At 38.7% G+C, this 255,662-nt stretch overlaps 2 protein-coding genes across 10 annotated transcripts; one reads left to right on the forward strand and one right to left on the reverse strand.

Annotated features, from left to right (window-relative positions):
* The first annotated feature begins 3,342 nt into the window (after positions 1-3,342).
* On the forward strand, positions 3,343-115,650 carry LOC126353924 (zinc finger CCCH domain-containing protein 18-like). 8 transcript variants are annotated; one of them, XM_050003168.1, is made up of 14 exons: positions 3,343-4,110; positions 21,462-23,386; positions 39,953-40,079; positions 49,259-49,345; positions 49,447-49,601; positions 52,949-53,317; positions 53,687-53,848; positions 61,298-61,650; positions 66,987-67,161; positions 70,946-71,175; positions 75,841-75,932; positions 95,298-95,421; positions 101,189-101,271; positions 114,910-115,650. In XM_050003168.1, the coding sequence occupies exons 2-14, from the start codon at positions 21,480-21,482 to the stop codon at positions 115,024-115,026; spliced, it is 3,981 nt and encodes a 1,326-aa protein (XP_049859125.1). In that variant the 5' UTR covers positions 3,343-4,110; positions 21,462-21,479; the 3' UTR covers positions 115,027-115,650. The 8 variants fall into 8 exon arrangements, with proteins under 8 accessions (XP_049859125.1, XP_049859129.1, XP_049859127.1 ...); XM_050003172.1 differs by having other exon boundaries at positions 52,967-53,317; XM_050003170.1 differs by having other exon boundaries at positions 49,447-49,595.
* Positions 115,651-179,852: 64,202 nt separating this feature from the next.
* LOC126355218 (RNA-binding region-containing protein 3-like) lies at positions 179,853-230,597 on the reverse strand. Of its 2 annotated transcripts, XM_050005474.1 has the most exons (7): positions 230,279-230,581; positions 214,816-214,961; positions 214,602-214,733; positions 197,342-198,132; positions 183,657-183,810; positions 180,445-180,648; positions 179,853-180,363 (listed from the first exon to the last, which is right to left on the reverse strand). In XM_050005474.1, the coding sequence occupies exons 2-6, from the start codon at positions 214,959-214,961 to the stop codon at positions 180,477-180,479; spliced, it is 1,395 nt and encodes a 464-aa protein (XP_049861431.1). In that variant the 5' UTR covers positions 230,279-230,581; the 3' UTR covers positions 179,853-180,363; positions 180,445-180,476. The 2 variants fall into 2 exon arrangements, with proteins under 2 accessions (XP_049861431.1, XP_049861432.1); XM_050005475.1 differs by lacking the exon at positions 180,445-180,648 and having other exon boundaries at positions 230,279-230,597.
* Between the last annotated feature and the right edge of the window lie 25,065 nt (positions 230,598-255,662).

Below are 255,662 nucleotides of genomic sequence, written 5' to 3' on the forward strand. Positions count from 1 at the left end.
AGTTGGAACGAAAAATATGGGTACAAATAAGGTAAATATGAAGAAACGGTGGATAGCAGAAGAAATACTTCAGTTGGTCGATGAAAGAAGGAAGTACAAAAATATTAATGGAAATTCCGGAATACAGAAATACAAGTAACTGAAAAATGAAATAAATAGGAACTGCAGGGAAGCTAAGAGGAAATGGCTGCAGGAAAAATGTGAAGAAATCGAAAAAGAAATGATTGACAGAAGGACTGATTCAGCATACAGGAAAGTCAAAACAACGTTCGATGACACTAAAAACAATGGTAGTAACTTGAGGAGGGCAACGGGAATTCCACTGTTAAATGCAGAGGAGAGAGCGGATAGGTGGAAATAGTACATTGAAGGCCTCTATGATGCAGAAGATTTGTCTGGTGTGATAGAAGAAGAAACAGGAGTAGATTTAGAAGAGGTAGGTGGTCCAATATTAGAATCAGAATTTAAGAGAACTTTGGAGGGCTTGAGGTAAAATAAAACAGAAGGAATAGATAACATTCCATCAGAATTTTTAAAATTATTGGGAGAAGTGGCAACGAAACGACTATTCACATTGGTGTGTAGAATGTGTGAGTCTCACGACAAACCATCTGACTTTCGGAAAAACATCATCCACAGAATTACAAAGTCTGCAAGAACTGACAAGTGCGAGAATTATCGCACAATCAACTCAACAGCCCATCCATCCAGTTTGCTGACTAGAATAATATACAGAAGAATAGAAGAGAAAATGGATGATGTGCTGGATGACGATCGTTTTGGCTTTAAAAGAGGTAAAGACACCTGAGTGGCAATTATGACCTTGTGGCTGGTAAGGGAAGCAAGACTAAAGTTAAATCAAGACGCATTCATAGGATTTATCAACCCGGAAAAACCATTCGACAATGTAAAATGGTGCAAGATGTTGGGAATTTTTTTGTTTTAGAAAAATAGGGGCAACCTAAAGGGAGAGGCGGATAATATACGATATGTACAAGAGCCAATGGGGAACAATAAGAGTGGACAATCAAGAACGATGCTCTCGGATTAAAAAGAGTGTAAGACAGGGATGTAGTCTTTCCCCCTACTGTTCGATGCATTCATCGAAGAAGCAGTGATGGAAATAAAAGAAAGATTTCAGAGTAAAATTAAAATTCAGTGTGAAAGGATATCAATGATACGATTCAGTGATGACATTGCTATCCTGAGTGAAAGTGAAGATGAATTACATGTTATGCTGAATGGAATGAACAATCTAGTGAGTACATAGTATGGATTGAGAGTAAATCGAAGAAAGACGAAAGTAACAAGAAATAGCAGAAACGAGAATAGCGAGAAACTTAACATCAGGATTAATGGTTACAAAGTAGATGGAGTTAAGGAATTCTGCTACATAGGCAGAATAACCAATAACAGATGGAGCAAGGAGAACTTCCTAAGCGGAGTAGCACTGGCAAGGATGGCATTCCAGGCCAAGAAAAGTCTATTAATATGAAACACAGGTCTTAATTTGAGAAATAAATTTCTGAGAATGTACATCTGGAGCACAACGTTGTATGGTATTGAAATATGGACTGTAGGAAAACTGGAACAGAAGAGAATCGAAGCTTTTGAGATGTCATGCTACACACGAATGTTGAAAATTACATGGACTGATAAGGTAAGGAATAAGGAGGTTCTACACAGAATCGGAGAGGAAAGGGATTTGTGGAAGATACTGACAAGGAGAAGGAACAGGATGATACGACATCTGTTAAGACTCCAGGAAATGACTTTCGTGGTACTAGAGGCAGCTGTAGAGAGCAGAAACTGTGGGAATTGGAATACATCGCAAATAATCGAGGATGTAGGTTGCAAGTGCTACTCTGAAATGAAGAGGTTGCCACATAAGAGGAATTCGTGGCAAGCCTATCAAACCACTCAGAAGATGAAAACAAAAAGTATTAATCTCTCTTCTTTGGGCATAAGGACAGATACATGAACCCCAAATATATTCAAATCTTCTGAAGGCAATTCTCTGCCATGAAAAGCTTGAAAAGGAATTTTACCAGCGTTCGAACCAGTTTGATTTATTACATAAGTAGCTATGTTATACAGTATATTTCAGCAGAGAAATGCCTGGGCAATCCTGAGAGCATTGAACGAGCCGCTTCAACCAACGTACGCATTTCCCTCTCAGCTCTTACATTTTGCTGTGATGTGTACACAGTACTTCTTTGATGAGTTATGTCATTTTCACTCACAAATGTACTTTAGTCAGTATTCATAAACTCCAGTCCGTTATGGCTCCTTAGAAATTTAATTTTTCAAACCAGTTTCTCCCTCGGCTTTTGCAATAAAGTTCCTGATCAAATCTTTAATTCTAAACTTTTTTTCTCATAAAGAATGCTTGTCACTCTTCAAAAGCAAAAAATATCTCCCTCCTCCTAGCGAATGCGACTTAATCGGTCCACAGACTGCGTGAAGCAGTTGAGGTGAGGCATTAGCTCTTTATGAACTCATGGGTGAATGGCGCCAAACACACTTCACAAAGACAACGCCGTCAACAGAGTTCACTCCTTTACATAAAAAGATCTCTCTCACAAATATAATGTTCTGATGGGAGAAGTTTTTATGCAAAGCACTCAACTTTTCAACATGTTGAGACAAATTTACAGGACCACTATGAATGTTGACAAAGGAAATGTAACTATTGTCATTACTGTCAGTCGCAGAGTAAGAGAAATCATTGGCAGTTCTGATTGTGTTCCATTTAGAGAAAACAACATACGATACATTTTATTGACACAAGTGGATAGTGCATGAACTTCACTTTTAAGGGTCAAGAATTCACATACCTTTGTCCAACGCAGTTCCTGACGAAAGCAAACTGAATTTCAGTTCGAGCGTAAAAAGCACCCCACCGTTTTCATAAATTTAACCCTGTTCCACATTACTATGCGCAACCAGATCAGGAAGTTTACTGTCATCCACAGAAACTGTCATTGAGTCTTGCACACTGTTCAGTCTCGTGAATAATTTGCTCTAATTGGACATATGCTCGCTAGCACCTGTATCCCTGAAACGATTATCTTCTAGGTCAACTTCTTGACTCCAACGCGTTAAGTTACTTACATCCGGAGCCTTTTTGCCTTCCTTCAATAGCCTGCATTCTGACTTCAAATGACCTCTTTTCTTACTATAATCGCAGCTTTTCATTTCTATCTTCGCTTTGTTTTTGCAGTCCTTTGCAAAATGGCACTCCTTAACAGAAACATAATCGGGTGCAGTAAATGAAGCTCTATTATAAATTTGGTTGTACAGAGTTTATTATATGTAACAGTTTACACTCAATGGCAGACGACAATAACGCACACGAAGGATAAATAACAAAAAGCAGTAGCTTCTGAAAAACGAAAATTAATTCAAACGGAAAGAACATTGAACCACAAACAGAAAGTTGCATTCTTCTTTTTAGATCTTGCATTTTCAAGCATTATTCTCAGGAATTTGTAAATAGGATTATGTTTTCGACACGAATCCAGATAATTCAAAGATATTGTTTAGGCTTCGCCGGGTTTGAACTGTTGTGAAATCTTTTGTTTATTACACGCTGCGTTGTATTGTGGGTACAAGTGATCGACCAATGGATTAGCTTGTAAGGGAAGCCAATGTCTCATGGTTTTGCTGGACTCTTAAGATGCTAACATAAATTGAGACTGGCTTCTCTTTTCTAATTGTTTTGAAGTTGAGAAAATACACAAGATTATTTTGATTGTGTCTACGTGTTGTAGGACAAGGTAAGGTCAGTTAAAAGTTCACAACTTGAACGTAGAAGGAAAGTGCACTCACGCCGGGGTGTTTTTTTAGACGAGTGAAAAAAAGAGGTCATGTTTTATAATGTAATAGTATTATTTTCAGAAATGTGAAGACTACAGTTTTGTTAATTTTGTGTTGTGTTGAAAGTTTACTCGTAACTTCGACAAGTGTAGTAATCGGTACAACGAAAGTTGCGAAAATGGTAAACTACGAAGACAGTAGGAAACTTTATAGTGTTTCCTCATTTTCATTGTGGAATGCTGGTAATCGCAGTGTACCAGCTCAGTATGGAGCGTTTGCTTCTGTAAAAAGGTAAGAGCGCGTTCAAGTGATAACACCTCAGAAGACGTCATCAGAAATCACCCATTAACCTCAGCCGTGTGTATGGTTTTGCTTATATATGTTAACTGGTTTGGGTTACAGGTTGTGTTATGTACCGTTAATTGGTTCAGTGCAGTTTCCTTGGCCATATAGACCTGTGACTCTGCTATTCTATACACAAGTTTACTTTGTTCAGATATTTACTCAAATATGAGATAGACTTAAGCAGTAATGTACAAAGTTTACAGTTAATCTACTCTTAAAGATATTGCATTTGCTACTTGTTTATTTCCCTACATTACACAGTGTGTCAGAAATCATGTTTTATCATTGAGTAATAATACTAGTTTGTATTTATATTTGGGCTAATACATTGAATTAGTCCAGTATAAAGTGTTTGGGTATGACTGTTTTGAGTCAGATGTAAATAAATTAGCTATTTGCAGCTGAATCTCAAAGTGTCTGAAGAATTAACAACAGATCTATTGCTCAAGCTAGCTGTTTTTGTTCAGCCTGTGTTGTCTAATTTAGAAAATGTAGTTTGTCAGAATTTCTACTTTTATAGGATGGCTATTGAGACTCAAATTTAACAGTTTTTCTGTTTAAATACTGTGCTAAAAGTTTAGAAAAACTGGTGCTTTTGTGTAAAGATGTAATATTACTTTTAAGCCTTTCAAATTTTGTTGTTTGTTGTGCTGTGCTCGTTGTAAAGCTATTGCTAGTTGAATGTGGGTGCCTGTATCTGTTGATACTTTGGTAGAAGGTGTTTGGTACTTGAAAGGAACATATTCAGTGAATGGTCTGTCAAAAGGCAGGTATTACGTAAGTGAAGTGTGTTCAGTTGCTTGTTCTTCGTTCCTGCTTCACATTATTGATTTTGTTCTAAATTTTGATGGATGCATAGTGTGCTTTACTTTCTATTACATCAAGTTTTCTACCATTTTTCTCCCTTCTGTTTCTTGGATGCTGTAAATGAAGAAACATTGTTCCAAGTGAACTGTTGATGGAAAAAAGTAATTGTGCTCCCACTGTTCACTTGAAATGACTAATTGTAGTCTGTATTGCTGCTGATTAAAATACTTTGGTCAACCAAATAGCTGTAGATTTTACTGCATGACAAAAACAGTTACTTCTCTTAAAATGGGATCTGCTTTATCACCAAAGTTCTTTTAATGCACCAAACATTTTGTTTTTAGGGATGGAAGAGTGAAATGAGAAAAGTAAAACAAGTGAAAATAATGCTTCTGGTTAGTTTTAAAGTCATTTCTTATAGAGATTCTTGGCATAAGTGGAATGCCTGTTTAATTAATATCATTATTACTGAAAGGATTTCCAGTTTCTAAGTATTCTGCTTTCTTCAGAATATATTTCAATAATTATTGTCATTTGTACTGTATAATGGTTTACAAGTAGGCTATTTATTTACCAATAAAAATCTAAAGGGACCTGTCTTTCTGAAAATGCACTGAAATTATGCAGACAAGGGTGAAGCTGTATGTGAGTAATTAGAAGTAATTAAGAAAAATCCGCCTCGATTGCACAAACTACCTGTGCAGTTGAGGCTGATTTTCTCATAATTATTTCAATACTTACGATTGCTGACTCACTGCAACGCTGAAAGTTCTTGAGTAATTAGACCTCCATCAACAAGTGAATTCGATGTTGTAAATGTTACCTACTTCACTGAGAGAGAGAGAGAGAGAGAGAGATCTCATTTTTGGTAAACACGCCAAAATTGCAATTACGATTAAATTATATTTGATAACAGTCCAGTTTGAAAATATTGTTATTTCTGCAATTAGTAAACTGTTTGTATCACTAGAGATAATATTAAATTTCTGTGATCTGTGTCTTTAATTTTTGTACATTGATCTAGACATCTTGTTCTGTAGGTCCCATTGTGAAAAAAAATATTTTAAGGACTTGGAAAGCTCGAAGAAATAAATTAACAGCTAGAAGTAGCTAATATAATTACTATTATACTACATTTCAGCTCATGTTTTTATAAATTACTCTCTAGCACTCACCATTCCACTTATGCAACTTACCTCACTCCCAAAGCTCTGCTCATATGTACAAACCAGGCAACAAAGCGAGCTCATGGAGGCCGAGAATATATAACACAGTTCTGTTCATATAATAGGCCTGCAAGCAATGCCACAGATTATGCTGTCACCACAATGTAGATTCTGCCTTTGGGACAAGATCAGTATTATTATTTCAACACAGGTGGAGCGAAAGTACTGTATGCACCAGTAAAAGAAATTCCAGTAAGTAGCAAGACCAGATAATGAAGAAATGGCTCAGTGCAAAACAGAAATGTCACTTGACAGCATAAGTGAATGTAAAGAAAAAGCCATCCACAAAATAAGATTAAGTTGTATGTTAGTGAGATGAAGATATATTTAACTGATTGCTGTGTTCTGGGTAGCACTTAACTGATCTTCCATTGGCTTTTTTCAGCATGACATGGAAATATATTGCCAACATTTGCTCTACATTGCAAACAAGTATGTGGACAGCACCTTCTAAAATTAATATGTGTGAAGGCTGATTTAAACACAGCATTGGTTAATTAATCATGGCTGTATAGGAGTTCGTATGCCTCGTCTTTTTCCAACCTGAGAACTCATTAAGAGATGACTTATTGAAAAGAGCCCAAAACTATCATTACTAATATTAGATTCACTGTATGTGGTTGATCATTAATGATATTTTCATTCACTTAGCAGAGTATTACTCTTTGGACCACTGTCTCATTTCATAGTATCCCACACTCATTTATCTTTGGTTACTGAATTGTTGGTATATGACAGTTTGTGTAATTGATGCTATTTGATTTGATGTTCTGTGTACGCCAGTAATTTGTACACTTCAGATAAACCAGTGTCATTATTTTCACCGTCTATTATGTTGCTATGAAACAAACATTTAATTATCTAGGGTTATAATATCCAGACTATCAACAATAGTTACTTTGAATTCTACATGTCTCAAAACTTACAAATTGTATCACTGTACCCATAATGCTCTATTTGCTTTTGCGCATCATTGGCCTAATCCAACAGTGAAAATACAGATTTGTGCAACATGGGCTGGGAATTAAATATTTTTGTAGAAAATGTTCAGCCTATGTGACAACTTTTTTTTTTCTCCATGAGCCCTTGTATTAGTCCTATAGCAGTAATTTTGCATATGTCCAGTATGGCAGGCAAGCAGTCTACTACTTCCTTTTAAGTTGAGTAAATAATATCTAGAGGTATGCATTAATAATTTCATGTCTTATTCACTTCATCAAAAATTATGTGCATGTACAGAAGATCATTATGTACTTAGATCAATGTGAAGCACAGTATCAAAATATCTACATCTATACTCTGCAAACCACTGTGAGGTGTATGGAAGATTGTACATACCATTGTACCGGTCATTGAGGTTTCTTACTGTCCCATTCATGTATGTAGCACGGAAAAAATGATTGTCACTAAAGGGTAATTCTGTAGTAGCATGGGCCGGCCGAAGTGGCCATGCGGTTCGAGGCACTGCATTCTGGAATAGCAAGACCGCTACTGTTGCAGGTTCGAATCCTGCCTTGAGCATGGATGTGTGTGATGTCCTTAGGTTAGTTAGGTTTAACTAGTTCTAAGTTCTAGGGGACTAATGACCTCAGAAGTTGAGTCCCATAGTGCTCAGAGCCATTTGAACCATTTTTGTAGTAGCATGGTGAATTTTTGAAATAACTGAAATTAAGTGCTGATTCCTTTGTAGTCCCTATGCGTTTCTGTCTAGTGCTTATAACTTTGGTTGGTACAATGGAAAATAGATTTTTTTGTTAATTGTTGAGCTCAGATGGTAAAAATATCCAAGATGGCAATTGGGAGAAGGATGACTTTCCTTTTTACCCAATGTGATTCTAAATTGTGCTGTACCTGCCATCCACAGTATTATTAATTTTCTGTAATAAGATCCAAAGACTGAATAGTCTTACGAATGTTTGGTGTCTGTTCTTTTGGACATGCCCGAAAGAACAGACACCATGCAGTCATACAATTGGTACGCCTAGCTGGGCAATGGGTCCACCTTATTCACTGCAGATGAACAATACATTTGATCTCATGTGGGAATCTCAGAGTAGCGAACAGGAGTAAAATGGACAGTGATTAAGGATAGGTGGCACTCGGTGAGAATGTTGATTGGCCGTGATGCAAGCGGAGATGGTCTGCGCAGTTGCGATAACACTGTGTTCCGGGTGTTGCAGTGGTTAACACACCTGCATACTAAGCAGATCTTCGGTTCAAATCCCACCGCTGCTGATTTCGCATAAAGTGTCACTGCAGCTGATAGCAGTGATCACCTTCAATATACGTAGATGGAATAATCATATGTACATATTGTTCAAAGCTGTTCAAGTAGTTGTGTATTCTGCCTAAGTCTCTTCATATGGTACTCCAGTGTGTTCTGTAATTCAGCACAGTTTGATAAGTTTAGTAACATGGGGAAAAAATGAACATTTGCATAACTAAAGCAATCGGCTCAAGAGAGTGTGCAGTGTGCTGCTAAAATCATCATTTGTCATCTACTCAATAATGTATCTCTTTCAGTGCGGCTAGACATATTTTTAATCTGTGCTGGTCCGTACGGAACAGTTGTTCATTCTGTGAAAATGTCATAATAAGTTTACGGTGTTTCTGAATTTTACACTTGATGCATAGAAATATGGAAACACCACAATCGCAACACATTGTCAGGTCTGATATTATTAGGAAAACTGTTGGTATCCAAAACCGCTGCCAGAGGATAGAGGTTGATACCGATCACGCACCCTTCTCTCTAAAGTAGACCACAAAGGCTCGTTAATATTGAGACCTAGTGACAGTGGCGGCCAGGGGAGAACCAACAGCTTATCCTCGTGATCACAAAATCAGTCCTGGATAGTGTGAACTGGGGCACTACTGTTTAGGAACATAGTGTCACTATTGTCATTGTAGCAGGGGATGAGCCTGATGACAAAATGGTCAAATTATCACAAAACACCCTCCATGTTTCACTCTTGGGGTGTAAACTCAGCCAGAAGTTGGAAACTGTGTGAATCTTAGACTTGTCTGGTTAAATGATTTTCTCCCATCATTCCTAGACCAAGTTTTATGGCTTCGTCATCATGTTTTCCTGTTATGGCTATTTGCAGTACTGATGTTGTTTTAGAGTTCCAGCCCGCCTTGAAATTTCTCTACTTATGGGGTTGCCCCCTCCCCCCCAAGTGACAGTCTATCACTATCACTTGACACACACATTCATCCACGTTGTGACGTAGCAGATGATGTTTCTTGCTGTCCTTCTATGCAATATAAATCTTGGATAAGAGTTCTGTAGAAACACTGTAGATGCTAGGACTGTGAAAGCACCCACATATGAGCACCAACAATATGCCCACATTCAAATTCACTGAGCTCCAATGTATTGTGCTCACCACTGACCATGAGCAACACGTGAGGACAGTACACAGGTGTTATTCGTGATCAAAAACAATAGCATCAGTACAGATTTTGCTAGCATCTGCATTTATATTCAAGCATGCAGTCCCCACTGTTTTTCCACATTTTTGTCCAGCCCTGTCTGTACAAGTAATGTGTGTGGTAGGTTTTTGAATCTGTACTATGACCTTTCTTGGAAACTGGAATGACTGATTTCTTAAATGGGGTGCTTTTCCACTGAAATTATTCCAAGCAGTATCTGTTCTTGACGAACCACTGCTTTGAGTTCGAATTTTGATGCTTAAGGAGCATGGTAACTAGTAAAAATCATATGATTGTTGCATACGGATATTGAAGCTGTAATTGTGAAGATAATTAGTCAATCATTTTCAGACTGTTAGTGACACTTTTCTGTACTAATGCAGGATATGTGCTGATTTAAATGTACTAGCTTTTCTACCAGCACAAGAAATGCAATCTTCAGAAAGTAATAATGTTTTGAACCTGCAAATTTAAACGTGTGAGTAGATGAGTTGGAGAGTAAAGCCAGTCTCAGATAAGGTAATGAATTTTACTCACTCCTGATGAACTTCAACTCAGAAAAAGTCTCAACAGCTAGGCCTTCGTAGCTACCATCTGTGTATTAAAAAAAAAAAAGTATTTCAAACAAGAGAACATGATTGGCATTGTTCATTAGAAGGAAATTATGTTCTGCAAACAAATTTTTAGAACTAAAAGTGCCAACATAGAAAATTTTGATGTTGATAAAATAAGGGGTTGCAAAATGAGAGGCCTATCTATGATAACAGACAGAATTAAAGAACAAATTCATTAGTATGAATGCATTTATCCAGGTGTTAAAAAGGCATGAAGATTTGTAAGTGAAATTTGAACACAGGAGAATATGTAGATTTTTTGTTTACTAAACGAAAGTAATCTGACTTACATTCATTTATTCATCCGTCCAAATTACTTCACAGTTAAGGATCAGATTTCAGTGTCCAACGAGCACAATAACTTATGCAAACAACCGTGTTACCATCGACATGGTTGCTGATAGTTCATAAGCCCACCCGCTAATGGCAGCATGGTGATTTGACAACATATTTTGCTTGTCGATCGTAGAGCTGACGGTTTTCAAGTGAATTAAATTCGCATCATGTTTGTTATGAGCAAGTGAAGAGTTATGTTACATGATCAAGGTTAAAACAAGTCAAGATATTAACAGCTGTTAGAAACTGTATATCTGTTGGCTGTATAAGAAGTTCATTGTTGTTTAACTACTCTGCACTGTTTGTGCTTACACATGCAATGAATGAACGTAGTACACATGCAATGAATGAACGTAGTAAAAGTCACAGGAAATCTACATACTTAAGAAATAAATATATTGCTTCCCCGGAAAATTTAGTTGAGGAAACTGATAAATTATGGACAGAATTGCTGGCCATTACTTAAACTGGAGGAGGTGAAATGTGAAATACTGCTGACAGGTACATTTAAAGGTAAAAGTAACACACTATCCTAGCTTTCAGAACTAACTGTTTCTTCGTGGGGTAGGAGAGAGGGACATACTGGGAAAGGTTAACAAATATGGGTCACTCACACCCCAGCATATGAGAGACACACCTGTAGAGAGAAAAGGGTAATGCCACTTTTACTTGTATATGTGTCTTATCAGTCTGTTCTCAAGTCGGAAACTACTTTTCATTTGGTCAAGGACTGTTAATCTTTTTCAGACACCATTGAATGTTGTTGAATGGTTTGCAGGCATCTGCATTTGCAATGCCAGCTGCTTAAATCACAATATCAAAGGATAGACTGCTACTCACCACATAGAGGAAATGTTGAGTTGCAGACACACACAATGAAAAATACTGTTAAAATATTAAGCCTTCTGATAGTGTCCTTGTTCTGAAATAGAAAACTATCACACACTTTGCACTTGTGCTCCGGCACCCAGGGATAGCCACTTGCACGTGTGTGTGTGTGTGTGTGTGTGTGTGTGTGTGTCTATTTCAGGACTTTGTTCGAAGCTTAATATTTTGGCAGTCTATTTCATTGCGCATGTATTTGACTCGTTGCCTTCTTTGTGTGGTGAGTTAACAGCCTGTCCTTTCCATATTGTTATTCCATCCAGGAATGTTCATTGTTTGATTTTGCCTAATTGCATAAACCAATTAGTGTAAGTGATCCCAGCGATAATAATCCAATGGACTGAGATTAAGAGAACCTGCAGGCCCTGGAATCATTCCTCCATACCCTACACTGAAACATACAGTGAATTTGGAACAATGCAGTTGAAATGTGCTGGAGCCCATAATGCATAAACAGTAAGCTTTTTACTATTTCTCAAGGCATATGTTATAACAAATTTGGGAAAATTTTTAAATTAGATGTGATGTTTTTTCCGTAGTGAAGAGCTTCCCGAGGATATAAGATTCTGAAAAGTGTCCTTATAGATAGCACCTGCAAAATGAATGGACCTACTAGACAATTACTTAAAATTTCAGTCCACACATTAAAGTATTTCTTGATTGCTAGCCTACATTTTACAATAAGGTTTTTCATAATTCCAAAAATTTTGGCTATGGAAATGTTCTATACCATCTTCTCCAAATGCTGCCTCATCTATAAACGAGATATTATCATCTGTATTACTAAGCAGACTATTCTGGAATCTGGTACCAGCTGCAACAGCTTCCAGGGGTATTTATAAGAAATTGAAGGTGCTGTCACAGTCTACTCATTAAGAAGTATAATCATATGTTAAAAGTTTAACACAGTAAGACAGGTGCTATAGTTAGAAACTGTATGTTTGCTTTGAGACAACATAACTGACAATGTGCAAACACCCAGACTTTATTCAATCATTGTTTGAAAATCGGAGCACTTAATGGCTTCCAACAAACTTTACTTCAGTACAGTTTCAGACCTTTTGTAAACTTTTTCTTGCTTACATACTTAATGTCAAATATTAACACATTAACTTATTTGTAAAGTTGGATTTTTTAAGGGATTGATGGTTACTGGTTAATAACTAAAACAACTAAGTATTTAGGACATTAATTTATATTGACTATTTTCCATATTTTGATATGAAAACTCTATCCCCAAAGTCTGTAAAGCTGTTTTAGCTACCCCAGTAGAAATATATTGATAAAGCAGAAATTATTTCAAATGATATAGGTACATCAGTAACACAGAAAATGAGGGGAATTCAATAACTGTAACAATGATAAAAGTTTATTTGAATGTAAGTATTTATAAATAATTGAAGACTTATTACAAACTTTCATAATTTTGAAGTTCAGCAATGTTAGCAATCTGGGACCCCTTATTTTATTGGTGAAGCCATAATCTATACTTCATGTATGCTGCAAAATGTGTGTGCGAATTCAACATCATAATGAGATGTTGGTAACACATTTGGGGCACTTATCCTCCGGAAACCATTGTAAAGTGTGTGGCAAGCAGACGTTCTCATTGTACCACATATTTAAGTTTCTGCTCGTTCCATCCATGTATAGAAGGCAGGAAGGAGGACTGCTTAAATGCCTCTCTGTTCACTGTCATTAGCCTATAGTCCCTTTGTACACCTTGTATGAACAATACTTGGGTTGCAATGTATTCTTACACTCATTACTTCATACCAATTCAAGAAACTTTGTAAGGCTTCTCTGGGGTATGCTTGGCATCTATCTTTAGCTGTTGACAGTTCAGGTTTTTCATTGTCTCCATGTTGCTCTTCTGTGGATCAAGCAAACCTTCTTTGTGGGTGTTTACTATCCCTATTGGTTATCTTTGGTATGGGTCCCACACATTTGAGCACTATTTTATGATGGGTTGCTTGAGTATTTTATGACCAGTCTCCTTTGGGAACTGACTGCATTTCCCCACTATTCTACCAACCAGTCAAACTTTATGATTTGCTGTACTCACAGTGAGCCCATGTTCTCATTTTGTAGTAGTAGTAGTAGTAGTAGTAGTAGTAGAAGATGTTGATGTTGATGGGTGGTGGTGGTGGTGGTGGTGGTGGTGGTGGTGGTGGTGGAGGAGATGATGATCACGATAATGATGTGGTCTTCAGTCCAAAGACTTGTTTGATGTAGCTCTCCGTGCTTTTCTATCCTGTGAGAGCATCTTCATCGTGTTGTAACTATTGCAACCTGCATCTATCTGAACTTACTTGATCTCCCTCTCCAATTTTATGCCTCATCTACACTCCAATACCAAATTCACAGTTCCTTGATGCCTCACACTGTGTTCTGTAAACCATTCCTGTATTGTATTCAAGTTGTGCCATAAATTTCTTCTCTCTTCTGTTCGATTTGGTAAGTCTTCATGAAATTATTTGACCTACTCATCTAATATTCGCCATTCCTCTGGAGCACCACATTTCAGAAGCTTCTATTCTCTTTTTGTCTGAACATTTATCAGGGACATTTCACATCAGTACAAAACTACACTCCAGACAAAAACCTTAAGAAAACACTTCGTAAATCTTAAATTTACATCCACTGTTAACAAATTTCTTTTTTCTGAAATGTTTTTCTTGCTGTTGTGTATCAACAGTTTATATTGTTGTGCGCACAATAGTACATGGTACAAATATGTTCCACTGAACTGTGCGTGGTGGGTTTTTTTTTTTGGGTGGTGGGGGGGGGGGGGGGGAGTCTTTGTTTCTATTGATCACAGATATCAAGGTAGAAGTGTTTTGCGTAGCCCTTGGCCTAGCAACTGTGTACATACCTATTGAAATAATGGGCATACTGTAGCTGTCCTACAACACGGAGCCAAAATTAAAGCGTTACACACTTCCTCCAGTCCTAACAAGTTGAGCATATCCATTGGTTATTTTGCATTAGGTGTGGTCTAGAGTGGCAGCTTGGGCAACTTAGAAAAGCGCCATTTGTTCATGTGCATATGCCAAGAAACCCCAGAAAACCGTGATTTTTGGGTGCTAATTTTACAAATTCCTGGGGATGGCCACTTCCATAATTTCTGTTCATTGCAGATTGTTGAAATTTCTACCACATATTTGTAATATGACACTTTCATGAAAACTTAGAAACTTCTACCGTATGTTCGTAAGATGATTTTCTTGGGGAACCTTGAAACATGGCTCGATGTCATAATACGTTATCGAGATCCAGTCTGAGATGTAAATGTAATTTTAACTGACGTAGCAAACACGTAAAAAGGTTCTGGAGTCATCTCAAGGTTTCTGATGTTGTCAAACTATGTTTCTAGTCAGCATTTTTTCACCAGTAAAACTTAATCATGTTGTCTCTATATAATGGGCACTTCGTGCCGAGACAGATGTGCCCAAAGTGACATGACATTGACAAAAAAAGGCTAAAAAGGGTCTTAAAATGCCTGAAAAGAACTTAAAATGACTGGCAAAAATATGTAAAACTGGAAAGACTAGAAGTTAAGTAAAATACTTCTTACATCAGTTACTGTTTTGAGATACAAAACATAAGTGAGACATTTTCAATGAATTGCAGTTGATCAACAAAATATCCAGAAAAAATGTAAAGCAAACGATTTTGTGTTAACATTGTAGTGTACTTATTTGTTTGTATTTGTCGGAAGTATGTACACTGAATTGACAAGTCATGGGATAGTGATACACAAATATACAGATGGTGGTAGTACCATGTACACAAAGTATAAAAGGTCGCTGCATTGTCAGAGCTTTCATTCATACTCAGGCGATTCATGTGGAAAGGTTTCCTATGTGATTATGGCCACACGATGAAAATTAACAGACTTTGAACTTGGAGTGGTAGTTAGAGCTAGACGCATGGGACATTCCACTTCAGAAATCATCAGGAAATTCAGTGTTCCGAGATTCACAGTGTCAAAGAGTTTGTCAAGAATATCAAATTTCAGGCATTACCTCTCATCACAGAAAACAGTGTCCGACAGCCTTCACTTAACGACCAAGAGCAGTGGCACATTGCATACTGTTGTCAGTGCTAACAGACAAGCTACACTATGTGAAATAACTGCAGAAATCAATTTGGTGCATATGACGAACGTATCCATTAGGACAGTGTGACAAAATTTGGTGTTAATGGACTATGACAGCAGATGACCACCAGCACATCGCCTGCGGTACCTCGTGGGCTTGTGACCATATTGGTAGGACCATAGACAAATGTAAAACTGTGACATGGTCAGATGAGTCCTGATTTCAGTTGGTAAGTGGTGGTGGTAGAGTTAGTGTGTGCTGCAAACCCCACGAACTCGTCAACCAAGTTGTCAAAAAGGGACTGTGCAAGCTGGTCGTGGCTCCATAACAGTGCAAGTTGTGGTTATATGGAATTGAACTGGTCCCTATAGTCCAGTTAAATGGTCATTGACTGGAAATGATTATGTTCCGCTACTTGGAGACCATTTGCAGCAATTCATGGACATCGTGTTCCCAAACAATAATGAAATTGTTATGGGTGGCAATGCGCCACATCACCAGCACACGAAATGTTCTAAATTAATTTGAACATTCTGAACAATTTGAGTGAGTGGTTTGGTCACATGAATTCCACTGAACATTAATAGGACATAATCAAGAGGTCAGTTCGTGCAAAAAATCCTGTAACAGTAACACTTATGCACAGCTACGGAGGCAATATGATTCAGTATTTGTGCAGGGGACTTCCAACGATTTCATGCGATGTCAAGTAGCTGCACTAAACCAGGCCAAAGGTGGTCTGACACAGTAGGAGGTGTCCCCTGACTTTTGTCACCTCAGTGCAATTAGTCAAAACTTCACTGACCTATGGGATATGCTTTAAACAAGCACCAAGCCATGCTACAGCAGGGGAAAGAAAGGAACCAGCAGAAAAATGCTCCAGTGGCGAACCAGCTGCCTCAATCCTTATTCCGCTTTCCTCACCAATAATTTTTGACATGCTGATATGTTCGTGCTCTTTTGTGCTGAGAGAGTAGCAGTGAGACAGTAATGGTGGAAGAGAGAGAGGACAGTGCCAGTGGGAGAGAAAGTGGCAGTGAGAAAGAGAGATATGAAGAAGTAGTTTTGGATGAGTGGAGACCATATGTGGGCTTGGGCAATCTGGACCGTCCCAGGCTGGTGAACTGTTACTTGTGGGTATAAGGGGGGCCGCATTTTGGGTAGAAGTGTCAAACACATGGACAAAGGGGAAAAATTAAATTGAACCTCTCAGAAATTTTCAACTGCTAAGGTATGGTGGCAGTAGGACACAAAGGCAAAAGATTCTTCTTTGTTAAAAGAGCACAAATATGTTTGATAGCCAATATTTTTGAGGAAGTTGTATTCAGGTGAGAGGCAGCTGGTTTCACACTTCCTGTCAGAGTCTTTTAAAGAAGTAATCAGACTCTCTCAGAATCACATGACATAATTTGACTACATTTCTTTATGCTTGTTTTGCTGTTGTTGGTGTAACCTCTTTTCATAAGAAAATCCATTCAGTTCAGCTGTTTGAAATACAGTATTATAAGCAAACCTTGAAGTTTTTTCATTTTTCTGTCTGAATTTTCTTTTCTTTTCCAAGTTTCTCCTTTGTCGTATTTAGTGCTTGCTCAGTGTACAGATTGAACAATAATAGGGGATAGGCCACAACTGTCTCACTCCTTTCTCCATTATTACTTCCCTTTCTGTATTTTCTCTCTGCCACCTTCAGAATTTCAAAGAGTGTAGCCTAGTGAACATTATCAAGCTTTCTTTAAATCTATAATTGCTGTAAACATAGTTTTCTCTCTCCAGTCTACCTTCCAATATAAGTCATAGGTTCAGTATAGCCACCCATGTGCCTACATTTCTCCAGATCACAGACTGACTTTCACAGAGGCTGGCTTCAAGTTTTGCCATTGTTCTGTAAATAATTTATGCCAGTACACCCAGGTTTTAATATGAGTTGACTGACTACTTCTGACTCAATGATATTTTACTTGCAGGATACCGTGTTTTTGTATTTTGTAAAGTGCATAGTTTCCCATTTCAGGACATTTAAAGCAAGTTTCCAAACTTCATTCCACTTTGAAATCTTATTGATATCTGACTGAATATTTATACAGCTTATTTCAGACAGTACTTCATTGTAGATAACTGCATCTTATTTGAAAAGTGTAAGGTATTGTTAATATTACATGCCAGTTTATTGATACACAACATGAACAGTAAGAGCCCTATCAGCCACGCCTGAAGCATGCCTAACGTTATTTCTGTGTATGCTGACTTACCAGATTTGATAAAGTGATGCGTCCTCCCTACCGAGAAAGCTTTGAACTATTCATCAGTTTCATTTTATACCAAATACAATCCCATTTTCATTTATAGGCATTGGTGTCTTACTGAGTCGAAAGCTTATTAGTAGTCAAGAAATACGAGATCCATAATTTTCAGGATATCATGTTAGAACAGTTGGAGTTGGGCATAGTTTTGTGTGTCACTTTTGTTACCCAACTTGAAGGTGTGTCCTTTTCATCAAAAAAGCAGTTTGTTACCACTTTTTTGAATGGGCACATACTTTGTAAAAAAAAAAAAAATTAAGTGCCAACTCTCTTTTGTCTCTGTTGTAATATGTTGTCCTGTACTTTGCTGATACATGAATATATTTTCTTCATCTATGTTACATACTTCAACAGAGCTAGCTAACTCAGCTGTAAGTCCTGCAAAGAATCTGTCAGGGATTCCATCGTGACCTGGCCCTTGTTAAATTCCAGTGCCCCGAGGGGGGGCTCATCACTCTTTGGTGAGTATGTGGTTGGCCACAATGGGACCCCAGTCTTTGCAGCACTACTTCCTCTTTCTGTGCTGCAAACCTTCACTTCAACTATCTCTTAACTCCCCTGACTTTCCCTCGGGTGGTCCTTTTGGTGCAGATCCTGCCTGGACTTGGTTCACAATTTTGGTCTTGATTTTTAGTTTCATTCTCGGCACTATCTTCACCTTCCATTACTGCATTGTGGCCACGACAGGATTTCAATTTCAACTTGCCATCATTCTGGTAGGGATCAATCAAAAATTGTGAAATATCTCGGGGCAGAGGACTGGAGCACCTGCGTGTTCGAAAATGGTGTTATGTAGGTGTTCATTGATTTCAGCAAGAAGCTTGTACTACAACACTGTGAAATACATTTAAAAAAGTCTATAAACCCTTTGTCCGTGATAGGGCATTAAGCAGTCACTTGTGAGGAAAACTGTGAGTGCTTAAGTGTAGTGGATTTTGTCATTTCCAAATGCAGACAGCTAAAAATTACAGGTGGCAGAAATTAAACTTTTTCTAAATTTTGAGGCATGTATTTGGAACATTCTATACATGTAAAATTTTTCCTGTTTTGGATTTCCTGTACCAAATATAGTTGGCACAGCTTGAACTGTACATGTTGCAGCAATGCCAAATAGATGTAAAGTTAGTTGACACTTTAGTGCTATAATAAGATCATTTGGGACACTGCTGGAAAATTTCTCATTGTTCTTCAAATTCAATTTTCCACTATTATGTGTTTATAGTAATTTGGTGTAGAGATTGTCTTTTTTAAGCAGCTGTATTGTAAATCTCTTTAAAACAAATGGATCCTACCTGTAACATAGTTAGCAAAGAGACAATAGTTAGTGACTGTCATTGTGTTAACAGTGGTTAAAATGGGACATTATTTTTTAAATTTGGTAGAGCATATGGGTACTGACTGATATTCTAGTTGCAGAACTAAGTGGGAACACTTATCTCCAACTCATATAGATAAGTAGTGGGTCAATTTAAATATCCTTGTTCACTGCAAACTGGACAGATATGCCCTATAATTAACTGGTGTAATGCTGATATTCATAAAATACTTAGATTGGTGTTCGCTTATTTACGTGTTTCAATAATTATAATTGTGGCCTTCTGTCATGATGAGGATCAAGTCTGTTGAACAGTTATAATACATTTTATCATTGAAAAATGCGGTAACATCCTAGCCATTTACATGAATATTAGTGCAACAGTATGATCACACTAGTGTCTAATTTTTGGAAAACATGTATTGCACATATGTAAGAAATTTTGCGAGAGATTGTATGTAGTCATGGACATACATTGTTATTTTGCCTTTATTAACATCATAAAATATTTCATAGGCCACGGTTTGAAAAAGGATGTGATTGTGTGAACCTAGTCAACTGAAGAAATGATTGTATTTGCAAATGATGTATAGTGAAGGGAAATGTACATCTCTGAGGTTTGTCTTGTACTCCCTCTCCCCCCTCTCACACTCCCTCTCCCCCCTCTCACACTCCCTCTCCCCCCTCTCACACTCCCTCTCCCCCCCTCTCACACTCCCTCTCCCCCCTCTCACACTCCCTCTCCCCCCTCTCACACTCCCTCTCCCCCCCTCTCACACTCCCTCTCCCCCCTCTCACACTCCCTCTCCCCCCCTCTCACACTCCCTCTCCCCCCTCTCACACTCCCTCTCCCCCCCTCTCACACTCCCTCTCCCCCCCTCTCACACTCCCTCTCCCCCCCTCTCACACTCCCTCTCCCCCCCTCTCACACTCCCTCTCCCCCCTCTCACAATCCCTCTCCCCCCTCTCACAATCCCTCTCCCCCCTCTCACACTGTGCCTCTCCCCCCTCTCACACTGTGCCTCTCCCCCCCCTCACACTGTGCCTCTCACCCCCCCCCCCTCACACTGTGCCTCTCACCCCCCCCCCCCTCACACTGTGCCTCTCACCCCCCCCCTCACACTGTGCCTCTCACCCCCCCCCTCACACTGTGCCTCTCCCCCCCTCACACTGTGCCTCTCCCCCCTCACACTGTGCCTCTCCCCCCCTCACACTGTGCCTCTCCCCCCCTCACACTGTGCCTCTCCCCCCTCACACTGTGCCTCTCCCCCCCTCTCATACTCTGCCTCTCTCCCCCTCTCATTCCCCTCCCCCCTCTTCCCCCTCTCCCCCCTCACTCAACTACTCCCCCGTCTCTGTCCCCCCCGTCCCAGTCAAAGGGACTGTGTCTGTGATACAATATCCAGTCGACATCTATTTTCCCGAGTTCTGGGAATCGGGATGATGCAAAACTTTATTTGATGTGTGTATGTTTTTTTTTTTTTTTTTTTTTTTTTTTTGAAAGTTTTTTTTCTGTTTTATGTAGATTCAAGTGAGTTTGTGAATTTTGCAAATGTATCTTATTTACTTGATATGTTTTACACAGAATTGTCTATAATATATTCCCAAATCACTCAGAAATGTCTTACGCAGGTCAGCAAAGAAATGGATGTTCATTTTGTAAGTGTGCCTCCAATGTTTGCTGATAACCTGTTTAAATCATTAACAGTTATGCTGTTGCTTTTTTATTTTGATGTAAGAGTCCTAAAGAGTAATTTTTGAATATAGTGAAGCTACATTTCTTTGTTGTGAGCCTTTGATGTTGTCCTTTCAGTTGTCTGTCTCTTGTATCTATCTGTACATCTGTCTCTCCCTCATCTGAAATTTTTTCAGTAGCAGCTGAGTTTCAAATTTTTAATAACAATAGGAAAATAATTTAATGAAATTGTAATGCCAGTTTAGATAGTTCTGGGTTTTGCTGTTAAGAGAATTGCACACTTTTAATATATATAGGACCTTCTCAATATTAATTGCAATTAATTCTGTACTTGTTGTGTTCTGTATGAACAAGTTGCTATTTTGAAAAGGAAACTATCAGGCAGTCTATGTATATAAATAGTGGTCATAAAAGTTTCAACGTACAGAATTTATATGGTCAAGGAAACTACACATAGCCAACTCCTTCATTGGCCATGTTTATTTAATGTGTGCCTCATTTTAAATGCTGTCTGAAATTATTGTGCAATGAAACTTATGTAACTTCATATCTTTATCCAATGCACTCTTTCTTCTTACAGAATTGGCATTAATCCATCATGGACTCTGATAGTTCATTGGACGGTGAAGTTGAAACTAAAAACGAGGTAGAAAATAAATTCAGGAGGTCTGTAGACAGAGAAGAGAATGATTATACACAGGATGGAAGTGAAGAAGACAGTGATGACAACTCGGAAAGTGAAGATTTAAACAGCAGCAAGTCACCACCAAAGTCACCACAAGAACATTGTGAGATATCTCCAAAATCTCCTGCTTCTTATCATAGTAGGTCACCATCAGGGCTTGACAGGCATGATGTATCTCCAAAATCAATGGAATGCCTTTCTATCAAGTCACCTCCACAAGATGATGTACAGGAGCAGTCGGATAGGTCACCATACTCTACCCCAGTACAGTCTCCACCAGATGCTGATAGAGGTGAAATGTCACCACAGTCTCACAGATCCACCAATTCAGAATCTCTGCCACCAACTGGACAACAATCACCACCTTCTGGGAGGTCTAGCACAGTAGCATCCCCACCTCGTCCCAGTAGACATGGTGACTCTCCCAAATCTGATGACGTACAAAGTGATTCTCCTAAATCTGATGATGTACAAAGTGATTATTCTAAATCTGATGATGTACGTGGTGACTCTCCGAAGTCTGATTATGTATGTGGTGACTCTCCTAAGTCTGATTATGTACATGCTGACTCCCCTAAATCTGAAGATGTGCATGGTGACTCCCCTAAATCTGAAGATGTACATGGTGACTCTCCTAAATCAGAAGATGCAGAAGATGTACGTGGTGACTCCCCTAAATCTGATTATGTACGTGGTGACTCCCCTAAATCTGATTATGTACGTGGTGACTCCCCTAAATCTGATTATGTACGTGGTGACTCCCCTAAATCTGATTATGTACGTGGTGACTCCCCTAAATCTGATTATGTACGTGGTGACTCCCCTAAATCTGATTATGTACGTAGTGATTCCCCTAAATCTGATGATGTACGTGGTGGCTCTCCTAAATCTGATGATGTACGTGGTGGCTCTCCTAAATCTGATTATGTACATGGTGACTCTCCTAAATCTGATGATTTACATGGAGACTCTTCCAAACCCATCAATGTACCTACTGACTCTCCTACCCCCCTCAGCGTACATGATGGCTCTCCTACACCCCTCAGTGTTCATGGTGGCTCTCCTAAATCCCTTGATGTACATGGTGACTTTCCTAAATCTCGCAACGTGCATAATGACTCTCCTAAATCCAGTGACGTACATGGTGACTCTCCTAAATTGGTCAATGTACATGGTGAATTTCGGAAATCTGATGATGAAGATGTTGACGACGATGATGATGGGGAACTTTCGGACTCGAGTCAGAGTGGCAGGTCTAGCAGACAGAGTGATGCATCTTCTGTAAAATCTAAGAGAAGTGAACAAAATGGTATTGTTGTGAATGCTGTTGAAATTGTAAATAAAGAAGAAACTCTGAATGTCAATCAGAAACAGGAGAAAAATGAGATGGAAACTGAAAGTACAGTTAAAAAAGATGGTATTCCTGGTCATGGCGAAGATTTATCTGATGTTTCAGATTTAGACAGTAATGATGGTAATGATAGTTTGGATGCAATATCTGAAGAAGACCACCAGAAAAGAAAGAATGAAGAGAACAAAAAAGTTGAGGATGGAAAAGTAAGGAAAGACTCTTCTGCTGTGGAGGAAATGGAACAGTTAGATTTTGAAGCTGAAGAACAGCAGGAAAAGGAAGACAGAGAAGAAGGTGAATGTGAAGAGAAGAAGGACGAGAAGAGTGATGATGAAGGTGAATTGAAGGGTGATGATTTAGAAGAAGGAGAACTAACTGACGATGATGAAAATCGGCCCGAGGAAACAGAGCCACGGCCAGTTTGTCGATTTTACAACCGTGGACAATGCACTTGGGGCTCTAATTGCAGGTACGTTATTATTTTATCATATTTAAGTCCTAATTTTGTGTTTATGCTGCGTTTTTTTTGTCAGACATGCAAATTTGAGTTAGTCTGCCTTATGCATTAGACTTGCTAATTTCAAAAGAAAGTATATGTTTCCTAATTCAGAAAGTTCCAATTTTCTCTTCCACATAGTTCTGTGGAGTCCAAAATGTCACACAGAAAAATTACACACTATTTTCTCCAGTTTCTAAACAAGTAGTAGTCTTGAGAAGAAGCTTGTGCTTTTTTATTTTAATTGAGTAAAATTTTATGTCATTATGTAAAAACATGAATACTACTAACAGGTTAGGCCTTATGCGTGTTCTGACTGTGGTGCAGGGTTTCCTAAACTGTGTTCAGCAGAATACTAGTGTTGCACGGGTAGCAAATAAGTGCTCCGTAAAAAAACTATCAATACACAGTATCCCCTCTCTCTCTCTCTCTCTCTCTCTCTCTCTCTCTCTCTCTCTCTCTCTCTCTCTCTCTCTTTTTCTATCTTTCTTTGAAGTTATCACTCAATAAAACAAGTGTTTCCTCATTAAAAAAAAAACCTTCAAAATAATCAGTGTGTTCCATCAAAGTAACAGGTCTCGAATATGTTCCACCAGAGAAAAGGCTGGGGAACCTCTACAGTGATGTTCCCCTGCAGTAGTGCAGTGTATCGGTAATGACAAACCTGCAGCTGTGATGTTTCACTGTACGATATTCCAGTGGAATTTTCAAAAATTTGTTAGTATGTCAGTTCAACATAACAAATGTGATTTGACTGTAACATATTTTCAATGGCAACTTCAGAATTTGACAGGAGCCTTCAGTTGTTTATTATTTAGTAGAGAGAAAGATTGCCTTGCCCAGGTGTATATACTGGTGCTCGAGACTTTGCATACATGGAATTTATTTTTTACTTCTTTGTACACAAAGCTTGGGTAGTGTCATTGGAACATGCATGAAGAGGTCGTTTGTTTCACTAAATGGAAGAGAGGCATGTATAACGGGCCATGTGAAAGCAACTAGCACTGAAGGTGCATTTACGTGTGGCTGTAACTTGCCCCCCACACGAGTATAGGTAGACATGGAAATACATGCCTCTTCCTTAGCATGTGTGTGCAAGTGATTCCATTCACACCTGTGTTCACATTGGACACCTCGATTTCCATCTGGGGCACGCTACAGCCGCAAGGCGCCCAAGTGTAAATGCTCCTTAACGTCCACACTCATGATACACTTCATCTGTCTTTGTGCTTTGATTATGGTAATGACTTAACAGAAACTCACCAGGAATTGTACACCTTTAAGGCAAAATGGTAAATTGTGAGGCATACGCAAGATTCTGGGTGTAAAAACTCGCTTGCTTGTGCCACTTCCTGTCAAAACTTTCACTTCTTTGCTATGATGTTACTTTGGAGAGAAGTTTCTTTAAGCCTTCATGAGTGAAGGGTTCTGAGGTGTGAGATAATGCATGATGCTTTCAATCAGAGTGACATTACACCTCTGTTTCGGAAGAAGTTTGCGAAGATTGATTTAAATCCTGATGTTCTCGAGCCACAGTAAGTCTTGCCTCATGATCTTCATTGCGTTGTTGAAACTGCATAGTCCTCAGACTTTTAGCTGTTTTTGTGTATTCAGAAAGACTATAGAATTTTCTAGGCAGTTTTATTCATAGACAAAACTAAATCAAAATGCGATGAGTAGGCACCAAAATAACAAAGAAAACTTAATAAATCCGTCTTTCCTAGCAAAGAATGTAAATGAAACTTATCATAAGAAGCAAAGTTGTTAATACACAATGAAAAATCAGTAAATCTGTATATCCTAGCCAAGTAAATTTGCTGTTTGTTTGTATTTGTAAGGATAAGATTGTGATACTTAATTCTGTCAGTGACATAAACTTCCAAAAATACATCTGTCACAAAAAAACTACCAGCACTACCTACTGGTTCTTTAGTGTACTATGGAGCTAACAGCACCATCCATTGCATGTTGGTGCACTACCTTGTGATGATTAAACATCCAAAGCACTAAGCTGAGCTAAGGATTTTAGATAAAACTAAACTACAGATAATTTTTTCTGTATCCGATGTTGACGAAATACGGCTCAGGTTACTTGTGAAAAAACCATAAAAATTCTTCTGGTCATTTTGGATATTAGTGTTCAAACAGACAAGCACACTGATTTTTCAGTTTTATTATTAATATAGATTCATGTGCGCTGTTTCTCCAGAAATTACGATGTTAAAATGAAATCATTCATATTTTATTGACATTGTAGCACTATTTTACAAAATGCTGACATGCATGGTTTTCAGCTGACTGCTATACTAAATTATATTTCATTTTTGGAAAGAAAAAAAAAATATTGTGTTTAAATCCGTATTGTTCATTCATCCTTTATCTTATATTTATATATTTTCCATTCCTCAGGTATATTCCATTTCATTCCAATAGGTACAGTGTGTAAAATTTTCATAGTATTTTCGATATTACTTGCTACATGTTTTGTGCTTTGCAAATAATATCCAATAGCAGTCTTTGTTGTTCAGGGTGATATGTTCCTTGTACATGTTTGAACTATATAAAAACGGTCACATATTCTGCATTGTGATCTGAAAACACCATTCACACCAGATGCATAACATAATATGTATAATACTGGTACGATACTTCAGTGTAAAAAAAACTTTTTTCATTATGTGGGGTTTTGTCACACCAAACTATGCCTCTGTTGGTACAGTTATGCCATAGCATAGCAAATTAAATTTCGTCTATCGGCACATTGGTGTGTAGGTGTATTATGTCAAATGACCCTTGTAGCATGTTATCAGTGATTGACAGATCCTTAGCTTCATTACTGAAAAATAACTACTGCATAAACACTAGTTCATTGGATATCTTTATGAGCTTTATGAGCTTGCTAGTTTTTTTTATACAGGCAGCTATTTAATTCTGCTATCAGAATCTCTCTCCCTTTAATAATAATATGCGTACTTTTGCACATGGAAAATCTGCCTGCCCTCCCCATGATTTTTGATGAGCAGTACTGCAATATTAAATACACTATAGAAACAGTGCCCAAAAGGAAGAGTAATTTCTTACACTTACTTGACAGTAACAAGGCTAGAAAATAAGTTGAAATTTTCTATTTATTATAAACCCTCACTTTCAGATACAATAATAGGGGATGACACCAACTATCTGCCATGACATATCTCTTTGCTGTGGTGACTTGCCTGTGTGTATAGCGTGTATAGAGTCCAACGTGGAACAAAAGGTTTTTTGTGTAGGTCAAACTGGTCGTAATTTTGTAACTAGGTACAAGGAACATATCAGCCTGAACAACAAGACTGCATTTGGGCATCATTTGTGAAGCACAAAGCATGAAACTTTGGAAAATACTTGAACATTTTGCACATAGCACCCATGGAAATGAAAATTTTATAGCTCAGGAATGGGAATTAGATAAATGGAAGATAAGGAATGGGACAATTTGATGAATGACCTGTCCAAATTTATCTACATTAATTTTTTTGTTTTGTTTTTAAAAATGAAATATGGTTCAATACAGCAGTCAGCAGATGGCCATACATGTCAGTATTTTGTAGAATAGTGCTACAATGTCTGTGGTCTTTATAAATGCAGTATGAATGTATTTCATTTTAACTTCATAATCTCTGAAGTGACATCTCACTTGAATACATAATAAACAGCTGAAGATGCCTGTCAAGTTTTAAAGTTGCCATTGAAATTACATTACAGTCGAATCACATTTGTTATGTTGACCTGATGTACGGACAAATATTTTGAAAATTCCATTGGAATTTTGTGCAATGAAACATTAGGGCTGCTTGTATACCATAAATGATGTATTGCACTACTGTAATCTGTGCCTACAAAATGTTGCAAAACTGTTTATGTATTTTAACATTTTATTTTTTATTAATATTATGCCTTCTGATGTAGGTAATGATTTAAAGATGAATGCAAGCATTTAAAACTAGTCACAATTAAAAAAATTACATGTGACTTTGATGGAAGCCTTGATTGATTGATTTTAACAGGGGAGCTAAAACAGCTTAGGTCTGACACACCACTGCCCGCACCGAAACTAGGTTTATTGTGCAGTATCACTCCATGTGTGCTAGTAAGCAAACCAGTGCCCTTAAATAGTGCAAGGAGTCGCTCTACCAGTTTTTGTTAGACACAATTTCTTCAGGTCTAGTTGTCCCAAAGATTTTGTATCTTTTACTCTCCAATGCCATGCATTCGAAGATTTGGTATGATGCAGTTTCTTCACCCTCATCACAGGTCCTACATTTAGGGTCCTCTTTTGTTGTACGCATTGTGTGTAGGTGTTTTTTGAAATTCCCATGGCCTGTCATCAGTCCAGTCATGAGTTTGATCTCTTTCCTGTTCAAACCCAGGATTACAGCGCTTCTTTTAAAACATGGCTTGGGCATCATTACCTTGGTCCAATATCCTACATGCTTCTTCCTAAGCCAGTTCCGTAGTTCTAATTTGATCATAGCCTTGATGATTGTCAGGACAGGTTCCAGTCCGATAAATGGAGTTGTTGTCCCGACCCTAGCCAGTCTGTCGGCTTGTTCATTGCCACATATCCCTGAGTGGTCAGGGACCCACACTAGGTTTATCCAATTGCTTCCCCTTAGCTGCACGAGAGCCCTGTGGCAATCTACAACAATCTTAACTCTTGTTGCAGGAGCTGCCAATGGTTACAGGGCTGCCTGGCTGCCTGAATAGATGAAGATGCTACAGTCATTGTAGCACCTACACATATTCTCCTCCACACATGTCCTGATTGCAGTTAATTTCAACTTGGAATACAGATGCCAGTTTTCCTAGTGAGATGATGCTCTCCAGTCTTGGCTGAACCCTGTACACCCCTGTCCCAATGCCTTGTTCTGTTTTCGACCCATTGGTTGAACCAAATGGATGTCCCCCATACAGAGTCGGAACAGTTTTCTCCCACTGCTCCCTACTTCCAATTATTATGTTGTAAGGCTTGTCGAAGCAGTTGGGAGTTATTATATAGTCGGCAGGCATTTCCCCAGCCATTCCTATATTTACCTCACTCTCCATGTTAGTGTGTGACTCTGGATATCCAAATTAGACCCAGTTTTAAGTGTGTGTGCCCCAGCTGCTGCCTCCATCTTGACTCAAAGGTGAATTGGAGGCTTCCATTCCAGCAGTTGGTGTGCTGTGAATTCTGTCCGTTATGGCTAAGCAGGCCAATCTCTGCACCTTAGCAAGCTCCTTAGCAGCAACCCGCTGTTCTACCTTCTTACATCACACTACGGCCACCTAGGAAATCCTAGATCTAACCACTGTGGTGTATATCCAGTGCATACCCCTGGGGCTTAGGCCCCAGTTTTTGCCACAAGCCCTTCTAGTACTCACTGCCTTGGAGCAGATGCTCTTAATGTGAGGGGCCAAGTTAGCTTCTCATCCAAGGTTAACCCTAGATATTTCACTAGCCCCTTCACAGGTAGAGTTTCATTGAAGAGCTTTAGATTCCAAGTTGAGTGTTGAAATTTCTCTTCGTAAATGCCACCACAACAGTCTTCTTAGGATTAACTCTCAGGTTCTGTTTAATGCACCATTTTTTGCACAATTGTCTAGAACTTAGTTCCACAATGAGTTCGTTCACCACTAGATTCCACAGTAGAAGAGACAAAACTCCTCCTTGTGGGCAGCCTCTAGTGGTCTTAATTACCATCATTTTGTTCATCAAGGTAGCCTCTACCTTCCTTCTACTAAGCATGGCCCTGGTCCACCTACATATAGTGGTCCCCAGGCCATGCACATCTGCTGCCCTTGTCATGGAATCGAAGGTCATGTTACTAAAGGCTCCCTTGATACCCAGGAAGATGCAGAGGGCTATTTCTTGGAAATGAAGTGCTTTTTCCACCTTCCCAACGAGTTGGTGGAGAGTTCTCACACATGATTTACCTGGTTGGTATGCGTGTTGGTTCGAGTGTAGAGGGAGCCTACTCAGCCTCCTCTTCCCAACATATACATTAACCAGTTTTTCCAATGTTTTGAGAATGAAGGAGGAAAGACAGATTGCTCTCATATCCTTGGCCTTGGTATGATCAATTCTCCCTGGCTTTGGAATGAAGACAACCTTCACTGCCCTCCAAGCATTGGGAATGATTCCTACTGCTAGGCTAACCCTGAATAGCTGGCATAGGACTCTTACAAGCTTTCCTCATGCCTGTTGCAGGAGAGCTGGTGACTTGGATGGTTGGAATGTTCCCACCGCCCACTGGATTTTGTTGAAGTTCACACACTCCTCGGCCGATTCCCAGTCCTATCTTAGAGTGCCTGAGAACCGTTGTCTCTCTGGGGTCACATACTGGTCTGTGTTGCCTGGCAGAGGAAAGTGTGTTTTGAGGAGCAATTCCAGGGTCTCATGTGCTGTCTTTGTATATTCCCCAGCCTCCTTCCTCAGTGTACCTCCTGGATTGGTTGGTACTATAGTGAGAATCTGGTGATGTCTGGCTTGTGCAGCTGTGCCCTCTATTTTCTCACAGAATGCCTTCCAGGATGCCTCCTTTGCTTGTCTGATTGCAAGATCATAATTGACAAGGGTCTCACAATATTTAGCCCATTGTCCTTTATGTCTCACAATATTAAACAGTCTCCGTACCTGTTTTCTTTGCATTTCCAATTTGTTATTCCACCAAGGAACACTTCTATTTGTGTCCTTCCTGGTGATTGTGCAATTGTCCTGATATGAGGTCACTATGGCAGAGGTAAGAGCTTCTGTTACTTCCTCAAATTCTACTGGATTCCTTATTGAGGTTTTAATTTCTGATAAGCCTAAGTCAAGGTCCCTTCTATATGTGTCCCAGTCTGTTTTCCTGGGATTCCTTTAGGTCATGGTCTGTCTGATTCCCATTTCAACCTTGAATTTGATGTACATGTGGTCCGATGAGGATGGCTCCAACACCACATGCCATTGTTTGACATAGCTACCCATCATCATGGAGCCAAAGGTTATGTCAATTACTTCTTCCCTTCTGCTATTTCTAAATGTAGGTTTGTTGGCCCTATTCAGGACCTCTAAGTTGTTAGCTAAAAGAAATTCAAGAAGGTACTCACCTCTACTGTTGATGTCCTTGCTGCCCCACACTAGGTTGTGGGCATTGGCGTCACATCCCACCTGCAGTTGAAACCTTGCCAATGGCAAGTCTCGACCAGTCTCTTCACCTCCAAAGGAGGAGGAGAGCTGTCTTCGTAAGGAAGATATGTTAAGGCCAAAATAATTTCCCTCATGATACCTTCCTCACATTGCTGCATTTTAATGGTCACTAAGTCCCTAGTGCAGAAATCCATCATTGGCATGAAGGTAATGCCATTTCTTACATAGATGAATGTTCTGGAGTTTCTTAGATTCCTAGTATAGATCAGTTTACCTCCAGTGCCACCGAGTCCTGGTACACCCCCTTTGTATAAATAGGGTTCTTGTATCAGGGCCACGTCCACTTCCTGTCTCCCCAGGCAGCGACTCAGGACAGCAGAGGCCCCTTTACTGTGCTGCAGATTAATCTGCAGCACCTCCAGGCTCCGTCTTGCTGCCATCTTTGAGGTCTTTAAGAACCTGACCTGCGAAAACCCTAAAAACAGTTTCAGGTCCTGCTCCCGCATCGCCTACAGGGACTTCTCACCGACCTCCACCACCAGGGTTTGTCCTTCCAGAGCAGCCTTCTGGTAAATCACTCTCCAGTCTTCTGTCGAGACTTTTGGGTTCTGGGCGCCTATTTTCCTGAACAGAGTCTTGGAAGAGACTTCCTTAAGGATCTTAGGTACACATAATGATATCTTAGCGGTCTTAAGAAGCTCCGCTGCCATCTTAATCAGCAGCTTCGCATCTTCCCACGGGGATATCATGAGCACCTTGTCATTGAGCCATTCCACCACGTGCACCCCCTCCCAGACAAAAATGAGTGCACCACGATCTAGATAGACCCTCCTGAAGTTGGGTCCTGAGCCAGTGTCGCCCCCAATCTTTTCATGGAGGGCCATCTGTACTAGTTTCTCCTGTTGTGAGGTGATAGCCACCAGTGGATAACCTTCCTGGATAACTGCCATCCTAAAATCCGAGACTGCAGTACTATAGGTCTGTTTCCCTTTTTCTTGCCTCGGTTTTTTTCTTTACTCGCTTATCCAGGGAGGAGGGGGTCTTTGATTCCTCCCTTATCTGCTTACTATATGTCTTTGATATTGTGGGGGGTCTGCGTATCCTCTTCAACGTGAGACTGTTTTTTTCCTGGGGGGCTTAGGTTCTAGTCCCTTTAATTCCCTCCACTTGTCTTTAGGAAGCCATTCTTTCCCTTCCTTTTTCCTCTGAGCTTCTCAGTTACAGTTCCTACTTCTGGCTCAGGTCTAGACCCTGATTCAGTAGTGGGAATGGCTTCCATTGGTTCTGTCCCTGATGTTTGGGTATCTGAGGTGTCAATTTGACCCTCAGTTTGTTTTTCTTTATTTCCTATAATTGTGTCCATATTGGTCCCACAAGATTTGGGGATCTAAAAGGTCCACAGCACGAATACCCTGCGCTGTGTAAGGTAGTTACTCAGGGAGGTCGCTCGTTATCCCTGAGGCCCTGTTTACACCTTGGGTTGGGTCAGGGAATAGGGTAGGACTAGGAGTGGATAGGGAAGATGGGATGTTGTGGGACACTCTTAGTCTGATCCATCGGCTGAGGCCTTTCCGGCAGTAGGTCCTCTACCTTGGGCATAGCCCTCAGCTTCCCGCGGATACACAAGCCTCTCCACCTGCACAGACAGTGCTTTGTCAAGGTGGTGTCCCCCAGAGAGGGACGGAAGCCTTAATCCCTACACATTATAAAAATGTATGTGTGTGTGTATTTTCCACATCTCCTAAACCACTGCACCGATTTCAACCAAATTTGGTACACACATCCCTGACCATTGTGCAACAATCTCTGTGGTGTAAGAGCCACTACTTGTCATATTTCAGGAGATACGGCATCATACACAGTAAAATTAATGAAAAACTCCCATTCTGTGGATAATGGTTAAATTCATTACTTCTGTGCTAAGAACTCTATTCTCAACATATTTTGAAGACAGTACTTACATATCCCACTGAATGTACATAGAGAAATATATCACTGTACGACACGTAGTTCAAGAAATATGACTTCATAAGCACTATGACATGGGGGGAAAAAATGCTGCATCATGCACGAAGTTTTAATACATTCATTGTTAACTGCTCTGCCAGTCCCACATTCAGGTCAACTTAAGGAAATCCCTGACACCAGTCGGCTTTTTTGACAGCTTTCAACTGCGAAGTGCAAATGGCGGTAGGTGAAAACATTACCCATCTATAGAGCTACAAAGAAGTGGTGTCATAGAGAAAATCACTAAATAGCATTGTAGATAAGTGAAGCAGCTGTACTTAAATTTTTTCGATGTTATGCTACAAACATAATTCACTTTTGTTTTCATTTCTAATAGAATAATGACATAATGGAAACCCTGACAATGCTGGGTTTGTCAGATTTCGAAGTGGTCTTTGTTGACTTGCTTTAGCTTAGTCAGTAACCCCAAGACCATTGCAAGCTCTTTTACCATGTACTGTGGTTAAGTAGAGCTGTTCTGCATCAGAATTGTAACCAGTCTTGTCAAGACATATTTTGTCTCTGTTTTGGTTTTTGTATTGTACAGGAGTGCACTAGTAAAACGCAACATATTTTTTATGTTAGTGTCATACATGGTCAGAACAGTGATCTGATGGGCCCCATAGTTACTCTACAAGGTCAGATTACTGCTAAGGATTATGTAATAACTGTGGCTGACGAGCTTCCTCTCATACTACAGTGTTGTTTCCCCAATGGTAATACCATGTTTCACAACAACAGGGCCACTGTTCACACACTTCACATCATCCAGAACTAATTTTGTGAGCATAAGGATGTACAGTGACATCTCCCCTAGCCATCACAGTTACCAGATATCGGTATTATTGAGCCTTCATGGTCTACTTTGAATAGAAGGCTGCATGATTGCTTTCCGTCTCCATTATTCTTACCAGAATTTTCCACTAGTTTGCAGTAAGAATGGTGTAAGAATCCCTTGAAAACTGTTTAGGGGCTCTGTTTATTTGTTCGGAGATGACGGGAAACTGTTTTGAATTACGACGGGAATTCCTCCACCGCATTAGGCACAGTAATGTATTTTTTCCGTTTTCTTGTCTACCTCCTATACCTATAAATACTTTAATGGAAAAAACTATTGTAACAGTATAAATCAAGCTGAAGCAGAAATTCCATACTTTGTCATTGTTGACCATTCCTTCCAATATTAACTGCAATGAAGTGTAGGTGCAGTGCAACTGTGTGTTACAGTATTTAAGAATTAATTTCCCTGTCAGTCCATTCTTTCTCCATCCTCAGACTTTTATCAGAGGCAACAGAAATGTGAGAAACTTCCTGGCAGACTGAAACTGTGTGCCAGACTGCTGAGACTGTAATTTGGGACTCATGTCTTTCATGGTCGAGTGCCACCAGGAACTTTCATATCAGTGCACACCCCACTGCAGAGTGAAAGTTTCATTCTGAACACACATTTTGTCGAGAAAATATGAAAGGAATGTTTTCAAGATTTTTGAAAAAAAAAGTTTTTTCAATATGAAATTAATATCATAGTAATGTTATTTTGCATATCGTATCAGATCAACTCATAGTTGAAGAGTCTACAGCTCTACTCTGTGGCTTCAGTTGTTTTTTTAATATATTGAAGTTTATTCCCCAAAACCTTTGGGCAACCAGACAAACGTTTTTGAAATTTAAAAACAAGAAACTGAAAATATCAACAACTATTAGAATTTGCTGCATTTGTTAGCTTCATGGGTACTATTAAGTGTTAAAAAATCAGAGTAGTTGGAGAGACCAAGGTCCAAAAATGAAACAAAATTATATTAGTTGATATGGATTGACCATAATGGGAGTGATGTACCACTTTCATCACAGTTCTGTGTAAATGGAAAATGGTTCCCAATTACTACAGTATTTAGCAAAAATACATTCGTATTCAAAATCATAACATAAAAACAAGATTAATGCAAGTATAAAATAATACTCCAGTGTTATGTGAGAGTGAGTGGATCAATATTAATGTCTAGGAAAAGGTGGTATTGAGACTTCTTTTTTATTTGCCACCTTTAAAACAGTGCACTTGGGTGCTTTAAAGGCAATCATAGTTTGTAGCACTCTCTTTTACCCTGATGACTGCCGTGACACATTGTGGCACTGATGTTAGAAAAGCATTGAGAATAGAAGGATCCATGCTGCTGAAATACCTGCCACAAATTGTGAAGATCGTTCAGGGCTGATTCCAAGCTGTGCAAATATCGCTTGATTGCATTCCACATGTGCTCAGTAAGATTGAAATATGATGAGCTAAAGGTCACAAATGCACATAGTCTAGGTAGTGACTCTGAAACTATTCTGATACAATTAGAGTTGATGAGGTGCTTCATTGTTTTGTTCAATGTAAAGATTGCCTGTGGGATGCTGTAGATGCACAAGTGGGCGCAGTAATCGGCAAGAGGTTCATGTTTTGTTTGTCTGTGAAACCATTGGAAGACTTACCAAAAGTCCCATTTCAGCATCCTTTATGTGAGAATATACCTGCCAACTCACTGACTGGTTCCCTGTTGACTAGCTGGATGCATACTCTTGGGTGTGATGTATTCATACCTTGCTATCATTGGTGCTGTAGTCTATCTTTTTACATGCTTCACTTGTCCAATGACAGTTCTCACCTCCATGCTAATCGTTAAGCCCTGTGAACAGAGATACACGAGTGAGATGGTGGTTTCTGTGTCCCATATGGTTGGTATGGCAGCTCACTAATTATTGTGCAGCATTGAAATGGTGAGTGTTTTGTTGCATTGTGCACAATCTGTCAGACGTTATAAATTGTGAAAGTCACTTGTGTCCCCTGTCTTCAGTATGGTACTGCCCACACAAGATGGCTGTGGTAGTATTGCTCTTTCCAGAATCAAGGTACTCATGATACTTCCTTTATGCAGTGTCGTATGAAAAGGCCATTGCTTGCATGATCTCATATGTCAAGTTTGCATCATGTGTAGCATTCATGGTCTGCTTATAGTCAAAAGCATTTCTTGCGCATTTTATCTATACATCACAGTCACCAAAGTATTCTATATGCATAATAAGATCTTAAGCTTTTTACTTGTCTGTGCCATCCAGGATTCCCTGCTCAGACTTAATAATTTACATTTAACATCCTACAGTCACATTGTGATCAATAATTATTTAACTGCATTTACACAATGTTACTGTGGCTATATTCATAATATGGAGTCAATCCATGCAAGAAATTTTTTTACAGAATTTCAGGATTTACAAACGGAAAAGAGAGAAAATCTTGACACATGGGTTACTGATAAAATGGGCACATTAGTGAAATCACTAACAAAAGCATTACTGATATTAGTAGCAAACAACTTACATAAGAAATATTAGTATAGCATTATGCAGATGCGTTGTTAAAAAGAAAATTCAGACAATGTGAGATGGGTTTCATAGATTGTGTGTGATATATGGTAGGAATGATATCAACATTAGCTAGCTTCCACTAGTCCTTTAGTTTCAATGCCAAACTTTGAAATTCTAAATTTTTCCCCTCAGTATGTGCATTTTATGGTTCTTTTAAAATGGATAGTGATGTCAATGTGCAAGGCAATACTCCAACTTTCGCGCACTACATCATTTGATCTAAGTGTTTGACTGACATAGAGTAGAACTGGTAGTGACCATATAGCTGACAATCTAGGTTTTTAAGGCTACTGCATACTTTATGTTAGTATTATGGTGTTTTAATGTTTTTTAGTCGCCACATTATGTTGATGTAATGTATCAGCTAATAAATTGTTATTCATTAATGTCACTACATGTTCTATTATTATAAAAGTGAACTAAGCCATAAAGCAAAGTAATTTTGATGTAAGTATGTATTTCCATTCAAAATTTAAAGAGATGGGTTAAATTCTCAACAGTAAGGACACTTACAACTGATCTTCCTCAATCTGGGTACTGGATTCTGTTATATTTGAGGCTCACAATAATCTCCTTAATGGTGAATGGATACAGTACTAATCACCGTGTCTTAATAGTTTGTAAAAATAAACCCTATATGCACTGCCTAACATAATTGGGCAGATGGTAGAACGTATGGATGTGGGAAGAGAGGTAACCTTGATTTCCCTCTTCAGACTAGAGAAAATCCTCACTTGATCTAATTATTACTGTTGTCTCGTCATTACTAATGAAGCACATAGGGAATTCCTGAGTAACTTTCATTGTGTCTTAAGAAGGTATTGTTCCAGTTTTGATCATTTAAGGCAATTATTTGTTGGATAGTGCATTTTTTATTGTTTTTTCATAGATGGTGGGCAGCTTCAAAAACGAGGTTTCTGATGTTGAATTCCTATATTCATAGACTCGTACTTTCCTAGTAGTACTTAGCTATTGAGCCGGTCATAATCATGCCAACATTTTAAAAACAGATTTCCGTCTCTCTAGAGTCTGTTTTAAGGATATGTTTTAATTGTTGTGATGGTGAGAAGCACTGTTTATTGGCCAGTTGTAACTGATAATGAAGAAATTGTAGGAAAGAGGTAGATTCAGTTGGTCTCAGTTACCCATTGGTAAGACAGCATCAGATTTAACTGCTATATTTGTATTTTGATCTATTCAAACTTCAGTGTGTCTCCTAAATTTTAAGACTTAGATGAGATTTCTGGGCTTGACGTTTGATAGATGGTAAACACACTTCGTTACCGCACGATGTGGTAAGGCCTGAAGATACTTCATTTTACTTTTAAGTCGTGGGAAGCAGACAGCACATTTGCATTCATTCCATAACATTTTTGTGATTCCGACTTGATTGTGTATCCTCTGTGGGTTGCACAGCAAAGGGAAATGCATACTGTAAATTCTAGATACTATTTTACCTGAGAGAATTAGGTTACCAAAAAGTTCATTTTCAGACTCGTGATGAAGTGTGTGTTGCACATAGTGTGTATTTCAGTTTCCTGCATTCCACATTGTTTGATTATTGATCCATTTGGGGAATTGATAGAGACTTTCTATAAACAGTGACATCCTTTGGATTTGTACTAGTTGTACTCATAGCACTTAGTTAAAGTTAGATCACAATCTTTGTGTTATGACAGAGATGTTTGCCACTTGTTTGGATGTAATGAAAAATCAAAGTGACTGTATTTCATAATATAACATTGAATTCATTCTGTTTTATGTTAAATTATGGATTTTTAACACCTACACTGTTGTATTTTTTTAATGTGCCCTTAAAACTTGTTAGTTAAGGGGACATTGTATGTGATATTTTCTGTTTTCCTCTCCATAATGGACTTTCCTGAGATTTTGGTATATAATACATTAAAATTGGACAATTGAGACCGTCAAATAATATTTTGAATGTTGATGTGTGACTGTGTCAAATTTCGCATCTACGCATATACTGACACAGTTGAGCAGCCATATCTGGGGAACTACACTGCCTAGAAGGCTGTGAATTGCTTTATTTTGTGCCTACTGCACATCTCAGAAGTTGGCATTACAAATAAAACAATCAGTCCTTTGTTTCTGATATTAATTTTCGTTGAAAGTAGTGTGATTATCGGCTATTTTTTGTAGTAAGCTAACTTCTGGTGCCTTTTATACACAAATAAAATGACGAAGCATAAAAGTATCTTCAAGAAATGCAGATTTGTGCGTAACAGATATGTGAGACCTGCATTTTCTTCTGAAGTAATTGAAAACACCGACGCCATGTCATGCTTTGTGTGTCCACCTCCACCAGACACTTGGTGTAAATATAGGCAAGCTGAATTTTCTAGCACCCTGCATGAATTTACACACAAACATTCTCTTCCTTTGGCAGTAATGGAGGCAATCAAAACTATTTACAGAGATTTGGCAAATCCTGAATTACTAAAGAAGTGTTTACATGGGAAGACGCAGAATGTGAATGAGTCCTTCAGCAATATTGTGTGGTGCCGTGTGCCTAATAATGTATTTGTTGGCCAATGGTGGGAACTATGAAAGGCTTAAGGTTCTGGAGAAGTTAGGGGTTAGATTTGGACAGAACACAGCTAAAGGACTGCAGGAACTGGATGAGCTGTTCAGCAAATGACAAAAGAAGCAAGAAAGAAAAGGAGGCAGCAAGCACTGGGCTGTTGTGACACTGAAGAAGACACAGGCTATTGGCCAGGGCAATTCTAGTGCATAAAAGATGCAGGGAGAGACATGAAATTTTCGCAGCATGCCAACTGTGAGATTCGACACATATGGAACTAGAATAATTAAAATATCCTGAATTGTTTTATTTTATGTTCATTTATTTTCAAAATTGTAAAAAAAATGAGTGTTTGGGGGTGGGGGGAAAGATAACATGCCCCACAATACAATTTTAGTAACAATTCTAGTTCAGTGTATCTAGAAAGGTGTGTGCGTTCAGTAATTATGGAAAATTGTAAGTTGGTGTCTTAAAACGTTTCCGAGATAATGGGTCAAAAAATTCGATAACTTAACATTGGCGGCATAGGACATACAATGTTCCCCTTAAATGAGTGCCCCAGTTTATTTGTTCAAAATTGATTAAATAGACAAACTGTGATCATTTGGCGGAACTGACTCTCTGAGTACCATTCCAAGAATTTGAAATCTGCACCAAACTGAGAAGTGTTGCAGAACATTAAACATTTCCTTTTACCTACCAAGTGTGTGCCAGGGTTCAGGGGAAATCAGGTTATGAGCTGGCAAAGACTGCTTAGTCCTACTCATAATCGCGTACTATTAAGGCAAGATTGGTTGCAAGGTGATTAGAATCTAATGAGTGTAATGGTCAGTATTCCAACAACACAATATTGTAGCATATGGTCTTCCAGTAACTAGTACAAATTTTAGTGAAGTAAGTAGTAAGTGAATGACTATGCATATACTCATATTAGTACAATGTTTAAGTTATTAGGCTATTTGACTGTTTGCTTTCCATTTCATTTGATGACAGAACAGCACTAAGAGTTTTAAAGTTTAGTTTAATATCTGAGCTTTCTCATAAAGTGGTAGAAGATTTCAGCCTGTTTCCAAGGCAGCCAAAAAGCTATTTATCATTAAGAGAGATGATTAATCAGGTACCTTTCTCAGAATAATTGTGTGCATCTTTGTTGTGTTACTTTAATGGTGTTTTTATGTGATGTCCATATTAAAAATTATGGTGATATGTGCTTGAATGTAAATGTGAAATGCATGAATCGAGAGGATGTGACGGGGAGGGGGATTTTAACAATAACTTTACATTATCAAAGTATCTTTGTTAAATCTTGTAATTAGATTTACCGGAAGTCACACGATATTATCTAGAAGCATCATTGCTAACATCATCAAAGTATTAACCAGTTTTTACAATGTATGTTAATTTACATATATTTTTCTATTATTTCCACTTCAAGATTTCTGCATCCCGGTGTGACTGACAAAGGAAATTACACAATGTTTGATATGGTGAGGCCTCTTGTGCCGATGAATGGTCCACCAGTATACCCAGTGATGGACTACAGGCCATATGAGAGAGTACCTGTAAGTAATATTTTTCTTCCTGAAATTATTGGGATGTCTGCTATTTGTGTACACATTTAACTGTAGAAATATCTCTCTGTACATAAAGAATATGATACATGTGTTTTGTTTTCATCTGGTAGTGGTGCCGTAATCTGTCTTTCATTGTGCAAAATGCCCAGAAAGTTATTTAACTCTTGTAGTACAAGTTACTAGAAAAATATATCTAAAAACAAATATGATGTGACTTACCAAACAAAAGCGCTGGCACGTTGATAGACACACAATCAAACACAAACATACGCACAAAATTCAAGCTTTCGCAACTAACGGTTGCTTCTTCAGGAAAGAGGGAAGGAGAGGGAAAGACGAAAGGATGTGGGTTTTAAGGGAGAGGGTAAGGAGTCATTCCAATCCCGGGAGTGGAAAGACTTACCTCAGGGGGAAAAAAGGACAGGTATACACACTCTCGCGCGCGCGGGCGCGCGCCCACACACACACACACACACACACACACACACACACACACACACACACACACACACCCATCCGCACATACACAGACACAAGCAGACATTTGTAAAGGCAAAGAGTTTGGGCAGAGATGTCAGTTGAGGCGGAAGTACAGAGGCAAATATGTTGTTGAAAGACAGGTGAGGTATGAGCGGCGGCAACTTGAAATTAGCGGAGGTTGAGGCCTGGTGGATAACGAGAAGAGAGGATATACTGAAGGGCAAGTTCCCATCTCGGAGTTCTGACAGGTTGGTGTTAGTGGGAAGTATCCAGGTAACCCGGATGGTGTAACACTGTGCCAAGATGTGCTGGCCGTGCACCAAGGCATGTTTAGCCACAGGGTGATCCTCATTACCAACAAACGCTGACCGCCTGTGTCCATTCATGTCAATGGATGGTTTGTTGCTGGTCATTCCCACATAGAAAGCTTCAGTGTATTCAGGTCAGTTGGTAAATCGCGTGGGTGCTTTCACACGTGGCTATGCCTTTGATCGTGTACTCCTTCTGGGTAGGACTGGAGTAGGTGGTGGTGCATGGGACAGGTTTTACATCGGGGGCGGTTACTAGAAAAAAGTTATAATACACTGAGATAGATGAACATTTGAAAATTAAGTTTTCCAGATGTTGATTCTTTTTCAATATCCAGAAATATTAAGTGACAACAAAGCAAATCAGTTTAAAAAATACTACGTAGAAATCTTTCAAATTTAATATATACAGGGTCGTCAGTAGTTATTGAACAGGCCAAATATCTCACGAAAGAAGCATCAAACGAAAAAACTACAAAGAACAAAACTCGTCTAGCTTGAAGGGGGAAACCAGATAGCGCTATGGTTGGCACACTAGATGGCGCTATGGTTGGCACACTAGATGGCGCTGCCACAGGTCAAAAGTATATCAACTGTGTTTTTCTAAATAGGAACCGCCATTTTTTTATTACATATTCGTGTAGTACGTAAAGAAATATGAATGTTTAGTTGGACCACTTTTTTCGCTTTGTGATAGATGACACTGTAATAGTCACAAATGTGTAAGTACGTGGTATCATGTAACATTCCGCCAGTGCAGACGGTATTTGCTTCGTGATACATTAACCGTGTTAAAATGGACCATTTACCAATTGCGGAAAAGGTCGATATCATGTTGATGTATGGGTATTGTGTGCTATGTATGCTGCTCGGTATCCCAGACGACATCATCCAAGTGTCCAGACCACTTGCTGGATAGTTACATTATTTAAGGAAACAGGAAGTGCTCAGCCTCATGTGAAACGTCAACCATGACCTGCAACAAATGATGATGCCCAAGTAGGTGTCTTAGCTGCTGCCGCGGCTAATCCGCTCATCAGTAGCAGACAAATTGCGTGAGAATCGGGAATCTCAAAAACGTTGGTGTTGAGAATGCTACATCAACATCAGTTGCACCCGCACCATATTTCTATGCAACAGGAATTGCATGGTGACGAATTTGAATGTCGTGTACAGTTCTGCTACTGGGCACAAGAGAAATTATGGGACGATGACAGATTTTTTGCACGTGTTCTATTTAGTGACAAAGTGTCATTCACCAACAGCAGTAACATAAACCGGCATAATATGCACTATTGGGTGACTGAAAGTCCACGGTGACTGCGACAAGTGGAACATCAGCGACCTTGGTGGGTTAATGTATGGTGCGGCATTATGGGAGGAAAGATAATTGGTCCCATTTTATCGATGGCAATGTAAATGGTGCAATGTTTGCTGATTTCCTATGTAATGTTCTACCGATGTTACAAGATGTTTCTCTACATGACAGAATGGCAATGTATTTCCAACATGATGGATGTCGGGCACATAGCTCGCGTGCAGTTGAAGCAGTATTGAATAGCATATTTCATGACAGGTGGATTGGTCATTGAAGCACCATACCATGGCCCTCATGTTCACCAGATCTGACGTCCCCGGATTTCTTTCTGTGGGGAAAGTTTAAGGATATTTGCTATCGTGATCCACCTACAACGCCTGACAACATGCGTCAGCACATTGTCAATGGATGTGCGAACATTACGGAAGGCGAAATACTCGCTGTTGAGAGGAATGTCGTTACACATATTGCCAAATGCATTGAGGTTGACGGACATCATTTTGAACATTTATTGCATTAATGCGGTATTTACAGGTAATCATGCTGTAACAGCATGCTTTCTCTGATATAAGTTCACAAAAGTACGTGTATCACATTGGAACAACTGAAATAAAATGTTGAAACATACCTACATTCTGTATTTTAATTTTAAAAAAACCTACCAGTTACCAACTGTTCGTCTAAAATCGTGAGCCATATGTTTGTGACTATTACAGCGCCATCTATCACAACGTGAAAAAAGTGGTCCAACTAAAACATTCATATTTCTTTACATACTACACGAATAAGTAATAAAAAATGGGGGAGCCTATTTAAGGTTGATATCCGTTTGACCTATTGCAGCACCATCTAGCGGGCCAACCATAGCGTCCTTCAAGCTAGACAAATTTCGTTCTTTGTAGATTTCTCGTTTGACGCTTTTTTCTTGAGATATTTGGCCCGGTCATTATCAGTGGATCACCCTGTATACCAGAATAACCAGTTTCGATTAATTTTCGTACAATGATGTCCTAGATTTCTCTGACTTAATAGTTTACAGTATCCCAGCAGTTGACAAATACTGCATATTTTAACTGCTTTTGACCAAGGCAGGTTTTCTTCCCCAACATTTTGAGGAATAGATTTTAGTAGAAGTCCAAAAGTATTGAAGCTGTAGTGTTGTACCTAGATTATTTGACAATTTTTGAACTGTGCTTTCCTTCGATATGAAACACAACAATATTAAGTAGTTAATTAAAGTTTGCAAAAATAAAAATTCATTTTTCAAAATCTTGAAACATCCAGTCAGAAAAACATACCAATGTTGCATGCATCAAATAATAGAAGGTCTCTTAACCTCTCAAGTGTGAGATAATTTAAGTGCTTTTTGGACAAATTAAGGTAGTCATCACTAAGTAGCTTTTGAAGATAGTTGACACCAATGTCTGCTGTGTATAAAAGGTTCTTTTGATCAATTCGAGTCACTATCAAAAAACTTGCTGCTAGAGCTGGTTTACAAAGGCCATTTGAAAATCAAATAACAACACCCAAGCAGCATACAGTTTTGCACAAGAAACTGTTCCTGGCATCCAATTTGAAATTTGTACTAAAAAAAATACTTAAAAAATCAAATAAATTATTGCTGTGATTCAGTAATTTAAAAGCTTTCCAAGGGAGTCATTCTACGTTCTCCCATTCAAGTGTCTGAAACTCAGTCTGCAATTAAGTCGTAATCTTTGAGTGATAAATCAAGTATGCATACTGTTTCTAAACAACATTCTTGCTCTGAAGTCTTGAGTTTCATTGAACCTGGGATGGTTACAGTGGCCTTAACTAGTTGTGACTATTTTCCACAATTTATGTTTGGTTGGCTTCATTCTTTAAAAGAGATTCCACATGTTCTTTGCCCAAAGTGGCCTGCTGCATCATTTTTTAATCTGGAAATCTTAGGTATGTCAGCTGATTGTATCCTAAGAATGTAGAACTCAGGATGACAACTTGAAGTGTTATACATTAACTTGGATAATACATCACCATTACCATTTGCTTAAAAAGAGATAATGCAACAAAAACCTCCCAAAAGTGGAACTTCAAGTAACATACAGTATAACCGCGCTGTTACGTCACTGTTTTTATCTGTTGTTGTTGTTGCGGTCCTCAGTCCTGAGACTGGTTTGATGCAGCTCTCCATGCTACTCTATCCTATGCAAGCTTCATCATCTCCCGGTACCTACTGCAACGTACATCCTTCTGAATCTACTTAGTGTAGTCATCTCTTGGTCTCCCTCTACGATTTTTACCCTCCACGCTGCCCTCCAGTACTAAATTGGTGATCTCTTGATGCCTCAGAACATGTCCTACCAACCGATCCCTTCTTCTGGTCAAGTTGTGCCACAAACTTCTCCCCAATCCTATTCCATACTTCCTCATTGGTTATGTGATCTACCCATATAATCTTCAGCATTCTTCTGTAGCACCACATTTCGAAAGCTTATATTCTCATCTTGTCCAAACTATTTATCGTCCATGTTTCACTTCCATACATGGCTACACTCCATACGAATACTTTCAGAAACGACTTCCTGACACTTAAATCAATACTCGATGTTAACAAATTTCTCTTCTTCAGAAACGCTTTCCTTTCCATTGCCAGTCTACATTTTATATCCTCTCTACTTCAACCATCATCAGTTATTTTGTTCCCCAAATAGGAAACCTCCTTTACCACTTTAAGTGTCTCATTTCCTAATCTAATTCCCTCAGCATCACCCGACTTAATTCGGCTACATTCCATTATCCTCGTTTTGCTTTTGTTGATGTACATCTTATATCCTCCTTTCCATACACTATCCATTCCGTTCAAGTGCTCTTCCAAGTCCTTTGGTGTCTCTGACAGAATTACAATGCCATCGGCAAACCTCAGAGTTTTTATTTCTTCTCCGTGGATTTTAATACCTACTCCGAATTTTTCTTTTGTTTCCTTTACTGCTTGCTCAAAATACAGATTGAATAACATCGGGGACAGGCTACAACCCTGTCTCACTCCCTTCCCAACCACTGCTTCCCTTTCGTGTCCCTCGACTCGTTTAACTGCCATCTGGTTTCTGTACAAATTGTAAATAGCCTTTCGCTCCCTGTATTTTACCCCTGCAACCTTTAGCATTTGAAAGATAATGTTCCAGTCAACAATGTCCAAAGCTTTATCTAAGTCTACAAAAGCTAGAAACATAGGTTTGCCTTTCTTGATCTATCTTCTAAGATAGTTTGTAGGGTCAGAATTGCCTCACGTGTTCCAACATTTCTGCAGACTCCAAATTTATCTTCCCTGAGGTCAGCTTCTACCAGTTTTTCCATTTGTCTGTAAAGAATTCTTGTTAGTATTTTGCAGCCGTGTCTTATTAAACTGATAGTTCAGTAATTTTCACACCTGTTGAAACCTGGTTTCTTTGGGATTGGAATTAATATATTCTTCTTCAAGTCTGAGGGTATTTCGCCTGTTTCATACATCTTGCTCATCAGATGGTAGAGTTTTATCAGGACTGGCTCTCCCAAGGCCGTCAGTAGTTCCAATGGAATGTTGTCTACTCCCGGGGCCTTGTTTCGACTCAGGTCTTTCAGTGCTCTGTCAAACTCTTCATGCAGTATCATATCTCCCATTTCATCTTCATCTACATCCTCTTCCATTTCCATAATATTGTCCTCAAGTGCATCGCCCTTGTATAGACCCTCTATATACTCCTTCCACCTTTCTGCTTTCCCCTCTTTGCTTAGAACTGGGTTTCCATCTGATCTGTTGATGTTCATACAAGTTGTTCTCTTATCTCCAAAGATCTCCTTAATTTTCCTGTAGGCAGTAGCTATCTTACCCCTAGTGAGATAAGCCTCTACATCCTTACATTTGTCCTCTAGCCATCCCTGCTTAGCCATTTTGCACTTCCTGTCGATTTCATTTTTGAGACGTTTATATTCCTTTTTGTCAGCTTCATTTACTGCATTTTTATATTTTCTCCTTTCATCAATTAAATTCAATATTTCTTCTGTTACCCAAGAATTTCTACTAGCTCTCGTCTTTTTACCTACTTGATCCTCTGCTGCCTTCACTACTTCATCCCTCAAAGCTACCCATTCTTCTTCTACTGTATTTTGTTCCCCCATTCGTGTCAATTGTTCCCTTATGCTCTCCTCTCCGTTTTCATCTGTCCCATCAAATTTCTTATGCCCACAATGTTAATTTGCACCAGATTTTGTGTCAACATATTTTTCATTTTACCACGATTTAAGTATTATGTAAAAATGTTTGTGGAGAAAAAATGACGCTGGCATGATGTTGGCTGTCCAATAGTGTTTACAAATATTACATGGTTAAGTTTCTTGACACCATGGCACTCTCCTCAGCAGATCTGAACAGGTAAACATGTAAAAGTTGGAACTATTCGTGCCATATCTCCCGCCGCTGCCAAGCTCTACTGGCATGGTGGCTGATCGGGAGTAACTAGGTTCATTCGAATGAAGATATCATGACCAATCACAATCATTTCCAGACTGTCTCTTCTGCGCAAATGCAGTTTTGTGGTTGTTGTGATCATGGTGACACCTTTGTCGAACCATATTTAGTGTGTTTCTGTGTGTGGCCACTTGGTGCGCTAGTTGACAGTCATTCACTTTGCGATGCTCAAATGTTTTTAATTTGAACACAATGTGGGTTACGTATGTATTTTTTATGATGTAACACAAACAAACAATGTGAATGATAGTTTGCGTGTGTGTGTGTGTGTGTGGGGGGGGGGGGGGGTCTACATAATTGATGAGGCACAGTACCTGATAACCCCAAAAAGACAACTACAGTGTAAGAGATGCAGAATAACACATTCAAATAACGCGCAAAATACTTATGTACGTATTTGCACTTGACAGTGAGAAAAATTTCTCGAAACACGTCGAACTAAGCATGAAAAATTACGTAACCAGTGCAGTATTTCATTATTTAAATAATGAATGACAGTTGCTGGCTTTCAAAATCATCGATTATAACATGTGAAATTGAGTCAAACATTCCTACTTCCCAGACAGCTATCAGTTCCAATTATATCAGCAATTTTTATTAGATAATAAACCTTCATTAGATAATAAACAAGTCACGGACAAGTATTTTGATGCCTGATATGTACATATATTGTGGGGTTTGTGCAAGGGGTATCCTATACATAACTTTTACAGCATAAAACATTATTTCCCAAATTTTAAATTTTCCTGCGTCTACGCCATGTTTTTGAAGTCCCTTGAAAAGTGTAAAAGTGGGGTTTCTCTGTAGTTAAAGTGTTTGCTCTGTGCATCCTTTTTATTTTATTTATATGTATCCTTTCTCCCAGAAAGAAATTTATTAAAACTCTTCTGGCAGTAATGCAGATTTTCATTAAAATATTTCTAATGTAGTTGTTTTTACTTAAGGTAACTTTTGTTGTTTATATAGTGCAGTATTAATTAATATCTTATTAAATTCGTAGTAAGGCTAATACCTCAACTAGTTTCTGAATTGAAGTACTGATTTCATTGTTTGTTACTAAATTCTAGATATTTTATGTAATTTAACGTTTTACATTGATTTTCAAGAACTCGTTCTTTCTCCATCTTGAAATTAATGAGCATACCTATGAAAGACAGGTTTTTTAAGGAAAAAACTGAAAGTGTTTTGAGATTTTCTGGTGTTTTTTTTTACTGTGTTATTAAGAGATTTTAGTAAAATCTGACAAATGTTACAGCATCATAATGTTCAATAACAAATTAAAGCTTAATCCAAGATCTTTGTAATAAATCAGATTAAATTTTATAGTCTCAATAGTTTTGAAGTTATGGATATTTATGTTTTGTGACATTCTCAGAATAAGCAGCAATTTTCATTCCTTGAAAACTGAAAAGTACAGGATCTGTACTTGAGTGTTTTTTTTTTCCTTCTTCTGTGGGTACGTAAATAAACTAAAAATAATGTATACAACCTTCTGATATTGACACCTATATTTTATTTGATATGGACGGACCTGCCAGTTTATGAAAGTGAGATCTGATTGTCCGTACTGTCACTGAATTAGTTTTTCAGTGAATTAGTTCATCTACTTATGCTTCACCGTTAAGGACTGTCATTTATAAGATACTTTTAAAGGAATGTCATATGGTTTTAGTCACAAAGTCTGTATAAATCAATGACTCACAGTCAGTGAGTCCCAAAATTTTTGATTGTTAACAGAATATTAAAAAGAGTGACAGCCGTCCTTACATATGGCTTTACTGTATGTTACTAACTAAACCAAACATTTGCATTTCTATAGATGGAGAAAATGTTTCTGCAATTGCATACATTGCACTGGCAATTCTTCAGTGCATCTCTGACAATAATAGAAGTTGTTCCAGATTGATGCCAAGTTAGTAACTGTAATATTTAGACAGCTCATGCTTTTGTTTATGAGCAGTAACATTTCCATTTTTTTCTATTAAAACTGGCGGTGAATACAAAACAGTATAGGGGCTTCAGAAAGGTTGCTTTACAGTTAGTGTCTCCTTATTGATACTAATGTGCATTAAGCTCAATACAAATGCCATAATATCCTTTGTAGAAAAGCAGCACAGATGTGGCTGTGCTATTAGTAGTAGTAGTAGTAGTAGTAGTAGTAGTAGTAGTATGATGCAAAAATCTGTTGCAAGTCTTTCAGTGAGATGCCATTTCGGTAGCTTTCGTGTCCTTGTGCCAGTGGCACAGTAAAATAGTCAGGTGCAAGTTTTTCGATTAGATGCCCCTTTGGTAGCTTGTGTGCATGTGTGCCAGCGGCACCTGGTGTTTCCTGGCTGTCATCCATCTGAGTACTAATAGGGACTGATGTTGCTTAACTTCAGCAATTGGGTAAGTAGTAGTTTATCCAGTGTGGCAAGGCCATTGACACAGATATGGTGACAGATAGATAAATGCAGAGCAGGAATAAAATTTAGTGTGTTCAGTGGCAGAGAAAATATGAGAATTATTTATAGTGGATTTAATAGAGGCAAAGATTAACACTAGTTGTAACTGATTTCTTATTTTTTAACTGTTCAAGATGGGTGCTCCTTACGCAGGACCTCGAAAAGATGACCCACCAGTTTTTGAGTCAGCTTGGGAAAGAGGCTTGCGGCAGGCTAAAGAGGTAAGATACTATAAAATAATCTGATATCAATCGTGGGCATCGGTGCTTGAAAATTTCCCTGGTGTAGACTTTTTAAACAGCAGCACATTCTCTCCCAACAGATGATGCGGAAGTCCACGAAGCGCAAGGAAACAGATATGGATTTTGAAGAGAAGAAGATGAATCTTAGTCTCGGCCAAGAAGAATTGGATAAGGAGAATGATTACTACACGCGTCCAGCTAGTCCAATACTGAGGGACGACGCAGATCGGTGGGGGTTTGTTGCTTTATACTTCAATTTTTTCAAATTTAGTTTGCTTGCTTTTTTTTTGTGTGTGTGTGTGTGTGTGTGTGTGTGTGTGTGTGTGTGTGTGTGTGTGTGTGTTTGTTTAAAGGATAGTAGCTTGATGTTAAAACATCTCAATGGAAATGATAGCAAGAATTACAGATTACTGCAGAAACATTTTTTGTGGCTAATAGGCTGGTAGAGAGAGGAAAACAGCACTTTAGAATTAAAGTAATTATTCATTTAAAATTTAGTGAAACTTATGTTTTGACACTTCAGCCTCCTAATTCTTAGTTGGTAAGCTACATGCAAACACCGTAATTAAATCACTTTACGTAAAAACAGTATTTTGGCACACAAGCACCTAGAGTCTGCTTCTAATACTGTACTCATGTGAAAATTAGCATTTAAGGTGTAGCAGCAATATTATGCACATCTATTACTTTGTAATCCAATTTCAACTTTCGCTATAGGAAACTTAAACCATATGTTACCTACATGTAACTTCTCTCATTATCCTTGTCATATTATGTAGACAGTCTACTTCCTCCTAACTGTATCCCTTTCCGTGAACCTCTGTGTCTATAGAGTAGAATGGAGCTCCTTCCTTGTTGGCCATACCATGTTATGGACTTGTCAAAAAAGTTTGAACTGTATGCCTGGGAAAGAAGGAAGTCTCACGTGATATGAGAAGAGAGTAGTTAAAGGACTTCCTGCATAATACAGTACAGAAAATAGCATATGTACCTCCGTGTGATTGCGAAGGGAAAATTTGAGACATGATGCTTCCCACACATGCACACACGTTCCCCTACTGCCCTCTCCCCCATCCCCCTCTACACACAAACAAAAACACCTCCCCCCCCCCCCCCCCCCCCCCCCACACACACACACACACACTTTAAAGTCAAATTTTGTGCAACTAATTGATTGGGTGGCCTTATATTAGTCTAGTGGGGTACCAATTATGTTTATTGACAATGACAGCAGAATATTGGCATAATTTCTATCAGTTATTGCATAAAATCACTTACCACATCGGTCTCACGGTAGCACCCTTATTCAAGCACTACTACAAATATTGACCACCAACAGATATCCATCAATTAAATGTAGTATGAGACTCATTTTGAAGTTGTGCCGCATAAAATACCTCGTGATCAGTCTTTTCTTGGAATGACTGCACATACATATCTCATCAGTGAAACTGAAAATGTTTTCATAAATTCCAAACAAAAGATATCTAATGAATCTTAAGGGAACCTAGTATAAACTAGGGGAAACTATAGGACACAAAAAGGTAGTCATAATTTTAGCACAGCAATGACAGCCAACCATTGTTGTATATATTGACACGTATGTTGATTATTGTGTAAGAAAAATCGCTTCAGACTTCCACATGAAGTTTTTATTCCTTTCACAGTTACAACCTCTAACAAAAACAACAGAGTAACTAGCACCTTCTCCTTGAACGTGTGAAGGACATAGATGTAGGCACAACTAACGTTGAGAAGCAACTGAAAGAGTTGAAAACAAATAAGTTGCCAGTTCCAGATTGAATTCCAGTTCAGTTTTACAAAGAGCACTCTTCATCATTGGCCCCTTACTTAGCTCACATTTACTCCTGCCCTGCAGAAATTACCAAGTGACTGGGCAAAGCACAGGTGATTCCTGTAAAAAAAGATAAAAGAATGGACCCCCAAAATTAAACACCAATATCCTTAACATCAGTTTGCTGAAGAACTCTTGAGCTTGTTGTAAGTTTGAATATAATACATTTCCTTGACAAGGAAAAGCTCCTGTCCAGAAAGTGGCAAGGTCGTAGAAAACATCACTTGTCTGAAACTGGGCATGTACTTTTCTCACACAATATCTATGAACTGTGGACGAAAGGTAACAGGCAGATTGCATATTACTACATTTCCAGAAAGTATTGGTCACAGTGCCTCACTGGACTGTTGACAAAGGTCTGAGCATACGGAATAGGTCCCCAGATATGTAAGTGACTCAAATATTTCATAAGTAATAGAAACCAGAACATTGTTCTTGTTGGCAAGTGTTCATAAGAGAGAAGGGTGTTGTCAGGACTGCCCCAGGGAAGCTTGATAGTGTGATAGGACAACTCCTGTTCTCTGTATACGTAAATGATATGACAAATAGGGAAAGTGGCAATCTGTGACTGTTGCTGATGGTGCTGTAATGTATGGGAAAGTGTCGTTATTGATTCACTCTAGGAGGGTACAGAATGCCTTAGAATTTCTATTTGGTGTGATGAATGTCAGTTTGTTCTTAATGTAGAAAATGTAAGCTAATGTGGCTGAGTTGGAGAAACAATTTTGTAATGTCGAAATACAGTATTGCTAGTAATAATAATAATAATAATAATAATAATAATAATAATAATAATAATGTCGTATGGGGAGGGCCTCCCATCGGGTAGACCGCTCGCCTGGTGCAAGTCTTTTGATTTGACGCAACTTCGGCGACTTGCGCATTGATAGTATTAGTAGTGTGCTGCTTGACACAATCACCTAGATTAAATATCTAGGTGTTAACATTGCAGAGCAGTGTAAAATTAAATGACCCTGTTGGGATTGTGGTAGAGAATGTGAATGGTAGGTTTCAGCATATTGGATGAATTTTAGGAAAGTGTAGTTCATCTATGAAGGAGACCCTTATAGAACATTAGTACGACCCATGAGGTTGCATTGAAGAAAGACATCGATTAAATTCAGAGGTGTGCTGCTGCATTTGTTACTATTAGTATTTATCGGCACACAATTACAGTGGAAATGCTTCATGAACTCGAGGAACCCTGGAGGAAAGATGACAATATTTTTGTGGAACATTGAGAAAATTTGGAGAACCAGCATTTGTGGCTGATTGCCACTAACACACATTTTTCATAAGAACAGTGAGTACAGGTTAAGAGAAATTAGAACTCTTACGGAGGCATGTTGACAGTTGTGTTCCCCCCTCACTTCATTTAAGAGTATAACTGGAAAGGGAATGACTAGTAGTGGTACAGGGTACCCTACACAATTTCTCATGTGTTTGAGTGTTGCCTGTTAGTTTGCTGCCTGTTTTGTAGGTTGCACATGTCTGTAGATTAGCTTCTGTTTCTATGTGCCCTTTTATGCGAATTGCTTTCCTTTAAATGCCCAATGATAATTGATGTTAGAAATGCAATAATTTACAGTTTTCTGTGACACCATCTGATTGTCCAATTTATATAACAACACTCAGACTGTTTGTTAAAGCTTCTTTGTTTTCTCTTTGAAATAATTATGAGGTAAGGACATTCAGTCCTGATTGTACTGCCTCTCTTCTTCTGACAGAGGTTATATGTATGACAGCATGAGACCGGATGCAGAGACAAAGTACCGCCCACACGTCCGAGAGAGCAGCATATTGGCAGACCGATTCGAAGATGTGCCAGAGTCTCCATACTACCACAGCTCCCGAGGAGGCAGCGACTATTGGCGGCGTGTTCACTACGAACCTGGAGAGTCACGTGCTCTTCGTGTGGAAGCTGAGTACAGCAGAAGTGAACGCTCAAGCAAGTACCACCAGCGTTCCAGTGGGCCTTCCTCAGACTACTATGACAAATATGATAAGAAAAGTAGTTCTAGTAGCAGTCGTCAGAAACCACCACCTTCACGAGAAGTCATTGTGGAGCGTGCAGAGAAACCTTGGCGGGATGACAGGTGATCTGTAGTTGCTTTCATAGTTATTTCATTTTATTTTATCTTCATCTTGTGCGTAGATTTGATCAGAAAGAAACATTTAGTGATTTTATTGTCTGTGCTTTTGATTTATTCATTATTTGTAACTTTTTGGTAAACAGGGGTAACACACAATTGAGTAATATTCTACTGTTACTTTATATGTCTCGGAAGATATTTGTATAGTAGTTAAATGTGTGAAAAAAGAAATATTTACATTTTGTCACATAACTCAAGAAACATTCATTTACCTTTTTGACTCTTAATGCATTAAATTGATTGCTTTAAAAGGTTAGTAGAACCATTGATTCTATTCATTACCTGCTAATGAGCAAACCTCTGTGATTCCAGGTATGCAGAAATATCTGTTCCAAGCCACAGAGGCCGGGGAGATGAGTGGGCTGATCCATGGATGCGTTCCAAGTCACCATCCAGTAGAAAAACAGGGTCATCGAACAAATGGCCCACTCGGCGTCCTTCTTATTCATCAGCATCCTCATACTCTTCGTCTAGGTATGTGCCAGTTGTTTTGAAAATGATTCTTAGTGTGCTGTTTTTTACTGCATTAGAGACCATGAAAATAAAATGACTTTATATAATAATATCTCTAAGTTACGGGATATGGTTGTCCGTACAGATGAGGTATCTTTATAAAAGGTACCTGGCAGCATTTTTACATGTTGTACAGTGAAGAGATAAGGGGTATACTGAGAAACTGGTGATTGGTCTTGAGTAGCACTTGCCATGTGGGGTGTTCCTGCATCTGGGGCATGTTGAGTTTCAGTATAAGAGTGTATTGACCTCATATGGTAATAGAGGATGTGCGTTACTCCATCTGCCATTTTGTGGAGTAACACCTTTCATTAGTGGACAAGGACCTTCTGGCACTCAGCCAAGGTTCAAAGTGGCAAAGTTAAGGTTGTGTTCCTTGAGTCTAGAGCAGGCTTATCCAAGAATTGCGCCTGGCAGATACGGTCGGACTCTGTGGGCACAAGTCAGTGTAGTTCAGCATCCTGTAAGTGACTGTGTATTGCTAGTGTCGGAATAGGAGGGAGCTAGCAAGAGAGACTGCACAGCATTCCTCTGCGTTGGATTGTCCCGCAGTCAGATCCATCGTAACCAAAATAACAGACGAAGCGCAGCTCTGTAAAAGTGGTCGATGAGTGGTATAACGAGCAAACTATTTACTTTTTAGGTAACAATTAGTGTTTGTGTGGTAGAATTACTAGCCAGAGCTCTAGAAAACAATATCCAAAACAAGAATCAGAGAACAACTTAGTAGTTTTTTGACCCACAGATTGATTCTACCAGCATTCCCCATGCACACTTGTCGTATGTACTGTAGGCGTCTTGTGAAAGCTATTTCTTAAATGAACTAGTGTCATAAATATTCTATTTTAGAAATAAAACAGAAAGAAACTTCCACATGGGAAAAATATATTAAAAATAAAGATTCCAAGACTTACCAAGCGGGAAAGCGCCGGCAGACAGGCACATGAACAAAACACACAAACACACACACAGAATTACAAGCTTTCGCAACTGGCAGTTGCTTCGTCAGGAAGGAAGGACGAAGCAACTGCCAGTTGCGAAAGCTTGTAATTCTGTGTGTGTGTTTGTGTGTTTTGTTCATGTGCCTGTCTGCCGGCGCTTTCCCGCTTGGTAAGTCTTGGAATCTCTATTTTAGAAATAATTTTACGCAAGGAATATAGAGTCTCATTCTTACCGTTAAGTCATCCATCTTTCTTTTAGTGTACAACTCTGAGGTAGGTTTGCAGCAGAGCACCATTCCTCTCTTCTGTCTGCCTTCCTCTTCATGTCCACATATGTGTTACATCCAACATCATTCATGATCTGTTGCATGTATGATATCCTTGATCTCCCCTGCCGATTCCTTCCCTCAGTAGCTCATTCTGTTATTGTTCCAATGATGTTATTGTGTCGTATGATGTGCCCCACAAGTTTGTCTCTTCTTGTTTGGATGTGCCTCCACAGAGATCTGGTTCCCTGTACTCTTCTAAGCACCTCTTCATTTGTTACTTTGTCTCTCCAGCTGATCTTCATCCTTCTGTAGCACACATCTCCAGAGGCTCTAGCCGTCTTCTCTCTTCTCTTCCTATTGTCCAAGTTTCAAATCCGTATAGGGCCACACTCCAAACAAAACCTTTCATGATACATTTCCTTATTTTCAGACTGATGTTGTTGTTGGTGAGTAAGTTCCTTCTCAGATTAAATTCAATTTTGGCCTTTTGTATTCTGCTCACAATTTCTTTCTGGCTTCTACCATCCCTTGTGATTTTGCTTCCCAGGTAAGTAAATTCCTCTATCACTTCCAGCTTCTTTCTCTCTTCCAATTCTCTTTTTCAGAGGTTCAGATTCTACTCCTGTACTGCATACCACCACTTTAGTCTTTTTCTTGTTTATTCTCATTCCATACTGATTGCATAGAATTTTTTCCATTGTTCTGAGGACTTCCTCTAGATCTTCTTTTGTCTCCGAGACTATAGCAATATCATCTGCATAACGTAGCATGCCTATATTCTGCCCATTAAATTTGATCCCCACCAGTAGTTTCTCAAACTGGGTCTATAGCTTCTTGGATGAAAGAATTGAATATAAGAGGAGAGAGAGCACATCCTTGTCTTACCCTTTTCCCATATTTGCTTCTTATTCCTGCTGACCATTCCTAATCACTGCCACCTCATTCTTATAGAAACTGAGTATCGCACAGATGTCTTTGTACTTTATTCCACTTTTCCACAGCACTCTGAACATCTATTGCCAGATGACATTATCATATACATTTTCCATATCTACAAAGGCAATATAAGTTTGTTTATTTTCTGTAATTGCTTTTCGATAACTAGTCTCAGTGTAAGAATTGCTTCTCTTGTTCCCAATCCCCTTCTGAAACCAAACTGATCTTCACTCAGCATATCCTCCACCTTGTCTTCAATTCTCTTCCGAACTATTTTTATGAGAGTTTTTGATGCATGTGGTATTAGGCTTAGAGTTCGGTACTGTTCACATTTTGTAGCTGCTGCCTTCTTTGGTATAGGAACAATGATACATTTCTGGAAGTTTGTCGGTATCTCTTCTGTGCTATAGATGGACCTAATAAGTTTAAGCAGCATCATTTTCTCGCTGTCATCAGCATTCTTTATTAGTTCTGCAGGGATGTCATCAATGCCCATTGCTTTGTTGTCCCATAGTTCTTTTAGAGCTTACTGTTAATAGTTACAAGTAAATATTTTTTGTTGTACTTCATGTTACAGCTTTTTGTGTCCCTTTTCAGAATTTAGACATCCGATCCTTAGTTTGCTGTTTAGTACAGAATAATTCTAATTGACTAAGTTTGAAAACATATTAAAAATAGAATTAAGATTATAGAAACCTCTAATCCGTACAGTCAACATCGTAAAGGAAGACAATTAACATTTACATGTTTTTCCTTTTCTAATGAATGATTTTGTATAGGTCTGGTACAATATTCCGGGAGGCTGCTAACATCAAAGAATTAATCAAATTTTTATCACTAAGTAGTGAACAGTTCTTAGTTTTAGAAAGTTTTAAAAGGGAGACAAAACATTCACAAATATATGTGGAACCAAACATTGAGAGAACTTTGGGTGCATGCTTGTGCAAACAAGGATACTTCTTTCATGGAAAATGGCTGCAAAAGTCATCCAAATTTTACAAATAAGAAAGCAGTCCTTCAGATGGACATCCCACTGCAGGTCAATCAGCTCTTGTTGAAACACTTGTGAGACGTCCTCTGTGCGAAGGGAAAACAGGCAAACAAATATATCTAAGGGCGGTTGAAGCTCACTTATCTCCAAAAATCTGTTTTCAAACTCTTCTCATAATTTGAAAATGATTCGAACGTTATCTGAAAAATCCACATCTTCTTTAATGCTGTCTAATGCAGGAAAGTGTCCACAGTTCTCCTTGCACAGCTGTTTCTCCCGCAAAATTAAGTTGTTTTTTTTTAAAAAATGCTTGAATTGTCTGCACTACATAAACAACAGTGATTTTCGCCTTTGAGTGAAATGTTCAAAGTATTAGTTGACCAGTTAGGTAACTCAAAAAAGCCAAATTCGCCACCCACTTAGGATCACAAAAAATTCTCTTGGACGTCCTTTCACTTTTAAAATGGTATTGATTTTGTCTCTCAAAGAGAAAAACTGAAGAAGCACCTTCCCTCTGCTCAGCCATTGTACTTCGGTGTGGTAGGGGATGTCCAGGTATTCCACTTTGATATCAGACAGAAATTTTTTAAATTGGCAATGTGCGAGGCCATGCGAGTGAAGATAATTAACCATTCGAACAACTGTGTCCATAACATCTTTTATGTTGACAGTGTTCACACAAAGTACTTCCTGGCGTATCAGACAATGGACTGCAATGAATAAGGAACAGCCGACTTCAGCCATTTTTGACCTCACATAACCAAAGATTCCAGTTTAAATTCCTCTTAGCGCAGGGGCTTCATCTGTTGTTAAGCTGGTTAGGCGTTCCCATTTTAAACCCATTGTCTGGAACTCGTTTTCCGAGGGTAGAAAAGTATCGAACCTGTGGTTGTGTCTTTTAATGGTATAAGGTCAAAAAATTCTTTGGTGACATGCAAATTGCCGTGGACACCCCAAATGAATAAGATGAACTGAGATATCGCAACCATAGATTCATCAAGAGAAATAGAAAATGAAGCGAAGTTTGCTGCTCTTTTCATTAATTGCTGCTCCATATCTGAGACCATATCTTCCCGACTCTGTGAGCAACAGTTTGAGACAATAGAGCTATTTGTATCCAAATTTTCCGTGAGGTGTTCTGGACAAATACAAGCCGCTGCATTGCCCAGACAGTCCTTGATGAGATTCCCAGCTGTAAAGGGTTTTCCTGATTTCGAAATTCTCAGCGAGCATTTGTAACTTGTGCGCAAACTTTACCCACCAGTTTCCTGCTCCTACCATGGTATAAAAAACTAACAAAAAATATTGGTTTTAGTTGCTCTTTTCCCCAGTTTCTCTGAAAAGCAGTCATAGACGCTAGCAAGGACAGCAAAATGTGGTTGCAAAATAAATAATAAATTTTTATCTATTGGAATATTTGTGTTTTAATTAATTGTAAACATAGATCAAACTACATCTATTTTCCCATCCATCAAAACACACAAAAACAAAGAATAACTCTTAATGACACTTTGCTGTCCGGTAGAGAATTTGTGATGGCTTTTCAGAAAGTGGCAAAAAATAATGCACCTGAAACTTTTTCTTATGCCTGTGAAATGCGGTTTAATGCAACCCAAATACAAAAATTAATTGAAAAGAAATGTTCCTTGTTGCTGATAATCTGATATTCAGTAACTGTCATATCAGATTATAAAATTTAGTTTTATTTTTTCATCTTTGTAAGTAATAAAGAGTCATATGATAGGAAACAATCACTTCACTGTAATGCTGCTTGAAATTTTCTTTCAGATCTTCAAGCTTTGGTGTTCCTCTTGCGACAAATTTTCAAACTGTTCTTTGTGACAAGTAATAAAGTGCTGGTCAGTCAATTAATTTTTTAAATCCACGAGGCTCCAATGACATACTAAACTTTTGGCATGATTTTTGATAGCAGTTCAAAAGAAATTAATTTCCCACTCAGGTTTAAATAGCACGGACACACTACATTATATATATATAAAACAGAAAGAAACTTCCACATGGGAAAAATATATTAAAAACAAAGATTCCAAGACTTACCAAGCGGGAAAGCGCCGGCAGACAGGCACATGAACAAAACACACAAACACACACACAGAATTACGAGCTTTCGCAACTGGCAGTTGCTTCGTCAGGAAAGAGGTGCGGATGGATATGTGTGTGTGTGTGTGTGTGTGTGTGTGTGCGCGAGTGTACACCTGTCCTTTTTTTCCCCTAAGGGAAGTCTTTCCGCTCCCGGGATTGGGATGACTCCTTACCCTCTCCCTTAAAACCCACATCCTTTCATTTTTCCCTCTCCCTCCCTCTTTCCTGACGAAGCAACTGCCAGTTGCGAAAGCTCGTAATTCTGTGTGTGTGTTTTGTTCATGTGCCTGTCTGCCGGCGCTTTCCCGCTTGGTAAGTCTTGGAATCTTTGTTTTTAATATATACGGGAAAGCGCCGGCAGACAGGCACATGAACAAAACACACAAACACACACACAGTAATTGTGTGTGTGTGTTTGTGTGTTTTGTTCATGTGCCTGTCTGCCGGCGCTTTCCTGCTTGGTAAGTCTTGGAATCTTTGTTTTTAATATATTTTTCCCATGTGGAAGTTTCTTTCTATTTTTATATATATATAATTTTTTTACACCATCCATCTTGATCCATTGTAGCTTTACGTCTGTTGACTAACAGCTTTGTGTCATATCAATGCTTTTAACTGTTGATGGCACGGCAGTCTGTCTTCCATACGAAGTGCAAGTACAGCGTCATGGCAAGGCATGGCGGGTGGATCATGTGGCGAGGCCACTGCAACAACAAACGAATTCACCCGGGGTGCTGGCCTCAAGCGATCATGGACGCTAGCACCTCTGGGGCACAATTTGAATGAGCCTGGTGTACAGCATCCGCACATACACAGACACAAGCAGACATATCTCTGTCTGCTTGTGTGTGCGTGCGTGCGCGCGCGCGAGTGTACACCTGTCCTTTTTTCCTCCTAAGGTAAGTCTTTCCGCTCCCAGGATTGGAATGAGTCCTTACCCTCTCCCTTAAAACCCACATCCTTTCGTCTTTCCCTCTCCTTCCCTCTTTCCTGAAGAAGCAACCGTTGGTTGCGAAAGCTTGAATTTTGTGTGTATGTTTGTGTTTGTTTGTGTGTCTATCGACCTGCCAGCGCTTTTGTGTGGTGGGTCACATCAACTTTGTTTTTAGGTCGCATGCTTCGGAATTGGTGGCCAGAAGTATCTTCAAGAAGTGAATAATTTCAGTCTGCTGATACATAAAATTTCTCAAAACTTTCCTAGCTTTCTGAACTACCAGTTTTTTTTTTTCCTCGGAGAGGAGAGGGGGGGATATTTAAAAAGGATCTGTTTAGTACAGTCAACAGACGCACATAAAAGTAAAAGTGATGTACAATCTTGCCCTCACAACGGGTGGGTCCATCTCATCCTGGGATCTGAATGAATAACCTGACCATCCTTTTTAACCTTCCCAACCGCTCTCTCTCTCTCTCTCTCTCTCTCTCTCTCTCTCTCTCTCTCTCTCTCTCTCTCTCCCCCTCCTTCCCAAGAAATGATGTATTAGTTCTGAAAGCTAAGATAGTGTCATGTATGTTTAAATGTGTGTATTGATACTGAAATATTTTCCTCCTATAGGTAAGTACTGGCAACCTATTCTCTCTAGTAAATATATCTTTTCTGTCATTCTGTATGAATTACGATTTTTTTAAGGTCTGCTTCTACAGTTAAATATTATTTAGTTGCAGAGATGGACCTGACATGCATTTTTCAAATGTGCGGAAATTCCTTTTCCTTTACTTTTATTTACCAGTTCAGTAACTGATAGAAGAAGACTAAAGCGAGAGTGCGAGTAGAATTAATTGAATGTTAAATGAAGACATAAGCTTTGTATTAAAGGTACCAGCGTAGAAGTGATATTGGGAAGATGGCTTTGCAGTCGTCTGCAGTTGAATGACACTGGCATTTATTTTGTTTTTTAATATTTTTTAACTGAATTTATAAAGCTTGTTTATTAACATTGTTCATGAAAACTTTGGTTAAAGTATGCTTGTCTGTCTGTTCTCATCTGTCTGTTCTCTTTCTAAGTTAAGGCCAAATACCAGTGGTCTCATGGGGTGACTGAGTGTGCAGTTTTCAATTTCCTTTATAGCGTTAAGAAATTCAGAATTTGCTTTGCTAAATGTGTCACTGTAAGTAATTGTACAAAATTTCCATTGTACAGTTCAGTAATGAACTCTGCACTTTGGTTTGCAGTTCGAGTCGAAGTTCCAGTCATTCCAGCTACAGTTCTTACAGTCGCGATTCACGGTCCGGGTCCCGTTCGAAGTCAAAGTCCGTGTCGCGGTCCAGGTCCCGATCCAGATCTCGCACACCTCATTCCCGATCTAGCTCGAGGACACCCCTGTCCCGTGCACGGAGGAAAGCCAATCGACCTCTCGTTCCTACTGCACGCACCACAACTGCGGCCGCTGCAGCTGCAGCCGCTGCTGCTGCTGCTACTGCTGCTGCATCTGCCAACAATGATGCACCTCGTTCACCCCCTACCTCTCCTCGCAAGCCCTCCTCTAAGACATCAGCAGCAGAACCACGATCATTTGTCAAGACTGGTAAGTTTTGGCAGAGTATGATTTGCATTTGTTATGGTGATCCTTTTTTTCAAATTTCTCAATTGTATGTATAGCCCTTTGCGGAGGAAAATGCATGATAACATAACACTGTTAACTTCTTCCAAGTTAATGACTGGTTACTTCTGAAGTAAAATGTTTATTCAGTATGCAAGTTGATGTAGCAGTTGCAGTTTAGAAGTTCCTCAACGAATCTCCCAATACTGTCAATAATAAAAACAAACACATAAGCAGTCACTTTCTCTTTTCCAATATTGTCATTACTTGGGCAAAATGTTAATAAACACACTCAACTAAATAACACTTCTTATGAACTGACAATTTGTAAACATGGAATGGATGAAAACATGACCTGGGTGCAGATGTGTGCTTTGTAAGTCACTTTGATTTTAAACTAGAGGCAAGAATGAGAAATTTGAGTGTGATTTAAAATTTTAATTTAAAATAAAATGTAATGTGGAATTAAGTTGACCTTTTGAACTATTGAGATTGTGCACCCACCTGACTTCAAGAAGATTGGTTATAACTGAAAGATGGCACTAAAGTTAGTGATTTGGTACAGTTATAATAAGTGAAATACCATTATTCGATATGGGCAAGATGGCAATATAGTTCTACGCGCATGCTATAGAAGCCTCTGATCGACTCGTAGCACATTGACTGGTGAGACAAGCCTCACCTCCTTTTCCCAGAGCAGCCAGCTTACAGCTTGTAAAAGGAATGGGCGTGTAATAGGTTAATGTGTCACAGAAGTCACACAAAAAGTTGATGGTGAGTCGCTGCAAGGACCAGGTACAGCATACGACATTGCACACTGATCAACAGTATATTCACAACAGCTGCTTATTGTTAAGGCGCACAATACATTGGCAGCAACTGTAAACATTCCAGAGCGGCAAGATGTCATCCAGCTTCCACCAATCACAGAGAGCCAAGTAAAAATGTGTGATTAGTAAGTGGATTAAAGATGCAATAGACCCACTTGTTGTTTAACAGCAGAATTTGCAAAACACAGAGGAAGCAGAGGCTTTTGATTCAAAAGAACATGCAAATGACAGACTAAAGTTAAAAGAAATTCTAGCATCTGCAAAAAGATTGATGTGTGAAACAGTCAACAATTACCACCGTCGTTCCTAAGCAGATCATCTTCCTGAGTAGGCCCGCCCAAGAAAATTTTGGTCTTCTGTAGTATCGCTAAGTGGGTCGAAGGCGCCTTGCCAGTCACTTGTTGAGGAAAGTTGAGAGTTCTAAATTTCACACTTAAGAAATCGATCACACACGAGAATCATACAAGCTTACCGTTGTTTGACATTGGACTCCAGTATGGACGATATAGTAATAGGCATCCCTAGTCGAGAGAAACAATAGAAATATTTGAAAGCAAATAAATCACCAGGCCCAGATGGAATCCCAGATTGATTTCACAAAGAGTACTTTGCAGCATTGGCCCCATATTTAGCTTGCATTTATTGTGAATCTCTTTCCTAGCACAAAGTCCCAAGTGACTGGAAAAAAGCGCAGGAGGATATAATAACGTACCCACAAAATTGCAAACCAGTATCCATAATGTTGGTTTGCTGCAGAATTCTTGAATGTATTTTCAGTTCAAATATAATAAATTTGCTTGATAGACAAGCTTCTGTTCAAGAGTGAGGTGAGCATAGGTTAGAAAGCATTGTTTGTGAAAACTAAGCTTTTCCTTTTCTCACATGATATCCTGCAAACTATGAGTGAAGAGTAACAGGTAGATTCTGTATTCTTAGAGTCCTGAAAAGCATTGTACACCATGCCCCATTGCTGACAGTTAACCAAGGTACGAGCATATGGAATAGGTTCCAGATATGTGAGTGGCAGGAAGACTCCTTAAATAACAGGACCTAGTACATTGTCATCAACAGTGAGTGTTCATCAGAGATAAGGGTATCATCAAAACAGCCCCAGGGAAGTGTGATAGGACTGCTGTTATTTTTTATATACATAAATGATCTGGAGGACATGGTGAGCAGTAATTGATGGCTGTTTGCTGATGATGCTATGGTGTACAGGAAGTTGTCATCGTTGGAGGATAGAAGATGACTTGGACAAAATTTTTAGTTGGTGTGATGAATGGCAGTTTGCTCTAAATGTAGAAAAATGTAAGAATACAGCATTAGTAGTGTACCGCTTGACAGTCAGATAGATTAAATGTCTGTGTGCAATTTCGCAGAGCATTATGGAGTTGAATGACCATGTAAGAATTGTAGTAGGGAAGGAAAAAGGTTGACTTTGGGGAGAATTTTAAGAAAATGTAGTTCATCTTCAAGGATACTACATATAGCACACTAGTACAACCCATTCTTGAGTATTGCTAATGTGTTTTGGATCCACACCAGATTGGAAGACACCAAAGCAATTCAAGAGGCAGGCTGACAGGTGTGGTAGCAGTAGGTTTGAAAAAATGCAAGTATTACAGGGATTGATATGGGAATCCCTGGAAAGAAAACAACGTTCTTTCCAAGGAACATTGTTAAGAGATTTTAGACAACTGGCATTTGAAGGTGGCCGCAGAACAGTTCTGCTGCTGCCAGTGCACACTTTGTGTTAGGACCATGGAAGCACATGTACAGTTGTTTCTTCCTCACTCTATTTTAGAGTCGAGCAGGAAACGAAACAGTAGTGGTGGTACAGGGTACGCTCCAGCTTGCACTGGGTGGTGGCTTGTGGAGTATGGTTGAAGATGCAGATGTAGACCCTGCATGAAATTCCACTCTGCAACAGAATGTGTGCTGATTGAGAAGATGTAGTGCCTGAAGTAAAGCTGTGAGGACAGTTTGTGATTCATGTGCTTGGGTAGCTCAGCTGATACAGCACTTATCCATGAAAGGAAAATGTCTGAGGATTGAGTCCCAGTCTTACACACAGTTTTGATCTTCGAGAAGTCTTTGAATTATAGACAATGAAGGTGTCTCAGCCAGAAAAATGAAAGTTACCTCAGAATTAAACAAAGCATGGGAATCATTAAAGTCTATGTATCAGTACTGTGTGGTCACATTCTGAGAAGAGGTAGAAGACTGCTACATTGAATGTAGGGAGATTTATATTTGACTGCTACAAGCTGATAATGCAGTGGGATGGGGGATTTTTGTGTGAAAGTAGACATAAAAATAGAGATGCACAAGTGAGAAACTTTCAGTAAGATAGCTGAAATTAAAGGTCATACATTAGATGGATTTGTTGTTAATGTACTTCCTCAGTAGGAAACAGAGTGAAAATGGGCTTGACAATGTACCAAGTGGAACTAAAACTGTAATTGTTGCAGTAACACAGATTCCATACCTGAATTACAGGGGGGCTATGAAAATAGCTGCAGTGTAATATACAGGGTGATTATAATTAAAGTTAAATGTTCAAAATGCTTTAGAAATAACACCATTGTTCAGAATGACATCAAACTGCAATGGAATATTTTTGGAGAAGGGGGAAAAGTATGAAAAAGAAGAAAAAAAATTAATGTGAAAATTGATCAATAGATGGCACTGTATACGTCAGAATACATAAATGAAAACACCCGTCATGCACACAGCCCATTGAAGTTGGTATAAACACGCCGGTACATGGCTTTTCCTCCTTTCGTGTTTGTGATGTTCGCCATGACTGTCTCAATGCAGGATTGCGCTTTACTTGTAAAGCTGTATTACGAGAATGATGACTGTGCACACGTCACTCTGCAGAAGTTCCGGAGACTGAAGGATTTGAAAAAGACGTTGGTTCAATGACTGCGGTGGGTCTGGAGAAAAGATTCGGAAATTCGAAAAAACGGGTTCTTTTGGTGTGCAACCTGGTAGAGGGAGGCAACATACTGATTTGACGTCAGTGGAAGCAGTGGCCACAGCAATGCAGGAGGAGATGAGTGGTGGTGTGCAAACGTGTGGTGCACAAGAATTGCCTGAATATTGGACATACCCATGAGCACAGTGCGTAAAATCCTACAAAACATCCTTCTTTGCTATCCATTCAAAATTACCCATGTGCACGAGTTGTTCCCTGTTGACTTGACAGCAAGAGAGACCTTTTCTTTAGAATTTCTTGCTCGCATGGAAGTGGACAATGATTGGCTGTGGAAGATTTTGTGGACAGACAAAGCCCACTTCCATCTGATAGGATATGTCAATACACAGAATTGTCAAATAAGGGCAACAGAAAATTGGGACGCAAATCAACCAGCACCACTTCATCCTGAAAAGGTCACTTACGGCCTCATTTATCATAGGAGCATATTTTTTCGAAGAGGCTGGTGCTTCCGGTCCTATTACCTGTACTGTCACTGGTAAGCACTATGAGTGTCTTCTGTGCAGCCACGTCATTCCACAGTGTGAATGCGTGGAGGGGATCATTTTTATGCAAGATGGCACACCTCTGCACATTGCAAATCCAGCAGCTGCTGAAGTGCCATTTTGGAAATGGTAGAATTATCAGCCGACATTTCCATACAGCCGTCCTGATCACCTGGTCTTAATCCATGTAACTTCTGGCTGCGGGGCTATCTGAAAGATGTTGTGTTCAGTGTTCCGATTGCAATCTTAGCTGCATTGAAGGCATGCATTGCACAACACATTCTGAATTTGACCCCAGAAACACTTCGATCAGTTGTGGAACATGCTGTTTCTCGATTTCAACTTGTTGCAGAAAACGGCGGGGAGCATATTGAAGATGTTTGCACCAGCCACATGGAAATTAGTAATGCGATTTGATTTTGATCGATGCTTTTTTATGCGGTTTATGGCCTCAGGACAATTAAAAACAGATTTTTCCCATCTGATGTGATATGACTTTTCCGTGGTGGATGGGCTTACATAACTAACAGTATGATTCATTGGTCTTTTGTACTCGACCACTATTAAATTATAATGCTTACAGTGCCAGCTATTGCTTCATTTTGTAACTATTTTTCTTCTGCCATACGTTTTTTGCTTTCTCTTATAATATTCCGTTGCAATTTGATGTCATTCTGGCCAGTGGTGTTATTTCTACACTGGTTTGAAAGTTTAACTTTAATTATAATTATCCTGTTTATAATTTTTCCAACAGAAAATAGATATAATATAATTGGAAATCTACTCACCAAATAGTGGCAGAAGCAAACCTCTACAAAACTTAAGGAAATTTGCAAGCTTTTGCAGCTTCTTATATTCAGATAGAACTTGAATTTGAATTGTATCTATTGTTAAAAGTACACAAATTTTATAACACAGCTTATGTGGTTTACAAAGTTGATTTATCCCATGTCATACAAAACTGTTTTGCGTGATACTAAAATAGTATTACACTTCTATCCCCAGCCAAGCCACTTGCATCAACAGTTACTCAGTCAGAGAAAAAGGCAGCTAATGAAAGGGTACTCCTGATGAATCCGCCAGCTCCCAGTCCTCGCAAGCCGAAGGAAGTAAGACCACCTTCGCCTGGAATGAGGAGTAAATCTGCACAGAATCCTCCAGCACCTGTTCCAAATACAGTGTAAGCTATTTTTTGTTTTAAGCATTATGCTGCACAGTTACCTCAGCATTGATAATCACATTGAAACTAGAATGGTTTTTATGACATAGACTTAGAAAGAAAATTAATATACTTCAGTGAAAATACTGTTTTTTCTGTCTGAGGAAAGAAAACTATCTCTCATATACATCTATATCTATTTTCCTAAAATCAGCATGGCGTTTAGTAAAGGCAAACCAATATCATCCCTACCCTTCCCTTCCCTCTTTTACAGATGGCATATTTGAAGATAGACTATTGGTGCTTCTCTGTACAAACCTGGATTTTTTCTATTTTTACTCTCATTATCACTGTACAAAATGTACGCTAGCTTTGTTTTTGTACCGGACCTCTTGGAGTTCAGAGAGTAAAGCATCTGCAATGTGCAGTGACTTTCTTAAAGAGCCTCCCAATCGATTTCTTTGAGAGTATTTCTGTAGTGACTTATAAGAAAACTTGCCAGTATGGTCAAATTTCATAAGTGGTGTTGTGTGAGAAAAGTACTGTATCGCGATGTTGATGTACAGGTAATGGAATTTATTTAATAATACTATTAATTTTCTTGTCAATAGCTTGACACGTCATTGTAAAGTAAGTCAGACCATGAAACAGTAAGTACTGGTGCTATACTTCATTGTAACTTCGATTTAATTTGCATGTTTTCATGAGATTTTGAAATGATTTTTTGTGTATGATGTTGAAAGAAAAAAATCTTGACAGAATGACTGAGTAATGGAACTTAGTAGACTGTCACGAACTATTGCTGCCTGGTACAGCGCATTTGGTTGCTTTGACCCATTTATAAAGTTACATTTCCAAGCCATATTTACTGTTACCTTTCACATGTTAGTGAAAAGTATGCACTGAATACTGTCTTTTTTAATTAAGGGTTCACTCATCTTTTCCCCCCTTATAACCATTTTAATGGAGGCTGCTGTAGCCTTCTGTAAATAATAGTGGCTGACATGGTTGACACAATCTACTGAATCATGGTGGGTAATTATTAGTTGGCTTTTCTAGAATTTTATGTAGTATGTGGTTGTATTTTAATAAAATACTTGAACCTTTAAGTAGTGGAATATTAGGCTTTTCTCTAGCTTCTAGTCATCATTGTGATCATCTATAGCAGCTGCAATTTGATGTCCACTGTTGTATTAAGACCTCATTCAGACTTTTCTGTTTACTCTGGCTTCAGCTATAAATATTTATGTAGTTTCTGTATATTTTCTAATATCGTCTAACCCCTTTCAACAAAGTCATTTTCCTGGGCTTTTCTTACCTCTTGAATGGTTTTCAGTTTTATTTACAGTTCTGGCCATCCTAGTTTAGACAAACAGAAAAGTCTTTCTTTTGTATTTCTACAGTGACTGCATGGTTTATTTGTAAGCAAGAGGGAATAACAGAGATGCCTAATGTGATAAATTCTGTCTAGGTCACTAGTAATGATTTGACCATATCCAAGCAAATACCATTGTTTCAGAGGAGCAAATCACTATGTGGTGGTTGTTCATAATAAGTTTTAAATGGTGGATGCAGCACTGTAATATTTAGCTCAACACTTCTACCCATTTATTGTCACTCATAATCTTATGATTATCAGCTTGTCTGTAAGAATTCCTGAAGTATATTAATCACAGATCAGTAATTCCACTACACGATGGAGTATTTTGACAATGGCAATAAATTTTTCAGTGAATATCCAGTCTCCAGTTCTTTGAACGACACATAATAAGACATGATGTACTCACAGATGTTTGTTGTAAGTTGGCAGCTAAAACAAGGACAGCCCAATGAATTTTCACAAAGGTATTTATTATGATGGCTGCCATTTAGTTGTGAACACTTTAACTGTTGGGTGCTGACTGTGACACTGAGATGTTATCGCAACAGTTACTGACTGTAGTCTGTGGCATTGCCTGTTGCTCACACTTAGACACGCATAAGAAAAAATTTCAAAATATGGATGTTCACATTGGTTATTGTACAAAAGAGATTAAACTTACAGGATACACAATTAAACGGACAACATAGTGAATCTTTTTAACTAAGGTTAGTATAATTAGGGGAAAAACTATGTTGTGACTACAGCATATACTTCCACAGGTTCTTTGTTTTCCTAATTTGCTAAATATATCAATGAACACATTGTTTTGATAACCAAAGATATTCTCTAGGTTGAAAAAATTAGGGCATTAAAATCAGGACAGTAGTTATTGGAATTAAATGTGCTTAAAGGTCAAAATAACAGAAGTATTTTTTGGTAGGTAGAAACTTCAATTCTGGATAACTTTTCAGGAAAAGCAAAATGTTTACTTGAATAAGGAAAATTAGAGCTTTCAAATGAGCTACGTCGCTTTGGAGATTAATAGTCATTAGCCAATGACATCCTTACAAGCACATGGTTTTTTAATTGTAGTAAATTACAGTTTTCTCTTAAAGTGTTTTTTGGTTAATAAGGTATATCAACACAGCTCAAATAAACTGTTGCATAAAGAATATTAATGAAATATTGGCTACAACTACATCTACATCCTTACTTCACAAGCCACCTGATGGTGTGGCTGAGGGTACCTTGACCACCTCTATTGGTTTTCCCTTCTATTCCAGTCTTGTATTGTTCGTGGAAAGAAAGATTGTCAGTATTCCTGTGTGTGGGCTGTAATATCTCTGATCTTATCCTCATGGTCTCTTCGCAAGATATACGTAGGAGGGAGCAATATACCACTTGACTCGTCAGTGAAGGTATGTCCTCGAAACTTCAACAAAAGTGCATACCGAGCTACTGAGCATCTCTGTTGCAGAGTCTTCCACTGGAGTTTATCTATCATCTCCGTAACACTTTCGCAATTACTAAATGATCCTGTAACGAAGCACGCTGCTCTCTGTTAGATCTTCTCTGTCTCTTCTATCAATTCTATCAACCCTATCTAGTACGGATCCCACACCGGTGAGCAGCATTCAAGCAGTGGGCACACAATTGTACTGTAACCTACTTCCTTTGTTTTCGGACTGCATTTCCTTGGGATTCTTCCAATGTATCTCAGTCTGGCATCTGCTTTACCGACGATTAATTTTATATGGTCATTCCATTTTTAAGATAGAAAAGAATTTGAGTATTTTAAGTAAATTGGTATATAGTTATCGTCAGAATAACAGAGAGAAAGAAAAATGTTATGTAAATAATGAATAGAATTGTAGGAAGTGGAAGCACCACCGCCTAGCTACTTTTGAAGAACAGAACTGTTGTGGCTTAATTGGCTGGTGATGTGATACAATTACAGTAACTGCCAATTTGTTTGAGGACTAAAAATAACCCTAGTGTGATATAATGGATTGGGGAAAAAAGCCAGAAAAATATTTGCAGTTTTAATTAACAATGATCCATCAAAGTGTTGGTATGGGTGAAAGTTATTCTGTTGCTACATTATACTGTGTGCAACACTTTATTTGCTAAAGTAGAATATGATGAAAGAAGAATCACTTGAGAAACGTTGCTGATGATGTTTGATACAGAAGGTTTGTGATTCTGGTGGCATAGAAGAAACAGTGAGGGTGGTCCATGGGTGTCTGTCAGTGAATTTATGCAATGTTTTTCTTTTTTTTATTTTATTTATTTTTTCTTAAAGGAAGGGAATTTATAGATGTTGGTGTTGTCTTTACGGTTCTGAAAATACTGCCATTACTTGGATATTATTGATTTTTGTGTGTTATATCTTGTGCATGTAACACACTGATCCACTTTTGAAATACAAATGTCATGTTTCAGTCCTCCTCGCATTCCTGCTGTCTCCAAATTAGCAATGGATCGCTCCAAAATTGTTTTGGCTGCTGCAATGTCTAATAAAGAAAAGCAACGTTCACGATCTCGATCAAGGTCAAGGTCGAGGTCTCGGTCATCACGATCTTCATCTGGCTCAGATTCAAGTGGTTCCAGCAGTGATTCATCAGGTTCCAGCTATTCTTCATCTTCAAGCAGCAGGGAACCTTCACCAAAAGGTACAGTTTTGTGTTGGTTTAGATTGTGTATGCGGTTGCAATTTCAGTAAAGGGTACTAATTTATCAGATTCAGTATTAGAAAGAGATTTAAATAACTGATGCAAATAAATCTGCAGAAATGAAATGCTCAGTTTTTGTATTATTAATGCAGTGTGAAACATAAATGTCTTCAGCCTGCATTTCTGTAGATATGTATTGTGTGTTGTTAGGTAACAGTCATACTAAGTTTTTGGAATATTTTATTTCACTTACAATCATAATGCAAACAGCAGAATTGGAACAACATTTATGGCTGCTGTATTCAAAGTTTGAGAACAAGTGGAAGGAAGGAAGTTTTTGTAAATTATTAATTCAGTATGAAACATCAGTATCCTACCTGCATCAGTAATTTACAAAAATTTACAAATATCAGTAAGTTATTCTTAAGTGCAAGAATTTAGCATTATGCCTCAGCTACTGGGGCAAATGTGGTTTCTTCTTCTTGTATTCACAACTGTTTAATTCATGGCCCACAACTTGCAGGAATTTTGAAATGTTAATCCTTTCACAGCTACAGATGTAATTGCATAGGCCTTGTAGAGTGCTGTGTTATTGCCAAAGCTGACTGACTGCTCCATAACCCGACCGTAGGAGACCCTTTCCTGCCTGCTAAATTACCTGAGTTGGCGTCCTGGCCCATGCTGAATGTTTCGAATGTATCTTTTGAGCTAAACTTTGTAGTCCTTACGTCCACCCTCTCCAGTTTGTCTCTGCTCGTGGTGCATGCTAGCACAATCGTTCATTCACGAACAGTTTACAAGTGAATTGAGTGCTTGCATGAACACTCTCAGTATCCAGATATTTTTCAAGTATATAAATAGAATTAATTATTCTCAGCAAACTTCAAGAACCAAAAATAATGTTCTTGATTAGAAAACATTTCCTTTATGTTGAAATAATTTGATTGCACCATAAAGAGATGACTGAGCATAATTGTTTACTAACTGAAGTACTTTCCTTTGCCTGCTTCCCTCTGTTGTGTTACAAATTTTTTTACAGCTTCCGTAACGGGAGAGAAGTAAAAATCTGCAAGTGCCATTTTTGACCTTGTTACCGACCTGTGGAGATCGTGAGCATTTAAAAAGCACAAATCACATAGCATGAAGGGGGGGGGGGGGGGAGGGTGCCATTTCTCAGTCTTATGCACTGGTTCTACTGAGCTCAGTAACATGTCACAACACCCAACTGCCACCATACTCGAGTTGTGGTCTATGATCTTTGGATTTTCTTGATATTATTGTTGTTATTATTAGCAAGTCTTCTCTGTTTCAAACATTTGCATTGTGTTATGTGTGGTCAACATTCACCGCTATCTTTGAACATACCACTAAAAAGCAAGCACCTTGTCACTTTATCTAAACTGTTTCTCCTCATTTCGGCATTTGTTTTGCTAATCATAAGCTGTTGAGCTTCTGATCTTACAAGTTTCATGCAATGGATCACCTCCGCAGCAGTGAGTGAGAGTTTACTGCAGAGATGTTTCTGTTCTCTGCCAGGAAATATGTGCGTGGTCTGACACAAAAGAAATTAGATTGCCTCTGAAAATTTGTGTATTTACTGCTTATATCACATTAGTAATTGTTGCCTTCAAAGCTGAACCCATTTAATGATATACACAGAATATATCTGTGTGTATTCCTTCCACTGGTCAAAAAATTTCTGTGTTTGGTTTTGCTAATTAGTTGTGCAAAGTATATGTCTAAAATATCTATGAAAATAATCAATTTTTGGAAATATAATGTAGTTGAATAAATAAAAAATCTACTTACCAAGTGGTGGCAGGAGAACACACATGGAAAGGTATTGAAATCTGTAAGCTTTTGAAGACAGTGACTCCTTATTCTGACAGAAGGCAGAAGGGGTGAAGGAAAAATACTTGTGGGGTTTAGGAAATGGGGATAGTTTGGCTAAGTTACCCAGAACCATCGGTCAGGGAAGACTTACCAAATGGGATGAGAAGAAAGATTGTTTGTTGGGGGACAGTACTAGATAAGATTTGAAAATCTTAGAGCTTAGAGTGTAATAAACAAGAGAGTAATAAACAGGACAGAGATTACTGACAAAACATTGTGGGAGAGTTAAAATGAAACAGGCACCGAGGTTGAGACTGTCATGTAGTGGAGCTTGCTCTGCAACAGGATACTGTATGTTACCATTATACACCCTTTGTCTATGCCCATTCATCCTAACTGATAACTTCATAGTTACAGTGAGTACTGTCACAGGGGTAGGAGCTATATACTACAAAAGGAAGAGCCAACTGTGAAACGATACATTGTGTGCCAACTGTTATTTAAAAAGTGTTCATCCTTTTATATTCACATGACTACCAACAAGTTATCAGGTGGGATAAATGGGCATAGGTAGATGATGCATACTGGCAACACACAATATCCTGTTGCAGAGCATGCTCTGCAACATCTGTCATGACCTCAGTGCCTGTTTCACCAAGTGTCATCTGGACTCTTCCCCCAGACACGAGTTTCTCAGAACTCCACAGGTGTGAACTGGGGCTACAGCAAGTCCTTGTGCTACCCACCTTGCTTTAATTTTAATTAATTTCCTCAGTCTCAACATTTCTTGTCAGCAACTATCCTTTTCCTCACTCTTCTTTTATTTTCCTATATCTTTTATTTTCTGACCTGTGTATATTTCCCCACCCCCATCTCTATGCCATACAGTGCAACTTGGCTTTCTTCTCTTATTAACCTGTGCACAATTTTTTGTCAATAAGTAGATGTCTGAAATAAACTGCTTAGGCATTGCCACTGAATTGATAAATGTTGATGAAATGTGTTGCAGTGTAAGGACATATTTTGGGATAGTGGAACAGTTGTATACTAATACGTCGCAATAAATATGAGGGCAATTCCCTAGAAGTGTAGGCAAATCATGCATGGGTGTCAAAAAGTTTGCAAGTAACAGAGAGAGTTTTCAGCTGGTTGTACTGAAATACTCGACAAAGAAAGCAATAGTGGAGCAAATTCCAACAAGTTGCGAAGATTGAGAAAATCATGCATAATGTTTGTAGGATCACTCTGCACACTCTCTAGATTTTGGTTCCTGAGTTTCCCAAAGCACTATCCACAGTATTTTAAAGGAAAAGTTAGAAATTGGAAAATATATGCAAGATGGGTACTCCATATACTGACAGAATATCATAAACGGCAGTGAGTTGATTGTACCCTCAAATATCTTTGCTGCTTCCCATGCGTAAAGAACAACTTTTGGACTCAGTTGTCGCAGGTGATGAAATCAGCACATCAATTTACACCTGATGCAAAACAACAGTCACATAAGTGGCATCATCCAAAGCCATGAAAATGCGAACAAAAACAGTCTGCTGCTAAAGTCGTGGTGGCAGTGTTTTGAGACCAGAAGGGAGGTACTACTGTTGACTTCCTGCTTGCTTGGACAACAATAAATGCCGACAGGTACTATGAAACACTGAAAAAAAAAATCAAAAGTGCCATTCCGAACTGAAGAAGAAGAACATCGAGCAAGAACATAAGCATTCTCCATGACAGTGTGGACGCACACTTCACCCGTGAAACCATCAATCTGCGAAATCCTTGGCTGGAACATCATCACCCACCCACCATACAGTCTGGACTTGGTACCGAGCAACCGTGTTCCCAAAGTTGAAGGAACATTTTTGTGGAAAGCAGTTCTGCTCCAACTATGAGGCGAAAGATGAGGTTCAGGGCTTCCTGAAAGACATGGTGGCAACATCAACATTTTAAAACTGCCACAGTCTCTGCAAATACATTAACTGAAATGACAATTGAGTAGTTGTATATTTAAAGATATAAGAACCCTTACTTCTGCGATTGCCTTAACAGATAGTAAGTAATGTGAAAAGTCTTCTTTCTTATGTACTGAGCTAGTATTTGTAAGTAACCTTAAGTTGTTCAGCACAAGCAGATTTGTTTTGGCTTTATGGCTTTTTAAGGATGATGATCAGCAAGCCATTTGTGTTTAAAAATTGTTGAGTCACAGACTGCCATTCTGCAGTGATTGCCCATCTTACATTATCAGTGAAAATTGTAAATATCTATCCTTTCACTGCTGACTACACTCTAGCAGTGTGTCTGTATTGGTGTGTATATATTCTAACAGCACTAAGGTATGATATTCTTTCTTCTTGTCATATATTTATAAGCTATGAAGTCACTCTGAATCAACAAATTTGGCCTTGCAGAATTGTGTTCTCACAGTACGGCATTAAACTGCAGAACTATGTTCAGAAAAAAGTCACTGCCTCCTCCTAAGAGCTTAAACTGAGCTATACTGTTCCTTAATTCAGGGAATTTACCACCCCTTAAATTTAAGTGAGCAATTCAACCACGTCAGTCACGTTACAATTCATATTACCTTGTGAGGTGACAGTTGAATAGTGCTCTTGCATTTAGGGTGACAGGAGCTAAATTCTCTGTACCATCATCCACATTTAAGTTCTTGTAGTTTTCTGAAAAGAACACAGCTGATTTCCTTGTTTTCCTTTTGTTACTTTGACCGTAAAATAAGTGTAGGTGTAATAGGTGTATGCATGAATGTATTTTATTCTGTAATGATTTGAATTCTATTGATAATGTTGTATGTTGTTACATTTCATTTCTTTGTAGTCGTGCGGCCTCAGAAGCGTGTGGTAATAGATGAGAGAGAAAGACTTGCCCTTACACAGTCTTTGAAGGTTAAAGCAATGGATGCATTAAAGGTAAGAACTTCACTAGCTTGCCATTATTAAGTCTCTGTATGAGAAATAAAGTGGAATCATTAGATTTAGTTTTCTGAGCACACGTTGTTCATTGCATCTTTTATCTAATGTGTATCTAGTGCAAAATTATACACTGTAATTAATTAAAAAGGGAAATATGCAGATTATCTTTATGCACCTGTAATATTTGCAGTGAGTCATAATGTAACCTCATAGTGAATAACTATGGCATTAGTAATTCAGTAGGTAGTAAGCAAACGAGACAAGGAAAAAAAAAGCAATCATTGTTTGGTAGAGACCAAATTACAGGAGCCACAGCTCTGACACCTCTCTCTCTCTCTCTCTCTCTCTCTCTCTCTCTCTCTCTCTCTCTCTCTCTCTCTCTCTCTCTCTCTCAAAAAAAAAAAAAAAAAAAAGCTATTACTGGGGTCGAGAGAGCTGTTGTATTTACATTGCATTGAAATGAGTATAGACAAGAGGTAATGATGAATAGTTCACACAACTTTGGCAAAAAGTGAAACATTGCTTGATCAAGGCAAGTTTGGCAACCAACAGATGCAATAGAGCGGAATAATTTACAACAGAGGCCAACTAAGTACCAGACGACACCACACCATTCATTTGTGCAATGGGTTTATTCCTACAGATAACCAGTGTTTTGTCTGTTTCTGGTACTAATTTGTCAGCAAAATCACCTTAGTGCTATTTTGCTAAAAACTAGCATATTTACCCATGACTCTGTAGAATACAGGAGACGTATTATTGAAAGAAAAGCATTAACCTGTCACTTCTTTATACTTTTTATTAACACTTACAGTACTGGGCCATAACAAATGAACCTATACCAAAAGGTTTGGGTATTTTTATCATATGTCTGTAACTTTTAGGATCATTCAGATGTAGTATTAACAATAACATTATTGAAAATCTACATTCATTAAACAATATATGATAACCTCATTTTCGAAAAAGGAGAAAATTGTCAGAAGTTAATTTTCCAGAAACCAGCTTGATTCTTTTGCAGGAAATAATTTAATAATGAAGCACACTGACCCACCAGGTTAGCTGAGAGCGCTAATGCACTCTTTCCTGGACTCCGGTAGGTGCGCTGGCCCCAGATCAAATCCGCCCAGCGGATTAATGATGTGTGCCGGTCAGTCTGGGTGGTTTTTAGGTGGTTTTCCACATTCCCCTAGATGAATACTGGTCTGGTCCCTATGTTCTGGTCCCCCCACGACTTGCAGACATTTTAAAAACGTTTGCACTCTCTCATGATTTACACTAGACGCAGAAAGCTGGGGTACACTGATACTGTCCTGGGGGGGGGGGGGGGGGGGGGGTACGGCATGGCAGCAGGAAGGACACCCGGGCCCCCCTTCAAGTTAACTTTGTCAAATCCATTGTAACAACGCTGATCCTGCGAAACCTGTGGGATAAAGGAGTAAGCAAAAGAAGAAGAATTTAGACGAACACTGTGCTTCATTATTAATGTAGTATATAATATCTTTTTGTGATATTTTAGGATATAATTTTCTGTTTGCATCATACATTTTAAAGCACACAAATTTGCAAATTGAAGCAAGCAGGAAAATTTTCAACTGTGATGCTTGTAAGCTCATTTGTCGCAACATGTGGGAAGTCTGTGATATCGTGATGTAGCTTTCCTTTGAGTCGCCTTTTTACTCGTGGACACAAGAAAAAGACGTAAGGCAAGGTGTCAGGCGAATGTGAGGTGGCAATAACACAACGGCTGGGCTGATACGCAGTAACAGATAAAGCAGTATGGGGTCTTGCATTGTTGCATAGTAAGAACCAATCCTGAGAATGCCACAAATCACAGCAGTGATGTCGAATTACTTGTTGCAAACATTTCAAGATTTCGATGTAAAGAGTTTGGTTCATTACTTTACCTGGACGAACATACATATGGTGAACTAATCCTTTCAAAGAAAGTGATCAACATTGTCTTTGTTCGTTAGAATTTTTTGAAGCTGGTGATCTAGGACTCTGCCATTCAGCACTTTGACTCTTAATGTGAGGGTCATACTGGTAGTATCAACTTTCATCCCCAACAATAATCTTTGTACAGAAATATTGGATCAGTAGTTCCGCAGAAATTCTTTGCCTCTTGTCTTTCTGTTAGTGTGTGAGGGGTGAGTTTTGCGTTAAGTTTATGTTTCCCTAAATATTTGCTTAAAATCTTGTGACACATCATATTTCAAATTAAGTTATTCTGGTAATGTACGTACAGATACATGATGGTCTTCTTGCAATAACTGCCTTACGTGCTCCATGTTTGAGCTGGCATATGCTGTAGATGGGCGACCAGCCATGGGATTGTCTTGCACTGTATCTCTGCCTTCACAGAACCTTTTTTGACACTCGAAAACATGACATCTTGAAAGAGCCTTGCCTGAATACGCTTGCTGAATCGCTGTCCACGTTTCTTCACTTGGGATTTTTCCAAGCTTAACACAGAAATTAATGTTCACTCTTTGCTCACAACCAGCATCCCTTGTGTCACCATAACTAATGTGCCAAGAACCCTAACAATGTGTTGATAAGCACTGCCCTGCTACACATTGAGTTTTTGTGGAAACATAGCCAAGGTTGTTTCGAGGACACAACATACCAGGTAACATAAAAACATTTGTTCAATTTAAGTATTGCACACTAGAAATAAAGATGAAAAATAAAAAAACTTTCCTGAACTTTTATGACAAATGGAGTATGTTAATATCAGGTATACAGCCAGTGATTGTTCAACCTTCCTTAGTGTTAATATGGTGCCAAGTTCTCATTATTGCTCTTGGTCTTCCACACTCTTCAGTCACGATATCTGTAGGAATAATGCCACTGGTCACCTCTGAAGTGTTTAGGAAGATGCTTTTCTGCTCTGATTTTATCACAAAAGTTGTATTTGCAAATGTAGTCTCTTCTGAATTACAAACTGAAAATTTATGCAATAAAAATAATGGGTATTAAGTTATCAGCATTCAGTACCTAAACTCTCCAACTTTATTATTATTATTATTATTATTATTATTATTATTATTATTATTATTATTATTTTACATAGTGCATGTGCACATCAGAGTCATCCATGACATCATTTTCTGAGAAATCAACATCAGTTTCTAAAAACCCCAATATTATATTATTATCTATTTCGGCATCGGTCAGACCACACCTCGTCAAATTGAGGCAACTGAATTGGAACAGTGAAAACTTGCTGCTGCAAAGACTAATGAAAAGAAAGAAATATCACACTTTTCCAGGATTGTCAATATGTGCACTACACTTTGTATTGGAAAGCCCAGATGAGTAGGAATGAAAAGAACCCAGAAAAGAATGATTGGAAAAGAGTGCGCTATTCTCTCTCTCTCTCTCTCTCTCTCTCTCTCTCTCTCTCTCTCTCTCTCTCTCTCTCTCATAGAGGGAAACATTCCACGTGGGAAAAAAATATATATAAAAACAAAGATGATGTGACTTACCAAACAAAAGTGCTGGCAGGTCGATAGACACACAAACATACACACAAAATTCTAGCTTTCGCAACCAACGGTTGCTTCTTCAGGAAAGAGGGAAAGATGAAAGGATGTGGGTTTTACGGGAGAGGGTAAGGAGTCGTTCCAGTCCCGGGAGCGGAAAAACTTACTTTAGGGGAAAAAAGGACAGGTGTACATTCGCGCGCGCGCACACATACACATATCCATCCGCACATGCACTGACACAAGCAGACATTTGTAAAGGCAAAGTGTTCGGGCAAAGATGTCAGTAGAGGTGGAAGTACAGAGGCAAAGAAGTTAAAAGACAGGTGAGGTATGAGCGGTGGCAACTTGAAATTAGCAGAGGTTGAGCACTTCCTTTCACGCCGATCACCTGCCACCCTACGTAAAACCTCTTTCCTCATTACTTTAGCCAGCTTCATCCTGACCCACGACTTCTTCACTTTTGAAGGCCAGACATAACCAACAATTAAAGGGAACAGCCATGGATACCAGGATGGCCCCTTCGTACGCCAACCTATTCATGGGTTGCTTAGAGGAAGCTTTCTTGGTTACCCAGACCTGCCAACCCAAAGTTTGGTACAGATTTATTGATGACATCTTCATGATCTGGACTCACAGTGAAGAACAACTCCAGAATTTCCTCTCCAACCTCAACTCCTTTGGTTCCATCAGATTCACCTGGTCCTACTCCAAAACCCATGCCACTTTACTTGACGTTGACCACCATCTGTCTAATGGCCAGCTTCACACATCTGTCTACTTCAAACCCACCAACAAGCAACAGTATCCCCATTATGACAGCTGCCACCCATTCCACATAAAACGGTCCCTTCCCTACAGCCTAGGTCTTTGTGGCAAACGAATCTGCTCCAGTCCGGAATCCTTGAACCATTACACCAACAACCTGAAAACAGCTTTCGCATCCCGCAACTACCCTCCCGACCTGGTACAGAAGCAAATAATCAGAGCCACTTCCTCATCCCCTCAAACCCAGGACATCCCACAGAAGAACCACAAAAGTGCCCCACTTGTGACAGGATACTTTCCGGGACTGGATCAGACTCTGAATGTGGTTCTCAAGCAGGGATACGACTTCCTCAAATCTTGCCCTGAAATTAGATCCATCCTTCATGAAATCCTCCCCACTCCACCAAGAGTGTCTTTCCACCGTCCACCTAACCTTCGTAACCTCTTAGTTCATCCCTATGAAATCCCCAAACCGCCTTCCCTACTCTCTGGCTCCTACCCTTGTAACCAGCCCCGGTGTAAAACCTGTCCCATGCACCCTCCCACCACCACCACCACCCCCACCACCACCACCACCACCACCTACTCCAGTCCTGTAACCCGGAAGGTGTACACGATCAAAGGCAGAGCCACGTGTGAAAGCACCCACATAATTTACCAACTGACCTGCCTACACTGTGAGGCTTTCTATGCGGGAATGACCAGCAACAAACTGTCCATTCGCATGAATGGACACAGGCAGACAGTGTTTGTTGGTAATGAGGATCACCCTGTGGCTAAACATGCCTTGGTGCCCGGCCAGCACATCTTGGCACAGTGTTACACCGTCCGGGGTATCTGGATACTTCCCACTAACACCAACTTGTCAGAACTCCGGAGATGGAAACTCGCCCTTCAGTATATCCTCTCTTCTCGATATCCACCAGGCCTCAACCTCCGCTAATTTCAAGTTGCCGCCGCTCATACCTCATCTGTCTTTCAACAACATCTTTGCCTCTGTGCTTCCGCCTCGACTAACATCTCTGCCCGAACTCTTTGCCTTTACAAATGTCTGCTTGTGTCTGTGTATGTGCGGAAACAATTATGCCTGCACCAGCAGGATGCAATGAGTAGGCGAGAACTTCTTGCCACAGGAGTGGTCTATATGATTAAAAAAATGATTGGAAAAGATAAAGAAAACCAGTAGGGAAAGTCGTGAAAGAAGGCAAAATTTTAAAAAGCTAGCCAGGCAGAAAGAGGAAGTCACAGGAGATAATGTAAGTTACTTTGCTTGACAAATAAAGTAATGCAGGAGACTGCAGTAAAAGTCGATCAGAGTGGTTTGGTGAAAAGTAAACACACAAGAATGTGAAAGAATTGTGTATGAAAAGGGTAAGTGGAGGGTAGGAAAGACAATAGCTGTTAAATTGGAAAATAAATTGGCGAAAGACGGTTGGGAGAAGGCCATGCAGTGTAGTGAACTGTAGGCAAATTCGTAAATAACAGTGGATTTCTTATATGCAAATTGGCAAATAACAATGGCCCCATCTACGTGCACAAAAATCAGCACTAGAAAAGATGTAGGGACAAAGTGTTGATTAATGTGGGTAATACAGATAAATAAATGGTCAGACTACTAACACAAAAGGTAGAAAAAAGACAGTAGTTGAACCAGACAGACAAAGACGAAGACTGACAATCTGGCAGTTTCCGGCGACTGTAGGAAGCCTTGTGGTGCTGGTGTGAAAGACTCACACGTCCACTTCATCATTGGACTTACTTGGAGGAGCTTCTTTTCAGGATAGCCGGCTGCGTTGATCTCCCCAACATCATATCCGAAGATTTGATGCTTTTTGAAGGAGTTTTCTCTACTCTTAAAATAATTTCGTACACTCCAGATACTTTTAAAACACACAAACACACACACAGAATTACGAGCTTTCGCAACTGGCAGTTGCTTCGTCAGGAAAGAGGGAAGGAGAGGGAAAAATGAAAGGATGTGGGTTTTAAGGGAGAGGGTAAGAAGTCATTCCAATCCCAGGAGCGGAAAGACTTCCCTTAGGGGAAAAAAAGGACAGGTGTACACTCGCGCGCGCACACACACACACACACACACACACACACACACATCCATCCGCACATACACAGACACAAGCAGACATATTTAAAGGCATATTTGCCTTTAAAGGCATATTTGCCTTTAAATATGTCTGCTTGTGTCTGTGTATGTGCGGATGGATATGTGTGTGTGTGTGTGCGAGTGTACACCTGTCCTTTTTTTCCCCTAAGGGAAGTCTTTCCGCTCCCGGGATTGGAATGACTCCTTACCCTCTCCCTTAAAACCCACATCCTTTCATTTTTCCCTCTCCTTCCCTCTTTCCTGACGAAGCAACTGCCAGTTGCGAAAGCTCGTAATTCTGTGTGTGTGTTTGTGTGTTTTGTTCATGTGCCTGTCTGCCGGCGCTTTCCCGCTTGGTAAGTCTTGGAATCTTTGTTTTTAATATATTTTTCCCATGTGGAAGTTTCTTTCTGTTTTATCCACTATATTTTCACTTCCACAAACAGAACACCACACAACAGTTTTCACATCAATGAATCATATTTCATAAGCCCAATGACTCATGGTCCGTCAGAAACTATTAAGTACTTTTACACTAAATACAGCCCCATAAATCTCTCAAAGTTCTCACAAGTCCACTATCAGCATCCCTTGAGATTCCGTAAGTAAGTGTCTTTTTCTTTTCTTATAACGTAATTCAGCTGTTCACAATAATGACTGATGTAGCACCGTCACAGAGTAAGGTGCGCTTGCTCCTTGTGCTGGGCATGTAGCTTCTGTGGTAAGTGCGGCAATCCCTTGCCCACATCGATCAACCGTCCACATTGTAACATTCTCTTGATACACGTCCACCCTGCGCACACAGAAAACTGGCGTGAGGTAGACACTCTCCCGTCTCTTCCTCTCGTACATAAAATACTGGGTCTTCGAGACTGTGGAAAGCCGAGTGTTTGTAGAATTTGCGTCGAAATTCTTGAGGCACTACAACAAGAGGGTTACATAAGAAGGAATGGTGGCCACATGGGCTAACATAACGATGGAAATGACCAGTTATTTACAATTTAATATAAATTTCAAAATTTTAAACATGGCTGAAGCAGCAACTGTTGAAAATCTTCACAGTAAATGATAACAGCCAAATAGTTGCAGGATAAAGATTTATTGAAATCCTTGATCACGGTTACGGTATATCTAAATATACCTTCATCAGCATCAAAAAACACTAAAATCACATGCTGCAGTGGAGATACATAACACAATCGTGCCAAAGGCGTCGTCAGTAGTTAAAATTAAAATGTTGTTGTTGTTGTTGTTGTTGTTGTTGTTGTTGTGGTCTTCAGTCCTGAGACTGGTTTGATGTAGCTCTCCATGCTACCCTATCCTGTGCAAGCTTCTTCATCTCCCAGTACCTACTGCAACCTACATCCTTCTGAATCTGCTTAGTGTATTCATCTCTTAGTCTTCCTCTACGATTTTTACCCTCCACACTGCCCTCCAAAACTAAATTGGTGATCCCTTGATGCCTCAGAATGTGTCCTACCAACCGATCCCTTCTTCTAGTCAAGTTGTGCCACAAACTTCTCTTCTCCCCAATTCTATTCAATGCCTCCTCATTAGTTATGTGATCTACAAATCTAGTTTTCAGCATTCTTCTGTAACACCACATTTCAAAAACTTCTATTCTCTTCTTGTCTAAACTATTTATCGACCATGTTTCACTTCCATGCATGGCTACACTCCATACAAATACTTTCAGAAATGACTTCCTGACACTTAAATCTATACTCGATGTTAACAAATTTCTCTTCTTCAGAAACGCTTGCCTTGCCATTGCCAGTCTACATTTTATATCCTCTCTACTTCGACCATCGTCAGTTATGTTGCTCCCCAAATAGCAAACCTCCTTTACTACTTTAAGTGTCTCATTTCCTAATCTAATTCCCTCAGCATCACCCGACTTAATTCGGCTACATTCCATTATCCTCATTTTGCTTTTGTTGATGTTCATCTTATATCCTCCTTTCAAGACACTATCCATTCCGTTCAAGTGCTCTTCCAAGTCCTTTGGTGTCTCTGACAGAATTATAATGTCATCGGCGAACCTCAAAGTTTTTATTTCTTCTCCATGGATTTTAATACCTACTCTGATTTTTTTCTTTTGTTTCCTTGACTGCTTGCTCAATATAGAGATTGAATAACATCGGGGAAAGACTACAACCCTGTCTCACTCCCTTCCCAACCGCTGCTTCCCTTTCATGCCCCTCGAGTCTTAAAACTGCCATCTGGTTTCTGTAAAAAATGTAAATAGCCTTTCGCTCCCTGTATTTTACCCCTGCCACCTTTAGAATTTGAAAGAGAGTATTCCAGTCAACATTGTCCAAAGCTTTCTCTAAGTCTACAAATGCTAGAAATGTAGGTTTGCCTTTCCTTAATCTTTGTTCTAAGATAAGTCGTAAGGTCAGTATTGCCTCACGTGTTCCAATATTTCTGCGGAATCCAAACTGATATTCCCAGAGGTCAGCTTCTATTAGTTTTTCCATTCGTCTGTAAAGAATTCACGTTATTATTTTGCAGCTGTGACTTATTAAACTTATAGTTCGGTAATTTTCACATCGGTCAACACCTGCTTTCTTTGGGATTGAAATTATTATATTCTTCTTGAAATCTGAGGGTATTTCGCCTGTTTCATACATCTTGCTCACCAGATGGTAGAGTTTTGTCAGGACTGGCTCTCTCAAGGCCGTCAGTAGTTCCAATGGAATGTTGTCTACTCCCAGGGCCTTGTTTCGACTCAGGTCTTTCAGTGCTCTGTCAAACGCTTCACGCAGTATCATATCTCCCATTTCATCTTCATCTATATCCTCTTCCATTTCTATATTATTGTCCTCAAGTACATCGCCCTTCTATAGGCCCTCTATAGACTCCTTCCACCTTTCTGCTTTCCCTTCTTTGCTTAGAACTGGGTTTCCATCTGAGCTCTTGATGTTCATACAAGTGGTTCTCTTCTCTCCAAAGGCCTCTTTAATTTTCCTGTAGGCAGTATCTATCTTACCCCTAGTGAGATAAGCCTCTACATCCTTACATTTGTCCTCTAGCCATCCCTGCTTAGCCATTTTGCACTTCCTGTCAATATCATTTTTGAGACGTTTGTATTCCTTTTTGCCTGCTTCATTTACTGCATTTTTATATTTTCTCCTTTCATCAATTAAATTCAATATTTCTTCTGTTACCCAAGGATTTCTACTAGCCCTCGTCTTTTTACTTACTTGATCCTCTGCTGCCTTCACTACTTCATCCCTCAAAGCTACCCATTCTTCTTCTACTGTATTTCTTTCCCCCATTCCTGTCAATTGTTCCCTTATGCTCTCCCTGAAACTCTGTACAACCTCTGGTTTAGTCAGTTTATCCAGGTCCCATCTCCTTAAATTCCCATCTTTTTGCAGTTTCTTCAGTTTTAATCTACAGTTCATAATCAATAGATTGTGGTCAGAGTCCACATCTGCCCCTGGAAATGTGTTACAATTTAAAACCTGGTTCCTAAATCTCTGTCTTACCATTATACAATCTATCTGAAACCTGTCAGTATCTCCAGGCTTCTTCCATGTATACAGCCTTATTTTGTGATTCTTGAACCAAGTGTTAGCTATGATTAAGTTGTGCTCTGTGCAGAATTCTACCAGGCGGCTTCCTCTTTTATTTCTTAGCCCCAATCCATATTCACCTACTACATTTCCTTCTCTCCCTTTTCTTACTACCGAATTCCAGTCACCCATGACTATTAAATTTTCGTCACCTCCATTTGTACAGCAGAATTATGAAGAGACCTTCTCTTTGTAATTTTGCTGTATAAATGGAGGCGATATTTTAATTTTTACTACTGAAGACACCCTTGGCACAATTGTTTTATGTATCTCCACTGCAGGATATGATTTTAGTGTTTTTTGCTTCTGATGAAGGTATATTTAGATATACCAAAACCGTAGTCAAGGATTTCAATAAATCTTTGTCCTGCTACTGTTTGGCTGTTAACACTTACCGTGAATAATGTAAATGAATAGATAAAAAAATCTACTCACCAAGCAGCAGCAGGGGAACACACAAATTCGCTTTTAGGAGTTTTGTGAAGTATCCTCAAATTTTAACAGTTGGGGAGTATCTTTAGTGATTTGCATGGAGTATGCACTGATGAACCAAAACATTGATTGGATTATGCTGGTGGCATTGCAGGCTCGTGACACAATACAGAAAGCATATATGCAGAACATAGTTGAATTGGGAATCATTATAGTGTGACAAGAAGGGCTGCAAATAGAAAAATACTCTGACCTAAGGGCTTTGACAAGGACAAATTTTGATGGCCCAACATCTGGCAACAAGCGTCTCAGGTAAGATGCTTGTCTGCCTTTAGAGCGCTATTCTTTTTAGTCTATCAAAAATTGTTGAAGGATGGTGAAACTGCTAGTAGGCAACACCTCATCACAGAACTTGGCGTGTCCACTGTGAAGCAGAATAGGCATTGATATGACACAGGCATAATTTTTTCTGAGTAGTGAATGTTGTAGAACATAGTGCTATGCAGCAGATAACCCTTACATGTTCCCATGTTAAAACAATGACATCAGCATTTATGATTACAGTGGACACGCAATTATTAAGCTTGGACTGTAGGCAATGGTAATGGGCCATCCGGTCAGATTAATCACATTTCTTGTTATACAAAGCATTTGTACATGACTAAGTACACTGTCCTCAAAGTGAACAGCTAGTCAAAACATGAACTTTGCAGGCGAATTGGAGCAATATAATGCTTATGAGGATGTTTGTGTCATCCCTAATAGTGATGGTATCTTCCATCAGGATAATTGCCCATATCACGAAAGCAAAACTGTACTTCAGTGGTTTAACCTTCCATTAACACACGTCAACTTCCATGACATTACTAGTCACAATGTATCTCCTGGATGCAAGTAACAATTTTTGCGTTTGGGTAAATTTAAACAAAAAGAATACCATTCTCGTTATTGGTGCGTATTTGAGATACGCAGAACTGAACATCAGCCTCATTACATTTTAAAATTAACATCAATATAATAATGTGATGCAGAAATGTAGTAAATAGTTATACCAATAGATTTGAGTTACTTATAAATTTAAGTGAATTGTTGAATTAATCAGTATGAATCTTGGCATCTCGATTGCTCCATAAGATAGACAACTATTTTTGCCTGTTTTTGTAAACAAAGGTGCTTACTGCATTTTTCACATGCATACTTGCTGAGGCAAGGTTTTTTTTTTCTTGACTAGCATCTTTTTCTTTTCCTGTTCCCCGCTTCCAAAGAAAATACAAAGTTTTCTTGCCACAGTATTTTGGGTTTGTATTTTACCAGTATTGACTGTATATCAACTGGTAGTTTTGTAATGAGTGCTCATCTTTTGAACTGATCTTCCAGTAGAGTTGGGGTCAAAGCTTTGAGCTACTCAAGGGTATCTCAATATTTATTCTTGTTTCGTAGGAATATTACTCTGGAGCTTATGCCTACAACATATAGTATTACGGGAAAAAATAACCATAGGCTATCTCCTTGTTGATGTAGCTACATTGTAGGTTGCACAGAGTTTGTCAAATACATCAGCTCGAGATTTGATGTCATGATAGTGAAGTGTAATTTTTGGTTTCTTCTCTAATCTTTCTGATGTCACACTTGATAATACATGCATACCCCAAAGGAGGACCGCAGTTTTCCCTTTTTTCGGGACACGTGAAACATGTTTTTTGGCTTTGGTGTAGCCAAATTCACTGTCATATTGCTGTTTACCATTGAAATGTGAGTGCACTTCCTTCTTGTTTTTTCTAACTGTGCTTGCAAAAGACAAACTTCTTTTCTGCAGTTCCCTCACTGATTCCAAACTAGTGAACCAATTATTCACCGTAATGTTCCTATCAGTCCCATATATTGCCTCCGCAAATCTCAGAACTACTAATTTGACGGGGATAGTTCTGAAACGGACCTTGTGTTGTAGTTCACAATATGTCTCCATGTTGTAAGTATAAAGCAGCTTAGAATCACACAGACAAAAGATATTTATGCCATATTTAGATGGTATGAACTGATGGAGCCCACACCAGCCTCGAAATGCTGTTCATCAATAGTGATGTTGTAACCGAGGGAGTAACGTGTTTTGCAGTTACTCACAAATAAGGTAACCATTTCCGTTATGGTAGCTAGTTTGCCTGTTTTGCACTTGCCTTGAGGTGTCATAGTCTAAACAAATGCATCTCATTAGAAATCGGAAAGGTTTTTCTACTATATCTGTGTGTGTACACAATCAGTCCAACTTTCAAAATTCCCTTTGAAATCAATTATGCTGCAGTTGGTATTTTTCACAATTACATGTAGCACATCATCATTGATGAAAAGGCCCCAGCAGTCAAATCCAGTTACAATAAAAACCCAAATTAAGGAACCCACTTTTAACCCTTAACTGTCCGAATTTTTCAGAATTGGATATTTAAATTTATTTTCAATTTTTTGACTTCTTGTGCATCTAAGTAGTGCATATAAGCTATTATTTGACTCTTCTCGGTCTTAGATTGTCTGTAAAATAACGTGTCCATATGGACACGCTGGGCACTCAGATGCATATTTGAAATATTTTCTGTGATATTGAAATACATTTGAAGATATGTTTTATTAATCAGATTTTTAATACAAGTAAGGCAAAATTTGAACAAAATAATTCTTACAAACCAATTTATAACACCATACACAAAATAATTCACAATCATTGGTTTTACTGTCTTTCATGGTACACTTCAAAGCATTGTAGACACAGTCCTACATCACATTTCCACATTTTGAGTGAATAGCTGATGATTTCTGTTTGCAGTTCAAACCTACACATCTTCTCTTCTTCTGAGTTTTCTATACCATCATATCTGATATCACTTGGAACATGTGATTTGTATCCACACATAGGACTGATAGACGGCCTGCCTGATCCTTTTACGGGATTCATATATCTTTTTAGGTAAACTTGTACAATTTCTCTTCTGAATTCAGGTTGAGTAGTCCTAGCTCCCTCTCCTTTCTTAAGCTGCCACGCATTATGTACAGATATGTCAGTCGGCCAAGAAAGTAAAGCCCTGAGCCACTTGTTTCGAATGTTTATTCTGCACATGGCAATGTTTTCATCCATCCTATCCACTCCTCCCATGTGTTTATCATAGGCTGTGATAATTTGAGGACATTGTACGTGAACTGTCTTCTTCTCCTTTGCGGAATATCTTTTTACAAATGATACACAGGTAGAAGCTACAGTAACCACTGAATTGTCCACTATAACACCATCATCCTTGCAAAGTGAGGATTCAAAATACCCCCTTTCCTTTTTAACTAGCGCTTTCTTTGAGGAAATTGGGCATGATTTGGGAACTCTGTTTTCTCTGATAGTGCATGTTGCTCCATAGCCCTTTTCTCTCACGTATGACAGAACAGAAAAACCTGTAAATAGGTTGTCAAAGAAAAGGGGGAATACCAGTCACTTTACATCCAGTGTCAAATCATCTATCATCTGAACGAGTGGGGCAATAGCCTTACCAAACTGTGCTTCATATACTGTATTTGGATTGGGTGGTTTTCCTTGATAAAAGGAAAAAATTACTAGATATCCAGAAGTAGTGCATAAACACCATGCTTTATATCCAAATCGTATCATTTCGCCCTGATAAATTGCTTGCAAGAGTGTCTCCCAAAATATTTTATCATTGATTCATCGTAAGATAGATGTTGCTGAGGAACAAACTGCTTATTACATTTGTCTCTTAATTTCAATAGAGGGTGTAATTTTCCACATCTTGTCCTTTTCATCAAATTTGTTATTATCGTTACAGTGCAGAATCTAAGAATTTGTTCAAAACGATTTCTCCTCATGGCATTGCATACAAAATTGTTTCGTGTGTCTAAATTGGAATCCCAGTATAACCTCTTATTAGGGAGAGAGTTACAACTACTTAGAATGAGGATCCCCAGAAAACACCTCATTTCTTCACAAGTTATATTAGGATTTGGAAAGTTCTTGAAAAGTGTGTTGTTGTTTGGCTCATCAACTCAGAATTGTATCAGATCGTCATCAAAGAATAATTTGAAAATTTTCTCTGCAGACTTATCAACATATGTGTCAAAGCATGGATCAGGAAAAGACTTCAAATTTGAAATTAGTGCACTGTGAAGCCAGGTTTTTTTTGTTGTTGCATATTTCTGTTCCTGTAATCTATATTTCTGAAATCTGTTTCTGTGTGTGTGTGTGTGTGTGTGTGTGTGTGTGTTTGTTTGTTAATCTTATTTCAGATTCATCCCGGAGTTGTCTAGGATTGAGATTATCTGCTATTCCTCCTTCATCCTCATCTGTGAGGACTGCTGGATCAGGGGTGTGAGCCTGAGGAGCATTTGACTCCTCAAACAGGATGTCTAAAACATCCTGCACAGTCAAACCAGGATCTAAAGATTCTGCCAGACCTCTGTTATGATATGAAAAGAGAAAAAGAAACGAAATCATTTTTGACCCTGCAGCTGCCCAGCGTGTCCATATGGACACGACTGAAATAATCACTTCATAAACAGAAAGTGAATCGACGGATAACAACTTTTCTCAAATGAAAAATCTCTATAAACATATTTAGATATACTGCAAACAGTTTCACATGCCAGAATGAAGAAATTGTTTACGAAACATTGCTTACTTTACATCAACATGCTCCATTGCAGACGTCAAAGCACTCCCTGAAATACAGACTTTCACAATCACAGTGTAAATGGTAACAATGAAGTGTTAACACAATGTACGTAAAATTCAATATGTGACCGCCAATGATAAAAATAATTTTAAGCCAACAATGAAGGAAAAACAAAACTAGTCAACAATTGTGTCCATATGGACACGCTGGGAAGTTAAGGGTTAACAAATATTTCCATCGGTCCCAGTGGAACTCCCATAAGAACAATGTTATTTCTCTTCTCTTTTAATGATACTGACTTTGAGAAAAAGTTGTTTTAAGGAGTAAACATGAAGCATTTTGCAAATTAAAATCCAGTTTTTATGTAATTCCTAATGTTTTCAAATAAGTTTCTAATGTATTTCCATTTCACACAGATCATTTTTTTGTTATGTGATGCAGTAAATAGTAATCGATTCAGGTGGTCTACATGTACCTTGAGTACAATCAAAAACTAGATTTCCCTTGTAGCGATACCGGCAGATGCGTTGAATGAATCAGAAATCGATTTCTGTGAGACTTGGGTCACATTCTCTGATGTCACAGTCACTGAGGCTTCAAACCAGTAAAAGTATAATTGTTTATTTACTGAAATGTCAAAGTTATCAATTTTTCTTTTGTAAAGTTCTGGCCCGCAAATGTAGAAAGCTTATAATTCAGTAATAGCTGACAATCATCCACGATGTTGATTGCGATCTTGACATTAAATTTTTCCAGCATGGTAAAGAAATATGATTTTGTGCCGTCCACATGTGTGGCATATTTAAAATTAAGGAAGCTTTCTTAAATGCCAGAGCTAATGATTCCTGTGGCTCCAAAAAGGAACAACCCCTCTAAAGTGGTTTCAAGGACAGAGAAGTGAAAGCTTTCCCATAAACAAAAAAAAAATACTGCAAGAGAAAGCTCGTGAAATTACTCTGAAGTTTTTTTTTTTTTAAGTGTGTGGAAAGGCTGGTTAAATTGTTTTGAAAAATATCATAATCTGTATTTTCAGTGTACAAGTCGAGAAAGAGAGGATGTGCTCATAGAAAGTCTTAACTATTGGCAAAACATTAGATAACCACAACTGATAATGGTTATCAGCCCAGATAATTCCCAGGTGTTTCCAAAACATAAAAATGCTTTTTTGTACTTCGGAGTACAACAACAGCCCCTGAAGGCACCAGTAATCTTTATGACTTATTCAGGTGTTTAGATGCCAAGAAGTGGCAGCAGGAAATAAGATTGTACGTCGTCTTGACCTGTGCCCTGTGCATCCCAAGAAAACACCATTCCTGAGGAATTTAAAGGTTGTATTCGTTTCCTGAACCGCACAAATCATCTGCAGCCTCTGGACCCGGGAATAAAACACACTGTTGAAGCCAAATACAGAGTATGAGCAGTGTAGAAGTCTTATTTCATTTTTTGAGAGAAAGAAAGGAAGTGATGAGACTCAGTGTTGTACAGGCTATGCATATGTTTTTTGCTGCCTGCATGCAACATTCCAGGACATTGTTTGATGTGATGATGACATCCTGACTTCCATACCAGAGATTGATAGCTATCCAAGGAATTAATAAGAATAGGAATTTCTTTTTCCTCTTTGGAGTTAGATAAATCAGTTTTAACTTAACTTTAATATGCTGGAAGGACAAAAGAAACAAGACTAACTGATAAGAAAAGGATGTTAGTCATTATGTAATTAAATGGCACTTATATCACGTAAACGTGCTTAAACGTGCTTGAATTATGAATATAGATCACTCTTTCCATTATGCTGACAAAACCCCTATTTAATAAAAAAAAACTTAATAAAAAAAAAACACTTGGGTCCACAGAGATTCGTTAAATAGGGGTTTTACTGTATATTCCATGCATTCCCCACACCTTCCATTTCGTCACTTTCCTGCACTTCATTATTTCCTCTCTTCATAAATTTCATGATCCGTATCTGATTCTGAAGATCTTTCTTCAGTCGTGTCTTCAGATTTAATATTATTTTATACAAAGTGATTATGGTTGGGGTACCTCTAAACCTTTACTGATTTTCAAAGCTAGGGTGTCTTGTAACAACGAGATGTATGTTCATTTACCATACGATAATAGGACTTCCAGCTTGAACATGCTGTAAACAGTGCTATTGTTGCATTCGATTGTGGTGAAAAATTTGGTATGATGTATCTGAAGACATAATATGATACACATGCTGATGCCTGTGTCGTTTGTGATCTCAGCATTATCAAGAAAAGGCTGAAACTTCTGTGAAAAATAACAAAGGTACGATGCAAGGTGTCCTGGCGCGGCAAGCACTTACCTCAGTTGATTGCAGTAATGATGAATGGTCCATGAATCCCACAGATATATATGTAACTACAAAAGGGTTGAGGAGCATGATAGTGCACTCACTTTGGTGTCTTTGGCACCAAATTTGCCTGATCTGCCTCCAGTGAACTTACCTGGGACACTATTGGTTGCTCGCTCCACACTCACATAACACCAGATCGTAATTTCCAGCAATTACATGGTCTGTGTATAGACACCTGTTGCCACATACCTCTGGAAATATCCAAAGACTTTTCAAATCTATGCTATCCAGAATTGCTGCTCCGTTGCATTCCAAAGGTGGGCCATTACAGTGTTAAACAGGTTGTTATAATATTTTGACAATGTATGATCATTAGTTACAACTAAAATAAATTTATAACAACAGTTTTTCTTCCGTAAATATAATGGCAGTGGATGCTGTGTTACTTGCTGTGACAGCTTTTTGACATTTTCATACCTTCCAACTCACCCGATTTAGGAGGGAATTTTTTCTGGCCATTAATCAGAAGTCCTTTGCTGATTAGTCATTTTTAATTGATATATGTCTTGAAGTTTACAGAAATTGTGAAGTCGCACATGAGCTGTATATAGATTGTTACTTTTACTCATTCCTCTGCATTTTTGTAGAATGTATACTCGTATTGCTCAGTGTTGTGCTCTGTTCGGAGTTGGACGTGTGTTTTGTCATTGTGCTTAAGTGAAGTCACTTATTATTCAACATTTTTATAATCAGTGTCAGTCATTAAGAGTGAATGATTAAAATCAGAAAACATCCCAAACTAGTAGCAATTACCTGCACTATGTGATAGAAAAGGGTTATGGAATCAAGATTTTGTATAATAATAATAATGAAAATCCGTGTATGGAAAAATATGCAAAATAGTACCAGTAGCAGACTCGTGCATGCCCCACATAAACACACTATAGAAAACAGTTAACACAAGTTAAAGAAGTTGAAAATAAGAAGATTAAAACTTATGGTTGAAGTGTTACAATGGAAATAAATGGTAGGTTAATGGTATTCTATTATGTGTTTCTGTGCACCACGACCATTCTCCTATAGATAAATTGTTGCCTTTCTGTTGTTCTGTGAATCAATATTTTGGTTAGTTCTAGTGTTATCATTTGCATTTTCACAGACTTAATATAGCTTTTCGATGTCATTGGGAACGACATCAATTGTCTTGAGATTATACTGAAAATAGATTTCAGTCATATCCAAGCTGAAAGCTTTCACGTGACACATTCGTTACAAAAGTTATTCTCAGCAGTTTAAAGCATTTTGTTATGTTGTACTGCTTATTTGTATGTACTATTGCAAATCAGTATATCTGTATACACTGTTGCAGATTTCTTTGTATTCACATTTCTATCATTTCTCTCATTTTATGTCTTGTTTTCACATTTAGCTAAACATATATGTAATAAAGTGTTCCATGATAGGGTAGATTTCACACAAACATCATTTCACAACTTTCATTTTAATTCGGGTGATTTGTTGACTCAGAAAAATCTTATCTGACTGAAATGTGTTATCACAAATATGAATGCTAATTATGCAGCCAGTGGATGACTGTTATAGTGACAGGTTAGCTTTTATGTCAACAGCATAATCTTGAGCAATTTTTAGACGTTTTCCATTATTCTATGTTTATATGGTTAAACTATAAAGTTTGTTTTACATATTTCTGTGTTGCAAATGCCATACTTGGTGATAATTTGATGAATTTGCTGCAGCTTGTCACAGTTATAATAATAATATTAATAATAATACTTATTATTATTATTTTAAGAAAAATTGATCTTTTTGAGGATAGAGTCCCGATTGTATATGGGACTCCAAGTCTGGAGATACACAGAAGGGGTTATAGCAGACGATAATACCCCAAATGAAAAGTAGATTGTTTTGCATGAATGTATTTAGAAAATTTTATTATTATCATCATTATTATTATTATTATATAAATACATGATTGTCATGGATGTTTCAGCTCTCTGGTCAAAAGCAGCAGATCAAATTAACCTTGAAAACACCTGGGTCAAACCCTGCAGCACCTGCAAAACGGACTGTTACTGGTCTTCCAGAGCTCCCAGAACTAAACTTGGTTCGAAGAGGTAGGCCAGCATTGTTGTAACAAAAGTATTATTGCTTGATATAAATTTTAATTACCTTTTCATTTTAGTATCTGTTTTTCCTTAACTCCACACTGTTGCAAATTGGAAATAGCCTGAAATGGTGGTTGGTTAGATTACAGTGCAGTCTATAATTTTTCTAAGTTTCTAGTAAATAATTCCACTTTTACATTTCTTTATTCAGTGCAGTGAGTTACATCTTCCTCAAGCAGTATTGATAGGCTCATCACATTTCATTATTTCATGATTTTTTTAAAAAAATTGTTTGTTTGGGCAGGGGATTAGAGAGCTACAATATCATCTTGGCTGTATAGTTTTCTTGTCTACAAACAGTCATATGGTGGTCTTTTTCAGCATATTGCAATATGTGGAGACAGTCTGCATACCTGTTTTGTTATGTGTGCTTCAAATGTGAATCTTGGTTTCTTATTAAGGCATGTGGCATCTATTTGTTCTTTAAATCAGTTCTGAAAATATCTACTTCTTAGGCAAAGTTTGGCCAACATAATGTTATAGTAATACGATAAACGGAAAATAGTTGTAAAACAACCATAATTGTTTTTAGAGAAGATAGCAAAAAATTGATAAGAAAACTCTTTAAAAAAACAGTGTGTAATATAGGATTGGACAAGTGGCCAAAGTATGAAAGAATAGCTAGTTGAAAGACGAAAAATGTCTCCATTTTTTTGCCTTACAGTGTTGTTGATTCTGCTGATATAGCTCAAAGATCTCACTTGGTAATGTACTGCCAATTTGTGGGCAAGAAGAAAATAATGGAAGAACTATTGTTTTCCAAAAAGGTTGAAGTACCATCAAAAGGTCTGATGTATTTACTGCCATTAATGAATTTTTGGTTAAAAGTGTTTTGTTTTGAGGCAGAGTTACGGAAATTCATACTGACTGAGCACCAGTCATATTAGGTTCGTATTCTGGGTTCGTAAATATTGCATAAGAAAACAAAAATCCAGTTTTATTGGCTGTCACTGTATGTTCCACAGGCAAGCCCAGCTTCTAAAACTTGTCCTAAGAAACTTAAAATTGCACTGAAAGTGGCTGTCAGAGTGGTTATTCAAGTGAAGTCAAGTGCTGTGCCGTGATACTTACTTTTGTCAGCATCCTATATGATGATCCCAATGCTGAACACCAATATTTAATGTCTCATACACAAGACACTGGTTTTTGGAGGACCGTATATGTAGTAGGCTGTGTGAATTGAAAACAGAGGTAGAACTGTTTCTTTTGAGTCAAGGGAAAGCTGAACTTCGTAATTCATTCTCTGATGACAGCTTTATATATTCCCTAGCATACCATGCAGATTGCTTTGAAACCATGAATAATCTGAATTTGAAACTACCATGTAGAAACACCATAATAATGGAAAAGACACAGCTACGGAAGTATTGTATGGATGCTCCCGTTACCAACTTTCCATCATTCCCTCGATTCAGTGAACTTCTAGATAGACAACAGTATGATGTCAATGAATGGAGAGTTATCATCAGTGAATACATGGAACAGCTTCAAGAAGAGGTCAGACTTTATTTTCCACATTTGTCTTCAGAAGACTGGCTGGGCAAATTAGCAAGATCATCTTTCATAATTTATGTGCAGGCTCTTCCTCATGAAATACAAGAGGATGCAGTTGAATTGAAATGTGATGTAAGTGCTAAAGAACAGTTTCACCAAATGGGGTTGGAAAAAATAGTTTCCTCCCCATTTACACAGGTGTGGGAAAGGAAAAATGTTATCATGTTTGTCATCTACATAGCTGTGTTAAAGACTGGATTCTCAACACTAGACATCATGAAAACAAAACACTGCAGTTCCTTGAACATGGAGATTGAGCTTAGATGTGCTTTAACTAGAAAAACAATTTCAACCGTCTCATTGATGTTCTGAATTTTCTTGTGACCTTCTGCACATAAAATAATGTTAGATGTGAAAAATGTTGTTAAAGTCAAACTGTGTCATTAGGAATGCAAGTAAGACATAGACATGTCTGTTTCATCCACAAAGTCCTTTGAAAAACTATAGATTTTTATTACTCTAAATTTGATAACTCTCTTCAGCTAAACTTTGGATTGCAAATTATTGTCAAATAGTTTCTCTAAAGAAGCAAAAAATAATAATAAATAAAATGAACAAACAAACACAGGGGACCATAAGATATTCTGGGATTGCAAAGGGGGCACCTGTTAGGAAAAGTTGGGAACCACTGTTCTAAAGAGTCATATCTGCATAGCAGTGTGTTGTCATATACATACCTGTGTGTAAGACTGGATTATCAATTCTAGCCATCATGAAAACAAAACACTGCAGTTGCCTAAACAAGGAGATTGAGGTTAGATATGCTTTAACTATTTTTAAGCCAAACCAAACAAAATAAACACTCTCACAGACTCTCATATGTCCTGCGAGTATTCTTAAAGTCATTCTGACACAATTTGAGGCGTGTTGTAAGTGAACAAAAAACATGATAGGACTCTGGAATCCTGTAGTACTCAGTGAGAAGTGGTGGCGGGCATATCAGGGTCTCATATCATCATTAAGCAGGCCTCCACCATCCAACTGAACAGTGCCCTACAGGCCTTGTAAGTTTTTTGAACTTCGAGTACCTGTCTTTGCCTTGTGCTAATGTGTAATGTGAGCTGTCAGTCTGGATAATTTATCTCCATGTGTACCGTGGCAGTGTTGCTGAGGCTTTGTTTTCTGTTGTACACCTCACAAGTTATTAACAGACAATGGGAAATCTAGGATGTAGTAATGATAATATGATAAAAAGGATCGACTGCCACTCACCATATAGCGGAGATGCTGAGTCACAGGTAGTTACTGTAAAGGACTGTCAAACAAGTAAGCTTTCGGCCAAAAAGGACTTCATCAGAATTAGGCAAAACAAACACACACACACACACACACACACACACACACACACACACACACACACACACAGAGTGTCGGGCTGCCGAGGCCAGACTCAAGCCTCAGCAGCCAGAGACTGTGGTCATGTGTGAATGAGTGAGTTGTATATGTATTGGCGTATGTGCATGTATGTTTTGTCCAATTCCAATGAAGGCCTTGGCCAAAAGCTTACTTGTTTGACAATGTTTGTGTTGTGCCTATCTGTGACTCAACATCTCCACTGTGTGCTGTGTAGCAGTCTGTCCTTTTCACAGTATTGTCACCAATTATTGTAAAATTGGAGATATGGATAATTCATACAGCATGTTAATCAGTGGAATAGAATCTCCCAGCATTCCAACAAAAAATGTGCAGAATTAAATTCAGCTCACAGGATACAGAAAATGAATAAGGCTGTGTTTTTGAATGGAAAGGGCATACTTTTTCAAAGTTTGTTCACAGTAGGCAGACGGTAAAATCTGGTATTTCAGTAAAATTGATAGTTATTTGGAACAATTGTCATGTTGTTCTATAGTTTCACGATTTTCAATCATGACATTAATTGCCTGTTTCACCTGCATCCCTCTGCCTTTCTTTTAACATTGTTGTTTGATGCAGCTCTCCATGCTACTCTATCCTGTGCAAGCTTCATCATCTGCAAGTAACTATTACACCCTACATCGCTTTGAAGCTGTTTAATGTATTCATCTCTTGGTCTCCCTCTACGATTTTTACCCTTCATGCTTCCCTCCAGTACTAAATTGGTGATTGCTTGATGCCTCAGAACACGTCTGACCAACTGATCCTTTCTTCTGGTCAAGTTGTGCTGCCAATTCCTCTTCTCTCCAGTTCTATTTAGTACCTCCTCATTAGTTATGTGATCTACTCTTCTAATGTTTAGCATTCTTCTGTAGCACCATATTTGGAACGTTTCTGTTCTCTTCTTGTCTAAACTATTTATCGTCCATGTCTCACATCTATACATTGCTACACTCCATACATATACTTATAGAAAAGACTTCTGACACTTCAATCTATACTTGATGTTAACAAATTTAATGTATTTAACATAAGATTTTTAATATAGAGAATAATTATTTGTTTGAAAACAAATTTACAGTGCTACTGACTGAAATTGACAATGAGAATACATTAGGAAGAAATAGGCGATAATCTCTTTTTGTGAAGGTGTAGAGATTAATTTGGTGAGTGCATAGAAAAATTCTAAAATTTTCGTAAAATATACTAATATACCTTTCACATTCTCAATGATTGGTTTGTTGTGAAATTGCCTCCCTACGTCACTCTTATGAACAACAACTGTGTAAGAGCAAGACATGCAATAGAATATAACAGTTGCGATTTATTTCAGTGCGTGTTTATATTAGTAAACTGCAGATGTTCAGTTGATTAAACACAAGCGCAGACTGACTGACTTTCTATGACTCTCCATCAGTATAACTAAACTTCAATCTCACTTATTTCTTAAAATTCCTCAAACTCTTACAACTTGTATTGAATTCCTTGTTTGAAGAGGAGATCCAAATAGCTCAATCTTTCTTGTACAAATTCTTGAAAACTTTTCTTTCACCATCCTCATTTTCTCTGAACAAAGGAGCTGCTGGTTCAACAAATTCAGTTGTAATAGTGTTCTGTTTTTAGGGGTGCATCAACTGTGCCATCCCAGATCCAAGAAAAGAAATGTTACTTAAGTATATATGAATTCTTTTGTGGCACACATTAGTTTTGATATAAAATCTATTCTTTTGGCTCCTGTGATGTAATTGTGACATAAAATTTTTGCAAAAAGTGCCTATCAAGATCAAGTTGTGACATTACTCTTCGCAGCCTCTTGTTTCAAATGAGGACAAAGATTTTCATATCTCTGTGCTGTGTACACTGAAGGAGGGTTCAGTGGTAATTGCCACAGTCTTCTCTTTGACTGTCAGTATACAATATTGAATGTTATAACTTTCCAACACCTGTGTTGTGGGTGCATTTGGAAGGCAGCATGGAATAGTCAAGTATGAATTTCCACATGAAATGCACAGTTTTGGTGATGATGTGAATGACAGCAAGAGTGAAAGTGGGTTTACTGGCTTTTGTAGAAAATCTATTTGATTTTGAAAGAGAAAATTATTTTTCCTTTTATCTTTAAGTGACTAGTGTACATAGAAAAGTGAAAAAAAAGTAATCTATTTTCAACATGTGACAAATTTTGTTCTCTTCAAATTACTTTTCTAAAAAGTATTTTCTTGTAGCTAGGTTGGACAACTTTAGTCTGACACTGTATACAAATAAAGGGAAAAAAGACCTTGCTTCCACTCTCAATAGTTTATATTGTATTGCAATGCTTGTAGAGGTTTGCAATGTAATATAAAAGTGCTTGATGGTTTTCCCCTGGCATGCATTCTTTAATGTCATTTTTTGACTGTTCCACTTCTATTTCCACCTCACTTCTCTGTCTCTGGCATTGTGGTCTGTACTGCTGTTTTACTTTCCTCTGGCATTTTGTCTGTTTTTATCACATTTTCTTTTTTATTATGTGTTTGTCTTTCTAATAACTGTCATTAATAGTTTCCATTTTGAAAGTTTTATATGCTGTAAAGTTTTCTTATCCTTTTGGACGAAAGTTTGATTAGTTTCTTAGTATTTCCCTTACAATCATTGTAATCCGTTCAAAATTTGGATTTAGAATACTTCCATGCATTAGTGAGAATTTGGCATCTGATATATAATTTCATAGTGGTGTACCAGTAGTATTATGAGATTTGGCAGCTTTATTGAATGCATAGAGGATGTAGATGAAAGAATTTGAACAGAATGTTGATGGAAGATATGTTTTCAGATCGAGCAGCGCCACCAATTATAGCAGGCCGGAAAAGACCAGCGGATACGCCATTGTCAGCAGAGTCAGTTTTAGCAGCCAAGGTTTGTAATCTTTGGCATAAGAAATTAGTTTTAAGAAATGAGATTGAGGGGTTGAAATCTCTTTTTGTTCTACTCTAACAAAGCAAAGAAGTCGGATTTATCATAGATACCTTACGCGTTAGCTGTTTAAGCATAACATTCTCTGTTAGTTTTACATTTAAATTAATATTGTTTTTTGTAGTAATGTGTGATAGGCTTACTAAATGAATGTAAGTTATTCATTTCTACATCAGTTCACTATAGCAAAACCATGTGTAATAAAGAAAATTATTTAAGAAGAAAGATCCATCAAACTTTAAAAATAAACAACTTCTGTCATTGACATTTGAGAGGATACTTAGCTACAAATGCGTTTCTTTAATAGTTGGTGGTCAGATCAGATAAGATTGTATCTTAATAAATAAAAGAAGTGATCAGCCTCCACCACTATAGTTTAATTTATTCAGTTCATAATTAATTTTTGTGGAATATTCTCCATCATCACAGTTGTCTAAATAATCATAAAACTATTGATACGAATATAATAGAGAGAAACATTCCATGTGGGAAAAATATATTTAAAAACAAAAATGCTGTAACTTACCAAACGAAAGTGTTGGTATGTTGGTAGAGACACTATCAACATACCAACGCTTTCATTTGGTAAGTTACAGCATCTTTGTTTTTAAATATAATCATTAAACTATTTACACAAGGCTGAAGAAAAGTCAATCCTCATGGAAATAACTATTTCTATACCTCTCAGCAAAATTCTCAGATGATTTGATCATCCAAGCATGCCATACTTACACTCTGTACATGCTGTCTAATGCTGTGTGAATGACAGACCAGTTTTCTAGTAGTGAATGTTCAACTAGTCAAAAATATGAGGATGTGGCATCATCTTTGGGTGCACATTTTACTGCAGGGAGTTGCTACAGTTATTTCTTTGATGATCAGTCTTAAGAGAGTAGCTTAACTATTTGCAGGACTATATCGAATGGAAGATAATGTTCCAAAACTAGCTGTGATTTGAATAAATTAAACTACAGTGGCAGAGGGTGATCGTCCTTTCCTTTTATTCTTGTTGCCATGGACCATCATGGTCCCACTTTTAAAAGATAGACAAGTTTATAAGTAAGCTTAGTTTTTCATGACTCTCATTAATGAGAGGTCTTCACTGATCTCACAGTCTGTCTTGGATGCACATTTGACACCCTTAGTCAGTGCTGTACCAGAAAAGTGGAGGGTGTGGAGTGACACATTTTATAGATAGATGCAGCAGTTATCCAGTTCTTTAAAGTTGTTGGTGGTTGGAAAAAAGTTGATACATGACATTATAGAAACACATAAATAATCAATTGTCAAAACAAGAACAACTGATTTGAAGGCTATTGGAAATTACCAGTTAAAGGTATTTTTGTGTCAGAAGAGGAGGATATCAGTCTGAAAGATTAATGTATGTTAGAAAATACAACAGGAGGGAGGCCAAGAAAACAAGAATGTAAACAGATAAAAAGAAGCAAAAAAGCTGCAGAAGATGACTGAAAATAGAACACAGATAGGACCTGACGCAGAACAAAAGGAAAAAGAAGGGAAAAAAGGAAAGATACTGGGAAGAGTAATAAAAAAGAAGATATAGTCACTTTTAACTAATATGAACTTGTCTTCTTGTTGACCATGATCAGTTTTGTCAAGGTGGTGATCTTTGGTGATGGTTGTTGATTTGATTTGTCTGGATCATATCTTTTCTCGTGTGTCCACTACTATTGTAACAGAATTTTTTGTGTCTGCCCATGTAGTTGTCCATTTGATAGAACTTTGATCCTGCCATATTCAGTCCAAACTTATAAACTCAGTGAGGTGTTCATATTCCTATTAAATGAATTGGCAGGGCTAACATGCTGCTCAGTGACGTTTCCTCTAGGGGCCCACCAGCCCTATTTATAACATTATTCCAGGTTTTAGTGTTTTGATTCTGTAATTGTCCTTAGCATTATTCCAGATTCTAGTGTTTTGATTCTGTAGTTGTCTTCACCCATGAATGTCCTGCATACTGTCTGTTCACCAAGTATATTATAAATTCAGTAAATACTTTCTCTGCAGTATCTGATACAAGATTGTTTGCAGTTTTTTGTCTGGGTCTATTGGCTTGGCACAGCCTTTTATTGTATTTCATTACCCAGTCTAGATTACCAAAAGTATTCCTCACATTAAATGATGATAACAGTAATAATAAAGTTTTCAGAATACGGAAGGTACTGATACTGTCTCGAGTTGGAACAAATGTGCCTTCTGGATAAGCCTGCTCTCTTCTTGGTGGATGCACTGGCTCCAAAACTGGCTGAAAGATGTCAGTTCTACTAATAGTCTATAGCAATATTGTGGTTGACACCAGGGGTAGATTTAAAACAGTTTACTTACACTCTTGGTGTAAAGTATTCACTGATATTGCCAGTTTCGTGTCACACATATAGTTCAAATTAAATGAAAGCAGATTGTTACCTACTGCACTTGTTCATAGAATGTTAAATTGTCCTAGTGTAGTAATCATGCAACACAGTCCAGTGGTTCAAAATGATTCACGTATGTGGCAAAAATTTATTTGTCATCATACACATTTAAGGAACCTGAAACAATTAAGATAGTGCACAAGAATAATCAGTAAGTCTGTCAACACTGCCCTGCTAACTAGTCATTGTTCATAAGGAGTCAGTAATCAGTGCGTTCCTCTAAAAAGTTCTCACTCAAAACTAATTAGTAATTACTGTCATAGAAGTCATGAGTTAAACCCATGAGTGAAGAAAATGAACTGTATACAATATATGTAGATATTTTGGAATGTTAGTTATCGGATCACAACACTTGCACACGATAACAGACTGCCTGGCCTCTTATGTGCTAGGTCTATGTACAGTTTTGCCTATGAACAATATGTTTCCACTACTCATTATTAATGGCAGCCTTGTTAAATTACTTGATGACCCTCAAAGTATTGGACTTTCTAATCAAAGAATCAAATTAACAATCATAATTTGTAGTTCAAGTTACCAGTGGTCTAAAGCTTTAATGTTAATTAATTTAGAAGATAATTAGTTTCAGACAGTTTTAGATGTGTTACGGAAAAGTTGGAGATATTTACTTTCAAATAATAGGCATTAATATGCCACAGTATGTTTCATACCACTCAGTAAATATGTAAGGTTGTACTGTATGAACCTTTTTGGTTAACAATGTTTCATAATTAATGAAGTGTCTGTGTTAACTAATTGATCACTGCATCTATATTAGCAAGTAGTGTGAAATGAGAAATGAAATTCAATGGGACTAAGTTTATTTATGACCCTGAAATTACTACTCACTCACTGTGTGCAAGGTAAATATCGTAGTTCAGAAAAAAACTTAGAAAATCTTGGGAGACCATAAAAACAACAAATAAGATTGGATACTCAACTTGCTTCATCTCAATGTCTGCAAAGTAACATGAAGGTGGAAATTCAGAGTATGCGTAAAGAAACCTGGAGCATAAACCTCTGCATGGTAAATAATCAAACCGCCCGGAGAACTTACACATTGACAGAAGCCAGGTGGATGTGTAGCTTAGGAGAGGAAGAATGGGAACAGAGTCAGAAGCTGTAGTAATATTTACCCAAGATCCAATCTTCAGAACATAGAATTATGGAAAAGTTATAATAAAAATGTCCATCCAAGGCAATAGATGTTGATTTTGTTGAGTACACTCTGAGACCATATGTAATGACCATATCGCCCTGTTTTCCATTCATAGAATATAGCATTCTAAGATACCCCCATGTTGCAAGTTTTTGGCTGTGCCTGCAAAGCAGCATGACCTTGCCACCACCTTGGCTATTTTTCATAACTCATTACTTTTGATTGGCAACTAAATCAACATTAACACTACTTTTTTGTAACCTGCATTCATGTAAGGTGGTTAGCCATGTTTGTACATTTTTGAAAAATTAACTGGACAGTCTTATTTCATCTGAAGCATTTAGTATACAGTCTAGGGGGTCGTTGTGAAACAGTGTTATGCACTTCACTTTTTACGTTCATCTGTAATTCTACTACAGTGCAGCAACAGCATTCAATTCTAGACCAAGATCAGTGCTGACATCTTGTGAATAATCCTCCTGAAAAACAAGTTTACTACTTGCTGTAAATTGTTGCCTTGTCCTAAAGGGATAGATTTAGAGGTAAGCTTGTTCATTCAACTTTGAAAAGTTGCTGAATTTATCATTTCATGACTGTGATTAATGTTTGTTATATCAAACTGAGAATGGTAGACCATAATTTACTTCTTATTCGAGTATTACTTAAGAAACTTCTAAATGAAACTGAAGTTAGCACTAGTCCTTAGGCATGAGTTACTTTAATCTTGGAACTTTGAACGAATGTGTTTAAACCAATGAAAGTCAAGGAAAAACTGAAGCAGTGTGACCCATCAGAGTTGTGAGATGCCTTTTCTTACATTAATATACACCAATGACATTGCTTTCAGTGCTTCAACTTTCCAGCCAAAAGTTATTAACTTATAGTCCATATTTTATGGACTATAAGATGTGCCTTAATATTTAAGTAGTTTTTAAAAATTACCTTTCTTATTATTAGATTGCAAAGCCAGACTAAAAAGACTTGTATTTTATAAAACCAAACCTGAGAGAGTTACGTATGCCACACTTCTTGAAAGATTTAACAGTAATGTCTTTGTAACTCTAGACCATTTCTGTTTTGTCCACTGACACACTTGTTTGATTTTAGGTCTTTTTAAAGCTCCTTTCAGCATGAATTCATGTTGGGTTTCATTCATCATCCATTTGTTCCACTCCTCTCTCATATACACTCTTAAATGGGTTATTTATGTCAAGAGGTTGAAATTGTGAAGTATATCCTCCTGGGGAATAATATTGAACTCTGTATTTCCATGCCTTGATTTCTCTTTCACAGAATTTTTCAAATGACTACTGAACTGATCTAGCACAAGAAGAGAACTCTCCATCAATAAAGAATGTTTCCTTCTCTCCCACACTGTGATAAACCATAATTTGATACCAGCCTTGTTCACCAATCCTTGTCATGTACATAAACGATAACACCTCACAGTATTTCAGAAGATTTTGGCATTGTTTTACACTTAAAAATGGTCACTGGATTAGGTTTAGTACTGTCAGTACAGCATGACAAACATGTCCATTTGTTTTTGTAGTTACAGTTTTGGCACCTTCCATAGCAACTGTTATGTTACTTGGCACATAAACGTCAGAAAAGTTTTTTACATATTCACTGTTTGGCTCAATACCACACTGTCATCATCGCCCCCCCCCCCCCCCCCCCCCATTTGAATAATAAAGTGCTGGAAAAATAATATTTTGATTCACGTGCTAAGTCCAATATGTGTCATAATTGTGTTGCACCAACCAACTCCACTCTTAAAAGTCTGTTAAGTTTCACTGTAGCATTAGCTTACAAACACATATTTGAATCATTTTTTGCACTAATTCCAATGCCACTTTGTCAGTGTCCTTGAATCCATTTTAATACATCATCTGCTAGTTTTGGCCATTTTGCGTTCATTCCTCTATTTGCACATTTAATCTTCCTCATTTTTTACATTTATTCTTTACTAGCCCACCAATCGTGAATGGTTTTTTCTGTTGGTGGAGGTCTGAAATGCTGCTCACCTGCTCAGTAGTCCATGTTGTTCTGCATAAGCTATTAATTTCAATTTATAGTCCACATCATATGAATATCTTTTTTTTTCCGTTACGAAACTAGCTACTAACAAAAATATTGTACTGTTACTAATAACACAAATCACTTCCAATTCAAGTTCACTGGCACTGTAGACTGCAGTGACACATCGTACGTTGGACAGTGTTCTGATAGCGGGACAGGAGGGAGACAGTCTCAGCAAGCTTGTGAATCCGTACAACTGACATTCGTTGCATTGGTTCACTGCTGTTGCCAGCTAAATTCAGTATTGCCAGATAGAGATGGGTTTCCTACAGCATCGAATATATGGCCATTATTAAGACCAGTGGGAAATTTTAATCAAACACTGGACATTTTTATATTAATTTTGAGTTTAAGACACACCTAAAGTTTGGAGTAAATTTTTTTGAAGAAAATTGTGCATCTTATACTTTGTAAAACATGGTAAGCAAAGTGAAATAGATACTTGAAAAGAAATGGCAATACCAGTTGTAGATCGCTGCCAGTGAATTAATTAAACAGCACTTTCATGTTAACATGAGTCTGGCTCTCCTATACACAATACTAAAGAATAAAATGTCAGTAGTTTGCCTTGACAGATACAGTGCAGCTGAGGACGTGGTGGTAAGATACTCTTGCATATTCATGTCTCTAATAAATTGTATAGACTTCAGTACCATAATTTTTAGCTTTAAGTGACAGATTTGACATAATATGGTGTAGTACTTGCGACAGCTAATAATGCCTGAATAAACCTTGCACGTGCAGCATCGGTATAGTAGATGATGCCTTTCAAATGTAGACATGCTAGTTATTACTTGTTGCAATCAGTTGTAACAAAGTCAGCATAAATATTCAATGTCTTGCAGAGCACACCACGACATGACCTCCCACGTTAACTACGAGCAAGCTACTAATCCAATCTGTTTGTTGTATACTTGTTATTACAGGGAGGCATCCTCAAACGGAAAATGACAAAGCATACCTGCCACCTTATCTTGATACCGCCCCCTAGGTCAGCCTACTGCGCATTTCCCCTTGAAGAAAAGTTTATTAGAAAACGGAATGACAAGGGGAGAGGCTTGGCTGTCCTCAGGCATAATAGCTGCCGCAGTTCTTCTGCAGAATACTGTACACTAATAATAATAATATGGGATATATTTTCCATGAGACAAAGGGGAAATCTGAGGAAAACTGGGCAATTTTTTCATCTAGGAAAAAACTGGGGAAAACATGGGAATTTTGCCTGGTAAAAACTGATACTCTAACAAAGAATCTTACTACAGCTCACTACTACAAAATAATACTGCAGCAATAAAATGTAAACAAGAGAATAACACAAAAATAAAACTTAAGTTTCATAGAAAATGCACCTTTTACAGCAACGAAATGCATTGCACACACTAGTGTCTGCTGACAGCATTGTGTGTCAAAGCCTTTAGGACAAAAACTGTGCAATACTTCTTAACAACAAACTGCTTGTGATGAGCGTGACGTCACAAACTGTTTACATTTCTAATAGTTCATGGGAAAATATTGTGAACAGTGGTTTGAGAAGCATTGCTTTCAAAGTTAATTCCTTTTTAGGCAAGAACTGTGTCACATGTGGAAATGTGTGATAAATTTTGTTAAATCATGTAGCATTTGTTCACACTTTACCCTTTGAGGACCAGCCACTTAGAAATATTTTGGGCCCAGAAGACTGGCCATTTATGCCATTATTAAAAATTTTTCTGGTGCATTTGTGTTTGATATGTCTTGAAGGGTAACACACTGGAAGAGACCAGGCTTCAAGATTAGTTTTTCATATTTATTTTAGTTGTTCCGTAGATAACAAATTATGCAGTAACAATGGCAAGAATTATAATTATCCTTCAAAACAGTATGCAAGATAAGGTCTTCAGCAATTTCACATGTAATTTACTTTACTATGAAAAAATCGAAGAGCCCAACAGAAAAATTATCCAGCCAGATAACCCACGAAATTTTCAGTGCACAGCAGTGAAATCTATAATTATGCTTGTCAGAAATATTCAGCTGGTGCAATTTAAGCTGTGCTCTCAGGATCCTGCCTAACCATATCTCGGAAAGAACAGCAAAAATATTTGGACAGCCGATATTGTATGTAAAAGCTTAGCTTTTCGTAAAGCTGTACTGTGTGTATATAAATTTAAACCATTAACTTTTCTTATTTGTCTGTTGATGCTACTTAACGGTGATGTTGCTATAGGCTGGTGAGATTATATGACATAAGCTATGAGTGGCTGACAAAAGCACATCACAGTATCGATTTCATTGCTTCAAAAACTACCATGTTGTATTTTGTGGAATTCAGATTTATACTTTCATAATACAAAATTAAGCAATGTACGTATTGCCACATGTCAAAGATCTTTACAAAATGTGTTGATTTTTGCTTGGTTTTACTTCCTAAAGTGCCGGGAAATTATACACTGGTGTATAAAACCTTTAATATCAAAAATATATATAAGTTTTACTCCTCCAAGGGAGCGTATACTGTCACTTAACGTGGGAAAAAGTGTACTTTCACTCGGTAGTGTGCTTTTAACCAGCAAATCTGGGAAAAATCCAGGATTTTTTTCTTGCCCACGTTTACACCCATTAATAATAATAATAATAATAATAATAATAATGATAAGTTATAAAACCCATAGAATGAGCTCAGGCCATGTACATTCCGTGTAATAGTAATAATAGTACCCGTGGAGGTCCGGGAAAAGAATTGGCCTCCGGTATGTTCTGCCAGTCATAAAAGGCGACGAAAAGAACAAACCACTAATAGGGCTAACCCCCCTTTTAGTGTGGTTAGTTGGTTCAGACAGAAATAATGAAACCTCGGACAAGTGCTGTCACGGTCGGGGACGACGCTTGAACCCTATGCCCATCCACAATGGTAGCGACACTGCTAGCCACACGGAAAATGATTTAAATCCAAATAGAAGTGTTTTGCAGGATATGCTTCCTGCAACCACTCTAGAAGAAAAACAAAGACAGAGGATTAGATGGTCAGCTGAAGTTAACCGGCACCTCATGTTCTGTTATTACCAAGCAACAAACTTAGAAAACAACACAACTGGATACAGATCACAAGTATACACAACATTTACTACCAGATACCCAAAACTAAATTTTTAACAGATCGACAACTAGCTGATCAGATCCGTGTAATAATCAAAAATAACAGGATACCCCAGTCAGAATTAGAAAACATCAAACATCAAGTACAACAAATACTAGAACAAAATAATGTGCAATCAGAAGAAGAAGAAAATACAGTAATGGACATCCCAGAGCAAACAAAGAACAACACACATCAGTTAAACAATCAGAGGAAAACAAAATCTTAAGACAGCCACAAGAACAATCACAAATAGAACACGAAGTGACACACATGTTAGATATAGAAGAAAAATTTCAGCTGACATATATAGAATACAAAGACACACATACAGACGTTAGACCATTCTTGCATAGTCCACCAAAGAACCCACAAATCGAAACAACAATAACAACTATCAACACAATCATACACAACAAAATAAATGAAAATACAACTATGGAAGAGTTACAACAACTGGTTTATATAGGCGCACTCACTACACTAAATACACACTAGGCAGAAATCAGAACCAACCACCACACAGAAGAAACCCAAAAAACCAGCATGGCAACACAGGCTATAGATCAGAATAGAAAAACTGAGAAAAGACATCGTACAGCTAACACAATTTATAAAAAATGAAATGTCAGGAAAAAAAATGGAAAAAGGTTAGGTAAAATCTCACAACAAGAAGCGATAGAGCAATTAGATGAAAAGAAGCAGAAATTACAAGCATTGCCCGAACGACTTAGAAGATACAAAAATAATGAAAATAGAAGGAAACAAAACCAAACATTCAACACAAACCAAAAGAAATTTTACCAGACAATAGATAACACACACATTAAAAATATACAATCCACCAAACATAACAGACATGGAACACTTCTGGAGCAACATATGCAGACACATACAAGATTATACCACAAATGCCTGAAGTGATAATTTTGCAAAATGTAGTCACCCAAGCCACTAATTCTACTCACAATTGGAAAGCCCCTGGAAAAGATAAAATAGCAAATTTCTGGCTAAAGAAGTTCACCTCAACACATTCACATCTAACTAAATTATTTAACATATTAAAAACAAAGATTCCAAGACTTACCAAGCGGGAAAGCGCCGGCAGTGGAAGTTTCTTTCTAAATTATTTAACAGTTACATTGCAGACCCATACACATTCCCTGATACACTTACACATGGAATAACTTATCTGAAACCTAAAGATCAAGCAGACACAGCAAACCCAGCTAAATATTGCCCCATAACATGCCTACCAACAATATTCAACATATTAACTTCAGTCATTACACAGAAATTAATGACACATACAACACAGAACAAAATTATAAATGAAGAACAAAAAGGCTGTTGCAAAGGAGCACGAGGATGTAAAGAGCAACTGATAATAGATACATAGCTAAAACTAAACAGAGGTCGCTACACTACACATACATTGATTACCAAAAAGCTTTTGATGGTGTACCCCACTCATGGTTACTACAAATAATGGAAATATACAAAGTAGACTGTAAATTGATACAGTTTCTAAACATAGTAATGAAAAATTGGAAAACCACACTTAATATCCAAACAAATTCAAGTAATATCACATCACAGCCAATACAGAATAAGCGTGGAATATACCAAGGAGACTCATTAAGTCCTTTCTGGTTCTGCCTTGCTCTGAACCCACTATCCAACATGCTAAATAATACAAATTATGGATACAATATTACTGGAACATACCCACACAAAATCACACATTTGCTATACATGGATGACCTAAAACTACTGGCAGCAACAAATCAACAACTCAACTAATTACTAAAGGTAACAGAAGTATTCAGCAATGATTTAAATATGGCTTTTGGAACAGACAAATGTAAGAAAAATAGCATAGCCAAGGGAAAACACACTAAACTAGAAGATTACATATTGGATAACCACAGCGACTGCATAGAAGCGATGGAAAAAACAGATGCCTATAAATATGTAGGATGCAGACAAAAAATAGGAATAGATAATACAAATATTAAAGAAGAACTAAAAGAAAAATATAGACAAAGACTAACAAAAATACTGAAAACAGAATTGACAGCAAGAAACAAGACAAAAGCTATAAATGCTTATGCTATACCAATATTGACCTACTCATTTGAAGTAGTGAAATGGAGTAACACAGACCTAGAAGTACTCAATACACTTACACTATCACAATGTCACAAATATAAGAAGGGGATTTATCGACATAAAAAACCTACATTATAGACAGGTAGACAATTTAAGAAAATTCTTTGTAGAACGAGCAGAAACTAGCAAAATACACAAAGCAATCACTCATATAAATACATCGGCTACACCACTGCAATTTCATAACCACTTTTACAACCCTTTAGATCGCATAACATCAACAGATACAAATAAAGTAAATTGGAAAAAGTAAACACTACATGGCAAGCACCCGTATCATCTAACACAGCCACACATTGATCAAGACGCATCCAACACATGGCTGAGAAAAGGCAATATATACAGTGAGATGGAAAGATTCATCATTCCAATAAAGGATCAAACAATAAACACCAGATATTACAGCAAGCATATTATTAAAGATCCCAATACCACAACAGATAAATGCAGACTTTGCAAACAACAAATAGAAACAGTAGATCACATCACAAGCGGATGTACAATACTAGCAAATACATTATACCCCAGAAGACATGACAATGTAGCAAAAATAATACACATCAGCTTGCCTTACAACATAAACTTATAAAACAACACGTTCCCACATAAAGGTATGCACCACAAAATGTACTGGAGAATGTTGAATACAAATTATACTGGAACAGAACCATTATAACAGATAAAATAACACCACATAACAAACCTGATATCAAATATCCATACCCAGTACAACATATATACAAAAGAAAACAGGAGAAAAAATTGAAAAATACATCCAACTGGCTGAGGAAGTCGAGGACATGTGGCATTAGGATAAAGTTGACATTATACCAATTATACTATCAACTACAGGAGTCATACCACACAATATCCACCAGTACAACACAATACAGCTACATCCAAACTTATATATACAACTACAGAAATCTGTAATTATTGATGCATGTTCAATTACCCGAAAGTTCCTAAATGCAGTGTAACATATACCGCACAGTTAAAAGGAGGTCACGCTTGATTAAGGCTCGCGTCACTTTCCATTTTTGACCAGACATAACGTCTGAGACAGGAAAGAGAAGTAATGATAATTAGTTATAAAACCCGTAGAATGAGCTCAGGCCATGTACATTCTGTTTTCATTTATATACTTAAGGCTAGAATAATAGATAAATATAGAATATCAGATCATCTTATAGTTTCAAAAGATGTTGATTACATCACTCTAAATGAGCATAGTTGAATATTCATAAATCAATCAAATCATATTTTTATAACATTCGACAAGTGTTGTGAAGTAACACTGTTCCATTTCACACAGATCACATTACATCAGGCTGTCCTATATTGCCATAGAATGAATACCTCAAAAGAAACAATAAGATATGCTCATAGCTGTACTCACAAATAAGCAGGGCTCTATAAGTTCCACACCTCTAGAACTAACAGTATGACCTTTCACTAAAAGTGATCACAATAGCTGGATGTAACACTGTCCTGTCAGCCAACAAATGCATACCAATCAAACAGTTGCAGCTAACAAGCCGGATATAAGATTGTCTCTCTTAATTGATTTATCATTCCTATGACATGGAGACATTAATCATAAAGCGACTCAGAAAAAACTGAAATACAAGGGTCTGATAATTGAGGTCAGTTGAATGTGGAATGTAAAAACTGATGTCGTTCGAGTCATCATTGGTACCCTGGGGTCGATACCACATAACCTGAAGAGCATTCTGTCTAGAATCCCAGGACATTCTAAACACAGTGAAGTACAAGCTATAGTACTATTTGGAACTGCTCATATCATGTGTAAAGTACTGGACAACATGTTAAGTCAACAGGGCTACTCATGGAAGCTGCACATAACCCTGAGTAGACTTGACTATATCCAACAGTGTATTCCATATTGTGAAAAATAAAGATGATGATGATGATGTGTGCGAAAATTTAATAATCGGCTTCCCTGCCAAGGCCATCATTTCCCATCTCAGTTTGAGACATAGTCCCTGCAACTTCAGGTCCCAGTTGCTACCCACATGACTGTCTGAAGCCCAGTACTTTGCTTTCTCAGTGTTGATACTCCGTTGGAATAATCCCATTGAAAAACTACTGTTGTGCACATACTAATGAGGGGAAAATCATTAGTGCTTCATTGAAATCACCTCAACACAGCATTACAATGAAAGAGGTCACCTGTGAGAATACGCACATTAGTTAACTGTTCACATGCATCTTCATTGTTTGCACAAAAATATATGTAATAACAGACACATTTTAAAAAATCATGTGGAAATTACCCCCATTGTTTCCTTTCTTTGAGGTATCAACTTCCTATTCATGATCTGTTTTCTTTCTTCCACACCTTAAACATGGATGATTGAATAACCTCACTTGTAGCATTGTATTAATCGAAAAATCATATTGTGCAGAGTACTTTTGCATCGAAACTTTACACAATAAATACTTTGTTGGATAATGTAGTATTTTTAAGCTCTCTAGTGCAAATTTTCTTACATAGCTTTTTAAGTATTAACAAATGTAAAACTTTGGAATTAAATGGAAAAGGACAATTTTTATGTTTATTGCTATTTAATTCTAGTTGCAAAATCTGTCTACAGGTGGCCGCGCTTTCTAAACAAGGAAGCAGCAAGAAAGCAACTTCTAGGAGAGAAGAGTTGTTGAAGCAACTAAAAGCAGTTGAAGATGCTATTGCTAGGAAAAGATCAAAGATCTAAGTTTTTAGCAATCACACATAAGCTCATTGTGTCTTGTAACAGTAAATAAATATTCCATGTGTCTCAGTGGACAAAGTTCCCTGAAGTACTATTAAGTTTTTTTAATCAGACTGTTGAAAAATACACTGCTAACTTTGTTCATTGCAGATTTCCAGTGATTACCACTAAATACTTAATTGCAGTGAATGACAAAGGCAGTGAAATTCGTATAAACAAAAATTCAGAGTATGTAATACTCATAATTATTAAGAGAAAGCTGTCTGGTGCCAATACACTATTACGGGAGCATTAATACCCACAGTTTAAATCAAAATGTCAAATTTGCACATTTCTGTCTGTATCAAAAATGATTTTATTGAGAGATTACTTTTTTAACTTTCCGTCTTGTGTTTTAAATGTGTCTAAAATGTACATTATAATACATAAAGTCTCCTTTGTTGAAGTTTAAATTATTTCTACTCATATTTCATGCAAAGTGTAAATATACATAAGTACAGTAATTATAGTTCATTTTGTACGCATCTTATGATAAATACATGTACTATTGAGACATAGTAATGCCTTATGTGTTGTAGTTTAATTTGTGTAAAAGTTTTTGAATAAAAGGCAACAGTAATTGTTGAATTTGAGTACACTGGCTTACAGTAGTTATATCATTGAAAACATTATAGAGGGGATGAACTGCTAAGCGTGAAGCAGATGATGATTGAAAGTAGTGATGCTAAACAAACTATGGAAGGAGTAATGCAATTCTTATCCATATAACAGAGTTGTTGATAGACACACAAAGAAGAATAAACACTGGAATGACTGTTTCACTCTTTAGCTGGGTGTGCACCATTTTCGAACTTACTTGGAGTTTGCAGCAGTGTTGTGACCATGAAGCTGGGAAGAAGTGGACCTTAATCCACAAACAAATCCAAGAAAAAGTAGGATAGAGGTACTGGTGGAAGTGAATCTATTGGGGTGGGTTGTGAATCTTACCTGGATAAGAGCATTTCCAGAGAAAGATGATGCTGCTAGTTCAAGTCTCAGTCAGTGCACAGTTTCAATCTGCCTGCCTGTTTCAAGATTAAAATTGTTGCTAAGCTTCCTGTCAATTACCTTTCTCAGAGAGAACTTATAAAACCACACACATACAAATGCATTGTCCCAGCACTGAAGCCTAACTGTCCAGCAGCAAAGCCGATATATTTGAAAAAAACTGTGTGGTGTTCCCTGTAGTATTTATGAATGTATACGTTTATGCTGATTAAGATTTGATATCTTCCAACTCTGAACATATGCTTCTTGATTTATTCTTTACATAAAACTGTATAGGTTAAATAAGTTGTAAACTTTGCAACAGAACAGTCCTGTAACTTGTAGCCTGTCCTCAGTAGCACCAGCCTTGATCACTACAAAGCTGAAAATATAATTGTGTGTGGGACGGTGTTTGTTCATTGATGTGCACGACACCATATTTACAATTATATTAACACACATTAATTCCTTGCAAAGTTTAGGTATTAATTATGGTGACCAGTTTTTATGCTATGGACAATCATTCTATAGATCAACGTGCACAATTACAGTGGTGAAGTTTTCAATAGTGGTACAGACTAAACAGTTCACATTTATCCGAAAACAATACCATTCTCATTTAGCAGCCCTTTAGCAATGTGCAAAGACAATTACACTTTAGTGTTTCATTTAAGACATTCCATTACACACATACTGAGTCAACAATGATAAGTACGAGGGGGGTTTGAAAAGTTCTCAGAATGGGATAGAAAAACTTTTCAATGTAGTCTCCTTGTAGATTAATGCACTTGGTGCAACAATGTTCCAGTGCCTTGATTCCATGTCGAAAATGAGTTTCCTCCAGGCCTGCAAAATAGTTGTCAACTCCAGTTATCAGTTCTTTGAAGTGAATCTTTGTCCACCAAGAAAAATTTTCAGTTTTGGGAAGAGATGAAAGTCTGACGGAGCCATATCAGGTGAATAAGGCGCATGTTGTAACAATTCATACCTTAGTTCATGTAATTTTAGCATGGCGACGACGTGTGTGGGCACGCATTGTCTTGTTGGAAGATGACTTTCTTCCTTGCTAAACCTGGCCTTTTTTTCCCCATATCTTTTGTTGCAATTTGTCCAGGACATTAGATTAGTACTCTACAGTAATTGTTTGCCCTGTGGGGAGATACTCTACACACAGAATCCCTTTTGCATCCCAGAACACTGATGCCATGACCCTTCCCGCCGAAGGAAATGTCGTGTCTTTTTTTGTAGCGGAGAATCAGCATGTGTCCACTGTTTTGTCCCTGGGGTATAGTGGTGCACCCAAGTTTCGTATGTGGTCACAAACCAGAGCAAAAAATCTTGTTCATTTCTCCTAAAACAAGCCAAGCATTTTTCCGATATATCCATTCTCATGCATTTTTGATCCAGCGTCAAGAGTCGCGCCACCCATCTTGCAGATAATTTTTTCATTTCATATTCTTCAGTTAAAATGTGATATACCCTTTCAGATGATATCTGACAAGCGTGAGCAATTTCACACACTTTCAGTCGGCGATCCTCCATGACCATTTTGTGCACTTTTGCAATGGTTTTCGGAGTAGTGACAGCTTCAGCTTAGCCAGCCACTGCTGAGATCATCATCTAAGCTCTCCCAACCAAATTTAAATTCATTTGTCCACTTGGCAGCAGTTGAATATTCTGGAAATTGGTATGAAGGTCCTTTGCTTTCATACCTTTCTGTACAAAGTACTTAATCACTGCTCAAATCTCGTCCTCCCCCCCCCCCCCCCACAATTTCGCAAATCACTACATGGGAACAACAACAGTGCCATGCCACCTCCACAGCTCTCTTCCAAGAGCATTGATGTAGCACATACTTACAGGCAACAGTCCAATGAATATCACATAAACAACTCGTAGTGCTGGCACTGACCTCTCATAGTGGTTCCGAGAACTTTTCAAACCACCCTCATGCTATGAGCTGTTGATAACAGTGCTGCTCAGTTAAACATTCATTACCTTAGAGTGCATAATTCCCCTTTAAGAAACTAAACATTAAATTTCTTAAGTTTTCAGTTGCTGATGTGTGTATTTTCATTTATATAATGTACATAACTGTGGTGTGAGCTGACATAGATCTTACGCGTTTACTTGGGGATTGACTAGTCTGGCAAGATGTCCCAGTGCTTAGAGACAGACCTAAGAACAAGCAGTTATTCTGAAAACAACATTATGCTTTGAAATACGGCTAGATTGAAATTTACTGTTTTTGATGACCTACAAGAATACATAAAATGTTGTTCGTTACAGACAGACACACTATTTTTCTTCTGCATTGTGATTCCCCTCATTTATGTGAATAGATGCCACATTGCATCTTCAAGTGAATAACATGAAATTATTAATTAATCAATGGAAACTCCAGTTTGGAATACCAACAATATTAGAAAACGGATAAATTGCTACTCACCATGAAGATGACTCATTAAGTTGCAGACAGCCACAATGAAAAGACTGTTATACGTTACAGCTTTCAGCCAAAGCCATTTTCAGCAAAGATAATGCATACAAATTTACACAAGCGAGCACATATGACTGCTACCACCGGCAGCTCTAACTGGCAGGACTGATCGGAGCTGCTGGTCATGAGTTCATGAGGTGTGCTTGCTTGTGTGAATGTGTGTGCGCATTAACTTTGCTGAAAAAGACTTTGGCCAAAAGCTATAATATGTAACACTCTTTTCACTGTGCTAAATTCTTAATTAGTGAGTTAATCAATTAATACTGTATGTCAGACCGAAGTCTATAATCTATCAGTGGTTTTGATGAAATCTGCAATGAGGAAATGTTACTGGTGCAAAAATTTAAGTTTAACTGTTTCAGAATGTAATTAGCTTTAGGTAATTTAAAATAATTTACAGACAAGTGGAACTGCTTCACTCTGAAATGATGTTAGGTCACCTTCCTGAAATCTACTGATTAACTCACAAAGCTTTACATGAGTTGATGATTTCCCTAAATCGCTCCAGGCAAATGCCGGGATGGTTCCTTTCAAAGGGCACAGCCGACTTCCTCCCCGTCCTTCCCTAATCCAATGAGACCGATGACCTCGCTGTCTGGTCTCCTTCCCCAAACCAACCAACCAACATGAGTTGAATGATAGTGCTAACTTCAGTTAACTGTAACTTTTAATTAATAGTGCCCCATTGAAAATTAAATACACAAATGGAATTGGAATACTTCAAACGAGAAACTGGATAATAAATTTCAGAGAAATTTCATGTAAGCAAAAACTTTAGATTTCCAAGTATGTGTCACATATAAACAAGTAAACAGATTGGAAGTAAGATAAAAATAAGCCAAAAAATTGGTTATTTTTGGGAGAAGAAAAACAACAATGGAAAGAGCCCACCTGCTTTGTCACTACTTCTCTGCTGATTGTTCTTGTGATGGAATCTGGAAACTTTGATACTGTTGCAATTTTCTACTAAATAATAGCAAGCACTAATCCAACAACATCTATATTGCATCTTCCATAACAAATTTTGGATATAAAGGAACATTGCTTATACATTTATAATGCACATACATTCAACATTACTTTGTATGAACCCTATCTGAGAGCAGTGAATGGTGGTTCTGTACAATTTGACAGACTGTGAGATTCTTGGTTTTTTGTGAGATCATCTTCAAGGCCACAGTAAGCTCTGTATTCAAGGACACGCGCCACTTCTCCAAGCAGGGATGCTGCAGCATGCAATGACAGCCGTGCCAGCAGGTACTGCAACAGGCAGTAAACTGCCAGTGCCACCTTAAATACATGTGGCATCCATCCATACCAATTTACTTGTGCAAACAAAAACAAAAACTTCCAAACTGTTTGCGATACTTAACTGCATTAATAATGAAAATACTTACAGCTGTTATCATCATTAATCGGTTAGGTAGCCGTTGGGTAACACATTGCTTTACTATAGATTTGACACCACATATCTTCACTTATAGACAAATGATGTCACCATTGCTACATTACATAAATAAATAAATATTATAGTGTTGCGTAGCAATGTGTTGTCTTGTCGAACTAGAATCCAAAATAACAAATTTCTGTCATGTATTTGTTGTTAAGCTGCATTAATCATAAGTTATTCAAATCTTTCTACAAGGTAGCCAATCATGTACAAGGAGTGTTCCATAAGTAGTGCAACACTCATTTTTTTCCTGCCCAATTTTGGCTGAAAAAATATGGAATTTGTTGTGATACATCTTGGAATATTCCCGCTTCAGCTCCTATAGTTTCATGAAGTTCTGACAGGTGACAGCGCTGTACATAGCCTTCAAAATGGCATCTGTAACCGAGGTGCATTTCAAACAGAGAACTGTCATTAAGTTTGTTTTGGCAGAAAACTAGAGCACTGCAGATGTCCATAGGTGCTTGCAGAATGTCTACAGAGACCTGGCAGTGTACAAAGCCACAGTGAGTAATCGAGCAAGGCGTCGATCATCATCACAACAGAGTTGCGAAAACGACCGATCTCCTGTGTGCTGGCCACCCGCTCACAGCTGTGACTCCTGCTATGTTGAAATGTGCAGATACTCTCATTCAAGATGCCCCTTGCTGCGTAACTGGACGTTTCAGTTGGTAGTGCTGACACACTCCTTCGGCAGTTGCCTGGTGGGTTCCTCGCCACCAAAAGACCACCATTAAGAGCAATGAAGGACCATGTGTGCAAAACTCCTTGGGCGTTATGAGTCCGATCATGACCATTTTTTGTCAAACATCATCACAGGTGATGAAACGTGTTCATCACTTCTAACCAAAAACAATGCAGGAGTCCATGGACTGGCAACATACCACCTCTCTTCCAAAGAAAAAGTTCAAAGTCGCATCCTCGCCCAGTAGCCATGGTGACAATCTTTCTGTTTTCATGTCCTCCCTCGTGGTGGAACAATCAACTTGGAAGTGTATTGTGCTACCCTCAAGAAACTGAAGAAACAACGAGCGTGTTTCTTGACTCAAAAGCGCAAATGAACTTCTCCTTCTCCATGACAATGCAAGGCCTCGCACAAATCTGTGCACCTGAGAGGCACTCATAAAACTTCATTAGACTATTCTTCTTCGTCCACGCTGCAGCCTGGATCCCACACCTTCTGACATCCATCTGTTTGGCCCAATGAAGCATGCACTCCGTGGGAGGCAATACATGGATGATGGGGAGGTTACTGATGCAGCAAGACATTGGCTCTGATGTGGACCAGTAGAGTGGTATTATGCTGGCATACAGGCCTCCCAGTAAGGTGATATGAGCTTGTTGCATTGAACAGAGATTATGTTTAAAAATGGGAGTTTGTACCCAAAAGAATGGGGTATGATATGGTGTATTGGAAACCTGAATAAAAGCAATATGCTTTCACGGGGAAAAAATGTTGCATTACTTACTGAACACCCCTTGTAATGCAACTTGACATTCATTAAGTAAGCTACTGTCGTCAGCTGTCTTTACTATAGTGCATTTATACATTGTCGTAATTTTTCTGTACCTATGGACAATCCGCAAAGAGGGCAGATAAACCAGTTGCACCTCTAGCTTAGTTTCAAATTTTACAGTTAATTCAGGCAAAGTAACCACCTGTACGTGTATGCAATGGGAATCAAATCAGAACCATTTTGTTGTGAATTTTTATGTCGTCCAATGATGCCCAGAAGATACTTGTGTATTGCTATATCTCAGGTTTCAGTAAATGCATAAGGGGAGGTTTTCCACAGTGGAACTATTGAATGCAGATAGAGGAAGGATAGACATGCTATGGCCATGAATGTTGGATGGTGTGGCTTGCCTCGGTCTGTCGAAAAGGCTACAGGCAGGTAACGTAACAGTCATAAACCACTGCTGCATGAGAATGGCCAGCAAGCTGCTTCCCCGGGCTGGTGGCCTGGTAAGGTGGCAGCTCCAGCTCCCATGATTTAAGGACAGACTGCCCCATCATGGAGTCAATCTGTGGTCCATGAACAACATTTGGATGGTGCCTTAAGCCCCACAGCCCTGTGACTGTAGAGCTGGGATACTAACACAAGTGACTTTAGTACAAAATGGATAGGTATTTATACACTTTTGGGCTGCGCTTGCTTGGGCTTTGCTATGCCTTTCGGCACATCAGTTACTTTTCAGCTTAACTCACAGTTACAGTTTGCTCTATTGTCCACAAGGTTCTGGGAATCCAGTCAACCAGGATTTTAACAGTAGTTGGGTTGCAACTTCAACTTGTGTTTTGCTTCTTCTACATGAAAACAGGGGATAAGCTTAGCGGAGTAAGTGTTGATTCAGTACCTGCTACAATTACGGTCGGTGTTGTTTCGTGCCTCTTTTTTGCAATCTTTCTCAGTTTTCTTACCCGGCAGTAACTTCACAGTGTAGAAGTTCTTACCTTCTCTCACTACCCTGTTTGGGCAAACGGTAAACTCACCTCTGTAATGCTTCTGCAACTTCACTTCTCCCATTTCCACATGCCTGCTCTTGTTGTCTGCAATCAACAACTGTTGCACTTTTACCCCAACAAATTTCTTCAGCATTCCCCTCTTAACGGGATACGTGTGGACTACGTAACATTGGTACTGTGACTGCCTCCCTGATGTGGGAAAGGAAAATGAAATGTTCACCTTTGCTCCATCAGTCCTTGTTTTTACGCTTGTTAGGTTTTATTTCTGGTTGTAGCTCTTTTTACATGTTCTGTAGCCCCCCTGGGTACTGATGTGGTGGTAACAAGCTTACTCCAGTTATCCTTATACTGATTGCTGCATAGCTTCCCACAATACTGATGTCTGCCTGCATGCTTCCCACACACTGTTCTCCAAGGACTGCAACCACTTCTTTAACACTACTTCCCTCATGGACTTACAAGGAGTGACTAACATCAACTGCAGAAGACTGATCAAAAACAGCACTTCTTTTGCCATGGGGCGTTATCAGTTTAGGAGGCTGCCTTTCAGATTGAAGAATGCACCTGTGACATTTCAAGGGATGTTGGATGGATGGAGTTCTTAGAAGACTGAAATCACATCAGTATGTAGTGTATCTTGATGATATAATCCTCTTTACCAGGTGATATGGAGTAGCACATACTACACTTAAGGGAAATATTCCTTAGACTGAGAACACGCATTTAATGTTGAGCATGGAGAAGTATAATTTTGTGTTGGAAGAGGTGGCATTTCCTAGTCACATAATTAGTAAGGTTGTAAGGATGGGGTTAGGACACACCCCTAGGTTGGTTAAACCTATATGTAAATTTTCTGTATCTAAATCAGAAGTGGAACTGCATTCGTTTCTTTGAGTCACAAATTATTATAGGATTTCGTAAAAGATTTGCAGATGTTTCCAGACCATTGATGCAATTACTAAAGAAAGGTTCAAAATTTGTGTGGTCAGAGGGTTGTTAACGTGCTTCTGAGAAACTGAAAGAAACTTTGACATCGTGTCCAACCTTGGTATTTTCAAATTTCAATAAGAAATGCATTCCATAATGAAGCATCGAAGAATGCTCTTGGTTGTGTGTTGTCTCAAGAAGGAGGTGGCATAGAACACCCAATAGCCTTTGGTTCAAGGCAAATGAACTCAGCTGGAAGAATTACTACCGAACAGAAAAAGAAATGTTGAGCCTTGTCTATGAAATCACTTATTTCAAGTGTTATCTTTACGGGGAAAATGTCGAGTGATAATGTATAATGCAGCACATAAATGGTTTTTGGGGTTGAAGGATACCTCTAGTAGTTTGACACGATGGGCAGTAGGAGGGTAAACATAAGCCTGGTAAAAATATGGGAACACAGATAGATTAAGTAAGAAAGTAGAGCGTTCCAAATAGTACATAATGAGCTAAAGGACTGGCAGGCAGCACAATAGGTGGATAGCGAATGTAAGCAGTTTAGTAAACAGTTACAGTTTTGTATACAAGATAGGTTGCTGTGCAGGAAAACTAAGTAGGAACCACAAGTGGTGGTGCTGGCAAAGCTGAAAAATAGAGTATTACAGGAGACACATGATCACACATTAGCAGGTCATGGGGGATAAAGGTTTATGAAGAGGGGAGAGATATTGGTGGAAGAATAGGAAGTTGAATGTGGACAAATGTTAAAGTATGCAAAGAGAACAAATTTGTGTAACATGAGAGTGTCACTGCAGAGGTTACCTGAAGCATTGGAACTATTTCAGTTGCTTGGGATTGATGTTTATGTCTTTCAAAACACCTGCAGGAAATATTTATGTTTATACAGCATTTTTTGAGGTACATGGAAATCGTCGCAATGCCCAACCAACAGGTAGCAGTAGTGGTGCAAGTCACAGCAGTTTTTATATTTCCATTTGGTGTATAAGAAGTTGATAACACTACCCACCGGCCAACCTTGTATTGTGGTATTCTTGATGTATGGTTAACTGCTTCATCTTGCTTCTCTAGTGCCCTGGTATTAGCCTTGCACGCCCTGTTCCATATTTACATTATTACTCTCACAAGCAATTGGATACTGAAGTTTGGTGTATCTGAGACAATACTGACAGATCAGGGAACTAAATTTATTTCGGATTTGTTCAAGAAATTGTGTAAGCTTTTGTGTGTGAAAAATTGAGGATGAGCCTTTTACATCCTCAAGTTAATGGAAGAACAGAGAGAGTGTATAGAATTATAAGGATGATGCTAGGATACTATGTGGATGCACACTATTACAGAAATGTAGTCTCAGCATACAATTCAGAACAGCACATAAATATGGGATTGTCATCTTAATTGATGTAAGATACCATCGCCGTTCAACATGTTAAAAAATAAGAAGGGTAAGACAGGAGAGTCTGTTAAAGACTATGTGAGAGTAATAAGGGAAATGTGGAACAGAGCATGCAAGGCTAATACCAGGGCACTAGAGAAGCAAGAGGAAGCAGTTAACTATACAGCAAGAATGCCACAATACAAAGTCGGCCAATGGGTAGTGTTATCAACTTCTTCTACACCAAAGGGAAATATAAAAAAAAGTTTTGCAAAGTTGTGGAAATTGCTTCACCAATTAATGTCAAGATTCAATCATCAATGAGGATGACTGTTGTACACTTGGGATGTTTGAAACTGTTTCGTAGGAGTCCAGAAGTTATCCCAGGAATTTTGGATTTCGACTAGAAGGCAAAAGTGGGAAAGAAGGTGCAGGAGAGTGATCGAGTAATTTTGTATGAACTACTTAGAAGTCTGTATGCATTAAGACTATTAGGTAACAGTAGATTTACATTTTGTGTTTGTTGGGTCAAAATATAGCATAAGGTATAGAGTAGGCAAGCTGAACAGCTGCGGCATAGTAGGGGACTTAAGGGCAGCAAATGACCAATGAGAGAGACTTTGCTAACAGCATGACATCACCTCTCCTGGACTCGTGACCATATCGGTTTGACGCTAAACAACTGGAAAACCCTGGCCTGGTCAGATGAGTCCTGATTTCAGTTGGTAAGAGCTGATTGTAGGGTTTCCTTTTGAAAGTCCAGAAATACTAGAACCAGGCTGGATGTCAAATTCTCTTCAGTTCTTCAAATGCATCCTGACATTCCTCTGTCCACATGAATTTCACACATTTCCTTAGCAACTGTGTGAGTGGTCATGCTACATCAGCAAACCATTTCACAAATTTTTTTATAGTAATTTGAGACATTAAAAAAATACATAGGCACTGGGAATTCCCACATAGCTTTTACTAGTCTTGGGTCTGTCCTTCTCTCCAGATTTACTAGTTACATTGCCTAAATAACCTACCTCTTCTAAAGCAAAATGGCACTTCTCTGTGTTAACATCAGATGTGCAGCCCTCAATCTCTTGAACACTTCCTTCAGATATTATCTATGCTGGTGCATGTCTTTTGAATATACAATGATATCATCCAGGAAAACTAGACTATGACATCGTTTCAAACCTCTCAACACACCATCCATCAACCTCTGAAATACTGTAGATGCATTTTTAATCCAAACAGTATTGTCTTGAACTGATAGTGTCCTCATGGTACCAAAGATTCTGTCTTTGGTTGGTCTCCGAGAACAACCTCCAATTGATGGTAGCCACTACTCAAATCCATGGTTGAGAAATATCAACATTGCCCCAAATTATCTATGATCTCAGGAATGTTTTGATTGGGTAGGCATATGTTACAGTCTTGCTGTTCAGGTGACTGTAATTGCAGCAGAGCCTATATTGTCTAGTTACAACTGTAGACTTCTTTCATATGACCACAATTCCTGCACCCCATGGACTATTACTCTCTTCCATTGTGCATGGTGAGCATTCAAACTGAGGGATTAATGGAAGGAGTAATGGATGACATTTATCAAAATTTTATTGTTACATTTTTTTTTTTTTTTTTTTTTTTTTTTTTTTTTTTTTTTTTTTTTTTTTTTTTTTTTTTTGCTAGAACTTCGTTTTATGGTCAAACTGTGGCTTGACCTGTATTGGTGCAGTACCAGATATTATTCAATGCACGCCTACCTTTGCTTAGTTCACATGGGTAGTGTTCCCACAGTGGGTACTGCTGACAGGGAAGATGCTCCAAAGGCATTGCTGATTGAGAGACGTGCAAGTGCCCCTTGGCCAACTAGTGGAATGGCTGGAAATGGTCAAGTGAGACATGGAGCAGGCTGGTGAGAGTGCCTCAGTACCGCTGGGATGGCCTCTTGCCTACCAGCTTTCCTCCTGACCAGACGTTTGTCCTGCTCTTTTGGGCAATGTGCCCCTCAGCCTGGCTGTTGCAGCTCTCTGTCAGCATGGAATGCAATGTGTCTGCACCCCTTAGAGGACAGATTTAGAGCCAATAACACTCCACTTTTGAATCTGTGAACGATATGGCTCTGAATTTATGCAAAAATTATCCTGACAACCTGGATGCCCACTTCCCTGTACCACCCAACCCTGGTCATACAATGTAAAAACTGGTGTCAGTTCAGTAGGGTCTGACCTATCATTGGGTCTGGTAACTGGCATGAATTCTTTTTGCAGTGTTCAATGACGCATGGATTGTCACCCAACGAGAGTGAAATGAAATGTCTGGGAGACAGCGGGTTTGTTTTACCCTCCTCCATAGCACACCAGGGGCAGCTTGGTGGAGGTGTCCAGTTGCCTCTCACGTGAAACAGTAGGTGTCTGGCATTGATGACAGTACAAAGAGGAATCACTTGAATGCCACTGCCAGCGAAGTCTCCAGCTGCAACCGTGATGACAGCATGACAGCGCAGCTGACAGTACCTCAGAGGTAGCCATGACCTCCCTTCACCAACGGGTGCGGCTCTCTGTTCCAGCAGTAGCTGCTTTTGTAAATCAGGGCAGGCTGCATTGTCCCATGGTCAAACGTGGACCCTGTACTGCACTCCAGGATGTCACTCAAAGTGTCACAGGCTTGTGATGTAGGCTTCAATACTAAGATGAAAATATTTTAGTACACAAATGGCTGAGTACTTACATGCTCCAGGCTATGTTCACTAGGGCTTAAGGCACGTACTCTAAAGACTTCCATGGTGGTAAGTGAAGAAAGGCTTCTGTCCTTCCACTAGTGTACTGCAGTGTTGGCTGTACTATGCTGTGCCCATATGGCTCTGCTTCACAGTGCCTGTCAGCCATGTTTTGCTTCACAATGCATAACACTCTTGTCTGCCTGCAGCTGGCTCTGTTGCAACTCACTTCCACTCTGGCGTACTTTTGGTCAAATTTGGTCGGTACGCTACGCTGCCCTCCTTTTTATCAAGACCTCGTCCTTCATGTCTACCAAACTAGATTACCCTTTACACTAGAGTTCCAAGCATCTCTTAAGATTTATTCTAACAATTGGTTTCTTTCATCATATTACTTAATCTCATACATTTCCTTGTGTCTTAACTCAAAACCATGGAACTTATTTAATTGCTAGGATTCTTGCACAATAACTTCTAACTCTCTTTTCCAAACTTGCAAGCTAAAATGAATCACTAATTCTTAATATTTTCAATAATTCTTAATACCCCCTTGTGCATTCATCTTCCTTCTGCTTTGTGCTTGGGGTATCCAATCCATTGGAATCTGAATGGTGGCTGGACCTGAACTACGTCTTGTGCTTCATCTTCCATGTACCAAAAAAAGGGCTATGCTCAACAGAACAAGTGCCTCTGCAGTGGTTGGTATGATAACTGTCAATGTTGCCTCTTTCTGGTACTGATTTTCCTGATATAAGTTTATATCTGCACCAAGGTTTCCAGTGAGACTCATCTCTCTTGCTGGTTCAGAAGCATCTTTATAGATTTAATTAATTCTGACCCAAGAGTTTGATATAAGCTGGCTAGATCTGCAGTAGGTAGCAGTTCCATTGGCTCTTCTGGCCAATACAAATGATGCTGCAAAATATTCTGTTGAGTTGTCCCTCAAATCACAGAGGGCAGAGAAGAGTAAGCCACATTATCTTACATGCTGTTCCATTTAATAATAAACCACTCTCATTTAATTCTAGCCTCTTTATTGATGTAAGCTTCCCCTGCTCAAAACCTTGTCAAAGGTAGAGTATAACCAATATGTCTTGACCTGCTGAAAGTGTGTTACTTCTGTATTGCATTCTCTTACCTCCTGCATTTTCACTTTGCTGGAATCCTGCCTCTCTCTTATTACCATATTCAGACAGAGTGTGGTTTCTCCTCAGTATTATTTTTGTAATTTTGCTTCCTTCATTTTTTCTTATCTTCCTTTGTATTTTGCAATTAATAATAGCTACTGTGATACTGTGGCTAACTTGAAATAAAAGAAGTAAGTTTTTGTGCTGGGTTCTAAAACCAACCCCAACTCCAGTGGTAGTTCCTTCTGTACTTTCCTTAGACCCTCTAAATGCTGCTTTGGTGACAACAAGTTTAGCCCTAGCTGACTTCTTACTGCCTGGTGCATACCCTCCTTTAGTTCTATTACTTTTCTTTGTGCCTTCCAAACGCTACCTTCTATGGACTGCAGCCATTTCATCATTAGTACTTTTCTATCTAAGACTTCTACTTCGGTTTGTAGTTCCCTGATGTCCCGATTAAGTGCCTCTTCTCTAACTCTGGCATACCACATTACTTCTCCAGTCAGTTGTCATAGTAGTCATGTGCTATTCAATATGTCCATCTCTAAACTTTCAGTCTGCATAGTATGCCAATCATTCGTGACTTGGTTTCCTTTTGCCCATTGCTTAACCTCTTCTATGGTCTTGTTCATCCTTCAAATCTCTTCCTCATCAGCAGTGCCAAATACTATTTTCATAATCTGACCTCCAGCATCAATCCAACCCCTCTTCTCTCACATGTGGAATAAGCCCCAGTACCTGGGTCATCTCACTCCTTAATTTCTCATATGCTCCATGTACTCTCTCAAATACCATAGCACTTCCTTTGAGTATCTTATACCTTTCCATTCACTGACAGAATTTGTCAAATGCTTCTTCCAATCTTCTCACCGCATTACACATCTCCCATGCTTTGAATACCACCTGTACCACCAAGCAATGACTGCTGATCACTATGTTTTCCCACTAGGGTAACAGTACTCCCTTTCCAGGTGCCGCTTCCGTAATTCTTCCACCCAAAGATCAGTAGTCCCGCAACGAACCACATCATCTCACCTTCTCCGCATCTCACCTATGGGTAGGAATACTTATCACTTTCCTCCCCCTTAAATTCATTGCTGCTCCACAGCTGCTTACACTAACCGCCCTAAATCTATACCTAACCTAAAATATATTAAATCACTATCTCCAAGGCCTCAATCCCTATGGAAGCCTCCATTTCATTCACAACTTCTTGTTTATCTTCTGATACCTTTCTCCTCACCCTCCCTTTCTGGTCCACATCTCCTATCCCTTAAATAACTTCTGGACTCCCTTGAAAAGGTTTCAGCTGCACTACTTCCACAATTTTCATTCTCTTCAGCAACCGAATATTGGCATTTACAGCTGACATAGTCTCTACCACTTGGAATGGCCCCTGATACTTTGCAAAATAATTTTTTATCTTCCCCTTCAGCATATATGATGCTGACAGCATCAACCACTGATCAACCTTATACTGTGGCATCCTTGCCATACGGCCCACTGCTTCTTCCTGTTCCTCTAGTGCTTGTGTATTTGTCCTCTGTACTCTATTCCAAATTTCCTTATTCACTTTGGAAAATTCTTAACAGACTCTCCTGTCTTTCATTTCTTCATTTTCAATAGGTCATATGGTGATGGCATTTTATGACCATATACTACTTCATATGGTGATAATCCTATATTTGTATGCTGTTTTGAGTTGTAGGAAGAGATGAGATACTTCAAATAGACATCCCAGTTGGTATGATGAAAGTCAATGTAGTATACAAGTGTCTTCCCGATTATCCTATGCACTCTTTCAGTTCTTCCATTGGCTTATGGATGGAGAGGACTCGTCCTTAACTTCTTCAAATTCAATAAAATACAAAATTCCTTGAGTGGATTTGACATGAAGTTCATTCACTGCTGTGTCGCTATTGTTTCAGGCACTCAAAACTTCAGTATCCAGTTATTCACAAGTGCTTGTACCACTATTGCTGCCTGCTGTTTTGGTATTGTGATCATTTTTATGTATTTTGAAAAATGATCTATGATTGTGAGTATGTACTTGTTCCCTGCAGGTGTTTTATTGAATGGACCTAAAACATGAGTCCCCAGAAATCTGAATAGTGCTAATGCCTCTGGTAACCATTACCCATGGTCCCAACTTGGTTTGTCTGCATAGCAACCTATCCTACACATAGAACTGTGACTCCTTAAAATACTACTTACTTTAATCATCTGCTCTCTGTGCAGTTCACCATTCCTTATGCACTTTACTCCCAACATGTAATACTGCTACTTTTCTACTTAAGCCATCCACATTTCCAAGCTTCTTTCCAGGTTTATGCATGACTTCAAAATGAAATGCACTTAGTATTTCTGCCCATTTCATCAACCTGCTAGAAGAATCCTTTAACCCAACAACCATTTTAATGCTGCATGATCTGTTATTACTCTAAACATTTTACTGTACAAACATTTGAAACATGTGATTCCATATACAAGGTTCAACATGTCCTTCTCCATCATGGAATAATTTCTTTCTGCAGAATTTAGTTTTCTTGATGCAAAAGTTCTACACCTTCTACCTCTTGTAACAACACACAGCGAAGTGCATGGTTTGATGCATCACATGATAAAACAAATTCTCCATTAAAATCTGGAAATACTAATATAAGACTTGATGCTAAAACTAAGAAGCTCCCTAAGAGCATGATGGCACTCTTCTAACCGCACAAATTTAGTACCCTTTTTTAACAATTGTATCAATGGTCTGGTGATATCCACAAATCATTTTATGAACCAGCAGTAATATATATCTACAGATGATTGCAACTCGTTTACAGATTCTGGCACAGGAAATTCATGTACAGCTCTAATTAATCTTGGGTCTGTCTTAACCCCATCTCTACTTGTGATATGACCTAAGTATGCTACCTCTTCCATCACAAAATTAACTTTTCTGTACTCGGTGTTAGCTTTGCTGCTTTTAACCTTAGAAATACTCCCTTAACGGCTGCATGTGCTGTTCCATATCACTCCCACAGATGATTATGTCATCGAGATACACTAAGCAATGCCATGGTTTTAATCCTCTGAGTATTCCATCCAAAAATCTCTTAAATGTTGCAGGTGCATTTTTTATAATCTGAATGGCATTCTTCTAAATTGGTAGTGTCCCCATCGTGTCAAAACTGCTGTTTTGTTTTGATCTTGTGGAGCAACCTCTATCTAGAGGCAACCATTCTTCAAATCCGTTGTTGAAAAATATTTGCATTGCCCTAAATGATCCAGGGTTTCTGTGATGTTTGGCAAAAGGTATTTATGTGTTATGGTTTTTGCATTTAGATGTCTGTAATCATAATAAAATCTATATTTTCATGTTCAATTCATTGATTTTTTTTTGGCACGACAACCATTCCTGCCTTCAATTATTCCAACTTTCAGCTGTTGATCGATAAATTCCTCCAAAATTGGCTGTAAGTACTTAGGTATTCTGTATGGCTTGTGGTAGACTGGTGAATAAACTCCTGTTGGTATACAGTGCCATGTAATATGTGTACCTGGTAATGGCCTTTTAGGAAAAAATAAATCCTTAAATTCCGAAAGTAACTTGCTTCCCTCTAGGTGCTTCACTTTCTCTTGTAATGCAGTTTCAATGGTATCTGGCAATTGCCCATGGCTGATAACCCTCATGTCCCATTCTTCTTCCTCCATAGTATCCACATTAGCTATTACCAGCCTCTTTGTTAAACGTATGTCCTCTGCACTAAAATAATCTCTAGAAAAAGGTACTGTGGTGTGCGTACTGTAAGACCTACCATACACACACCATCAGATTATTTGATTTGTTGCTCTAATGAAGTAGGCGAGTGTCAGCAATACGTCTCATGGTCTTATTGTGCCGTGTTTATCTTCCGCCGTTAGGTCAGACGATAGAAATGCCACTTGCACACTTAGAGTAACAGATTGACGGTGACCAACTTTAAACAGAACTTGATTAATTTTCACACACATTAATTAAAATAATACAAAGTGTAGACATTATGTAACTTCAGAATGAGATTTCTGTAAAGTTTGGAAGGTATGAGACAAGGTACTGGCAGAAGTAAAGCTGTGAGTACCGGGCGTGTGTCGTGCTTCGGTAGCTCAGATGGTAGAGCACTTGCCTGCGAAAGGCAAAGGTCCCGAGTTGCAGTCTCGGTCGAGCACACAGTTTTAATCTGCCACGAAGTTTCATATCAGCGCACACACCGCTGCAGAGTGAAAATCTCATTCTGGAAACATCCCCCAGGCTGTGGCTAACCCATGTCACCGCAATATCCTTTCTTTCAGGAGTGCTAGTTCTGCAAGGTTCGCAGAAGAGCTTGTGTAAAGTTTGGAAGGTATGAGATGAGGTACTAGCAGAAGTAAAGCTGTGAGTACCGGGTGGTAGTCGTGCTTCAGTAGCTCAGATGGTAGAGCACTTGCCCGCGAAAGGCAATGCTTCCAATTTCGAGTCTAGGTCGGGCACATAGTTTTAATCTACCAGGAAGTTTCATATCAGTGCACACTCCGCTGCAGAGTGAAAATCTCATTCTGGAAACATCCCCCAGGCTGTGGCTAAGCCATGTCTCCGCAATATCCTTTCTTTCAGGAGTGCTAGTTCTGCAAGGTTCGCAGAAGAGCTTCTGTAAAGTTTGGAATGTAGGAGACGAGTTACTTGCAAAAGTAAACCTGTGAGTACTGGGCGTGAGTCGTGCTTCGGTAGCTCAGATGGTAGAGCACTTGCCCGTGAAAGGCAAAGGTCCAAAGCTCGAGTCTTGGTCGGGCACACAGTTTTAATCTGCCAGGAAGTTTCATATCAGCTCACACTCCGCTGCAGAGTGGAAATCTCATTCTGGAAACATCCCCCAGGCTGTGGCTAAGCCATGTCTTCGCAGTATCCTTTCTTTCAGGAGTGCTAGTTGTGTAAGATTCGCAGAAGAGCCTCTGTAAAGTTTGGAAGGTAGGAGACGAGGTACTGGCAGAAGTAAAGCTGTGAGTACCGGGCGTGAGTCGTGGTTCGGTGGGTCAGATGGTAGAGCACTTGCCTGTATAAGAAAAAGGTCCCGAGCCCCACTCTCGGTAGGACACGGTTATAATCTGCCAGGAAGTTTCATATCAGCGCACCCTACGCTGCAGAGTGAAAATCTCATTCTGGAAACTTCCCCCAGGCTGTGGCTAAGCCATGTCTCCGCAATATCCTTTCTTTCAGGAGTGCTAGTTCTGCAAGGTTCGCAGAAGAGCTTGTGTAAAGTTTGGAAGGTATGAGACGAGATACTGGCAGAAGTAAAGCTGTGAGTAGCGGGCCTGAGTCGTGCTTCAGTAGCTCAGATGGTAGAGCACTTGCCCGCGAAAGGCAAAACTCCTGAGTTCGAGTCTCGGTCGGTCACACAGTTTTAAACTGCCAGGAAGTTTCATATCAGCGCACACTCTGCTGCAGAGTGAAAATCTCAATCTGTAAACATCCCATAGTCTGTAGCTAAGCCATGCCTTTTCAATATCCTTTCCTTCAGGAGTGCTAGTTCTGGAAGGTTCACAGAAGAGCTTCTGTAAAGTTTGGAAGGTAGGAGACGAGGTACTGGCAGAAATAAAGCTGTGAGTATCGGGGAGGAGTCGTGCTTCAGTAGCTCAGATGGTAGAGCACTTGTCCGCGAAATTCAAAGCTTTTGAGCTCGAATCTCGGACGGGTACACAGATTTAATCTGCGAGGAAGTTTCATATTAGTGCACACGTAGCTGCAGAGTGGAAATCTCAATCTGTAAACATCCCCCAGGCTGTGGCTAAGCCGTGTCTCCACATTATTCTTTCTTTCAGAAGTGCTAGTTCTACAAAGTTCGCACAAGAGCTTCTGTAAAGTTTGGAAGGTAGGAGACGAGATACTGGCAGAAGTAAAGCTGTTAGTACCGGGCATGAGTAGTGCTTTGGTAGCTCAGATGGTAGAGCACTTGGCCGTAAATGGAAAAGGTCCCGAGTTCGAGTCTCGGTCAGGCACGCAGTATTAATCTGCCAGGAAGTTTTTTATCGCCACACAATCAGATGCAGAGTGAAAATCTCATTCTGGAAACATCCCCAAGGCTGTGACTAAGCTATGTCTCCACATTATACTTTCTTTCAGGAGTGGTAGTTCTGCAAGGTTCGCAGAAGAGCTTCTGTAAAGTTTGCAAGGTAGGAGACGAGGTAATTGCAAAAGTAAAGCTGTGAGTACCGGGCGTGAGTCGTGCTTCGGTAGCTCAGATGGTAGAGCACTTGCCTGTGAAAGGCAAAGATCTCGAGTTCCAGTCTCGGTAGGACACACAGTTTTAATCTCCAGGAAGTTTTATATCAGCGCACAACCTGCTGCAGAGTGGAAATCTCATTCTGGAAACATCCTCTAGGCTGTGGCTAAGCCATGTCTCCGCAATTGCCTTTCTTTCAGGAGTGCTAGTTCTGCAAGGTTCGCAGAAGAGCTTCTGTAAAGTTTGGAAGGTAGGAGACGAGGTACTGGCAGAAGTAAAGCTGTGAGTACCGGGCGTGAGTCATGCTTCGGTAGCTCAGATGGTAGAGCATTTGCCCGCGAAAGGCAAATGTCCCGAGTTCGAGTTTCAGTCGGGCACACAGTTTTAATCTGCCAGGAAGTTTCATATCAGCGCACACTCCGCTGCAGAGTGAAAATCTCATTCTGGAAACATCCAGCAGGCTGTGGCTAAGCCACGTCTCCGCGATATACTTTCTTTCAGTAGCGCTAGTTCTGCAAGTTTCGCCGAAGTGCTTCTGTAAAATTTGAAAGGTAGGAGACGAGGAACTGGCAGAAGTAAAGCTGTGAGTACCGGGCGTGAGTCGTGTTTCGGTTGCTCAGATGGTAGAGCACTTGCCCGTGAAAGGCAATGGTCCCGAGTTCGAGTCTCGGTCGGGCACACAGTTTTATTCTGCCGGGAAGTTTCATATCAGCGCACACTCCGCTGCAGAGTGAAAATCTCATTCTGGAAACATCCTCCAGGCTGTGGCTAAGCCATGTCTCCGCAATATCCTTTCTATCAGGAGTGCTAGTTCTTCAAGGTTCGCAGAAGAGCTTCTGTAAAGTTTGGGAGGAAGGAGTCGAGGTACTGGCAGAAGTAAATCTGTGAGAGAAAATCTCATTCTGGAAACATGTTTCCGCAATATTCTTTCTTTCATGAGTGCTAGTTCTGCAAGGTTCGCCGAAGAGCTTCTGTAAAATTTGGAAGGTAGGAGACGAGGTTCTGGCAGAAGTAAAGCTGTGAATACTGTGCGTGAGTTGTCCTTCGGTAGCTCAGATGGTACAGTTCGCTGGCGGAGGGCGTGGAGGTAGGACGTAGTGTGGCGTGCGCTGCGCCGTCTGTGCTTCTGCGTGGTAAGTCTTGCGCTTTGTGCAGCTTAAAACTCTTGTTTATAGACCACTTCGAAACGTAATGTGTAGAATGCCGTGATGGCTCAACCAAGTCGAAAAGTTACGTTGAAACTTACCTTTGATCCTCGATATGCCAGACCCAAGTCGTTTGAAGTAGAATTTTGGTTAGAAGAAGATGTGAAGCTCTCCTTCCATGATGTATTTGGGATCCACCTGTCGATTGTAGCTTGTGTCGTGTTTGTTAAAATGCGTAGTTCCTAGTTGTGCGAGAAAATAGTAGAGGCTTCCGGAGGTGTTTTGAAATTTAAGCACTTAGATGGAAACGTTGGTGAATTCACCGTTGTACATGCTGGTTTTGGCATTCGCACAGTTCGAATCTTCGAGTTGCCTTTTGAGATTACAACAGACCAAATTAATGCTGTAATTTCACCCTTCGGGAAAGTGCTCAGCAACTTTGCCGAGAAATGATCAAGCGCGCATAAATTCCCAATACTAAATGGCGTACGGCAGCTTCGAGTAGAGTTACAAAAGCATATCCCGTTGTACATCAATGTCTGCGGATGTAGAATAATTGTAATTTATGACGACCAACTGCGAACCTGTGCCGCCTGTAACAAGCCTGGGCACGTCCGCGCAGAATGTATACAGCGGCGCGTTGCACAGCTGCCGGCCGGCGAGGCCGCCAGGCCACCGGCGATGACAACACTGCCTGGAACTTACGCCGCCGTGGCAAGCGAACGGCCGACTGCTTCCTCAGCCCCTGTATCGTGTCCAAATATAAATTCTCCAGATACTGAAATTCCGATGGATGTCAGTGCCGTCATATCTGACGACCTACAAGAATCCCGCCAATCTACGGAAACAGTTGAAGTTCCACAGAAACAGGTACCTGCAACTGTAAAGGCAGCAGATCCGCCGGAATTTGAAGACCGACACACCTTGCAGGAAAGCGACACTAACTTGGATCCTGAAGAAAGTACGTAGAGAGGCACTTCTCCAAAGAAAAATAAGAAACGCCGCCTGGCGCGCAAAGGTGCACAGGAGACAGCTCCCACTCTCCGACAAAAAGCGATGGAAATAGGTAGTACCTTAAGCCAACAGATGGCTGGCAACACGAAAGCGACACCAGTTTCTGAGGAGCGTTCCCCTTCTGCGTTGGAAAAACGAGACGTCCAAGGAAAGCCAACAATGAAAGCATCCAACCTCCCCCAAGAAACGAGTCACTCTCCTGAAGATTCACTCGGCCCACCCACGACGACAACCTCAACCAGCTGGGCAGACGAAAGCGACCATAACAATGCCGACGAAGAAATGACAGAAGTTTCAGGAACTAAGACAGACTGTTAGCTAGCACCACAGGTGGCTGATTTCTTCAACGAAGACGTCTCCGCGGACGAACATTCTAAAGAACAAGGACACACCACCGTAACATTTGCTACCGGTGAATATTATTAAAATGCGTTTTAAACCTGACGCTTGCGAGACAAATCAGAAGAACGTTTTTTTTTTTTTTTTTTTTTGAAGTTAGATCAAGCAGAACGACGAATGTCTGACATACAAGCATACAAAATCGCGACAGTAAACCTTAATAAGATTTATAGTTCCTTTAAACTACAGAACTTAAAAGATTATATATATGCTTCTGACAGTGACATTATACTTTTACAAGAAGTGACAGACGTTGAGCTTGGTAACGTACCTGGCTTCAACGCCATTACTAACCCAGGGCATGGAGCGGAAATGGGCACGGCTCTGCTCACAAAGGAGGGCACAGTAGTCCAAGATGTAGTAAAACTACCAAACAGTAAAGGCATAGCGGTCACAATAAACAAAATACGACTCATTAACGTGTATGACCCTTCAGGATCCAGTAACAGGCACCGCAGAACGGAGTTCTTTAAAGAAGAAATTGTTCCCCTATTTGGAACTCGATATGAACACCTTATCCTGGGAGGAGATTTTAGCTGTGTTTTGCATGCCAAAGACCAAACTCCCAATTTCAACAAGTGTACTGAACTGGAACGTATAATTAATGACTTAAGGTTAATAGACTCATGGGAACATATGCACGGTGCAGCCCCTGGCTTCACCCACGCCACGAGTCACTCGGCGAGCCGCCTCGACAGGATATATGTAACGCACAATTTGAAACACCTCATTTTGCAGTCCGAAGTATGGCCTACCGTTTTTTCAGATCATGCTGCATACATATGCACAATCAATCTGATAAAACAAGGGACCTTCCGAGGTAGAGGCACATGGAAACTCAATGTGTCTCATCTGGAAGACCATGCTTGTCAGGAGGCATTTTACAAGGTATGGAGAGAGTGTGAAAGCAAATTTAGCTCGTACAACTCTGGCACTGACTGGTGGCTGAAACATGCCAAACCTAAAATACGGAAGTTTTTCATAAACTACTCCAAAGACAAAAACTTTTGGTACAAATCAACTATAGAATTTTACTTTCAGTGCGTAAGGGATTTGTACAAGTCCGATGTAACAGTTGTGGACAACTACGAAAGAATTAACAAAATTAAAGCAAACATTTTAGCACTACGGCGTAAACAACTGGAAGGCTACCAAATAACGTCGCTTGCCCGGAATATAGCACAGCACGAGGTCTCTTCCATTTATCATGTCATTCGTGAAAGCAAAAGGGCGTCTCGCAAGATATTACTGAAATAACAACTGATGATGGAAGGAAGCTGACGAAGCAAAGAGAGATTAAAGAGGCAATCGTACAACATTTTGAATCCTTAATGTCTAGTCAACCGGTTGACGAACAGCTTCAAGACGAGTTAATGATCAACCTCCAGGGCAAAGTATGCCACGCGGAAGCACAAACTCTCATCTCGAAGGTGACTGAAGAAGACGTCGAAGAAGCTATATATGGAAGCACGAAAAATAAGGCTCCAGGAGCAGATGGAATTCCGGCAGAATTTTATCACAGATTCAGTGGCCTCGTAAAAGGCAAGTTTACTCTCATCTGCAACGAACTACTAAACCCTGAAAATGACATCCCGAAAGAATTTCGCGAGGGACTCGTAGTGTTAGTGCCAAAAACTACAAATACGAAATCTGTAAGCGCTCTGAGGCCAATTTTAAACAGCGATTACAAAATCTTTGGTCGCATCCTCGCTCGCAGGCTGAAAACCACAATGACCAACGTCACTAGCCCTTATCAAACAAGTGTGGGCAAAGACAGAAGAATTCTCCAGACCCTCTGTGATTACAGGAACCTAATCTCAACGGCCGACGTCTGCAAAATAAAATGTGCACTCATCTCACTCGACTTTGATAAAGCCTTCGACAGAGCTAATGATAGTTTTCTCCTTCGCACCATGGGCGCAATGGGCTTCCCACCTCGATTTATTGCGGTAGGAAGAAATTCATTAACAAACAACTCAGCCAGATTTGTCATCAATGGACACATTAGCCGCCCGATTGACGTCACCAGCTCCATTAGGCAAGGGTGCCCAATGTCAATGACACACTTCGCCATCGCCATCGAGCCCCTGCTTGCCTCCCTTATGAAACATCTCCAAGGACTACAAATACATGGAGAAAAGATCGTGTGTAAGGCATATGCTGATGATGTTGGCTTCCTAGTCGTGAATGGCGCTGAAGTACAGAGCGCACTACGAACAGTAACAAAATATGAACAGGCATCTGGTGCAAAACTTAATAGAACAAAGTCGGGGATTTTCAACATCGGTCGTGGAATTGGGACGCAAACGCAGGATCTGTTACGCGAGCTTGTAACCATGAAATGTCTCGGCATAGATTTTAAAAGAAATATCAAGCACACTATTGCTGCGAATTATCGAAAATTACTTAACAGCATACGCGCCTCTGTACTAGCACATAGTATTAGGAAACTCTATGAACTTCAAAAAGTAACAGTGGCAAATGTATACATCACACCCAAAGTTGATTATGTAGCACAAGTTCTGCCACCAACTGCGACTTTGTTGAAAAGCATCGCATCTGCACTAGTACACTTTGTTAGCCGCGGACGTATTTTCAAAGTCAAATATGACATTCTGATGCTCCCTACGAAATGTGGTGGGTTAAATCTCACTGACGTCAGCAAAAAAGCGCAAGCCTTATACCTTGCTACCACATACAAACAATGGAAAGAGCCAAGTGGTACCCTTGCTGCACATTTGTTAAACGAAATAGCCCCTGCTGACGTCAGTGCACCTATAAATGTCCAACACATACCCAACGGACTATACCACTTGAAATACTTTTTCGTAGAATACAGCTACATACAGGCAAGGATTCCTGAAAAAGTCATCATGAAAGTAAAAGAACTTTATAATAACTTCATGAAAGACAAACCCAGAAACGACGTAGAACAAAAGTATCCTTGTTATAACTGGGAAACAATATGGGAAAATATTCACTGCCGGAACCTGCCAACGTATGTCAAATCGACCTGGTACTTCGCTGTAAACAGAAAAATTACGACGAAATCTAAACTTCACTCTATTCTATTAGCCGAGTCACCGCTGTGTACATTATGTCAAATACCAGATACCGAAGAGCATAGATTGCTGTGTGACAGGGTAAAAGACATATGACTCTACATGAGACAAAAGATAGCGAGCGTCAGCAGAACTACGCCCAATGCCGTTATGACTGCTGAATTTTTAAACCGTGACGGTATACCTTACCCTAAAACAAAACGAAATGCAATTAACTGGTTGAAAGGCCAAACGATGCATTACGTCCTAACAAAAGAATCAAGCAATAGGGAGGACTTCTGGGTACACCTTACAACTGAGCACCACAAGTTGATGTGTTCTAAAAAATACAAAGAAAATTACGTAAATTTTTTAACTAAAACAATCATGTAACCAATAGAAATGCGTAATTTACATTACACATCCAAGCATTTCGTATATTAGACGAATGATTTTTGGTTAAAGCTGATACTTCACGTAGCAGGAGGAGGATTTCCAACAGAAAGTAATCAGAGAAGATCATCAGTATAGACCAGTTAAGCCTATGTGTATCTATTATTGTGTTTTCGGGGAACCACAGTGATGAAACTGGTGTACACCCTTTATTTAGTTTCTGTCTTTCTTTCCTTTTCTTTTCACAAGAAGAAACATTTATGTTAAATACGTGTAAAATCAAGCAGAAGAAGCCTATTTTACTTCATTACCTTTCTGAAAAAGGAAATTTTACTTATCAGCAACAATGAGATTTGCTTCTTTCCATTTTTCCACGCACGGAGAACGAAATTTACAGATGTAGTTACATTTTCCATAACAATTATGTGACTGCCTTTCTCAATGGAATTTACATTTATTTTTATTCAAGCCATGTTGCAAACAAAGGCAACACAAGGGGCAAAATTCGTTCGTCGTTCAGAAGAAGCGCGTTTCCACATCATCAAGTTACATTCATTCTTTTAAAGGTGGAGAAGCCGAGCCGAGAAGGCGAGCGTAAAGGACGGGTTGAAGGGGAGGAAGGAGACCAGAAAAAAAAACAAAAGATGGTATAGCACTTGCCCGTGAAAGGCAAAGGTCCCGAGCTCGAGTCTCGGTCGATCACACAGTTTTAATTTGCCAGGAAGTTTCATATCAGCGCACACTCCGCTGCAGAGTGAAAATCTCAATCTGGAAACATCTCCCAGGCTATGGCTAAGTCATGTCTCCGCAATATCCTTTCTTTCAGGAGCAGTGCTAGTTCTGCAAGTTTCGCAGAAGTGCTTCTGTAAAGTTTGGAAGGTAGGAGACGAGGTACTGGCAGAAGTAAAGCTGTGAGTACGGGGCGTGAGTCTTGCTTCAGTAGCTCAGATGGTAGAGCACTTGCCCGCGAAAGGCAAAGGTCCCGAGCTCAAGTCTCGGTCGATCACACAGTTTTAATCTGCCAGGAAGTTTCATATCAGCCCACACCCTGCTGCACACTGAAAATCTCATTCTGGAAACATTCCCCAGCTGTGGCTAAGCCATGCCTCCGCAATATCCTTTCTTTCAGGAGTGCTAGTTCTGCAAGGTTCGCAGAAGAGCTTCTGTAAAGTTTGGAAGGTAGGAGGCGAGGTACTGGCAGAAGTAAAGCTGTGAGTACGGGGCGTGAGTCATGCTTCGGTAGCTCAGATGGTAGAGCACTTGCCCGCGAAAGGCAAAGGTCCCGAGTTCGAGTCTCTGTTGGGCACACAGTTTTAGTCTGCCGGGAAGTTTCATATCAGCGCACACCCTGCTGCACAGTGAAAATCTCATTCTGGAAACATTCCCCAGCTGTGGCTAAGCCATGTCTCCGCAATATCCTTTCTTTCAGGAGTGATAATTCTGCAAGATTCGCAGAAGAGCTTCAGTAAAGTTTGGAAGGGAGGGGCCGAGATACTGGCAGAAGTAAAGCTGTGAGTACCGGGCGTGAGTCGTGCTTCGGTAGCTCAGATGTTAGAGCACTTGCCCACAAACGACAAAGGTCCTGAGTTGGAGTCTCTGTCAGGCACACAGTTTTAATCTCATTCTGGAAACATCCCCCAGGCCGTGGCTAAGCCATTTCTCCGTAATATCCTTTCTTTCAGGAGTGCTAGTTCTGCAAGGTTCGCAGAAGAGCTTCTGTAAAGTTTTGAAGGTAGGAGATGAGGTACTGGCATAAGTAAAGCTGTGAGTACTGGGCGTAAGTAGTGCTTCAGTAGCTCAGATGGTAGAGCACTTGACCGCGGAAGGCAAAGGTCCCGAGTTGGAGTCTCGGTCGGGCACACAGTTTTAATCTGTCAGGAAGTTTCATTATGTAACTTGATTCTGGATGATGTTTACAATTGGCAATCTGAAGTTCCTTTGGTCTTGGTACGTTAATCTTATTCTCACATATCTCTTATACTTGACAAAGTGTCTATTCATTTACCTTCATGGCTATGTACAGGAATATGATAATCTTATTAGGCGCAGACTAAAACTTGACTATAGACTGGTACAGACTAATGCAGACTGGTGCAGACAAATGCAGACTGAATAATTAGAGGTCTGTACACTGGTTATAATACCTCACGCGTTCAGGTATCACTATCCGACGATGATCCACGAAGAGAAAATGTTCTATGTTAGGAGCAATCTCATTGGCTGTGTTACATATTAATACATGGATCGATGGAAGCAGAATTTGGTCCGTCTCTAAGGCAGCGCCATCTCATAGTGAGGACGAGCGCTGCGCCTGCGCTGTTGTGCTTAGTGGGGCGCGCTCTAGTGGGAAAGTTGTGTACGCGCTGACTTTGCGGAACTATGTACACAACAGGTACCTTCTTTTCACCCTTTATGTCTTGTAAGTGTACAATACCTCTGTTAACTAAACAACCTGGCTGATCTAATACTTTATTCTCTTCTAACAGTTCCACTGCACAAAAAATACCTACTGGCAAGCTAGACTCAACACTGACTCAGAGTGATTTTCCATTACCCTTAGATGAATCAAATCTCAGTGTGATTGGTAGTGCTTTACTTGGTTCATCTATCACGACAGACTCCCCTTGTGACGTCACTAAACTGGCAATGGCTTCACATAACTGAAACATTTTTCCATCAAGTTCCACCCTATGTTGTAAAAGATCAATTATGGCATAACGATGATATAAGAAATCTAATACTAGAATCATGTCATAGCCCTTACTAACAAGTGGCACAATCTCTACACATTGTTAAACTGAACCATATCCAGGTAAAAGTCTGTGTCCCTTAACCTAATGGTGTGACACCTTTATCCCCTGCCCCACACAATCTGACCATGGTGGGTCCCACTGCCTATGTTTCATCAGATCAGTACTGGCAACTGACACATGTACCCTGTGTCCAATAATATCCTGCAACCCTTCTTTTCTACTATTTCTATTATTGCACAGTTCACCTCTGCATATGATTTCATAGCCACAATCTTACTGGGAATGAATGCAGATAGACCTGAGATTCCTGCGGCATTTAACACCTTATACTTGCCTGGTCCTCTGCTTCTAAAACTATTACTTCCTCTTATTTTACCACATCACCCTGTGGCTGGCAACACTGCCTCCTTACATGCCCCATTCATCTACATCTGAAACATTTTATATTAGCTGCAAACACTGTCTGTTTACCCTGCATTCCACTAGACAAATCGATCTCCTTGTACCCTATAGCTAACCACACTGCTGGGCACAAATCTTTTGGACCCTTGTTCATACACATCTTCACATTTCTGCATGCAACCCTCTTCAAAAAGCATTGAGCACCCTCTGCTCAGCTTCTTGCAAAATAACTTCATTGACTGCTGCATACTGCAGCATATTGATTCTAGATACAGCCGTTAATCTTCCTTATCCTATCCACAAATTGTTACACAGTTTCCATATTTCCCTTAGATATTACCCCTAATTGTTCCGTATAGTGTCTGGTACTATCTCATTTCATATATCTCTGATTTAACCCATATTTAAATTCTTTGAATGTCATGGCTCCCTTAAGAGCTTCTGTATATCGGTACCCTACATGTGTTTTATCTTCTCTTGTTAGTCTCTATTTTTTAACGCTCAGTATTGCTTATCATACCAACCTTCCATTTCAGCCAGATATCCAAGGTCTCCCTCAAAGGCCTGCACATCTTCAGTTGCCTTACCAGAAAGAGGATCAATTAAGCTTGTGACTGACAAATCTACACCCCACTCTGATGCTCACGATTCTACCAACTCTAAACTGTTAATTGTCTTACCCTTTCTAACAGTGCTGCTTCCATTTCTGACACACCTTGCATCTCTGGTTCTGTTAAAGCTTCATTCTTGACAACAACCATTTGGGAACTAACACTCACAAAACAAGAAAACAAAATACATTAACTTAATTCTTATGTCTAATCATGATCCATCTCAACTCCCGGCATTGCCTAGCCATATGTCCCCAATGATTACATGTACAATGTTTTACTGGAACTGATTCTGTATATGGTGCTGCGTGGCCCTCATGGTTACACTGTGCACATCTAACAGCCACTAACCAATCATGACTTCCATTATCTCTAAAACTAGACAAATCCATTGGTTCTCTGCTTAACAATAAAACCTACTTTACAAAATGGATTCATCATACCTTAGGCTGTAGGCTCAGACTTTGCTCTAAGAAGGAATGTCAATGATCTGACACCAGTGTTCGATGATCCAAGGATTGTCACCTGTTAAGAGTGAAATGAGATGTAAGGATGGCAGTAGATTTGTTTAATTAACTTCTTTATTCTAGCTCTCGCCCATAGTACATCAGGAACAGCTCAATCAATCGAGTCTCCAATTGCCTCTCATGAGAAACAATAGAGGTATGGCATTGCTGTCAATGCAAGAAGTGGGGCCGAGCATGGCATCACTTGAATGCAGCTGTCAGTGAAGTCTCTGGTTGTGACCGTGGTGACAGCATCGCAATGCAGCTGACAGCACCATGGAGACAGCCGTGACCTTCCTCCAGCTCTCTACTCTGGTGGTGGCTGATTTTGTGACTCAGGCTAGCTGTCCTAACCTGTGGTAAAACAGCGGACACCGGACTGCATTCCAGCGCAATGCTGTGGGTGTCATAGGCTCATGGTGTAGGCTTTGATATTGAGATGAGAATATTTTAGAGCACAAATGGTGGATTCAGACTATGTTCACTTAGGAATTAAGGTACATAGAGTAAACACTTCCATAGTGGCAGCTGAGGAATGGCTTCTGTTCTTCCACTGGCTTATTGCAGTGTTGGCTGTTGCTGTACTGTATGCAGTTGGCTCTGCTTCCCACTGCCTGTCAGCCCTGTTTTGCTTCACAATGCATAACACTCTTGCCTGCCTGAGGCTGGTTCTGTTGCAACTCACTTCCTCTCTGGCATACTTTTTAACCAAATATGGTCGATACAGTACAGTGGCTAATCACTGCGCATATACTGACTAGTAAGACTTTGTAATGCATTGTGAGCCCGTAGTGTAACTATAGTGGGCTAGCCTGACTTCTCTCTTTTGCTTCGGATGTGCACACCACATGTTTCACTGCATGCAAACATGTACAGGGTGTACTGTCACCATTTAGTCCATAGACAGCCCTATTGCTGTGTGGGCACACTCCCTGGGGAACCTGCTGCTGAGCTGTCTGGACACCAAGCATGTGTCAGTCTGGTACATACTGCCACAAGCCTCACCGTGCTGCACATGTGGCCAAGTCCTGCAGCCATGTCACTGGAGGTCACCATTACCACCATTGTTACTGCTGCCCTTGACATAACCACCTTCATGGTTATGATGCTCCACAGTACGTCGCTGATTCATCAAAACTGCTGCCTTTCCACTGCATCAACTGATGCTCAAAACTAATGTAAGTCTCACTGCTGTGCATACTTACTTGTCATCATCTTCTTTTTATGAGTTACTGCCACTGGAATCCATCTTCTTTTCTGCTTGCTCATGGGACATCCTTTTCTTAGTAAAGTTATTGGTCTCTACAATTTGTGATCCTAAAACTGTAACTGTGTCCGATCTATGTTCTCATTCCATACCAGCATGGTCAGAAATGGTTCCTGATGGTGCTACTGTGGCAAATATTGAGCCAGACCATCTCACTCTACTCCAAGACAAAATTAATACCCTATCTTTGGAGAAATGAGAGTTACAGGAACAGCTCAAGACTGTGATGCATGAACGTGATCACACCATTAGACAAGCCTCCAGTCAGACAGATGCAAGCTCTTTGAGGGCCACTGCAATAGGTACAGGAAAGTATGTGCCAGAAATTGCTAGCTCCCTTCTCTCTCTTCGTGTCTTCTTTTTCTGGAAAACCTGGTGAGAATGTAACTATGTTCTTGCAAAATATCTGATTCCCACACTCATGTAGGCTCTATAGATGTTCTACATGACGCTACTACATTTGACATTCTGTCAAAGGGGTTAGTAGAGAAGTAGTCCAACAAGTGGGCAGTCAGTTATTAATGCAATTGTTGTCGACTCTAGGCCATAAAAATGGGGAAGATTTCAAAGTATTTGCTGATAGTATGGTATCCTGCGACACTTACGCCCTGGGAAGAGATAATACCTGAAATGAGGTACTAATTGAGGAAGCTGAGGCAAGGGGTTGGGTTGTTTTGGGGGAAGAGACCAAACTGCAAGGTCATCGGTCTCATCGGTTTAGGGATGTATGGGGAAGGAGGTCAGCCATGCCCTTTCAAAGGAACCATCCCAGCATTTACCTGGAGCGATTTAGGGAAATCACGGAAAACCTAAATCAGGCTGGCCGGATGCGGGATTGAACCGTCGTAGCTTAGGCAAGAGCTATTGATATATTCATATGTAAGATCAATCCACAGATTGGGAGTGAAGTTAAGATAGCCTTCCCTGCCCCTTGCATGAGACAGTAGGATTGGCCCTGTTACAGGAAGAAGTAGGAGGGTTTGTATCAGTTCCTCCATGCTGCAATGAGCCATGCTGAGTTTTCGTAAATGTCACTAATTACCAGCGGTCTTGGAAAACAAATCATATGGCCAAGCACTTCCATGCTCCTTGCTCTACAAAATGCCAGACAATACGGCACACAAGTGATGGCTGTTTACAAAACCAGAGGCGGAGCCTTCCACAGTGAAATGCGCTGCAAAGTAACAGGTGAAACAAGTCACAACAGAAAAATTCAAATCCATTGCAGTTAAATGAGCATGGAACAGGCCCTGCCACCCACCCCCACCCACAACCAGAGCAATAAACCCAGTAAAGAATGGAGATATTTGAGTTGGTAAATTTAGTTTTAGAAGGCAAGTTCAGATGAAGTACTGTTACAACATTGTTTGGTATAGGGGCTCAAATTTTAGTGTTTTACTTGTTTCAAAAAATGAAAAGCATGCCCTCAACATGCCACATTACATGAGTGGTGTAGGTTGGGACAGAATCATCCCTGCAGGATCTTATCTGGTAAATTTGTGAACTGATGGAAAGAAGTATCAATCTGACATGGAAGTACTATGGAAGTGCAGATGGAATATCAATGTCATTTTGGGGAATAACTTCCTAACCCATTTTCAGGTAGTGATAGATTACAAGATGCAAACTGGTCAATTCAGTGAGGCAATTCACTGTTTTTGACAGTAAGCATGCACCACTGTCATGAGAAACATGTGTTGTGAGGACTCCTCTGTGGGCTCCAATAGAACCATTTACACGGTCATTGTAAACTACCACCCCTGTCAGCATCAGTGGAGGAACGGGAAAAGTTCTCTAGTTTGATGTCAGAGCCTAGATACCACTAAGATTAGACTTTCTGGTTATCTGCTCAGCCAGAAAGATGTTCTTGAACAATTGCAGATTCGTGCCAAATGAAGTTTAAGTAGACCAGAGGTATCCAGAAAGAAGTCCTGAGTGCCAGTATGTGTTGATAACTTTGGCCAGAGAAATATACAGATTCCATGGAGTGGTGAGGAAGTAATGGAAGCAGAAGTTCAATGCAAGAACCACTTTAAACATGAGGGACAGAAACTGTTGCTAGTGAGGAAGGTTTGCGCAATTGCAGCTTTGTTAAGGAATCAGTTAAGCAAGAAGTTGACACATTTGTCTGAATCAGAACACTATGTTTTATACCCAGTTTTGGAAGAATATGCATAGTTATTCAAGGAACTGCAGTATTTGCCAGCAACTGACCTCGTACAGCATGAAATTCCAGTGGGAAATGCTAAACTATTTGCTCAGAAACCATACAGACTACCATTTCACCTGCAATCTGTTGTTGAAGAAACTATCAGCAGCAGCTGGCTACAGGAAGAATTCAACCCTCTACTAGCCCTTGGTCTTCACCAATTGTCATGGTCTGTACAAGTCAATCAGTGGAAGAAAACATTATCATCTGTGCAGCCATATGAGAACAGTAAATAAGGCCACAGCCCATGATACTTACCCTCTACTGTGAATCGTACAAACATTGGACAGATTAGGCAACTGTAAGTAGTTTACTACTCTTGACACTGACTCTGGATACCACCAACTTCTGACTGCACCAGAAAATCAACCAAAGACCTGTTCTTTGGTTCCATCTTGACTGTATGAGCTCCTTCGCGTGTCTTTTGACCTAAGAATGGGCCTGCCCGTTCTAAATATTTATTGACTTACTGTTGAGAGGTCTTGTATGTCTTGTATATCAAGACGATATCATTGTCTTTTCAAGGACAATTGCAGGGAATGCAAAGAAATTAAGAAGTGTATTGTCTAGGTTGCAAAGTGCACATTTAAGTTTGAAGACAGAGAAGTACTTCTCTACAAAGACCCAAGTTCAGTACCTGGGACACATTATGAGTACAGGTGGGGTTAAACCAGATCCTTAGCCAACAAAAGCAGCTGGCAATTTTCTAGTTCCTATAGATAAGGATTCACAATTGTTCATGGGTTTAGCAAATTATTGCCAATGGTTTGTGAAATATTGTGCTATGGTAGATAAACCAATGACAAAACTGTTGAGTGTACAGAGGAGTGTGAAGTGCCTATGTGAAAAATTAAACATGTTTTGCAAATTAGCCTTCATTGGTTTACTCAGACTTTGAAAAACATTTTACTCTTTCAAAGGATGCTTTGGATTATGCTATCAGAATTGTCCTTAGTCAGGAATGCAGTGGTGACGAAGGACCTGTAGGTTATGATTCTATGCAAATGAGTTCAGCAGAGATGAATTACAGCAATACTGAAAAGGAGTTGTTAGCCTTTGTTTTTGTTGTAGTAAATTATTTAAAATGTTGCCTGTATGGACAAAAATTCACTGTGGTCACCAGCCTTGCTGCCCTTACGTGGATGTTAACCCTAAAGGACCTCAGTGCTCATTTATTCAGTGGACACTGAAATTATCAGATTATGATTTATTTATTTGTTTATTTGTCCATATCTCTTTTCCAGTACATATATCATACACAGGATACTGGACAGATAACATTTTTATTTATTAGTTTTTCAAATATCAAACATACATTATTTAAAGTTTTATAACAAATTGGATGTATACACTTAATAATTACAATTTTGTAACACTGTATGTACTTAACTTATTTCTACAATTAAAGATACAAATTAAAATTTTTCTTGCATGAGTTACTTTGAGATTGAATAGTAGTAGTTTTTCAGAAGGTAGGCTGTCACAAACTTTTACATTTCTGTAGTTCAGGAAGAGATTTTATATGTCTTGGTAATCTGTTGTACAGTTTTGTTACTGCATGATATACACCTTCTTGGTATAGTGTGTGTTACAATGATTAACATGTATGTCACTGACAGAACTAGTACTGTAATCATGGACGCTTTTGTTTTTAAGAAAAAGGTTTTCTTTTCTCAGTATACTTTTTTTGATGTGTATGACTACTTCTAGTATAGAAACACAGGAAAGGGGTAAGATCTTTAGGTCTTTAAAGAAAGATTTGCATGGTTTTCTGCTACTCACTTGTTTCATTATTCTTGTAATTGCCTTTTTTTTCCTGAAAACTGTAATGGCATGATGTATATTTCCCAAGAAAATGATGCTGTACTTCAATACTGAATGTACACAAGCAAATTAAACAGCCCTGACCATTTCTGCACTAATATTGTTGCAAAGAATTTTTACTACATAGCTCATTTTTGCTATTTTTTAATTTAGGAATGTGATTTGAGTCCTCCATTTGAGATTTTCCTGGATATGAATCCCGAGAAATTTAGTTTCATTGACAGCACTAATGATTTGATTATCTATACATATTACGGGTTGTACCACATTTTTATTTTGATCTGTGCAGAAATTCATGAGTACCAAGTTTTGGGGATTAACTATCATTCTGTATCTTATAAACCATTCAGTCACATCTTTTGTAATATCTTTTGCAGATGCAATGAGATTTTCTTCTTTATTTTCCTAAATCAATAGACTAGTGTCACCTGCAAACAGCACAGGTTCAGAATCCCTAACGTCTGATGGGAAATCGTTAATGAATACAAAAAAAAGGAAGGGGACCTAAAACAGAGCCCTGTGGAACACCACAACTTACACCACGTGGCACTGAAAGGTGTACCTGGAGTTCATTTCCTTCCACATATTTAATTTCAGTTACCTGAGAATGATATTCCAAATATGATTTAATCCACTGATTTAGCACACCTGTTACAGGATACCGTTAAAGTTACCTCAGGGCCATAGAATTATCAACCACATCAAAAGCTTTTTAAGACATGGTTTATCAGGTTGAAAGTGGATGTTTCAGTTGATTCCTGTTGTCTGAAGCCATGCTGACATCCAGAAATAATATTATTCTTGTCGAAGAACGTAGTTATTTGTGAAAGGAACACTTTTTCAATAATTTTCAAAACCCTGGCAGTAGAGACACAGGGATATAGTTATCCATGCATGAAGACACCACATGATAAGGAAGAATTGCATGTGACTAATAAAGGAGAGTGTATTTGTCTTGCTGTTATTTTCATAATACAATCAGAAATATCATCAATACCAGTTGAATAATTACTCTTCAATGAATTAATGGTATTTAGGAGCTCTATTGGACTGAGGAACATGGATATATTATTTATTTCAATAGATGAAAGTTCTTTCCATGTTGTATTAGATGGATTACCAAATTTTTCATTCACTAATGTTCCAGGAACAGTTGCGTAATGAGAATTGAAGCTGTTTGCAACTGCCCTATGGTCAGTGACATTCTTGCCATTGCGTGATATCATAATATTTTTGTGAGTTGCCTTCTTTCCCATAAGATCCTGTACAGATTTCCACAAGGACTTAGTTTTATTTCATGACTTCGTAATGTATTTGTCATTTTCCTAAATTTTTGCCTATTTTATCACGCATTTCAAAACGAGCTTGTATTTTTAAAACAACTAAGAAATTCTGGACAGCTGTCAGTTTTTGATAGCAGAAAAAGTTCCCACTTTCTTTTGTGATATGCTCTAATGCCTGTGTAATCCAGTTTTTGAATCTATCTGTGCTTCTGGAAATCACTCTCCTTTGTGGAAAGTTGTTGTTGTTGTTGTTGTTGTTGTCTTCAGTCCTGAGACTGGTTTGATGCAGCTCTCCATGATACTCTACCCTGTGCAAGCTTTATCATGTCCCAGTACTTACTGCAACACACATCCTTCTGAATCTGCTTAGCGTATTCATCTCTTGGTTTCCCTCTACAATTTTTACCCTCCACGCTGCCCTCCAATGCTAAATTTGTGATCCCTTGATGCCTCAGAACTTGTCCTACCAACCGGTCCCTTCTTCTAGTCAAGTTGTGCCACGAACTTCTCCCCAATTCTATTCAATACTTCCTCATTACTTATGTGATCTACCCATCTAATCTTCAGCATTCTTCTGTAGCACCACATTTTGAAAGATTCTATTCTCTTCTTGTCCAAACTATTTATTGTTCATGTTTCACTTCCATACATGGCTACACTCCATATAAATACTTTCAGAAACGACTTCCTGACACTTAAATCTATACTCGATGTTATCAAATTTCTCTTCTTCAGAAACGTTTTCCTTGCCGTTGCCAGTCTACATTTTATATCCTCTCTACTTCGACCATAATCAGTTATGTTGCTCCCCAAATAGCAAAACTCCTTTACTACTTTAAGTGTCTCATTTCCTAATCTAATTCCCTCAGCATCACCTGACTTAATTTTACTACATTCCATTATCCTCGTTTTGCTTCTGTTGATGTTCATCTTATATCCTCCTTTCAAGACACTGTCCATTCCGTTCAACTGCTCTTCCAAGTCCTTTGCTGTCTCCGACAGAATTACAATGTCATCGGCGAACCTCAAAGTCTTTACTGGTTCTCCATGGACTTTAATACCTACTCCGAATTTTTCTTTTGTTTCTCAATATACAGATTGAATAACATCGGGGCAGGCTACAACCCTGTCTCACTCCCCTCCCAACTGCTGCTTCCCTTTCATGCCCCTCAACTCTTATCACTGCCATCTGGTTTCTGTACAAATTGTAAATAGCCTTTCACTCCCTGTATTTTACCCCTGCCACCTTTAGAATTTGAAAGAGAGTATTCCAGTCAACATTCTCAAAAGCTTTCTCTAAGTCTACAAATGCTAGAAACGTAGGTTTGCCTTTCCTTAATCTTTCTTCTAAGATAAGTCGTAGTGTCAGTGTTGCATCACGTGTTCCAACATTTCTACGGAAACCAAACTAATCTCCCCTGAGGTCGGCTTCTACAAGTTTATCCATTCGTCTGTAAAGAATTTGCGTTAGTATTTTGCAGCTGTAACTTAATAAACTTATAGTTCGGTAATTTTCACATCTGTCAACACCTGCTTTCTTTGGGATTGGAATTATTATATTCTTCTTGAAGTCAGGATATTTTGCCTGTCTCATACATCTTGCTCATGAGATGGTAAGAGTTTTGTCAGGACTGACTCTCCCAAGGCCGTCAGTAGTTCCAATGGAATGTTGTCTACTCCTGGGGCCTTCTTTCGACTCAGGTCTTTCATTGCTCTGTCAAATCTTCACGCAGTATCGTATCTCCCATTTCATCTTCATCTACATCCTCTTCCATTTCAATAATATTGTCCTCAAGTACATCGCCCTTGTATAAACCTTCTATATACTCCTTCCACCTTTCTGCCTTCCCTTCTTTGCTTAGAACTGGATTGCCATCTGAGCTCTTGATATTCATACACGTGGTTCTCTTCTCTCCAAAGGTCTCTTTAATTTTCCTGTAGGCAGTTTCTATCTTACTCCTAGTGAGATAAGCCTCTACATCCTTACATTTCTTCTCTAGCCATCCCTGCTTAGCCATTTTGCACTTCCTGTCAATCTCATTTTTGAGGCGTTTGTATTCCCTTTTGCCTGCTTCATTTACTGCATTTCTATATTTTCTCCTTTCATCAATTAAATTCAATATTTTTTCTGTTACCCAAGAATTTCTACTAGCCCTCATCTTTTTACCTACTCGATCCTCTGCTGCCTTCACTACATCATCCCTCAGAGCTACCCATTCTTCTTCTACTGTATTTCTTTCCCCCATTCCTGTCAGTTGTTCCCTTATGCTCTCCCTTAAACTCTGTACAACCTTTGATTTAGTCAGTTTATCCAGGTCCCATCTCCTTAAATTCCCATCTTTTTGCAGTTTCTTCAGTTTTAATCTACAGTTCATAACCAATAGATTGTGGTCAGAGTCCACATCTGCCCCTGGAAATGTCTTACAATTTAAAACCTGGTTCCTAAATCTCTGTCTTACCATTATATAATCTATCTGATACCTTCTAGTATCTCCATGATTCTTCTTTTATGATTCTTGAACCAAGTGTTAGCTATCATTAAGTTATGCTCTGTGCAAAATTCTGCCAGGCGGCTTCCTCTTTCATTTCTTAACCCCAATCCATATTCACTCACTATATTTCCTTCTCTCGAATTCCAGTCACCCATGACTATTAAATTTTTGTCTCCCTTGACAACCTGAATAATTTCTTTTGTCTCCTCATACATTTCATCAATTTCTTCATCACCTGCAGTGTGAAAAGTTATGCTTGAAAATGTTCAAACAATGTTGTATCTTTTGTTCGGTAGTAGAGGTATCGTATACTTCTCTCCAATATTTTTGGCTGATTGGATATTGGAAGTACTCAATATTTTTCTGACTATAAATCCTTTTATGGATAATATTTTATACACTCGTCGAAATGTGATTTACAGCTATGGTTAGTAATTGCGAAAGGTGGTCACTATAGCCAGTACCAAAGTTTGAGTGACATTGTTTGTAGAATCATGTTTGTCATTATAGCTATTTGATGCACTTACTTTTATATTTCCAATTTTTGCACTGGTTTCTACAGTTGTTCTTCCTTTGTTTATATCATTGGTAGCCAATATTTCAATAAAGTTGAGTCGATGCTCTGTTTGTTGAGATTTACAATCAAGATGTTGCAGCTGTTTCTCCAATAAGGCTACAGTTCACTGATTTTACTCTCTTTTGTAGTTAAAATGAGACAAAAGTCATCACAATATTTACATATGGCTGCTACTGTATTTACATTTACCACTGTTTTTTCACTAATTTTTGATCTCATAATAATTTTTTTGGCATTTTTTGCTTAAACTTCGCAGCAGTAACACAGCCCAGGTCAAACCACAACACTTTTTTTGCACTAAATTCACTATGCACTATGATCATGACATATGGTCACCTACATCATGATGTTGATGGACTAAGGCACAAAGTAAGGGTTGCTCAGACAGATGATGTTTTAATAGTATAACTAAGAAAAGAAGCACAGAAAGAGATGTAGAATTCCGCCAGTATGACTCCAACCCATATTTCACTACAGAAGGAGGTATCTTCTGTAAAACCCACTGGGTAAATGGGTAGTAATATCAAAAGAATTGCAACAGCAAATTATGGCACAATGTTACGACAGTTTTCAAGCCTGCCATAATTGGTGACAAGCTGTAAATGTTTGGATAGCTTCCCACTTTTGGTGGAGAGGTAGGCAAACTGATGTTTGGAAATATATACAGAATTGTCTATCTTGTGCACAGAGGGCACATCAACCATAATGATAAGTACATCTTATTCATTATTGATCACTTTTATAGATACCAAATCCTTGTACCGCTTGCTGACATGACTGCAGGAACTGTTGCTTGCACCCTTGCGAATCACTTATTTCTACCTTATGGATCCCCTGATGCTATTCGGACTGAAAAAGGAACAAATTTTATGTCTACCCTGTTCATTTCACACAAGTATGTAAGATGCTGCAAATCAAAAAATGGCAAACAACACCTTTTTATTACCAAGCAAACGGTCACCCTGAATGTGTCCATAAAACAATCATTCACATACTAAGTCAGTAATTCACATATAGATTGTGACAGATACATTGTTTATGTAGCTTCCACATACAATAATTGTTTACATGCCCATGAGGCAGTTTATGGAAGACCCACAAATTTTCCATTTGAATTCAACACGTTGCTGCCCAATGTTGAGATAGGGGAAGGAAAGTCCACTGCCTTAAAGTGATCTGGAAGCAATTAAAACAGACTAATTCTCAAGTTATTTAGAAACAGTTTAAATGTAGAAACAAGGGGACTACATGCACATTTCCAGTATAAACCAGGAGGTCTTGTTTTGCTTAGGAACTCCGTAGTGAAAAAAGGAAAAGCTAATACACACCTCCATATGAGGGCTTTTACCCTGTCTTGTGGGTGACTTCGCCTGTGAATGAAAGATTCAACTGTCTGATCATACTCTAGTAGTACATTTAGATCAGCTAAAATGACATCATGGTCCAGCTGTGCCGCCTGCAGTACAACCAAGTTCACCTTCCAGTGATCCACAACAAAGTAAGAGTATTACTGCAAAGAACGTAGGAAAGAAGAAAGACAAGCCATTGCCACACATCCACACTGTGCCTAAGAAATAGGCACCCATATGTCCTGAGGTCCAGGGAATGATTTTGATATGCATACAAAAGATATTTACTTTATCAAAACTGAAAAGATGTGGGAAATGGTTTAATAGTAAACATGATGATCAGGTAGAGGTGTGCGAATTACTTTTTGTGATTCAGCCAATCAGTCTGTATTTTGTCTTTTATTTGTGAAAATATATTGTGCTAGGTGGATGAAGCCACTTTTAGTGATGTTCATTGTTGTTGCACTAAGAGGTCAGGAAAGCTGCTTGCACTCTCCCATAGTGTTTAAGGGTGCAATGCTGTATTGTAAGCTGTAACATTAAGAACCAGTAACTAGAGCAGTGGTAATTGACAATGTACTGTTTCAAATGTGGAGTAATGAAAACTATTTAAGTGAGGAAATAGTTGAGGATTAGAAGTTGTTTACATTACATTACCATTATACTGATATTATCATTGAGAAAAGATGTAAAAGTATGACCAAATTATATTTACATGAGCCAGTGAGTGTAATTGTAATAGCAAGCTGGAGATGGAACAAAGAGCACACTGAAGTAAAGTGTCATCCACTTAAAGAGCGCTGAGCAAGTGGATGTACCACATTGGTGGCATTACAATTACTGTTAATTTTTTTTCTAATTTACTGAATATTGATGTCATACTACAGTGCACAATACTGCTGAAGGGCTCAGTACCCAGTTCTTGCATGCTACAGTGAACCGGTATAAATCATAGTGCTCTGAATGGAGCATAGTATTTTCAAAGATTGGATGTTGTTCTTATGGTCAAGCAAAGGAGCACAAGAAAGATACTGTGTATCCACCCAGTATGAGTGCATTACACAGCTCTGCTGAGGTCACACATACCACCTCCTGATACACGTGTGCACTGTGCCACAAGCTCTGAACTACATGATGCTGCAACGCCACCACATAACACACTTAAAACTTGTTCCATTAACATTTCTGTACACAGTTTAATGGATGACCATTTCCACATTTTTCTCTGATATGCCTACTACTAGATAGCAAGTTACATTCCACCCCAAGCTGATGAAACAATTCATGACATCGGAGTGGCTTTATCATATCACAACCTCAGTCAGCATGAATTCCATTGTGGCTTAGCCATTGCACCATATGACACTCTTCCCCTATGTAGGGCCATCTATTGTTTATATAGGCAAGTCCTGAGCTAGACAGCTGCAGGGTTGAGGATGACTATACGTCTGTTCTTGTGAGATGTACACCTTCCAGGATTCTGTCACTTAACGTCCATGTCCAGTTCCCTGGCATTAGGCAAGCTTGCACGCCCAAGAGCCAAAGACCTGGGTGGTAAAAATTTCTTGTTAATCTCCTGAATGATCAAAAGGTGACAACACATCAAGATAGTGAAAAGTGTTCACAGTATCTCAGGCTGATCTGTAATAGATTACACAGTATCAGAAAACACCTTCATACTTATCAGTTTAATATGAATGACAGAATTCAAGTTATAACTGAAATATACTAGACAAGAGATGATGCAATTATATTCACAAATCTTTCACTTGCTCATACTGATAGAATAAGACAGTATTCAGTGTTTATGCAACCATGGCAAGCATGGAAGTTAGTACATGTACACCACATTTTTGCACACAGATATCTGTGTCCACAGGAGGCACTACTTAACTTAGTTACTGAGATACAACGGAAGCCGTACACACAGTTCCAAAATTTTTTGAATATTTCTTGAGGGAAAGGACAACATTCCTCAAAGGTTTCGGTTATGTGGTTAACGATTGTTGCATGATAATTGAAGCCCTAAGCAACAAAGGTAAGTTCACCACCTGCAGAATTACATTACTGCCAAAGAAAATCATTGATCCAGAGCAACAAGAATTGGGAAATTTGGAGGTATGTCAGGGGAACATGAACAGAGAAATGGCACAATGGGGATAGAGGTATAAAAATGAAGTACTTGTGTAAGAAGACATTGATATTTACTCACCATTGAAGAAGCATTTGAGAGAGACATCTAAAATATAGTATCTTAGCAACAGGACATGGGAGATCACGCTGACTTTTTCACCAGTTTACACAATGTTGAAGAATGAGTTTTCCCACACCTGTGAGCCAGATGTTTTTAATACCTTTAGTCTGTTTGAAAGACAAGAGGTAAAAATGTGATTGTTACGAACCTTATAATTGTGATCTGACTGCTCCAACTGACACTCAAGCTACTGACTGTGTTTAATGTATTCTTTCTTTATTCATGTCAGAGGTACACTAAAATGAACACATATACAATACATACAAATAAAACTATACAGTATTCACCCAGAATTGGGCAACTTTGATAGCATTGTGTGCTGCAGACATTAAGTCCTCCATGCTACAGCTGGTTGGGCATGAGTTACATTTGACAAGATACTGGGTTCTCTGCAATTCACCACATTTGCACAGTGTTGTGTTGGCATTCGTCAGTTGGAAGTTCCATTTAAGGAGATTGTCCCTTGATCTTGTGACTATGGTGCATAGTCTGTTCAAGGACTTCCAGATGACCCACTTCTCCATGCGTCCAAGTGGCACGGATTCTTGTGGTGTCATCCAGTTTGACAGATGTTGGCATCATTCTTTCCACTTGGCGAGTTGGGTAGGTGCAGCTGATCCTTCTAAGGGCTGTGAAGTTGTTAGGAAACTTTTCCTGGACTTCAGTCTTGGCTTGGCAGGTTGATGTCCAAAGAGTGGATGTGAGGTCTCTGTACTTGATTTATGCCTCTCAGTGTTAGCGGCGACCTCTCTTCTGATGTCACATGGAGCAATCCCAGTGAGACATTGAACTTTGTCCATGGGGGTTGGCCTTAGGCAACCTGTAACAATCCTACAGCTGTCATTTAAGACTACATCAACCAGATTTGCATGTACTGAATTGTATCACACTGGGCTAGCATACTCTCCTGCAGAATAGCATAAGGCAAGAGCTGTTGTTCTTAATGTTTGTGGATGTGTACCCCAGTTCAATCCCGCCAGTTTCTGAAGAAGGCAGTTTCTGGAGTATACTTTGTGCTTCAGCTTCAGACAATGCTCCTTTAGGTTGTTGAGCTCTGTCCTGTTGTGTATCTTTGTGCATTGTATTTTATGTATTTTATTTTGCAAAGAGTGACAGTCCTTCACCCCTTTGAGCTCAGCCATAACTATGACTTATCAAAATGGTTCTGAGCACTATCGGACTTAACATCTGAGGTCATCAGTCCCCTAGAACTTAGAACTACTTAAACCTAACTAATCTAAGGACATCACACACATCCATGCCCTAGGCAGGATTCAAACCTGCGACCGTAGCGGTCGTGTGGTTCCAGACTGAAGTGCCTAGAACCACTTGGCAACTCCGTCTGGCTAACTATGACTTATCCTTTTGTAATGTGTAATGAACTAAATGATAATAGGAATCAAACAGTTGATTGCAGTTAGGTACTGCTAGGTATAGGTAAGGCTTCTTGATAATGTTAAATAAGATGAATAGTTGTTCAATTGAAGCAAGTGGCAAACTTATGTTTAAAATACTTTTAAGTGAATTATGTTCCTCCTAATTGAAATTATAGTCCTCCTGTTGTGAATATTTTAGTGATTACTAATTCATGCTTTTTAGGAAGTGTACCTCATGGCACTACAGTGGTTTGCATTACCTTTTGTGGAATGTTGATACTGAAAGACACATGCACTGTACCACATAAATGCCACACTATTCTCTTAATGATAATTGCAACTGTAGGGTAGCTGTATAAATATGAAATCTGTTAGAAATGGCTGAGCAGAAGCAGACGGTCATGAAACACCTTGTGTCTGCCTAAAATTCTTCCTTGCAGCAAAATACTTCCTTGCACCTTACATGTTATTTGATTATTGTTTGATTCTGTCATCATGCATGTCATTTCTGTTGCTATTGTCTTTGAGAAATCATAGGCCCTATGTGGTTATTTATCCCTTTTAAAAGCATTTGTTTTCAGTCGGTTAATTTGCTACATTTGAGAGTCAGAACAGAGCACATGAGCAGTGTAGTATTACAGAGTTGCAGCACACTGCGCTCTATATCAGTGCAAAAATGCGCAGAGCAGCACTTTGCTGTACTTTGATGTTACATATTCATACAGCACACACATATCTCAAACATGTAGCCGTGTTTCTGTCAGATCTCTCCAAAATGAGATGCTCTACAACTCCTTTCTATTATGTACCAATTGTCAGATTTAACCAATCTTAGTAGTGGTGACTAAAACAGATTCCACTATTTTGACCCGTGAGACTGACTTCTCAATCTCTTTGCACCGAATCTACCCTGATCAACTTGTGTGCCTCACTACCTGACATTCACTTACAAAACCAACCACTTTGATTTCTTATGTAAGCTTAATGCATTCTCTCAAAGGAATTTCAAATGAGTAATGTGAAATTCTCCCTGACTGTGTTGAGGACAGACATCACCTTACAAAAAATACAGTGCTATGGCACAATATCAGAATGAGACCAGATAACACACAGCACATTTTGTACACAATTCTGACTTAAACTACTCATTAACCATAGTTAATACACTCATCTGAATGCTTACTGAACCCCACAGAACCATACTATATCACCCCATCAGTAGCTGTTCCTGCATTACATTGCAATTTCACCAACTATGTCTGCTCTAACGCAAGCAAGGTTCTACATTATACAACACTAATAGCCGATTCCACCAATTATTGTTTACACGGCCCAAGGTAGCACATCTTACAATTATTCTCACATGTACATTTACACTTCTTGTCACTTTCTTTTCTCTGTGAAATGAATGAGACTTTTTGATGACTGTCTGAGAAAATTTGGTTTATTGCTGTAGGATCCACTATTTTGACCCTTGAGACTGACAATGTTATTATTCAATCCTATGTTTGACTAAGGTTATGCCACCATTTCAGAAGCCAGTTTGTGTTTGATTGATTTCCATTTAATTTCACTGTCTGATCAACTCAATTGTCAAACAAACAACTTCAAACATCATGTTACACCATCTCTATTTGAATACCAACTCAAAAGATTTGTCAGCATTCGAGACAATACAATGTCTACTACTCTTTCTACACTTTCCAGACTGACTCAGTTTATCACCTCTGTGCCTTTGAATGTGTTCCAGTTTGCAAACGGTCAGTCAGTATTTGAGTCTTTTACATGCCACACCAGCAATTGCAAACATTGTCACTTGACCAGTTCACTTAACAATTATTAGGTAACTAGTAATTTTTGAATGCGAACTTTCTTGTGTGGAATATACCTGTACTGCATTCTAGTAATAATTGAGAATGAAGGAAGTGATATGATTTGTCTGTGTCATTGCAATATGTTATGCTATTACCTTTTAGGTAATCGGACTAGCCAGCACCATCTCTGGAACACCATGAATTGGTGAAAAAACTGCTTGATGAGGCACCCTGAGCTGTTTGTACTGTTATCTGCCAACACCAGTGTTTATGATGTACTGTATTGTGTTTGCTCTGCTTGTTGGTGTTACAGGTTCTACATCCTTACACGACCACCTCTAGTCATCAGCTATAATGTTCAAGCAATTAGACAATTTGTTGTATACCCTGCTCCCCACCTCATCAAGTACTAATAACGGCTGACATAGAATTAACTACCCTAAATGTGAACCACTATTAAGGAGAGTGGGTCAGAGCAGAATGTTCCATACTCTGTGGGATGTAAAACAGGTGCCTGTCATGGCCCCTCTCTCTGAGGCTAAGATTTAAAAATAAGGTAAATGCAACCATTAGTTGTTTCATAATTGAAACTTGAAAGTCCCAGTTATGTTGTATTATGGGGTTATGTAACTTCATGTGATGGAAGCCTGGTAATAAGGAGTAACAAGCACTAATAGTGTTTTAATTATTTTTGAGATCCAAATACTAAAGTAATGTGGAATATAACACTCACAAAATGCGACATGGCTGCAAATAGAACAATGATCCAGGATGTGTAGGATAAATTTCTTTATTTCTGTCTATGATCACAAATTTGTTAGGTCCTCAGACTTCCTTGTTGACTGAAACTGGCAGTTTGAGGAGACCTAACAAATTTGCGATCATAGAGAGAAATAAAGAAGTTTATTCTATGTAATAGTCAGTTCAAAAGAGAGTTTTGGAACCTGTTGTCACTCAGTTGTGACACAATCACTATTTGATACTTTACTGTAAACTGCAAACAGTTTGTGCCACTATTATATGTAAATTTTCCTCATTTTTCTGCTGACATTCTCCTATGTGCCCTAGCTGACGCACTGCCATCACTGTGCATTGAAGTCTCCTGCGAGGCCTGTTTGGCGCACTTGCTGACTATTCTTCGGCACCACCAGCACTGTTGGTCTTGACCACATTCCTCCATCACTACACCCAGGCATTACCGTGCACCAGTCAGCTGCTGCCTGGATGACACCCTTGTTTACCCTTGCCATGCTGCCTCGGCGCCACCCCTCATTGCCACCCTGGTGCTGCCTTCGCTCCAACAGCAACACATCAGCAAAACAAACCAAAACAAAGAGCCACTTTCTCTCTCTTTTGCCTTGTTTATTTTGTCAAACTACTTTTGTATGACTTTAACTTAATACTGCTATATCAAAACTAGAACTGAACACTATTGTAATTCTTGCCTCTTTCGCCATTTGTTTAAAAAAAACTTACAAATTAATTATCCATCCTCTAGATTAAGTCCATTTAGTAAATGTTGGTCAACTCTCCAAGTCAGCCCTTAACTTTTGCTGTCTATTACACTTGCTGGATGTTACTTGATACACACCTGCCCACATTCAGTTCAAATGGGTAGCGTTCCCATAGCAGGTATTGCTGACATGGGACACAATTCCAAAGGCACTGCTGACAGACAGACATGCAAAATGCCACTTGACCATCCAAAGGAAGGTCTGGAAATGGTCTTGTGAAGGCATGGTGTGGGCTGGTGAGAGCATCCTGGGATGGCCTTTTGCCACCAGCTCTCCTCCTGACCAGAAATGTTCCCCAGCTCCTCCTCCTTTTGGGCAATATGTGCCACAGTCTGGCTGCGGCAGCCCTCTATAGCCGCAGGGTGCAACTCATCTGTGGCACTTGGAGGATAGTATTGGAGCCAATAAAACTCCACTTTTGAACCTGCAAACTGGTTCTGAATTTCTGCCAAAATTATCCTGAAAACCTGGATGCCCACTTCCTGCTACCGTTGAAACCTGGCCATACTACGTGCACTGTTATCCTGTAAGCTAACTGTCAGTCCATAATTGGATTTAAATGCTTATGAATGCACGATGGCTTTCAATACTCTGGTGGTTTATTCCCTGTTGGTATTCAGTGTTTGGTCATCAGTGTTGCTGACCACAGACCCTGTGGGAAAAATAAATCCTCAAATTCAAACAGTAATTCTTCCATTCTCTCTCTCTCTCTCTCTCTCTCTCTCTCTCTCTCTCTCTCTATTCCCTTCAGTCACCCCACTTTGCTATGTAATGCAGCCTTAATGGTGACTCGTGGCTACTTATGATTCATACTCCTCGTGTAATACTCACTTTTATACAGAATGTGTAAACTCACTATTACATCCCCTTTCTTAACTTTGCTACCTCAGCACCAAAATATGAATATTTATGGGTACCACTCTCCTGCAGTACCTCTCTTGTACACATAGAACACCTCCCTTAGTAAAACAACTTATTGGATACAGTATATTGTTCTCCTCCAGAGGCTCCACACAACATAACATATAACAAGTAAATATGACTCCACATTTACCCAAAGCAGCTTCCTGGTCTACTCATTCTGTAGCCCTCGGTACTACCTTTGCACACCACTTAAATCAAACAGCCTCCATACAAAAAGACTCAGTAAGTCTCTTCTGGCAACTGACACACGCACCCCTGTGTCCAATAAAAACTTATACTCTTTACCCTCCTACAACACATCTTGCTGCACACTGCACCTCTACTTACTATTTGTTGCATCTAATTTTAACATGAATGCCTTTAGTGGATTTTGAGTTCCTGCTCACATTTAATAGCTGCTTACCACCTTCTTATCAACCCCTGTGTCCATAAAAAAAATTCTGCTGATGAAATCTTCCATTTCTTGTACTTCCCTGTGGCTGGCAACACTGCCTCTGTAACTGCCCATTCTGTTCATATCTGTAACACATAATGTTCACAGAAAATATCTCACATCTATCTCGTACCTCTGTTGACATATTAATTTCTTTTCACTCCATTGTTAACCTAATAGCAGCATACAGATCCTTTGGGGCACCTGTATACGCCCTCCTTGACATTTCCAATGGCAGTCACTCACTCAACTCTAACTCGTACATGTGACCATTACATTTCCTTACTCTATCCCCAAAATTTTCAAGTTTCCCCATGCTGCTTCATGATAGTGCTCAACTGTTTCCAAAAATACTTCACATTATTCTGTTTCTTACACATTCTGAAAAATGCTTTCTCTAATTGTTCACAACCTGCTGCTTTCTTTAATGCTTTTGTACACCTTATGTACATTTTTGCTCCTTCCACTAGTAGCAGTTTTGCTACCCGCAAACTGACTGTCTGTCCAACGATCCATCTCTACTAAAATTTTCAGGTCCTCTAAGACAATTTGTACATCTTCAGATAATTTTCCAGAAAAGGTAACAATCAGTCCTATGGCAAGTGGATCCATGTAATGCTGCTGTACCTGAAGTACTGCTAACAATTCATCTTTAATTGACAGCAGCTGATGTAGTTGGATATTATCCACTGTTTCCTGTGCTATTCTTTCTAACAGTATCTGTACTGCTTCCAGCACCAACACACTTTTTGTCTCTGACTCTACCATTGTGTTCCAAAACGACACTTCAAGTTAGTCTTTTGTCCATTAAGGGCCTTCTAGATTCTCTACATTGTCTTTCAATATAACATTATCAATGCCATGAATAGAAAGTTAAAGGCACCGACTCTGTGAGTGGTGCAGAATGCCCAAGTTACATTGTGTAAATGCACCAAATACTGCTCTCTACCATTACTTTAAATTCAGACAAGTCAATAGGCTCCTCTGCCCTAAACAAGGTAAGCATCAATTTAAAATGAGAGTCACACCTCCTCACTTCCATGTCTATTACATCGTCCAAAACATAACCAAATAGCTCATTACTCTCTGCACTGTGTTGACAGTGTAGGTCGTGGTTCAGATACCATGCTGTGTGAAGACAACACACCAAATTCTGAGACCAAACTACAGTGCCTCCTGGTGCAGGACAGGTGCAGCTATGAGCCAGGTTGGTGTGAGCAGAAGGTGGAGGTGAGGTGGCTCCAGACAAAGGCAGCTGCAACTGTAACAAGTTATCTTACTGAGGCATTTGTGCTGCTTGATACACTGTGTCAGTGGCTGGCTGGCTTCTGGATCCCACTTTGCTGACATGGTGCTACACTGTGGCCAGTGGCGTTGTTACGTAATGCAGTTGCATGGACCCCAGTGTGCAAACTAGACACTGCTGTGGCCACTACAGTGCCTGCTGCCATATGGTGGCATCACGGCGGGCAATGCCCATCGTGCTGAGATGCCAGTCAGGTTGTGGCGGATGGTGTGCATAGGAAGCAGAACTGCTCTCTCACTGGAATGAACTAGCTCTTTTTTGTGACTCACCATTCATCATTCACTTATAAAAATAAATAAAAGAAAGTCACTTTGCCTTTCTAATTCAAGTCATTGTACTTGTATTTTTATTTGATTTAGTCCTGTCTTAAAAGACCACAGAAAGAGAAGTAATAAGTTTATGTTATGTCCCTAGCAGTCTTGTGATATAAATCATCTGCATTTCATCTGCTATAAAAACTGAAAATATTACAACAAAATCCTAAACATTTTTTTTTATCAAGTGGGAAAATTTTAAAAGTAAGACTAATTCTAGCCCACTCGGTTGGCCGTGCACTCTAACGCACGGCTTACCGGGTGGGAAGGAGTGCCTGGTCCCCAGCACGAATCCGCCTGGCGGATTTGTGTCGAGGTCCGGTGAACCGGCCAGTCTGTGGACGGTTTTTAGGCGGTTTTCCATCTGCCTCAGCGAATGTGGGCTGGTTCCCCTTATTCCGCCTCAGTTGCACTATGTCGGCGATTGCTGCGCAAACAAGTTCTCCACATATGCGTACACCACCATAACTCTACTACGCAAACATAGGGGTTACACTCGTCTGGTGTGAAACGTTCCCTGGGGGGTCAACCAGGGGCCGAACCGCACAATAACCGTGGGTTCAGTGTGGGCAGTGGAGGGGTGAAGTGGACTGCGGTAGTCATCGTGGGGTTGTGGACCACTGCAACTGCGGCGGGGACGGAGCCTCTCTGTCGTTTCTAGGTTCCCAGTTAACATACAATACAAGACTAATTCTCGTTATGTTTTCATACTTTTATTGGAGACAAAATAAAATATAAGAGATATAGCATATTGTATATTATGGATTACAAGATGCTATGGGCTATAGGTTGTAGTTGTTGTGGTCTTCAGTCCTGAGACTGGTTTGATGCAGCTCTCCATGCTACTCTATCTTGTGCAAGCTTCTTCATCTCCCAATACCTACTGCAACCTACATCCTTCTGAATCTGCTTAGTGTAGTCATCTCTTGGTCTCCATCTACGATTTTTACCCTCCACGCTGCCCTCCAATACTAAATTGGTGATCCCTTGATGCCTCAGAACATGTCCTACCAACCAATCCCTTCTTCTGGTCAAGTTGTGCCACAAACTTCTCTTCTTCCCAATCCTATTCAATACTTCCTCATTAATTATGTGATCTACCCATCTAATCTTCAGCATTCCTCTGTAGCACCACATTTTGAAAGCTTCTATTCTCTTCTTATCCAAACTATTTATCGTCCATGTTTCACTTCCATACATGGCTACACTCCATACAAATACTTTCAGAAATGACTTCCTGACACTTAACAAATTTCTCTTCTTCAGAAACGCTTTCCTTGCCACTGCCAGACTGGCAGTGGCAAGGAAAGCGTTTCTGAAGAAGAGAAATTTGTTAAGTCTCTACTTCGACCATCATCAGTTATTTTGCTCCCCAAATAGCAAAACTCCTTTACTACTTTAAGTGTCTCATTTCCTAATCTAATTCCCTCAGCATCACCCGACTTAATTCGACTACATTCCATTATCCTCGTTTTGCTTTTGTTGATGTTCATCTTATATCCTCCTTTCAAGACACTATCCATTCCGTGCAACTGCTCTTCCAAGTCCTTTGCTGCCTCAGACATAATTACGATGTCATCAGCGAAGCTCAACATTTTTATTTCTTCTCCATGGATTTTAATTCCTACTCCGAATTTTTCTTTTGTTTCCTTCACTGCTTGCTCAATATACAGATTGAATAACATTGGGGAGAGACTACAACCCTGTCTCACTCCCTTCCCGACCACTGCTTCCCTTTCATGCCCCTCAACTCTTATGACTGCCATCTGGTTTCTGTACAAATTGTAAATAGCCTTTCGCTCCCTGTATTTAACCCCTGCTACCTTCAGAATTTGAAAGAGAGTATTCCAGTCAACATTCTCAAAAGCTTTCTCTAAGTCTACAAATGCTAGAAACATAGGTTTGCCCTTCCTTATTCTAGTTTCTAAGGTAAGTCGTAGGGACAGTATTGCCTCACGTGTTCCAACATTTCTACGGAATCCAAACTGATCTTCCCCGAGGTCGGTTTCTACTAGTTTTTCCATTCGTCTGTAAAGAATTCGCGTTAGTATTTTGCAGTTGTGACTTATTAAACTTATAGTTCGGTAATTCTCACATCTGTCAATACCTGCTTTCTTTGGGATTGGAATTATTATATTCTTCTTGAAGTCTGAGGGTATTTCGCCTGTCTCATACATCTTGCTCACCAGATGGTAGCTATAGGATATGTCTTAAATTTTAAGAATTTTTTTAAAAAAATGACATTATCACCATTTTTATTATTAGACTGGAAAGCCAGACTAAAAAATTTTAGTTTATAAAACTGAACTGACCTTTAAAATACCTTAGAATGGTAATCTGAACTTCCTTCTTCCTCTTTGTCATCACTGTTGTCCTCTTCATATAAAAGATGGTCTTCAGTGTCACTGAGTGTGCTGATCATGCCAGACTTCTTGGAAGATTTTAACCGACCATGACTGTTTCACCCATTGAGACACTTGCTTGGCATCTGAGGCAAATGCATTTGTTTGGATACAGACTTTTTACAGCAATATACCACCATTCTCACCTCAGCATTCACTGTACATAATTACGCAACCAGACTAGTTAAAAAGCAGATTTCCCTGGCCATCACACCCAGTCCTGGTACTGCTGATCCCTCCATGAAACAGCTTCAGAGCACCCCATTGGTGACTCAGTATTATCCTGCTCTGAAATGTGTTAATCAGCAACTTCAACAGGGTCGAGATTTCCTAAAATCATGCCTCGAAATGAGATCCATTCTGTCTGTGATTTTGCCCACCACACCTAGAATAGCTTTCCATCACCCTCCCAAACTCCACAATATTCTTGTCAGATGCTATGCTCCCTCTGCACCCACCTCCCTACCCTATGGCTCCTACTTTTGAGACTATCCCCACTGCAAGACTTGCCCTGTGCACCCTCCTACCACCACTTATAATAGCCCTGTAACTCGCAAAACATATACTATCAAAGGGAGAGCCACCTGCGAAACGACAAGTCATATACCAGCTATTACGTAAACACTGTTCAGCCTTCTACATTGGCATGTCTACCACCAAATTATCAATTAAGATGAATGGGCATAGGCAGAGGGTATATACTGGCAACTCGCAATATCCTGTTGCAGAGCATGCTCCACAACGTGAGATTCGTGACCTTGGCGCCTGTTTCACCACACGCACCATCTGGATTCTTCCCCCAGACCCCAGTTTCTTAGAACTCCGCAGGTGGGAACTAGCACTACAATATGTTCTTGGTTGTTGCCACCCACCTGGCCTTAATTTACGCTAATTTCTTCCATCTCAGCCTTTCTTCACTGTAACTAATTTTTGCTTCACTCAATTTTAATTTCCTACATCCTTCATTGTTTTTTCTGTTTATTTTTCATCGCCCCTTCCCACCAGGATAATAAGTAACAACTCATTCAGGAGCACATAAATGATTATTGGATTTCTGAAATTTGAGATGTTGCTTTCAGATCAAGAGCAGAAATACAGGGTGAAAACAATAACTGTTTATTACATACCACAGTAGTATAGAAGAAGTTGAGTTGAATAATTTGATATAGGACACTTGTGGTCCATCAAGCCAGGAAACTACCTTAAATTGGCTAAACAGCTATCTAAGCAAAGGCACAAGGGTATCATGCTACATTTTCAGTATTCTCTCACTCTATTCACACAAACTTTTAGTCCTAGAGTAAAAATGAATACGACCTTTTTTGTAGGAAATTTAATGTAGTTCAATTTTGTACTGGAATACAGTTTTGCTGGAGGCCACATTTTTCAAGTTATTGAAGGAAAACATACAAAAGTGAGCTTCAAACCCATCCAACATACTTATCTCCTGCTAGAGAGGATTTCTAGTACATAGTGCATTGTCTTCCTACTTACAGCTGTACAAAAATGTATGACTACATGAATTATCTTCCACATCCAACCCTCTTTGGTCTTTATTCATTGGTCTACTACGCTATGGGTTTATCAGCTATTTTGTTAAAATTATTAATTTAAACTTTCCCTTGAGATTAATGAAATAAAAAATGACTTTTGAAAACATTATTCTGAAGGTATATAAAATAGAAAGAAACTTCCACATGGGAAAAATATATTAAAAACAAAGATTCCAAGACTTACCAAGCAGGAAAGCCCCGGTAGATAGGCACAATGAATAAAACACACAAACACACACACAGAATTTGAGCTTTCGCAACCGGTGGCTGCTTCGTCAGGAAAGAGGGAAGGAAAAGGAAAGATGTGGGTTTTAAGGGAGAGGGTAAGGAGTCATTCCAATCCCGGGAGCGGAAAGACTTACCTTACATATCCATCCATACATACACAAACACCTGTGTATGGATGGATATGCATGTGTGTGTGTGTGTGTGTGTGTGTGTGTGTGCGCGCGCGCGAGTATATACCTATCCTCCTTACCCTCTCCCTTAAAACCCACATCCTTTCATCTTTCCTTTTCCTTCCCTCTTTCTGACGAAGCAGCCACCGGTTGCGAAAGCTCAAATTCTGTGTGTGTGTTTTATTCATTGTGCCTATCTACCGGCGCTTTCCTGCTTGGTAAGTCTTGGAATCTTTGTTTTTAATATATTATTCTGAAGGTAATTACATTTACAGTCCAATCTAAACTTAATCCTTACAAGCACAGTAGTTTCATAGAAAGAAAGCCAGGGAAAAAAAAAGATTTAATTGTTAATTTCATGCCGCCAAAATTCACAAAACTTTGAGGTAAAATTTAACACAAATGTCTGTTTTACAATTTGAAAGTGTACAATTAAGCTGGTGGCAAAGTAGTCTGGTCAGTAAAGACCAAAAAAGGTTAATATGAGATACAATCTGTCTGGTTGCACAGTTTTGTGCAGTGTTAGGAGTAAATTCCATCAACAACATATTAGAAATACTGACTGATAAGGCATGAGTGTTAGCATTGGCACTTGGAAAACTTCTGTATGTTTTTCTTGAATAACTTGAAAAATGTGGCCTCTAGTAAAGACGTATCCCAGTACAAAATTAAGCTACATTAAGTTTCCTAGATAAAAGGCCGTAAAAGATGATGAGATTTCTTTATCAGACCTGACCTTCCTGATTTTATGAAAATTAAGGTGTTTTGAACATTTTACAGGGTTGATACAGCTTAAGGAACCATTCACCAAACCCTCAGAAACTAAATAAAACTAACTAAAGAGACTTAACAATTACATACCATACAAAATTGAGGATTTTATTTCATTTTTTTCCCTTACTTGCATGAAAGACTTTCTCTGATGTTGGCTGTTGCAGGCAGATTCTTTTGAATGATTAATTACAGATTAGTATATTACTGTGAATATCATATAGGGCAAGGAATAAGTCTGGATACACCCCTATAAAAGTTGGTGCGGGGAATCTAATGGTGTCTGGTATGCGGTGTCTGTAGGTGGGGGCACAACTTATAGGAGCTATGGCGACAGTGGCAGCCACCTGGAAATCCATTATTTGGATTTGGGTTACATGTTTCAAATAGGAAGCGGGGGCACATCATTTTGAACTGCCTCTTTCTCAGGAATATGCATATCAAGTCTGTTTTAGGATATCTTTATTTGTGTAATCAAACACTTTTGAGATGGAAGCATGAGATCATGCTACACACATCAGTTCCTATTACAGTGTCCCTATCTATCTATCCAGTTACATCACATTTTCAAGAACTGATTATTTTCGTTTAAGCAAAAGGTTAGAAAGACGTAGACTGACCAAGGAAACATTGAACATAAACTTTTTGAAGATGGAACAGCCAAGATGACAACATAAAATTGTAACACTGGGAGGAGGACAAAGGGAGACTTATCTTGCAAGGTGCCTTCTTGTTCCACTCATAGCAGCTACAGATGAACTAGTTCACACACTATTGCCCAACAGTGTGTGCTGCAACTTCTTGAAGACAGGTAGTTCATATAGAAGAAGAAATTGGCTCGAGACGGCTATTAGACAATGGGCACCATTTCGTAAATGATACCCACAAGCATAATTTGCAGATACTCCCATGAATGTGGTCACCGTATAATTGAATATGTACATATCACTTACTCACATGAGCATTGAAATGGACTACAGCAGGTGGACAGCGAGCTGTAATTTTCAGTTGGGGGCAGCTGACACCGTACCAATGCAGTATGGTAAGGCAAGTATACTTGTTTAAGATGATGTCCGTTGTGGCAGATAGTCATGAGCTCTAAGATATTCCCACATATATCCATAACTGTTCGGTAAGACAATGTTATAACATGATGTAATTTTGCAATAAATAACATGAAATTGTTTTGAATGTGATAATGCAAGTTCACAAACATCATGACTGGTTAGTCACTATTTGGTAGAGAGCAATACTTAAAACGATATAAGGATTAGGGATGCCACCAGATCTTATTCTTGAGAGAGGATGTGGGAGGCTTACGATCAACATACGGCCCTATCACCACCTGGGAACCTTACGAGAGGTGCAGAGTGCTCTCCAAAAACTACAGGCTATAAAGAAGCTGTCTCTCATCCTCATTAATAGATTCTGCTTTTTTTGGAGCTTCCGATGTTGTTTTGAAAGGACATACCCCTTATTGGACTAGGTTGTAACCATAATCTTAGATGTTATTCCTGGCTACTTCACAGATTTCCTATGAGAACTGACATTTAAGTTTTCTTATGAATGCATGCTTACAGTAGTGTCCTATCATTTATAACTAAACTAAATATGTCAAAGTGTTGCCCTGTTTATTGGCTAATTCAATATTCATCGATTACTTTATTTATGGGGATGAGTAAGTTACTCTGAAATATCTAATATCTGTGGAAGTTCAATGACATTGAGAATCAGGTGAATGGCAGAACAATTTCTTTATGTAATAAAGCATCTAAAATTGTTGGCTATGTAGATGTTGAATGGACTGATAAATGAAAGCAACAATTCCAGAATGAGATTTTCACTCTGCAGTGGAGTGTGCGTTGATATGAAACTTCCTGCAGATTAAAACTATGTGCTGGACCGAGACTCGAACTCGGGACCTTTTCCTTTTGTGAGCAAGTGCTCGAAAGCGGGCAAGTGCTCCAGCACTTGCCTGCGAAAGGCAAAGGTCCCGAGTTTGAGTCTCAGTCCGGCACACAGTTTTAATCTGCCAGGAAGTTTCAAAGAAACAATTACTAAAATGTTTTGAGAGACAATAGCAAACAGTTAAGGCCTGTTAATTTCCCATGTTCTGTAAAGATGAATTTACATCTGACACTTTCATCTCCAAATATATCTTGTGTTTGGGCAGAGAATTTCTTTCACTGTTTGCTTAAACATAGAAATCACTAGAAACATATGTCACAGATATGTATATGATAGTTCGTGAAATGCTAAAATTTGTAATAAATGTATGGCTCAATTAGGTATGTTCATATCTGACAGTTATTGCATGATACATACAAATATTCCTGTGCCGTACATCTCTTTCATCCTGCTTGGGTCGCTGACAGCATCAAAACACAATATCATGGCCTGTGTAATTTTTCTAAAGATGCCAGAAAAGAACAAAAATGTTCTCTGAAGGTTTGAGAGTGGATTTTGAGACATGAAAAACCTCAGTTCACTAGTATATAAGTTTCCCAATCATACTGTAATCATTAGTGGAGACTAATCATACAACAATTAATTGGGAAAATTAGTTTTATTAGTGGTGCACATGATAAGACATCCTCTGAAACATTACTAAATTCCTTCTCTGAAAACTGCCTCGAACAGATAGTTAGGAACCCCACTCATGATGGGAATATATGGGATCTAATGGAAACAAACAGACCTGACCTCTTTGAGGTGTCCACATTGAAACTGGTATCAGTGACCATATCACACTTGTGGGAATAATGATTACCAAAGTACAACTAAAATAAGCATAAAGATGTAAGCTTGATAAAAAATCTGTAGTGTTATATCTCAATTAGAACAATTTATAATGGGACAGAGCCTCTGTGGTATACAGTCACTGTAAGGAAACAAGAAATTACTGCATAATAGCTGTAAAACAAAGTGTAGGTTTATCAGTAGAGAGATGCTGAATGAAACACATTTTGCTGTCAAGGGAGCAATGTGTGATGCCTTCAATGACTACCATAGCGGAATATTGTCAAGTGATCTTTCGCAGAACCCAAAGAAATTCTGGTCGTATGCAAAGGCTGTTAGTGGCACCAAAATTGGTGTCTAGTCCCTAGTGAATGAGACAGTAATTGAAATTGAGGGTAGCAAAGAAAAAGCTGAAATGCTTAACTCTGTTTTCAAATGTTCCTTTACAAAACAAAACCCAGGAGAAATACCCAATTTAAAACTCATGGAACTGAAAAGATGAATGTAATACGTATTAGTGTCAGTGGTGTTGAGAAACAGCTGAAATTGTTAAAACTGAACAAAGCTCCAGGGAATGAAGGAATCCCTGTCAGATTCTATACTGAATTTGCAGCTAAGTAAGATCTGTTCTAATTATAATCTATTGTAGATCCCTCAAACAAAAAGCCATGCCCAGTTCTTGGAAAATAGCACAGGTCACACCTGTCTACAAGAAGGGTAGCAGAAGTGATCCACAAAACTATCATGCAATATCCTTGACATCAATTTGTTGTAGAATCTTAGAACATAATCTGAGCTCAAACATAATGAGGAACCTTGAACAGAATGGCTCTGAGCACTATGGGACTTAACTTCTGAGGTCATCAGTCCCCAACAGAATGGCATCCACAATGCCAACCAGCATGGATTTCGAAATCATCAATCATGTGAAACTCAAATAGCACTTTTCTCACATGGTACACTGAGAGCTTTGGATCAAGGCAATCAGGCAATGCTTTATTTATTGATTTCTGAAAAGCATTTGACTCACTAACACACCTAAGCTTATTGTCAAAAGTACAGTCATATAGGATATCAAGAAAAATTTGTGACTGCATTGAGCAATTTTTGGTAGGGAGGACCAGATGTTATCTTGGATGGAGAGTCATCATCAGATGTAGAAGTAAATATGTGTGTGCCCCATTAGGTGTGTTGGGACCCTTGCTATTCATGTTGCATGTTAATGACTTTGCAGACAATACTCATAGTAAAATCAGGCTTTTTGCAGATCATGCAGTTATCTGTAATGCAGTACTATCTGAACGAAGTTGCATAAATATTCTGTTAGACTTTGATAAGATTTCAAAGTGGTGCAGAGAATGGCAAATTGCTTTAAATGTTCAGAAATGTAAAATTTTGCACTTCACAAAATGATAAAAACATTGTGTCCTATGATTATAATATCAGTGAGTCAATGCTGGAATTGGCAAACTCATATAAATACCTGAGTGCAACACATCATAGGGAAATGAAATGGAATGAACCCAGATGTTCATTCATGACTAAACCAGGTGGTGAACTTTGGTTTACTGGTAGAATACTGGGGAAGTGCCATCAACCTACAAAGGAGATTGCTTACAAATCACTCGTACAACCAGTTCTAGAATATGGCTCAAGTCTGTGGGACCCGTACCAGATGGGACTAGCAGCAGATATTGAATGTATACAGAGATGAGCAGCATGAATGGTCACAGGTTTGTTTAATCTGTGGGTGAGTGCCACACAGATACTGAAGGATTTGAACTGGTAGACTCTTGAAAATAGACATAAGCTATTCTGAGAAAGTCTATTAACAAAGTTTCCAGAACTGTCTTTAAATTATTACTCTAGGAATATACAACTCCCTACACATCACTCACATAGGGATTGTGAGAACAAGATGAGAACAATTACTGCACACACAGGGGCACTCCAAACAATCACTCTTTCTGGGCTTTATATGTTAACAGAACAGGAAGAAAGCCTAATAACTGTTACAATGGGACTTACCCTCTGTCATGCACCTCAGGATGGTCTGCAAAGTATAGCTGTAGATCTAGATGGAAATGTAAAATTTTGGTGCCTACAGTCACTCGGTGTCTGAGCATACAACACAGTTTTTGAGACTTTTAAGAATAAAAACAAGCTGATTTCCAAAAGTTTGCTTATAAAATTGGCCCACTTATGACAAAGCAATATACTAAATTCAGAAAATCTATTAATATGAAAGAACAACTTCTTGTAACTTTGCAATTTTTTGCATGTGCTAGATGAAATATAATTTATTGTATGAAATGTTTATTAAAAGTACATTGTTTGAAACTGAACACTATATGTTTATATGTGGTTCTTACACAAATCTGTTATTTACTTGGAATAGCAAAATGTTTAATAAATCTCACTGTTCCTGAGATAGGTAGAGCAATTATGTCAGCAATATAAGAAGATTACATTAAGGTAACTGTTTTTTAGTAGGTGAAAAAGCACTTCCAGGTTGTCAATATGTGAAATGCTAAGGTTTGTGGTGGTTGTAGAATTATATAACTTTCAGAATTGCTTGATGATTAGAAAAATCCATTATCCAAAACAATTGATTTCAGATTATTGTAGCTCTATGGAAAGCAGGATTTGATAGTAGTTCATCCTCCTCATTTAACTTCAGCATGACTTTCTGAAATTTTCTTGTCCTGTTTTAAGTAAATATTCAGCAGAGACTTCTTATTTTGGATGCAACGTATTTGCCCAAAACTTCATATTAATCTTTGTCTTCATTCAATGTGGATATAACTTTTTGTATGGATAAAATCACTTATTGAAACAAATTAACTATCCACCTTGGGATTAATTTAACTTTCTGCAATACAGGTGTTAAGTCAGAACAAATCAGGCTGTTCTGATATATCTTGATTGTCAGATGGTGTCTGGTTTTCATTTGCGGCCCGCACCACTGCAACATCCTAGTCAGAAATTAATAAAATAAATAAATGAAGTATAACTTGTAACAAATGACCTTATTTTTTCATTTCTTTTATAGGCATTGTCTAAATCATAAGATTAGCACAGCATTGCCATGAAGTTCGAGTTGAAGTGCACATTTCCCAAATGTTTGGGTGCTCTTGTTAAACATTTTCTTAGACAGGCTCCACAGTGTAGTGGCAGTAATGTAACCATACCCATTTAATAGTCAAAGTTCCATGACAGTTTATAACTACAGACACTGTAGAGCAAAAAGAATGGTGGGTACTGCCTTTGGTATTATCTATAGCATATTTACAGTATTAAGGAACTTGCTTCTCCTCGGTCCAGAACATGTGGCATCTGTAGTTTTGAAAGCAGTTTGCAGTACACAGAGTTCATTATTGTCTGAAAAATAGTCTGCAAATGTAGACACTCCCAAAGCCACACACGACCTACAAAATTGAAAAACAAACAAAATAACATATGGAAGCTGGCAAAATCAAGATCTGCTAGCTGAACCTGCTACCACTATAACAACAAGGTACTAATAACCACTCAAATAAGTATGGGAAGAGTATAGTGAATATTTTATTAACAGATTAATGAAACAAATAATATCAAACAAATATGTAAAACATAGCCCATTTGTTTTTGTTACTGTTGGTAAATTTCCTAGTGTTGGTTTGCAAGCTGAACCTCCTTGCAGAAACAACACAAAATTATTGTATGGCCATTTGGATTTATGCAACTCTTTGGTGTCATGGACCAATTTTGTCTTTGGACTTTTTTTGAAAATTTTAACGTTCCATGGCTCACGTTTATCATGATGCATGTTAATTCTTACACTTCAACTTTTAACCATGCATTTTTGTCACCTACATTTACTCGAAACTTATTGCTCCGGGGCAGAAAAGTAAACGAGCAACAAATTTATGTGATGTCTGTAGGACAAATTTTAACTTGTAAATAACCAATGTTGGTATAGATATGTTAACACATAACTGGTGGTAGAAATATAACTCTTTCACATGAATTCTTCACTGTTCGCATCAGACACAATTTATGTCTAAAATAAATACTATCCAAAAAATGTCAGATGCATATGTACTACCACTAAGACATTTGGAAGTGTCAGCTACTCTATGAGAACTTGAGGGGAAAGGGCCTGCTTACACTCAGTGGGCAGAAAAAGGAGAGAGAAACATTCCACATTGCCAAGTCTTACAGAGTTACACTGCTGACAACAATGAATAAAGTTGTATATCCACTGAAGTGTTGTAATGGAGAAGACTGGAGTACGGTTAGTACCATAATGCTAAACTGCGTTATGCATGGCAGGGTACCTGAAGGGGGACTAAATCTCATTGGCTGCTGGTGTTCAGTGGAGATGAATGTGCAGAAAAAATCTGACATGAGATGTGCTATCGCTACCAAGTTCTACAACAGGAATAGTCTGACAGAAAAGACTCTCTCTCTCTCTCTCTCTCTCTCTCTCTCTCTCTGTGTGTGTGTGTGTGTGTGTGTGTGTGTGTGTGTGTGTGTGTGTGTGTGTGTGTATGTGTATGTTTAAGGCCTGCCTAATTGTTTACAGCACTGTAGTTGACTTGGGTCATTCAGTAAACATTTTAAATATAAATTAAGTATTCCAAACACTGCATTAGTTAAACTCCCACTAAATACATTAAAAAAATGTTCAAATGTGTGTGAAATCTTATGAGACTTAACTGCTAATGTCATCAGTTCCTAGGCTTACACACTACTTAACCTAAATTATCCTAAGGACAAACACATACACCCATGCCTGAGGGAGGACTCGAACCTCCGCTGGGACCAGCCGCACAGTCTATGAGTGCAGCGCCTTAGACCGCTCAGCTAATCCCGCACAGCTAAATACATTCTTTCCTCCTTCAATTATCTTCATCTATTTCACTAGCCACTTTCAACTAGTGTTCACAATGGTTCAATAATAATCATGGGTAATACGTGTTTGCAAAGTTTAATTTTAAGTCATGGTGGCAGACTGAAACTTTTTGATTCAGTATGATGGACTATTTTTTAATTTGTTTTTTGATGTCCAAATTAATGATTATGTTCCAGTCTGCCTATGATGCACTTCAGTGAAGTTGTTTACCTTTTTGATAAACAATGATGAGAGGTTATAGTATAATTGGGGGGGAGGGAGGGGGGGGGGGAACTCAGTGTTCAGGCTGTGAATTTAGTACAGCATGTGGTTTCTAAAACAGCTAGCTTAAGACTCGCTAACCTATAAGAGTCCAGGTGGACGACTTTCAAAAATATTTTCACTGTAGACAATGAGTGTTGTGGAGGTAGTTATTGCTTTTTTCACTCTTTTGAAGACTGTAAGAACTTGGTTTGTACGACTGCTAGTTATAATATATTAGGAGGGCTCTATTTTTACTGTGGTAATATTAAGCAGCAAAATGTGTACACATTATTGGCATATTAAAAGTGTTTACCAATATCTACTTAACAACATTATTTGGGTTTCTCAGCTAGTACAATGATGTGAAATAGTGGGTTGCATAATTACTTCACACACAGCAATGTAAAGTGAGAATGAAAAATCCCCTGGTCTACTTTTATGTTAAAGCAAGTTACCTGTTTACTCAAAGAATAAAAATCACCTTTTTACAATACTACACCTTGAATACAAAACAATCTAAATCAGACTGTTCATTGCTTTTAAACAGTGTTGAGTTGGCAAAGCACTGTTACCATCTATAGGGACAAACTTAGACCTAATTTGATGTTAAAATTTCCAAGTGTAATAAACTATGTCAGAAGAGAAAAAATGTCAACTGAATAACACCATTGCCCTTCAATCATAACCAGAAGTATCGATTCAAAGTTTGTCATGTCTTCCAAATCATTCCTCATACTATTCACTTGTTTCTTCTGTCCTACTAACTGAATTTGTTGTTTATCGTAGGAATAATTATGCTTCAGTATGTAAGAATTCATTTCTTTTATTGCCAAGTGAGCTTTTTTCGTACTTGACGCAATCCGTATTTACATAAAACAAAATTTCTTGAAAATATGTTTAAGATACAACTGCACATCAGTATATGTAAATAAAGTTCAAACAGGTGGAGACAGAATTATAAAAGAAAGAAACACTGTATAATGTACAAAAGGATGTTATGAGGCTTTCCATAATATTCTGAAAAGTCAAACACTAGCAACATTTTGTGAATATAGGTATGCTTTATGTTCTTTATAGGAGCACTCGCATATTTATTCATCTCTCTCTTATTACTTCACATGCTGGTCTTCTTACAGATTACTTGATTTATTTCATAAATTCTCCTTGTTCATAAGGAAGCAAATCCAGAACCAGATATTTATATAACAGTACAAAAAGAAATTTCTATTACATATCAGGGAAGTTTCTGCTGCATCTCTTGCTTCTTCTGTCTTCATTATCTCCAATGGTGGAAATGTATGTGAGTGCCACATCTGAAACATACGTGTGCATATAAGGATGATTTGGCCGCAATGAGATTCATTTATGATAGAAAATAAAGTCTAATGACTTACCAAGGATGAGTGAACTCAAATGGTGTATTATTCTACATTTTATCTTTTGCTATTGCTGACCTAGCAAACTGCACAACCAAAGGTTTATCCTTGAGTATGTATCCATTTGTCTCTTTCAGTGCTAACTGAGCTTGCTTCATACTTGGTAATGTGACGAAAGCTTGTCCCTTCATTCGACCTTCCTTCATTAAACGTATGTCGAACCTGCAGTGTAACATTAATTTTTAACTGCTGCGAAACCACAACTACAAAGCATAGTTACACACACAAACTTCTGTGGATATTTGCTAAAAAGCCAAGCTAGAATCTGAGATATGGTTGATACTGACGTCATTACGTGTGAAGGACTTTCTTGGACGGGAGAAAAATGGGGAAAGAAATCAACTGTGGTCATGTTGGAGAAACAGCCTGGTATTTGCAGCAATGATTTCGGATAATTGAAAATACCTGTATCTGGATAGCCAGATGGCAATTTGCACTCCAACTATCCAGTATATGAACCTCACACCTAAACCAATGCACCACCTTACTTGACAATTTAGGACACAGGACAGTATGTGTCATGCCAAAAGCAGTTCCTGTAAAAAGCTGCAGTTAGGGAATGGATGGTAAGAGACCCATAAGGGACAGCACTGTGAGGAAAAGGGCAAGAGGATCAGATGGTGAGAGTGAAATAAAATTAATTTTATTTTGTTTTGAGTCCTCTAGTAATTCCTCAGACACATTAGTGTTTATCAGGAGTTAACATTAATGTCTGTAAAACTACTACACCCAGAAGTAATGACTCAAATGAATCTTAACTTGGACAATGTGTACAACAATGAACTGGCAATAAGAGAATAAAACTAAATCAAATGATGGAAAATCCAGGATGGAATGTAACAATATTATGAAAAGGAAAGTTGTCACACACCATATAGCACACACAGTATGGCAGTAGCTGTCATCTATTTTTGACAAAGGACTTGTCGGCCAAAAGCTTATTTGTGATAAGTCTTTTTGTTGTGCCTATATGCGACTCAGCATCTTCACTATATGGTAAGTGGCAATTTTCCTTTTCATAATATTGTGAGATTAAAACTAGAGAGAGATGACTTAGGCCCTTCAACAATTTCCCTATTGCAACAGGCTACATGATTGTTACCCTTATCTCTGTAAAGAATCCTCAAATAAAGTGGAGACATGAAAACAGGTGCCAGTCAACACTGTTGACAACAAAGAGCACAATAGCAGCACATGAGCAAGCTTGAAAGAGGCTAAAAGGTAGCTTCCTAAGAGAAACTTTGACATTCAGTGACAATCTGGTTTGCACAGGAGATGCTGACACACAAATGATATGTACGTAGAATAAGTGGATAAAAGAGGAGAAGTACAGTGACAAGACAGTACTGGACTATGCAATCTGATTATAGTACAGAATGCCTGTCGATTTTTTCACATGATGGTAAGAGACTGCACTCTTTCATCCAAAGCATAGGCTAAAACTAAACATTACAACCTGTGTAGACCTATCTGTGTCAACAGTTGACTGATACCATCTGCAGAGTGCATGTCATTACAAGTGCCTAAGAACATAATCATATTATAAACACTGTAAGAGGAGTATTGACAGCAAAATGTAGTGTTTTTAAATGAATTACACTTCATTAAGCCCTACAACACAGTCTGCATGCATGTTCAGTGCCACAATTTGGCAGTCTGCAGGTTGGACGGTCAGATGAACATACCCTGTGTGTCCTACCACAGCTTCAGGCACCTTCAGACACCATATATTAGCAGAATAACATCTGGCCACAAGTGGTAAGGAATGTGCATGTCTTCTTCGTACACGCAGGTATGACTGCTTCCCTGGTCTTCATGTTTTGTCTGACAGGAATCCATCAAACATGTATGGAATATGGTTGATTGGTAATTGTCATTCTGGGATCAATACTTTGTGGAAATGCACAGAAAATTGGAGCTAATTAATAATTCCATAATCCCAATCATTTAAGTTTTCTCACATTCCTAACATCTCAATCTTCAGTTTTTTTTAAAGTTTACTAAAGGATCTGCTGCCTCATAGCAAGCTAGATTGATTTAGAATACCTGATTAGTTATGGACCGCACACAGGATCTCCAAACAAGAAGCTTTATCACACAAATTGGAAAAATGAGGCCACCATTTGTTGCAAACTTACAACACACTTCTTGCACCTGTTGGTACTATTAAGAAATTTTTTATTGCAATGGGGTATAAATTTTATGTGTTATGTTTAGGTGTGTGTGTGTGTGGGGGGGGGGGGGGGGGTCTACAACTGAAGCGTCAGTGTATTCAGTATATGTTGGAAAGGGTACAATTTGGACCACATCTGTTAAGTAGGTGAGCATAGCCACAATTCATCTCACATCCTGTAACAGCAAATTTTCTGTTACAGGCAGTAGTCAGTGTTGCCACTTTTTTGAAGAGACTTCTTCAGGATATTATTGAGTTCACATGACAAATGCTTTATATTACATGCTTCTGGAATCAGAAACTCTTAACTGTGTTTGATAAGTAGCCCTAAAAAATGGTCCCATATGACACTATGGAATGAAAGTAAGTCAAGAATGTTAGCTTTATTATTTTCATATCACCTGTACTTGTAACATCCTCATTGTAAATATAAGATTTGTTTAGTTGCTTCAACAGTTCTGTGGTATGCTCCTCTCAATGAACTTATAATCAAGTTTCAGTCCCAAGAATTTACTATAGTATATTCCTTCTACGTATGTGTCGTCATATTTTGTGTGTATAATGTCTTTTCATTGTGTGACTCAGCATCTCCTCCATATGGTGAGTAGCAATCTATCCTTCTCATAATACTGTTAATATGTTACTAAAATCAGAATCATGTAAATAAAAATGATTTTCATTTAACACTATGTACTAAATAACTGTTAATATGACAGTAACAAATTCTATACTGCAGATTTGTACAGAATAGATGTAGACACTGGGAATAACTGCTAATTTTCTTGGCATCAACAAAATTGTAATCTCTGTGAACACAGTTTAAAAAGTACACTTGAGAAGGATATTATACAACTTACACAAAAGAGAAGAAACAGACTTAATTATTAAATATTTTGAACTTTGTTTCATCCTCTGAGAAACATTAGTTACTGAAACACTTTTCTTTACTGATGTAGTCAATAATGTTTCTTAATATACCACAACAGAAAATACTTACATGTTTCCCTGCTCTTCAGAATCGGGTTCGTTGTATCTTCTATATATATAATGTAACTCTCTCTCTGTTACTTGCTTGGCTATATTTTTTATGTAGAGGCGACAGGAAGGAATTCCAGGTTGGTAATTCTTGAAAACTGGCAAATGCTTTTGATCTAGAGAATTGATTAAATACATAATGTTAAACAGTAAAGATCAATAACAAGGTATTGGTAAGAAACAAGCTAAGAATTCTTGAAACGTAAATAAATGGCTCTGAGCACTATGGGACTTAACATCTATGGTCATCAGTCCCCTAGAACTTAGAACTACTTAAAACTAACTAACCTAAGGACATCACACAACACCCAGCCATCACGAGGCAGAGAAAATCCCTGACCCCGCCGGGAATCGAACCCGGGCGTGGGAAGCGAGAACGCTACCGCACGACCACGAGATGCGGGCGAAACGTGAATACAAACAAAATTAAAATGTATATAATACTACACAACATTCTAGAACAGATGTGCATGAATTTTATTATTTTTAAGCTGCTTCTTCTAAGTATTTTGGCACACAGGAATATTCCGTAAGGTTAATGGGTTTGGAGCTTTGTCACTAGTACAGCAGCAAATCACTTGATCTTCTTTGAATAACATGTGACAAAACTATGTATGACGTGCAGATACCACTATACTTGGGAGCAGCATAACTGGCAGCAGTGACCCCCCCCCCCCCTTCCCCACAATGGCTAGCAAAAGGACATTTATCACTTACTTGCTTCACATGTCACCCTGTGCTTAATTTCTTAATCTACATCTACACTCTGCAAACCACTGTGAAGTTCATAGCAGAGGGTATACTTTACATTGCATCAACATGATCACAAAAAAATGTATACATTGTTTAATTGTCCATAACTTCCTAATTATAGTCTGGAAATATGTAATGTTTGGTAGTTTAATAGTTCATCTATTTGTGAGTCACCATATAATCATTGTTTTGTTTTATAGTCACCAAATAATGTTTTCTATTGTTATATGAGCCACCACGTAAGTGTTGTTTTGTTTTTAGTTAGGTGAGTAAAGATGGCTAGTGCAAAGCTGACATTTGATGAAATGAAGGCAGTTCTGAAGTGGTACAGTAAGCATGACAACATTAATGAATTTCAATGCCAATAGCATAACGTGTTTTAAACAGGCCCACCAACAGGCGTAACAACTGTGTGCATTCAAGACATACCTGAAGTTGAAGGCCATGTTACAGATGTACGCAATCAATGATCTGGATGACCTTTAACAACCACAAGCCCAGTGAACTCCTGTGCTTTGTAATGACAATTCACTTGTTCACCATAGAAGTTTGTGAGACAATATGCCCCAGAAACCAGGGTGAGTCGCTCAAGTGCCCAGCACATTTTTAAGACTGCAAAGTTTAAGCGCTACAGCTCAAGGTTGCTACATGGAATGAATTAGGATGATACAGATCATACAATGAAGTACTGCAAATGATTTAATAGCATGATTCACAGTAATGAAGTGTTTATAGAGATGGCAGTGTGATCTGATAAAATTCAATTTAAACCGTACAAATCTGCATATTAATGCAGCCAAGCTGTGAATTTATGGGAAGTGAACAAGTGGTGTGGATTATCTTATTGAGATTTGATTGGGCCCATCTTCTTCACAGCACAGTTACTGGTGATGTGTACCTAGAGGTGCTTGAGACACCCATTTTATGTGCCATCCGTGAATTCTATGACAACAAAAAGTTTTACTTTCGACAAGATGGGGCCCCAGCCATCTACCACAATTATGTCATGTTGTACCTCAACAAAAATCTACCCACAAGATGGACAGGCAAAAGAGATGCTGTTGAGTATGCATTATATTCTCCAGACTTAATGCTTCTGGAGTTTTACCTAAAGACAATACTCAAGTATGTTATTTAGTGACAATCATGTACGTTGGATGAACTTCAAGAAAGCATCGAACATGCATGTGCAGATGTCCAGCCGAACATGTTGCAGCTGGTTGTTCACATAGCAGTTCAAAGGCATCACCTGTGTACGGATGTTAGTAGTGACCTCTTCAAACACCTACAGTGGTTTCAGTAACCTGAACTTTAAACTACACTGAAATGAGACATTTCTGTCATTTAATTTTGAACATATGAGCAAGGAAATAGAGAGTAAATTTTTTTTGGCCACTCTTTATTAGGGTTTCTCCTCATTCCATTCACATATGGAGTGTGGGAAATGTGTCTCTGAAGGCACTGTAATTAGTCTAATCTTGTATTTATGGTCCCAAGAGAAGCCATACCTACGGGCCTGTAGAGTATTCCTAGATTACTCACTTAATAATGGCACTGAAACACTGTAAGTAGCCTTTGGCATGGTAGTTTACATCCTCCTTCAAGCACCACCCACCTCAAGTCTTTTTTCATGCTACTGTTAGCACAGCTGTGTCACTGTGTTTCACTCAATCAGTTACTTACATGTTCGTTGTACTGAATTGTTATTTGTTTGCTGAGAGACTTTTGATTTTCATTTTCTACTACTGCTATTCTTGTCTGCAGGTTAAGGTGACTCAGTTAAAAGATACACAGAGTCAGCTGAAGTAAGTTATATACAAAGGGTAAAAATATTTTTTGTGATGAAAATCCCAGAACAGCTGAATTCTTGTTGGCGCCTTGACTGCAACAGCAAAGATGTATGACAACTCCCTCTGAAGAATGCAGAGAATAAGTGCAGAAACATAGGGGGTGGAAGCTTGTGGTCAAGAAATGAAATTTCACTCTCTGAGGAAAGTAATTAGTGGAAGAAGACTGTTACTGATTTATATGATTCCTGGAAGAACTCTGCACTAAACTGGAATTTTACAATTGTGCCTAGTATCCCTCATGGCAAAGGGTGACAGATGTCTTACAAGCCACAGAAAATGCTCATTTGATTGGTAGAATTACCAAACCTTTGAGATCCAGATACAGAAAATGCGAAATTGGAAAATGCAGCCTGATGGAGAGATACAATATTGTCGAAACAAGAGCAATTTCTCTAGGAAAAATGTACATCATTATTTTTCTTAATAAGGTCTTAAAATCATGTCAGAAAGTTCATGTGAAAGAATATGAAGGCTTGAAAGTGCTAAGTGGCAAAGGAAGGGGACTTGTCATTTGTCAGATTATGGCTATGTGTGCAAAGCTAATATTTATATATAACAAATCCAGTGGTTATCACTAGGAGATAAATAGTGATGTGTTTGGACAATGGTTTTTGGACTTATTACATGGTTTAGAAGCTGCTGTCAAGCATAATGTCAGTAATCACTCAATGACAAAGGAAAATATACCTAATTCAAACACATGAAAGGAAACTGTCAGTACCTTAAGAGAATTTTTTTAAAATTGCTATTTAAAAGCAGAGTGTTGGAGGGAGTCAGGTGCCACAAGCACCTTTACAACTACTTTGAACCTGACTGCTTACTTTTCAGAACACAACAATGGGTTTGTGAGGCTTCTCCTTTACAACTGCCAATACAACCCAATTGAAAATCTATGAGAATAAGCAAAAAGAAAAGTAGTGCCCTAAAATAACATGTTCAAAATTAAAGATGTGAATAATGTACTTGATGAAGCTATTGATAATGTTGCTGTGGTAGACTGGATTCAGTGTATACCCCAGATGAATTTGCAAGAAAATGACTTTTGAAGTAAGATATCCATGAAATTTCCATACAAAGAATTGTCACTGCTTAAAATGACTCACCAGCTACTGAATTTTTGGATACATGTAATTCTCCAGAACAGGATAATTAAGTAACAATAAACTGCACGAACTGTTATGTTCTGGTCTTCCTCTTCTGCAAATATGCAAAACTACTGCCTCTCTTGGCTAGTTTTCCAATTTCTTTCTCATCTCCTCTCAAAACTGTATTAATACACAGTAGAACAGACACCAGACATACACTGCCTGTGCTGGCATGTTTGCCAATTTTATTTGTGGGGACTTAGGACCCTTGTTTTCTGCTTTTTACTGAGAAAAAACTTATGTGCAGATCTAATAAATGATTAAATGTTGTTCCATTAATTAACAGATGAACAGAAACAGTATATCTTCCAATTCACATTAAAATGGAAAGATTTGAGACTGGGGACATGACTACTATTTAGCAGCAATATTTTCAAACTTTGTTTTTGACATATGGTTCTGCAGCCATAATAATTTATTTAAAGGCAGGTATTACATGGTTCTGGCTGTAAATGTTTATTACAATGCGTTATCAGATGATTCAGTAATCATCTTATGTGCCAAACAGTTTTGTTGAAAGTATTGTTCGATAGCAAATTTTGCCACGTTCGGTTTGCCACACATGCCTGAGGGCTTCTGATGACCGAGGTCTAAAACAAGAAAACAAATTGGTGTAAATATACACAAAAGGTGGAGGGGGAATATTCCGCAGTCATACCTGCTTATTTATCTACTTTGTAGAAAATTAGCATTGTCCAATGACAACTTTTGAGAGTTTCCATAAAATCATTATGTGTAAAATTTCAGATGAGTTTAATATGTTATTAATTTTACCTGTTGCAAGGGTAAGCAACTGAGAAAACTTAATTGAGTGAAAGTTTGCCCTTTTACTATTAAGTAATGGAAGAATTACACTTATGAGCAATTAAATTAAATGCACCTATCTCGTAGCACATGGTAATTCCCTTTTGCTCCTATGACAATGACAATACACAGCTGCATAGACTCTTTGAGACACTGAAAGGGCTGGTTCAACTGCTATTAAAAATACATGATAACTGGTCTGAGCTGGTCCCAGTGCTAGCATCCTGGTTTATAGGACTGACATCAGGATACCTGGTGTCATGCTAGCATCTTCATAATCGTGGAGCATTCCTCGAAACATACTGACAGTTTACAAGAAGAAGGGCAGTGCATGCTACTGTGGGGTTTTGCTGGTGAACAAACAACTGCTCATGACTGGACAGTAGATTCCCTACTGTTCACTGCCAAGAGACGATGTAGACATATCAGGGACCTCATCTTAAGTATCTCTACCAACCATCTGATCAGTGCCCTCTTGGCAAGCAGGAAATACTGGCTCATTTGATTTTTAGGTATCAGCAAGAGTTGTGACTCAGCAGTGTACAAGAGCTTTTTCCATCCTTTAAACTTCTAATGATGGCTTTCCTACCCTCATGCTAATCTCTATATCCTACAATAATATCTATATGCTACAATATATGGTGAGCAGAGGTACACAAGGAGACAGTATCCATGAGCAAGGTGATGGTTCTGGATGGTATGGCTGCTCCTATAATCTGGTTGCTCATCCTGCAGCTGACTTGTCATGTCAATGACTAGTACAATGTCTGGTAACATATCAGTCACCGACAGCATGCACTATCCTATTTGTAAAAGGCGCACTCACTCTCCAACATAGCACCTGTTTTAATTCAGTTGTTGAGAAGTGTAACATATTGTATGAAATGATGCTGAACAAAAGGAGAATTTTGATGGAACAGCAAACTGTGAAATTATGTGCCTGTGTCTGCTTCCGGATAACAGGAAATGAGACTGCATGGTGGAGAATCAGTTTAAAGGTTGATATTTATTGTGCAATTATTAATCCGAGAGAAAAGTTTCATGGAGGATGTTTTGAGCTCTACTTGATAATGAAAAATAGCTGATGGTGGACAAAATTGAGTGCATGTGAAAAGCAGAGTGACAATAATAAACGAAGCATTTCTGGAAAACAGAAATATATTCAAATAAAAAATAACTTTAAATGTTAAGCAGTCTTTTCTGAACATATCTGTCTAGAGTGTAACCTTGCATGGAAATGAAATGTGGACAATAAGCACCTCTGACAAAAAGACAATATAAGTTTTTGAAATGTGATGTTACAGGAGAATACTGAACAAAATATGAGTAGATCAGGTAACTCTTGAATACTGGCTTTTGTCATGGGATCTTTGGCTGCTGTTTGCTTAAATAAATGACGGCCAAAGCTCCTGAGGCAAAAACCAGTATGCAATATCTGTGAGTGACCATGAAAAACTCAATAATCTTGAACTAATAAAGAGGTAGTACTGAATCAAAGTGGAGGAAAAAAATATGGCACAACTTCACAAAAAGGAGGATATGACCAATAAGATATGTACTTAGGCACCAATGAATTGTCAGACTGGTAATACAGGAAACGGAATAGGCAAAAACTGTACAGAGGGACCAAGGCTCAAATAAAGCAGACAGGTTCAGATGGACATAAGCTGCAGTAGTTAAGCAGGAATGAAGAGACTTTTACAGGGTAGGCTAGTGTGAAGAGCTGCATCCAACCAGTCTGTAGACTGAAGGTCCAACAACATTACAATTCAGTGGAATGTTCAACTTGGCACAGGAAAACCCACTGGAGGAGAAAGACTGTAGGATCAAAGTTTAAATACATACTGAGGATGTGTGCAAGAATTAAACAGAGATGAAAATGTTAACACAAGATACATGATGGCACCACCTGCTGGAAATACTGATAACAGAGAAGCTATAAAGTTAGATGAATGTAGTTGATTTTTGACAACTTGTGCCTAAATTCTCCTAATGTGACCCGCAATCTCTGATGGGACATAATAAGTTCCATTTTTTCTTGTACAGAGTGGCACACATAAAACAGGCCCCTCCACTGAAAGGAATATGAATGAAGAAAACCAATGTACGTCATCACTTTCTTACATTTTTATTGTACAGTTTCATTATTAACTATGTTGTTGTTGTTGTCTTCAGTCCTGAGACTGGTTTGATGCAGCTCTCCATGCCAATCTATCCTGTGCAAGCCTCTTCATCTCCCAGTACCTACTGCAACCTACATCCTTCTGAATCTGTTTAGTGTATTCATCTCTTGGTCTCCCTCTGCGATTTTTACCCTCCACGCTGCCCTCCAATGCTAAATTTTTGATCCCTTGATGCCTCAGAACATGTCCTACCAACTGATCGTTTTTTCTAGTCAAGTTGTGCCACAAACTTCTCTTCTCCCCAATCCTATTCAATTCCTCCTCATTAGTTATGTGATCTACCCATCTAATCTTCAGCATTCTTCCGTAGCACCACATTTCGAAAGCTTCTATTCTCTTCTTGTCCAAACTAGTTATCGTCCATGTTTCACTTCCATACATGGCTACACTCCATAAAATACTTTCAGAAACGACTTCCTGATACATAAATCTATATTCGATGTTAACAAATTTCTCTTCTTCAGAAACACTTTTCCTGCCATTGCCAGTCTACATTTTATATCCTCTCTACTTCGAACATCATCAGTTATTTTGCTCCCCAAATAGCAAACCTCCTTTACTACTTTAAGTGTCTCATTTCCTAATCTAATTCTCTCAGCATCGCCCGATTTAATTTAACTACATTCCATTATCCTCGTTTTGCTTTTGTTGATGTTCATCTTATATCCTCCTTTCAAGACAATGTCCATTCCGTTCAACTGCTCTTCCAAGTCCTTTGCCGTCTCCGACAGAATTACAATGTCATCGGTGAACCTCAAAGTTTTTACTTCTTCTCCATGAATTTTAATACCTACTCCAAATTTTTCTTTTGTTTCCTTTACTGCTTGCTCAATATACAGATTGAATAACATCGGGGAGAGGCTACAACCCTGTCTCACTCCTTTCCCAACCACTGTTTCCCTTCCATGCCCCTCGACTCTTATGACTGCCATCTGGTTTCTGTACAAATCGTAAATAGCCTTTCGCTCGCTGTATTTTACCCCTGCCACCTTCAGAATTTGAAAGAGGGTATTCCAGTCAACATTGTCAAAAGCTTTCTCTAAGTCTACAAATGCTAGAAACATAGGTTTGCCTTTTCTTAATCTTTCTTCTAAGATAAGTCGTAAGGTCAGTATTGCCTCACGTGTTCCAGTGTTTCTACGGAATCCAAACTGATCCTCCCCGAGGTCCGCATCTACCAGTTTTTCCATTCGTCTGTAAAGAATTCGCGTTAGTATTTTGCAGCTGTGACTTATTAAACTGATAGTTCGGTAATTTTCACATCTGTCAGCACCTGCTTTCTTTGGGATTGGAATTATTATATTCTTCTTGAAGTCTGAGGGTATTTTGCCTGTCTCATAGATCTTGCTCACCAGATGGTAGAGTTTTGTCAGGACTGGCTCTCCCAAGGCTGTCAGTAGCTCTAATGGAATGTTGTCTACTCCGGGGGCCTTGTTACGACTCAGGTCTTTCAGTGCTCTGTCAAACTCTTCACGCAGTATCTTATCTCCCATTTCGTCTTCATCTACATCCTCTTCCATTTCCATAATATTGTGCTCAAGTACATTGCCCTTGTACAAACCTTCTATATACTCCTTCCACCTTTCTGCCTTCCCTTCTTTGCTTAGAACTGGGTTGCCATCTGAGCTCTTGATATTCATACATGTGGTTCTCTTCTCTCCAAAGGTCTCTTTAATTTTCCTGTAGGCAGTATCTATCTTACCCCTAGTGAGATAAGCTTCTACATCCTTACATTTGTCCTCTAGCCATCCCTGCTTAGCCATTTTGCACTTCCTGTCAATCTCATTTTTGAGACATTTGTATTCCTTTTTGCCTGCTTCATTTACTGCATTTTTATATTTTCTCCTTTCATCAATTAAATTCAATATTTCTTCTGTTACCCAAGGATTTCTAGCAGCCCTCGTCTTTTTACCTACCTTATCCTCTGCTGCCTTCACTACTTCATCCCTCAGAGCTACCCACTCTTCTTCTACTGTGTTTCTTTCCCCCATTACTGTCAATTGTTCCCTTATGCTCTCCTTGAAACTCTGTACAACCTCTGGTTCTTTCAGCTTATCCAGATCCCATCTCCTTAAATTCCCACCTTTTTGCAGTTTCTTCAAACCTGATTCCTAAATCTCTGTCTTACCATTATGTAATCTATCTGATACCTTTTTGTATCTCCAGGATTCTTCCATGTATACAACCTTCTTTTATGATTTTTTAACCAAGTGTTAGCTATGATTAAGTTATGCTCTGTGCAAAATTCTACCAGACGGCTTCCTCTTTCATCTCTTAGCCCCAATCCATAATCACCTACTATGTTTCCCTCTCTCCCTTTTCCTACTGACGAATTCCAGTCACCCATGACTATTAAATTTTCGTCTCCCTTCACTACCTGAATAATTTCTTTTATCTCATCATACATTTCATCAATTTCTTCATTATCTGCAGAACTAGTTGGCATATAAACTTGTACTACTGTAGTAGGCATGGGCTTTGTGTCTATCTTGGCCACAATAATGCGTTCACTATGCTGTTTGTAGTAGCTTACCCGCACTCCTATTTTTTTATTCATTATTAAACCTACTCCTGCATTACCGCTATTTGATTTTGTATTTATAACCCTGTATTCACCTGACCAAAAGTCTTGTTCCTCCTGCCACCGAACTTCACTAATTCCCACTATATCTAACTTTAACCTATCCATTTCCTTTTTTAAATTTTCTAACCTACCTGCCCGATTAAGGGATCTGACATTCCACGCTCTGATCCGTAGAATGCCAGTTTTCTTTCTCCTGATAACGGCGTCCTCCTGAGTAGTCCCCGCCTGGAGATCCGAATGGGGGACTATTTTACCTCCGGAATATTTTACCGAAGAGGACGCCATCATCATTTAATCATACAGTAAAGCTGCATGTCCTCGGGAAAAATTACGGCCGTAGTTTCCTCTTGCTTTCAGCCATTCACAGTACCAGCACAGCAAGGCCGTTTTGGTTAATGTTGCAAGGCCAGATCAGTCAATCATCCAGACTGTTCCCCTGCAACTACTGAAAAGGCTGCTGCCCCTCTTCAGGAACCACATGTTTGTCTGGCCTCTCAACAGATACCCCTCCGTTGTGGTTGCACCTACGGTACAGCCATCTGTATCGCTGAGGCACGCAAGCCTCCCCACCAACGGCAAGGTCCATGGTTCATGGGGGGATTAACTATGTAATTAACAATTAACTATGTAATTAACAATTTAAGTAACAGATTTACTTTTATTAGTTTGATAAGCATATTTTCGAAAGGAATTTAAAGTCCGTGTTCAAAATGTTCCCTGCCAACATCCAAGCAAAGTTGTGCACGTGGAAGCATGGTAAGGAAAACACTTTTCAGTACTCTTTGAGGAATGTTCGAAACTTCTTCACATACGTTGCTTTTTTTATTGTGTCAAGTGTTCTGGGCTTTTTGCGGTAGACTCCAGCCTTTAGAAACCCCTAGAGGTAAAAGTCGGGAGAGCGGGGTGGCCACAAGCCCTTACTAATGGTCTTCTCTTCTGTAAAATCAGTATGTATATGAGCCACAGACAAATCCAATGTATGAGAAGTTGCCCCATCTTACTGGAAAAACGCACAATTTTTTTTGTTTGGAGTTAACAGAGCTGAAAATTCATTGTAGAGTTGCAAGTAAACATGTGTGTCGACAGTTTCATTGAAGAACAATGGCCCAATAATTCTGTTACCAGATTCAGCACACCATACACCAATTTTTAAATTGTGTAATGGCTTTTGCAGTATATCATGGGGATTCTCTGTAACCCAGTGTCTTGTGTTTTGTAAATTAATGTAACCCAACAGATGAAACCAAGCTTCATCCATTGAAAAAAGGAGGAATGGATCAAGATGCCCCCCCCCCCCCCCCCAGCGACATTTTCCAGCAACCAATTACAGTAATGTGAACGCTTACCCTTGTCCGCTTCTTCTATCTGTTGAACAACACTCACACAGTAAGGCTTCATTTGTAGGCCATGAAGGATGTGTTGACATGTCCTGCGAGGTATTCCACATTGCTTTGATAATCGTCGTGTTGACTTGTATGGACTTCTTTCAATGTGTGCCGCCATATTTGCCACAACTTCAGGTGTACGTACAGTTGGTGCCTTATTTCTCTTAGAATGAACAACACTGCTTGTCGAACGCCACTTTCTCACTAGATCCTGAATCATTGAGTTTGCAGGAATATTACTTTCAGGAAACTTTTCATGAAAGGTGTCACGAACAACTTTAATGGATTCAGACCACACAAATTCTTCAACAATGAACACATGTTCTTCAATGGGTTAAGGCATGACAATGAAGTACATGGTTTATAACGACTACTTTCCGTATGAACTACTCACACACTACTGCTGTTGGAAGGTGGCAAAGAAACTGACAAGCTAGTAATGCTACTCAAGCATGTTCGCATTCTGGTTTTGGTCGGTTTTATGTGGGCCACTCTGTATATACCTTATGTTTCTGTATCTCTCTCTTGTATTTGATACTGACTGTGTGTAATGTTGTATCTTTAGAGGATTGTATATTTTTGTGAACCAAGCATTTTCATATTACCTTCTACATGGAATTTCTCTGTTCCTTCTCTCAGGGCATGGAAGGAGACACATACAAATCTTTTTATAATCTACTTTCATTTATCCGTACAAGGTTCTAAGAACGTTCATGAGGTAAGAGACTTAAGGAGGGTTCCACAAAGATGTGAAGATGCGCAAGTTGAAAAGAGGTGAGAACTATGAAAACACTTGCAATAAAAAGTAGTTTTTTCATCCTTATAAAGATATGCTGTTGATATCTTGACAAATCCAACCTCACTGAACAGCTACGTACAGACATATCGGTAAACAAAATATCAGTTCCTACTATTAGTGGCTTTTATTCAAGTTTTAAGCATATGAGTTAATGTTATGGGCTACTGATCTTTGATTTTGTTATTTTATTCTAAATTTGACTATTTCTTGTTTGAAAGAATGCACAGGACATCTTACGTTGCCTGGCTAAGAGGTAATCGTAAGAGAATGGCAGCAGGGTATGCGACAAACATCTCACTATACACACAATCATATTTATTTTTGCATGTAAACACAAACTGTGCTGTAGTCTGGTATTTATTAGTGATTTTTTCATTATGCTTTACATACAAATTTGTTTTATTACAGCAAACTAAATGGCACTGTGTTACACAGACAAGTGTGTAAATCATAACTGCTACTGTCTCTCACATCACTATCACTAATTCAAACAAATGTTTTGTTTGTTAGGAGGAAGATGCTATTTGAGGATAATTTTGTGACAAACAATGTTAGGCCTATATAAAATTTGGTTTAAACATTTGCAAGAAGAAACTATCATTAACAGGGTGTGCACAGGAGCATTATTTAATGAAGTGAAAACCAAACAAAATAAAAGACACATGGGTCTTATAAACAATTGTGTTGGATCATTTCCAGTGACACATTCTATAAAATGTGCAATATCTGCTTCACTGATAAGTTGCAGATAGTTTATATCCAGCACACTATTTCACAATTTGGGATTTAGGGTTAAAATGGTATGAATCCATGTAGTGGGATTTTGTCAGCAAATACTTCATCACAGTTAAACTTTCGTTTCAGAACAGACATCTTGCTATGGGATTCCTAAGGAGAAGCAGTTGGTTCAATATGAGGAGAAACAACCATACACACTACAAGTTCCTGATTGATCACCTTTTCAAATTTGAATATTTTGTGTTAGTGCTAACTGTGACTATTATGAACGTCGACTGAAACGCATTTTCTAACCCTTATAAAGTGATCAGTTACAACACAGACTTATGCTATAATACTGTGTTATTCTTGCATTCCAGTGGTTAAAAACCTTCAGAAGAAGAAAAAAGTTAGCATATAACAAACAAATTTTATACAATTTGTGGAATGTTTACGATACTTCAGTCCTGTACGCAACAAACATGATGGAGGAAGGAAGATGACACTTTCATTAGAGGAAAGGCAAGAAGTTATGACATTTCAGGGATGGGAAAGGAAACTGCATGTATTTTTTTCAGAAGAACCATCCAGGCATTTGCCTTAACTGACTTGGGAACCACAGAAAACCTCAAGGGCCAAATAGGGATCTGAACCCCACTCTTCCCAAATATAAGTCCAGACTCTTACTGCTGCACTATCCCACTTGGCAACAAATGGGACATCATAATAATGTCAAATGACATTCATGAAACAAATTCACTCAGTGGGCACACAATTTCTTGAGTAAAAAATGTATATCTAGATGGCTGGCACAAAAGTAATCACCATAAAATATTTCAGGACACTAATGAGGAAGAACAAATGTGCCTACATTTCACATGCACTACATCAAATATTGAGTCACTTACAAAACTCTTGTTAACCACTTGGCTTGATCTGTAACTAACACAGGAAGAAGCTTGCGGAAATCAACACATGGCATTAATCATAGCAAGAAAATATTACATAGGATCCAATGGACCTATTTTACTGCACGTGAATAGTAATGGTGGCTGGCTGACTGAAGGTGTATCATTAAATAATCCTGAGTTTACTTCAGTACTGTGCTGTATTCCAGGGTAGGTAACAGATACTAAACTGAAAAAATTAAAAATATGACTTCTGTGATGGAGTCAGATACAAGATTATACAATTATGATCAAATATGAATTTAAGTGTCGTAGGTAAGTGAAGACAATACTTTCTTACTACCCAGAAAGAAAAGGATCATGTGGATGGACTCTGAGTGAAATACAGGGAATTTTATAATTACATATGTAATGCTGTAAAAGCTACAAACCCTTCACCTCCACATAACTTGCTGTTGTTTTGCTTATGGAGCAAATTTCAGCTATCACTGAAACAAAGCAATACAAATATACAATTACCTCGGGATGAAATACGGTTGGCTGCCAATTCTTCAGCTGTAATAATACTGCCGTCATCCTCATTCTTTTCACTTTCCTCTTTGGTTTCATCTGAAACTGGTTTGTTCTCAGGGAACATAAGACCAAAACTTCCATGAGCTTCTTCTTCTATATTTTGGGCTGCAGCCTGCACATCATCTGTTTTTTCTGCAGATGCAGGAATGAGTTTTGCTGGCAACTCAATTTTTTTTACAGTCATTTCACATGGAGGTTTTTCAAAAACTTCCTCTGGTTTATGAGTTGGTTTTACTGTACTTGGAGCAGCAGGTAAGGGCTTCACAAATTTTGGTCTTTTAACTATCTTCTTGTTTTGAGAAGACTTTCGTTTCACTGGTACAATCTCTCTCGGCATTTGGTTTTCAAGATCACTTTCTATCTCAGACTCGTCCTCTGATGACTGTATATCTTCTTCTTCCACAATATCTGTCATATGGCGAGTGCCCTCGTTAGTTTCAGGAAATACGTCCTTTAAGTTACAAGATACGCCTGCTTCAGGAAATATATTTTCAAAAGGCGATGGTAGATTCATTTTGTTCATTAAGTGCAGCACCTGAGTGTAGAATTTTGGCACAGATGCAAGAGCCCGCGAAATGTTTGTGAGTATTGCAACAGTAGGAGGTGGGTACTGATACCTTAAATGTGCTGGTGGTGGCTGCAGGAAGTTGACGGATGAATTCCACGAATTTAATTTGTGAAGAAATGCTTCATAGTATTTTTGAGAATTTTCTTTTTCCTCTTTTGTTGCTTGAATGCTGAAATTAGAATGAAATTTCTAAGTCAAGCACTTTTTCTTTAAGAAAGAACAACAAAGAAGAAGCTAATTAAGGGAACCACACATCATATCCATGACCAATATTATGATGTAAAACATATACATATATATCTCTTACAGAAACACATTTAGATACACAGGTGACATGACGAGTTACCCCAGAAAATTATTTCATAGGAAATGAATGAATGAATGAAAATATGTAGTCACTTATTCCTATGTTCCTAAATTATGGCCAAAAGTTGAACTAAAACATTTCCATAGGTCTCCTATCCAAGTTTTCATCATTGCGCACGAATAACTTATAAAGTTTTACTCATATTCCTGCTTTCTGTCAGCAGAGTGCATTAACCTGAAGAGGCTATTATTGATAGTAAGAAACTGGATACACTGTTTTATCAACAGGCAGCTAAAACTTAAGGACAAAAGTAACTTTTCCATGAAGTTTCACTGCCAAGTAACATAGCTAGATGGTAGTTGGACCACACATGGAAAGAACTGCTTGGTACAGTACAGAAGGTATCTGAAAGAAATGCACAATGAGACAAACGGAATTGACACTTTTATTCAAGACCGATAATTACAATGAAGTCACACGAATCGTGATGGTCCCGTGAACATTACAAATGCAGCAATACCTCCTTTGCAATGTGCTCCCATGCTGGCTACAAGAAGGGTAAGGGGTTCTTGTGGTAGCATTCCATCCCTCCACCAATGCAGTTGAAAACTGCCGGATGGTTATAGGTGCATATGGATGTGCTGCAATACACCTCCTCAGCGCACCCCACGTGTACTTGATGGTATTTAAGTCAGTGAAATGGGCAGGCCAGTCCATCTGCCACAAATTCTCTCCTTACAAGAGATCCCCCACTGTGCTGTTCAATGCGGGCACACACTGTCGTCCGTAAAAATATAGTCAGGGCTGAAAGCATCCCTGGAAAGATACACACGGGGACGGAGTAGTGTCACAATAACATTGCAAAAGATTTGGAGGTCAGCACACATCTGCAACATTATTCCTCCCCATAACAGCTGAACCACCAGAACAATCATGTTCGACAATGCTGGACGTACCCTTACGTGAGGAGGGATGGGAACAAATGATGTACCCAGGAATACAGTCAGACATGACCAATTCAGTGGTCCAGGTGTTTTGTTGTGGGAGTTGTAATGTTGCACGAGCATACTGACCTCCAAATCTTTGAACATTGTGTTATTGTGACACTGTACTCCTGCCCCATGCGTGTCTTTTCAAGGGTGCATTTGGCCTGACTTCAATTTTATGGATGACGATGCATGCCCACATTGTACAGTGCAGATGGAAGTGCTCTTTGAAGAAGTAGATATTCAGTGAACAGATCAGCCGCCTGTTCCACTGGTGTAAATCACATGGAGCACATGTGGAATGCATTCGAGAGACGTATTGCAGCATGTCCACATGCACAAACCACTATTCGGCAGCTATCAACCGTGCTGGAGGAGGAATGGAATGCCCCACCACAAGAACTCCTTACCATCCTTATAGCCAGCATGGGAGCACATTGCAGAGCATGTACTGCCATCCGTGATGATCATATGTGCCATTTATAATATCCAGGAGACCATCACAAATCATGGTGACTTCAGTGTAATTATAGTCTTTAAATAAAAGTGCCGCTTCTGTTCATTCCACTGTGTATTTCTTTCAGTTACCTTCTGCAACACTTCTTTCTATAGACAGTCAAATTTTCATTGAGCCATGTTATTTGGCAGTGACACATCTGAAAGTTGCTTTCATCCTTAAGTTTTGCACACCCGTGTATTTTCTCTGTTGAAACTTTTTTAGTATACTTGATAGCAATATTTCACTTTAGGCTTTCGTAGTGTCTACTGCTGATGACATCTTTTTGTGTTTCCATGTGGGTCGTTGTATTGAAATTCTGCAATGTTTAGATGTGTGTCATCTTCACCAGATGATGAGAGTGTCACTCATTCAAATGTTGTGGAATTTCAATGCAGCCAGATAGATGGAAGCTTAAGAAGATTTCGACAATTGTACCGTCTGTAAAAATTCTGATTTTGATCCAGTTATCAAACCCTGCTGAAAACTCATAATTTCTTCCCATATTATTGATGAGGTGTTCTGCTGTGTATCACTTGAACAGTCTAATGTGAATGCATCCTGGTTCTTAAATAGGAATTATGTATGGCATGAGGTGAATCATATTTACTATAAAACATTACATCCCTAATAGAAAGTTACGACTGACACAACTAAATGCCTTTGTAAAGTTGGATAATATCGCAACCTGTGATGCTGGAGCATTTAAAAATTTGTTATGTGTTCAGTGTCTGGTCTCATCTTATTATGGAGAAGTCCAACAATGGACGAGTGAATCTGTCTGGGATAATACATTGAATTAATGACATACATACAGCTACAAACATTACATTAATAGATTATAATTTTTTAGTGCCTTACAGAAACACACTCTGAGCGGGGGAAAAAAGAATGTATCATTCAGGAAGTATCCGAATGGTGCGGAAATTGGTAGATATGACGTACTTGTACAAACGAACAAACAAATGAATACAATTTCAGAAAAAAAAAAACTGGGTGATTTATTCAAGAGAAAGAGCTTCACAAATTGAACAAGTCAATAACAGGTTTGTCCACCTCTGGCTCTTATGCAACTAGGTATTTATAACTTTTTGGATGTCCTCCTGATGGATATCGTGCCAAATTCGGCCCAGTTGGCATGTTAGATTGTTGAAATCCTGAGTAGGTTGGAGGGCCCTGCCCATAACCCTCCAAACATTCTCAATTGGAGAGAGATCTAGTGACCTTTCTGGCCGACGAGGTTTGGCAAGAACAAAGACGAGCAGTAGAAACTCTCGCTGTGTGTAGGTGGGCATTATTTTGTTGAAATGTAAGCAAGAATGGCATGCCATCAAGGGCAAAAAAAGGGAGTGTAGAATATCCTTGACATACCATTGGGCTATAAGGGTGTCTCAGATGACAACCAAAGGGGTCATGCTATGAAAATAAAGGCACCCCATTCCTCCGCTCCCAGTAGTCGAGCCATACAGTGGGCAACAGTTACATTCACACTCTACTGCTTTCTGGGAAATATCCAGACACATCTTAACATTTTTTTGCGATGAGATGGTGAATGAACACTAATGCGACAACCCAGAGGCTGGCTGCCACAAAGTTTTTTTGTCATGGGCTTTTCTGTTTTGCTGGCACTTTAATTCTAATTTGTCTTTTCCTTTGCAGGGGTGTGTTTACATGTTTTAATAGTATCTCTTATAGCCTTTTTGCTAATCAGTGATCCAGGTGGGTGTTGCAAACATGTTCTTTGCCTGTCTGCTTACTTTTATAACTTGCATTGTCTGTTTATTGCATTTGCCTACTTTACAATGAGCAACTCACCTCCCCCAGCCCCTGCTCAGGCGCCACAGCTGCAAGCAATAGATACAGTGCAGATAACACAGATGTTTCAGTTTCAGACACAACAGATCTCAACTCTACTAAATGCGGTACAGCAGTTACTAACCACTCAAGTGAGCAACATAGCGCAAAATGCAACAATGGTAGCTCAGAGTGTCATACTGCCTTTTCGACAGTTTAATGAAAAAGAGGAGGAATGGCTTGAGTGGTTGCAACAGTATGAAGGGCACATTTCTCAGAACGTATCAAGTACTGTGAAACTACATTACTTTTTGTCAATCGTAGGAAGTGCAGTTTTTTGCTTCATTCAGAAACTGTTCCCTGATGCCACTCTGAGTGAACTTTCCTGTGATCAGGTTGTAGTTTCACCAACTAACAATTATCACCAGCAAGCGAATGTGGTGGCAACTAGGTACCAATTCTTTACTTGCAAGAAAAGGTCAGAACAAACTTATCGCGAGTGGGTAATAGATTTGCAGGATATGGTGAGGAATTGCAAATTCAAACGTGCTTGTAGTGTTTTACATTCAGATGTTATATTGCATGATGCAATCGTGTATAATGTAACTGATGTCAGACTTAAAGAACAGATTTTGAAACAGTTTGATTCATCATTTCAAATTGTAGTGCAAACTCTAGATCAGTATGATTCAGGTGTTGTAGCAGCTGATAAAATTGAGCAACCAACAATTTGTAGGGTTGAGTTGCCCCTTGCACACGACCGGCCAAGTAGACAGAAACAGCTCTCGAGCGTCACGCTGCGTAAACAGTTCTCTAACAGGTGAACAGAATTAGGTCATGCCCTCAGTGCTATTCACGGCACAACCGCCAAGATTGTCTGTCCAGACAAGCACAGTGTTATGCTTGTGGCAAGGAAGGTCACGTACAATCCGTATGTTTGCAAAGGAACAAACAAGAATTCCGCACATTCAAAAAAATTTAGTCACATAGACCATTTAATCAATGTAGTGTATTCAAAGCCTGCTGCAGGCATTAGCAAAAACTAGCAAGCAAACAGTTTCTTCAGTGCTATGCCAGTCCACTGTAGAAAGTTAGAGGAAAGTTCTGTTGCTAGGTAGCAGCCATGGAAGAGGTGTGGGCCAGATTTTGCAGGAAAAATTAGGTGACAGGTACCACGTCACAAACTTTTTCGAGCCCAGTGCATGTCTTAGCCAGGTGGTAGAGGATATAGGTTCCTTGTGCAAGGGTTTCTCAAAGCAGGATCATGTGATGATATTGGGTGGAGTGGGAAACAGTATTGATAGGGATCAGGGCTACAGTATTGAGTGTGACCTGGTGAAAATAGCTTCTGCAACGATCCATACCAGTGTTGGTCTGCTGCCTGCTTTCATGCAGCCCTAGTTGAACTGCTCTGTCAAGAGGGTAAATATGGAGTTGGACCAGTTGCATAGGATGGCCACTCTGTCAGACATTGGATTTGTTCCTGTCAAGGCTATTGATAGGGGGGATTTCACAAGGCATGGCCAACACCTCAATAGGAAAGGGAAGGGTAAACTGGCAGGGTTGTTAGCGAAATCCATAAGGGGGGACACTAGCACTCACGGATGTACCTCTTTTTTAGACTAATATCAGTGTCCAATGAGAAAGTTCAGCCAGGCAGTTGCTACAGAGGTCCAAAACTCACAAGATTCTCACAACAGTAAAGTAAATAATAATGTTACCTTATTTAACAAAAATATTGGTGGATTAAAGAAAAAAGTAGATTCTCACAAAAGTAAAGTAAAAAATAATGTTACCATTTTTCACCAAAATATTCCCGAATTGAAGAATAAAGTAGATGAGCTCCTTGTTTGTTTAGATGACATTTAATCTGATAATATAATAAATACACTATGCCTGTCTGGGCATCACACAATGTCTGATATGGAAAAGGTAAATATCAGTGGTTATAAACTAGCTGCACATATGAGTAGAGAGAATAAGGTGAGAGGAGGAGTTGCCATATATGTCAAAAGTTATCACTGTGTAGAAACCTTATACAAAAAAGTTTTGTCTAGAGCAACATATAGAAGAATGTGCCTTAACCTGAAGGAGGGCTCTTTCATAAGTGTAACAATATATAAGTCCCCTTCAGGGAACTTTCATTTATTCCTGGGAAGTTTGGATGCCTTGTTGTACTATGTGTCAGATAGGGGAACGCAAATGATTATTTGTGGGGACTTCAATGTTGATTCACTGAAAGAGTGTAATAGGAAGAATGACCTGGAAGTCTTGTTCGGTTCTTTCAACTAGATAAGTTTAAAAACATCAATTTTTGTCCTGTTGAGAATGGCCTTTCTGCTCACGGTGCTCAGCTAGTTACAGTATATGACATAGCTCCTTTCAGTAATTCAAAACTACCCTCCACAGTTGTTCAATTAATGAAAAAAAAATGGCTCTGAGCACTATGGGACTTGACTTCTGAGGTCATCAATCCCTTAGAACTACTTAAACCTAACTAACCTAAGGAAATCACACACATCCATGCCCGAGGCAGGATTTGAACCTGCGACCGTAGCAGTCGCGCAGTTCCAGACTGTAGCACCTAGAACCGCTCGGCCACACCGGCCAGCTTCAATTAATGATTCAACAATTAGAAATTTCAGGGAATATCTTCAGCAGTTAGACTGGGATGAGGTGTACAAGGAACATGATGCTAATTTAAAATATAACTTATTTCATGATACACTTGTAAAAGAATTTGAAAACTGTTTCCCCAAGAAAGTAGTTAAATCTACCTATAAGAAACTATGCAAAAAAACCTTGTCTTACTAAAGGAAAAAAAGTATTTTGTAACCACAGAAGGGAAATGTATCTAACAGCAAGAAAGACTAATGACCCAGAAACAGCCAAACATTATAAAAACTACTGTGCTACATTAAGAAAGGTTATTAAAAAGTCCAGAAGCATGTGCATCATGTCTGAGATTAATACCTGTGATAACAAAATCAAAACAATTTCGAATATTATTACAAGGGAGACAGGGCAACCAAGAGTACAGGATGACGGCATTACCATCAAAGCAAATGGAAACTTAACAAACAACAAGCTAGAAGTCGAAAACATTTTGAATAATCATTTTTTAAATGTAGAGAAGATAGGATCTAAATGTTCAATAGATGAAGCAAGGCAGTTACTGGAACAGGCCTTCCCCACACAATTTGATACAACTGAAACTCAAAGCACCTCGCCTTCTGAAATTATAAAGATAATAAACTCTCTCAAGAATAAAAGCTCACACGGAATTGATGGCATTTCCAGCAGGATAATAAAAGCTTGTTCTCAAGAAATAAGTGGGATTCTTAGCCACATATGAAATAGACAGACTGAAGTATGCCATTGTTAAGGGGACACGTCTGATGTCAACAACTACTGCCCAATCTCCCTTCTGACTGCCTTATCCAAAATTCTTAAAAAAGTAATGTATTACAGAGTAGCTTCACACCTTTGTAAAAATAAAGTTGTAACAAAATGTCAGCTTGGTTTCCAGAAAGGTTTTTCAACGGAAAATGCTATAAATACTTCCACTAATGAAATATTAAATGCTCTGAGTAACCGGAAGTCACCCGTTGGGATTTTTTGTGATATCTCAAAGGCTTTTGATTGTGTAAATCATGGAATACTTCTAGATCAGCTCAAGTACTGTGTTATGAATGGGACAGCGCTCAAATGGTTTAAATCATACCTAACCGCCGTCTGCTTCACGTCTGCTGTGCAGCAAGCTACCTTAATTTAAGTATTAACTATATTTTTCTTACTTGTCACTTCTTCTTCGGTTTGTTTTTGCTTTTAGGAAGCTTTAATTGTTGAGTGCTAGTAATAGTGTTCCATAGATTTCATGTTTGTTTTGAATACAGTCAGAGAGAGTCCCTTTAGTCAGTCATAGTGTTAGTAGTGCTAGTGTTTGTTTTGAATACAGTCCAGAGACAGGTAGTCCTATTTTCATTGTTTTCTACAAGAAGTGGTTAGCAATCACAGTTTAGTCAATAATCAGCCGCCTTTAGTGAATTAGCAGTCTAGTTAAAAGTTGATTAAGTCTCTTCAGTAAATTGATTCCTTAGGATGGATAGGATGTGTGACTGCTGTGTATGGACGCAGGAGGAGCTGGCCACTGTTCGCGAACAGCTGAGCGTGTTGATGGCCGCGGTCAGCCGTCTTCAGGTTGCTGCCTCGGAGTGTACCGGCAGTGGGGAGTCTGGTGCGTCGCAAGGTACACCCCAGGTGTTACATGCTTCACCCACTGTCCCTGCTGTCAAGACATCTTCGCGGGTACCGGGCGCGGTTGGGCCACCCTCTCCCCAAGGGGAGTGGCGGGTTCAGCGGCGTACGAGGCGGAGGGTCAATGTGGAGGCTGGCCGTCTGGCATCGCCCGCTCTGCCTGTGAAAGGACATGTGGCTGCTCCTTCAGCAAGGTCCGAGCAGGCACACGGGGGGAGGGGTTTATTAGTTATTGGGAGCTCCAACGTTAGGCGGGTGATGGAGCCCCTTAGGGAAATAGCGGAAAGGTCGGGGAAGAAGGCCAGTGTTCACTCTGTCTGCTTGCCGGGGGTCTCATCCGAGATGTGGGGGAGGCCCTACTGGCGGCGATAGAGAGCACTGGGTGCACCCGACTGCAAATTGTTGCTCATGTCGGCACCAATGACTCCTGCCGTCTGGGTTCAGAGGTCATCCTCAGTTCGAACAGGCAGTTGGCGGAGTTGGTGAAGGCGGAAAGCCTCGCTCGCGGGGTGGAATCAGACCTAACTATTTGTAGTATCGTTCCCAGAACCGATCGCGGTCCTCTGGTTTGGAGCCGAGTGGAAGGCTTAAACCAGAGGCTCAGACGATTCTGCGGAGAGCTGGGGTGCAAATATCTCGACCTGCACTACCGGGTGGAGAAATGTAGGGTCCCCCTGAATAGGTCAGACGTGCACTACACGCCGGAAGCGGCTACGAGGGTAGCGGAGTATGTGTGGATTGCACATGGCGTTTTTTAAGGTTAGAGAGTTCCCTCCCTAGGCCCGACAAGACGCCTCCTGAGACGCGGCAAGGCAGGAGTAGGCAAAATGCAACAGGGAATAACAATATTAATGTGCTAATAGTAAACTGCAGGAACGTCTATAGAAAGGTCCCAGAACTGCTCTCATTAATAAATGGTCACAATGCCCATATAGTACTAGGGACAGAAAGTTGGCTGAAACCACATGTAAACAGTAATGAAATCCTAAACTCAGATTGGAATGTATACTGCAGAGACAGGCTGGACAGTGAAGGGGGAGGCGTGTTTATAGCGATAAGAAGTGCAATAGTATCTAAGGAAATTGACGGAGATTCGAATTGTGAAATGATTTGGGTGAAGGTCATGGTTAAAGCAGTCTCAGACATGGTAATTGGATGTCTCTATAGGCCCCCGGGCTCAGCAGCTGTTGTGGCTCAGCACCTGAAGAATAATTTGGAAAATATTTTGAGTAGATTTCCCCACCATGTTATAGTTCTGGGTGGAGATTTTAATTTGCCGGATATAGACTGGGAGACTCAAACGTTCATAACGGGTGGCAGGGACAAAGAATCCAGTGAAATATTTTTAAGTGCTTTATCTGAAAACTACCTTGAGCAGTTAAACAGAGAACTGACTCATGGCAATAACATATTAGACCTTCTGGTGACAAACAGACGAGAACTATTTGAATCAGTTAACGCAGAACAGGGAATCAGCGATCATAAAGCGGTTACTGCATCGATGATTTCAGCCGTAAATAGAAATATTAAAAAAGGTAGGAAGAATTTTCTGTTTAGCAAAAGTGACAAAAAGCAGATTACAGAGTACCTGACGGCTCAACACAAAAGTTTTGTCTCAAGTACAGATAGAGTTGAGGATCAGTGGACGAAGTTCAAAACCATCGTACAATATGCGTTAGATAAGTATGTGCCAAGCAAGATCGTAAGAGATGGAAAAGAGCCACCGTGGTACAACAACCGAGTTAGAAAACTGCTGCGGAAGCAAAGGGAACTTCACAGCAAACATAAACATAGAAAAAGCCTTGCAGCCAAACAAAAATTACGCGAAGCGAAATGTAGTGTGAGGAGGGCTATGCGAGAGGCTTTCAATGAATTCAAAAGTAAAGTTCTATGTACTGACTTGGCAGAAAATCCTAAGAAATTTTGGTCCTATGTCAAAGCGGTAGGTGGATCAAAACAAAATGTCCAGACACTCTGTTACCAAAATGGTACTGAAACAGAGGATGACAGACTAAAGGCCGAAATACTAAATGTCTTCTTCCAAAGCTGTTTCACTGAGGAAGACTGCACTGTGCTTCCTTCTCTAGATTGTCGCACAGTTGACAAAATGGTAGATATCGAAATAGATGACAGAGGGATAGAGAAACAATTAAAATCGCTCAAAAGAGGAAAGGCCGCTGGTCCTGATGGGATACCAGTTCGATTTTACACAGAGTACACGAAGGAACTTGCCCCCCTTTTTGCAGCGGTGACTCAGGTCTCTAGAAGAGCGAAGCGTTCCAAAGGATTGGAAAAGGGCACAGATCATCCCCATTTTCAAGAAGGGACATCAAACAGATGTGCAGAACTATAGACCTATATCTCTAACGTCAATCAGTTGTAGAATTTTGGAACACGTATTATGTTCGAGTATAATGTATTTTCTGGAGACTAGAAATCTACTCTGTAGGAACCAGCATGGGTTTCGAAAAAGACGGTCGTGTGAAACCCAGCTCGCGCTATTCGTCCACGAGACTCAGAGGGCCTTAGACAGGGGTCCACAGGTAGATGCCGTGTTTCTTGACTTCCGCAAGGCGTTTGACACAGTTCCCCACAGTCGTTTAATGAACAAAGTAAGAGCATACGGACTATCAGATCAATTGTGTGATTGGATTGAGGAGTTCCTAGATAACAGAACGCAGCATGTCATTCTCAATGGAGAGAAGTCTTCTGAAGTAAGAGTGATTTCAGGTGTGCCGCAGGGGAGTGTCATAGGACTGTTGCTATTCACAATATACATAAATGACTTGGTGATGACATCGGAAGTTCACTGAGGCTTTTTGCAGATGATGCTGTGGTGTATCGAGAGGTTGCAACAATGGAAAATTGTACTGAAATGCAGGAGGATCTGCAGTGAATTGACGCATGGTGCATGGAATGGCAATTGAATCTCAATGTAGATAAGTGTAATGTGATGCGAATACATAGAAAGATAGGTCCATAATCATTTAGCTACAAAATAGCAGATCAACAACTGGAAGCAGTTAATTCCATAAATTATGTGGGAGTACGCTTTAGGAGTGATTTAAAATGGAATGATCATATAAAGTTGATCGTCGGTAAAGCAGATGCCAGACTGAGATTCATTGGAAGAATCCTAAGGAAATGCAATCCAACAACAAAGGAAGTAGGTCACAGTACACTTGTTCGCCCACTGCTTGAATACTGCTCAGCAGTGTGGGATCCGCACCAGATAGGGTTGACAGAAGAGATAGAGAAGATCCAACGGAGAGCAGCGCGCTTCGTTACAGGATCATTTGGTAATCGCAAAAGCGTGACAGAGATGATAGATAAACTCCAGTGGAAGACTCTGCAGGAGAGACGCTCAGTAGTTCGGTATGGGCTTTTGTTAAAGTTTCGAGAACATACCTTCACCGAAGAGTCAAGCAGTATATTGCTCCCTCCTACGTATATCTCACGAAGAGACCATGAGGATAAAATCAGAGAGATTAGAGCCCACACAGAAGCATACCGACAATCCTTCTTTCCACGTACAATACGAGACTGGAATAGAAGGGAGAACCGATAGAGGTACTCAGGGTACCCTCTGCCACACACCGTCAGGTGGCTTGCGGAGTATGGATGTAAATGTAGATGTAGATGTAGAACTGGAAGAGTGCAGAAAGTTGAAATAAGCAGTTCACATAATATGCAAAAAACTGGTGATTTCTCAAACTGGGGAACAATCAAGAATGGGGTGCCACTGGGCTCGGTCTTGGATCCTCTGCTGTTCTTAGTATATACTAATGACTTGCCATTCTATATTCACAAAGATGCAAAGCTGGTACTTTCTGCCGATGACACAAGTATAGCTATCACACCCAACAGACAAGAATTAACTGGTGAATTTGTAAACGATGTTTTTCAGAAAATCATTAGGTGGTTCTCTGCAAATGCGCTCTTATTAAACTTTGACAAAACACAGTATATACAGTTACGCACATTAAATGGAATGACACCATTAATAAATATAGACTTCGATCAGAAATCGATAGCTAAGGTGGAATATTCAAAATTCCTAGGTGTATGCACTGATGAGGGGTTGAACTGGAAAAAACACACTGAAGATCTGCTGAAACGTTTGAGAACAGCTACTTATGCTATTAGGGTCATTGCAAATTTTGACTTTCGTATGGCATCATATTCTGGGGTAACTCATCACTGAGTAAAAGAGTGTTTATTGCACAAAAGAGTGTAATCAGAATAACTGCTGGAGCTCATCCAAGATCATGTTGCAGACACTTACACTCCTGGAAATGGAAAAAAGGACACATTGACACCGGTGTGTCAGACCCACCATACTTTCTCTGGACACTGCAAGAGGGCTGTACAAGCAATGATCACACGCCTGGCACAGTGGACACACCAGGAACCGCGGTGTTGGCCGTCGAATGGCACTAGCTGCGCAGCATTTGTGCACCGCCGCCGTCAGTGTCAGCCAGTTTGCCGTGGCATACGGAGCTCCATCGCAGTCTTTAACACTGGTAGCATGCCGCGACAGCGTGGACGTGAACCGTATGTGCAGTTGACGGACTTTGAGCGAGGGCGTATAGTGGGCATGCGGGAGGCCGGGTGGACGTACCGCCGAATTGCTCAACACGTGAGGCGTGAGGTCTCCACAGTACATCAATGTTGTCGCCAGTGGTCGGCGGAAGGTGCACGTGCCCGTCGACCTGGGACCGGACTGCAGCTACGCACGCCAAGACCGTAGGATCCTACGCAGTGCCATAGGGGACCGCACCGCCACTTCCCAGCAAATTAGGGACACTGTTGCTCCTGGGGTATCGGCGAGGACCATTTGCAACCGTCTCCATGAAGCTGGGCTACGGTCCCGCACACCGTTAGGCCGTCTTCCGCTCACGCCACAACATCGTGCAGCCCGCCTCCAGTGGTGTCGCGACAGGCGTGAATGGAGGGACGAATGGAGACGTGTCGTCTTCAGCGATGAGAGTCGCTTCTGCCTTGGTGCCAATGATGGTCGTATGCGTGTTTGGCGCCGTGCAGGTGAGCGCCACAATCAGGACTGCATATGACTGAGGCACACAGGGCCAACACCCGGCATCATGGTGTGGGGAGCGATCTCCTACATTGGCCGTACACCTCTGGTGATCGTCAAGGGGACACTGAATAGTGCACGGTACATCCAAACCGTCATCGAACCCATCGTTCTACCATTCCTAGACCGGCAAGGGAACTTGCTGTTCCAACAGGACAATGCACGTCCGCATGTATCCCGTGCCATCCAACGTGCTCTAGAAGGTGTAAGTCAACTACCCTGGCCAGCAAGATCTCCGGATCTGTCCCCCATTGAGCATGTTTGGGACTGGATGAAGCGTCGTCTCACGCGGTCTGCACGTCCATCACGAACGCTGATCCAACTGAGGCGCCAGGTGGAAATGGCATGGCAAGCCGTTCCACAGGACTACATCCAGCATCTCTACGATCGTCTCCATGGGAGAATAGCAGCCTGCATTGGTGCGAAAGGTGGATATACACTGTACTAGTGCCGACATTGTGCATGCTCTGTTGCCTGTGTCTATGTGCCTGTGGTTCTGTCAGTGTGATCATGTGACGTATCTGACCCCAGGAATGTGTCAATGAAGTTTCCCCTTCCTGGTACAATGAATTCAGGGTGTTCTTATTTCAATTTCCAGGAGTGTATTTAAAGAGCTAGAGATCTTCACTGTAGCCTCACAATATATATATTTACTTATGAAATTTGTTATTAACCATCCAAACGAATTCAAAAGTAATAACAGTGTACATGGCTACAACACTAGGAGAGAGGGTGATCTTCACTACTCAAGGTTAAATCTAACTTTGGCTCAAAAGGGGTAAATTATGTTGCCACAAAAGTCTTTGGTCACTTACCTAATAGCATTAAATGTCTGACAGCAGGCCATATAGCATTTAAAAGAAAATTAAAAGAATTTCTTAATGGCAACTCCTCCTACTCATTAGATGAATTTTTGGATATAGTAAGTGGGTAATGCCCCCCCCCCCCTTTCCCAAAAAAATAAATAAATAAAAATATTATGTGTCGTTTAATATTTTGTGTAATGTAATATATTGTATAGACACCTTTTATTAACCTGACACGTTCCACATCATTACGAAGTGTCATATTCATGATCTATGGAACAAGTACTAATCTAATGTAATCTAATCTAATTCAACAAACTTTTTATTCATTTACATAGTATTGGAAACGTGTGAAATTTCAGATGGACACAGGAGCCTATGTTACATTGCAGAGTTGTAACACATATGAACTATTAGGTTCCCCATGCCTCTCTAAAACTAGCACGCAACTGATGGCTTATAACGGACAAGGCATTCCCGTTCTGAGAAAATGTACTTTGCTTGCCATATGTTGCTCGCATACACGAACTGTGACTTTCACTGTACTACTATCATGTGATTGGGTGAATATATTTGGCCTTGATTTGTTTGGCTTTCAAATTCAGGACAATGTGTTGTCAGTGACTGCGTTCAGTGCTAAAGACAGTGCTGAAAGAATTCCCTGAACTCTTTTCTGAAGCTTTAGGCAAAACTAACAATTTTGTTGCACATATTACTATGAAAGACAATGCTCAGCCAAAATTTTGCCAGGCCAGGACTGTTCCCATTGCATTATGGGACAAAGTGGCGGCTGAACTTAAGAATTGCAAGATAGCGCAGCTATTGTGCCCATATCAGGTAGTAAATGAGAAATGGGCAAGTCCACTGGTCTTGCTCCCCAAACCTTCAGGTCGCATTCGCCTCTGTGTTGACTTTAAGTCTACAGTCAACCCACAAACAGTGATTGATACTTATCCATTGCCACGCGTAGAGGCTCTCATGGACAGATTACGCACTTGTTGCTACTTTTCAAAAATTGATTTGTGTAATGCATATCTTCAAACACTACTAGATAAAGAATATCAAACTGTGTGTGTTGTGAACAGTCATTTGGGCTTGTTTAAATATTTGTGTATGTCTTTTGGCAGTGCTTCCACACCCATCATTTTCCAACGGTATTTGGAACAGCTGACAGCTCAAGTACCAAACTGTTCAAACTATTTGGACGATACTGTTATAGCAGGTCGTGCACGTGAAGAACACATTGCAAATTTGGGTGCTTTGTTTTTGTGTTGTCTGATGTAGGACTTAAGTGTAGACTGGACAAGTGTGATTTTTTAAAACCTGAGTTGCAGTATCTTGATCATGTCACAAACATTCAAGGTGTACATCCTCTTCTGTCACATTTTTCAGCCATACATGACTTACCAGTTCCTCGCAATGTCATAGAATTTCAGTCAGTCTTATGGAAAATGAACTATTATATTTGGTTCATCCTGAATGCTGCACAAATCATAGCTCCACTGCATCGCTTGCATCACAAGAACATCCCCTATGTTTGGACAGATCAGTGCCAAGACGCTTTTCAAAAACTTAAAGATATCTTGCTCTTCTCTCTGATCCTCACAAACCAGTTTTGCTGCAAGTAGACACTTCCTCTTACGGAATTGGTGCAGAGCTTTTGCACAGATTTGGTGATAAAAGACAACCCTATTGCTTTCGCATCAAAAGTGCTGTCCAAAGCTTAGTGTAACTATTCACAAATAGAGAAAGAGGCATTCACTATTGTGTATTGTGTCACTAAATACCACCATTATTTGTATGGCAGAAAATTCTACTTAGTGGCAGATCACAAGCCATTGCAATCCTTATTTCATCCAATGAAGCATGTTCCTGTACAAACTGCCCAAGAATTGCAAAGATGGGCTTTGTTGTTGTCTCAAAATCAGTATGAGATTGTGTATCGTCCAACAGCTCGACAAGGTAATGCAGACACACTTTTACATCTTCCGATTGGCCCTGATACAGACTTTGATGCTTCTGCTGCATCTTCTTGTCCCATCGATGCTCAGGATTCTGAATTGCTTCAATCCTTTCCTCCGGAATATAGGAAAATTGTACAGGCCACGGTAGCTGATTCAGGTTTGAACATTTTACTAAAACACATTTGCACATCTTGGCCGCACTCACTGCATGTCATAAAAAACTCTGCAGTGGACTGATACCTTGCATGGCAGCATGGCCTCACTCTACAGCAAGGTGTGATTCTTATTCAGACTGACATTGGACAGTCATATGTGTTGCAAATAGAAGTGTTGCAGTTATTTCACTAAGGACGCTGGGGGATTGTTCATACGAAACAGTTAAAATGTCAACACTGTACTCGGTAGGATATGGACACCCAAATAGAACAAATCACTTCACAGTGTCACACATGTGCAGAAAAAGCTCTTAAGAAAGCACTAGTGGTCACAGCAAATAGCACCACTGTAGCTACAAAATTCATGTAACAAACAGCAGCATTAATATTCTCAACCTTGATTGAGTTTTATTTCAGCTCATCTTCATTTTCATTCTCAATCACTGTTTGTTACATTTAGATACCATTTTAGCAATGATGCGCACACTGATCCCTTAGTACAAACTCACGACATTTAAAATTCCTGCACTTCTATTACTAGACAGTTGTTATTGTGGTCTTCATGAAAAGACTGATTTCATGTAATTCTACAGATTAATCTATCCATCACTATACCAGACTGTTTATGGATATTACAAAGTTGCAGAAAGAAAAGTGTAGTCCTGCATCACAATTATTTGTATAATTAAATCATCACAGAATTACTCACACAACAGATTTTTTTTTCAACATCACATATGACATAAAACTATTATCTAATGAACCAATTTAAACTTACATTGGAACTTTCTCACTTGAAAGTACACTCCCTTTAGCCTCCCGGGAAAATTCGACAGTAAGCCGATGTCCCAAAACGTCAAGCTGATGAAGTCTCTGAAGAGCGTGTTTTGCTTCTATCTCTGAATTGAATCTGCAACAAACAATGTTCAACATACATAATTTTCACTCAAAATAAATGCATTACTTCAGATGATGTTTTTTTTTTATTTTACCTGGCAAATGTAAGATTACTCTTCTTTATTTTTGAACTTATGCATTTCACCTGGATTGCTCCAAAATGCTTGAGAAAGTCTTCTTTTTCCTCATCAGTGAAATCTGATGGTAAATGTCGGACAACAAGTGTACTACTGGGAATCATCTGCAGAGAGACAATATATGACAATTACAATTGCAAATGGAATGTTGGGTACTTGATTAATTGCTTGTTATTTGATCCATTTATCCTGTAGGATCATAAAGTGTGCAGCAAGTGCAGATGTAATATAGAACATATAAAGGATACAAATCATTCAGTAGCACATATTTTTTAATAAGTGACACTTTTATTAATCTTTCTAACACAGAATATTATTTCCAAATTTAATTTGTCATGTAATCTTTAACACTGTAATACTCCTTTTCCACTACATAGTCTTTGAACAGCTAAATATGTATTTACTCCAGAGTAGTTGTTTTTTTTTGACTTATGTTAATAATACACTTTTTAAAGAAGTACTGGTGTGTAAGTAACAACATGAAAATATATTTTGCCACACTCTTAAGAATATTATTGCTTTTTCCATAAAGTGTACTACCGAGCTGGAGGTACCCTCATAACAATCAATTTTTTTTAAAGGCAAATATTGTTCATTTTGGCTTTCACTTACAAACACTTTTCAAAGAAATTATTATGTAAGTAAGGTTCTGAAACTGGAAATATTCATAACATTCATTGTAGAAAGTGACATCTACAACTTGACTTAAATTTTTAGGTCCATTTAAATGAAAAATGTGAAACACTTATGAAAATTAGTAAAAGAATTCTTCTTCTTCTTTTGTTTTGGCCATCTTAGGACCATGTTAATTCGCTTCAGCTTTGTTTCTTCTGGTCTTTTTCTTTCCCAATATTAATTCATTCTTATACTTTGCAACCTTCTTCGTTCTTCTGTCCAAGATGATTTTGTTCTGGATGTCGTTCTGTCCTTGAAAGCTTGAAGGCCTGAATTTTCGATTTAAAAATCACCCTGTTGTAATATCTTTGGTTCCTGTGTTCTCATTTCTCCCAGATCTCTTTGCATCTCTTGCGTCCATTGTACTTTGGTTTTCTTGTTCATTAGAAATGGTGTGATTTGCCGAGTTAACCAGGAGATCCTGGGCCATTCCGAGGATGTGTCCGAAGAACACGCTCCTTTTCCTGATGACGTCAGAAATTTTTTCTACCTTGGTATACAGTTCCTGGTTGGCTCAGTTTCTAAATTGACCATCTTCTGTTCTTTGAGGTTCTAACATTCTCCTGAGAATCTTTTGTTCTGTCAGTTCTACACTCTTGAACACTCTGGTTCCTGCTAAGTTGAGAGTTTCTGCTGCATATAGAGCTTCAGGGCGAATCGCTGTTTGGTAATGTTTCAATTTTGCACTTATCGAAATACTCTTCTTATTGTAGGTGTTGATAGTTAGTTTATATGCTAAGTTCATTTTGTTTATTCGTGTCCCCATTGCTTCTTGTTTGGTCAGTCCAATGTTTATCCATTCTCCAAGGTATTTGAAACTCTCCACCTTCTGAATTTTACCTCCTTCTATTGTGATCCATATCACTGTCATGATGTTTGTCATATGCTATGTCTTCTCGATAGAGATCTGTAGGCCTGTCTACTTCTGCAGTTCTGTGGTTTGGTTAACTGCCTCTTCTAGTGATCTGGACAAGATCACAATGTCATCTGTGAATGACAGACAATCTACCTGTACTCCTTTATTCTTACACCCCACAGTTGTATACACCCAGTCCTTTCATTCCTTGTCACCACTCTCTGATCACCTTATTGAGGACACAAAGAGCAAGGGGGAGAGTCCATCTCCTTGTCTCACCCCCGTTTTAATCTTAAAGGTCTCCGACAGTTTTCCTCTAAACTTGACCTTGAATGTTGTGTTGCTTAGGATCTGTTTAACCTGTTCACTGGATTTTCTATCAAAACTCATCTCCCTAAAATTTGGAATGGGGCATGTCTGTCTACAGAATTGTAGGCTTTCTTGAAGTCTATGAATGTATGAATGAAGTTTTTGCTCCTCTGTTTTTGATAAGCGATTATCAGTTTTAGATTCAGGATCTGTTCTGCAAATGATCCCTCCTTTCTGAAGCGTCATTGGTACTCATCAATTTGTGGATTTAGTTGTTCTTTCACTCTATTTAGCAGTGCTTCTGAGAATACCTTATGTTTACAGGTATTAAAGAAATTCCCCTGTCGTTCCCAGGTTCCATCTTATCACCTTTCTTGTGTATAGGATGTATTAGTGCCGATGTCTGACCTTCTGGAAGTTGCTCTTCTTCCCAAATTTTTCATATGATTTGTGTTAGTTCTATGATCACATTCTCATTCGCATGCTTTAAGAGTTTTGCGATGATTGCATCTCCCCCAGATGCTTTGTTATTTTTCAAGGTTCTTATAATGTTCTTAACCTCTTCTATAGTTGGTGGTTCTGAGTCGGGGTTTGGTTCTTTCTCATTGTAATTGAATGTCTCGGATGGCGCTTCACAATTTGGAGGTCTTCAAAGTATCCCACCAAGATATGACTGTTTTTAATGGCTCCATACACTGTCTTTCCTTCTTTATTCTTAAAGCAGAGGTTTGGAACATCATAGCTACTTAAGTTGGTCTTGGATGGTCTATAGAAGACTCACCTGTTATTCTTCTGGAAGTCTTTTTCTATTTGAGTTAAATGTTCTTGCAAATATTTCCTCTTGAGATTTCTGATAGTTTTAGCAGTGGTTTCCATTACTTCTTGAAAGTTCTTTAGATTTTCTGGTGTTTTATGAGAGCACCAATCAATCCACACTTTCCAATGCTTTTCGATTGCTTTATCTCCTTCTACCGACCACCATGCATGTTTCTTCCTCTTCTCCAGGCAAACTGTTTCCTTTGCATCTTTCAACTGTTCCCAACCTTGGTAGTTGTTCTGGTTCAAGCTCACCTTAAAATCTTTGCTAGCTGTAAGTTTATCAGAACCATACTTCACAATACGTGTAGTGATTTTGGTCTCTTGGTAGAATACTGATTTTTATTTTGGATAGAGAGTGATCTGAGTCTAAATTTGCACCCCTGAGGACTTTGAAATTTTGAATTTCCTTCTTGGCATGTCTTGGCATCGCTACATGGTCAAGCTGAAACTCTCCTAGTGATGGATTGGGAGATACCCATGTTTTCTGTTTTCTTAGAAGGCGTTTAAATGCTACTGATTCCATTATCAGGTAAAATAAAATGTCTTACAAATTTCCACTAGTCGTTCGCCATTTCAATTAGTTCTGTTGTGGGCTGGATAGTTGCCAATTAAGTTTTTGAACATCCTCTCTCTCCCTAACTGAGCACTGAAGGCTCCAAGTAGTATAACATTCTTAGTTGGAATCTTGGATAGTGTTGCCTCCAGATCTTTCCAAAATTCTTCTCCTTTCTCGGGGTCGGTTTGTTTAACCTCATTTGTGGGAGCATGTACATTGACCAAGGTATAAATCATATTAGCTCCCCTAAAGGTAAGTGTGGAAAGTCTACTGTTTCTGGAGCTGAAGTCAGTGATGGCTTCCAGGAGTTTTGAGGAGTGAGTTAACATTGAAGGTAGCAAAGTATGACACTTTCTTACTTTTCAATATCTTGCATGCTGGTGTGAGCTCCCCAGAATCCGTTGGCTCACTAATGTTGTCATTGACAATGGTGGATTGGTTGCCACCGAGGGTAGTGCTTTCTATAAATGAACTTGCCATCATGCTGAATCGAATAATTTATGTTGGGGTCAACACCCAGGCATTCACAGGGTTACAACTGGGGTAATTAGCCTCAGAGTGCCTTGAGATGTGGCCTGGCTTCTCTTTTATGGCTTATTTGGGTTCTAACCCTCCTCCTTTATCCAGGTTTGGGACAGGCAGCAGCATTTACATGTTACTCAATCCACCCATTAGTACTGCAGGAAAATTAATTAGAGACAATAATATTTTTTGAGCAGTCTACCTGACTAGATTACAATATTTTCAAGTGATGGGCATGAAGTCCCCACTCCCCATCCCATATTTCAAGGATTAATTCAGTGACTGATTCTCCTTGAAGATGGCTGTATGGTTATCAACCAAAATATTACAAGAAGAAAACTGCTGTTCCAGATGCATGCTTGAAAGACAATTTAAAATTACACTGATACACACTTTGAAATGTATCCTGTGATACATAATTGGCATCTGTGATATTTTTGTTTGGGTGTTTTAGCTGTACACGTTGTTTGTGTGTTTTATTATTTAGTTCATGTGGGCAGGACCTTAGACTTGTGGAAAAAAATGATCCACTGAGGGGGGCAATGGTTTGAATTGGTGTGGTGCTGATTGTGAACCTATTGAATATTGCAGTAGTAGTGTTTAGCTTTGTGCAATGACCTCAACACAACTATTGTTATTATTTTCTCAATGTGAACATTCTGTTTGTTACGCAAATGTTTGAGCTTCCCCACACTTTTACTCCATACCGCAGGTGCAGTTCAAAAAAATCCATGGTATTAGGTGCACAAAATCTGAAAGCATATGGTGATAAGTTGCTTCAATAATGCATATGACAGAAGTGAATCTCTTATACATATTGTTAATACGGTTTTTCCATTTTAGCCAATTATACACAGTAATACCTACTGATCTAGTACATTCTACTTCCTTTAGACTTATTTTAACCAGCTTGACATCTACATGCTGAGACTTTTCTTTGCTTCTAAACATAGCAGACAGGTTTTTTCTCACATTTATAATTAGTTCATTTTCCACGAGCCACTGTGTTGAGATGTTTGCAGAAATGTGGGCTCTTCACTCAAGCTGTTAAACATTCTTTGTTGTCATGTCGCCTGCATAAAATAAACTTGCTTCTCTTTCTCTTTCACACCTACGTCTTTTATAAACTGATTAACATGAGACCAGTGGAAAATGTTATACACCTAAATCAGTGTGGAGGGGTCATTTGACTCCTAATGAGATTTGCATTGAAAATCCACAACATAGGTAAAGAAAGATTTATTTTCCATTTATTTATATTTCAATCACAGCCTTATCTCAAAGTTATAACTCTTTTTTATGCACTTCAGGCAGATGTCGTCAATCTTGTTTCCTTTCAACACCATCTCTAATGACCTCGTTGTCGACAGGACGTTAAACACTAACCACCACCACCACCATCCTTTCAACATTCCAATTCAACACTTCTTTTGCACTTTTGACCTGCCTGGTCCTACAGACACTTCTCTGTTTGACTGGGCTTCCTCCTTCTGTACTGCTCTTTTTTGTTTCTGCTCACGAGTTCATTTATCACCCGAAGAATGAATGCTTCTCTCTACAGGTTATTTTATTGTACGCAATCCACAAATTTATTGCTGTTATGTCTGGGATTATACATGGTTATAAATACAGTATATACAGGATTATAAATACAAAATCAAATAGGGGTAATGCAGGAGTAGGTTTAATAATAAATAGGAATACGGGTAAGCTACTACAAACAGCATAGTGGATGCATTATTGTGGCCAAGATAGATACGAAGTCCACATCTACCACAGTAGTACAAGCTTATATGCAAACTAGCTCCGCAAATGACAAAGAGATTGATGAATGTATGATCAGATAAAATAAATTATTCAAATAGTGAAGGGAGACGAAAATTTAATAGTCATGGGTGACTGGAACTTGATAGTAGGAAAAGGAACACAAGGAAACATAGTAGGTGAATATAGAATGGGACTAAGGAATGAAGAGGGAGCCGCCTGGTAGAATTTTGCTCAGAGCATAACTTAATCATAGAATCAAGAATCATGACAGAAAGTTGTATATATGGAAGAAGCCTGGGGAGACTAGAAGGTTTCAAATGGATTATATAATGGTAAGACAGAGATTCAGGAACCAGGTTTTAAATTGTAGACATTTCCAGGGGCAGATGTGGACTCTGGCCACAATCTAATGGTTATGAACTGTAGATTAAAACTGAAGAAACTGCAAAAAGGTGAGAACTTGAGGAGATGGAACCTGGATAAACTGAAAGAACCAAAGGTTGTACAGAGTTTCAGGGATAGCATTAGGGAACGATTGATAAGAATGGGGGAAAGAAATACAGTAGAAGAAGAATGGGTAGCTTTGAGAGATGAAATAGCGAAGGCAGCAGAGGATCAAGTAGATAAGAAGACGAGGGCTAATAGAAATCCTTGGGTAACAGAAGAGATATTGAATTTAATTGATGAAAGGAGAAAATATAAAAATGCACGAAATGAAGCAGGCAAAAATGAATACAAAGTCTCACAAATGGGATCGACAGGAAGTGCAAAATGGCTAAGCAGGGATGGCTAGAGGGCAAATGTAAGCATGTAGAGGCGCAGATCACCCAGGGTAAGATAGAAACTGCCTACAGGAAAATTAAAGAGACCTTTGGAGAAAAGAGAACCACTTGCATGAATATCAAGAGCTCAGATGGAAACCCAGTTCTAAGCAAAGCAGGGAAAGCAGAAATGTGGAAGGAGTATATAGAGGGTTTACACAAAGGCGATGTTCTGGAGGACAATATTATAGAAATGAAAGAGAATGTACATGAAGATTAAATTGGAGATATGATATTGCATGAAGAGTTTGACAGAGCACTGAAAGACCTGAGTCGAAACAAGGCCCCGGGAGTAAACAACATTCCATTAGAACTACTGACAGCCTTGGGAGAGCCGGGCCTAACAAAACTCTAACATCTTGTGAGCAAGATGTACGAGACGGGTGAAATACCCCCAGAATTCAAGAAGAATACAATAATTCCAATCCCAAAGAAAGCCTGTGTTGATATATGTGAAAATCATCGAACTATCAGTTTAATAAGTCACGGCTGCATAATACTAACACAAATTTTTTACAGACGAATCGACAAATTGGTCGAAGCTGACCTTGGGGAAGATCAGTTTGGATTCCGTAGAAATGTTGGAACACATGAGGCAATACTGACCCTATGACTTATCTTATTAAATAGATTAAGGAAAGGCAAACCTATGTTTCTAGGATTTGTAGACTTAGAGAAAGCTTTCGACAATGTTGACTGGGATACCCTCTTTCAAATTCTGAAGGTGGTAGGGGTAAAATACAGGGAGCGAAAGGCTATTTACAATTTGTACAAAAACCATAAGGCAGTTATATGAGTCGAGGGGCATTAAAGGGAATCAGTGGTTGGGAAGGGAGTAAGACAGGGTTGCAGCCTCTCCCCGATGTTATTCAATCTGTATATTGAGCAAACAGTAAAGGAAACAAAAGAAAAATTCAGAGTGGGAAATAAAATCCATGGAGAAGAAATAAAAAGGTCCCGAGTTCGAGTCTCGGTCTAGCACACAGTTTTAATCTGCAAGGAAGTTTCATATCAGCGCACACTCCGCTGCAGAGTGAAAATCTCATTCTAAAAACTTTGAGGTTCACCGATGACATTGTAATTCTGCCAGAGACAGCAAAGGATCTGTAAGAGCAGTTGAATGGAATGGACAGTGTCTTGAAAGGAGGATATAAGATGAACATCAACAAAAGCAAAACGAGGATAATGGAATGAAGTCGAATTAAGTCGGATGATGCTGAGGGAATTAGATTAGGAAATGAAACACTTAAAGTAGTAAAGGACTTTTGCTATTTGGGGAGCAACATAACTGATGATGGTCGAAGTAGAGAGGATATAAAATGTAGATTGGCAATGGCAACGAAAGCGTTTCTGAAGAATAGAAATTTGTTAACATCGAGTTTAGATTTAAGTGTCAGGAAGTCGTTTCTGAAAGTATCTGTATGGAGTGTAGCCATGTGTGGAAGTGAAACATGGACGATAAATAGTTTGGACAAGAAGAGAATAGAAGCTTTCGAAATGTGGTGCTACAGAAGAATGCTGAAGATTAGATGGGTAGATCACGTAACTAATGAGGATGTATTGAATAGAATTGGAGAGAAGAGAAATTTGTGGCACAACTTGACTAGAAGAAGGGATTGGTTGATAGGGCATATTCTGAGGCATCAAGGGATCGCCAATTTAGTACTGGAGGGCAGCATGGAGGGTAAAAATTGTAGGGGGAGGCCAAGAGATGAATACAGTACACAGATTCAGAAGGATGTACGTTGCAGTAGGTACTGGGAGATGAAGAAGCTTGCACAGGATAGAGTAGCATCAAACCAGCCTGGACTGAAGACCACAACAAACAATATGTCTGGGATATTGTTACAGACATGCATAAGCCATCTCCTGTAAGCAACCTTCATATAACATTTATGAATCATTTGATCAACAACATCCACATCACATTTTGTGGTATTGCAGAAGGTAACACTTTCTGGTTTCGTCTTCCCTTCTTTGCTCATTGCTACTTCAAAATCTACTGAGCGGAGAGTAATGATGTTCTTCTTCCCTTGGTACACTGTCAGGGTGCCGCTCGTGTTTGTAGTCTCATTCAAGACGACAGTGAAATGTAAGCCAGAATTTTTCTTTACACAGCTGGGGATTTCTTTGTCAATTTTGTTCATTACTCTCACTAATGACAGATTCTTCTGTCCATGTTCTTTACAAGCTGATGGGCTGTGAAGATGATATGTCTGCTGTCATGTCCCTTCTTTAGTTTTGAAATAGCTCCATGAGGAGGAATCTAATAAGTTTGCAGAATTTGTCCATTATTATTTCATCCCTGCTAAAATTAAGCTTGTAAGAATGCTATAAAAGATCATCCAGTGACATCACCTTTAGCATAAAAAGCTACTTTGGCTTACATGATAAGAATCATGGTCTCAAATTCTTCCAATGATACGAACCAAGTAGTGTCTTTTTTTTCCACTCTGAGCATTTGGTTATTAAAACAGCACCAGTTGACTGAAAAGAAGCTGGAATGCACAGACGATAGAGTCATTCAATCGGTGACAGGCATATGAAGTGAGCCTTCCTCTCTCCCTCAGGTGTTCAAAGAGCTCTTCTTCCTAGAGATGGCATGTTAGTGAAGTTCCATTCCATCCCTGGTTGCCACCCTCAGTGTTGCACCAAGTGACTCCTGATACCTGACTTCTGAAGACTGTTGTGGATACAACTGACATGTGGAGACATCTACTGATGGTAACTCATTTTCAGTCCCACTTTTTTCATTGTGAGCTGGCTTTGGTATATGGCTACCATAGTATCCAAAAAGGCAATTTCTGATTCAACATTTGAGTTCTCCAGAATACACAACATTTCTTTAATAGTAAGACTAAATTGACACAACATAATTCAAAACGCCTGTTACAGGCCAGGAAAGCAGTATCTGAGTGATGTGTAGCTACAGCAACATGGAAAGGACAGACTGCTACTCACCACATAGAAGAGGCATTGAGATTGCAGACAGGCACAATGGAAAAAGGCTGCTAAAGTATTAAGCTTCCTGACAAAGTCCTTCTTCCAAAATAGAAAACAAACACATGGCCACTGTCTCTGCGTACTGGGCAGCTGGGATCCAGTGCCTGAAGACAATGGTCATGTGTGTATGAGTTGTGGTTGGGTGAATGTATGGGTGTTTTCTATTTTAGCAGTCTTTTTCATCATGCCTGTTTGTTACTCTACACCTGCTCTATGTGCAATCTACGTTTTCCATATTGTTGTTTACCATCCAGGATTTTCCACTGCTTGATGAGTAACTACAAAAAGACACAACATACAATGAAAAGTTACATTACAATGTCCAACATGAAACCTTCCCACAACACATATATCACCTTTTGAGGTAACAACTGTTGATGAATAAATGCAAGGCACCTTTGCAATTATGAGAACAGCAATACTGTAAAAAGCAGTTATGCCAAGAGTCAACTGATTCCTCTCTTTCTAGGTAGGCCTATTTTTTATGAAATTTGCAAGAAATCGAGAAATGTCAGCAAACTGCAGCAGGCTACACCTTTCTCAAAAGCAGAACTGAGAAAAAGGCACAAAGTTTGATATTAAAACGTAATTCATTACATGACATTCCAGAAATAAAAGTTGAAAGATGCCTTCTGATCCATTTGTCATTGCAGTATGGCAATCCATATCTGTATCTGATAACTTTGTTTCTGAGTGGCATGAGTTCCATATCATATACTATTTCCTGTTGCTTATACAAGACTCTATTCACTCGCCTCCTGGTCACTCCATGCCAAGTGGTCTAGAGGCTTCCACATGACCCTCACGGATTTTGATGAAATTTTGTATGAACATCCACACATGCTCTCAATGAACACTGGTAAAGTTTCAGTTTCAGAAATTCAATACTTTCGGAGATACAGTCACTTGTTTAAGACCATAGCACAGCTTTCTATAGTGTGTCCTTGAATTTTCAGCAACTTTGAGATGAGATATCTCTGTAAGTATTTACATGAAAGAAACAAAACTTGGCCATCTTATACAACTTTTAGAGCTCTTTAAAGTAAAATATTAAGAAAAGGATTTCTGAGCTATTTTCATATAGATAATTTGAAGCAAAGTTGGGCGAAAAAATAGCTACTTAAAAAAAAAATGTGAACTTTAGTTTTTTATATCTCCAAAAGTAATTGTGGGATGTACATGAAACTTTGCACACCATAACTCACCAAAACAAGGTCTTAGAATATAAAATTTCATTATCCTATTGATTTCCATTATTTCACAAATCTAGGGCAAAGTTGACAATTTTTCAAAAAGTGCTAAAAATGGGTATTTCTAGTCAAATTTTTCAAAAACGTGTTTTCTCCAAAATCTTCTAAATTATGGTCATTAGAAAGAGCATATTCTAAACTATCTAGAAAAGTGGATTTGGTTTTGCAATGCAAGCATATAAGACCCTAAAAAGTAGCATCATCAAAGAGGTGCACTGGAAGTTTGCACACATTTTTCTGGCATTCAAATTATACCTGAAATCTTTTATTTTGCCTTATACATGTTTATTAATGTCTGGGGTAAGTGAAATAAGAAGTCCTGATGAATAGGACCTACCTTAAGTGCGAATAGCAAAAGAATAAAAATAGAAACAATGTTATTTCTTAATTGTTACCTCCCCCCCCTCTCTCTCTCTCTCTCTCTCTCTCTCTCTCGCGCGCACACACACACACACACACACACACACACACACACACACACACACACACACACAATTATTATTAAGAGTGAATGTAAACCGTAAAATTTTTTTCATAATCATCTAATTATTAGTTGCCTGTTTAATGAAAACACCAGCTTACTGATGTAAAAGAAGTGTATAAATGAGTTGCTATGGTCCATGGTGACTTAACCACTGCTAGTTTCATTTCACCTGAGAAAACCATCATTCCCATTGCCAATAGGGGCCACACCCGATAGTTTATTAACAACAGCCACGGATGGGTTTCTTTACCACAGGATCCCAAGCCTGATAAAGAGTTTCTTTACACAGGTTTCCAAACCTGATAGTAAAATTATTTAAGTGCCCTGTGTAAAATTAGAAGGCACTCTTGGGTTCCTTAGGTTGTTTCCTCTAACCTATTTCAATTTTTGATATGCTACATTAATTTTCTGATGAATATCAAGAGGAATGGTGTATTGCCAGCCAGACGAATTTACTGATGGAGCTGGAATGACTGCAATAATGTGGTGTTCCAGAACCCGGCACTTATCACTTCTTGGTGGCCAATAAAATGAATTTGCTGGACCATGTGGGTGCATAAAGTTTATTAATGCATCCCTTTGCTCTGTGGAGGCCTCACAGATATTCCCAATCCACCACACGTTTTCATAGATGCATGCAACATATTGTCCTGGTTGGAGAGCAGACATTACTGTGACCCATTTTAGCTAGAAAAGATGAACAATGATTTGAAACTCTGCTGGCCTGAATTGTTGTTCATCAATAGGTGAAAAGTAATGATTTGCTCTAGTGCCTGCTACAGTTTGTCCAAGTTTAAACCTCTCTTCTTGTGACACAATATTCTTTTCAATTTCATCTTTACTTCCATTAATGTTTTCAGAGCAGAAGTGAAATAGATCTAGGGGAGTAAGAATTTGTCCATTAAGTGGCTGGCATCACACCACTATTAGACCTAATAATGAAACAATCTGATTGTTAAAGTAATTGTTGCCATTATATTTTCTATAAACAGTGAATCTTGTGAATTTTCTCTGTGAAACTAGTGGTTATGTATTTACCAAGGTAGTAGGCTACATTTAAGTGTGATTAAATACAAAATTAAAACTCTTAGATGTTTAACCAACCAATTTCACATGTTTCCCTAATAACTTTAAGACAAAAATTCACAGGTTACAACACCTAGGTATTAAAATCTCTGCAATATTTATTGGAAAATTTACATAAATTGATGCATGATTCAAGCAAAACGATTCTTTTTTGGAAAAATGCTTTTGACAATTGAATCCAAAAATCAGTCTTCATTTCCACTTGTAAATATTTACAATTTTGAGAAGCACAAAATATATATATATATATATATATATATATATATATATATATATATATATATATATATATATATATATATATATAATTTTTTTTTTTTTTTTTTTGCAAATGAGAAGAGTTTTATGGAGACGAACACTTACAATAAAAGCAGAAGGGCTACTTATCGTTTTCAAGTTTTTCTGGCAGTCTCATTGCCTATTTACCTGATTTTTTTATTTCAATTATTCAAGGCACTAATAAACATTTATTAGGTATAATAAAAGGTTTCAGGTATAATTTGAGTGCCAGAAAAATGTGTTCAAACTTCCAGTGCGCCTCTTTGATGATGCTACTTTTTAGGGTCTTATATGCTTGCATTGCAAAACCAAATCCACTTTTCTAGATAGTTTAGAATATGCTCTTTCTAATGACCATAGTTTAGAAGAGTTTGGAGAAAACACGTTTTTGAAAAATTTGAGTAAAAATACCCATTTTTAGCACTTTTTGAAAAATTGTCAACTTTACCCTAGATCTGTGAAATAATGGAAAACAATAGGATAATGAAATTTTATATTCTAAGACCTTGTTTTGGTGAGTTATGGTGTGCAAAGTTTCATGTACATCCCACAATTACTTTTGGAGATATAAAAAAACTAAAGTTCGCATTTTTTTTAAAATAGCTATTTTTCCCCCAACTTTGCTTCAAATTATCTATATGATAATAGCTCAGAAATCCTTTTCTTAATATTTTACTTTAAATAGCTCTAAAAGTTGTATAAGATGGCCAAGTTTTGTTTCTTTCATGCAAATCCTTATAGAGATATCTCATCTCAAAGCTGCAGAAAATTCAAGGACGCACTATAGAAAGCTGTGCTATGGTCTTAAACAAGTGACTGTATCTCCGAAAGTATTGAATTTCTGAAACTGAAACTTTACTAGTGTTCATTGAGAGCATGTGTAAATGTTCCTACAAAATTTCATCAAAATCCATGATGGTCATGTGGGAACATTTCTCGATATTAGACGACTTGGCACGGGATGGCCCCTTCTCAATGGCAAACTCCATAATTTTCCAGTTTTTGTAGAACTGTTTCTTGGGCAATGATACCGATTTCTTTGAAATGATCCAGAAATACTGCAGATATATGCCTAAAACATTTTCCCCATGTGATGACTATATTCTATAGATTTGCCCTTCCTAAACCATGTTTGTCCAGATAAATGACAAATCTATCAAATGTTTCTAGGATCTTTGAGAAGAAGGATCTTGGCCTTTAGTTTTTGAACAGTACCTCTGTTACTTTTGTGTTAGTTTCAAGAATATGATAATGTATGAGTTTGTTGATACCTTAGTGCCTTTCTTTATAGGATAGTTTCTTTCCTGTTTTAAGGTCTCTAACACATGTACATAGTTACTTTTCTATCTGTAAACAGTGTGTTGTCTCTTTTCAGTGACTTGTTATTTTCTTCTTTGTTTGGTCTCTTTTTACCAGCACTGATTACAATCCAAGATGACTTACATATCATTTTTTTTTATGTCGATGTGATGATACGTTTTTCAATATTTTGTTTGTTACATTTCATAGTTCTCAGTATTGCCCAGCCATCTCAATTCCTGTAGTGGTGTTCTAATATTTCAGTGGAGCGTACTCATTTTGTTTGCAATTTGCTGATAGTGACAAAAAATGCCAACATTTTTCCAAAGAACAAAATACCAGTAATTTTGTGACTTTCTAGTAAAATGTGATCTTACTCCTTATTTATGTGACAAGCAGAATGTATTTCTCATGCAAGAGTTAAACATGTCTGACTGAACTTCATATACAAACACATGTTGAATATGTCCACATTTCCACACTGAATACAAATGCATCCTATACTGAGCTACTTGTCTCCCACAGTTGCACACATATAAAACTGTTTGCTCCAACTGCACAACATGTTTATGGCAGACTACAGTTATCATCAAAATAGAAACAACGAAAAATCTGTCATTGAACTCATATCTATTGTTTTGTAAACTTTTTTACCTAAAGGTTATCAGAGTAGTTCACTCCTTTCAAAGACAGATTCACCGATGACGTTGTAGATAACATTTAAAACTGCCACTGCACTCTTTAATGTCTCCACTGGACACAAAATGAAACGAGCTGCCCATCACATTTCATTTCATGAGAGGGGGAAATCGAGAACATAAAATTTGGGGGTCTATTTTCACTGGACAAGACTGAGCGGAAGGAAGTGTGCAGCCAAGTGTTAACCTTAATTTATTTCGGGAAGCAATATATTAATCACAATGTTTCACTCCTCCTGAATGTCGGTTGACTGCCTTAATAATGCGTCTAACAGATGGGTAGATCACATAACTAATGAGGAAGTATTGAATAGGATTGGGGAGAAGAGAAGTTTGTGGCACAACTTGACCAGAAGAAGGGATCGGTTGGTAGGACATGTGTTGAGGCATCAAGAGATCACCAATTTAGTATTGGAGGGAAGTGTGGAGGGTAAAGAGACCAAGAGATGAATACACTAAACAGATTCAGAAGGATGTAGGTTGCAGTAGGTACTGGGAGATGAAGAAGCGCGCGCGCGCGCGCGCACACACACACACACACACACACACACACACACACACACACACACACAGTTGGGTATGTCAATGGAGTGAATGTATCCTCTATTTTTGGCGTTTCTACTAGCCTATTTCTTGATTCTTTTCATGAGTGTAACACATTTCTCTAAATTATGGATTAACACAAAATGTTACCCTAAGAGGACATCAGTGAAATATAGTACACAGAGTACTTCGACAACTGTATCCAAAGCATACGTTTTAGAAGGGCAAGTACCACATGTAGGACATCACCTAATCTAATTTGTAAACAATATTATAAAACTACAGAGAAAATTCATATAAATATTACCACAAACTATGAAAATCTGCCATACGACACTTCAACTAAAACATTGCACAGTGATAATTAAGCCACCACACAGAAGAAATGTTTCGAACAATCCTAATACTCTCAAGCACTTTAATACTACAGCAAGTATACAATGTATGTAATTACCTTCACTGTTTTGTGAGTGGATCGCTACTCATTTAACATCCTGAATATAAGAAACACGAATGGCATAACGAAAATATCTAGGTAGCAATATATATTTGGGTCTACAAATTCTGAGGTGTCAAAATCAGTTGCGCAGTTCATAATTCACGTCACATTAAACTCTAACAACTGCTCTGCGTACACACATACTCGTATGTTTGTTTACTTTACGCTACACAAGAAACAATACACTAACCACAACAGTATTTCAACAGTGTATCACAATAGCAGTACACAAATACAGTATCGATCTATCGACTAAAGGCCTGTTCAACACAACGATGTGCTTGCACAAATATGTGTGTACATGAGGTCTGTGCAGACGTATTGTAGGGTGTGGAGAGAACATTTGCGCAGATTGAGATCTCCACAAACATGTAAGTTGGAGTTGGAGGTTTGAGTAAAACCACTCAAATGTGCCGGTGTGGGTCACATTCTGCTCAGAGAGAAGCATTGGACAAGGAGGGGACACTTATACATCGTCTCGTTTTTTATATTGGGTGATTGAAAGTCTTAAAATTTGGTTGAGTTTCCTAGTAAACAAGTGGGTTTCATCGCATTGTGTTTCTTATTACAACTTCTGGTATGTCTTGCACTCTGAATTGCATTGTAAATCCGTTGGGCGAATTCTGCTTGATTTCTGCTCGCGTCCGTAGTATTGGGTGGTGTATAAGATTGCGTACTTGTTTCTTTGTTTCATATGAGACAGATTCTTGTTCAACGCATGGTGCTCTGCGGGTTTATGCATATAAGTTACTGCTTACGAACCCTTGTGCACCGCTCAATTATTGTTAGTATACAGCTTTTATTCAACTTTATTTTGTTTGCATCCAGTTTCTGTATTTTCTCACATTTAATGGCGAACTCTGCGTCAGCAGCTTTTGACAGAATTGATATTCAATATTATTTCATCTTGTCATGAAGGGAATATGTAATTCTGCTTTGCATGGCGTTTCTTTTTGACACAAAGCGCCATGTGAAGAGTGCAGTTGCACTCGGAGGAGTGAGTGGCGATGATGACGGGCTGGAGTGTCCAGTGGAAACACTGCTGACAATGACGAAGGCTTTTATTCAATCTTGGTACATACTTCGTCATGGCTTGGGATGGAAACTACACCTTCCTCTGTTGACTCTGGCTGGTGCTGAACACAGGTAGCAGCTTCAGCCCTGGTAAGTGGATGCTGTGTAAGCACCCCACAATGCTGACAGCAAACCTAAGGTTCCATCGATGATGGTGCTTGGGATGGCACCTCAGCTCCACATGTGGCTGCTGCGACAGTGTGCAGAACCTGCTGTGTGGAATTCGACCTGTTGCTCCCTAGCATGAGTTGGATGGCGGCTGCCGCTATAGTACTAACTCCTAGGAAGGGGATACTGTGCTGGTCATTACAGGTTGACAGTGATGTGGCGCCAACCCCCAGGATGAACTTAGTGTTGGCAATGGCAGGGGCAGCCCAGTATCAAACCCATGACTGCTGCTGGCGATGTCCAGTTGTCTTGCTGTATGGTGTGGCCCTGATGTTGTGTTGGCGCGTCTGGACTCTGACAATGGATATTCTTATGCCTCAAATTTCATACCTATTTATATCGCTCTGTGGAAATGCCACCTAGTCATTTCGCCCATAACAAGAGAATTGCCTTGGTACGGTGACATTGACCTGTCTGCTATGGTCATTACTGTTGTGCAATGCCATTTTCCACAGAGTGCAGCTAGCCTCGTCCTTCAGTTCCCTTCTGTGTATGTTATTCTGATGTCACACTATGGATACTGGTCTGTACCTGCTAATGCAATACTCATTATGGCTTTCTCACTACTTCTTCTTACTTTGCTAAAGACTTCTTACTTTGCTAAAAGACTGTGTGGCGACACTCCACTTCACCCCTCAATGGAGAAGGCCCAGAACCTTGAGTCTTGCTTTGGCATAGTTCTCTACTGAAATTACGTTTACCATTAATCTATAAAACAAGTACATATTTCTAGAGTGGCTATTCTTAACTACTATACGATTCCTACATTAATCTTCAACATCGTAAATTTATTTTTCATCTCTCGCTTGGGGAATCCAATATACAGGAACCTGGATTACCCCTGGCTTGGGCTTCTGCATGGCTCATCGTTTCAAATACATAGGATCTAGGTAGAGCAAAATGAAAGTTTCTATGGCGATGGGAACTGTGACACTCAAGGTTACAGTTACTTGACATCGACTATCCAGATATTGTTCCACATGTTGCAACAATTGCTCTTCACTGATTAACATCTTCTCCAACTTAATGCATGGTCCAGGCCTGGTTTGCAGGGGTCGATAAGGACACACCTCTAGAGGTTTGTATGACCAATACAGCCGTGGCTGTGTTACAGTCAACAGAGTAATTCCCATCATAGTAGCTGATAAATGAAATTTCAATCCCATAATATCATCTGTAGTCCCAGTGGTCAACAATCCTCTGGTTTGTAACTCCAAGAATCTCAATCCCACGAGTTTCCCTTGCCCATAGCAACTATCGACAACTACTATGGAGGTGTATACTGAGTATATCCAATGCAAACACTCTCTCTGAAAATACCATTCTGGTTTGGTCACTTGTTTTTGCCCTTTACGTCTTAACAATTGCATGCGGCATGTGCTCCTACCCATTATAACCTTGTGAATCAGGCATATGATGACTACACTGCTCTGTCATTGCTGGAGATCACCCTCATTCTTAACCACTAGTAACACCCGAGCAGAGGTATCGGTTACAATAGGAGGAGGAGTGTCGCTAACAGTACAGCTGAATACTGCATTGTCGACGGCGTTGCCTTTGTCGGAGCGTCTAATGTACTTTGTTCGTCGTAATAATAATAATAATAACACTGTCGTAAAACATTACACTCTTTTTTCCTCCGCATTTTCTGTTGTTTCATTGTCATTTCTTTACTGTGGAGCATAAGCCATACCGCCAAGAGTAAATTCGATAACAATAATGGTACAATCCACCGATTATACGCAAATGCACAACGCTTTATCGGCACAACTGCAATTTTATGCCTGATGACTAATGTCTCTCATTTGTATTATTAAAAAGCATACTTGACACTTATTAAGATTTTATTGGTTTGAACAGTTTTTATACATAGTGTGACACCAGCGATATCTGCCATGGGTGCCACTTAGCCAGATGAAAGTAAGCAAGCCTTATAGGTCCTATACTACAATAAAAATACAACAGTTTCAATGAGAAGGCTGTGCATGTTTATTTATTAATAATTTGTCAAATCATGGTTCTATTTTTGAGACACAAATCACCAAATCATATTCTAGTTAAAGCCTATTTCTCTTCTTAGTTTTAATATTCACCAACGCTAATTCACCAAGGTAGGAAGTGGCGAATGGCACTAATAATTCCAAAGCTTCCTTTGCCAGCTGTGGATAGTCTTCTTTTCTCTTCATCCAGGAGATGTCAGTATTTTGTGAACTAAATTCCATTTTTAGCATCCTGTCAGTTGGTAAATCTATAAATATTTTTTTCGTCATCGTGCTCAGATCAACATATCTAAAAAAAGATTTAGCATTCATCTATGACCGTTGTCAGCGCCAAATTTCATCTCTGGAAAGTAACAGTTTCTCTTCCAAATTATGCAAGCTCTGTATCATGCAAGGAATGTGAGAACTTAGTACCACCGAATGGTCCATTGCAATTTATTCGACAATCGTCTGAATACAAGGGGAAGACACAAACATCATCTTTTGTAAAAACGTTGACCACAAAATAAGTTTTGCGAGGAATCCTTTGATTGTATCCTTAGCTGTTATAACGTTTTTCTTTCCCTTGGAGGCTCTTGTTTAAAATATTTAGGTGGTTAAAAAGATCGGCGAGAAATGCTAATTTTAAGAGCCAAACAGAGTCACAAAAGTAATTTGCATATCCAGATTTAGAATCTAGTAAGAAATATTAGCAATTCACCTTTCAGTTCCAGAACTCGTGGCAATACCTTTCCTTTGGAAAACCACCTGACCTCTGTGTGATAAAGGAGATTTTGATGGAGAGAACCCATGTCTTCACAAATGATCCTAAACAGTCGAGTTTACAATACTTTACTTTTAACAGGGTTTACAACTTAAATACCTCTTGAAGCACATCATTTAAATCTGAAGTTAAAATCGTGGCTGCCAGAGCTTGTCGATGAAGAAAGCAGAGAGTCCACGAAAAATTTGGCATTATTGATTTTAATTTAGTGACGAGCCCACTTTTACTGCCAGTCATAGTTTTAGCACCAATCTACAAACATGTCATACTGACACTAACCATTAGTATTTGCAGGGAGTGCTTTGTAAAATAAAATGTTTTGCATGATACTTTCATCTGCTTCAAAGCGCACAAATATAGAAGTTGAGCACAATCTGAAACATCAGTACATTCATCAAACTGCAAAGCAAAATGTGGGCTCTTCTTTAATTTTTCGACTAACTGTTCTCGAATGTCACTGGACATATCGTTTATTCTGCATTCAATGGTGTTATCAGAAAGTGGTATGATTTTTAGCTTTTTTTCCTCTTGCTTACCTAACATAATTTCAACCATGTCCAGGGCTGCTGGCAAAATACGATTCTTCGCATCTGTATGCGACTTCCCTGCTTTATGGACTCGGAATGCGACTCGGTATCTAGCTAGTAACGCTTCCTTGTTGACACTGGATACCTAAAATCAGATAAAAAGTATTGTTAAATCAGAAAAACGAATAAAAATCAGAAACATTAATACAATTTTAAATCAACAAATAACGTTACTATTTTATTGCCTGAACCATAGTAGTTTGTTGCTGGTTAAGTGTTATCAGTTTTCTTTCGAAGGAATCCGACGGTTTATCAGCTTCCTTGGAATGTTTAGTTGAGAGGTGATGTAGAAGCTTCGATGAATTCATACTCTCACGTGGCAATACTTCGCCGAAAATTACACATTGAGGTTTATTGTTTATGACAGTGAAACCATACCTCAGATAACTTTCGTCATAAAGTCTATTTTTTTCGATTTTGATTCGCCTCCGCCTCTGCCACTTGTACCAGAAGTGGAGGGCTGCGCAGATCTTTTAAGAAAGTTGTCCATTTTATGCTCGCTCAGAGCGAAGCACGAAGACAGTAATCACGTCCGTACTTGCTGGCTTACTGGGACAACTGATTGTAGTGACCGAAAACGTGCGACAATGCTCCCCACTGGCCCCTGCTCCCCCCCCCCCCCCCCCACTCCTCTACTGCAGCAAAGAATATAATTATATCTGTGCCCTCAGAGCACTGCGACATCTTTTCATATTGCACTTGATTTCTCGATTACTATAGTATCAATAGAAAGAAAATTAAAAAGGTTGTCTTTGAAATCGCTGACACACTTTTATTATGGTTCTGGGGTCGCCAGAATATTTTTATTTGGAAAGGGGTGGCGTATTCAAAAAGGTTGCAAAACACTGCACTAGATGCTCTTCATAACAAATCAACATTGACAAGAGACAAGAGCCCTCCATAACAGAAATGTTTTCCCACTAACACCCACTATACATTATTGAAGGTCAATTTTGGCATGATGTAGATGATAAAAGTCTAATCCTTCAGTCATGTGAGACACCACTTCCCCACATTGCCTAAACTTGGCCATTTCAAACGAAAAATTCGTCATTAGTGACCCCAAGCGCCATATATCATTACCTACTTCTCCATGTGACTTGTAACCTAGTGGGTTTCAACGTCTCCTCTCTACGAATCCTCTTGAGGCTTCTGACAAAGGTCTGTGTCCAACAGCACTCCTGTTGCTCTGCTTCCCATAGCAAGGCTTTATTTATCTCCTCACTCTGCATTAACCCATAAGTATGTACATATTACCTACCAAACATCACACCTAATATGGCACATTCCGCCTCTGCATTCGTTTTCACTGTATTTATCTTTACTGGGAGTTCCTTACAGTGGCTTAGGCGTTCCCTCTTGAGTTTAAAGGGCACTTCTTACCACCAAGACCATCTCTCCTGCTACCCCTCCACGCCTGTTGTTGATCCATACCACCTACAATATCACTTCCATTAAATTGTTGGAAATCCACACTATCCTTATTACCTCTCCATGGCTGGTAGCTCTGCCTCTGTACATATCCCACACATCCACAATTAAGACATTTTACATTTGATGCAAACTTTTTTTTCGATCACTCTTACCTGTTGACGCATAGATTATGCCATACTTAAGCACTAATCTAAGTGTTGCACAGAAATCTTTAGGTGCCACAGTGTGCACCTCCTAGACATCATTAGTGCCAAGCCTCTCAGTAATGCATCAAGCTCCTGTTGCTCCGCTTCCTGTAGCAATGCTTTATTTATCTCCTCACTCTGCACAAACTCATAAGTATCTACATCCAGTTTCCTAATTCTATTCGCAAAGTCTTCTACTGCTTCATTATGCCCTTTGGAAAACGCATTAAACTGTTCTGGTACCTATTCCTTTGTTCTAATCCTTGCATGAGAAGATCAAAGCCTCTGTGGAGCGCCTCTGTGCGCCATAACAACTTCGTTTCTCCTATTAAATGTAACCTTGCTATCTGTAATAATTTCCTATTTGACCAACTCCCTATGTTGACCAATGGCCTGAGTTCCTCCACAAACACTATCTTCAGACGACTTACCATAAAAGGGAAACAAGATTACCCACGGCCAGATCCACTCCCCGAGTCTGTGACTTTTAACACCTGTTTTTCCTACTTTTTCTCCCCCATTCATTGCCTGAAATCGCTTTGTCTGTCCTTAATTGAGATAGCTGATTCATCAATGGCTGTATAGCATCGTCAATGGTAACATCTGGTCTCCCTGATTTTGCCACTGCTTATTCATTTTCACGACTCAGAATTAATATCCCAAAACAATACAGAAATAATAATCCACACTATGTGGCTACCTGTACTAGCAACCCACTTACTTTGCCTTATCGTAAGCTACCTGGACACTCTACATTGTCTAGCGATGTCCCCAAAATGATTACACATAAAGCAAGCAACTTCTACAGACTCAGCACAAGGGGCAGGATGTTGAAGCAAATTGCACTTTGTACAACACAGGAGTACTAACCACTCCTCTCTAGATCTCCCCTTAGACTGTGATAAGTCCGCTGGTTCCTCCAGTTATACAAAAGTAGCCATAATATTATCATGCCCCTTAATCACTGACAACATGATTGTCACCACAAAAGAACATAATAGTCTCACTAACCCCAAATGACAATATTATAATTGTAGGATGTGTCTCATACATTGTGCTGTGGTGGTGGTGGGGGGGGGGGGGGGAGGGGCGATGGTACACCACTCTGCTAACACCACTCTAATCGGTGCAGCTGCACTCAGTGGGGCGAATGGCGGTCGGGAAAGAGTGAAAACTCTGCTGACAATGAAGAAGGCTTTTATTCAATCAGTTTTCATCGTGTGTCGGTGAGGCAAAACACGTCTCACTTTGTTGACCCTGGCTGGCACTGACTTACAAGCACCTGTTTCTGCCCTCGGGAGAGGATGCTGCGTAGGAGCCTAGCAATGCTGACGGTAGGCCCATGGGCGATGAGTGGTCTCTGTAGGCTATGGTAGCAATGTCAGCAGTTCACTATTGTTCCATCGATGAGGACGCCTAGGACAGCCCTTTGGCCCCACATGTGACCATCGTGATGATGTGTACAGACTGCTGTGTGCAGTATTTGCTCTTGCAGGGTTTGGGTGGTGGGCAGTGCTGTGGTACTAAGGCCCAGATGAGAGGGAACTCAGTGCTGGGAACAGCAGGTGTGGGTGATAAATTGGCGGTGCTGTGGCTCTAAGTCCCATGAGGAACTAGGTGTGAGGCGGCAGCAGGAAAAATCCGATTTCCTACTCGTGGCTGCTACCAGTGATATCCAGTCATCTTCCTCGTAGGCGTGGTGCTTACATTGTGGTGGTGGTGCTGGACTCCAGTGACGAGAATGATTCTGCTTCAAAATTCAGATATATTTATATCACCCCAAGGCGCATTTTTTTCACTAAAACCTTGCGTCTGTCCATGTCACCTGTAACAAGAGACTTGCCCTGGCGTGGTGACACTGATCTGCTCGCTATGGTCGTTACCACTGCGTGGTGCCACTTTTCGACCATAAACAGAAATTTCTGATGTAAATACTATAGTGGTGAAGGTAAACATGTACTTGTGGAATGGATACAAAAATGCCAGTTACTACATTATAATTGTATTGAAGGGCGTAGGTCCTGTAATTGGTAGGAATATTCCCCAAAGCATGAATCTTCTGTAGTCAATAAATATAATCAAAGTATTGTTAACCCTCGATACCTAAGTGTTTGTACATGCTTAAGTTATTACACACGCCAAAATTTAGTCATATGTTTAATATATTAGAGTCAATATAATTAATGAAATGTTGTACTAATTCTGAGAGATGAGTTTTCTTTGTTACTTTATTGAAAAACTATTTACACAAATAAAGTGGATTGTTAAAGAACATATATACAGTGACAGCCATGTTGGCATAATAGCGCAGTACACTGTGTGATTTTGGATGGAAAGCATGTAGCTTGTTAAGCAAGATTCATTTTCACTATTGTAAGTATGTTAGAAATTATTTTAGTTTTTGTAAAGAAGGTTGAATTTTTCAAAAATTACAATAAACAATATTCTGAAACTTAATACTTGATTAAATATACATTTGACTTAAAAGTCTGTTTACAGTTGTTGTCTATGGATCCATGACTATGGCTGGGACAGATACTATGGATGAGGACAAACCTGATTTTAATTTTAACTAGAAACAAGAAACGTTTCAAGTGGTGTATGGAGCTGGGATGCAGTGTAATTCTGTAAATTAATCTTGTATTTTGTTTCAGAATTTATTCGTTAAAGTATTGCGGAAGTCCTTTTGTGACTATTGTATCACAAGGAAAATTAACAGCACTACAAAGAAGAAATTAATGATGTAAAACGCCAGAAACGTGCTAGGAAGAAAAAAATACTGTGAGTGCAAAATTTATTTGAATTTTTACTTGCTGAAAATTTTCTCACCTGCATTGTGAGATTAACGACAATAGGGATGTTAACAGCGATAGGGAGGTTAACGTGAATATTCAGTTCAGTGTACATGCTGCTGATAATAATACAAGTACTTGCACATCAAACCAGGAAATAAATGATGTAGTTAATCAGGACAATGAAACAGGAGAGAATAGTTATCACAGTAATGTATGTTCACCTTTTTGCAGGTTTGAGTCAAGTGTGTCTGTTTCGGATAGATTAGTCCAACTAATGGAGGAACAGAAAAAGTCGATTGATGAACATAAAATCTTTCTCGATCAAAAATTTGACTCTATTGAAAAGAAATTAGATGGACATGGGAAGCAAATTCGTGAAACAAAAGACAGCTTAGAAAAATGTTGGGTAAAAGTAGACAAAAATACCAAAAACGTGTCAGTTATAGAGGGGGAAATTTTCTACTTTAAAACTAGATCAGCAGAATTTTCAAGAAAGGTTAGCTTCTGTAGAAAGAAAAGACGATAGTTTCGAAAAATTTGCAACCGCAGAATTTCAACAATTAAAAATGTTTAGCAAAGACATGGTGGAAAAATGTACTGAACCGATAAAAGCATACAAAACTTTGTCAAAATTGAGAATGACAATTTTACTGAACTAAAAGAAAACGTGGGTACATGTTTAGGGCGCATTTCAAATTTCAGTTCAAAAATTCAGGTAACTGAGGACACTGTTACTACATAATCCTTCGGCAACTACAATCACTTTTGGAACAATGACAATATCAAATCCTATTCAGGGGAAGGGAATATACATCCTGTCGACTTTATCTTTCAAATTAAAGACAATTTTGAAAGTAAAATGAGTGACAATTTAAAAATAAAATTAATTACAAAATTTTTGTATGCTGAGGCTGTCTCATGGGCTAACCAGACAATCAAACCTGATATGTTTTTTTTCTGAAGTTGCAAGTGCTTTTATGAACAAATTCTGGTCAAAAACTAGACAAGCCAGAATCAAGTCGAATTCTTAAATGGTCGAGATTTCAAGGAAGGTAGTGGTCATATGAAAATTTTTTGTGAACAACAGCTAAAACATTAGTGCATTTAGATGAACCATTAGATGAGATGATTCAAATAGATACACTCAAATACGTCTGCCACATAGAGTACAGTGGAATCTGGTCTATGATCCTGAAGACAGTATTGAGGAATTTTTAAGATATATAGACTAATTAGACTTAGTCTGGGAAAGAAATGAAAGGCAAGGTGACAGTAGAAATAGAAACAACAGAGCTTTCAACGATCATTTCGAACACAGGGAGAGGAGGGGTTAATTTTAGAAATGAAAACTATAGGGGAGAATACCAAGAGAATAATAGATTCTGAAATTATGACAGAAGAGATGGTGAAAGAAATGAAGGCAGAGACTAGAGAACAGAAATTTTGAACCAAGAAGTAGGCAGTGGGGACAAGGTCAAGGAAATAATGGAAACAATTTTGATAACAGAAAGAATGTTCTGGGAAAGTAAGACCTACATCTTTTGGAGACTGGCAAAGTCAAGCAAACAGAAATGGTAATTATAATTAAGCACATTGTGATGATTTCAGAAGGCGAAGGGATAGAACAAACAGGGCATACCAAAACTATGTATCCAAAAGACAACCTGAAGTGAACAGAATAAATTTTGTTAGCGAATTTTGATAGAATTTTCTATCTGAAGACAAAGATGAACAAAGAAGGAAAAGAAAATCTCAATTTAAAACAGAGGAAAACATTTTGACAAATTTCGTTGATAGTAGTAATGTAGTAGTAGTTACTGATAGTGATGAGAAGAGATCTGATGAGTATGGTTTCGTGAAAATGTTGAGTGATTTTGAAATGAGTGAAAGAACTTATACTGGTGTTGTATGTGTGGAAGCAGATGATCATGTACTTAAAAGTGAAAGTGAAGATGACAGTGTTATACCAGATAAAATTTCAGTAAGAAATAAACAGGAACAATATGATGTGGTAGAACAGAATGATCATAGTGTTGAAATTGTTTTTGTATTTGAAGAAGCGAGTGAAAATAGAAATAAATATAGTGTTGAGAATAACAGTAAGTGTGATGATAATGTTTCTGATGATGATGGTGATGATGATGATGATGATGAGATTGATGATACTATATTGCTCACAGAATTGGACAGAATCATTCTGGAAACTCTGATGTAAGCTTGAGTTATAATTTTGAAATAAGTGGAAAACTACATGATAGTTTAATCTTGCCAGTAGATGTTAGTGATATTGTGTGTGAATGTGGTGACTATAATAACAGATGTAGCTATAGTGACCAAAGGCTTAAAATCATAAATTAAATTTGCAAAATGTGAATTTCGAGAAGGAAAGTTGTTTTGAAAATTTGGAACAGATACCCAACAGTAATTCAATCATGAATGTGTACAAGTAGTGGAAGAACGGAGTGTGTGTGTTGAAACTAGTAGCTGGCAGTCAGATTTGAGGGATATTTGCAAAAGTAATTACCCAGTTAGTGAAAGTACTACAAAACCAAATGAACAGCCACCAAGTAGTAAACTTATGCTGAAGAATTTATACTCTATGCCACACAGACAAATCGGTGTTGTACACCTTGTCATGCCACACTATGAATATTTTGACCTAGTAGTAATGAAAATACTAAGTGAAAGAAAATTACAACTCATAAGAAGTGCAATTAATATCCACTGTTTTCTGTAAATTCAAACACTGAGAAGTGAAAAATTGGATAACTTAACACATTTGAAGCTAATACAGTAAAATATTTTTTTGTAGTTTACATTTAATTTTTTTTTGTGTGAACATTTGCATATTTGCCTATATTTTTGTCTATTCATAGAGTGGGGTATGAAAAGTGAATATTTGAACATTTGCGTATGCTATTACTTGCCATAGATTGGGGCTTGTTTGATGTTTATGTATTTCATATGCATCTTACACTACGCTATCAAGATCATACTGTATATCTTAGCAAACCCTACGGTAAGTACTTTTACCAAGTGAAAATGAAGTAACTAATATAAAGAAATTTATTCTAATCTCTGTTATCATAGAATATTTGAACTTTGTTTTGAATTCTTATATCATAATGAAATACAAATTAAAAAAAAAAGTGTTTTGAGGAGTTGACACAACATTCTGTGCACTGTATAGTCAAGGCAAAATCTGGGACTGAAAATCTACTCAGAAACACTTTTCAGTAATTTTGCAATGAAATTTAACAGGTAGGGGATCTGTGGTACTTTCATAGATACACCATGTGGCATATGGTGCCTTATCCCAGCTAGTGACTTCATGTTCATTTTCTGGAATCACTTCTCTTCTTCTGTCCTATCTTGTTAGTAAGAGCAGTTAGGATCATGCTACTATCCTACAGAATACAGTGTGCAATATGTAAGACACAAGACTATATGTTGACGGGCACTTAACTTACAGTGTAGAGGAACAAAAGGACGCCAATTTCAATTTACTTTAGTAGCCAGCAATATCGAAATGATGTCCATTTTTCTTATTCAGATTCATCATGTAATGATTAGCCACTGTGTACCAGTAAAATATGAACAGAGTAATTTAGCATATGGTCCATACTGCAATCCAGTTATCGTAGGAAATGAGAACAATCATGATAGGATTTGACTGATTGTTTGTGTTGTATGGATATTAAATATCTGACAGATATTGTTCAAAAATATTGTATGGTACCCTGAATAATGAGTATAGCTACCAAAGCAAACCAAAACATACATACAATGACTCCATTGCACTATAACCTGTAGTATCGCTTTTTAATTAGTAGTATTTACTTTGCTTTTAAAATCATTTCCAACATTTACGGAGTCAGAGATTCCATATTACATCCTTTCTTATACTTTCATCTGTGTGTACTTATCGATGTATCTGCTGATGTACAACCTCTGTTTAATTTCGTTAGTCATTTTTATGTCTAATTCTTTTGTCTAGTGTCCACTGGCTTTTGTTCTGTTGTTCCCACTCTGATTAGGAATGGACACATTGTCATGACTCTGTGTATGATCTATGTTAAAATTTCCCTTAAGTGCTTATAATATAGTAAATGTTAACTGTAGTATGATTTTCATTTCTAAATTTCAACCCTCCATGTCAGTTTGTTATTAATATTGTATTATTTATGTTTTTCAGACGATCACGGCTGGAAAAGAGGCGCTGACGACCCATTGTTAGTGGACGTATATGGCCGAACACTTCTTATTTTCAGTCATTAATTTCAAACCGCGTATATCGCACCACGTTCCTGAGATCGCTGCGCCTATAATTTCAGTTGTATCCTGCCGCAGTTTCCACACTAGTGACGCAAAGAATGATTCGGACCGCCGTCCACTAACAGTGACGTTGTTGTCCGACCTACAACAGGCGGATAGAGGCCCTGCTCCGTACAAATTATTGGTGGTCCATGTTTTATTTTTTTAATTTATACTATCCGCTTCACGCCGAACTCGCCACGGAGCGTTGCAGTTTCATCGTGCTGCGCCGCCCGTATTGTGGGCGACAATAGGCGCGCGACCGCCATCTAATGGCACTTTTCTCCTTCTTTATTAATTTGGAATGCTAATTTACATTTTTGATTCCCCTTTAAGGCTAGGAAACATGTCAAACCATGAAGAGGTCCATTTTCAAAGCAGAAGGTACGACATAAACACAATCTCCATGTTTATTCTTTCAAGGCTAAGAATTGTGATGAAACATGTAGTGACAGGCATAACAATTTTATGAGGACAATAAGAACAGATGCTATTTCACATGATGACAACCTCAAAACATCCTGATGAAACTTCCTCAGGAGGCTGCAAGCTCTTTTTGCAATTTGGGGGTGGCGAACCCAAGGCTCTGAGCTGGTGTGACTCATTCTTTTTTCAAGTCAAATCCTCTCTTACTTTTAGTAGTAGTAGTAGTAGTAGTAGTAGTAGTAGTAGCAGTAGCAGTAGTAGTAGTAGCTTTAATCATCTGTAGATCTCTTTGTACAAGGATAGAGGACACGTCAAAGTGTTTACACATTTACATCAATTTAAAATAACCATTATTATTATTGTTTATTTGTATAACATTTTTATCAAATCCCTACTCTGTTTTATCTAAGTAATCCTTCAATGTATAAAATGTATTGCATAACAGGCACTTCTTAGCTGCCTTTTTTAATCAGTGTATATTTGCAATGTCTTTCATCTCTTTGGGTAATTTATTGTACAGTTTTATTCCTAGGTAGAACATGCTGTTTTGAATTTTATATTTATTTTTTCTTGGTAAATGTAAGTTGAGTCTATCTATTGTTGCATGCTCATGGACAGAGCTGTTTGTGAAGTAATTACCAATGCTATTTTTGATGTGTGCAACTGACTGGTAAATGTATTCACATGGAGCAGTTAAAATCCATAGTGTTTTGAACAGATCTTTACAATGAGCTCGACTAGAATTTTCGGTTATATTCTTATGGCTCTTTTCTGGAGTTTGAGAACTGTGTTCATATTTTGTGCGTTTGTTCGCCAAAAAAGAATGCCATAGTTAAGAATTGAGTGTACATACGAATAATATGTAACTAAAAGACAGTGCATGTTACACACTGATGATAGGATTCTAAGGGCATAACCTGCTGATGACTTTCTGTTTGCAAGTACCTTTGTATGTTCACACCACTTCAACTCAGAATCAATATTCATTCCTAGAAATTTTGCATTTGTTACACAGTCTATAGAGATGTCATCTACATTTAATTTAACATGTCATTTTTCCTCTTCAAAACGAAATCCATTGCATTAGTTTTCTTTATGTTCAATGTCACTTTATTGCTTATTGACCAATCATAAACTTCCTTGAGAGTTTCATTTGCTTTCTTGGCAAAGAGTTCTCTTGTTTTCTCAGTGACTATAATATTGCTATCATCAGTGAAGAGAATTTTTTCACCATGAGTAACACTACTGGGAAAGTAATTTATGTATATCAGTAACAGTATTGGTCCTAATATGCTACTTTGCAGAACCCCTATATTAATGTATTTTGTTTCTGACAAGTGTTTTACTAAATGTTTAGATCTATTTGAAGTATGTGTTGTACCCTATCTGTAAGGTATGATCTAAACCAGCCATTAGCTACCCCTCTTATTCCTAATGTCTCTAATTTATTTAATAGAATCTTGTGGTCGACTGTATCAAACGCCTTAGAAAGATCCAAAAATATGCCTGTGACACACTAATCATCATCAAGAGCATCAAGTATAACTTTTGTGAATTATACTATGCCTAAATCCGTATTTTTTGGAAACCAAACTTTGATTCACTTTAAGATTGTATTTACTCAGGTAATTCATTAATCTGTCTTTCATAATTGCTTGTATTATTTTTGAGAAAGCTGACAGCAGGGAAATGGGCTGGTAATTTTTTATGTCTTCTGCATTACCTTTCTTAATCAAAGGTATAACTCTTGCCTGTTTTAACTGCTTTGGAAATGTCCCTGATGTGAAGGATTCATTTATTACATTTGTTAAGGGGCCTTGCGTAATGCCTATGCATTGTTTCAGTACACATATTGCTACTTCATCTAAACATACTGACTTTTTATTTTTTAGTTTTTGAACAGTTTTATTGACTTCATTCTCTGTGGTTGGAAGTAACATCATTGTATTTAGTGGAACATTATTTACAGGTGCTATTTTTGTTTTGGGGAATTTTTGCTGGAACTTCTCTGCAATACTTGAAAAATGCTCGTTTACATAGTTTGCTGTGTTGTGGATCATTTATTACCTTATATCTCTCCTTTAGCAGTATGTTATTCTGCATTTGTTTGCCTCTCCCCATTCCCTTTTTTATAACATCCCAGACTGCTTCGCTTTTATTCTCTGCATTATATATTATTTTGTCATGAAATGACTTTTTTTGCAACAATCAGCACCTTCCTATAGATCTTTTTGTATCTCATGGAATTGAGGTGTTTAAGTGTTTGGGATGACCTCTTAATACCTGTTATTATCCATCTGTTTTTGTGAGATGTTGCTACAAACATGCATACTTTTGGAAATGCCTTTTCAAAGTTCAATTTAAACAATATGGAGAATATAGAGAATTTCATATTCACATTGATTTCCTTATACACTTCGTCCCAGCTTTGTTTTCCTAGCTCTTTTGAAAAATCTTTTATTTTGATTTCTGATAGATGTCGTTTGTAGGCCTGTAGTTTAGGGAATAATTCGATGCCTGATTTTACTGTTGTTATTTGACAGAGATGATCTGATAGTCCAAGATCTTTTACAGCTACATCACATTTTTCCATGTCCATATTTGTGGCCACATGGTCAATTACTGATACAGTCGTTGTAGTAACCCTTGTTGCACTATTGACCAATAGGGACATGCCAAAACTTTGAAGGATGTTTATGAAGGTACTGCTGGATTTATTTATGATATTGGTGTTGATGTTAATGTCCCCACACAGAATTATGTTGAACTTTGTACTTGAGACTTTATCTAGAACTTCTATTAATTTATTCAAAAAAGTATCCACAGTGCCACTGGGAGATCTATACACATACAAAATGATTAACTTATTAATGATATCAAGGCCTGTTAATTCAATTCTTCACTTACTGTACTGAGGTCATGTCTTGATTTGAACTGTGTTCGTTTTCTGATATAAATGCATGATCTTCCACCACTTGAAGTAGTTCTGTAGTAAGAATTTGCCTTTTCATGCAATGATAATACTAAATGTTGGATTTCTGTGTCTCTATACCAGTGCTCAGTAATACAAACTAATGTGCAGTTGAAAGATTGGAGTTCAACTTCTAATACTATTATTTTATTTTGGATTGATTGCATGTTTTGATGGAGGATTGTTCAGTCTGTCCAGACTGACCCTTCTCCACTATCCATGTACTCCAATGGTTAGTAAGTCAATGATTAGTTAATAGAGAGAAAATGTTGTTTAAATAAATATAACTGGTTAGAAAATATTATAATGCAACACATGTATGGTTTTTGAAGAGAGTTGGTCTGAAGTTTCCGTATGATGTCTGTGCAGTTATCGTGAAGTCCCATTACTTTACATGTTGGATATGATACTCTCATTGTGCTGATAATTTTGTGAGAAGTTGAGAAAATGTTTAGAGTTGGTGTGAAATTTACTTATGATGTCTGTACAGTTATAGTGACATTCTATCACTTTACATACTGGATGTGATTATAAGTAGGTTAGACTGTTTATAGTCTCCTATATGTGTTCAGATTTAAACATTAAGACTGACTAGGCATGCTAGTTTGTCTGGTTACTTTACCAATTATGTGAAAGCCACTGGATACAATATTGACTCAATATCAGATATGAAAATATTCTATGTCATGATCTTGTCTCTATTACTCATTGTAATTACTGAATACATGGCAAAGTAACATGTCTCAAAAGGATTTACTATGTTTATCACACCAATAGCTCAGTCTGTGGAGCACTAAGAAAATGGAAGCATAGGCTAGAGGCAGTTATTGGGACAGAAGTGTTTCTGATTTCCAAGTTTTGAGATTCGTAGTTTTTCTTTTAATGTTATTTCTACTACTTCAATGGGCATTGTGGTCAGGTGTGTGTGTGTGTTTCTAAATATTGTAACTAAAGATTTCCACAGGCAAGTGTTGGCGCATAATCTGACTTCTAATGTGAAAAATGGTTCAATTTTATGTTATTCTATCATTTGTATTCTGATGGTCGTAAACAATTGCTATGTAATGTGCAGCAAAAGGCGAAGCTATGGAAAAATAGTATTTCAAAGATTAGGTATTTGTCTGAAGCTCATGAGGATTTGTATTTGTGGTATAGCTGTTGTCCTTGCAGACATTTGCTCTCAAATGCATTCTAGATTATTCATCATTCCTTACATGACAACGAAATATATAAATCATACCTTTGGAATAGCTGAAATAACCATTTTTCTCCCCAACTTTTGACCCATTCAAATGTAACCTGTGATACTTCAACCCTTGCCTTAAGCTATGTTGGAACTTACCTTTACATATGCCCAATTTTATTTGCTGTCTGATCTGATGTTGCTGGATCATGTCTAATGTGATGACAATTCACGAGAAGTCTGTCAACCGGTTACTGAGTGCTATATGTTCTGGAAGTAACCTGCTGGTACTCAGTTTACCAATATAAATCTGATTCTACCATGTGGCCATGTTGGCTCACACTCTCTACAGGAAGATGCTGAAAATTTGGAATGACGACATTTAAGGTATGAGAACATGATACCTGTGACAGCAGTGGTAGGCAGATCCCTCTATCCGTCCTTGTGGTTTCCTGACCTGAAATATTCACGTCAGTTCAGCTACTCTAAAGTCTGAGTTTGACTTTTAAAGAAGTAAGGACTTTTGGTCCTGCAAATGGTACAGTCATTATGTCTTTGTGTATTTCAACAGTTAAAAGATGACATAATTTTTCCAAGAAAATTGATGTCTGAAAGGCTAACAATTACTGTTTCTTGTCCAGCATGAAATGGAATCTCGACAATTTGCTTTTAACATTTTATATTTGTTTGGAGGTGAAGTAGAATTATGTTATGGTAACTTATTTGTAATGTTGAGTATATGAATGTAATAAACAGTTAGGTACGTTAGGACAAGACATTGGAGCACTCTATTATCTTCTAAAGTTTACTCTCTTTGATTAGGGAATATCTCATATAAGTTGCTTGACAACTACCTTTACATGATATGATGCACACTGTCGTCATCTGTTTAATTTGGTTTATTTTTACTTCGACAACTGTTGATATACTGTTACATGCAATATAAGTCTCTATAATCAGTCATTGTCAATGTATTCTCAAACTTACAACTGTTTATTTATACATGCTGCTGCTTGAAATATCTTTTACCTCTACTTAATACAATGATATACTGCTACATGCAATATAATGCACTCATTGACAATGTATTCTTAACCTTCTAACTGTTTATTTATATGTGCTGCTGCTTGAAATATATTTTACCTCTGCTTTATACAAGGTTAATTGAACACATGAAATATGCCCTTGGACTTAAAGTGATACTTCGTATATGCCTTGTCGATTGTAAAGGGAACATATATGACACTTGGCTGAGATTTCATTAACTTAAATTTTTATATCTCAGACCTGCCTCCTGCTTAATTTTGAAAATGAGACATAATTTTTTTGTCATGTTAACACTTGACTTTACGGTGTTTAGCAAATGTATGGATGCATGAGAAAGTTCTTCTCATAATGTGAACATTATACACTTTGATGATCAGCCCAAAGAGGCATTTCACTTTGTTTATTTATTGACAGGGAATAAGCAGAAATTTGGTATGATACTTGTGTACCTCATTTCTATATTTTCGTGGTTATGTACCAATTATATTTGAGTTGCAACAGATATCAGACGAACACAATAATTCTGCACCTCATTTTAGTTTTTCCTCATTTATGTATCAATTGCCACAGGTTTCTATGTTTCCATATATTTGTAATTAATTTTGTTTGATCAAAACCAGATATTAGAGGTACTGCTTGTAAGTCAGCTGGTTGTATCTAGCATTTGTTACTTGAATTATCCAACACAGTGTTAAATATGTCAATTACTCTGTCCTGTAGAATGATAATTGTTTATCCTTCATCGATCGGTCAGTAGGGATTGTTGGGGTTAATTTTCGGGGACTGTGAAGGTGAAGCTGTGGCAAGTCCATTCTGCAGGGAATGCCAAACACACGTCTCCCTCCAGTGCCACAGTGAAGTACTTGACCAGAGGGGGTCCTGGGTAGGGGGGTTTCTTATCTTTGGGGTCTGTCATCTTTTCTTCTTCAACTCCAACACTCCGAATCTTCTATTTCATTTCCTACTTCTCACCAGAGTACCAAGCTATCCTTCCCTCTGTCCACATGCATATGTCTCTATTGCTGAGATCCTTCCCATTTACCGTGTCAACACTTTTTGTTGTTAACTAAGGCCTATTGTATAAGAGGATCTGGGCAACAAGCTAGCATTTCTGCACTATTGAAGATACTGAATTTACTTAAATATGTTTTATGTATAATGCCAAAATATAATTGTCATGAAGTATCTGTCACTTATGAACCAATTTACCAACGTATAATGCCCAAACATAATTGTCATGATGTTTCAATTACTTATAAAACACAGCCAATATGGCGTATTAGTCACTTATTCAAGTTATTGTATATTGTCACTCAAAGTAATATTTAACCACACTCTTATGTCTCATTCTGTAATGCCTTAGCACTCACTGTGAAGGGAAAAGTAACAACTGCATTGTGCAAATATTCCTGAAAATACATTACTTAATGTTTGAATGATTGTAAAGATGGGCAGGAGGCGTTGGAAGTGTCCTGACAATTGAAAAATGTAAAGATTGGACATTGGTCAGACATTTCATTCTATGTATGTAGGGGGAATTATGTTAACTGCTGATGAACTATACTCCAAGAATTTACTTGTACTATGTTATAATAATATATTTATTATACAATATTATATGTAAATGTCAATGTAAATTACAGAGAATAGTGCCATAGCACTTGAAAATTTTGTACTAGTATGATTTTCATGTTACGTTATCAAAGAACAAGTTAAAATTGCAAAGACAGGAAATGTGTAAGTGTGAACAGTTGGAATTTTGCTGAATTGAACTATTTTATTCAAAACAATCAGTCACGCATTATATGATGGTCATAAGGAGTGAAGTATGAGCCACATTCCAGGTTTTGCAACGAAGAACTTCCAATGAACAGATATCTACAGTGAGCTTCAGTTGAGTGCTCTTCATTGCACTTAGAAGAGACTGAACACTTCGTTATATTATGGTCTAACACTAGGTGTACTTGCCTACAATAGGAGGTGCTATATACAATTTAATATGGATTTTGAGTACTGTAGTATCCGATACTGCCACTTGTTCCACAATGCATCAACAATATTGAGAAAGAGTTACACACACCAGTATCTCCATTGCACTCAAGAGAACTTGGAGGTTCTAATGACAGACATAATTATTCAGAAAGAAGGCGAGTTCAATTAAGTTCCATTAGATAATTTTTCTGGTTGAAATAGATTTATCTCGTATTCATGCTAAAATTGAAGCTACAGACAGATCCTGCCAATTAACTCGTTCTTTCTTTGTGCTATTAATTAATATTTTGTTTGATCTAGTTGAATCTGATACAATATAATTTATGACAATTTTACACATTTGGTTGAAAACATAGTTCAATTTTCATTATGATGTGTGTGTACACTTTATTTTGGAGAATAAGCAGAAATCTGATCTCATATCTTACATAAATTTCTTGTTCATCCAACTGATTGTAAAGTGAAACTGTTACTTAGATCTGTCAGAAAAGGTTTTGTTCAACGTTTAGTTGCACAAATCCTTTTGGGGGTTATTGAGATGTAACAGTCCATTGAAACCGATTTAAAAAACATTTTTCGACAATAAACAGAAATTTCTAATGTAAATACTATAAGGGTGTAGGTAAACATGTACTTTTGGAATGGATACAAGGAAGCCAGTTACTAAATTATAATTGTATTGAAGGGTATAAGTCCTGTAATTGGTAGGAATATTTCCCAAAGCATGAATCTTCTGTAGTCAATAAAAATAATCAAAGTATTGTTAACCCTCGATACCTAAGTGTTTTTAAATGCTTAAGTTATTACACACGCTAAAATTCAGTCATATGTTTAATATATTAGAGTCAATATAATTAATGAAATGTTGTACTAATTCTGAGAGATGAGTTTTCTTTGTTATTTTATTGAAAAACCATTTACACAAATACAGTGGATTGTTAAAGAACATATATACAGTGGCAGCCATGTTGGCATAATAGCGCAGTACACTGTGTGATTTTGGATGGAAAGCATGTAGCTTGTTAAGCAAGATTTATTTTCACTATTGTAAGTATGTTAGAAATTATTTTAGTTTTTGTAAAGAAGGTTGAATTTTTCAAAAATTACAATAAACAATATTCTGAAACTTAATACTTGATTAAATATTCATTTCACTTAAAAGTCTGTTTACAGTTGTTGTCTATGGATACAAGACTATGGCTGCAACAGATAATATGGATGAGTACAAACCCCAATTTTAATTTTAACTAGAAACAAGAAATGTTTCATACTTCATGGCTTTCTCACTGCTTTTCATTACTTTTTCTACAAGACTTAATACTTTTGCTTAAAGACTGGGAAGCAACACTAAAGAAATTTCACCGTGATTTACAGAGTATAGATCTAGATGTAAATGAGAATGCTTTGCAGTCTAAGTGACTAGATGATTCTTCTTTGAAAATGCTAAAAGTGTAACAGTAGTTACGAAAATGTGTTAACACATTATTATCATATACTACAAACAAAACATTTTACCAGAAATCAATCTTTTAAAATCATCCCCTCACTCTAAAGAAGCTTTCCGAGGCATCCATTAAATGCAAGAAAGAGTGAAAAACTGATGCAAACAAAAATAACATATAATATGAGGAGTAAATGTACAATGCATTTAAATCGATCATTTCACACAAGGATTTGTAAGGAGTTACAAACAGAAGTGAGTGAAAGTATCAAGCAATAAAGCCAGCTTATGTTTTTTGTGAAACAAAAACAAATATAGAATCATTTATCCAACCCAATACTGTATCATGGATATGAGCAAAAATTAGTTAATACAAGAAACATATAAATATGTTTCATATTTCATATGAAACATATAAATAAATGGAATTCTATACAAGAAGATCATAATCAAAAACAAAGTGATGAAACAAGATTTTGTTTCATCTCATGTCAGATGAGTTCTAGGTTTTGACAAGTGCTCTAATTTCATTACATACTGTTTGAGTCCAAGGCATTGGCACGAAGACTGTTGGTCAAGGTCTTGACACCACCAGTCCTCCTGTTCCATCTGCTGTAAAGGCATAGGGAAAATTGTCAGCAGCACATAGTGTACCCAGATGGTCACTCATTCAAGTACTGGCCACACCTATATGTGCTCAACTTTGGTGACCTGATAGAAGACGGTGTATCCCTCTTGGGATTTACAAAATTTTATGTGACTGTACCCCAGCTACAAGAAGTTAATCATAGTTATTGATTTATCGAACGTATTACTTTGTAAGGTCACAAAAACATTTCCAAATACCCACTTGACCATCAGACTGCTGGGACCACCCATAAAGTATAAATGAAAAATATTATCCTCTAATACTCGTATTTTGCAAGGAAAGACTATAGATAGGGTTGTTAGATCCATCGGCAGCCTCATCAGGTGGTAGATTGAGGAATACTCACTAGATATAGTGTACTCTAATGTTACTGGTGGTATTCGCTGCTTGAGAGTACTTAATCAAGGTGTCAATTCCATTAAAGTTATCTGCCAGTCATAAGTCCATAATTAACTTTACCTTTAAATTATAAATCAGGAATGCATCGTGATAATGGATTAGTACTTTATTCTTAATTTGAGGTGTGTGCACACTTCGAATTTGAATAGATCTTAATGATGGTTCTAAGCACTATGGGACTTACCATTGGTGGTCATCAGTCCTCTACACTTAGAACTACGCAAACCTAACTAATCAAAGAACATCACACACATCCATGCCCGAGGCAGGATTCGAACCTGTGACCACAGCAGCGGCGCGGTTCCGGATTGAACCACTCGGTCACAGCGGCCGGCCAGATCTTAATGAGTTTACAAGCTTTTAAGCAAATAGTAATTGCAATGTAAAGGGTGTTACAAAAAGGTACATCCAAACTTTCAGGAAACATTCCTCACACACAAAGGAAGAAAATATGTTATGTGGACATGTGTCTGGAAACGCCTACTTTCCATGTTAGAGCTCATTTTATTACACCTCTTCAAATTACATTAATCATGGAATGGAACACACAGCAACAGAACGTACCAGCGTGACTTCAAACACTTTGTTACAGGAAATGTTCAAAATGTCCGCCGTTAGCGAGGATACATGCATCCACCCTCCATCGCATGGAATCCCTGATATGCTGATGCAGCCCTGGAGAATGGCGTATTGTATCACAGCCGTCCACAATACGAGCACGAAGAGTCTCTACATTTGGTACCGGGGTTGCGAAGACAAGAGCTTTCAAATGGTCCCATAAAAGAAAGTCAAGAGGGTTGAGGTCAGGAGAGCGTGGAGGCCATGGAATTGGTCTGCCTCTACCAATCCATTGGTCATCGAATCTGTTGCTGAGAAGCGTACGAACACTTTGACTGAAATGTGCAGGAGCTCTATCGTACATGAACCACATGTTGTGTCGTACTTGTAAAGGCACATGTTCTAGCAGCACAGGTAGAGTATCCAGTATGAAATCATGAGCATAGGTGGAAGAACATGGGGCCCAATCAAGACATCACCAACTATGCCTGTCCAAACACAGAAAAAACAGAAAATCTGTGTTGTTGACGTAATTGCACAATTGCGTGCGGATTCTCGTCAGATCACACATGTTAATTGTGAAAATTTACAATTTGATCGCGTTGGAATGAAGCCTCACCCGTAAAGAGAACATTTGCACTGAAATGAGGATTGACACATTGTTGGATGAACCATTCGCAGAAGTGTACCTGTGGAGGACAATCAGCTGCTGATAGTGCCTGAAGACGCTGTACATGGCACAGAAACAACTGGTTTCCCATAGCACTCTCCATACAGTGACGTGATCAATGTTACCTTGTACAGCAGCAACTTCTCTGACGCTGACATTAGGGTTATCGTCAACTACACGAAGAATTGCCTCGTCCGTTGCAGGTATCCTCGTCATTCTAGGTCTTCCCCAGTCGCGAGTCATAGACTGGAATCTTCCTTGCTCCCTAAGACGCCGATCAATTGCTTCGAACGTCATCCTGTCGGGACACCTTCGTTCTGGAAATCTGTCTCGATACAAACGTTCCGCGCCACGGCTATTGCCCTATGCTAATCCATACATCAAATGGGCGTCTGCCAACTCTGCATTTGTAAACATTGCACTGACAGCAAAACCACGTTTGTGATGAACACTAACCTGTTGATGCTACATACTAATGTGCTTGATGCTAGTACTGTAGAGCAATGAGTCGCAAGTCAACACAAGCACCGAAGTCAACATTACAGTCCTTCAATTGGGCCAACTGGTGGGGAATCGAGGAAGTACAGTACATACTGACGAAACTAAAATGAGCTCTAGCATGGAAATTAAGCGTTTCCGGACACATGTCCACATAACATCTTTTCTTTATTTGTGTGTGAGGA

This window comes from Schistocerca gregaria, chromosome 3 (genome assembly GCF_023897955.1).
Source record: "Schistocerca gregaria isolate iqSchGreg1 chromosome 3, iqSchGreg1.2, whole genome shotgun sequence".
In the NCBI taxonomy this organism is placed as follows: domain Eukaryota; kingdom Metazoa; phylum Arthropoda; class Insecta; order Orthoptera; family Acrididae; genus Schistocerca; species Schistocerca gregaria.

Excerpts from the sequence above, each read along its gene's own strand:
- LOC126353924 (XM_050003168.1), top strand. The coding sequence starts at position 21,480 with ATGGACTCTGATAGTTCATTGGACGGTGAAGTTGAAACTAAAAACGAG. Across the intron at positions 49,346-49,446 it reads GCTTGCGGCAGGCTAAAGAG|ATGATGCGGAAGTCCACGAA; the intron begins GTAAGATACTAT and ends CTCTCCCAACAG. Across the intron at positions 53,318-53,686 it reads AAACCTTGGCGGGATGACAG|GTATGCAGAAATATCTGTTC; the intron begins GTGATCTGTAGT and ends CTGTGATTCCAG.
- LOC126355218 (XM_050005474.1), bottom strand. The coding sequence starts at position 214,961 with ATGATTCCCAGTAGTACACTTGTTGTCCGACATTTACCATCAGATTTC. Across the intron at positions 198,133-214,601 it reads TCAAGTGAGAAAGTTCCAAT|CATTCAAGCAACAAAAGAGG; the intron begins GTAAGTTTAAAT and ends TTCTAATTTCAG. Across the intron at positions 180,649-183,656 it reads TCTGAAGAGCAGGGAAACAT|GTTCGACATACGTTTAATGA; the intron begins GTAAGTATTTTC and ends GTTACACTGCAG.